The 288358-nt window shown below is 41.0% G+C and overlaps 4 protein-coding genes across 4 annotated transcripts; 2 read left to right on the top strand and 2 right to left on the bottom strand.

The window, feature by feature from the left end:
• Positions 1–11196: 11196 nt before the first annotated feature.
• On the bottom strand, positions 11197–36942 carry PIK3R4 (phosphoinositide-3-kinase regulatory subunit 4; the record flags this gene model as incomplete). The annotated part of the gene is made up of 19 exons (XM_084260283.1): positions 11197–11797; positions 12731–12839; positions 13230–13318; positions 14381–14481; positions 14911–15042; positions 15313–15524; positions 16609–16773; positions 17420–17585; positions 18549–18759; positions 19897–20093; positions 21668–21869; positions 22687–22890; positions 25035–25180; positions 26343–26516; positions 28901–29122; positions 31585–31719; positions 33990–34572; positions 34757–34890; positions 36213–36942. The coding sequence occupies 19 exons, from the start codon at positions 36940–36942 to the stop codon at positions 11627–11629; spliced, it is 4083 nt and encodes a 1360-aa protein (XP_084116409.1). The 3' UTR covers positions 11197–11626.
• A 35598-nt stretch (positions 36943–72540) lies between these two features.
• ATP2C1 (ATPase secretory pathway Ca2+ transporting 1) lies at positions 72541–135932 on the top strand (the record flags this gene model as incomplete). Its single annotated transcript, XM_084260136.1, has 27 exons — positions 72541–72648; positions 102875–102985; positions 103919–104035; positions 105563–105652; positions 108029–108064; positions 108609–108670; positions 109395–109503; positions 112075–112230; positions 112691–112759; positions 114343–114418; positions 114916–114982; positions 116081–116205; positions 117440–117537; positions 119018–119113; positions 119217–119306; positions 120739–120843; positions 123026–123182; positions 124457–124627; positions 125628–125725; positions 127333–127383; positions 128172–128338; positions 130092–130160; positions 131798–131914; positions 132587–132734; positions 133353–133448; positions 134242–134383; positions 135206–135932. 27 exons carry the CDS (start codon positions 72541–72543, stop codon positions 135340–135342), a joined length of 2868 nt encoding a protein of 955 aa, XP_084116262.1. The 3' UTR covers positions 135343–135932.
• A 4079-nt stretch (positions 135933–140011) lies between these two features.
• On the bottom strand, positions 140012–145232 carry ASTE1 (asteroid homolog 1; the record flags this gene model as incomplete). The annotated part of the gene is made up of 4 exons (XM_084260139.1): positions 140012–140441; positions 140728–140923; positions 141764–141974; positions 143919–145232. The coding sequence occupies 4 exons, from the start codon at positions 145230–145232 to the stop codon at positions 140153–140155; spliced, it is 2010 nt and encodes a 669-aa protein (XP_084116265.1). The 3' UTR covers positions 140012–140152.
• A 4070-nt stretch (positions 145233–149302) lies between these two features.
• NEK11 (NIMA related kinase 11) lies at positions 149303–241216 on the top strand (the record flags this gene model as incomplete). The annotated part of the gene is made up of 15 exons (XM_084260660.1): positions 149303–149472; positions 167034–167199; positions 173830–173948; positions 179694–179758; positions 180230–180356; positions 187821–187970; positions 188053–188131; positions 188616–188701; positions 192600–192719; positions 194780–194873; positions 195728–195866; positions 213434–213558; positions 218050–218110; positions 223946–224042; positions 241012–241216. 15 exons carry the CDS (start codon positions 149303–149305, stop codon positions 241214–241216), a joined length of 1803 nt encoding a protein of 600 aa, XP_084116786.1.
• Between the last annotated feature and the right edge of the window lie 47142 nt (positions 241217–288358).

The following is a 288358-nucleotide window of genomic DNA, read 5'->3' as shown; positions in this document are numbered from 1 at the left end:
CCACAGCACATCACTTAGGGGTGCAGAAAGGGGACAGGACTCTAGCATTGGAACCTCCCTGACCCTCGTCCATGGTGAACCCAGGTGTAAAGTACCCATGTAATTATCTGCCATGGCCTTGTTTTCTTTACAATCACCTTTTACCCCTTTGTCAATTATTTGCCATACAGACACTATTACTGATAGATTTGTAAATAAACTCTATTATTTGGTTTTGTGCCTTGCAGAAATTTTTCCACAAGAATATGTTTAATCTTGCTTTATTCTAATTTCAATATGGTTTCCAAAAGTTCATCTATTTTTTATTTTAATGTAACCTACTGAAAGGTTTCTTTTACTACTTAGTAGTCTTCTGTACACTGTTATGAATGTGCTATCTGAAAATAATGTCTTTGTTTAAATGTCACATGGCAGTAGGATGCCATCATCATAGCAGTTAAATGGAGTTTTTCATCGTGGGGCTTCCCATCTTTGCAGTTTCTAATTTCCCTTAACACACCACAGATGGCATCGCCTTCCTGGTAAGAAAATCCATGCCCTCTTTTGATGGCATTCTGTCTCTTCAGACTCCCTTTTGAGTTTTGGCAACTTCTGCCCCAGGCTTAATCTGAGAATACAAAGTTTTTATTGACATCAACCCAGGGGAAACGTCATAGCAAGTATCACACTTTTTAACATCCTTTCTGCACTCCCAATGTCTTTTCTTTAAATAAGCTGCCAAAACCTGTCTAATTTTAATTCTCAACAATGTGGTATCATCTTAGTTTAAATGAAGGCCATATTTCCTGAAGAAGCTACAAAAGAAGCTTCCCCTGTGCTCAGTGGATCTCAGCTCTTCCTCCTTATGCTGTTTTCCCATCAAGACATCATATCTTGTTTACAGTGTACATACTTCTGGAAAACTTTTGGAAAATATTATCATGCCAGTCCTGGCCCTTTACCTCCTTTTTAAACACTCACATTTTTACTTCATAACATGTTTCATACAATTTAAACTGTCATAGCTGTCCAATGATTCTGCATCCTTTCCAGATTTCCTAAGAGCCCATCTGGACACTATATATTACGTTTGTACAGGGACCAAACAATCCACCCTCTGGTCTTACAGAACGGCTAGGCTGGAAAAGACTTTTGGATCACTGAGTCCAACTGTACCTGTCCTCTACCGAACCCTATCCCTAAGCACCTCATCTATCCGTCTTTTAAATACATCCAGGAGTGGTGACAACCACCTCCCTGGGCAGGCTGTTCCAGTGCCCAATAACCCTCTTGGTGAAGAACCTTTTTCCTAATGTCTAATCTGAACCTGTCGTGGCACAGCTTGAGATCATTTCCTCCTGTCCCTTGGGCGAACAGACCAACACCCATCTCTCTACAACCTCCTTTCAGGTAGTTGTAGGCAGTGATAAGGTCTCCCCTCTGTCTCCTCTTCCCCAGCCTAATCAACCCCAGTTGTTACCTCTTCTTTGGCATTACAAACCTGGCTATCACGTACCAAATGCCATCAGCTGGGGTCCCCATCCCACACTGCCTCATTAGGTTACCCTTTTGTTGTCCTGACCCAAATAACTTCTGTTGTTCTGACTTAACTTTGCTCCTAAGGATGGAGACAGTATCAGCTCCTCGTCCTTGCAGTTGAAGTGCCCTTTGCTCCTTGGATCACAGTTTGCTTTACCTCAACAATGGGAATTTTCTGACTCACTCATTTGCATATAACCTAACAAGGCTGCTTTCCTTGATGAGCTGCTAGTGCTTCTATTTAATTCAGGATGATTAATTGGCTGCCACAGTGGTTTATATCTTTCTGCAAAATTCCTAAACCAGTTTTTAACTTCAGGGTTTGGGATTAGTTTAGCCAGATGCTTGAAATGTGTAGATGTGTTTGGAACTCTGAGTAAAACACCAGGGTTCTGGGCCCCAGATGCTTTGGGTGAAATTATTGATGGCATCTGCTGTTTCTGTAGATCTGACCATGGGACTGAATCAGTGTTGCTACTTTGAGAATACCAATTACCATTAAAGACAGATCCGGAATTATGTGGGCAAATCAGCTCTTCCACTTTAGTCACAAGACTTCCCTGTTACAGGGAACGTAGTGAGTTAGTAGGTGGAAAACCTATGTGTTCTAACACAGTAGTGTTCTTTAAGGATAGAAGTTTTGCTAAATATCATTGAGCAACAACATTTTGATTTCCATTTTTGATTTCCTTGTTGGAAATCTGAGTATCACTTACAATAATTTCAAGTTGTTTTATTCACACTGTGACATGGTTTAAGCAAAGCTAAACATGCTAAATCCCACTTTTGTCTAAACCAGTACCTGGATTTCACCAGCTCCTGACAGCTTCCACTGCAGCTCATCTGTGAAAGGCAGAGCTGAGCAGCAGCAGAGCTGAACTTTTGTGTAGGGAGACCGGTCTTCACATGCCTTGTCTGTCATCCCACCGTTTGTTAACTTTTTCTCTGAAAGCTTGAAACTTTTCCTTATATTTCCTGCTTCATGGCCTCTCTGCATCGTTCTTTGCTACTACTGTAAATTTCCCTATAGCTGCTGGCCTTGCTTCACCTCTGTTAATGAGGGCTTCTTTTAAATTTATGCTTTGTCTGCTTCTGTCATCTTTTGCATCCAGGCTGCTTAGGGAAATGCAGCTTAATGATTTGTTTTCTCCTACCCTCTGACTCTCTCTTCCTCCCAGCCTTTTGCAGTTCTCTGCCATCACCACCTGATTGTCTGTTCCCTATTCTGAAAGTGCACCAAAATTTTGTTTTTCTGATAAACCAAAGAAATGCCCTGACATCAACAAAATTCAATTCAAAGGAGTTGAACACAGGGTGCTGTGCTTAACAGGGAGAAACTGTATGAGTGAAAATGAATTACAGCAGTGTCCTGGTTCTGGACAAGCCAGAGTCAACCTCCCCATGCAGCCAGCCCAGGTGAGCTGAGTTATCCGGGGCTGTATCCTAATCCCCTGTCATCATTTCCCCTTAAAAGGGGCTGGTTGGGGAGGGGCAGTGCCTTGGTGCTTCTGGGATAGTCTGAGTGTGGCTGGGGCACTGGAGTGGTTGGTCAGTCCTTGCGTCATCATGCACTCTGTAATTGTTGGATCAGTAAGGTACTCTCTGTTATCACTGGGTGTGAGTGTAATTGGCTGTTATTGTTCTATGTTTATGGTGATTTTGTCAGTAAACTATCATCCCAACCCACAGAGGCTCTGTCTGTTTCTCCTCTGGGAGTGGGCGAGTGGTGTGTGGTGCTCAGCCACTTTTTGGGGCTGAACTGCCACAAGTAGTATCAACAGTATAGAAGGACCTGGTTGCTTCAGCATTCAGGAAACAGATCTGTCTCAACCTGGCAGGGTGATGAATGCCCCAGGTCTCTCCCCACGTGCTTTGTCCAAACTGTTTTATATTAGGCACAGAAATGAATGAGCTTTGTGTACCTGGAACATGATGGCAGCTTGTTAGGTGCCACACACCATGGAAAACATGGACTGACAGTGCTGAGCCCAGAGAAGAGCAACAAAAGTGATGTGAGGAAGGGCTGCATAATTTGAACTCACTTAGCCTAAAGGAGGTAGGAAGCAATAGCAGTGGGCATGATAACCATCCTCTCAGAGGTATCTTAAAAAGAAAAGCCAAGTGCAAACATGAAGAAATCTGCATAATTTACAGCAATATATGTAAATCAGATATGAAAGGGAAATGGCAAATGTTATTGAATAAATCAAGGCTTGCTGAGGAGACTCTTCTTTTCTGGCGGGTTCATAAGAACATACTGTACAAATGTCTGTCAGGGACACTGGAGGTATATTCATCCTGCTCCCAGCAAATGGACACACTGGATGGACTCTTTTTTTCTTGTACAATCCCAGATCTTCCTTTATTTTCTTAGGCTGCCTTATTTTCTGACTGTCCTGCTTTTCCCAGTAAATTAGGACGCCGTTAATGCTATTCCAGCTCTTTCTTGGAGGATACTGTAACTGCAGCCATTGAAAACACCGACATGGATTCAGGCAAGTAAATGAGCTGTGCACCTTGAAAGCTGCTTTGCTATGAACTGTACAAGTGCTCTATGCTGATAAACAAAGCTCTGTGCAGTGAACAATGTTGCTGTTTAAGAAGTGATTGTCTCTCCAGAAAATTGTCTTTTCCTTAACCCTCAGAAACAAAGTGCTGCAGACTTCACCCTTTGCAGCTTTCTACAGTGCAGCAGCGTGGTGTGGCTGTCTTCCCCTGGTCTGAAGGCATTCCTGAGCTCGAATAAGCCAGGTCTAATTTTAAATGTCCAGGGCTACAAGTGAACCTAGGCAACAGCAAAGAAGACCTCACTGCCTTCTGTTAGAACTTTGCATAAAACTGTGTGTTTCCTGTAGCACACAGCTACCTTTTCCCATGTGATGAGTACTGGGTGCATTTTGTCTTGGGTCTGTGGATCAAAATGCTATTAAACATGCAAGAAAAATGCCTCCTTTTATTAAGTCTTGTGATTCGTGACTCTCTGCTCTTGGTTTCAGGTATTCCAGCATGTCCTGTGACTCCAACTGATGTGGTGTTTTCCTTGGACATCCCCACAGAAATTACACCTCAGATACTTGAAAGAATGAGAGAAATTATAACTGTAATGGTCAATGTCACCAAAATCAGAGACGATGACTTCCCTGCAGGAGCCAGGGTCTTTGTCTCCCAGACCTTGGCTGTGTGTAACCTTGTCTGCTTTACAGAGTCCTGGAACAAGGATAAACACCTCAGAGGTGGTAAAAATCTGAACTACCAGAGATCCTTAAGTGGACCTAATATTGGCAATGCACTGAAGTCACTGACAGAAACTTGTTCAAGTGAATTATGCAAAGTTCTAACAGAAGAGCCAAATCCCACCAGAAAGGTGACCTCTATTAAACACTGAAGTCTTGAAGCAGAATGAATTGGGTGTTTTGCCAATTCATGTGATTTTTGCTTTTAATGATATACCCAGCAATGAGAACGCATTTGAGGGAATAAATTTGGTTGAGTTTGGGTTTTTTTTGCAGTCTATAAAAAGACCTACACAGGCTAAGAAAGATGTAGAAGAAGGCAGCTTGTCAGTTTAACAAAGCACCGTGGAAGGGGGAAGGGAGAGAATACAAAAAGAACTGCAGGTATCAGTTCAGATTTGGTTTTAATCTGGAAATTGGTAATTAAGAAAACTTAAAGACACCTAAAGAATCTGGTAGAGTATAGTCTGAATCTGTCTGCCTCCTTAATGTTAATTGAGAGTGTAAGTTGATTGTAAAGCTTTTAATTGTACCCTAAAGTAATCATAGTTTTCTCACTACTTCCTTTCATGCTTGCCTTCCTCCCTCCCTCCCTCCCTCTCTCTCTCACCCCACACCTAATCAATTCTGCTTTGTGTTAGTGGGTTAACAACCGTGTTTATAAGGAGGTTTGCAAGCTATGCCTTTAACAACTTCCTGCTAATTCTTAGAGGGTTGTGTAAACCCCCGTGTCCTCTGATTACCTCTCCTAACTCACATTAGTCCCTTGAGTTGCTGACTGCGCTGAGTCCTGCAGGGATTTGCAGCTGCTTACTGGGTGAGCCTATATCTCACTTTTTTTTGGTGCTCTTTCAACCTTGAGCTCTGCCCCCAGTGGAGTAATTCCACGTTATTGCTTTCTTTTCCACTTTTGTTATCAATGTAAACTCCTGTCAAAGGCTGTGCAACATCTGGTGAGAACGTTTTACTTTATAAATATGTTTTAAAGTTTGGGGACCATCTTCATCCTAGATGTGACTGGTGTAACAAGGAGTTAAGCTAAAGCTGAAACAGGTGCATATTACATGAGCTTTAGGTCAGAATTTGTTGGGTAAAAAAATTGTGTATGATTAAACCCCAAATGTCTGACTTGCAGAGATTACCTAGTACTGTTGAAACTGAACAGAGTATTATATTAGTATACGTATTGCACGTATTCTTTTTTTCCTGAAAAAACATTCAGAGATAGTAGATTTTCTCCAGAAGAACTGTTTCAAGCTGCTGTCTTCTGTGGTAGCTCCAGTAGTTCACTTCTACAGAAGTGCCATTATTCCTTAATTACTTCTCAATCATCTGAGTACAGATGATGGAAAACTTCATCCATCACAACTCACTTTGGTGCTAGTTTACTTCTGGCTGTGAAAGACAAAACAAGTTTATTCACTGGGGTTTTTAGTATTAGCAAGTATTACTTCACTGGGGTTTTTAGTATTAGCAAGTATTACTTCAAGGAAATGTGCTGAGGAGTTTGCTTCATTGTTAGCACTGTGATGTCACAGGAGTGATTATCTGAAGGTGTTAAATGCACTGGTGGAACAAGTATCATTTTAGAGATGTAAGATTCCTACCAAACCAGACTGTTTGTTTCAGCACATGCTAAGCTTTTAGTGAAGCTGATGTGGTTTCCATGCAAGGAGACATCAAATTAATGGGCCCCATCACTTTGAAAAGAGCACTCACTTTTGTGGAGATTTTAGCTGAACATTTCCTTTGCAAGTAGAGATCTCAAATGATACCTCTGTGGGGAGCTAAAAAAGAGCTCGACATAGATCTGGAGTAGATACTTGTATACTCTCCTTTTACAGTCGGCACAGATTTATCACTGACTCAAGAACCCTCCTCTAATCTCAGACTCTCAGCCCGGACCCGTAACTTTTGCATTGATGAAGTTAAGGAAGATGAAACCTGTTCAGTCCTCAGTGCTACTTCATGCTACCAACTATGCCATTTCCCAGCCAACAGGCTCATGAACACAACTGATTCCAAAATTGCAGTAGGTGTTCTGTTACACTGGGTTCTGAGCCACTCCTGAAATGATCCTCTGTGCTGCAGTAAGGGTAGCACATCACGTGGTACTTCTACTATTCCCAGTGCCTTACTGTTTAATTCCCCATCCAGTGTCCTCTAATTCAGAGTTTTCTGCATTAATTTCAGTGGATGTAGCTGCTGGCCCTCAGTCAACATTAAGGGGAGGTGTAGCCCAGAATGTAGTTAATCATTTAGGACTGGTTTGCAGGGCTGGATCTGAATGTAATAAAACCTTGTCAGAAACTAAGCATATACAAGTTTATATTCTTCATTGTTTTACTTTAGTATACTTCAACTTTCTTATAAAGAGAAGTACTAATTAATTTATGCTTTTTTACACAAAAGTGCACTCTGGATCTCTAGCCTTGTAAACGTCACAGGTGTTTTCCACCCCAGAATTATGTGAAAGCTGATGTCATATTGGGTAGTTCAAGGAAAATGATCAGCAGTGAATTCCAGAAAATTAGAGACTTCCTTAACAAAATGCTTGATGCTTTAAAGATCTCCCATCAGCACAGTGGGGAACTGGGCAGCTTATGGTGAGCCGTCATGGTCTTCCAGGAGCAAAGGGAAAATAAGTGGAATCAGAAATTTGATCTTGTAAGACACAATGCTGAAGGAATGAACAAGAGTGCATGTTAAAGAACCTTTTCAACATCTGAATGGAGAGGTTGCTGTTGGCTTTGTCATAAAATGGACGATCAAAAATATTTTCCCAAAAACTACCAGTCAGAGAAGCCACAAGGACACCTTTGTTTTCTCTGCTGGAGAATCCAGTGAAATCCAGTTAAAAGCATATTTTTGTTTTCCACTGACAGTTTCCTGGGGTATCTGTTCATATTTTGGTTTTGTATTTGTTTTTAATTAATGAACAGAAACTGCTGACCCTTTTAACATGCCCATAAAAAGATCTCAGCAAAGGCTTCTCATGGTACAAGCCACATAGAGGTGTCAAGGATATATGAGTGGGAAACAGACTCCTCAAATCTCTACTGCCCTTCAGAGTCTTGATAGAATCGATTTGGAGTAAATAACACACTGTAACTGAATCAACACTTGGCCAGCAAATGGATATTGAAAAGAAAGTGTTTTTTAATTAAAAAAGAATACTTTAATCTCCAGGCAAGCTTTAAAAGCAACTTAAAAAAGCCTTACTGCAGCTCTGCAACCACTGTTTCCCATGGGTGTAAATAATTTGTTTTAGGAATGCTGTGTCTGCAGATAAAAAGATGCCTTTAAATCTATCAGTAAGATAACTTTGAGAAAGAGAGCAATTTAGGCAATGTAATAACAAATAGTGGAGAAATGCACCCTTTGCTATTGCTTAAGCTTATCAATGTTATGAACAGTAGGAAGTCAAAACCTTTGAAAATGAGTTAAAATTCCGGTTATACATTGATAGTAAACTTGATTTCTTCATTCTGCTTTCTCAATAGGCTTTTTCAACAGTCACCAATTGGAAAAATCTTCATGAGAGGCACAGCATGCACAGCCTCCAGCCACCCAAACACTTGCCAAGAGACCCAAGGCTTCTGTGAGTCCTGACATTTACCTTTTTTCATTTGACACAGGCAGGCAGAGGGGAGATAGTGCCCCAGGCTGCTTGCTTCTCATGGACATTTGATGCTGCCAGCTCGTGTGTGTGTGCAGTAGCATGTGTGCACATGCATAGGTTCTGGCCAGGCAAGAGCTGACCTAACCAAGCAGCCAGCACAGGTGATCTGAGTTAGCCTAGGCTGTCTCCCACACTACTGCCACTGTTTGGGGCTGAACCACCACCATGGTGTTCCCTTTGCATTGAGCTTCATTTACTCTGGGTGACAGAAAATGGAACAGGAAACATGAAGCCACGTTAGGACCTGTGCAAAGTGGGCAGCTGCCGTGGTGGGAGGTTGCTGTTGTGTGCCAAGCAGCCCCACTGCCTGCAGCTGAGGAGACCGGCTCCCTTGTGCTAGCACCAACTGTTGGCTTGTCCCTGCTTCAGCCACTGCCAAGAATGGGGCCAGGGTCAAAATCACCTCTCCCCACAGCAGCTGATGGCATCTTAAACCCCTCTGTCTGGCAGCAGGTACAAAAAGCCATGCTCATTTCCTTTCCCTCTTCATCCCCAAATCAGCAAACCTTCATCCTTCCCCTCTCCTCCCCACCAGCATCCCAGGAGCTTCAAGACCCTTGCTAGTGCTGGGGAAGGTTGGAGAGGCAGATTCTGGGTGACAGGAGCAGAGGTGGGCTGGAGAGGAGGCCCCACCAGGGCACAGCCTAAGGAAGAGGAAGAGGTGGGGGGATAAGGCCTGACTTGGTGAGGGAGAAAGAGTTGCTTTTAACTTGTGTGACACTACCTACAGCTCCCAAACCACCTCTGCGTAACTGACCCTTCATCACACTGTTGAAAAACCTTGAGTTGCCTCCAGCCAGACATTCTGCTATTTGAAAGAAGTTTTGATTCAGGCACTTGAATCTGCTTTATGCAGACACACACCTCTAGTAAGACAGAGACTCTGAGTTCACGTAGTTAAAAAATATGCAATATATTTTGGTAAATATACAAAAAAGGGAAGAGGAAAACATTTCTACATAGCAGTTTGCTGAACCAAACAAGACAAGGTAGTGCAAATAGCTAGGAAATAATCAAAATTCCATTCTCACTTTATCACATAGTTGATGAACTCTCACCTTCAGAGGACACAGACTTTAAGGGCATTTACCCACTTACCCCAATTCCTGCAATTGGCTCTAATGTATTGAGTTACATTACTGAAGCCAACAGGCTAATTCATGATGACAGAACATGCCTAACTCCAGGTATTCAATTCAACATCTATGTTCACCTGAAATATGAAAAAGCCCCTCATGTTTCATCTAGATGTTATTAACAGACTTCCATCTCTTAAACAAAATGTCTCTGAACTGTTTATAAAACCTAAAAAGGAAGAATCAAAAGTTTAAGAGATATACTATAGCATCTCAGGAAGAGGAATTACTGGACCGGTAACCATTGTGCTGAAGCTTCAGGGCTTGCCCCAGTTGAAAACCTTTTAGTGGTCACTAGAAAATATTTTAGCACTGCAGAAAAAAGATTAGAATGCAAACTCTTTTTATCCTAGAGCCACCGTACAAAACAGTCCCGTGTTTGATACTACTCAAAGGATCTTGCAAAACGATGGTGCCAATGGATTACAGTACCTGAAAACAAAACCTGTTCTTCTTCTTTCATCAAACTCTTTTGTGAAAAGGCAAACCCATTAACCAACCAGTGGTGATTCCTTTCAGGTGTAGAAGGACCTGTTTAGAACTGCAACCCTAGTACAATCTTCTCCTTGCTAATCTGTGATCCAAGTGGACTGAGAAAACCTACTTGATTCCTGAGTTCATACAACATAAAGAGGCAAAATATTTAAAGCTCATATACACCATCAGCTCTTCCACACAAGCAAGGAAAAACAAAGAAAAAACTGAGTAAAATTCATTTAGCATAGAGATGTCACGCTGTCCTTTCTTTGAGCATGTTAAACTTGGGACAACATCTGCCTGGTATGCTGAATTACCCAAGCACTGCAGTCTCTAATGGAAAGCAGGTGGAGTCTCTCAGAAGTCCTCCTCAGTCTGGTTTCTTTTTCCAGCAAGTTCTGAGGCTTTTTAAACAAGTCACATGACTTCATGCACTGCCTTTTCAGAGAACCTCGTTCACAAGTTAAGAGCATCCCCTACTTCTGCCACGCTGTAGAGCAGCAGGCTACCAGGATTTCCAACTATGCTCAAGAAAGAATGGTGGTTGTGGTCATCAACATTTCCAGTCCATCCATGGAGGGTGGACTCCACCCATGAATCACCTGTTCTAGGGGTACATAACCTTTTGTCCCTGTAAAGCACAACCTGGAAACACGGGTAAGGAAAAAGTTACCTCATGGCATAAAGCTTGAGACAGGGAGCCTGAAAGGATTTGGAAATCTCAAAGGTTGGATCAGACAGCAGAAGAGCGGTGAGAAAGTTTACTGCCCTGACCTCCAGAGCTGCCTCTCACAGGAACATTGCATGATGAAAAAATGTGCTTCCTGGTGGAAGCTTGAGTTTTGGCTATTTCTGATATCCATCATTCTAGAGGACAGAGAACACCATTGCTGATGGTATTACTTCAGGTTCCCAGGGCAGCTGAGCTTAGCGTTAGACTCAAGTTTAAAGCAAGCAGGATGGAAGGCACAGAGTACAGTTGAGGTTCTGACGCAAGAATAAGCTGATATCTAACTACAATTAATGGCCCAAAGGCTCTGACAGCTGAGACTACAGAATCACTGCAGAAGAGAATCACTGGCTACAGAGGCATGGAGAGGGGCTGTAAAGAAAGCCAAGTACCCAACAGGGAAGCTCAAGTGGACTTTATTGTAGTTATCAGGACATACAGGGACGTTAGTGCACTGGCTCTTATTCCATGTCTCAGGTTCAACATAGGAGCAGTCAGACACTCAAGTACTTGTACCAGCTCTTTCCTTTTTGCACATTTAGAATGTGTAACGTGGGACATCTTCACATCATTTTCTGAAAGATCATTGGAGAACAATGTAGTCAAAACCAGGATTTCTTCATAGACTGCTTGGCATTTCAAGGAAATGCTATAAGATTCCAAACATCTTTAATAAAAGAAGTGATTAGGAAGTGCTAGCAGGGTGGTAGGATACAGATGACCGATTTTATCATCACCTATATAGTCTTTCAAGTCCATTTTATTCCACAATCGGGAACCAGTCCTTGAAAACTTCATTATAACACTGTTTCTTTATAACAAATATTTACATATTATATATTAGTACAACTCATTTCCACACTTTAACGATTCCATCCCTTGATGCAGTTACTATAAAGCCTTGTGTAGTCTGGAAAGTTGCGATATCTGTGATAATATCATGATGTCCGACTGGGAGAGACTCTGGACCCTTCCGAGGGGTCTCATCAGTGGGCCCCTGTTTTTGCTTGTTTTGTATTTCCTGTACAAAAAAAAGGAGAAATATTATTTACAGAACAGTGAGCATTTGCAAAGAATTGTCACACAGAAGTTGGCAGGGTAAAAAGAAAAAAAAATAATAAATTGAACAAACCAACCAATTTGAACACAAAACCTTCCACCCTCCAATACTTCTCTTAGGATTACTCCTTGGTTCATTTCTTTTTATCACACACATCTTAAGCCTTAATCTGAACTGACATTACAGATCCCTGATAAGGGAAAGAATGTTTTGCTTCCCCCCTCGTATTTATTTCAATGACACTAACTACTACAATTTAATATTTTGAGGAGGAGGAAAAAAAGCTACAGTGACACACACATCTTAGCTTCCCACAGCTTTTATAAAAAACAACCCAACAGCACGAACATATTTGTTTCAGAACTTCAGGTGAAACATTAAAATACAAGAGGGCAGACCCTCATTTGTTCCTTTTTTCAGTCACCTCTGAAGTAGCATTCATCAAACTGAACTGAAAAAAACCCACTCTGCTATTCAACAACCAGTAAGTGCCAGTTCCAAAAGTCACTCTGAAAGATGAAATGAAAAACCCCAGAGTTCTGCCACCATATTTTTTTGTACTAGATTTCTCATATCACATCACCTTGCTAAGCTCCCACACAAAAGACATTAAAAACTTATCAAAGTCTAAAGCATTAAAACACTAGATTTCAACATCCCAAAAGAAAGATATGACTCTGGCTTCTGCATGTAAGGGGTATTCAATAAGTCTAACTCTGTCAAAAACAACTGGGCTTCTTACTTTTAAAACAGTATCTTCCTGTCTGCCTGAAAATGCAATGCTGGCACCATCAGTAAGAGGTAAGAGTGAAACAGTTACAATTAAAGCCATCCCGTAAATCATATGGTCTATGGGTCCATCCAAAAGGTAAGCAACACAGGCAAGCAAAATACCTGAACCACCTCCGTGCCCTCAATTATCTTCCTGTAGTAGGAAACAGACGGGCAATTGGAACTCCCAGCAACAACGTATGATCTCTCAGGGTAGGCCAGATCCCAAAACCTGAACACAAAGAAAGAAACAAATCAAGCTGAGAAGTTCCCGTTTATCAGCTTAATACAGCAGGTTAAAAGCTGCCTTGCCCTTCTGACGAAAAGGAGTGGGCACAAATGCTGTGTGCTCTCTAGTGGAGGACGGTGATGCAGAGAAATCAACATTCACACTGAGCTGGTGTGTTGCACGCGGCTTCTCAAGAGCTTTACAGAAGGGTACCCACTGCACCGACTTGTGCTGAGAACAATTCTCTCTGGCAATTGATGGTTCCTAACAAATCCATCTTCAGCATTATTGTTCTGAATTCTTGAACCTTACTTAGGTAATGCTTGGCAAAATTTATACAGGAGCAGGGGTGGGAGGGCAGGTGTCAAACAAAAACGTTGTTGGTTTTATTACCTTATTTTCATGTCTGAGCCTGCTGTCAGTAATATGGGATTGCCAGATGCTGGACTACAGTATATTCCATGGATGCTGTGAGTAGAAGGCTAGCAGGGAAAAGGGGAATATAAAAATAAATTATAACTAATAGCTGTTTTCATACTTCACAATGGGAATGCCTTGTTCCATCCATCCATCCATCCATCCATCCATCCATCCATCCATCCATCCATCCATCCATCCACCCACTTCTAACAAATGCCAAGTTCCTTTGTTGACAGGCCACACAATATATTAAGTAAATTAATTCTCTCTTATTCCCTGTGTTTCACAGACTTAACTCTGCATAAAGTTTTTTCGAATCTTGGAAAATACATTCTCAATGATGGTAAATGAGAAAGATTGTTTCTAAGAAAATCAGGAAGCAAATCATGCTGAAAAGTAGGTGGGTGCTCAAAGGCAGCAGTGACAGACATGTAACAGAAAACTAGCTTGAATCACAAGTTCCCCACGTGCAGAGTACGAGACTAAAATGAACTCGACTGCAACCTTCATAGCACATTCAAATTCCGGGTTAGGCAGGCTCCAGATCTGCCATTGCAACATTTACAGAAGCAGCTGTGGTTATTTTTGTGTGTGTACCCATGTTTTAAGAAAGATATCCCAGATTGCTCCTTCCCCAATTAACTCATGGAAGCAGAGCAACTTTGTGCTTTAAGCCAGCAGCTAAGCGCGGCAGCGGCACTGTGTCACGGAAAGAACGCGCGGCAGCGCAGGTGCTGACAGAGGCACACACACAGTCCCAGGAACAAGTAACAGGGAGTACAAGACGCCACAGCATGAATTTTGGCTTTGCCATAACCTTTACAGGCTCAACCAGCTTGCAGGTTTTCCAAGAACATGACTGGATGTAACAAGTGAGTGTTGGAAGTACATCCCACAGACAGTGGGAGACACCAGCGAGGGCTCAGGTTATACTGCTGGTTCATGAAGGGGATTTAAATTCGACAGCAAAACAATTCTGGTGCCAAAATAAATCCCTGGGAAAGTTCCTGGTGCCAAACTGGCAAGGCCATGAAGGCAGGTAATTGCAGTGAGACACTGTGTGGAGACTGAGGTTCTTCCAGCCTTGGCTACACAACAGAAAGAGGAAAAGCAAAGGATCAGACCTGCAGTTCTGAAAGAGGAGGTGCGCTGCTGGCCCACAAAGTGAAGCGTCGATCGCCAGTTTCCATATCCCACATGGAGACTTCGTTATTGCCTTGAACAGCTGCAGGAAAGATATTCCCAATGCAAAAAAAAAAAATAGAAAACAGGTCAGTTGGCTCTAGCTACCTGTGTTCTGCTGACGTGACACAGAGGGTGTGACACAGAGATAGCCAGAGGTACCCAGCACACAGCTAGGGACCTTCCTGAGCATTGTAAAGCTCAGATGAGAATTATAAAGGCTGTCTGTCATTTTCATAATTGCTAAACATTTTTTCCCCTTTTTCTCCTCTCTTTTTATTGCAAAAAGCCAGGAAGAACAGAGTGGCAGAACAAAAGTATGAGCCTTCCCTTTTTTACTCTCCACGAGCAAAGCACAAGAAAAACAAGGAAGAAAAAAATACCCAACCCAAAACAGAAGCAGAAGCTGAAACAGAAGCTCTTTTAATCACAGCTTCTGGCAACCGTGCGTTAAGTTTAAGACAATTTTTACCTGCAATTACCCAGGACTGATAAAGGGGATGCATGAGCAGACGTCTGATTCGAGCCTTGGAAGGATGAGAATGGCTGGAGATAGGTAACTGAAACCTCATGTCCCAGCATGCCATGGTTCCATTGCTTGTTCCTGGTGAGAGAAAGCTCCTCATAGTCAGAGGGATAAACACACGGGGTTTTGCCCATATCCTTGTGCTCTGTTCCTAGGGAGATGGACTTCAGCCTTGAGTATTGGGAGGGCAGAATTCTTCCCACAAATAGGTCAGGAGATATTTCTCTCCTCTTGACTAGAATATGCTTTCCTCAAACAAATCAGATCAAGCAAAAGTTTGAGGTACAGTTACTACAAAAAAGAAGTGGAGGTGGGGAGGAGAGAAGCTAGCAAGAAGTACAGGCATACCAATACACAGCCAGCACTGGTGTATGTCCACAGCAAACGACGTTATGAGGCCTAACTTCAAATCGTGTTTCAGTGTCCAGGCGTTGCTGCTGGATCGCAGATCCCATCCAACCAGAGATCCATTAACTGTCCCATAAGCCAGTACTGACTGGGCTCCCGAATTGAAGTGATGCATATCTACCACACAGCCATCATCCTTCAGATCTAAGGACCTGGTTAAAAGAATAAACTAATTTAGAAACAGAAATGACTCCCTCCAAGTTTACAACTTCTTCCAATAGCTAAAGCTGAGCAACATTTTCCTCTTCATGTTGCTTCTCAAGGCACCTGCCAGGAACAACTGCCTGATTTGAGTACAACAGATGCTTACAGTCTCAAATCTCTCTGCCAATAGGACCTGCAAGCCTTCTGCAGGCTTCTAAAATGCTGTCAGCAGCTCTTTGCAAACATGAACAGAACTCCATGCTCTGGGTCTCTCAGTGTGTTTGATGTTTCTCTCCACACTCCACATTTATCAGGTGCTCATCTACCCAGAGTTTACAGACGGGAGCACCCCTCTCCCTGCTGTACTGCTTATGGGTGTGCAAATGAATGCAAATGCAGTGTATGCTAAAAGGGGAAATCTAATTTGTATTTTCTAGCTCCACTACATTTGGCTTATTTAATTTCTGAACATAAACCCAAAGAAGACAGGACATCCCAGACAGATTTATTTTGGACAGAAAAGAGATCTTTGAGATGGTTGCTAGATTTTCTGGGGCCGGGACGTGTCCCTTAATCAATCGGGGCCAAATATTCCAGAACTGCTCATAGAGAGAGGTAAGAAAGAACTAAACCATCCCCGAACACTCCGCTAAGTGGGGTCCCGTCCCCCATCTCTTTGCCACCTTACATTAAAAGCCTGAGAGAAAAAAATATTGCACATTGTGGCAAACCACATGTTGTATATTTGCAAACATTTATCTAATGACCTGTAAAAGAATCTCCAAAATTCTAAGTATTAACATTATCACAGAGGATGTAACAATCTACCACTCTCAGTGCATAACTACAAGAATTGAGAGCTACTCTGAGTGACTGTTTCCAGCTGATAAATGAGTCCAATGACACAGGAGGCAGCAATAACCCAGAGCTGTGAATTCCCAGCACTGAGTGGTTGCCTTTCAATACTTTATGAAGCAGGAGAAGATCACAGGCTCAGCCATCAAGAAGCCTAGAGCAAAGCAAGGGATCTAATCAAGGGATAGACCAACAGCTTGAGCTCTGCGGTGAGATTTAACTGCTCTAAGTACATACCTGCTTTGTATTGGATGAATTTTAGGAGACTTAGGGAGCTTTGAAGCTTCAATACCAAGAAGCTGGATGGCACCATTATCCGAAGCAATAGCCAAGTAATGCGAGCCCTGGCAGAATGTAAGTGTCTTTACGTGCCCTCCAATCCGAGAGTAGGTCAAAATTGATCTGAACAGTAGAGAGAGGAGAGGAAAAAGGAAAGAAAATTGTGGCACTTAAAAAAAAAAATTACTTTTCTCAAACACCTACTTAAAACTAATGGCTCTTGAGAGGGCTCTGAAAATAACATTTTCTAAGTGTTCCACAACCAGAGCTTACCTCTACACCTTTGAGCCTCTAGGATATGACAGTCGCCAGGTGCAGAAGCATACATCTGCCTACCAATAAAACAAAAGTCTAACCCCCTCTGTATCAAAGTAGTGTATCATACCACCTGTGTTTCAGCCAGCAATACAGTTTTCCTGCATCAAGCATCAGTGGATGACACAGTTAAACATAAAGCTAATTTGTTTGGAAAAAAAATCAGATGGCTTCACACAGCAGCATCAGAATATATTTATGTAGAGAAATAAAACCAAAAGCCTGTAATTACAACAGCTCTGAAGAAGTCCCTTTGCTGGCAATTTTTTTGTCTTTTATTAACTCATGGAAATGTCAACCGAGTATTTGATAGCTGAACACCAAGGAGGACAGCAGTACATTTCATCACTGGTATCTCCAGCACATCCACAAGCCATTCATGTTTTGCTCCCTGCTCTACTTTGTTCTGCGCTCTAGAACAGCAGCCCCCAGACCCTGTGAGTTTTAAAGCTACCTGGTTGTAGTGGTTTTTCCTTCCATTTTCTGGCTGTTCCAGATTTTCACCGTGCCATCGTTTGAGCAAGTGGCAAAAATAGAGTGTTCGTCAGAGACCCGAATGCGGTTCACCGCCGACTTGTGTTCGTGCAGGTGAGCTACCAACAGCCCTTTGGGACGCCATCCTGCAGGAAAAGCCAAAACCATAGAGTCTGGTGTGGATTTCATAACTTAATGAGGAAAATGAGGAAATGATGAAAATCTCCTTGACCCCATCCAGCAACAGCTAGATCAGGATACAGTCATTACAGCTACAAAGCCCAGAAGGCACTGAAAACACAGAGATAACACTTTTTAAACATTAAAGGCAAAACCCTATTTGCTCGATTCTCCCTACTGGCAGCCCTGGGTAGGTGTTTTCTTTGAGATGGGATCCATGGACACTCAATGAAATCATGGAGAGCCTTCCTACATAGCCTCTGTAGAGACAGTAATGCACAGTTCTGCTACCAGCATGCAGCTTGCTGGGCTGCAAACAGCAATCCCATAAATACCTGCTTTGCACATAACAAGCCACATGTCTAAACAGACTTATGCTCCTGGATCCTCTGTAGAGTGCTTGAGCTGACAGGCTCAGCCTTGGGCTACATGCTACACTGCCAGCCTTTTGGGCCTAGTGAAATGAAACAATGGCTCTTCTAAATCCCTCAGAAAATTTACTTCAGTCCTTCAAAAAGAAACTGGGAAGTTGAGCGGAGCTGCCACGAAATAACTCTTACCAAGAGACTGCCAACATCACTGTGGTATTTCCTCCTCTGAAATAAGCAACACAGAAGCTATCTGGCTGCACGTCTAACAGGCATCTGCTTCTGTGAAAGACTAGCAGCAGGTGATGATAATGAAGGATGGACCACAGCAAATTTCAGAGTAAGACACAAACTTTCAATATGAACGCTTTCCTGGCGCTCACTCAGGTGGCAGAGCAATTCACCTGCCTGTGCTGGGACTGCTTATTTCATAGGCTGCAGTTTCTCTTCAGAAGACAAACATGCAGCTTAGCCAAGCTCAGTCAACGTTTCTGCCTTGACAGGATGACACAAATCACAGATTTACTTTCTTAATAACAACCCCAGTGGCCTGTGACTTACCTGGAGGTGGGGGCTTGCTCTCCCACTCGGCGTTCTCCATCATCTGCTTGGCAAGTCTCTCTGCATTGCACTGTTCTCGCTTCTGCTGGATCAGCTGCTGAAGTTCAGTTTTGCAAGTGGTGACGCGCAACTGGTGCGCAGATGGGGATGCTGTGCTGCTCAGCACCTGCATGGTTGGTTTCCTGGGCTGAGCAACTGCTCCATCAGATGGCTGTAAGGGATAAGCACTTTAAATATATGCCTGACATTCTACACACAAACAAATCCTGCTCTTAAGATTGCTGGGTCACACTGAAGGAACGTGGCAAAATTCACAGATTTCCAGAATTGCAGGGGTTGGAAGAGACCTCCAGAGGACATCGAGTCCAACCCCCAAATCTTTTTTATTCAATTAGTTAGCAATGATTCTGCATTTAAACAGCTTTCATGGTTGCATCAAAACAATTAAAAATTGTCAAAAAATATTAACAGAAAAGCTTAACCATTCACTTATTCTACCGTTTGCCTACTCCGTTCTATATTCTATTAGCAGAAACTGTAGAGTGCTCTGCAAGCTGCTGAACGTGATTATTACAGCAGCAGTCATTCCTCTCAAGACTGATGGGACTACAGGTTAGCTCTGGAACGATTATTTGTTTATATTAGGCTTTAAGAGTAAAAGTGTGAAGTATTTCCCTCTCAGACCAGAATGGGCACTCATTTAAGGCTAGCTGATGTTAATCCCCAACTAAAAACTGAATAGAAAAGAGCGTTCAGTGTCAAGAGATGCCTCCTAATAACTGGTTAATGCACAAAGCCCCACTCCTTTCTGCAAAGCATCTGTTAGTCAAGCTCTTCTGTTCAAGTGACTAAATTTCCCTCCATTCTCTCTCAATTCCTATTTTAAACATAAGAACTTGAAAGTTACTGTGCTGGAAAAGACAACAGGGAACAGAATCATAGACTGGTTTGGGTTGGAAGGGACCTCAAAGCCCATCTAGTTCCAACCCCCTGCCATGGACAGAGACAACCTCTGCTAGACCAGGTTGCCCAAAGCCCAATCCAGCCTGTTGTTGAACACTGCTAGAGAGTGGGCAGCCTCAGCTTCTCTGTGCAGTCTGTGCCAGTGCCTCACCACCCTCACAGGGAAGATTTTCTTTCTAATACTTAATCTAAGTGACTTTAAAGATACAACCCCTCGTCCTGTCACTACATGCGCTTGGAGAGTCCCTCTCCAGCTTTCAATAGCATCACCAGTGTCAAATAACCTCCAAACAAAAGAACACCCCATCCCTATAGTTCCACTTGGCTTTAAAACATCTAAATCATTTCAGTTTAAAGTGTGAAGATAGCATCTTTTCAGGAATACCTGTGGGGAGGATGACAAGGCAGCAATGCCAGCTGAGGACTCCGAACGAAGTGGTTTTCCAACCTGGATGGCTTCAGGATCAGTAGTTTGCCCATGGCCTTTGGATATGGGCTGGGAGATGTTTGTTGGTTCCAGGGACCCAAACATGCTTTTCCATTCTTCATTGACATTTGAATCTTGCTTTACGTGTTTTCTTGCTATAAGTGGTTAGGGAGGAGGAGGGAAAAAAACCCCAAACGTTATCATCACAGCATTCACTCAGGCTGGACATGACTTTCAGACTACATCAAGTCCAATGTTTACATCCTGGTTTATTATGAATATGTAGAGAAAACCCTGCTGAAGGGTTAAGTCATCTGAGCAGGATTTCTGAGGCAAACAAAACAAAGCATTTGCCATGTGTGTTCAAACCTTCTTAAGCCTATAGTTGACTTGTGCAATAAATTATTCCAGTATAGGGGAGGTCTGCATCTAGAAAGCTGTAGAATTAGACTCCATGTGGTATTTTCTTCTTACAGAATCATAAAACGGTTTGGGTTGGAAGCTCCCTGCAATAAGCAGGGACATCATGGATAAATGTATAACAGCACAGTGTGCAAATCATCACCAGTGTCAAATATAATCAGTTTTCCATCACTATCACAACATCACCTGCAGAATAACAAGGGGGTTTTTTTTCTGTAAACAGGAAATCTATTTATTTTCAAGTCACAGTATAATATAAATAGTGAAATGAAAACATGTAGCAAATAAAGTTGGACTAAGCCAGTGAAAAAAAGTTAAAAGTATGAGGACTTTGTGGAGGACAGTTTTGGGTGCAATAAATCAGTTCAAGTACAGATTTCATACACACTAACTTTTAAATCCTGGCTACTCCTGACTCCAGAGGATTAAAACAAATAATCAATAAATCCTGTACTTACACACTTTCCTTTAAAATGATCTGCAAAACATTTGCAGACAAGCATCTTACTTCTGGAAATAAGGTAGCAATATGTTTTGCAGATACTTCTGTATTTTTACATGTAAAAGCACAGAACCTGTCAGTGGTGTAACAGAGGAGGGCCTGACAAGCTTGAGAGAGCAAAGAGGAAGCTCAAACACTGTCTGGAACAGAGGAGTTTTGAGGATACAGAGAACTGAAATAGAGTTAGCAACAAGTAGATTTCAAAGCTGAACAAGGCAATGCAAGAGGGTTTTCAAGCTGAAAGAGAAATGGGCAAAACAGTAAAATGGGGGCGGATGAGCAGCTGAAGAACCCTAAGGCCAAAGAAGCATGTACTTGATGGGTGAGCAACAGACAGCACTCCCTCAGCAGTAACCTCTTTCAGCATCACTCCTAGGTCTCAATTTTCTCTAGGCTACCTCAAGAAACACCCTGGATTTCCACAGTTAATGAGCTCATCACTTCTTGAGAAGAAACTGAGAGCAGAAATGCACCCTTCATAATTTACACTGTTGCCATGGGTCACTAGAGTCCTGATTGTCACAGCAGCTGAACAGCCAGGGCATATTTCTACTGCAAATGCAGTCAAACTCATTTAAATGTTCTCAGGGGCAGAATATCCTCATCTTTCACTGATGCAGAGAGCATTGCACCACCTCACATTTCAAACAGCAACAGTAACTTTCTTACTGCAAACACAGTGAGGACGGCGATAGCTACGCAGGCTGAGTTACTGAGAATACTTGTCAAGTAAATAAAGACTTAATTCTCTGATCATGAAAGAAAGACTATACTTTATCTATACAGACCACAAAATATACCAACCACGTTTGTCATCAGGCTCCTGCTTTGTTTTAACAAGATCCACTTGTCTCCCAGTTATTCCCAGAGCTGACAAGTCAATCACTCCTTTCTGACTGCTGTCATGCAGGTGGCTCTGATCCACTATATTGGCTTTAGCTTTGTTTGATTTTAGCATAAAGTCTTTCAGTGCTAACAGTTTGTCCTCTTCCTCCTCAGTCATCCCCTACAGAAGAGAAGGCAAGATAGCATTATTTACTTATCACCAAAAACAGGCATCAAGACATTAAGATACCAGAAGAAGCAGAATTAACGACTGGCTTGGAACTGGGAGGGGGAAGCACCTCCTCAGGAGTTCAAGACATCAGTCTATCAGTCCTACAAGACCTTAGGTAAGCTGCTGTAGTATAATAATGACTTTGCTCCTTAAGGACAGGGGTGGGAATAGTGAAGGGGCAGAACAGGACTTAATGTTGGATCACTGTCTGGTACAATCCACTTAGGTGACACCTAGACCTTGCTTACAGCCCTCCAACCACAGAGGAAGAGCCACACACCCTCAGCTGCAGTCCTTCCTCTTCCCAGTTCTCACTGCTTTCTGAGGGTGATTCTTAGTGTTCCCCTCTTCTCATAAAAGCCTGAAGACTTTACAGCTTAATTGGGTTTTGGTACTCCAGGTCTCCCTCCAACAAATGCGTACCCCTCTGTCCCACACAACACACAGCACATGTTCTGTAATACTGCTGCATCGCAGATGTGTCAGAAATTTGAGACAAACATCCCTTTTTTCTCAGACTTAGGTTGTGTCTGGGAAATCCAGACACAAGGTCAACCTATTTCTGGCAGATCTTCCAAAAAAATCCTCCTTAACTTCTGAAGTATACAAGCATATACTAACATCAATGAAGTCAGTGGTTTGTAGGACCAGAACCTCGGACTGGGAGTCCCTCAGCCCTGCAACTGCAAGGTTAGGGTCTGTGGAGACATACAGGGCCCAAGTGTCTCAAACCTGACTCTCAAAAGTACAAATGAAAAAGAATCACTTGTGAAAGCAGCTTCTTCAAGAGCTGTGCAATGGCAGGGTCCTCCGGGGGCGGGCAGTCAGGGAGAGCACCGTTCCTCTTCTTCTGACGCATCTGAAGGTGTCGGAAGAGGCTTGTGATATCCTTTGACCTTAAGACATAATCAAATATGGAACGGCTGACAGGCTCCTTCAGCACACTTAGCAGGACTATTTCTTTGTCTATCTGCAATTCAAAAAGAAAGGTCAGTCAACACGGAGGGTGATGATGCCCATACAAACACCAAGAAATCTAGCAGTAAATGCTGTTATCTCACATCTACAGTGTTTGCAGTTTCTTCTCCTACCCTGGAAGTCAGTAACTGGACAAGTGGATGTATTAATGCAAATAATTCTCTTCCTCTGAATGCATGTTCTGAAAACCAGTTTCCAACTCAGTCCAGGAGAGAAACTTTCAAGCTTACAAAACAACAACAAAAAAAAAACCATTTAGGAGTTCAAAATTATAGCAAACCATCGTGCCAATCATCTGGAATGACCTTCTTTCCTTTCTTGAAAATAAGACCTGTGTTGTTGCATGAGATTTTCTGCATTCTCTTTCCCTGTTCTCCCAGCAGCCTCAGAACCGTAACCTGGCACTGCTGGATGGGATTAAAAATTCTATTACAAGTACAATGGTATTTCAAACTCTGTCTTCACTTGTTCCATATTTACTCTGTAAAAATGCTCACTAGAAGAGCTCTCCCCCTGTGTCAGCCAGTTTACTAGGTTTCCTTCCCTGTATACAGGGAAATAAGTATGCACAAGCACATACTTCAGTTATATTCAAAAGCATACTGAGACATTAGTAAACAGTCAAAAGAAACTGATGAGCTGGGGCATGATTTAGAACCACTGAGGCACTCCTCCTAAAGATTTTAAAACAGAAAGAAAAACCCCCAAACAAGATTCTGTTCTCTCAGGTGGCAAATCTATGTCTGTGTCCAGAGTACGTCTGGACAAACAAAGCATTGTACACAATCCTGACCTGAAGCCCCAGTGTTCCTTTCAATTTATACTTTTATTTTAGTATGACTGAATGATTTTTGAGGCTTCAAGTACTTGATCTTTGCTGTTTCAAGAGTAGGTCTTAGGATGGCAGGGGGGAAGGCAAGCCATATTCATGAAATGGCCCCCCAGTTACAGTCCCACAGTTAAATGGGCAAACCAAAGCCCAAAAATATTAAATAAATGCTTGTAGAAAAGTTGGAACACTCAACATAATTAATGGGAGATGGTGGGATTGGGGCTGCAATTCTTCCCTCACAACAGTGTCAGAAGACCTCATTCCTATAACGTGCTTCTCACAGCTGACTGCCTACATGAAAAATAACCTCAAAATGAGTCCAAAGTGAGGATTTTTTTAATTAAAATCCAACTCAGGGTTACCTCCTCCTTGCTTACTGTATTTAGTGTAACATAGTAAAGAAAAGGCCTAGATACTGAAATGAAGGAGGAAACAAACAAGACAGAAACGTATCAGTCAAGATGTAAGACACAGCGCTAAGTGTCTAGGGAGACACAAACAAGGAAAATACTAATTTTAGTGATGTTACCACCTGCACACTTTATAAGATGTTTAACATGTGATGTACTTTTCAATTTAAGTACTGCAATTGTTTTTTATCTATTTAAACACCTGAGCCATGCAGTGTGCAGGTCCTGAAGGTACATGCAAGGATGCTCATATGACCACATCACCAACATCACGCAGGTGGTTCTGTTACACAGAACTGTAGGGGCTGGAAGGGACGTCCAGAGATCACTGAGTCCAACCCCCATTACAAAATGAGCGCTGCCCTTATCCTCAGCAAAGCAGCACCTGATCACACGCAGGAGCAGCACTGCTGAGATCACAAGCATGGGAATTGCTACCTCAGAGGCTGCTCCTGGTTTCAGAGGAGCAGCCACAGCCTCCATCGGATTAGTGTGGCAGGGCTGGAATACTGAGCCTGGTACATGAAAGCACAAGACCCAGAAACTCTTGCTTCACAGCCAACTTTTGGTGCCTTTCAGACTGCTATAAAATAGCACAACACTGCAACAATGATTAAAAACAAGGCAGAGAGAAGGGGCTTGAGTCGAAAACATACCTGTTGATCATATACTTTGTAAAACATTCTCCAGTTTGCAACAAATTTGAAACAACAGCCTCTCAAAAATTAAAATCCTGTCAAATATCTGCCAGCAGAGATCAAAAAACTATTGCCTCAAACCTTCACTGGAAAAAACAAAATGTCTAATATTCTTCTAGCCAGGACTATGTGGCCAAGACAGACCTAAGAATTATGACTGGTCAGGGTATAACCATGTTAGTATTTAAGATATTACCTGTATTATTGGTTGTGTGATGAAAGGGTTGAGGTATGGCATGAGCTTGCAGTAGACATCAGCAATATTTAAATACTGTGCTACCACGGTGATAAACCCGACTGCACCATAACGTATCCAAAGGTTGGGGTGGCACAGGAAAGGTGCTGAAAGAAAACAATGCTGTTAAAATGTAGCATATAAACTCAACAGAGAAGATCATCTTGTATATGACAGTCTGTGATATCATTTTCTTCCCCTACAATCACCTCCCAAATTCAGCCTTCCATCCTACAGAGCACCAAGGTTAAAACATTCACACTGAGAACAATTCTTTCAGGGACTTCACTGAGCCCATGCTCTCAGCTTCCTCACTGCTGCCAAACAGCGTCATTTTCCTGTTTATGCACTTCAACCCCTAAATGTCAACTCTCAATTTGCAAAGGAGACTAATCAAAAAAATCTCAGCCTTATTCTGGACAATTATGGAGAATCCCAATACCAGTGATTTATTTTTTTCTTAAGGAAATTATTTATTCTTTCCTTCCTCCCCTCTCTTCTGCAAATAGTCTCTTTATACTGGCAGATTTCCAGACTCAGAAGTCCATCTCAATTATGTGGGTTTTAAGAAGCTGCAAACAAAGAAATGTATTCAGTCATGAGATAAAAATCACAGATCATCTGCCCTGAATTCTGAGTGCATTTTAAAAGCTGTAGCATTTGGAGGAAGCAGGCTACATCTCAAAAGATCAGTCGGTCTTCTCCATAAACAGCTGGTGAAACTTGGGCATGTCTGAATTAAGCCAGTAAGCCTGATGAGGAAGGAGAAACCAATGCTTTGTTCAAGTTTCTATTGAGTTAAATAGGATTTTATGGTGTTTCAAATAGGCTGAGAAAGGATCACATACTGCCTAAAGGACTCTGTCCCCCCCTTCCTCAAAGGCTGATGGGGAAGAGTTTACAAATTAGGCACCTGATCGACTTCCAGAAACAACCTGGGGTATTTCTTGATAAGAAGATGGCATGAAGAACAAGCAAAGATCTTAAATGCACAAGGATTTCAGATTCAAGGTTAAGAGTATTGTTTGCTGCTGTGTTATATAAAATCAGAGAAGATGCTTCCAATTTGTTCCAGCAAATCTGATTGAGACTTCCAAGCACTAACATGGTCCAACTAGCAATAGTTCATTCACACAATTTTGTGTAGATTCTAAACCAATACTGTAGGTTTGCATACTGGACACCTAAACTGACCGCGAAGCTTCAGGTAGGAGTAATATTTCTTCTCTGGAGTTAGAAGACAAGGTGTTCTCCAGCATCCCAACTTACCAATATCACAAGCAAACTCATAAATATGGGGCTTTTGCAAGAGCCCCAACTGGCACATACAAGTAAGAGCGTTGAGCGCTTTGTAAATGACAAATTCTTCAGCGTCGCTGAGGCCTTGCTGCAGCAGAGGCTTCAGTATTGATGAGCTTTGCCAACCAACGTAAGCAGCAACACCTGAAACACAAAAAGGGCACATAAAAAACCCAAAGCAGGGCTTCCTTGCTTTTCCTCACCAAAAATTGAAATTGCTATCCCCCAGAGGCATCTCAGTACAGATTGCCAGTCATTAGAAACAAAGGAAGCTGCTTTCCCCTCAAAGTTAGACCAATATTCTGAAGACTGACAAAAGCAGATCCCTGTGGCCCCAGAAGTCCTTCCAGATGCCAGACACAGATGTCATCACACAGCTGGCCAGCAGAACTTTAAACAGCAAGGCAAAAACCAGCACTGCCTCTTAAGGCTGGGGACACAGGGCCCACATGTGTATGTGGAAAGGACAAAGGAGCACCAACAAAAGGTTCTCTTAGCAGGATTTTGCCTTTCAGCTTAGCGGTGATGGTAATTTGAGTATCATTCTGATGCCTGGAAAGACTGATTTGGATATTGGACTAATTATCAGCAAGGAAAGACTGTAACACACATTTGCTTATCCATGAAAGAAAGAATCACTAATAGTCAAAAAGGACCTGTAAGAACAATCTTCTAAAACTCTTCCAGCCTGAAATTGTTTCAAGATCGGCTGTTTAGTTAACCAGTCTCAAATTATTTGCCATAGCAAAGTCACCTTTTCCCTAGTTTCAAAAAACAAATCCAGATTAAAATATATTTAGAAATCTTAAAAACAAGCCAAGATCAAAAGCAAAATGAAAGTAATCCCTTTGAAGCTGCTGGACAAAAGCGTATCGACTGCATCCCAGTAAAAGAAATTGCTTTTCTATTTTTCTTCCTTTCTCACATGAAAACCAGGCAGTGTTTACTTCAAACTGTCATCTGGAACGGTTTGTTTGGACTAGGGAACCCATCTACAATAATTAGTTTCTGGCAGTGGTCAGGAAGATAACCTTTGTTGAATTTCTGATCTTTCCTCTCGCTTTACATCCATTGAGCTAACATTCCTTCTCACAAACAACTGGGCAAGTCTTCTGATCACTCTCAAGAGAAAAAATAAATAAGGTTTTTTTTTTAATAGTCACAATAAGCCTGAGTTATTGTCATATGTGATACACAGTGTAGACCGTAACTCTGCTTCTAACACAGTTATTTGGGATTGGTAAATAGCAGGAAACTCACCTGTTGACCCATCATAATCAAAATTAAACAGAATTAAAGTGATAAAGTTATAAGAAGGTAATAATCAAGATATTTGTTCATATATTAACGCTGAGCTTTGCAAGCAGTTCCTGAAAGGAGGAGAGGAAGAAGAAACGGCACAGCTAAGAGAAATCCCCTCAGTGCCACTGTTACAGAAGGCATCTGCCCACAGCCACAGGCAGCAGCGCCTGCAAATACTTGAGCATGGGTTAGAGAGCTGTTTTAAAGATGTGCAGAAGCTTTAAGTAAATCATGTGAAGCAAAAATACAAAATTTGAACATTATCTGAATGCTTCTGTGGAGGTTTTGAACAGAAACTGGAAGAGGAGGAGTTAAAAATACAGGTTACATGTCTTGGCTTTTGCACTTGTCAGAATTTGCTTAGAAGGCACGATGGGGTAACTGAAGCATGGGTTGCAGTGTCCTGGCTTCTTGCAGGAGGCACAGAGAGAGATGTAAGACAATTACCAGCATCACATCTTGGCAGGGTTTGCCAGCACAGCATCCCATGGCTTCCAGTCATAATGGAACCTGTACCTACCATGATGGCCTTGCTTCTTGTTCTTGCCATGCACCTGTAGTACCATCTCTCCTCCCAGGTACTGCAGTCTTCTTGAGGCACAACTCTTGAGCATTGACTCTCAGCAAGAGAGAGTCATGTGGAATAATTCCCAACACACCAAGAACAGCACATTTACAAAACAGCTGTGATCTCACTAGTAAGGTATTTTTTAAATGGCAATCCAGTTTCCTGAGCTGGCAGGAATCTTTAAGGGAGGATTTAAGGCACAAAAAGAAGTTGTCAAATTATAATTTCAGCCTATACTGATACACTGCCAATGGAACCCCACACACATGTGAAGTGATACATCTACTAGGCAGGCTTGCAGAAATCTTTGCATTTATTTGTCATAATTTAGCTTTTTCAAAGTTGTGGCTTTAGCACAGTCTCAAAACCGAAAAGCATTTCAATTTCATTCTGATGTTAATCTAACCTAGTCTTAAATGCCTCAGTCTCATTTGTATTGAATAGTTAGACTAGAAGAAAAAATACATTTGTATTTTCATTTTTTCATCTTCATACCCTAAAGAACCATTTACACCCAATACTTCAGCAAAGCCTTTTCCTATACATTACAAAAAACTTACAAGAAAGGGTTTTTATAGGACTGTTAACCTCATTTTTGCATCCCCTGGAAACTGTTATTTACACTGTCTCCTTACTCTGGCTAAAACTAAACACTTACCAACAATGCTGTCGAAGAAAGCTCCTCGAAGATGCCAGTCATTCTTATCATTTAAGAAAGTGATCATGTGAGACAGGAGAACATCATTGGCTTTCTGACGTCCAAAAAAGACACAGAGACGTGTTATCCCATTTTCCATCAGTGTTTGTTTCACAATATTCTCTGGGTCACTTAGCAAAGTCACAACTTTCTGCTGGACCATTTCATGCAAGGCTTGCAGCTCTGCAGGAGACAACAGAATGAACACTTGGGTTGGGGGACACACAACACATGCAGGTGTACTACCTGCTGCTAAAGGAGTTACACCAATACGTTATCCTGAAGAACACCCAGCTTGGTAAGATGGACAACACAACAGAACCTCAGCGATTCCAATGACTGGCTAACCAAGGACTTTATACAAAGCAGTCTGGAAAGTAAGGTATTTTTATCAGAACAATCTATTCTAAACTTGTCATAACTATGATGATCCAGCTCATCATTTCTATAGGTGAAATGCACACATGAAGAGGCATCAGAATGAGTCAGCAACAATTTTACTTACAACAGAGAATGCTTCAAAGCAATTCTGCCCTGGTAGGTTTATTTGATCATCAGTTTCAAAACCTGTCAGCTGCTCTCAGATCAAGAATACATTTTTAGTTAGGTATACAGATTGGTTTCATCGAGGATACAGAGAGGAAAAACAATACTTGAGAAAGTGAGAGTTTCCAGTTTTGTTATAGATTAGCATTCCCCCGAACAATACCGACAAAAACTTTGAACATCACCTTGCCCAAAGCTTCTATTCCCTGATGCAACTAAAAAAATACTATTAAATGGAAACAACACAATTGTTAATGCATAGGCTATTACTGGAAGCTGTACAAGAGAGGTTCTCAAACAAGTAGCACAGAAATTTCAGCTATTGCTATCCCAGCTTTGCAGAGGTGATTACCATGTACTCAGAGGACCTGATAAATGTTTTCTATTGTGACTCTGTCAGCCACAGGAAAAATTTGCCTTCCGGGTTTCTAAAAGGGTAAAAATAATAGAACTATTCAAAATTTTTCCTCCCTTGCATTACCACTTTCATCTCCAAGCTATTTTGAGGGATAGAGGACAGTATTTCTTAGAAATACAGCCCATAAGTGGGGGTTTCCTTTCACTCCTCAGCAATTCTGAGCACCCCATGCCTTATGTGAAGGAACTTGAAGGGGATATTTTATGTTTGTTGTTGTTGCAGGGTGGTTTTTTTTCAAGTATCATCCTGCAACTAGTGAAGAGAAAATTGAAACATTTCTTCTTCCCTACCAAATGGAGTATATGTGGGATGTTTATCAATTATAATTAGTCACAGATTGATCTACTTAGCTGTCATGGTTTTACCCCGGCTGAGAGCCGAGATCCACGCAGCTGCCTGCTCCTTAAAGGAAAAAAGCAGGAGAAGGGGGTGGGGGGGAAGGTGTGAGGCAAGGGAAGGGAAAAGGAAGGGGCAAATAACAACCCCAAAACCAAGAAACCAAAAGCCCGTGGGCTGGGATAAGGATAGTTTACTAGAAATAGCAGAAAGATAAAATATATCAATGCTAACAGGACTTTAGAGCAAAAATCTATGAAGCTGTTGATACACAATGCAGTTTCTCACCGAACCCACAACTCAGGTTGTGCCACCCAGAGCCGTCCCAGAACCCGACCGTCCCCCAAAAACCACGTGTCCTGGAGCCACCCCTGCTCCTCCTATCCGCCCCCCGTTGAACTGGGCAAGATGTAATTGGCATGGAAAACTCTCTTTGGCCAGTTTGGGTCACCTGTCCTGACTTCGCCCCTCCTTTCTCATGAAGAGCTGAGAAAGTCCTTGACTGTCTGACAGCAACTAGACACATCAGGGTGTTATCAGCACTGCTTCCATTTTAACTCCCAAACACAGCATTCCATCCGCTGCTACAAATGAAGTTAACTCCATCCTGACCGAAAGCAGGACATTAGCCCAAAAGAGAAATGCCAGCTTTTAATGACAAACTCTTCCCAGCTTAGAAGACTTGGCCAGCACTGTTCTGGAAATCTATGCATCACTAAAAAGCACTGGAGCTGACACACGGGCCACTTAGTACCATTCCTCCCCCTCCAGAAAAGAAAAAGAAAAGCCATCCCATGGTTTTTAACTCATTCTCTGTGCTACAGCTACAATAGCACAGGCAGCACTGTTACTGCCCGATGGCAGCCAGCATCTTCACACAAAAAAAAAACCAGACAAGAATTGCCAGGAAAGGAAGAAAGACTGAAAAACACATTACTATGGCTATGCCAGAATTTGACAGGTTTTTCAAAGCCAGCACTGCCTGGTGCTTCAGAGGAAGCAGTATTTGGAATACAGCCTTACTTTTGCAGCTGACTTTCTTACTGGATCGTGAGTGAAGCTGGGTATGCAACCCAGCAGCCAGCATCACTGTCAAATAGCTTGAGAACATTTGGAGAAGAAAGTGGCACTCATTTATACGCTTCCTTGCCTTTCACAGTGTTCAGGTGTCAGTTTCTGCATGAAGCTGCCACAGGAACACTTTGATACCAGTTGGAGGCAAAGCATTCTTCCCATTTAAAGAGGCAGGCTAAGCTTTAAGAGACAAGGAAGATCAGTGCTAACTAGGAGCCTTGGCCCACCATTTGCTATTAGAAGCAGGCAAGGTAAGTAGAAGTGACATTACCAGTGTCATAGTTATCACTAGGGTGAGATGTTTCATCCATTTCTTCTCCAGTTGGTTCGTTTTCCATGTTCAGGTTTTTCAGCTGTACTAACTCCAGAAATCGCAGCGCTGTCTCTGCCAGCAACGCTATGTTTTCTGCAGAGGAAAACCTTCTGGTTAAGGACAGTTCTGCTTGGCCAATTCCCATCAGCCTGATGATTCCCCCCTAAAAGGCAGGTTATAATGACTGATAATACCGGTTACGATGGGAAAATGGGAATGAAGTTAGACAACGTGCTCTGGCCAGCCCATGTCTGACCCTGACCCTAGCAAAGCTACCAGGTACATATAAACACACCATACTCCTGTCATGTAAATGAGTGGAAAAACTGTAAGGATATCAAGGGTAACAAGGCCTAGTTTCAGTCTTTTAGAACTAGCCCTAAATGCCACCTAATCTCAGGCTAATGGCTAAACAACTTGATGGAACTTAAAGGCCAATTAACCTGAATTAACTAACACTCCCACACAGTCGGCTGCAACAAAACAACGACAAACCACCAAACCAGAATACGTATCCTAGGGAATAACAACAGGGTTACTCTTGAGGGCTGGACTCCAATTTTAGAACACTTGTCCCCATATCACTCCACACAATTTGGCACTGTTCTGTGCCGTTTGGAAGCTGCTGGAGCAACCCAGGCTATATTATATGGGTCAGGCCACTGCTGGCACAGGAATAATCCCGTCGAGGCACAAGTCCCACTTAAGCAGCCATTCTGAGCCTCGTCCAAGACAACAACAGCATGCCACTGGAGCCTGTCCACAGCCCAGATCAAATCCTGTAAGTCACCAGTCTGATCACTTTCAAAAAGTGTGCTACAATAACAAAAGTTAACTCAGGTATTAGAATACATATGTATATAGATTTGTTTGTGATTTAAATTGCTTTCTTCAAAGCTCTTTGAAATTGAGGCAACTTAAGACTTAACCATCAAATAACTTTTGGTTCAAATAACCTTTCCAAGTTTCAGAAAATACTCCAGCTGTACTGAGGTTGAAAATAAAGTCAAACCACTGAATGCAGAGAGAGGCTACATGTAACCAGATTCAGCAGGAGTCTGTTGGGTACTGGTACCTGCAGCCTTTTTGCACTTAGAAAAAAGGAGACTGCACTTTGTTTCCCCCATTTGTTTTCCTCCAGCTTATTTTAAAAGTTTGGCTTTATTTTAGTTCATTTATAAATTTATTAGTAGAGTGTTATTTACAGATTAGAAAAGACATATTATTTTAAAAGTGAGGTGTGACAGAACGGTTATAGAGCCCTAAATGTGGACAACCAAGGTGACCAAAACAAATTGGTTCTATTCATTAACTATACATATACTTCAATAATTAGTTTTATCAGCTTGCCTAGTAAACAAGTGGGTAAAAAAAAGTATCCCCGGGGACATTTTCAACTGATTTCTGCATTTATAACTTAACCCAACCCCCCCAAACCAAGACAAACAAAGCAACTTGCATATAGATATGCTAGTCATAGTGAATAAGGGTACATGGTAAATAGCAAACATGGGCATGACTACATAGCTTCCTCCTGAACTGGGCAGAACTCATCTATCTGAATAATGTATAAATGAAACATGTGCTATGGTATAAGACAGTCAATTACATATCAAATAATGTAATTTCAGCCCCTGGACATACTTTTTTTTTCTCTAGTGTCAAAATAACTCTGAGGTGTAACAAAATGCTTTACATTAGTTTCATATTTATTCCATTTAATCAGGCCATTCTAAGCAATCTGAGCTAATGAAATGTCAGTTAAGATAAATTAATAAAAGCAGCAATGGGTGGGTGAGCTCCAAAAGCCTTGTTCCCATGCTTCACTGCACAGCTACTACTGGGACAAATATTTCCTGTTTGTTATGCTCTGGCTTAGAGAATCAGGGCTGCCTGCCTGAGCCTGAGACTACACCCCGACCGCTTACCTTTGCTGTGAGCAGAGCTGCTGTGTGCTACATCCAGGCCCTGGCCCAGAGCACGCACACACATTCTGCAAGTCGCTTTTAATGGGGAACCTCAGAGAAGAATTAATGTTCATTTAAGGGGGAATAAAATTCGTTAATCTAGCGGAGAGCAAACACATTCTGTCAACCACTGAAAATGTGTTTACTTTGGGTACAGCTCTACATTGGAAACTCATCTGTTAGTGTAAGTCAGTTCAATAATTGCTAAGTTGCTGCCACTGCCTGCACTGCCTAGCTTAAGTGAATACAGGTGTCTTTACCCACAGTCATATCCAAGGCTTCAGGATTTACTGAAACAGAAGCAGCACGCTGTGTGATGACTTTGAGCAGAGGAGGAAACAGCTAAGGAAATACAGAAAAGCCCCAGATGCAAGTTCTGACTGGATTTCCTCTTACCAGCATATGCAAGTCTGACGATGGTGGCTTCGTCCTGGGCCAAGTGTGCAATGCCTGGCAGAATGTACTCTGGGTAAATGTTAATATCATTGCGTGGCACCTCTTTGACCAGAGCAAGAACTTTAGTTAGTGTCCTCACAGATTCTGCCCTCACCCTGGGCACAGAGTCGTTGCTGAAATGTAACAGATAAGGAGTAATACGATCCAGAAGAATCTCTACACTTAATCTCGGTGCTAAATGAAGGATCAGTTCCAAAGCAGCCAGTTTTGAATCACAGTATTTGAGAGTCTGTAAACAGGAAGTTATCACAGACACTAGAATAACCAGCCCATTCTCTTTTGTCTCTCCCTCGGCTTTCTCTGTGCGATCATGCCCACAGAGATTGTGAATGATGTTGTCCAGATCTTTACGTATGACCAATATACGCTCATCTGCAGATACAAACGTTTCCTTGGCAAACTGGGCCATGTAAGGCTGAAGGAAAGTGTAAAATATTTCAGGAAATGCATTGTTACGTTGCTGTTTCAAATAATCTTCAGCTGCTAAACGTTTATCTGGCTCGCGATGGACCATCTGAGTGACCTTGAGAAAGGCAGAAGTAGGAGGGAGCGGGAGAGAAAGGTTAAAGGTTTAGACATTTGTAATGAAAAAAAAACCAAACCCAACCACCATCAAACCCAACCAATAGGCAATTTGCCACCAAAGTAGGTGTAATAAACTGTAAGCAGACCGCACAAACGGTTTAAATGCTGGAGTCCATCCTTACCAGTTCTCTGATACTGCGGTCTTCAATTTTGTTTAGGACTTGATCGGGGGAAAAGAGGCCATTTCTGTAGGCCAAAAGCTGCGATAAGTCAAACAAGGGGACTCCTTCTGTGAAGAGCTCTGCTATTACACAGCCTGGGGGGGAAGCAAAAAGTCAAGTACGTCAGAGGATTACAAACAGACCCTTCAACTTTGCTTTCTATCTGCAGACAAGGACAAACTACCCCACTCTTAGCTTGATTAAAATCAAGGCGAACGAGCTGCCAAATTAACTTGCAGAAAAGAGATAGCATCTCAAGCCCCCCAAACTGGCTTTTACACTTGATCCCTGAGATATCTCCCAAGTATTTTACTTTAAACATGCCAATAGCACAGGAGTTTTCAATTAGGAAACATGAGGCAGTGGCTTCAGCCATCTGCCAGCTGGAAAATACATGACCAGAAAAGGATCCCACATCACTGTCACGTGGAGGAAGAGTGCCAGTAAGCCAGCATGGATTGGGCAGTAGGTCAAAACTAAGCAGCCCTTTTACAGAAGGTAAAGAAGAAACCTCTGCTTTCAGAGTGGTGCTGGGCGACAGCATAGGCTCACTCACACAAGCACAGTGATAAATAACAAGACTGTTAAACACAGCCCCCTACACCCCCACCCCATCCCGCTGTGTACATGACATGTTCCCTCCAAAGGTCCCACTCCTGCAGTTTACTCCCAATGGTGACCATCTTGCTTTAGGAGTGGAGCACCCTGGAAATCTGGCCATAAGATCAGCTTGTAAAATGAAGTAGTATTACCTTTAAATTGAGATTTTCAATCACTTTAACATTAAAAAAAAACCCAGCCAAACTTACAGCTTTGAAACTGCTCAGGACAAGCCTGAGATTCAAGACAGGGTCCCACAACGGAACTCTATCAAGTATCTGTGAGTGGGACCACAAGAGGAGCTTCCTGACTTATCTGACATCCCACCTGTGGAGAAAATGACAAGAGAAGGGGCTTCTAAAGCCAGTATTGCCATATTGCCTGAAAAGCTGGCTCAGTCACCAGACAGCCAGACCTCAGGTGAGCCACTGACTGATTCCTCCTCTTGGGTCCCACAAGGCATATACCACGCATCCCCAGGACCTCAGCCACAAGATGATGGTCTGTGGCCTGCAGAACCATCTCTTTCCCAGGGCAGAGTTGAGCTGTAACAGAACAGTTTGTGACTTCCCTCCTCGGATAACATAGAGATACACTTAAGTTACACAGCTTACTGTATTGTGTCTGTACTTCTGTGAATGAAAAGTTTGAATTTCATTCCTATGCTTAAAATAAGCAAGCTTTTCCACACGCTGTTGTCTAAGCCCACTGTAAAAAAACAAAAGACCAAAACCACAAAAATCCCCAAATAAGCTTTAGTGCTTTCCAACATGGGATGATTAACAACACATTGGTCTCTCTCCATGGCTCCAAGTACCTGCTGAAAAGATATCCATTGCACGCTTTAACTCCCCCCTTGTTCGCTGATTGCTATTTGCCAAGTCTACCAGAGGCGTTGAAGGGTCCCGCATGTTTTCCAGCTCCGTGGCAAACATGCTGCCATCCACAAAGCGCTCGGGAGCGATGTAACACGTTCTCCTCCGTGATGTGTCAAAGAAGTAATTGAAGTCAGCGGGATTGTCTTCGGGGAGATAGGTTGGTTTAAAGCTGGCAAAGTCAGTCAGAAGAACCCAGTTCCAGCTGGTCACCATGATGTTCTCTGTTTTAATGTCCCCGTGGCGGACTCCAGACTTGTGCGCTTGGTCCACCGCGGTAAGGATCTGGAAAGCGATCCACCTTTTTTCAATGTTGTTCAGGAATGGCCTGGTACTGATTCGATCATAAAGGTTGTCCCGTACGTACTGCCTGAAAAGCATCGCAGCCTTCTCGGACAGGGTCGCTTTCTGGAAGGGGAGGCAGTTCTGCGCCGAGTACAACCGTATCTTCAGCTCCTCCAGCTCTTGCTTGTAGCTTGTCAGGGGTAAGGTCGGGTCCTGAATGGCGAACACCTTCACGACCACCAGCCCCTCACGGTGCTTGGCTCGGGCCACCTTGAAGAAACGGGTGCTCCCCAGGCTCTTGTCGTATTCGAAGTCGTGGATGTCTGAGAAGTAGCTGTCCACCGAGAGGATCTGCGAGGGGGCGATGCCAGCCAGCTGGTTCCCCATGGCGGCTCCGCTCCTCCCGGGCGCACCCGGGCTCTCCCGCGTCAGCCTGAGGGAAAACACGACGCCTATTTCACACACCGGCCGCAGCGACTGGCTCGCTCCGCTCCGCTCCCGCCCAGCCCAGCCCCCGCACTCCCGGACCCCTCGCCCCGAGCGGGCCCTGCCGCCGCGACTCCCGCCCCTCCACAAGGCCCCACCGCCGGGGTAGCGCTGCGCGGGGCCGGGCTCAGGAGAGCGGGGCACCAGGCGCCGCGGCGGCCGGTTCCCTTCTACGGCACTCACCGGCGCGGCTCGCCCGGCCCAGGCAGAGCCGGGGATCCCCCCCTCCCAGCCTCAGCGGCGGGATGGAGCGAGGCGGGACTTAGAGCGGCGGAACCGGCACCAGGAGGCGGGCGGGGGAAGGGGCGGTGCCGTGAGCTCACATCCTGCGCCGCCGGCCCGCCCGGCTGTGGGGCTGGGAGCTGGGAGCTGGTGAGCCCGGAGGTCCGGCGCTGCTGGGCTGGCCGCCACTGCCACTACAGACAAGAGTTTTGCATTAATACCTGCCTTAGTGACGCGATTTCGGCTTTTACCCCGGTTCTGGGCTCGGTTTTTTTCTAGACGAACCCTTTTTTGCTAGTTACATGCCCTGGAAGAGTTCATTTTGAGGCGGAGAACACGAGGGCAGCAGCACCAGTGGTGTGTTCCTGCTCTGGCTGTTGTTACTTTCCGTTTTCCAGCCACGCCAGGGAGGATCTGAGGCGGGTACAGCATTGCCGGCTGCTGTGAGCACGGCACTGACGCGGCCTCAGCCCTGTGGCGCGGGAGGTGCTGAAGGGGATCCGGCATGCCGGTGGAACGGGCCTTGGGTGCGTCAGGCAGGGACCTTCTCTTGGCTGAGCGAACAGGAGAACAGCCACCATGTTTTGTTCTGATGCTTGGCATGAGAAGTCTGTAGGGAGAAGTGGGGTTTTTAAAAGATGATTTCACTACTAGGTCTGGCCTGGCAGCATTTTGTGTACCTCAAATGTGAGAAAAGCTTTTCATAAGAAAGGCGGCCTTTCTTACTGTCTGATCTGAAAGTGCCTGAGAGCACTTTCCTTGAGAGCAAGGAAAAGCTCAGGGCAGAGTTTGCTTGTCCTTCCCTTTGCTTTTTTGCCCTTGCTGTGTAACTTTACCTGTAACACCATTACTAAAGAAGTGATGTTGGGTCCCCAGCGTTCAAAACTTCCTAAAAATATGATTCCCAACAGCCATTCATGAGGTCACTTAATCTTGTTATCTCCAAAGTTGTGCAAGTGAGGGCTTCCTGCCAGTGGGACTCTACCACCAGCAGTCAATGCCTGGGGGTTCAGTATGTCCCAGGGCAGAAGTCTCAGCCCAGACCTGAGGTTAGTGTCCCTTCTAGTAACTTACAGAGTCATAGCTTGCTGTTGTGTCTCTATTGTCCCCTTGGGATGTCATGGCCTGGGCATAACTGTTCTATAACACTTATAACACCTTTGCTTGCATCACAGGCAGAGGAGCAGGCAGGGTATGTATCAAGTGCTGCCAAAGGAGAAGGAAAACACAGTCAATGTTCTACTCTGGTTGTGGCTTGACAGGTCAGCTTTATGCTGTAACACTGATGCTTTCAATCACTCGTGTTTAGCTCCTGTCCTAGTGGGTAGAGAAGGGAATGTGGAGTCGTGATTCCTGCACTCCCTTTCTGACTTTGAAATAGACAGTGAGCTAATGGTTCCCTGCTCTGATCACTCCTATTCACCTAAAACTTGATCCCCTCCTTTTAGAGCATAACATGGCTGGGAACCGCTATGTGGGGAGAAAACTGAGTGGCTGCTGAAAGTATGTGGCTAATTTGGACATGGATTGACTTGTAAGTGGGTAATCAGAAAATCTCAGTTGGCTTGTTGGTGGAACAATTATGTAGGGGTTGCTCTCGCTGATGGAAAGAGTTAATGGATTTAAAGCAGAAAGGTTTTCCCAGCTGAATCAGATGCATGGAGTTCAAGCTTAGAAGAAAGCATCTGAGGCTGTTCAGTAAGCATGAATCCCATGAAAGTGACTGTAACTGTGCTCTGGCTGTGTGTTCAATGATGAACAGAACCTGTCTTCATGCTGCAGCTTAACTTCTTGCTCAAATCACTGAGCTATGACTGTAGCTACAGCAGCCCCTAGGCAAGGTTTTGAAGCTGTCAGGGTTTGGTCAGAAGGCCAGCCCATCCTGGTGATGTGCCTCTCATGCTCTTTGGACAGAAAACACTTACTGCTAACAGTGTAAGAGCCTCCACCTCCCAAAAGAGAGTGCACATGCTTCCCCCATGACTGAGCACCCTTCTCAGCTGTGAAGGGATGCCAGAGACTGAATGGTCAAGCTCTGGTCCTGGATGGAGAGGAGCATGTGTCAGACCCTGTGGCTCAGCTGTGGTGTCCTCCCTTTGCTCATAGAAGGTAAGTTCATCTTTCAAAAGAGGCATGAGAAGTCTGTAGGAGGGCTTTTTAATACTGAGGGCTTTTTGTATCTTCTGTGGGCAGACTTTGCTCCTAGCTAAGCTGTTAGTTACTCCTAGCTAAGGCATATTCTTGTCAGTGCATATGGTCATGCTGGGCTAGAGCCACAGTTCAAGGCAGTTTTTCAGCCCCTTGTTTTAGGATGACAGCCTCTGCAGTACTATACCAGCCATGCAGCATGAGTGGGCAGAGGTGCTGAGACAAAAACAGCAGCACCTTTACATGCACTGTAATTGGAGTGAGTTCTAGTTAAGCTAAACTGGCCACAACAAATGGAGAGGATGTATTTGTGGCTTCAAAGCAATAAAACATGAGGCATGACTTGTGTCTATGCTCTCCTACCATTCCTCCCCTTCCTAAGTAACAGGTTGTTTAGTTGCTCCTCTGAACTGAAAACTAATAGCAGGGAAAACTTGTATATTCATTACAGCATCTTTGGTCCACGTCTATTCAGGTGTATACCAGAAGTAAAAAGGGATGCTTAGTGGTGGCTGTTGACCATGCTGGAGTTAGTGGAAATGAAATAAGCTGCCAAATACACTGACATCTTTTTTTCCCTGTCCCCAAATCTGATTGCCTTCTAAAGCAAACATCCAGGGGTACCTATGTAAACTGGTTTGCCTTGCGTCGTGTCTCAAAAAATGTCAGAACTGTTGCTTTTAGGGAGCTGAGCTTAAGATACTGAAAAGCACAAACATTATGGTGCCAGTAATCTCATTGAAATCTTGGGTGAGGGTTGGAAATATCCTGAAAATTCACTGTGCTCAGTGCTGCATCCTATGGACCTCCTGCCCCAGTACCAAGAATTTACCTGGTACGTAGAAATGAGTGGGAAGGTGTCAACATGCACTGGCTTTAAAAACAGCAGCCTGTCTGTTAACAGCAGGAAGAACTGTGTCAGTGACCCACAGAAAGTACTAGCACAAGATTAGGCAGTGAGGGAAAAGATACTGAAAAATACAGTGGGGCTGTTGTCTGGCAAGCTTAAAATCTCTGTCATGGTGGAGAGTAGAACTGACCAAGAGTGCCTAACACAGTGCCTATTAGCTTACTGTGCCGTGGATGAAAGGCTCAAATTAACAACTCACAGGCAGATTGTTCTTTGGGGTGTTTGTGTTTGTGTCCCTTCCAACTCTTGAATTTCCTAGCTGATTTCTGCCAAAGCTGAAAGATATGCAGTTTCTAAAAATCGTATTTCTTAAAATGAATCATAGAATAGCATGAGTTGGAAGGGACCCCAAGGATCATAGAGCTCCAACCCCCCTGCCACAGGCAGGGCCACCAACCTGCAGGCCTGGATCTACACAAGGTTGCCCAGGGCCCCATCCAACCTGGCCTTGAACACCTCCAGGGACGGGGCATCCACCACCTCTCTGGGCAGCCTGTTCCAGCACCTCACCACTCTCTCTGTAAAAAACTTCCCCCTAATATCTAATCTAAACCTTCCCTCCTTTAGCTTTAGTCCATTCCCCCTTGTCCTGCCATTGTCTACCCTTTTAAACAGTTGATTCCCCTCCTGTTTGTACGCTCCCTTCAGGTACTGGAAGGCTGCAATGAGGTCCCCCTGTAGCCTTCTCTTCTCCAGGCTGAACAAGCTCAGCTCCCCCAGCCTCTCTTCATAGGGCAGGTGCTCCAGCCCTCTAATCATCTTTGTGGCTCCTCTGAACCCTCTCCAATAGTTCCACATCTTTCTTGTATGGGGGGCCCCAGTCCTGGACACAGCACTCCAGATGGGGCCTCACGAGGGCAGAGTAGAGAGGGACAATCACCTCCCTGTCCCTGCTGGCCACCCCTCTTCTGATGGAGCCCAGGAAGACAAATAAAAAAACTCAACAAACCTGTCCTGGCAGGGCACCTGTTCTGAGTTCCCAGTTTTTTGCTGTCAGGGAATCCTCAGGGCAGAAGGATCTTTTCCATGTCTCAGCTGCGGGAAGAACTTCAATGTAGCATGAGATCTTGCTGGGCACCAGAGTTGATCACCTGGGAGGGACAGTTCTGGGAGGGACACATCACCAGTTCCATGGCATGTGGAGGCATTCATGTTGTCTGAAACCAAAACTGGTTTGGAAGGAAGAAATAGATTTAATGAATCTCCACTCTAAAGGATCTTGGAATAAGAACAAAGCTTTTGAAACTCTCAAATTCATATGTTTTACTGAAAGGGGCTTGGGAGGTTTTCATTTAAATGATTATGTCATTGTTTTGGATATTTTTTGCTTTTGGAGAGGCTTATTAATGTGTCAGTTAATTCTGTCTGAATGGTGCTTTTTTTCATTAACAATTTGTAAAGGGATTCAAGATTTGTGCATCTTACCCCTGATTAGCACGTGTAAACCTTGTAAAACCTTGTGCAGCACCATTCTGCTCTATTTAAGTTTCTGACAATCTATCCCACTTACTTAGCACAGCTTCACCTCATGCAGCATGGCAGTGATCCCACAGACCTACATGGGTGGGAGAAACAGTTGATTGATAGAATCCTTTCTTCTAAAAGCACCTAAAGCAGGAGAATTGCCTGAAGTTTCATCTCCAGCATGACATGCTGGCAGATCCGTTCCCTAAGTCACGTGCTGACTGTGTGAATTCACTTGCTCCTGGGTGCTTCTACCAAAGCAGCGCATGCAAAATTCATTTCACAAGACTCGGCAAGTGGCCACCTGGAAGAGGAAAGGGATATTTATTTTAAGCAAAGCTGATTTCAATCACTTAACACGCTGTGTTGTAGATGTCACTCCCTTGCACGCCCACACCGTGTAGTCGAGAGCGCCAAGACATGTGTGATGCTTTCATGTGCTCTTCTCTGTTAATGTTTCATTCAGGCCACGTTTAGTATTTCTGATCATGAATCTCCACAAGCCACGTAACAAGTTAGGCAGTGCTACCAGATGTGCTCGCTGGTAGGTTGCACTAGTGCAGTTTCCTTCTGCATCTGCGGCTACTTTTAGCTTTGGGGATTAAAAAGAGAAAGGAAGAACAACAGAGCTTTGTTACACCCTAAACTTACTTGTAAGCTGTTGCTGGTGCTTACCAACCGCTCCCTTGCTGTGAGAACAGAGCAGGAAGGAGGTTTTGATTTTTGTTTTACAGAAATAGGGGAAATTCAAGTGTTATGTTAGCCCATTCTGAGCTCCAAGTGACAGTTTGGTACCTCTTTAACCCCAGGGACTGACCTGTGTAATTCCCACGTTTCCTGCATTTGATTCCTCCGTCTGAGACTCAGAATCGGCTCTCCGGTATTAGCCTCAAGCCAGGCAATGGCTATCTTTTCTTGGCCTAAGTCAGCTACAGTGCCAGACAAACAAATGCTTTATGCCTTCCCTTCCCTTCCCTTCCCTTCCCTTCCCTTCCCTTCCCTTCCCTTCCCTTCCCTTCCCTTCCCTTCCCTTCCCTTCCCTTCCCTTCCCTTCCCTTCCCTTCCCCCCTTTTCTCCTTCCTTTTTTTTCTCCTTTCCCTCCCCCCCCCCCCCCCCCCCACTTCCCTTTTCCCTCTCCCCTTTCTTCCCACGACTAAATAGGCTTCCTCAGAAGTCCCGGGTACAAAGCCAAACGGCCGCTCTCAGCCGGTGCCCCCTCCCGGAATACGCATTCGCCGTGTCTTGCCATCGCACCACGGGCCCTGCGGGGGCCGAGCTGGCTCCCCTCGGCGCGGCGGGCTCGGCGGGTGCAGCCCCGGAGCGAGCCGAGCCGAGCCGCGGCGTGGAGCCCGGCCGGGCCGGCGGCGGTGGCCGCGGGGTGGCAGCGCTGCCCCTCCGCGCTGCTCTCGCTGGGCGGGATGATGCTTCGCAGCCCCCCAGGGCTCGGGGGCTCCCACCTACCTCGGACCTACCTGAAATCCTGAGCATTTCCAAGCGAGCGGGCCTCTGCTGGAAGCTGAGTGGTGGTGCGTGTTGCGCCTATTTGTTTCGTATGCTGATTAGAGTGTGGGAAGGACTAGAAGTAGCCAGCACGTTTGGAAGTCCACTTATATAGAAGCAGATTTTATGGAAAGGGAAGACCTGAAAACAATTACATCTCACCATTTCACCAGACTGTTCGAGCCTCTACTGACAAGAGGCTGACCATGATGTTGTAAATGCTTGTGCTTATTACACTCTCCTTTGGTGGAATAGGTAGCACAGAGCTGGGGTGGAATGTAAAATTTCCAAGAACAACAAGCAGGTTCTGTGAAATCCATATCAAATTTAAAGGGGTTTCTCCCCCACAAAGAATATGATGATATCAGTGTGAGCTCCAACAGGCACAGTTTGGAGAAAGCCTGCTAAGATAATTCGGTGGATAAGCAGAGTCAGCCTGCCTGGCACATGACTGGCAGAAGAATCAGAATGGCAACATCTCTTGAGGAGATCCAGGGCTGGGAACATCTGTTTGGCCAGTGGTGTAAGTTATGGGAATGTCAGGGAAGAGGGCAGTGAAATAGTTATGGCCAGTCCCATAACTGTGTATGAGTTTTGCTCGCCAGACCCGAGTGTGAGAGCAACCGCTGTCACACTGGGTTTGTCCCCATGAGGAAAGAGTGAGAGCAGAACCACTGCTCTTCATGATCTCCTCGTGTGGACATACAGTATTAAAAATGGCTGCGCCTTGTTCCTTCAGGAGCAGCCTCCCAGCAGAGACAGAAGCAGTAATGTTTGTGTTGTGATATCAAGCAGTGCCCTTTCTCCTCCACTCTTACCCTTCCTCACCAAAACACTGAAGTATCCTGGAGTCTTCTGTCTCTCTGGATTGATTACATTTAGCTCCAAATCCCAGTCTGGGCACCACATTTGCAGATGACACTAAACTAGGAGGAAGTGTTGATCTGCCTGAGGGTAGGGGGGCTCTTCAGAGGGATCTGAACAGACTGGACCGGTGGGCTGAGACCAATGGGATGAAGTTTAACAAGGCCAAGTATAGAGTGCTGCATGTGGGACATAACAACCCTATGCAGCACTACAGGCTTGGGGGAGACTGGCTGAAGAGCTGTCAGGCAGAGAAGGACCTGGGGGTATTGGTTGACTGACAGCCAGCAGTGTACCCAGGCGGCCAAGAAGGCCAATGGCATCCTGGCTTGTATCAAAAACAGTATGACCAGTAGGTCTAGGGAAGTGATTGTGCCCCTGTACTCAGCATTGGTGAGGCCACACCTCGAGCACTGTGTCCAGTTCTGGGCTCCTCACCATCAGAAGGACATTGAGGTCCTCGAGCGAGTCCAGAGAAGGGCAACCAGGCTGGTGAAGGGGCTGGAGGGCAAATCCTATGAGGAGTGGCTGAGGGAGCTGGGGCTGTTCAGCCTGGAGAAGAGGAGGCTGAGGGGAGACTTTATCACCACCTACAACTACCTGAAGGGAGGTTGTAGAGAGGTGGGTGATGGTCTCTTCAGCCAGGTGACAGGAGATAGGACAAGGGGAAATGGCACAAAGCTGTGCCAGAGCAGGTTCAGATCAGATGTTAGAAAAACATTTTTTACTGAAAGAGTTGTCAGGGGCTGGAACAGGCTGCCCAGGGAGGTGGCTGGGTCACCATCCCTGGATGTGTTCAAAAAAAGGGTAGATGAGGTAATTAGGGATATGGTTTAGCTTAGGATGGGAATGGTTGGACTTGATTATCTCCAAAGGTCTTTTCCAACATTGTGATTCTGTGATTCTGTGATTTTGGTTGTTCAAATTTGAGAGGGAAACAGTTGATTCAGGCCTATCTTTATCGATCGATCTACTGTCAGACGCCCGGGACAGTCAGGCGTATCAGATGCGTGATTACATACAGCAGTGCAACGCTGGGTTCTTAGTCATTCTTGCTTTATGGCGAAATACAAGGCAGTTTCTGGGTTTGATTTGCATCTCCATTACCTGTTCTCAGTAAAACAGATTGTTGGCTTTTTTTATTAACAGAAATTTGCACGCACCTTCATCTGCCTTACAGTCTAGTTACCCAGACTGCTGTAATATATGCCACAACTAATAAATGAGCAGCTGCCATGGCTACTGCAGTCATACAAATACAAAGCAAAGCTCTTCAGCTTTTAAGAAGTGCCTGGAGGCAGGTAATTAACCGTGGTTTCACTCTTTGCACACAAAACCTGTGGAAAGAAACACACCGGGCTTCCCTGTGGGTTTTGCTTTTATGAGCAGGTACTTCAAGGATTACAACATCCCTGCCATTTCTGGGTACAGCAAGAGAGTAAGAAAGAGCAAGGCCAAGTGCTACAATGCTCGACAGAATCCTCTCTAGCAAATCCAGTTATAATAAAGCCAGTGATTATAAAGGGGTCTTAAAAATAATAGCAGATTCATCTTTGGAGAACTTCCTGCTCCTGCTTCCCTTCCCCCATTTTCAGGCTTTTCTCCTTCGCTTCATTCTCTCCACTGCCTCAAGAAAAGCACCTCTAACGCATCCAGGAGTGGGAGTCTTCACCAAAAGATTTTGTGAGATTTTCTGAGCTCTTGGCTTTTTTTCATATCAATCCATTGTCATTTATGCATCTTAACATGCCAGTCCTATATTTTGAAAGAAGCTCTGATATTAAAGAGCTCTTAAAAACTCACTTTTCTAACACGCAGGGTAAATCACATTCTCCTATGTAGCAGATGATTATTTGTCTGTCAGCTGACACTTAAGAGGTCTGATTTCTGCCCACCGACTTCACCAGGAAGTCCTCCGTTGCCTATAATTAGGGTAAAATTAGGTCTGAGAGTCTGAAATTATATCTTCTCCAGGATAGAAGAGCATGCCTAAGATTCAGCCATACCGCTGTGTTTTGATGAATATTCTTTTTATTTGTCTCACTGAACCAAACCACCATGATAGTCTCTTAAAGCTATAGATTGGATTTCAGGACAGAAATTGCTGCTAGCAGCCTCTTTGAATTCTTGTAGAGAGAAGAAAAATCCAGCCATAAAGTTGCTGCAAACCTGTTGGAGCTGTAGGCCAAGAATTGCAGCCTCTTTGTCTCAATAACAAAAATATTTACCAGGAAAGCTACCGGTATTGGTTTATTGGAGGATATTTTCTCTCTGTATCTCTCGTGTCTCATTCAGAGCTTACTGTTCCTTACTTCACTTGTCTCTGAAACTCATCCCATTAGTGGTTGCTCTTTAAAGGACAACCTGAAGCTGAAGTTGCATTTTCATTCATGCTTTTACTGTTTTTTAACTATATTTTTTACTATATTTTAAAGTGTTTGGGGCTTTGGGCCAAGCATTGGTATAAATCAGAATAAATACTTGGCTGACTTATTTGGGCATCTTCCTTCAGCAATCTGTTTCTAACTCATGGGTTGGCGGCCTCTGTAGCTGGGGTACCTGTTTCTTTTCCTGCCAGCTTGCTGCCGTTGTTGTTTTGTTGGTTTTTTTTTTATTTAACATCTTCTCTTTGAAGAAAAAAAAAAAGCAATGTAATCTTGGTTCAGCAGTCGGACATCTTGCTTTGTGATTCCTCAACACCCTTTCCAGTCAAGAGCTTTCAAGCTCCTTCTGCCCCCACAATCCACCTGCTTTTAAAAATACTGCTTATTATTTAACTTAGGTAGTTCTCTAGAATTTGTGTTTCTGAGTAGGAAGTAAGAGTACCGTGCTAACTGCCGGTGTTGGCTCACATTGTGGATCGTGCCCAGCCTGCCTATCTGTTGACTCCAGTGAGGCTACTAGTGTAAAGTTGGCAAGCCTCCACAAGAGAGTATGCATGGCTCCTTCTACAGAGGCCCTTCTTTTAAAAATCCCCTTGGGTTACAGTTCTCTCTGTTCTGTCCCCACAGCCATCCTCTGATTCCCAAGCTGTGTTTTCTGTGGCCTCACTCCTAAGGCCTATTTGAGCCTTGTATAGCACCTAACCGGAGAGGAGGGCAGCTCCCTCAGCTGGCTGGGGAACACAGTGCCCAACTTCAGACGGGCGATCAGCTTTTGACCATGGTCTCCACCATTCCCTTCTACACAAGCAGTGACTGTGGGAGCCAGCTCAGTAACTGGTGAGAAACTGCAGCTGACTTGGAGTCACTGGAAGCTTCTGGGAAGGTTCAGTTCTAGGTGTCCCCTGGGCCTCTGCAGTCTTTAAAAAGGCCGAGTGGGATATTCTGTTGTCTCTCTGTTGCTTTTAACTGATTTACGTCTCTCTTGAACTTGGGGACAGTATTTGGGTAGCAAGTGAAGTGAAACAGTCCTTTTAGCATCTTTGGAAAAGAATACTTTGAAGACCAGCAGAGTACAACCTAGAGGGGAAAATGCTTCCAATGGGACTTGTGTGTTTTGGGGTGATTGTGTTTGCAGCCCTGGATCATTTAGAGAATCCCTCAGCATGCACGCTGCAGACAACCAGGAGAAAAGAAGCAACATGAGAAGCCAAATAACTGGACTTTCTACTGTCATGGCATCCACTGGCCAACCAGTCACTTTGAAAAACAGTGTATGCCAATTCATCCTGCTCAAAGCCTCAAAGTCTGAGTAGGGAAGCAACAGTGAGGGTGAGCTGGCCAGGGGAGGTCATTGCATCTACGTGGCTCAGTGCTGGCAAACTCACTCCAACTACAGGACTGGAAAATAGACTTCAAGCCATGCTTTGGCTGCAAACCCAACTGATGGCAAAAATGCAGCAGGAAGGACCACTTGAGGAGTTCACAGAATCACAGAATCGTAGGGGTTGGAAGAGGCCTCCAGAGATCATTGAGTCCAACCCCCCAAAGTTATGGAAGATAATTAAGAATCCGTGTCTTCGTAAGGAAATGCCTCTATTTTGCATGACAGAACCTGGCACAGTCTTTATCCTTGTGCTTTCTGAATACAAGGACAGCTTCTGCCTCGTACATTAACAGGGCTGACCCTTGCAAAACATTTGCAGAGGAGCAAAGCACAAGGCAGGGCCCGTTCTCCCTCATGTGCCGCAGCTCAGCTGGCACAGCAGCACTGCACGAGGAAAACATATTCTTCTCCTCCTTCATTCTTCCATTGCATTAGAAGCAGGGGGATGAATTCCTCCATGCTTCCATTTTAAACTAATTGTGTATCGGGGCGTACACAAGATAATTTTAAAGCAAGAGTTTTCGTTCCCAGCCTGCAAAAGATTCCATTTTCCAGCTGCTGGGAAACATCATGAGCTGATCCTGTAATGAACTCTCTCATGTAAGAATTGCCTCATTACCATTAAATGTTGCCAGCTCTTAGATTTGTGCTTTGCTTCATAAATTCCAAAAGGCAGCTCAATGTATTTAGGAGCTATTTCCCTGTTTTAAAGGGAGCCAGAGTCTATTCCAGGACCCTTACAGTTTAAATGAAGACAGATTGCCATGAGCTTATTTCAAAAGATGAAGAACAAGGTTTTTTTCAGAGTGATTCATTTTTTTAAAGGAACAAAACCTCGTGCTCTTTGTGTTTCTGAAGAACAGTGAATAAGCCCAGTAAAATTACACTATTGTCTGTGCCCACTAGTCAAGTATTAACATTATAATCAATTTTTTCCCTTGGCAGAAGGCAATAAAGGGACAGAACCCATTCTCCCTGATTCTACATAACAACTCCAGAGGGTTCAATTCACTCCGAGCCAAGGCGGAGCAGCTTTGGAGGGGCTAATGATGAGGTCTGGAGGATTTCTTCCTTTGGTTGTTCATTTTAATATAACCCAGGATGATATTAACTACTTAGGTCAATACAGGTCAGCTCTGTGTTGCCTGACTTCTGTAAAACAATGAAAAATCTCTTCTAACTCCTGATGGATGGCTACTGCAACTTTTCACTTCTATTGGCAGCCTGAAGGACTGAATAGGAAAAAGAGGCAATTTTCTTTTCTTACCTTGAAAGGTATAGGCAGAGCAGCACAATGAATCCAGGCTGTTATTCATGTTGCATATGCCCATAAGGAATAGAATGAAATTTCCTACAGGCTGCAAAAGTACTTTGGAAAAATAAATTCACCAAGGAGAACATCAGTTCCTAACTGTGTACCTTCCAAGTATCTGGGAAATCTGCCTGGATGACACAGTGTGTTGAGTCTTAGTGGACAGTGCTACATGTATGTTGGATTTAACTTACAAATCTTTTCCAAAGGAGCTGGAATATGGAGCAGTTGGGCATTTGTAGTTTTCTGTTAAAAATCTCGCTACATCCAGCATGTCCGGGCTGATTTAAACAGATGAAAAGGTCAACTAAACAATGATTGTATATGTACATAAATTAAGACACGAGAGCTTCCAGTAATTTATTTTATCTATTAAAATGCTGCTGTGACTTTGACTTTGAGAAAGGAAGCGCTCAGAAGGATCAGAAGGCAGTATCCCATGGCAAACAACCAAAATTAGATGAGTTCAAAGATGCAAGAGGATATGTATTCAGTCTGTTCAAGGGGGAGTATGCAGCTGTGTCTTAATAAAAAGAAATAATTGAATTTATTTTATCTCCTAGGGCTGTTTCCTCCATAGTCTATGCAAGAGAACATTTTTAATGCTGTGACTTCTTTTTTTTTCATAATGTCAATGCAAATTTTTCAATGCAAAGCCTAGTGTCAAGAACCCCCTCTTCTCCAGCATTAACCCTGACATTTGGCTATTAGTGGGTTCACTACACAGGATCCCTCCTGTACTGCTCCCAGAGAACTGCAAAGCAGTTGGGACAGCAGACCAGCCTAGAAGACTACGGCTGGACATGGACTAGGGTTTTCCCATGTGTGTCAGGCAGAGGTCTATGGAGAGGGAAAGCACCAGGTCTGGCGTGACAGTGCTGGTAGAAGATTCTAGTCTAGTTAACACTTGAACCAGCAAAGCATTGGACTCTCTACAGGGACTTCTTTTGTTATCTGAACTCAAAATGCAATTTTACTTGTCATGTCCTGACTGGAAGGAATGTACATGCAGCATGTGGAAATTCCAAGTGTGGGTATATAAAAAATTTAAACCTTGTACTCTACTCATCCATCTCTTAGAGTTCCTCTCAGATGAAAAAAAAAAAAAAAAAAAAGTGGGTTGTCTTCCACTTTTCCCCCAGAAAACCTGTTAACAAGTACCATTTCTTGTTGCAAGAAGGGTTGGAAAATTTGGCATCCGAACATCACCACCTTATGGCACATTGTACCTGAGCAAAAACTTACCCACACATTGCAGAAAGGCAGGGTCTGTGGAAGGAACAGTTGTAGCACTTTGAAGTGCTATTTATGCTGTCAGTTCTCTTTCCATAAATGTTTTTAAATCAGGGATTTAAATTAAGCACTCACATTAATCACTCTCAAACTAATCAGTGAGTTGATTCCAAATCTGGCAGCCAGTCAGTGTTGATACAAGATTTGCTGCACGTACACTCCCAAATTTTGTTTGCACAGTATTTTATTGCAAATATAAAAAGGCAAATGCAGTTGTCAATTATGAATGAAATCAAACCAGGATAAACTGAAGAACCAAACCGGTGTATATACCCCTGGCAACCTGTCAGGATGGCCAAAACTACCTGTGAGTTGACACCTCTTACTTATTTGCTAGGTCTTCTTGTAAATAATGAATCACCTTTTCTTTCTGCAAACAACACGAACCATGTGCATCGTTTGAGATTCTTTACATTATTAACAGCTTGGCAGGGAGTTCAGAAACTCAGCTGAAGCAAATACTCAGGAGAGCCTGTGTAGTTTATGTTCAGGTTCCATGCTGATCTCTTGTGCATGTGCCTTCCTATTTTACCAGGAAGTTTAAATGATTGTGTGTGAGACAGGAGGGTCAGGTCATGCCTTTCTACTTCTCTGGGGCATTTCCATACTGTGAATATTCTGAAATACGATTTGAGTAACAAGAACTGTAGAATCACAGAATAGCTTGGGTTGGAAGAGGTGGTTGGAAGATCATCTAGTCTGACCCCCTACCATGGGCAGGGACACCCTCCACCAGCCCAGCTTGCCCGAAGCCCCATCCAACCTGGCCTTGAACACTGCCAGGGAGGGGGCAGCCACTGCTGCTCTGGGAAGCCTGTTCCTACCTTGTCATAAATAATGGGCAACCTCACCACCCTCATCATAAAAGAATGTCTTCCTTCTATCCGATCTAACTCCTCTCTCTCTCAGTTTAAAACCGTTGCCCCTTGTCCTGTCATTACTGAAAGGCTGGAATCTCTTTTGCTCAAGAAATGCAAACTGTTTGCTGTCCACTTCAGAAAGTAAGAAATTTCTATCAGCACTGTTACACTTTCCCAGATGCTGGAGCTGATGGGCGAAGATGTTAAATTTCTTCTCAGGAGCGGACTGACTCCGTGTGGCTCCTAAACGGAGCCACAGCAAAACAAGGGAACAAAGATGAAAGGCTCAGTTGTAAAGCGTACCCATCCTGCTCCTCAGCTACTGAAGAGTTACTGTGGACAGTAACACACAGAGATCTGTAGCTAAAGCTGGTTACTTTCTCCCCTTGACATGCTTCAAAAAATACTTCTATTATGTAGCCAACAATAACAGGCCATTATCTGATGAAGGCAGTGGTACTGGCAAAGTTTAGTGGCCAAAAAGAAGAAAATCTACCATGAAAGAAGAAAATAACCCCGAGGTTCAGGAAGCACAAACCGAAGTCTCGATGATGTACTCCTTTCTCCCAGTCCTCTTCATTATATGCCTTCACCAATTAGTTACTTTGCTAGTAATTACTTCTTTCTGCATAACAACCTTATTAATGGGTTCTGATTAATTGTCATTGTCCTGGGCTGGGCAAGAATACCCAGGGCCAAGCGTGCAGCATGGCCCCCTGCTTTAAAAATGGAGAAGTGGGGAATCCAGGGGGTTGGTGAGGCAGGGAGAAAACTGGGCGGGCAAGGGGTTGGACTCAGGCACAGACATCATGCCTTTTTCTTGGAGCTGTAGTGAGCATGGAGAGGGTGGGCATGGCAGCTAGGGACAATGACACAAGAAGGGTTTTATTGCACTTCATCTTTGATCATAGCAGTAGAAAACCCCCTCATCTCATGCTGTCAGTCCAGAGACAGGGTCCTGAGCACCCTGGGGCAGGCGGAGTTGTTTCAAGAATGATGAGGACTGTCCTGTTTTTGCACACCCTAAAAACCCCCACAGGAACAGCCAGGTTTGGCTTTAGGTCTTGAAATTGCATGTGGGCTTCTGAAAGTAAAGCTACTCATTAACTGTTAATTAATTCCTTTCTAGAAGTAATTTATTATTCCTTCCCCTTCCATCCCCTCCCCCCCCCCCCCCCCCCCCCCCCAGTAGACATCTCTCCCTCTGTTTTTGTGGCATGAAGATAACCTGCAGGGAAAAATGGAAATTGAGCTTGTGCCCTTATTTCTAGGGTGATTTGGATTGGTGGTGTATTGCTGGAAAAAAACAGCCATCCTCGCTGCTAGGCAGTTTTAATAATGATTTAAACTCTTCCCCCTTATTTATTATTGTCTTCTTTTCTTAGTTTCTTGTTTTCTTTTTCTTAATCAAAACATCCAGTTTGTACATATATAATAATTTAATGCAAACAAACCATAGATTTCTTTCCAGTAGTGATTTCTAACAGTGATATAAAACATAAAAGGGAGAAACTCAGTCTGGCACACTGAGGAAGGTATAGGATCTGCAGTGTATCTTCTTCATTGGTCTAACCTCCACTCTTCAATACACAAGCCTTGTTTTTCTAACTGGAAGACCTGCAGGAACACCACACCTGCACAACCATCTGATTAGCCAAAGCTAAGCAAATCTGAACCTTAATTCAGTAGAATCCTCTGAACTGGTAGACAGCCAACTCAATTAAACTGCTGTCCTGATAAGGCGAGACTAAAATCCTCCTGAAAAGACTTGCTGTGGCATAAAGTACCCACCAGAGAAAACCAACAGCAACAGGCAGATTATTCACAGGATTTCATTTTTCTCTGCCATTTATTTCCTTATTATTGCTGGAACCTCTCTTTGTGATGGAAGTGAAGTTTGGCATTTCACACTGATTTAAGAGCTGGCTAATACTTAACTCCCCGTGTCACCGAAAGAATATATATCCCTGTTAAGCAGTTTCACTGTCATTAAGTATAATTGTACTAAATTAGCATCCATGGAGATGTCCTGGTTAAAAGGTTTTTACTGTAGCAGCGATTGTGTACAAATAACTGAATCCTGACAGGGAAAAAAACCCCAACCCCACAACTGAGCAATAGCTAAAAGGAGGAATTTGTAGTCGCTCTGCAGAACTTCAGCCGGTGAAGCGTCTTCACGCCAGCATCTCCTGGGGCAGGGGAGATGGCTTTTCTCAGCAAAGCCATCAGGACTAAAGCTAAAGGAGGGAAGGTTTAGATTAGATATTAGGGGGAAGTTTTTTACAGAAAGAGTGGTGAGGTGCTGGAACAGGCTGCCCAGAGAGGTAGTGGATTCCCCGTCCCTGGAGGTGTTCAAGGCCAGGTTGGATGGGGCCCTGGGCAGCCTTGTGTAGATCCAGGCCTGGAGGTTGGTGTCCCTGCCTGTGGCAGGGGGGTTGGAACTCTATGATCCTTGGGGTCCCTTCCAACCCAGACCATTCTGTGATTGTATGATTGAATGATCCCCTCAAGAATTAACATTGGAAGAAGGCTTTTTCCTTTTCGAGCTGCTGTGCTTCACAGCTAATTAGCCCACGGTGTCAAGGCTAACATGGTAATTCCGTAGGCCAGGCATTTCTCACGAGGAGCAAGGAATAATTTAAAATGGTCATTAGGAGCTGCATGGTCTACACAATAGAATTTCTTTGCACTGTATCTCTAACTTTAGATAATTGTGCTCCAGTATTCCTTCCAATTTAGCGCTCGTTTCTGGAGCGACGAGGTGAAATAACAAGCTGACATCTGTACTGTTTCATGTGCTTGATTACCTGTATGCAGCAAGTGGCCAAAGCACAGTTTCAGATAACCAAGTGATTTGGTGCTTAAGGGAATTTTCAGTATAATTAATCAGCATCGGGGGACATTAACCTGTTTGCTTAAGAAGGATTTTTGGTTAATTGAGGTTCACAGGATAAGGTTACATAGAATGCAGAGTAACCTTTAGTTCAGCATTGAAGCCTTGCACTGGAGGCTGTTTCAGAGGATTATTTGTGGGGGAAAAAAAGTAACTTGTATCTAATAACTTGCCTCTTAACCATCCTTAATTCTAAGCCATTTGATTATCTTTCATCACATGTCCATTATGGTAAACTGATGGAAAGTTACATTCCTTTTATATAAAAAAGAAGGGTAAGAGTTGGTCCTTACCTATATACAGAGAATTTCTGAGTAACAAATCTTTGCTTCCAGTAGTGTTGAAGCATGTTAAAGTTTTATTAATTCATTTTCATGTGCATACAACAAACTGACACATATTTTCCAATTATATCCATAAAAGATCTTTCACAGCCTGCTTCAGCAAGAGAGAGCACCAGGACTGTAGGAAGAATGAACTCCAGAAGGAGGATTCTCCACACATTGTGCCTTTTCCCAGCCTCTAGACATCCAAACCCAGACACCTGCCATCAAGAGATTCACAGCTGATTTTGGCAATTGAGCCAAAAGAGGGATGGGCTTTCTCAGGTAACCAAGCAAGATGAACTGTGTTCTCTGGAGAGTAAGGAAAATGGTTTTACAATTGGTTTTAAAATACTGCCTCCCAAAGAGGACCATTTATGCTACTTTTGCTGCATTGTTACAGGAGTGATATTATGATACAGCAAATCGCTTTTTCACCAGCAGCACCTACCTCCTACGTACCAACACCTTCCTTTGCATTCCTTGGCAGCTCGCAGCACGCGGATCCCTGTGTTGGCCTGGCAGACCAGATGGGACGCCTTGGCTTGTGCTTGAGACTGGAAGGCAGGTTTTGTAACATTTTGCTGCACATTTTCATGTGCTAGTAACAGGAGCATGTGATCCCTAATTCCTGAGGTACAGCATCACTCCTACTCCCATGCCAAACCTCTTTTGAACAGGCTCAGCCAGATTTGCAACTTGCAACAGTCATTCTTCTCTGATACCTACAGACAGGGATTAGAATGATTGTGTCCAACTGCCTTTCAGATCTTATGAGTAAAGATGCATCTGCCAATGTGAAGGGCTAATATCATAGTATCTCCCAACGCCATGATATAATGCCAGTTCCTGAGTATTCTGATTTAAAATCCTAGTGCCACAACAATTCTGTAGACTTCCAGGGCAGTTCTGAGTAAGGACATTAAAGGTGTGTCAGCAGCTAATGAATTTAACTACTTCAGTGTTCTTTTCCAGCAAAGAATGAAAAGACATGGGCTATGTATGGGATTTATATTTTTATTAATTTTCTATGAGAAATTGCTGAATGTAAGAATCACAGGGTCCGTGTTTTGACCAAGAGATTATTTAGTCAACTCAGGAGACCACCAGACTGGTCCATGTATTGCTCATGGAAATGGTGTCATTTCCATCCCTCAAAGTCTTTGGTTACAGAGCAAACAAACGCTGTGAGGAGAAACATACACAAAATTTCTTACAGAGCAGTAGTCTATGTCAGAGTTTCTCAGCCCTTTTCAGATGAAGAACAAGCCAGACTTTAAGCAAAGAAAGTCACATCTTCCTTGGTTGTGTCATAATTGGTTTCTTGTATGAGTAAACAACATGTGGACTGAAATGGGATCATCCACACTTTAGGTGAATGGCCGTTGTATTTGTCATTGATATTTATTTGTTTGCTTATAGTTGGCAGTATATCTCACTAATATGGGGCTTTAAATCGTTTCTAAATGGAACACCTAAGATCTGATAAGCCAGTGGTGAAAATCTGTTGAGAAGTATTCAACTAGGTAACTTCCATAGGGCCTTTCTATCCCTTTGCTTTGCAACTCTTTGATATGTAGGCATTTGCAAGGAGGTGTTTCCTGGTGTTTCCTGGCACCCAACTTGCACCATTCACTCCAGAGTAGTAAGAATGAGGATGCAAGATCTTCCCTTGCTTCCTCTAGTCCTTTTACACACACTGTTAAGTTACCAGGGGAAACAGAAATGTTTACTGCTGCTGCCTGCAGACCATTAATCGAAATTTCATTCTTTCCATGACCTTTCTTGTAGTAGCTGTGTGTGATGTTTGTAAAAGCAGCAAATTTGGAGGCAAGGGATTTGTCTATAAATTCTCATTTACTTCTACCTGTTGTATTTCTGATGAAAGGTCCTGATTGACAAAATGAAATGTAATCTTTTTAAAGACCAAAATGAAGTGTAATCTGTTTAAAGACCAGCCTAGATAGATACTGCTTTACAGCGAATATTTTATGAGGTTTTTGTGAACTCTGAGTCGGTGTGAATGTCAGCATGGGAAATACATTTAATCTTTCTGCACAGCTGTTTTTATCAGCCTTCTCAACCATTAATAAATGGCTGATAAAGCTCTCAGGAGAACTTGCCATGATGCATACTGAAACCAGCTTGTCCAATCTGTCTCTTCTGTTGCCTAGTGGAAGGTTAAGGCTTTAAATTGATGGGACAGTTTGAGAAGACTTGGAAAAATGTGGAAGTGGTTACAGAGGTGGTAAGAGGTCTGGCCTTAGCCCACCATCTCATGTGAAATGAGAAGACAACTCATTTCACTGAAGGCAAGAGCGCTTTTTTAATGCTGGGCAGAATTTTGTGATTTGCTAATTTATGTCAATAGCTCAGGTGCTCCAGATGGAAACTCACAACCTGGGAAGCTGTGGGGGAAGTGGGAGCGAAGCACTTCCCACCTGCTTGCAGGCTCCAAAGTGGAGTAACATGGTAAATGCTATTCTGGTTGAACTCTTTAAAAAGACTGGGCTGCAAACCTGCTCTCAGTAAAATTGTTGAGGACATTCCCATTATTTTCAATACAAGGAGAATTTCATGCTGAAGAGGGAGGAATGTAATTTCAGAGTGACTTCCCTGACAGTAGAGACCATATGGCCCTGAATTACCCAGGAAGTTCTTTTTCTAGTGCCTGGCAATTTCTGTTTTTCATTTCACTACTCTGCATTTGTTGACAGTATTTATTCATGACACACTGCTGTCTGGGATACTATTTGGAGTTTGCCATGTTTACCTGACAGAAGTGACTCAGGGACAGTTGTGCCATTGGGTAAATGATATTTAGGATAAAGCATCTGAATTGTCCTTTGGCTGGAAGAGTGTGTGAGTTGCTGGTCGGTGTTCATTGTGGCCATTTTAGAACTTAAAAGGTACCGTGGGAGTGCTTGACTTCTCAAAAGACATATGGGGTTAAGTGAAAAAAGGATAGTATTTTAAGTGAACTTTTGTATCGGTGTTTTGTGACCTTGAAAATGATATCACAAGAGTGACAAGTGTTTTCCTGTGAATTTATGGCCATGTTGATAAATGGCATCTGCTAATATTCCAGTGCAAACCCTTAGATGCCCGAAATGGCTTTATGGGAGGTACGTTGGATTTACATCAACACAAATTCACTGGGAATTGTCCTCTGATACTTTCAGTTTGAACTTTCATGTTATTTTGTAATTCAACATAGTAGTTACACAAAGGGGCTTTAATGTTGGCTGTAGAAACTAAGGCTTTTTATTTACAGCCAAGGCACAATGTGTTCTTCTAAAATGCCTGTTTTGCCTTCCACTGTCCCTTCAGCTTCTGGTAGAGAGGATTACAGCTGAATTAAGAATGGAGGTAAGACTTGGTTTTCATGCTTTTCACAGAAAATACCTGTGGTAAACACTCCCCTTATGAAGTGCTTCATCTATGCTACCTGGATGTATGTGCTTATCGCTGGGCAGAATTCATGAGGTAATTTTGCAGTCGATAGCAAATGGCTGAAAGATGGAAGGAAGCACATCCTGTGCAATTGTAGACATTTGGAACAATTTGCAACTTGCAACTATTTATTAGATCCTTAGAGCACTGCAGGTTTGCTTGATATCCCAGCTAGCCAGTGTAAACATTTTGTGGTTAATGAGTGGTTATCTACCACGAAGGTGAGAGTCCAGGTAGCAGGTCTGGGGGACAAGCACATCTGTTTTGTTTATGTCTTACACCATACATAGGAAATGCTAGAATTACTCAGTTACCAATCCTTTTGTAGCTAAAAACTATAACCTAGGCCAGTAGGCAGAAAATGTTGTTATATGTAGTTATTCTATCTTCAGTATGCAATGCATCAGTGGTGGCAAAATCCACTTTATAGAATACCAATGTTCACTTTATCATAGTGGCCATGATAAGACTGACTGGGTACTGGGACTTAAACTCTTACCCTTGGGTAAGATTTGGCCTGTGTTTCCAGCTGTTGGAACTTGATATCTCATGAGAAGAAAACTCCTTGCAAATGCACTGGGTAAATTATGTGCCATTACTCTACCTGAGACACAAGCATGGATATAAAGACTGCTCTCCTTTTCACCAGGCGTGCTTTATCCTCACAAACTTCTCCTATCGTCACACGGTACATTTTCTATATTTCCATTAACAGGCACACTGTGTGCATCCATTTAATCAAGGGAATGAAATAACCCAGTACTGTTGAATCAGATTCTGATATAGTAAAAATAAATGCAGATGTTTCCTATATGCAGGCTTCCCAGGTGGTTAATTGACAGTTTAGGCAAATGTTATTTTCTTGCACTGTTAATAATTTTTTGTTGAGTGTGTCATTTATTTACAGAGCCTAACACTGTGCTGACAGCAGGGAGAACCGTTTGCTTCTTGCAAAGTCGGTCTGAAGGTTGTTATTTAAAGCAGAATCAAAGACTTAGGAAGAAGATGGGGACTTGGCTCCCACGAGGTGATAAGGGAAATTGCACTGAGACAACGGAGCAGGAGGTTAGCTTCCTGCACTCTGGAAGGGAGAGATACGAGAAGCAGAAGGGAACCAGTAGTCAATCATGGGGTAATGGCATCACGTTATTTCACGGGTTGCCCTGAAGAAACAAATGGAAGGAGAATAGTATGATGTCTTAGGCATGCACTGTAAGCATCTCTAGGGTGATTGACAGACCTGTCTGCTGAAGATGGGCATTAAATAGAAAAATGGGGGAAAGAGAGGGGTGAAATACCCCGTTAACTCCAATAGTGACACCACTAACTCCACTAGAAACCCTATCTTGAAATCATCTCTTGAGAGCATGAAACATAACTTGATTCTCCCACCTAAAAATCATAGCAGCTCAAGAGCACTCAGTAAGTTGATTGTTCTGTGTAAAGGAAGTCCTTGAAGTGACTCTTGCAAGGAAAACACTTGCATGAGATGGAGGCATGAGGAAAGTGGAGGCTTCCTTTTTCACCTCTGTTTTAAAGCCAGCAGAACAGCACTGGTGTCAGCTTTCAGCGTGAGATGGGAAAGTGGGTATCTTCTCCTACCGGATAAGTTGCTGTCGAAGAGCAGCAACAGCCAGAAGTTGCTTGGAGCTACTTGAGAGAGGCTGGGAGTGCGCTGTATGTGATGCCTTAAGCCGGGCCCTACGGCACATACAGCCAGCTGGCTTTGGCAACAAGCCCTCAAGAGTGCTGTTTGAAAACCTCTCCTTCAGTCCAACACATGGAATGCCTAGAGAAAAGATTCAGGGATGGGGCAAGTCTTCCTGCACTTCAAAAGGCGATGTGACAAAGGTATAAATAACCCAGCAGTACCCTAATCCCCAGGGTGCATGTTCCCCCTGCAGAGTGGGGAACAGTACCTGCATTTGGCACCAGCAGTTGGTGATACCATTCTGCCGATGGAGTGATCTGTCCCAGTTCTGCAATGTTATTTCTTAAATTTTCTCCATAATCCATAGGTTTAGCAAGCATCTTCCAGTTATATAATGCACTAAACATCCCCAATACAGTTTCTGTACTGTAATTTTCTTTTCTGACTGAAATACTGCGCCCTGTTTCTCTGTCATGGAAACGTGATTGAGTCTGGAAGCAGCGTTTGTGCATATTCGGTGTGCCATATTGATCGGAACAGGGAGAGAGCCAAGAGAAGGCCTTCTCCATAGAAACACAGGGTTACAGTGGGAGCACAGAGACTTCTCTCAGTGATAAATGGCACCGACACTGGGATTGCTGTGCTCGTTTAGTCTCCGGAGGTATCTCTATTCAATTACATCTCTACTAGCATGCCCTTCACTTTCACTTTAAATCTGCTCAACATCTGGGCTGCTAGATATTACAAAACCCAGACACATTGTACCATTTCTTCCCGAGAGTCCTTTTACTAGTATCTTGAAGCCTGAAATTTTATATTTGCATGGGAACACAACAGTATCAAATCACTGGGAGCAACTGATACTGCTGTAACTATACCAGATCAAGCTCTGTTCTTGGTTACCCCTAAGAATTCAGCAGGGACTTAGCTGCACATATATATATAGTTTTTTGCTTTTTAGAGTGATTTATAAAGGAATTTGGCAGGTGGAGGAAAGGTGAGAAGGGGGCCTCATTGCTACAGGATGCTGTGGGCACCAGCAGTTTATATGGGCCCTTAGAGGAATTAGGCAAATTCATGCATGAAAAATTCATCTGGGCTGTTGCAACTAAAGACTCCACTTCTGGTGCAGGAAATCCTTGACCTGCAGATTGCTGGCAGCTTCTCTTGTTGCGTTTTTGTGCATCTGCTACGAGCCACTGAAGGACACATGTCTCAATGGACATGTATTCTGACTGGGTGTGGCTGCTCTTATGAATCGCTGAAGGCAGATGGTGAGACCTATGAAGAGAACCCTCAGAACTGTAACATGTGACACAGGAACATGACAGTATTCCTTCTGTTTGGGAGAAATGGGTCAGAACAGTCTCTTGCCTCTTGCCAGGGCCCCTGAGGGCACTCCCTACCTCTTCAAGGGTTTTGGCTGCCTGGGCTGAGGGCCAGCACAGTGCCCTGTGGTACAGCTGGTGGTCTCAGGGAGAGAGCTGGGAGGACTCGGTGAGATCCCTCCCCATCTCCTGTTCACCCAGGACCTGGTTTTAAGCTCTGTCTTCTTGGGTCCCAACCAGTCTACATTGCAGCTGCATCATGGCCATGCCCATGCTTGGCTGTGGACATGGCTGATGCATGCACTGACTCTGACTGTTCCCAGCCTGACCCCAGACCTGCCTCACCACCCATGGGCTTGCCTGATGACCTGGACTCCAGGCTGTGCTTGGCTGCTCACTTTGAGCCTGCCCTGCTCCCTCCATGTAAGCAGCGGGATGGGCCCTGGCTGGTGAGGCCATGTTCTCCTGGCCCGCTGATGCCCCTTGGCTCCCCTATCTCTTAGATTTATATCTCACTCCTTTGCTGTGCCACATCCATGCCTATAGTCCACTCTCAGGTCTGATATGCCATGACCAGATGGTTGACCCAATCTGTGATCCACTGACCACTGCACATGGAGTAGGTGATCAAAGGGTGTTTTGTGCACCTGTGTCTTTTGTACACCTTTAGCTGTGGGGCACAGGCACACACCCCAGCAGTCGCCTCCCCATCACATTGCCTGTGTGCCTCTTCACCATGTGAATCTAGCACATGTGGTCTCACACACTGGGAGAAAAAGTGGTAAATCTGGCATAATACTGTGTTTGATCATGCAGGTACATCTTCCCAGAGATTCCCTTACAAGAACTTACCAGGTTGAAGGTTACCATGCAAAACACAGAAGTTAGGGGTATGTATGGACATGGCTGCTCAATGAAGTCTAGCAATAATGGCAAAGTCACCAAGACGCATCTTGCCTGGGGTGCGTATAAGTTAGCAAAGGTGTTCTTTTGACTTCAACCAGGAGAAGATAATGAAGTGGCCTGGGGTGAAACATGGTTTAGGGTATATTTGTGGCCATCTGAGGATGACAAATAAGATCACTCCAGCTACCAACAGATTGTCTATCAATGTATGCTGTGTTCAGAGTTGAGGGAAGTTAATAACAGCATTCTCTGCAATTGGAATCTCTTCATCTAATTTGCCTCATGAGACAGAAAATCAGTGGCAGGTTTTCTCATCCTGCCTTCTTTCATCGAGACTTCCATGTCAAAGGAGGCGAGTGTCAAACGGCCCTCAGGAACGAGCATTTCTGTGCACAGAACACAGGCTTCAAGTTTCATCACCCTTTCCTGTCAATAAGTTTTAGTGCTGTTGGGGAAGAATAATTTCTATGGTACCTTCCGCCTCTGCTAGAATTGAACCATGGCCAGACTCAGCATGGGAAAGCACATACAGCAAAATATTTAGACAAATTGCTTCCCTCAGTAAAGCATCAACTCGTATTAACAAAACTTTTGAAGGTTTAATATTGCATCTGCTCTGTAATTGGGTTCACTGTAATTTTTGTTTTAATAAAAAATCCATTTATTCATCTCTCCTCCGTATGCCGCAGTTCTGTTTCACCCTTTTCATAACTGTGATCGGTTTTTCTTTTCCACTCATAAATGTGGAGCACTTTTCCTGCCTGCTCCTACTTCCACCTTGCTGGGGCCAACCTCAGAACCTTGCTCTGCTTCTCTCTAGCTGATTAACTGATGTTTCATCCCTTTCTTTTGTCTAAAGAGTAAATTGAGGTTTTTTTCCCTCATAGCTGCTCAGGTGTTGATTCACTTGTATTTTTGCTAATTCTATTTGTATTTCCTTTTGCATCTGTATCCTCCCCTTGTGGTTTGGGTCAAAAGCATTATAAATAAATTAACAACTCTTTCCCTGCCTGCCAGGATAACTGCTTTTAGAAGTCTGGTTTCTAATTCCTTAGAGCTGATGAGGGACTTGTGCCCTGAAGCAGAGAGTTTGATTTCCCAGCCTGTACCCTTCTAATGAATGTTCCCATTATATGCTTACTTGTCCAATCTTCTTTTCAATCTGAGTAACATTTGACCTCTGAGATGACCTGCAGCAAAAAAATTCCTCATTTTAATCACTTCCTATTTTATTCAAAAGAAAATGAAAAAAAAAAAAGAAAAAGGGAAAAAGACGAAAAGAAAAAGGCCTCTTTCCTTGTGTTTCAGATGTGCTGTGGCTTGGTTCTTCCCTGGTGTAGGGTAAAAGCAAATAAGAGCTCTTTGCTGTACCTTGTTCTTCTGTACTGTCTTTCATTTCCCTCTGTGTCTGTCTCCTGCCTGCTCTAAACAGTTTGCATCTTTTCAATCCTTGTTCATATAAAAGCTTCTGCATGACTATTCATGACCATCATCTGCCTCATGCCTTTGCATTTCTGCAGCTGGTTTTTGTGAGATGATGATATGTCTGGCTATGGGTGCTCCCAGTTAGACACATCCTTAGTTTCTAAAATAGAAAATAATACTGCCTCATCTCCCTCCCTAGGCATGCTTTTTTGATCATCTGTTCATAAAGCGAGCAATACCTTCTGCTGGATGCCTTTAAAGTGGCTACAGTGTATCCTCTGCACTAGAGATCCAGGCTATCCAAAACTGACAGCCAATTCAACCCTAAAATTATTCTTAAAGTGTATACAGAGCGGAAAGAACAGATTGACACGCAGCTACTAGGAAGAGTGTCCTTTGATATATAAACAGATGAAGTCTAAAGCAGACATAATTTTCCAGAATCCATTTTCTGAGTCTTTTTACTTTCAAATACCATTCTTCAAGTCAGACATTTGCCAATTTACTACACAAAACTCAGAGCCTGTTGGCCAAGCTTTTATTCTAAACTATCATGCTGATTCTTCCTTTTAGCTGTACGTAGGTTTCCAACACGTTCTTCTTTTTAGCTAATGAATAGAGAAATGAACTGACATGGGATGCAAAGCTCTTAAAACTGAAGTCTCTTATAAAGTAGGGTATGTTTTATTTAGTAGATGCGAAGCAGCTGAACTATTAATTGCATTTGGACTTTCAGGTGCTCAGCACTTGGTCCTTACTCTCTGCCAGCTTTCAAATTGCATATATGATTTCAATTAGATTTTTATATCCTGTCATTGGCAGGATTCATATCCTTCACTCTAAGATAAGTCATGTTTCACGCACTCAAAACATTCCTCCCTGCTTGCTTACTTCAACAGCCTCCAACCTGAGATGGTCACTAAGACAAGAGGAAAAACATTACAATTACCTATCAGTACTCTAAGCCCCTTTAAGTGAGAGGAAGGTGCCCCACGGTGAGCCCTTATAAAGCTCGTATTGCAATTGCCTTCTTTTCTTCTGTGGTGTGTAGCAGTCTTAATGAGGGACCTGTTCTTAGGGGAGCATTTGGAAGGAGTCTGGAAAAGGGAAAGAATGGCTAGACCATGAAGACATGAGAAAAAAAAGGTTAGTTATTTTTGGCTCTTAGCTGTTGAAGTATCTTGAGGATGGTACCTAAGTTTAGAAAGAAAAAAAAGTTTTGCCTAGGTATAAAGCCACAAGGAAACTGCAGAGTATATTGTGCAGCAAGTGTGAGGAGCAAAGTTGAGTTGCTAAAGCGTCTCCTTAATTTCAAGGAAAAAGGTGTATGTGAAATCTGGTGGAATGCATGTTGAAATTCCATAGCTTTGCATGAGATATATTTTGAATAGCTAGTGCCGAGTCTTTAAGGGTGAATTGCTTGAATCAGACTTGGGTTGAAAAAGAGCTTCCTCTTGTTTAGGTGTGAAGAAGAGGAAGGGATCTCAAAAGCATGCAGCACTTCTGGCTTTTACTATAACTCTTCTGATAAGATTTAAAAAAAAAAAAATTAGATTTCTGAAGCCTTTTATGGGTCTTCTAGCAAGAATGAGCTTTTTATCCCTAAATACATCTGCAGATCTGGTATTTGATGTCCAGTATGCAATTTCTGTAAAGCTTGTGCTTTTACCAGAAGAGAGTGTTTTCTTGATAATGTGAGCTTGTGTATCTCTGATTAGGTCTTAAATAAGTGGGCCCATTAAAGACCAGGACTATTCTGTGCCCTCCACTTGAGGCAAACCTCCTGTGAAAGTGCCTTTGCATAGGACTCTCCTGAGTAAGAAATGGAAATGTTCAGCTGAGTCCTTTTCAGAGCTGGAAGATTTGTGTGTCTGAGAAAAGGAAGGCTAATGAGAAAAGACCCCCTTCGCTGTAATACATCTTCCCCTCCTCAAGCACTTTCTGCTGGCTAGGTGCTTAGTGGGTTTTTGGATAGGCTACCTGATTTCCTGGGTTTGAAGGCAAATCTGAGGATAGTCGCTGTGTGGCAACTCTATAGGAAGATTAATTGCATTAGGCAGGCAAGACTGTGGGAATCTGATGTGCTGGACCTCGGATTAGAGAGTTAGAAGTGAGAAGCAGCTCATGTGGCTGCCAGATTCACAGCAGCCTGGTCTTTCTAGCCCTACTGCTCTGTGAAGCACATTAAAATTAACCCACGGTCCATTGGTACAGTGGGGAAGAGGCTTTCAAGCTCCTCTGAGACACACAATTAGCTGAACTTTCCTATTCAGACCAATTAATAGTCCGTGGTATACTATGTGTTTAGGAGACAAATAAAATACAGTGGATTTCTGTTATCTAACTCTACCCATGGCTTCTTGTTGCTATGTGTGGGAAGCTCCTTCAGGAAGAATTTGGGAGGAAAAAAAGCCTTTCTCTGCTTCATAATCCTGTAATATGAATACAGAATTGCCTGGGCTATAATGTCAGAATAATTAACAATGAAACACCAGTGGTGAGGGAGCTATCAAGTGGGCTATCTCTGGATCAGTATTGGGTCTGGTATTAATTCATGAAAACACTAATTAAGGTTTCTATTAAACAATCTGGAAGATAAAATGAAGCATGCATTGATCAAACTTGTCGAGGCCAGGCTGTAGCTACAGAATGATTGATCAAGAGATGTTAGAGTAAGAGGCAAATTTTAAATAGGGTGAGATTTTAATTTAGATAAATGCTAAACAATGCACTGGAGGGTGACACTTTCTGAAATGGAAGGCTGCTGATTAGAGATCCGTAACACAGAGAAGAACTTAGGAGAGTGGGTAACAAATGGGGCACAAATCCCAATATCGCAGAGCTTTAAAAAGACAAATAGCTTCCCTGGCTGTACAGAGAGTAAAAGGGAGGTCATTTGTAGAACAGTGGCCATAAGGGCATCTACTTGGTGTTTCTCATGTGGCAATGCAAGTGTAAAGCTTCAACCTGTTATCCATGGGAAATAAATTCTTTGATTGTGACCTCTAAGGTTGGATGGTAAAGGAATAAAGCTTCTGAAAGTGATGCAGAGCTGTTAGATGCATGTATGCTGGCTCTGAGAGGCACATGAACACCGTGTGCTCTGTGGACTGTCCCCCTCAGCCATGTGGCACCTCATTGGGCATCCTGCATATCATCCATTGATGCTAACATCTGATGGGCTCCTATAGGTGGCCAAAAAATGGGAGGGAGATGCTTTGGTCATGGAAAATGTAGCACAACACACATGTAGAAGTCTCATCGTCTGTCTACTCTTATTATCCTGTTCCTTCCAGCTACAAAACTGAGCTAACAGTATCTTTGTGGGGCAGGCCAGAGGACATGAATAATGTAACCAAGGAAAGAAGTTTTAAGAAATGGGTCCTCCTGAGCCTCCTTTTACAGCTGTGGTCTTTCTTTTCTAAGAGTGACTTTATCTAGATTGAGGCCCTGGCAAAGCAGAGGTACTGTTGCAGGTAGTCACTTCTCATGACATGGTGTTCTTGGAAAATCAGATGTCTCAAGGAAGAAGAGAGGGAAACAAACTGCTTCATCCATGTGTGGGAGAGGAAGAAAAAAGAAAATCTCAAAATACTTCATTGTCTAGGGTGAGTTATAGACTAGTGATCTGGTCAAACAGTTCCAAGTAAGCTATGTGAAACAAAACTTGCAGTATATATAGTTATTTGTGGGTCTGTAAATGCCTCTACATAGGAGTATGGATTATGTTTGAGAAGTGTTACCAAAACTCAGGTAAATTATTTCTTGCAGTAAAATGAAATATTATATTTTGGCACTGTGCTAACAGTGAATCTGTACATTTGGGAATCTGTTTACTGGTGACTTTTAAAACTATATCTTCTTTCTTTAAAAAGCATTTTAATGTAGAATCAATTATACCATTTGCTTAGGGCTTTTTTTATAGTAATAGCTTGTAATTTCACAGAATCTTAGATGATCTGAGACTGGAAGGGACTCCTGGAAGTCATCTAGTACAGTGCTCTTGCTTAAAGCAGAGTCAGAAAGAGCAGGCTGCTCAGGACTGATTGCTAAGTTTTGAATATCTCCAAGGTTGAAGACTCCACAACCTTTCTGAGCAGATGGTTCCAGCACTTCATTGCTATTACAATAGTTTAATAAATAACTAACTATATTAGATGGAACTTTCTGTATTTCAGTTTGTGCCCATTGCCTCCTCGTCTTTCATAGGGCACTGCTGAGAAGTCTGGCTCCTTCTTCACTTCCCTCTCCTTGGGGGCAGGGGGAAATATGCACATTTATCTATTTATGCACATTAAGACCCTCCTGGAGTCTCTCTTCTTTGGGCTGAACAGTCCCAGCTCTCTGTGTCCCCTCCCTTGATAGATTTTCTAGTTCCTTCATCATCTTTGTGGCTCTTTGCTGTACTTGCTGCAGTGTATCAATGTCTTCCATGTCTGGCTGTGGACACCCCAGTACAATAAACTAAAAATATACTGTTTCACTAAAATCTTAGAAAAATCTGTATCAATGACTGCATCATTTAAAATAAAAAAGGAACTGGATCGATTTTTAACTAGAGTTTAACAAATATATGATGTTCACAACAACTTGAAATTACATTAGTTGAAAATTTTATAATAGCTGTGCCAGAATTATCATTTATCAAAGCAATAAGGTGGGGGAAGAGGCAAATTCTTATTGTGACAGTACACAAATGCAGAACTTGCTTTATGCATCTAGGATACGCTTAAAGTATCCAAAAGGCATGATTTCATTGGGGTAGAGATGTTTTGAGCCAAGGAACTTTGAAATGGAAGAAGGAGCTCTCTGGCTGAGACACCAGGATGATAGGAGCAGAAGGCAGAACAGCTCACAATGCGCAAGAGTTACATCTTGCTCCCTGTCTGGCCACTGGCTGCTTGTGGGGAGTAGTAGGACAAAGTCTGTGTTTGTTAATCAGCTCCTTATTATATGTGTTTTCTGGGTGGGGGTGTTGTGTACACGTGCCTACACAGCTATACACATACACCTAGATGTGTGTGTATATACACAGATGCACATTTATCTCCCTCTTCTCCCCCCTCCCTCCCCCTGTCAATGAAAAGAAAGTTATTTACCTCTCCTTGTTGCATTAGAGGTTGAAGTAATTCGGAGTGACGCCCAATTCGTCGACTGGGCCTGGTCACATTCAGTGTTCTGAACTATCGTGGTTACGGATGCACACGCAGTGATGTGACACATCGTTGTGTTCTGTGATCTCCCACAGCCACACTTCAATGAGAACTCTCACAGCTGGATTAATGAGTAGTGTGGTCCATTAAAGCAACAGATACACAGGTTCTTCTGGTGATAAATTCACAGGCTGCAAAGCACGTGCAAATACCAAGAGTGTGAGTAGCACTGCTTAACTACAAACATCTTAAAAGATAGAAAGTGACTCTATAGAGATTTCTAAGTTTCCTGGGGAGGCAAGTGGCGTAACCAAATGTTCAAATCCTACTCAAAGGCTCCAGGTGTGGGATGGGAAGAGAGGCTCAACCTGTTCACTGATCCCAGAAGTTAGAATAGTATATGATGGTACCTTCCTGTACACAATGGTATCTTCCCTAATATCCTCTCTCCCTTAAGCTATTTTATATCACTTTTTACCTTTCAGGTGGAGCTTGAGTTACTCTAGTCACACGCATCTCTGTTATGATTGGTGTAAAACCTTCCAACTTTGCTTTTAAAGGTATAAACTAACAGCTATTCAGAGCTCATGCTCAGCGAGGGGTGGCCGTACCTTGGCAGTGGGTAGCTTTTGGGATGGAGGTGTGTTTTTATATCATAATGATATTATAATGGGCAAGGGTCACCGAAAGGACAGCATTTTGTAAAAAACATGACAGACTGTTGGCCCAGGGTAGCAAATATGTGGCTCAGCAGTTCCATTGTATCTTCAGGTTCCCATATCATCACAGAGCCTGGCTGCAGTGTCTTTGCCCCACCTTCCATGTTGTGTTCTCTCAGTGTTGGCACATCAAGCTTCCCTGCTGTTACCAACTTCCAAGATTGCCTAGGAACTTACTGCAAAAAGGACTTTTGGCATATCAGCTGCTCTTCACCCTGGAAGCTTCTAGAATGCTGAACCTTTTTGAAAATGTGAATATAAGTTTAATTTCTAAATCACCTCCAGTAATTAGTCCACACTTTTACAACAGGATCTGGATGTTTGTGGATTTTTGGCTGCTAGTGATATCTTTTATTATGGTCATTAAAGATTTTTATAATGCAGAGCAGGGCTTGTCTAAGTGCTGTGTGGGAGCTGGTAAATTCACCTTGACTGATACCACATGCATTAGTTGAGCAAATAAGTTAATGCTGTTCCTGTTGATACTGGGTAGTTGCCCTGCCAGAACTGAGGGGTTTAGTCTCTATTGTTTGTTCTTTTCTGAACACATCATTATTTTAGTACAAATTGGGTTCATTCCTTGGTAAAGCTATGGTGTTTAAATGTCTGTCTTCTTTTAAATATATTGTGGGACAAGAAGCCAGGATATTTTTATTTTTTATTAGAAACACAGAGCACAAGAAGAAGGAACTGTTCTTCCAGGTGTCAGAAGGCCTGTTTGGAAATTTTTGTCATATTATTTTAAACCAGGGAAAGGATAATTTTTCACTAAACTAAAACATTCTGACAGCTGATATGGTATGTTGAAAGCTTGTCTTTGCTTTCCTTGGCTTGTTGCTACCTTTCTTAAAGGTGGCTGGAGCGGGGAGAACTTCATTGATACGTACCACTGACTTACTCTGGTTAGTGCGAGCTCTTCTAGTTAAGAAAGCCAGTTTAATACGTTGCTATTTCTTCTCTGATTCGATAAGGAATTGAGGGGAAAAATGGGGCTATTGAAGAAAATGTAGAACTCTGATACTGGCCAAGGCCACGTTATGTAGCAACCAGATGATGTTTTCCTCTGCTTCTCTGAGGTTCCAGCCATCTGGACTACTGTAGGTGTTTCCCTTTGTGCGCACTAAGTACACATATGCAGCATATGAGGGGTGGGTGTACACATGGCTGCTGGAGCACTGATGTTGGGCCAGCTTGAAACAAGCCTACTGGCAAGTGGTCCATTCCTCTGGAAGGGCTGGGTCATTTTCTTTTCTTCAGAACATTGCAAAGAAACATCTTCAGCCTGGTATGACTTACCAATGGATGGCATAAGCCGTGACACTGTGATCCTAGGTGAAAGTTAGAGGTTATACAAAACAAGCAAGTCCTGGTATTTGTCTGTTTAAAAGGAACGATATCAGCAAAGTGGAGCTCGGTGCTTTCATCTGCTTAAATCTTGAATGTCTGTGGCTGGTGTCTTTGGCTTTATTACCCTTGTCCTCCTCCTTATGATGATCCTGACTGTGTAGTGTTTGCAATTAACGTGCTCGTGCTCTGATGTGTCACTGATCTCTGTAACGTTCCCCTGGCTTCACAGCAACACGTGTACTTGGCAACTTCCAGTGCTGACAACTCCAGTTTTCTTCCTCTGCTGTTCAGGTGGTCAGAGCCACCCGAGTGCCAACAGATTTGATAAAGCACCTCAGCAGCGTTTCTGACTCAGCAGGGCAGTACTGAAGTGAGGGCAGGAGAGGTATTGTGCCGAGTGCCCAAAATTGGCTGGCATCTCTGGATGGGAAGTGAAGTGAAACTGGAAGATCACCTTGTAAGCAGGCCTGGTGCCATCCAAACAGATGGGCTGGAGCAAACAGTCATTTAGGAACACAAAATGGGTTTGTTGAAGGCAGGTTTCCAAGCATGAAATGTCAGAATGGTTGCCTGTGTCAAGTCTCCGAGCCTGAAGGGAAGGATATGTGTGAGCAGGATATGTGTATGTGGGATGAGCTAACGCCGAAAACAAACATGAAAATCTGACTTGGATCCTTTTCTGGATCCATTGAAAGATTATTTTTTTTTCACAGCTGAGAGCCCTAGAAGGGATGAGTGAGAGAAGAGCCCTGCAAAGCGGTGTTATTTCCCTACCACACAGATCAATTTCCACAAACTGTGCTGACAAGGTAAAGAAATTATTTCTTTTGCCTCCCACAGATGCTAATGTGCAGGAGGCCCAGAACGTTGCTCTGGCTGGTTAGTCTTTGGCAGCTGTGTTTAATAGCTTTAGGACAAATTCTGTAGTATTAGCCAAGCTCTAAATAATTTATTATAGACAGAAATACACCTTACTAATGACTTAAAAGACTTTGAGTTAGTCTCCAGTGGCTGTGGAGTTACAGTGAGGACTGAATTTCCTTGCTGTAATAAGAGCCCAGCTCCTCTCTGGGACTTGTCTGCTTAAAAGATCCACAACAACAAAGGGGGGAGAAGCCAATCCAAACTTTCATATCTCTAAAGCTCCAGAATTTGGGATGATAACTGATGGAAATGTGCTTTGCTGCTTTCTCCATCCACTACAAAAGCCAGGCAAAGGCTTCTTAGTTGTCTGCTGATCAAAGGTACGAAGTCAAAAAGGGCTCCCGGAAAGAGAAATGTAATGACTTGAAAGGAAAGGAGCTTGCAGGTAAGACTCAAGGCAAAGGCTCCAATTGCAAGCTAAGCTTTATCTGGGCTTACATTGTTATGCCCTGTAACTGGTGCCTTGGAGTTCCAGTTTAGAAAGCGGAGAATGAAAGAAAGCATTAATCTGGCTGAAAGCCACGTAACAGGATTGTGTGCGAAACAAAAGTGAAATCAGACAGTGCAGTTGACGAAATACAGCTTTAGGAGGAGGGGGGGGGATATGCTAGAAACAGCAGTTCTCAAACCTCTCTGCTGCTGCTGAACAAGCTTTGAGAGGCATTAGGATTTACTCTGCGAGAGGGGTAGGAAAAATCAGGACGTAGTTACTACTGTTGGAGTTTTGCAGCAGAATATTGTTATCAGAGAGTGCTGTTGGGGAAGTGATTTGCATATGGTAGAACTGCCCCTCGGTTCTTCCAGCTCATGCTGCTGCCCTTGTGGCACTTTAACACTGGTCACTTGTAGGATCTGCAGCGGATGGTTTGATTTTATGGTTGGTTTTTTTTTTTTTCACTAGTTGATCTGCAGAAAAGGACCCAGCGACTGTTGAGGACTATGGAAATTTGAGAAGAGGCTGAAAACATGCATTCAGATCTCAGACTCCAGGCGGGGAAGCCTCTTTAGCTGTGCAGTAATAGAAATCACTTAAATTATGGATAATCTGCTGCACAAGTCTGTCTTCTCCTATTTCATAAAGCTTCCTACCCATGCAATTTGGAGACTTGTATCGGCAGTGAAAGACAAGAGGATTCAAGAAAAGGTAAAAACAAATTCAAAAAAACCCTCCTTCAGTTGTACCCCTGTGTGTAACCTAGCTATTATCTTAAAGGGAGAGGATCGGTAGTTTAGCTGCACTGTTTTCTAAATGTCATTATCCAGGAGTAATGGCATCTTCAAGTTTTTATAAGAGCTTTGTGACTTTGAGAAAATTGGCCCTGAGAACAAATAATTTTTGACTCGGAGGAAATCACTGGATGCTTAAAGCAATTGGGGTCTCAGACCATGAAGCTTTTAAGTAGTCATTGCCTGTCTGTTGAGGATCCCAAAAATCCATATTTCACTGCTGTCATGAGCTGTTTTCAGTGTAATTTCAGTTCATAAATCACTCATGTCCATCCTAGCTGGCTCAAGAAACTGTAAAACTTCCATTTAATTTTGATAGTCTTAAATCATTACACTAAGGGGGGAGGGGAGTCTATATTTGAGGAAAATAAGTTCCATTAAATGAACCAGACTTCTGCCTCTCAACTTTTCTGCTAGCCATAACCACGATGTTCTGCTGTTCTCTGTGCTGTAAGGGCTTTGTCTCTACTAAGAGATGCTAATTAGTCTGAGATTAGGTCTAGGGGCTGGTCAGTATTTGCCCTCTTTGTCTTGTAAATCTGTGTTAAGTAAAAGGTTGAGTTCTTGGCAGTAGGGCTTGTAACTTAGTTTCTTAAATGTTTTGGTAGATCATGATTTCTGGACTTAAACCCAGCACGAATATCCTTAGGAAAACAGAATTGTTGTTTGAAGTTTTTGCTTTACAAGGAAATGGAAACTATTCAGCATGGGAGGGGGGAGGAGGAGTGAGTCTGGAACGGGGCCATCGCTCACAAGGTGTTCTTTTTCATCTAATAGCTGTTCTCTTCCATCTAGTATATGCTCAACATTAAGCTATGTGCCGAGCATTCGGAAGCAGCCTGTAACTAGAGCTGAAATTCTGCATTCCTTTGAAACAGTTAAACTTCTTTTCCCTTTGTACGCTAAATGATGTTGAATAACATGCTTCTCTCAATGAGAGGTCAGCAGGCAAAGGCAGGCACATTCCTTTGACGTGATCTGTTTTGGAAAAAAAGAAGAAAAAAGAAAAAAAAAGTGCCAGGGCTATAAATGGTGGGGGGTGGTGAAATCTGCTCTTCCTGGTTTGGTACAGTCATGTTCATCATTTGCTTTCCTACTCCTAATATTTATACAATGGCTAACAACTTGAGCACTAAATGCTTAGAGAAACATCGTGTTCATTCTCCTTGGGTTTGTCTGACGTTGGCAGGGCTGATGTTCACCAAATACTAACATTTGCTGCTTTGACTCTAAAAACACTTACGGGGCGGGAAGTGCAGTTGAACTCAGCAGGTTGCCCTGCGTGGTACTGAGAATAAGCTTTTTATTTCTGAGGATCACATTCCTTTATCTAGCAGGGTAAGTCCTTGGGATTGTTTGCTTAGTACTGGCTCAGTGCCTTTTAATAAATATTAGCAGTAGATGACTAACTGCTTTTTCTTTTTCTTTGAGGGTTTGTTTTTGTCGTGGTTTTCTTGATATTCACATATTCCTGATCTGGATGGGTGTTAGATTAAAGCTTGGGAGGGCTGATGGATCCGTGCAAACAGTGCTATTGTCATGTGCTGTTCATAGAGCTTTTGTCAGCTGTTCACCCATCGTGCTGCTTGTTTACCCCTGTGACCGCACATCACAAGCAAAGGATGTGTGCAGGGCTATCTGGATAATAACTTTGAGTCGGTCAAGGTTTGTCCTGAGAGCTGAACTTCAGCAGTTATAACTTGACCGTTACTTGGTGGGATTGAATGGTTTAGGCAGCTACCTGTAACTTGATGCAAAATGAAATGCTTCTGTATGTGTAAGGATGCAAATCTCTTCAGCGCAATATACTTCAGGCACTGCTGCTCCAAACTGCTGGAAGAAATCCATTTAATCAAAGCAAGCATTCACATGGTTATTAGCATGTTAGTCCCAAGACACAAAGCTTTATCAATATAAAATGAACTCAATGTGATGCTATTATTCATTCTCTTTACATTGCCTGATATTATGCAGTGAATGTAATGAGGCTTGTTGAGAAACTGCTGCTCGCTGTGATCTTCCAGAAAAGACACGCACCCTAGGAGACTTGTTCACTGATCAAACACTTTAAATGAAATACAACATTAAAATAAGTGTAATGGCTTCAATCTGACCTCAGCGTTGCATTCGCGCTTTAATGAGTTGCATTTTACTCTGGAAACTAGAGAACTAAAAATTCTGTTTACTGGTTGCTTGGAAACTTTATGGAAACTGATCCTCAGGAAGAGCGTGAGACATCAAATATTTCAGCAAAAAATAAAGCTGTGAAAAAATCATTCAGAAATGAGAGATTCTGGAAATTACTGCAGAACCTTATGGAATCCAAGAGATAAAGAGATTAGAAGGATGTATATAGGTAAGAACATCCAGACTTATACTAAGAAGGATAAACTTGATTGCTTCAGGTATACAGGGTGGTTTAGGAAGACTATTTCCATGCTGGGAGTATATTAAATGTTTTCTTTCTTGGATCACCTCTGGAATCATTCCTTACTGAACACAGCAGGCCCGGGAGCATGGACTTCATGGAGTATCGGTATGATCCAGTAATGGAATTATGTATGGTCTTTAAGATTTTTCTCTCCTATTTTTAATTCAACCTTGAATGTTTTAAAGCCCCCAAATCTGAAAGCTTTTTGATGTGCTTTATAGAAATGGTATGAAAATGTGTTTAATGGCTATGTGGTAGAGTTTCTTTGGGAGTAAATAACATTTAACAGCATAGTTGAGTTTAGGAGGTAATTCTGGTTAAATGAGGCCGTTCTCTAGACCTGTATGGCTATTTATTATGGGAATGTGTGGGGGTTTTTTTAGAATAATTCTTATCTGATTATCTACTTTGTATTTTTCCATAAAAATGACTATGATTAAGTTCTTAGAAGGTATGAGGCATTTAATATTAATTAAGCCTGAGTAAGGAAATGAATGACAGTGTCCTAGGATGTGGAACTGTCATTGACAGATGAAGTAGAAATTTTTTCTTAACTCAAAAAAGAAGAAAAACTCCAAATAAAAACGAGAATGAAGGATCTTAAAAGATATAGAAAGGAAGACACTAGAGAGAATGAATATAGAAAGTATGTTTTTATTTGGTTACTGCTTCTTTTTGAGGTGGGGGGCTGGAAAATCCAAAGCCTTGTGAATTTTAGCCTTGGAAGTAACTGTGAGCAATCCCGAAACAGCAGCTGAGTAGCCCTTAAAGATTTTTTTTTCCTCAGTGACTATGCAATGGGTTTGTGGTTTTAATGACATGGCCGACTAATCTCAGTCAACCCCGTTTCTGAGTATATAAATCTGAAAACTTTGTTTGCTCCTGCTGATAAAGCCATAGTACAGCTATAAACACGGCAGTTATTTTTCTTGTTGAACATAAAAGGCCTATTATTTCAAGGTGTTTAAGAGGCCTCTCCACTTGGATAAAATACAATGTATGTGGCTTGTGTAATGTTGTATATGTTGGGAGGGTTATATCCCTTCCCTGAAGTAATTTTTCAATTTGGCAAAGCAAGAAATAAAATTTGCCTTTGTTGTTAGATCGAGGGTAGCTGGATTAGCATTTGAGGAAATGACTTTTCAAGAGTATTCTAAAGTTACCTCTTTCCAAAACATGGCTCTTAAGCTTAAGACTTCCTGTTGAAAATGCCAGTTGGACACGGATAAAACTCTTTCCTGAAAGAAGTCACAGGGCACTTTCTTCCTCTACCATCAGCTTCCAAAGGATGTCTGACCAATGTTAATGAAAATGGAGGAACCATCATTTTGTGCTGAGAAACCACCAGCTTTCCTTATGAATCCTAGCAGTAAGTGGACAATTCTTACAGCTTCTTTAGAATTATTTTTGAGCCACACACTAGCCACCAGATGAATGCTAAAATACTACTTCTAACAGCTCATGCATAAGAGTGATATTGTCAATACATAAGCATTAACAGAAGGGGTTTGAACCTTGAGGGAAACCAACAAATGAGCTCTGGGAGTCCAGAACCCAGGCAGCACGGAGTGATTTGCATGTTGTGCTGGCATTGAGAGTACATATGTCTTCAGCAGTTAACACAGCTGCTTTGGCAGAACCCTTTTTATCCTCTTTTCTGAAGGAAGTGAGCTGTATCTGTCCCTCTTCCCCAGAAACTCTGGAACTCATGCCTAGAAGAGTTTCAAAGATGCTTAACGCCCACATGCTTAATGAAAATAAGACTGATAAGGGGGGAGGCATCCTATTAAAACTGCCTTTAAGGGCAGCATTTCATCAAAGAGATCATGCAGGGTAGAACAATGATGAGTACTTCACACACTGGGAAAGCTCCAGTGAGTGTTGTCACTGCTCAAGTTTAAAAAAAACAAAACCCAAACCAAACCCTACCTTGGAAAATGTATCTGGAAAAATCCTTGACTTGTATACCTGGTAGTGGTTGAATCCCTGTTGCAGCTTAATCGTTATACAAGTCAATCAACCAGAGGTCACCAGACTGCTGGAGACCAGGCAGGATATTCCCCTGGCCTGGGAATAGGGCTGGTCCCTGCCATGAAAACATAATTGTGTGTCTTGAGTTCTCAGTCTAATCACTGCTTTCTAAATTAATGTGATGAGAGTTGGATAACAGCACCTATGCTGAGTTGCACTGACCTGTATTTCCTTCAAATCACTGTCCTGACTGTGACCAGGTGGGTTCTGTTAAGTTCTCTAAGGTCTGAGTAGAAACAGAGTACAGTTCCTCCTGTGAGGATCTTCTCACAGAGCTTATCAAATGTTTGTTTGTGTAACACATTGCTCTTTTGACTTACCTTTTGTCTTCCTCAAAAGTGGCAGCTCTGCCCACTTGAAGTCAAGTCCTATCTCAAAGTAACTCTTTGAGGAAGGCAGTGCTCACAAAGGATGGGTCTTTAATCAAGGAGGAAAAAAGCTTGCAGGCTGCATGCAAATTGGAAAGAAGGTATACCCTTCAATCAGTATTTAACCTTTGGAATAACGTATCTGTTTTCAGCTCACACTCTGAGGTTTTGATTAGAGCTGCTTATAAAAGATTTTCCATAGATGAAACAGAGGTTATAGTCTTTGGCACAATTTACAGACAGGAGTTCTCTGTTACATATAAAATCAACCTGGATTTCAGCAATAATTCCTCACAGCTTTGCAGTATTCAGTAGGTGAATCAAAATGGCACTGTTCAACTTTGTCTGCAAATGTAGCTATTATATGCCCAGCAACATATGTTTGATGTGCAGTTCCTGAAATTATAGTACTACAAACATTTTAAAGGACACATCTCATGTCCTCAAGGGACTATCTAAGACTTTTGCAAGAACTGACTTTTCCAAGTGGGCAATATTTCAGCTAAAGGGTCTGAGCAGGGCATGTTACCCAGCAAATGATCTAGCAGCTTTTGCTGAAATAGCTGGCACTTGATCTCTACTCGAAGATGAACAGTACCTCTCATCACAGACAAGTTAACCACTTGCTAGAAATCATTGTCTTTCTGTGTATAGGAAAGGTGAGATCTATTATCACCAGTGTTGTTACAGTGATAGCACTTGTTTTATGACTGTGGTAGTCCAAGTGCTACTACTAGGTTAAAAAAACAGAGGCACCTGTACTCTGATTCTGTTTTCCTTTCCTAAAGCTTTCTGCATCTAAAGATGCATTTGGCACAGCTGCCTCGGTACAAGCACTCTATGAAATACGTGGGCATTACACATGACATAGTACTTCTCTACCAGGACAGCTAAGAAATCTATATAGCTATTAATGGAAACTTCATTATAATGACTTTAGATGTGCCAAGTTAAGTTTGTTTAATAACAGCAGTATTATTTGTTGGTATGGAAAAACCATGTGTATGTTAAGTTTGAGATGACACAGCAAGTGCTGCTTGCTTTGAATGAGTAAGGTGAATTTTGTAGTTAAAGGCAGGCTTGACTCATTTCTCTAGTGCATCATTTTCCCTGATTTCTTTTCTTTGCTGTTCTGAAGCGTAAAAAGCACTAACTGATTGCTGGGTATCCCTGGGGTGGTATGTCCAGAATCTGAAATACTTTGTGATTCTCTAGGCCTGATGGGTATTATGTTGTTTAATATTTTATGCTTAACACCATCATCTCAAAATGATTCTTGTGTCCTAACGGTTCCTTGCAGTTCAAAAATTCATTTGGAATGCTCTATCTTCTAATAGAGATGGGTAGCTCAGGTTTCCTCTTTGTCACATTAGCTTCCTCTAAGTTCATTTGGATCAATATATGACAGACTGCATGAAAGAAATCCACATTTGCTCTGGCTTGGCTTGATGCTAGACCTTCTGCTTGTAGTCACACAGAAATTCCTATTAGGGCTGTATGGAGCTTTTCAGGTATGTGCAGATTCTTCTCCCCTGTCCCAAGTATATTTTCTTCTTGGATCATGATCATTGGTATTAGAGCTCTGATGTTTTGCTTCTTCAGATAAACATCTTTGTTGAAATACCATCTTACAGTTGAAATACAAGCTGGGCCTCTGCATTTTTGTGTCAGACACGACTGGTTGATTTTTTTTCAAGCATACACTCCATCTCTATATATCCACACATTTTAAGATGAGCAGGTTTTGGTACTGTCATAAGAAAACTGCCACTAATAGAAAGCACTTGAAGGAAGCACTAGGCTAGACAAGGATCCTCATCTTCAGGTGTTGAGTTTCTGCCTTTTTGACAGAATCACAGGAAAGCTGTGGTCCCTCAGCGTGTTGAAGGACCCATCTAGTCACTTAGGGAGTGTAGCAGTTCTTGACTAATGGTTTATACTCCTCAAATTCTTACTTTAAGATGTTGAAAAATATATAAATCTAAATGGTCAATGCTTATTTATTTTTTGGAGTCTGTTTGAAAGGGCCTGCTAAAGAATTCTTACATCCTTGACATTTAAAATAGGATTCTAGTATATTTCCTGAAGTACTGCTTTTCATTTAAGCACTTTCAGTGATACTGATATCATCTCAATCCCATCGGGTCAGGTCCTTCACTTAGGCTGCTGTATTATGACTGAATGGCTGCTGCTGGCAGTTATTGTTTGGGGGCTGGAGCAGGCTGGTTGCCGCTTCTGAAATCTGGAAAATGAAAACCTTTGGTGGAATAGGCAGTGCAATAGGAAGCTTAAAGATTAGAGAGAGACTAAGCTGGGCTCTTACAGCATTATTTGGATAACTGGTAGAACAGTGTGTATGTAAACACAAGTATGTCAAGGATTGAGGGCCAAGTGGAAAGATTTCAAAACTAAGGCATCATAGCATCATAGAATGGCATGGGTTGGAAGGGACCCCAAGGATCATAGAGCTCCAACCTCCCTGCCACAGGCAGGGCCACCAACCTCCAGGCCTGGATCTACACAAGATATATTTCATTACTGTAGCTGTATTTGTGTACAAATGAAACACATTATTTTTAATTAAAAAATTCTTCCTGTCCCATCCTGCTGTTTCCTCCCTCTGAAAACTGAATAGCTGCCAGATACAGATGGATTAGACTTAATTTATGGGACCTTCATGCTAGCATTTCTAGTGCCGTGGAAAGACAAGGAACCAACCACAATTTAGGTAGCATTTAAAGTTCTGAGACAGTCAAACAAAACAGATGCTTGTGATTCCTCATTTCTTACTTAAATTTCTTCAGCTGTGTCCTGTCAAACTAGCTCATCACACCATCAGATGTATGAAACGTGTTACAATTAAGAGGTACTGGGCTCATGTGCACTGAATACCACATGTATACATTCGCAATTCTCCACAGGAAATTACATGAAATATAGCAGCCAGATTTTTTTTACCATATTTTAAAAGGAATTAGAGCAGAAAATGCTCAAATCATTAAAAAAGTCTAGTTGAAATTGCTTTTCAATACTAGAAATTCTAGGACTGTCAATCGCAACAATTACAAAAATGGCTTAGCCTTTCAAATTCTGATTTCTTTTCAGAAAAATTTAATTTGGCCTTTCAAGTCAGGTTTTGAGGTTCATGCTTTCAAGCTTTTCTATGCACCTAAACGGATTAGCAACTTTTTTCACCATAAGCAAACATCTTTGATATAATTGCACAGTTTCAGGAACCAGCATGTAATATGAAAGACTATGAAATTAAAGCCCAGGAACCACAAATGCCATTAACACAGCAGTATTAGAGGAATCATGCTTTTAGAAGTAGCCTTCCTCTGGTGTTCATGCTGTACTATGCCCTTTTTCCTGATGGAACTTGTTTTGCATCCAGGAGAGGTTTGTTATAGGTCACTATAGCCTGAACTCAGCCCTTAGGCAAAGGGAGGAACCTGAGTTAGTGATAGCAATCTTTATAGCTGTTGCCTTTCGAAGTAAGGTCTGATGTTCTCAATGAGGGCTGGCATAAAAAAATATGTATTTCCATCCATGCTACAGATAGGACTCAGAAGTGCTGGCATTGCTGTTAGAAACTTTTAAACCTGAATGCATTTCGTGTAGCTGCTCCTTCAGCTGCAGCGCTCCAAGAGGCACTGTGTTTGAGCAGGGCTAACTTTACATGGAAGGACAGGCTGTCATGGCACAGCTGTTTTAAAAGCTTGAATAGAATTGCTGTCAAAAAATGCCTTGGCTGGCTCAAAATCATGTGAACGTAACAAAGAGTGCTGCTTAAAGGTAAAAGCTTGTGAAGCTGCATGCCTGCAGGAAACCTGGAATAATTAGAAAATATTTGCTAAAGAGCTCCTGCAGGGATCAGAAGCTGTTGTGCAAAGGGCTGTAGAAGTGTATGAACCCACTTTTCCTTCAAAACAGGTGTACTTCTTTAAGTGGCCTAGGATGTGGTGGTGGTGGTTAAATGGTGGTCTTCCTTTCATCACAAACTGCACAAGAAAATGTTATTAGGTCAACTCTAGAAACGGACATTATTTTTTTCCCACTGGTTTTCAGTTTTCCTGTTAGAATTCTGCATTCTTTACACTCTGACCCTAGAAGCAGGATCTTGATTAGACTCTGTAGGATGTAATAGCTTAATTGCTGCAAAGCTTAATTTCTTCAACCCTAGCTCGCTCTTCAGATACTCCGGTGAGACCGTGGCTTATGATAGAACAGACTTATCAACAAAAAAACCTGAATCTCTAAGGTTAGCTTATTTAAAATCCTTTGTAATCTGCTCCACAAAGTGAAAAACAGCATCAGACTATGCATACACATTGAAGATGTGAGGCTGTAAACAACCAAAGATCAACTTTTCAAAATGGAAAACAATTTGGAGTGAAAACTCTGAGAGATATGAAAGACAAATTCTTAAAAGCACCTGGTTTCCTGGAATCTGTACTGAAGAAAATTCTCTAGGAGTCCTGGTCTGCAACTCAGAGTATGAAAATCAAGATTTTGGTTACTGCTATATGCAAATATAGTAACTTCTAATTAATCCATGATACTCCTACAGTGTCAGAGGATCATTTCCCTTGGATGATTTTCCACAGGTCGATTACTGATGAATCAGAAATATCTATAGCTTGCTATCTTTTTAGTTCAGTGTATTAAATAAGCCACAGATATATAGCTGGATAGGTATATTGCTAGATATAACCTAATGATAAACTGATGGAGTAAATATTAGATAAAAGAATTGTACAAATATGCAATGCAAGGTATGTGATGTGATATGATAAATATCTCATAACAATGATAATCTTAATACATTTTATGATAATAGTATCATATTCTGACCTTAAGTATGTTACATGAAATATGTAGATAAGTGATAGCAATCATGTGTCTGATTAGATATAAATAGATTCTGGGCAGTTTTCAGTGTATAGCATCTTTAGGGTTGCAATTTACTTTAAGCTGAACTTCAGTTAGGAAGCAAGCTTTTCACTGATCTATCACTGCTAGTTTCTCTAGTCTATAAATAGGTTTGTATCCTAAGAACTCCTCAATAGATCTCGATTACGTTGGAGGCCCTTAAAGATGGAATAGAAACCGCCTAGTATGTTTACTAAAAGAGAAACTTTTTTTTCTTTTCTTTTTTTTCCCCCTCCTGAATAGGCAGTTGGCATGCTGAATTTGTACAGAATGTCCCCACTAGCCAGATGGTGGGGAGGAGGGCATACGGTACAAGTTTCAACTTTTTTTTTTTTAAATTAAATCCCCCTCTGGTGCTTCTTGGCTTGTTGCAGATGCACAGAATGCAGCTGATGCTTGTCACTGATTTACTGGAAGGGGGACAGAGGGGCACCTCAGGGCCCTCTTAACCCTCCCATTGTGACCAGCGGGTGGAATATACCCTGACAGTTTGTACAATCTAGCTGTGGGGTTTGTCCCTCCTACAGCCACTCCTGCTAATTTCAGTTGGGGCTGTATCCAGCCCTTGGTAATGTATGGACTTGAGTACGTGATCTATTATCTAATGTAAGTGGCTAAAGATGGTGAAGCTGCTGGAAAATATTCTAGCACCTATTTCCAAGGCAGACAGGAGCCTTTTTGTGCTGCCCTGAAATGGATGTTTTGTTTGTTTTTTTTTTTAAATTCACTTGGTGCTGAAGTTTGATGTTCATCAGCAGTAGTATGGGAACGCTCTCGAGCACTTATTCCCACCTCTGTTTTGTCTGAGCACAAGCTTGTGTAGCTTGGGTAGGGATCCAGGCCAGAACAAGCTGGTGACGTGTGGGTACTTTTACTAAGTGTACTTCTCTAAGTTTCTGAGCGGTACGTGACCTGTGTGTACAGTTTTTACTCCTCCCCTTGCAGCCCCTCATTGTTGGGGCTGAGTAAAAATGCATCTGAATACAGATTTAATGTTTCAATTCACCATTTGGGGTTACCTTCATGTTAGGGGTCTCTTATGCTAGAGCACGTAGCTGCAGTAGAAGCATGCCACACTCACTGTTTTTATCAGTAACCTCTACCAGCTTTAAAAATGTGACCTCAGACCACTTTTGCTAAGACATGAGGGGGGTGGGTGTGTGTGAGAAATTCCCAGAATACTTCCACTTAAATGCACACAGTAGTAATTCAGAAAACAAAAATGGAAAGTGGAATCTAAAGCTCTCCTGTAAAACAAAAGTTTATAATGAATTTCTCCCAACCTGGAAAGCTACCACGTGCTTTCACTTGATAAAATTTTTGGCTCCAAGTCTGAATAAAATTACTCAGTCCAACACATTATGCTTATGTATTTTATCAAACAAATTATCTTATTCTTGCCAGCAGCTGAAATCTTATAACTATGTAAACACCTGTTTGCTAACTGCCAGCTCCTGAATATTACCTTCACCCCATTTTACCCCCACCAATAGTCTTGAAAAAGAATTTCCAAGTTCCAGAGACTTGGCAAGATTACTTGTCTGTAATATATGCAGCATTCCTGAAATTCTTGGCACATTAGCTTTGAATCAATTCAAACTCAAGCACTTCACTACTGCTGTTTTTAACTGTTTATGGTTTAATTGTTTAAGCTCTTTATTCTCCACCACAGACATGGCACTATAATGTTAAGTGAATTTTTTTTTAAACTAACTGGGGTGCTCTTCTCTCCCCTGTAATGTTTTGCAGTAATCCTTTGGCAAGATATAAACCTTTACTAGGGATCAGTTTTCCACCTTCTGCTATAGTCAGGCTGGAACGTGACTGTAGCTGCAGCTGACGATGCAGAGGAGTGGTGCCTTTGTCTGGTAGCAGGCATCCTAACAAGGCTTCTCATAGCAACTTCCTTCACAGCATATTCCTGTTACAGAGCACAATCTCCTTGGATGCATCTCTTGGCTGTATTTTACAGGCAATGGGAAACTAGCTCTTTACTTCACAACATGAGTAGGATTCTCTCAGGAAACATGAAGCCTCAGTAGGTAGGATAGAGATGCTTCTGAGAGCTTCCACTGTAGGAACAAAGCTTCTTTTGGAGTAGGCAGCTTTGAAAACAATCACTGAGGGTAAATCACAAACAGCTGGAAAGCTCTGTATGCCATGAAGGGAGGGAGGAGAAAACTCGGTGGAAAATGTGCAGTTAATATTTTTAACAATTTCAAAATCCTGCAGCTGAACAGCAGGCAAGTATGGAATAGATGGGAGAGATGGAAGGTATCAAGAAGAAAAGTATAGATGATGAAGTACAGGTATGAGACAGCAGCTGAGTGCTACGGTCAGAAAATGAGTTGTTCTAGTCTTTCCCTGAAGAATAGATTAAACCAGATTTTCTTGAGTGTATGTTCACTACAGCTGAAGCTGATTTAAGGTTGGAGCTCCCATAGTCCTGCTGCTGCCCCCCCACCCCCCAGCTGCCTTCCTGTACCAGTTCTGGGGGTCCAGCAGTAATGCCTTTTCTGAGGTAGGCTTTCTTCTTGGCTGGATCAGTCCCTGAGTTGTGTTACCAAGAGATGACAGTGCAAGGGCCAGGAAGTGCAGAGCTGAGCTTCAGCAAAAGGAGAAACTCAAAAGCCTGATTTTATGTCAAATTAAACTGCCACAGTGCCGTGCCCCCTCTCTGAATATAGAGTGTTAGTAGGGGTGGGATGAGAGGGTTAAACTTAATAGTGTTTTAAAAATCAGTGAAATCTAATTTAAGACTGCCATAAACCGAAGTTCCTTAATTAGCATAATTGCACAATGTCAAGACAGGGCTGAGCTAAGGTAATTTGAAAATGTAGCTATGTTTCTTACATCTTAACATGCTCAGATTTATAAAATGAAATGAGTACCTGTTTCCTCTGGGGAAACTGTATCATTTATCTTTTAAACTTAGTGAACTGATTTATAGTCTAGTGGAAGGTGTCTGGGCCCAGGGCAGGGGGTTGGAACTAGCTGATCTTTGAGGTTCTTTCCAACCCATCTGTGATTCAGTAGTGTATATACATATACACATGCCTGTTAAAAATAAAATCAAACTGTGTATACAATTTCTGTGGATCTTCCTTTGGAGAAATCTCCTCAAAGACAAGTTGATTGCTTCTATAAACTACCACTTGAACAGCATGGATGGAAAGGATGTGGGAAGGAAATATGCAATACAGGCTTTACAACTGATACATGCCATTTTAAGTGTGTAAATGAGAACCTCCAGCATCATCTCTCTCTCTTGCCCTGACTCCAGTCGTACAAGTACTCCGTAGAGAACTGTAAAAGTACTAGTGAGTTTTTAATATCAAGATGAAAGACAAGAAATAATGAGATTAAATCATTAAACAAAAGTCCATCTTAACAGAAAGTAGTCTTTTCTTCCAGAAGAGCTAATTTGTGCTCAGTCTGTTGAGGGTGATTCGAATTGTACATGAAGCAAAATAAGCAAATAGCTGAGAAGCCTATTTGTGCAAAAAGGACCATGTACTAAACTTTTCTACCCCCAAATGAAGTGCTATTGATACTATGATTAAAAAAAAAAAGTTTGCTATAATGCATAAACCAACTTCTCATGAAATTAAGAACATTTGTAGTAGATTTCATTAGCATTTTTTAACACTGACAGAATTTAAACAAATGCATCTTTAACCGGATCCTTCCAAAGCATTTGGAAGCTTACTTCAGAGCAACAAGTATTCCAAGTGCTGTTGTGGTCTGAAAAGTAACTCCAACAGAATTCAGTATAATAGATCTTCCATCTGTGAACCATGCCATTATAAGTATCTCTGCGTGGGTTGCTTTTGGGTTTTGTTTTTCTACTTCTGGTAGTGCTGTAGCACGAGGGAATAGTTGAGACCAAGTTGAATTGTGATCCTGAAGACTAAACCAAACTTGAAGTAAAGCTTGTGTATCAGCTTGATGTAGGTCAAGGCCTACCTGTTCAATGCCATTAAACTGAGTTCTTTCCACCTGCTTGATGGTCCTATCTGAAATGTCCCATTTATTACCTTTCCATTTTTCCAAGCCTTCCAGAGGCTTTTGATTCTTCTGAAGATGTAGAAAGGCAGCTTAAAGTAACCTTTTGGGTTGCCTTTAGAAGAAGCTGACTGAAGAAAAAACAAACCCCCAATATTCAAACCATTTAATCAGTTCACTATTTTTCAGCCTTGAAGGCCATGGGGAGCACAAAATGTACTGAAAGCTGTAGTACCTATTTATGTTCCCCATATCAGTTCTACGCTCTTGGCTGTGCCAGGATAACCACTTCTGAATGAGTGTATTTACTGATCTGATGGGTTGTTCTGGACATGAGTATAAACTTAGGTGCTGGCCGGTCAGAGGTTGTGGTTCTGAGATAATCTAGTGGCCCCCTGCTGATGAAGGTCACGTGCAGAAGCAAAGGTCTGACATGGGCATCAACAGGACATAAATTAGGAGAGCTCTGTGAGAAGAAGGATGGGGAGGGAATGTGGTGGGGTGACAGGATCTCTCTTTTTGGTGATGCAGAAGACTTAACTGGTATGCTGTGTGCCACATAAACCTGACTACTACCAAGTGCAGGAGAACACCTGGGGCTGGGGGCTGCTTAAGGTGTCACTAAATGTTCATGCAAGTCTGCTTTCAGCAGGTTCACTTGTCTGTAGAAACTATTTTCAGATCTGGGAACTAGAAAGAGAAAAATAGTGATCTAACAACCACTACGATGCTCGGTGTTGTATTGTTCCCTGTCCCCCCCCAGTCTATCAGTATTGTGTATCCTTTGAAGTACTATTTTTAAAAGAAGATATTCTAAGTGTGAGGTTTAGAGATTGTTTGGCCTTTCATATTTGAATTTCTAATAGTTCTTCTAATTTGTATATGCATTTTCACTGGCATTATTCAGTTGTGAGTGGACATGCTTGCTCACTGGATATTCAGATAAGCCTTTTATTGCAAGACTTTTTAAACAAGATTAAAAAATGTAAAACAAATCACTATTGTAATTTATGAGTATAACTGGCTGCAACTGGTTACTGTAAGAAAAACTTTTTTTAATTTCAGACTATCTCCACAATCGTATTTTAATAATGTTCCCTTGGCTGCCAAACAATGCCTTTGCCACACACTTTTCTGAGGTTTCCTGAAGGGCTGTCCTAATACCCTTCTCTATCAAGCTCACATTATGGTCAGAATTTAAGCAGCAATATTCAGCACCACACAGAGATAAATCACTCTGAGTACTGTTTTTTCAACAGCCACTGTTTGTAGGTGTAGAACACGGCAGGAACAGTACTGTAACTTCCAAGGATGGATATAGCAAGTCCTGGTATAACAAAGAGGCGCTTCCCAGCTGCCTGGAGCATCACAGGCATGTACATAGGCAGGTGGGTGCTAACATGAAAGACTGAGCCCCAGAGACGAAGGGGATTTTAGCTCTTGCTGTGCAGCAGTATTTGCTTTTGACTGTCTTCTCTTTTAAAGTACATGAGCAAAGAAAGTTTCTTAGTAGGCAGACCCTGTCACTGGTATTTAGATCTTAATAGGTCCAGTTGTGGACAAGCTCAGTAATGTTCAAGAATTCGTTTCCAATCTTCTCCCCTAAACTTTTCATAGCATGCTGTAAATAAGTCCAAATACCTTGTGGATGTAAACAGTATTGGGGCCTACTGACTTTGGGGTTTTTTCTTCATGAAAATATTTACCTAAGTTTTAAATATTTAATGGTAACATCTGATACTAAAATCAAAAGCTACATGTTCTAATAAGGTAACTGTTGGTATTTTTTTCTAACAAGTTAATTGTGCATCAGGGGTTTTTTGTGTTGAAATCAAGGCATCATAACTAGCATCACAAGTAGCTCAACATGGTTCTTTGCCAGCCTCACAAACAAGCTAACAGCAGCAGTACCTTGGAGAAGAGTCATTGCTACAATGACTATAATACATGTAGTGGTGTACTTCATGGAGCAACCACAGAGGTATTGAAGTAAAAAGGTAAATACATGGGACAGGTCTGAAATTAGGCATTAGGCATTCTCAAACAATTAACCTGCTTGTTGTCATCTTATTTTCCTGTTTTAAAAATATCTAGGGCCTGTAACTCAGTGTAAAACAGCACTTGTAACTCTTCTTTACCTCTCACAATATAGTGACAAATATATACTATTTTATCACTCAAAACAAATTTATCTTCAGGAGCTTCAAAAGAGGAAAGTGGTGCTCTTTAACTTCACCTTGCATAGCTGAGGAGTTGGAGGCATGTTAATATGGATTGGGAGATTTAATTAAAATGTTTAAAACTTAGTTCTGTTAAATGCTGCTTATGAACTGACAAAGACTGATTTTAGTTTCTTCTTCTGCTTAAGAAAAACAAAGCCAAGGTGACAGGTCGTTAATCATGAGTTGTCAATGCAATTGTGTTTCTCCCACCATGTTGTCATGCTTCTTTAGAAACGGGATGTAAAGCCTACAATTAGCATGTCTCTCTCAGATTTTGACCTTGAAAGTCAAAAGCCGGTTTGTACCTTAAATATAAAACTCATTATCTCAACGGAAATTACTTTTATCTAGAACAGTTCACCAGCCTTGGAGCTCAGCATCGGAACTGTAGTTTCAGATAGTATTTCTTTAGTGTCTAGATAAACATGGTTGAAATTGCAAAGCATTTTTTTTCCCCCACACTACCTAACCACCACCCCTTACCACTAGTTACGTGGTTGGTGGCTAAACTCAGGTCTTAAAAGTAGTTATTTGAAGCGTTTAGAATTTTTGCATTGAGTTGGGTTTGGGTTTTTTTTTTATATGGTTGAAAGGAAGAGATAATTTGGTGATGTGAAACCAGACTATGCATCCAGCCAGGGTCTACTGTAACCCTAAAAATAGCAGCAACTCCCTGTGCGTGACAGTTGGCAGCACACGGCACAGAGGGCAGCAGAGGGATACTCTGAAGCGAGTGGGTGTTACGGGATTGTTTTCTCATGACCAACCCTGGACCGGGTTTTGGCTCCTGGTCCTGGCCCAGACGCTGGGCGTGCAGAGGGCACTGACTGGGCTCCTCTGCTTGGCAGCGGCAGCCCCTCACACAGAGCCTGGGGCCAGCCCGCTGCGGGTGGCAGTGGTGCTCCCTGCACTCCTTTCCCACACCGCTAACTCTCCAGGCCGCTTAACGCTGCTCATGGCTCCATCTTCCTTATGACAACGTGCCTGTGGGTTTCGGGTGGGTTTGAGTTTTTTGCCCGGGCCAGGGGGTGAGGAAGCCTCAGTGCGATGTCAGGCACCGGAGGTGGGCGCCTCCAGAGCTTCCCAGCAGCGGGCAGGGCGCTCGGACGCGTTTATTTTCGCGGCCCCCCGCGCTGTGGCGGCGCCTCTGGCAGGCTGCGAGCTGCCCCGTGCGTGGTTCGCTGACACCGCGTCGCCGGTGCTGGGCGGGAGGGAAGACAGACATAACGGCCACCCCTCTACCGCTCCCCGCCTGGGGCGCAGGCGCCCGCAGAAGGGGTGAGGAAGCTGCCCGCCCTTCCGCTGCCGCGCCCCGCCCCGTCCGCTGCCGCTCGCCTCCCCCCGCCCCGCCGCCCGCGGAAGTGAGCGGAGCGGGGATGCGGTCGTGTAGCTGCCGCTTCGAGTCACGGAGGTGAGGCGGCCGTTGGGGGAGCTGCCGCTTGCACCTCTCTTTCCCCTCTACGCTGCCACCACCCTGCTTCCCGCGGCGGCCTGCGCTACAGGGTGAGCGGGCGGGGCCGGGGCGGTTTGAGGGAGCCGCGGCGGGGGTCGCCGCGGGCAGCGCTGGGGCCGTCGAGCTTCAGGGAGCCGGCGCTTTCCTTCCCTCCCCGCCGCCTGCTCCCCTTCCGCCTGTCGCTGAGGAGACGGGGTGCGGGCAGGGCGGCGCGGGGTGAGGTGAGGTGGGGTGGGGTGGGGTGGGGTGTGTGCGCGTTACTGGGTGGGTTTATTTTTAGGTGCGGGGCGTTCGTTACCCGCGGAGCCCCTCCCCGGGCGGGACGAGGCTGATGGCAGCGCTTGGTGGCGAGGGGGGGGGAAGCGGCGGCGCTGCTCTGTGTTGCTGTAGCTGCTGGGCAACTAATCCTAATCCGCGGTGGCCTCTGACAGCTCTGCGGGGCTCCCTGCGCGCCCGCTCGGCGCTGGCGTGAGGGGAGAGGAAGGAAGGTGGCAGAGACCTAATGGGGTTCGGCTTTTGGGTGTTTTATTAGTAGCAGTGTTTGGTTTTTTTTTTTTTTTCCTCCCCCCTCTTTTAGCGCTGGTTTCTCTTGCAGATGTTGCTGCAGGTGGGGGCAAAGGGAGCGGTGTGATTGCCTGGGATTTTGGGGCATCTCTCTCTCCGCCTTTCAGCTCCCGCTCCAGTGCTGCTGCTGGTGCTACTAAAGACTTTTGTAACTATCGACTCAAGTACAATTTCGATGGAAAATGAAGGTAAAGGTCTCATCAGAGTCACTGACTTCTCCATTGGAGCTAAGAGGATTTTTGCATGCAATTTGGTGACAACTCCTACTGGTGCGTGTGTATGTTTTTGCCGTTCCAGGGGTTTGCAGGGTTGCTCTCGTGTGTGTTCGTCTCGCGGTAGGGATTCTGAGCTGCCTTGTGTCACTTAACAATCGTAGGATCGTGGGTTTTCTTCGTTTGTACTGCTGCTTGTTGAACTAATCAGACAGGCTTTATTCCTTCCGCCTTGACAGGCGTTCCAAACATCCACTGGGTGTTGTAGCGCTGCGTGTGTTTGGAATAAAGATCTCTCGTTTAGGTAGAGGCTTCAGGGCGTTAGGTGCTCGAGGTTTGCTGATGTTGTATGGTTTTGTTGAATTTTGTTTTCCAGGGTGAAATTGAGAAGCATCGGTTGCATGTTTTGCATTGAAACGTTTTTGTGCATGTTCTGTGTTCTGAAATATGACTTCGTTTTGCTCCCTTGGACAGCGTCTAATTAAGAAGTGGCACTGAACTTTCGAGTTACACCACCAGGAAGATCTATACAAAGTATAAAGTTTTAAACTCTGTGTACTGAAAGAAGCTATTCTATCATGCTTTCTCCTTCTTGTCTAGTTTGGAAACGACTTAGTCGAGGGAATTATTTCAGTTTTTTGGATGTTGGGCTTCAGTTTATTCTGTGGGAGCCCTGAAAGCACCTTTGCATTGGTGATAGCTACTGAGCTACTTTCTTTCTTTCTTATTTTTTTTTCCCCTCTGAAATGTATTACTTCTATTGCTATATATATATATATGAAAAGCATTGTTGTTTCAACTGGATTGAGTTTGTGGTGTAGACTAAGTAATTTTCTACGGTTGGATACTGTATTGTTTTGAAATACGGCTGTTTTCCATAACTGAAGGTTGTAGTGATTGTGAAGTCCAACCTGAGAAAACTAGGCAGTTTGTTACAATCTGGCATGTCAGAAATTTTTCATAATTTTAAAATAAAGTTAGAATTCCTTTAATTCTATTGATTGTGTCTTCCATCTGAAGGCTTCTGGGGGTAGGAGGAAAGGTAAACTTCACTATGAATAAAAAAGACTGAGTTGGTTCTCTTAATATTTGAATTACTTCCTCTCCACTCATTTCATTCCCGCATTCCCATCTCATAATTGAGTCTCCAGACAGGAATATGCATTTACAACTGTCTATTGTCTGTTTTGATGTTCTTGGTATTTCTGACCTCTTCTTTTTCTATGCATTTGATGTTTTGAGACAGCTAGACAATAGCAGCTTTCATATTGGAACTTTTCAGCACTCATGGGAAGATCCTTAATGTATTTTCTCCAGGAGACAATTGGAGAATCTTTGTAATTTCTTTGAACAAAGATTACAGTTCAAATTTTGTTTTGCAAGTTCGTGTTTGAAAGGTCTCTTCAGTTTGAACATTGAGCAAGAGATGGTAGATTTCCTCCAATTAATGTTTTGTCCCAAGACTTTGTGGTTCTCATTTCTTGTGTTGGAATGATTAAACTTCTGCAAAAATGCATGTGCCTTGTGGTAATGGGGAAGAGACAATTTCCCATCACGGGAAGACTTCTGCTTAGCTTGATAGAGCTGTGGCTTAGAGGAATGATGTTTCTGTTTGGAAAGATACAATTGTGTGAATTCTTTCCATAAGCAAAAGAGACGCTTTAGTGTTTCATATAATCCTGAGATGACAAATGAATTGTTGCTGTGTTTGGTTGGTTTGTTGTGTGATGGTTTTTTGTCATGTGCTTAAAGTGCAGTTGAATTTTCTGATGAGTTTTATGGGTGTTTTTCCTGAACGGTGAAAATGGGTTTAGTTGTCAAACTAACAGATTGAAGGATAAGTAAATAGATTTTGGGTTTTGGGAGCAGTGAGTTAGCACCCTGGACTAGCTCACTGTGCTTTGGGCAGCTTGAAATACTGATGAAAGGAGGAGTTGAATGAATGAGTTGAGGGTGCCTACACCTAACTGAAAACAAGGGGGTGGAGTGGGGAGAGGTTGCCTGTGGCAGCAGTGACTTGAAAACAGTTTAAATTGTTCCAGAGTAGCGTTGTTCGTTGTTTCATGAAAGTAATATCAAAAACAATCAGAATGAAATCTGTGATAGAAAATGCTAGAAATTCAAAACTGGACTTGGTGTTATCACAGCAGTTAATATTCCTTTTGACATGTAGGTGATTTCTTAATAATTGGAGAAACCAGAATTTTAATATTCATTAAATACTGTTTCTTAGCATCTGCAGCTTGCAGAAAATTAGAACCCAATACTTTACGCTTAAGTGGGTTAAAAAGTCACATCTCTTCTGTTTAATTTGGAGGATAAAGTCAATGAAGAGATTTTTTTTTTTTTTCAAGGAGATAGTCTTCACTGAAGACCAGTTCTAGTAGATACCTTTCCATCTTTCAACAGTGTTTTGTTAGGTGTTAATGTAGCATGTGTCTTGCATTATAAGTGTAGATATCCTTTTAATTGAACAGTGTCACCTTCTAATCTGTTGCTTGGCTGCTTGGTGGAGCATTAGATAGTTTTAGTCTTTCCTTTCTTGCCCATGCAGACCTAGAAATGGTTTAACAAGAGATCTGCTTGAGTTCAGACATTGCAGAATGTGTGCTTGTTATTTTGCTAGCTTTGTAACTCCTTTACGTGGGGAGTCTGGGGCATAATCTCTTCTTAGTGACTCAGGAAAAACAGCGGTGTGAGGAAAATGCAGACAAATCTCAGGGTAGCTAATTTACCAAGAGAACAAAAATTTGCTTGCTTTGTTGGTGAAAGGTTTGGCAGATGAGTAGTGGGATGCTCTTCTCTAGGACTGAATGAAATGGTCTCATTACTGCTGAAAGAAGATCCTGCTCTCAGTTGAGATCCTGCGGTATGTGGTGGGTTGTGAGCCCTCCTAAAAGGATAGGCAGGCCATTAGCTTGATTCACAGCTTTAGGTAGTCATAGCTTCAGTTGAATATAAAATCATCCATGGATCATGGTAGAATTTTGTGAGAGTGGAATCAAGTTAATAAGTAGATTTTAGTTGTGAGACCTGCTTTTGAATTGGTGAAAGGGTTCAGGTGATATGTAATTGACGCTGGGTGATAAAATTGACATTTGCAGTGTAGTTTGTAGAAGCTAGAAGGAAAGATAAAGTTAGAAAGCAGAGAAGAAAAGGAAAATAAAATACAATAATCAAGGTATAAATTTTAGACAAGCTTCTGTTTCTGTTTTTTTTGTTTTGTAAACAATATACTCAACAATTAAAAGGGATTAAAAGGGATAATGGGTTAGCAGATGCAGCCTACAGAATCTTTTGGAAAGGCTTTTAAAATATTTTTCTATCATCAATTTTCTGCAGCACTTTTTTTCTGCATACATAATTTACCAAAAACTTGGTGAATACAGCGTTGCTGCTTTCTTGATACTAATTATAAGAAAGATAATTACCAGAAGTAGAGTGATTATGCATTGAATTATGCTTGCAGTTAAATTGACACTAACACTACCTTGGTCCTAAGAATGTTCTAAACAGTAAGTTTAGGGTTGGTCTTAATTAGAATTTCATTTTGTCACATGAGGTAACTGCATAGCTGTTAAGGGTATAATCAGTGATTGGGTCCTGTAGCTTTATTAATTATTCTAAACAAATGCTGAGCAAATGTTTCAGTTGGTGTTTTTGCTTAATATGATTACATGGCAACTGAAGTCGGCACGTATCAGGGATACATCATATAATAGGGTGCTAAAATGCCTTATTGGTGCTTGCTGTTGAAATGCTGTCCTTCATTTTGAGAAGCTCGGCACTTTGAAGTGCTGTGAGATAGAAGCAGACTATTGGAGAGGAGCCATGTGTTCCTACTTCTAAGCTTCAGTGTTCGTTTCCAGAAAGTGGTAAAATAAATGACTGATATTTAGACCCAGAGACTTTTGGCCTTCTAAAAAGCTTCAGGTGATTTGGGATTTAAGCAAGGAGCATGTACTGCTTAGAGTCAAGTGATGTATGGCCATTGGTCTCTCTTCCATGGGTGATGAGTTTCTGAACTCACCCAGTGCTATTATACAGAAACTTTGCTTTCATTGAGGCACTAGCATTGATTTGATCATTTTAGTGTGTGCTTAGGAATCTCTTTTTGTTGTTCTGATTAATAAGTAATGACAAATGAGTGGAGTGTTCAAGCAGACTTTTCTGGTGTTCAAGGGATTTTTTTTTTATTTTCAACAGGGACAATCAAAGGTGATTATTTTGGCCAAATACAGGTTGGTCTGTGTTTGACAATGCATGCTTGGTAACTGTGATGCCACCTCAAGGCTTTCAGCAACCAGGTGTTAAATTCATCATAGCACATCCATCAGAGTGTACAGAAATGCTCTAAATGGTAAATCTTTTGTAGCCATTGAATATGAACTTTGACTCTTAGGCATTCCTAAGTTTCAACTGTATACTATGTAAATGGTCTGAAGTAAGATCAGGTGATTTGGATGGATGTGATTTTTGATGCCATTACTCCTACAATCTACAGCACTGCAGTCATGTTAAGGCATCATTACTTTTGCAGAATATTTTCTCTGGCTAGAGAGCAGGCAGTTGTCATTCACAAGGCTTGCAAGAGAACCACGTGTAATATACTACGATTACAGAAAATTGCTCAGTTTTACTGTTGTGCTGGTAGCCGCGGTTGAACTAGTATATTCCATTCTATTTCTTTAAAATAAAGAAGACATGGTAAAACATCCTGAAAGAGTGAGATGCATTCTTAAGGAAGTAGGGTTTTTTTTTTTTAGAACAGAATTTTAGTACTTAAGTATTTTTAGTACTTGAAAAGAGTTCTTGGGCTTTATCGAGTATGAGTTTGTAAGTTGGATGTTAAATGGAGCATCATAGTCTTTATTACATTGACTGAAGTACGTGGGGTTGGGGATAAGTGTGTCTCTTGAGTATTTTACAGCCTTGGAATTTGAGGTACTTGGTGCCAGTATTGAGGTTTCTGTTTCTTAATTGGGCAGAAATGCAGAGGTGGTGTGTTCCAAGGAGTACAGTTCAGCATTATGGCTTGTGGTTGGCCATAGTGATTGTCCTAAGCACTGCTGAAGTAGTACTCAGATACAAGGCTTACAGGGCAGCCTGGCAGGTTGTTCTCATAATTTGGGCAGTTGTATTTCTTTGGTTAATGGGTGGTGCCTGTGCTAGGTTGAATATCATGCTTTTTCTGTAAAGTCTTAGGAACAACACACAATAGCAAGGGTCTGAAACTCTGTGACCTCCTGGGGTAGAAATTACTCTGCAAGCAGAACTCATTAGTGCAAATTAGTGTTTCTCTTACCTTCCGGCTTTTTTAGAGACAGAACTTTTCTGTGCCCACTTCCTTTGATGTGGCTGACTCCTGATAAAATGTTTAAACTAAAATAGTGTTGAACAGGAACAAATTTATTTGAATATTGGAATACAGGGCTGCTGCAGCTGTTTCCCCAGAAGTAAAAAATGATCACACTTTTCCAAAAGAGTCCATTCAAATGAAGACAGTAGATGGTAACTTCAAAGCTTTCAAAAATATTTCTTCTTAGCAAACAGTGCCTGGTAGAAAACAAGTGGCTCATTAGTCTGCAGACTTCAACCTTTTGGGGGGTGGGAAGGCACAGCTCTTTGCAACAGCAAGTAAAATATATCTACAACCAATTTGCAAAGAGTTTGTGTTGAATGAATCTTGGCATTTTACTTTTTGCTAAAAAAGAAGCAGCATTATTTCACGTAAAAGTATCTGTCCGAGTCTGATACTCTGACTGGGTTCTTTTAGATAATCCATGTATGGAGGGTGCAATGTTTAATATCGAAAATGTGTGTGTGAAGATAACTTGATGTTATGTGGGATTTCTGATTTATCAGAATGATACATTTGCACTGTGTTTTAATTGTGTTTTGTAAGTTATGCTGAGCGAAATACAGAAATTGCAATGCACAGTTCAGACACGGTGTCAGCGTGAGTCCTGAGACCAGTTTCCAGTTTTTATCTTTTACAGTGGGTGAGGAAGTGCTGATTCTTTAGAGATCCCAATGAGAAAGGTACAAACACTTGCAAAGCAGATGAATCTTAATAAACTCAAAAAAGGTGGTAACGAGGTGTGAAATCATATGTCCTTTCAGGTGCTGGGAGACCTGAGATGATGAGGCTTTGAATGGGTCTTTGGTCAGGGCATGGCACACTATAGAACTTGTTTACATGGAGTTCACTAGTACTTTTATGGGGATTTACTCTCAAGTTCATCAGTCACTGATAGCTGTTGGGTCTGGAATGTGGGCTTTCAAGTGTTTCTAGGACAACATGCTCTAAAACCTCTTACCTCATTAATAAAATTGCAGTTCCTGAGCAGGTGTATGTAATATTTCAAGTGGAAAAGGCAAAGAACTCTACATATACTTAAGATTAAATGTACATTGTTTAATTACACATTGGTTATGTGTATATTCATTAATATTACCGTTGATTACACACACAGCATGATTCAGTAGCAATCTCACGGTATCTGTGGTACAGAGACATATACCTGTATGTGGGTCACGAGCTGCTCGTACAATAGTAGTCTTACAGGTTGATCACTACAAACAAGTCAAAAGGTCTTCACAGGAGTTGAGTTGGCTTGAAAGGGGTTCACTTTTACAGGGGCTGATGGGGCAAATTCAAACTGACCATATCAGCTCTTCAGATGGATGGGAAAATTCAGAAGAAAGTGATAGGTATGGTTAAAAGGCAACTATTGGGAAGTATGTGGGGTCATCTCTTTACATTTCCAGATATGTCACAATGTTTTCCAAGAACTGGCTTTACTAACCTGCACTTTGCCAGTAAGGCTTCTTGTGTGTTAGGGTAAACAGGTCTTTCTGAGAGTAGACTGCCTAAACTCAGACACATTCTTGTCTCTCATGTTTCTGAAGGTACTCCCCCAAGAAAGAATTGGCATTTCTCTTTAATTACTTCAAGTTAAATTTCATTGGTTTTAAACTTACCTTTTCTTTCCCCCATGCTTTTTCTCTCTCCTTAGTTTTGTTTTTACACCACCTTTGTATTTTACACTTGTAGGCCAGTTGAGTAACTGCATGTAACATTTACAGGACTTTAGCTAATTAGCCAAAATGCTTTGGTCACAAGATTGTCTAAAAATAGGTTTTGCTATGAGAATGTTCTAAATTTTTTAGACCGTGCTCAGTGAATGTAGGTCCTGCCATTTGCATTCTATGAGGAAGTAGAGCTAAAATTTCCCTTTAAAAAATAAATGTAAATTATCTCAATGTCAGTGGCCCCTGCTGATTGATAATGTACTGTTCCTGCTACACTGAGAAAAAGAAAAGGTAGAGGTAGGTTGGTTGTAGTGGGTGTTGGTCGTGGTAGAAAGAGGGTAGGCAGAGTTTTGTAGGGTATGAGGAAGAAGAAGCAGTAACACATTACTGTCACTGGCTAACTAGATTTTTCTTCAGGGAAAATAAAATGGAACTCTGCATTTCTGGTAGTGTAAGCCTTCCAGACTAATTTGTATTGATTTTGATCAGCATACTTCGGTCACAGTTCTGTGGTCATATGATTGATGATATGCTCTAGATGTGGTAGTGTGTACATTGGAAGTGGTCCAAGGAAAGGCCTTCTAGAGGCAGCTATTTATTTTTATCCTGCTGCTTTGTTTCTTGGTAGAGCTAGCTGTGAGCAGGGAATGGGAAGCTGTAGTCAGAGGACCTAAAGCTTCTGCTGTCATGTACACACTGCCCATCTGATAGAGTAGCATAGGTCAGTATCATTTCATAGCCAAATTATGCATATAAAAACTTGGCCTGCAATGAAGTACTGAAGTCTTTTAAGGTATGAGCTGATAGATGCCTGAAAATTAATTGCAGCATAGGATGGGAAGACATCTATGTGGGTTGACTCCTTCAGTAGACAACACTGTGGGTTTGGGGATAGCTTCTGTTGGATGTGCTAGAAGGTGTTGCAGAAACCCAGATCGCCAGTGTGTAGATCTGGACAGCAGCACAAAGGACTGTAGAGCGCTTGCTGACTGTCTTCAGTAAGTAGCCTTTCTCTTTTGTGGAAGTAAATGCATAGTAAAGGCAAAATTATTTGCTTGAATATAATTACTGTGTGTTCCAGCAGATAGCAAGTACTTCTTCAACTATTTTTGGACTTAAATCTGACAGTGTAACGCACTTTGTATTTTGGAAGGTAGAGATGGAGGGAACAGTGATCAGTTTTGCATTGGCTAAGTAATTAAATTTAACTGGGGGTAAATTGGTAGGTGTGTGACTGTTCTTTTGTGAACTACAAGTGTAGTTTGATCACACACATTGTAGAGGTTTATGAGAATTTGGATGAGGATCCATCTAGAATTATCTTATGATATGTAGCTTTGCTCTAGAGAAAGGGGCTGCCTGTAAAAAGACTTTCTGAACCTTTGGTTCTTTTAATCCTGTACCTTTAATCCTATACAGATTTTCTTTGTAGATTTTTTTTCACTGTGCACAGCACAGTGTTCTTCATAAAACTGGGCGCCAATATGAATGAAACACATTCAAAATCAATGGCTTTTTGAGTCTGTCACAAAAAGGGTGTCAAAATAAGCTTTGTAGCACAATTCTGCACTGATGAAGATTTATCTAGAAGAGACTGATCTCTGAGTAGTTCAGTATTTCTGTTTAAAGATACTTAACTTTTTAAAATATCCTTAAAAAGCTTGTTAGACTTTCTGAAGTCCTAATTGTTAATATTAGGCAAATGATCAGTTATATATCCTCTCTGGGAATTGTTATTTGTGTTCAGCAGCCACATCAGTTGGTTTAGGGAGAAAGCATTAGAAATGTTAGTGCCAAGAAAAATCTATCAGTTTGTTTCTGCCTACTCTTCCTGGGAAAGCTTGAATGCTCAGCATTTTTGTTGAGAATGTGAAGTCATCTTGGTCAAAGTCATATGTTTGTGGGTTTGTTTTGAAACAGCACTTAGACTTAATGGTTTTCAGCCCTTAACTGGTGTTTGGTAGCTAATACCATGAATGTGGTATCTATTTTCAGTTGAGATTAAAACCCAATGTTTTGGATGGGGAAACCTTAAAGAAAAGAACATGAGTAATTCATTAGGGTATTTTATCAGACAGGGGGAATTGTGGCAAAATTTTGTGTGACTCTTTGGCTTAGATGAATGAGTGGTCCAAGAATACTGAAACAGAAGTAAGGTTAAAAGCCAAAGAAAATTAAGTATATACTTTTAAATTTCATCTAAAGTATGAAAAGCCATCATTTCCAATGGCAGTTTCTTAAGAACTGATTTAATTTAATACTTGTTTGGATGTGTAGGTGGTATGTTCTTAATTGCAAAATAGGTCAATTTGAATGTGTTCTGGTTCTGGCCAGGCCAGAGCTGACCTCCCCAAGCAGCCAGCACATGTGAGCTGAGTTAGCCCGGGCTGTTTCCCACACCACTTGACATCACTCCCCCATAAAAAGGGCTGGATGGAGAGAGGCCATTGGTGCAGCTTCAGAACAACAACAGTCCTTGTCTCAGTGCCCAACTCTAGGCTAGGATTAAGAGCCCTATGCTCTACCACTACCCCAGCTCTTCGATCCCCCTGTTGAGGGGGACTCTGTCCTGGCCAGAACCAGGACAGAAGGAAACTGTTTTTTCCTGGGGATTGAATTTTATGAGCATCAGGTGCTTCATGGATACTGGTAAAAGTGATGGAACACTTAACCAAAGACTGTTTTGTCTGCATGGAAGACTGGGTTGTCATGATGATGCATCACTTCCTGTGATGAAGTTGTAGGGAAAAGAACTTGCATATACTGAAGAGTATTTTGTAAAGCTTAGGGTCATAATGTCTGTGTTCTTCCTGACTGAAATATCTGTCATTCTGCTGCTATTGTGGTCAGCTTAAGTTGCTTTAATAATAGCTCTCTCTTTGTAGAGGGAGTTTTATGATTCTGTGTTCTGTGAGAAGCCTTAAATGTTTGTTCCTCCAGTCCAGAATAGTGTAACCTTGTTGGTATTTGGGCTTGATGATGCTGTTTTTCTTCTGATGGTGAAAGTAATAGTTCTTTTAAAATACTGTAAACATATTGAGAGAGTGTAATCTCTTTTGTTGAACTGTGGCTGAAACATTCCTTAGCTCAGTTTCTTGCCTAGTTTGCAGTTTGCCAGAGTATTTGGAAATAACTCACTAGATAATTTTTGTAACATATATATTATAAAATAATGTGTATTCATCATAATTTTTAAGGAAGTGTTTATACATGCATCAGTGTGTGTGTGTATATATATATAAGGTTTAAATAAGTAGTACCTATCCAATGCTAAAGTGTATTTAAGTTGCATATCTTGTAATACTCTAAAAATTTGGCCACAAACGTTCCAATTCTAGACTCTGCATGAATGCATCAGTGAAAGAATAGTAAAGAACAGAACGAAGCTCATGAGTGGAATGAAATACGGGAGCTGGAGTGGAGGTGTGGCAGGGTGTAGCTGAGCTTCCCTTCTCAGCCCTGGCAGAGCTGCACTCCGGCAGCCCGGCTGCTCCGTCGCACTGGCTTCAGGCTGCAGAAAGCTGAGTGGGTCCAACGGGCTCCCCCTTTTTGGAGACTAGCAAACATATGATTAAGGTGCAGTTTTTTCACCCCCACCCAACAGCTCAAACCCGTGCCCTGTATCATGTTATTTCTCATCTTGGTCTCTAGACCTGCTTTCTTAGGGTTACAGTGAAGGAGCAAGTCTTGTTGGTGTTCTGTTTCACTAGGAACTACATGGCAAGTGTAGAGTTTCCAAGGGTTTCTCTTGCAATTGAAAGCATGTGACTTCCAACTGTAGCACTTTCACCTTTGTTCACTGATCCCTTGGGTATCTGGGATGAAGTCTGTTGAGCCTACTTAGGTAGGGAGCTAGGAGAACAAATACTGTGTTGAATTTATCTCAGCTATCAGTTTGAGTACATGGCAAACAGCATGCAGTACAGAAAATGGAGATTGTCATACCTTTTCAGGGCATGAAAACGCTAGAATCTCTTAATATATTGTCATCTTGAAGTACTTTATCATATATTTTAAGTCTCAGCATCCACAGAGGAAATTAAAAAAATACTTATTGCCTCATAAAAGCATAAAACTCCCTATTCAAATTCTGTGCAAGTATACTGGGAAAAAACTTATTGGTGGTGAGCATGCTTGCATGGCAGGTGTCTTCCAGCTAATGGAGGGGGGGTTGTGTCTGCGCCAGGATGGATAAGATACCTATTGTGTAAGGTAGCAAGAAAAAAAGAGTATCCCTTCAGCTTCTCATTTAACAAGCAAGAATTTGGAAACTCTAAAGCTTCATTAAATACCAAAGTAGCGGTGAGCTGTGCAATCAATGTTACTATTGCTCTGTTCTGCACATCACTAAAATTACAGGGAAACATTACTTTTTATAGCATTGACTTGAAGCCTTTGTACTGTAGTCTAGTTTTATGACTTCACTTGCATCTGTTCTTGTTGGAGGCTTTCTATTGCTTCTCCTTCCTTTGTGTACAAGAAACTGTCGCTAGGCCTGCTTAGACCACCCTCTTTATTATGAGTAGAAAGGGGCAGGGAGTGAAATTTATTGGCAGTAAAATTTATCTGGTGTGATTATTTCTGCCCATACATAGATGATACTGACCAAAAGGATTATTAAGATACTTAACTGTTAGGATCTTTTGTCATCACTTAGCACGTTGGTACAGAAATTAGTTTTCTCAGTTGCATGTCTAGCATTTTATTATTGCAGATGGTACTGCATGAAAATAAGCTGAATTGTAGATTTTTTTCTTTCTTTTTGAAATGCAAATGGTTATAAAAAAACCTGCCTTTTAAGGGGGTTAATACTCTATTGTTCTGGTGTATGGTGTTTGAAGGAGAGGGGAGCACTAACATTTCATTTCAGACTTTGTTTTTATTTCTTAGGTTGCACGTCTTCAAAAAATCCCTGATGGTGACAATGAGACAATGATTCCGGTACTGTCATCAAAAAAAGCAAGTGAATTGCCAGTTGATGAAGTTGCAAGCATTCTGCAAGTAAGTGATTTTTGCATCTTTTAAGAATGGACTGATGTTACCAAACAGTAAGTTTTGATATTTCTTGAGGACAGATCTTGTTACTCAAAGTCTGTGCATTATTGTGCAGTTTGATAGTAACTATTGTCTACTTCTAAAAGCATGTTGCCTTTTAAATTGTTACTTGAAATGCTCTAATCTTTAGTATTGTCAAAAAATTCATGGTTCTGGAGAGGGGATGGGATTCAACTTGAAAATGATCAGATTACTGTATGCTTTGAAGATTGCTTTTTGTTAATAAAACTCCTAGAGTCAATCCTCCTATAAAATTTGGGTCTGTTTTTTATAGCTATTGCTTCCATTTCTCTAAGGAATCCTTAATGTCTTTAATTTATTTCAGCTGCCTCCATTTCACGTGGAGGAACAGCTTTGAGAAAGCTACCCACTGACAGATTTATGAACTATTCAGTCTAGGTTAATTTCAGTGATAGAAGGTCTTGTTTCATTCTCTGTATGCTTGACTGCTTGAGGAGTACACCATGATAAATGTTGGTCACTGACAACTCAAGACTTTGAAGCTGTTGCTGTGGTGTTTGGCTGTGTAGCTGAACTGACATAATCTTCAACAGTCTGAACTATGCCCACAGTTGGGCTTGCTGGAGAGTCTTCTGTGGGGAAGATCAACAATCATTTAGAGATGTGGAAACAGCATCTGCTTCTGTAGTTCTCCAGGGAATTTTTTGTTGAAGTACTCTTAAGCACAGCCAAAGTGAGTTTTAAAATAGTGGTTTGTTAGCTCTTATTGTCATACAAATGTTAGTATGAAGCTTGTCTTTCTGATGTTGGCCAAATTTTTTATAATCTAAGGCTATATATTTTGGTGTTCAGATTTATTTTGAAGTCTAGTTTATCGGTGCAATTGCTGACTGTGTTACTCTTTGCATCTTTTAATAGGCTAATCTTCAAAATGGCTTAAAAAACTGTGAAGTTTGTCATAGACGGGCATTCCATGGATGGAATGAATTTGATATTAGTGAAGATGAGCCACTGTGGAAAAAATATATTTCCCAGGTTAAGATTTTTGTCCTTTCTGCTTTTTGGTTTTTAATGTTTGTCTGTAGTTTTGCTCTGTATTATTGGGTCTCGTGTGTGTGAACATATTCTGATAAAAATGGGGAAGCTCTAGTAGAATAGGAATTCTAGTAGCTCTAGTAGAATAGGAAACTGCAACTTCTGTAATTTCTAATTTACAATACCAGTGTTTTTAATTACAAGATTTGTTCTTGAATATATGTTCATAACTAGCCAAAGGGTGCCATTCATAACTAGCCTGAGGGGTGGAGAAGCACTTTTTGCCTGTAGGCAAAGACTTGATCATAGATCTCACTAAAGTCAGACATGCATGTATATGACTGGTAAACATTTAAATAGAACATGAAGTATGAATAACTTGGTAGCCAAGGAAAATTTTAAAAGGCAAAACCTCCACCTTTGAGGTGAGGGTGGGGCCAGCCTTGATGCTGGTGTTAAGCAGAACTGACAGAAGTCAAACATGATTTCCACCCTGTCTCCTCACCATTGATGTGATTAATTTTAAGGGTGTGTATATCTGTATATCAGTATAGATATACATGAGCCTGTGCAGCTTCTCAAAATGGTATGGAAGTGTCTCTACTTCCACCTGGCTACACAAGCTATTTACAGCAGCTTTTCATACAGAAGATATTTCTAATGCATTTGCAATATTAAATGTTTTGGTCAATGTTTCCAGGACTTTGAGCAGCAGTGCAGTTAAGTTCTGAAGTAAACCCTGAGGTAATAGATGGTTAATTCCAGAGAAACTGTTCTACTTGGGAGTGACTAATAAGACTCTCAGTGCTCTGCAGATGATAGCAGTGGGAACATCACATACTAGCTGTCCTCTGGCATTAATGCTTTATTTTCCCATGTGTGGTGTCAAATTAGTCAGATGCATCAGAATGCTTCTAAAGCATGTTACCCAAGTCTATTTTAGGTAGGATTTATTAAGATAAGTATTTATTTGCTTTGAGTGTGCTTATCGTGTGCTTTTAGTATGTTCTTCGCTTGAATTGTAGGAATGTTCTTTTTTGTAATGTTTCTCAAAAAAAAACCCAACACACTGGCAACAAGCTGTCATGTAGAAACAAGATCTTTTATTATTTTAGCCTTAGAGAGCTGAAGAAAGCATATGATCTAAAAGGAAACCTTGTAGCTTGCAAAATGAATTGAAATCAGGAAATGTATTGCAGTCTTGATAGAGATCAGTTTCAGGCTTTGTGTGTTTAAAGAAATATAGGAGATTATTCTTTTTGTCTTAAAAACGTGACTCAAGAAATGTAAGAAACAGTTTTCTTCTGTTTGTATTGAGTACACTCCATTCAAGGTCTTTGATATTTAAAAGTACCCTCAAGTAAAATCTGAGCTGTAGAAAGAGCGATTTTGTTTGCACTGGTAGGTCAGAAATACTTTAATTATACAATAATACATTTCAAAAATAGGTCAGATGTGCTTTGAGGGGTAGGTAAAATGGTCTTTCTGTCAAGAGTATTGCTGAATTACTGTTCTGTTTCATTTCAGTTTAAAAATCCCCTTATTATGCTTCTCCTGGCATCCGCAGTCATCAGTGTTTTAATGCATCAGTTTGATGATGCTGTCAGTATCACTGTGGTAAGGAGCTGAAATTTTATCTTCTTGGAGAGTTCTTTAGAATGTGTGACCACATGTACTTTGAACATCACGCGAAGCCTCCGTGTGGGATGGGATCACTTGATTCTAATTAATGAAATTGATTTGTTTATTGTCATTTAATCTGCCGAGTTTGTGAATGGATTTTTTTTTCTGATAGCATTTTGCGTCTTTACTCTTTCTTTACACCTATCTTTAGGCATTTGTTCAGAGGAGCATTTTTTGTTTTTTTTTTTCTGAGTAATCTTTAATCTAAAATTAGGTTTTAATTTCATATTGAATCTAATGTAAGCAGACTTAATCTTTTAAAACATGAAAAAGAAATGTAATCTGAACTCTAGAAACAGTAGAGGGGAGATAGCTGAAATAATTTCAGTTTTGTAGAAGGTTGTTCTTGAATAGGTGCTAAACTAGTGAGCAAAATAATCTCTTTGACCTTTCTGGCATGATAGATGATAACTGAAAATCAGGATTTCTGTATGACCAGAGCCAAGTCCTAGCTGGTTTTTCATCTTGGCTGACCTCTGCGCTCTTGAAGTTGAGCTTTACTTTTGTAGGTGTGGTGGTTTAACCCTGGCTGGAGGCCAGATGCCCACCAAAATCAGTCTATTACTCCCCTTCATAGTTGGACAGGGGAGAAAATATATATTAAGAGGCTCAGGAGTCAAAATAAGGACAGGGAGAGATCATCCTGTCATCAAATGGTTTTGGAGGTTTGCTCCTAACCCCTGTAATTCTCTGGAAAGAATAGTTTTCTTCTGAAGATACATGGCTTTTAGGAAAAGCATGCAAGTTTATGTTTGAGTGTAGTGTTAGTTTGGGGTGATCTGTTTTATTTGTAAGTTGAATTTAGGTAAAATATTGTAGCATGAAAAGTATTCAATTACTGGGGATGAAAGTTGAATTCCTTCATGGATAAATCTTTTTTTTTTTTTTTTTTTTTTCCTCCCTTGGCTCGTGCCCTTAAGTCCCTTTCCCAATCCTCTTGAGGAGTGAGAACAGGGCAGTTGGTGTAAGGGAGTATTGATTTCTGTATTCTCTGCTACACCTGGTTTGGGTTGGAAGGGACGTTAAAGATTGTTTTGTTCCAACCCTCTGTGTGGTCAGGAACACCCTCCACTAGACAATGACTATATATAGTTATAGTAATACAGCTGGAACTATAGTTATTTACTAATATTCATTTGGTGAGGCTAATGTTAGTATGAAAAAACAGACATATTTACTGGATTTATCGTTGATTTAATTAAGAGTTCTTCAAGAAAGGTTTTCTCTTGCAAAACAGTAGTATTTAGATTATTTCTTAGCAGTTATAATATGGACTTTAAATATTCACTAATGGATGTTGTGTTACGGCTCTGTAAGAACTCAGTGTAGCAACAGGATTTGAGTAATGAATTCAGTTAATGTAACAAAACTCAATTTGGGAGTGTGTTAATATTTACTTTACACAAAATTGATCTTTGTTATTTCCTGTAATAGATTTCATTCATTAGCTTGCTTTCAGATGACATGCCTACAAGCCCCCATGATATTCATGTTGAAGTGTGCCCAGAAGAATTGTGTGTGATATGAGGGAATTGCTATTGATATGAAGGCTTGCTATTGAAGCTGTAGTATTTATCTTGGATTATTATTAATGAGACTTTTTTAAAAAACAAACAAGCAACAAACAACCCCCCCCCCCAAACCACCAAAACCACCCCCCACTTTGTTTTTGTTTGGAATCTCTGGTATGTTGGCTTTTTGGGGCGTACTCAGCATCCTGTCTCACTCCTTGGGAGTCTTGGGAAGAGTTTGAGTCTCATCTCCTTGCTCTGGGGTATTTTATGGCTTCAGACCTGTTCTTCAGCTTGCTACCTTATCTCTAGCCTTCAGTTTATTCTTTGTCTTTCTGTTATCTGGTTATTTGAATGGTGCCGCACTGTGATGCTCTGTAGCAGTTAACACGTCATTCCTTTGACCTTTGTTCTGTGCACAATGCCACTCTCACTTCCTTCAGACCAATTTTTCCGTTTGTTGTGGATCTCTCTCCACTGATCTCTCTTGCTCCCAGTTTAGAAAGGCGAAAGTTTTCTTCTTCAAAACTGCTATCTAGTCGTTAAGATTCTTCTTTTTGTTCTAATGATGCTATTGAGTTCTTGGATAGCACCAAAACAGATGTAAATAGATAAAGGCATCACCTCTATAGCAGACCCAAGGAGGGATGCTGAGTGCTTTTTGAGCATGAGAAAGTTTATTTCCAAATCACATTGTTAATATGTAGTATCAACTATGGCTGAGCAAACCTAAGTACCTTCTCTCCTTTTCATGGACATTTGGAATTCTTATATCTTTCTCCCTTTTGTTTTCCTGCAGGCAATACTCATTGTTGTTACGGTTGCCTTTGTTCAGGTGAGACAGCTGTTGTCCAGATAGAATTACCGTTTGTATGTGAACTCTTCAGTTTGTAAGATTGAAGTAGTTGCCTCTGCATTGTGCAGTGAGCGGTTGAGTAAAAAGTCTCTCACCTTTCCTGAGTGATTGGTCCTGCTTTAACTATCTTGATATTTATGCATCTCTATGGGTATTTTATTTTGGTTTAAATGCACACTGAGTAAAGCTGAGTATGTACAGAATGACTTTTTAAATGACTTAGAAAATGGCTTTTTTGTTATTTTTGTAAAATTTCTGTACAAAATTGAAACAATTTTCAAAATCCCTTATATGAAGTTAAGAAGTGCTTCAACACTGTCTATTCCAGGTGCTTCTATTCAAGTACTCTTTAAAGTGTCTAATACAGAACTGTTGAAGGACACCGGCTGTCTGATTGTTTTGAAGATTACTATAATACAACTTTACTCATACAACAAATATCAGTACATGTGAATGTGTCTTATTTAACTTTTGCCTGCTTTAAAAATATTACTTGCATTTTTTTTTTTAAATGTCTCTGCAGGAGTACAGATCAGAAAAATCTCTTGAAGAGCTTAGTAAACTTGTGCCTCCAGAATGCCATTGGTATGTAATTGTGTGTCCTTTCAGTCCTAGATGGGTGATGTTAAGTTTAATCTGGAATGAATAAATGAAAAAGACTTTACTGAATTTACTTCCTTTGTATCAAGCTCTTATGCTGACATAGAATGTTTTGCTTTTGCTCACTTTGAAGATTGTTTAATGAGCCTAAAAATTAGTCCATGTTGTTGCTCTTCTGAACGCTTCAAATGATGTTACTGATCACAGAATCACAGTATGGAAGGAGTTGGTAGGGACCTTGAAAGATCATCTAGCCCAACCCCCCTGCCAGAGCGGGATCACCTAGACTAGAATGGTGATACACTTTAAGAAAACCCCTAAGTTACAGGGAAACAAAATAAAAATCTAACACAGCCTCTGTTCTGGCACCCAGCACATAGACTGAGCAGTGGGACTTGTAGTCAAGTAGCTAGTACTGGGGAATTAAACCTCTGGAGAGATGCTCTTCATTCTTTGGACTGTAACGCCCCCCTGCATATCAGATGTGGTGAGCAGGTCATCTCAGAAACTGGATTTCTCCCTTGGTAGTTGCATGCAGGAGGTTATTAAGGTACAGAGGGACTGATGTATAACTTCTAAGAAACAAGCAGCAAATTAGAAATAATCTTTTGCTGAAACCAGTAGCATTGCAGCGTATAGTCAGTGTGAATGCTTTTCTCAGACAAAAGTCCAAAGACATTCTTACTGGTCTTCATGTTTTTACCTACAGTGTACGAGAAGGTAGGGTGGAGCATACACTTGCAAGAGATCTAGTCCCAGGTGATACAGTGTGCCTGTCAGTTGGAGACAGAGTGCCGGCTGATCTACGATTATTTGAGGTATATACCTAATATTTCTTTAATATTTAGTAACTTTTGTTTCTGTGGGACAGAGGGGAAGTAAAGACAGTCACTAAATACTGAAGTGCAGTAAGTGTTACTATTAGAATTCACAACTGTTTTGACAGAAACCTTGAAATAATTAGTTTCCCGGTGTAACTGTGCATTTTTAACAGTATAGGTAGCTTCCTATTGTAGGACATGAGAGTATAGAATTTTCCAATTTTATGTAGTCATGCATTCTTGAAAATTCTAGTTAAGTACTTTCCTCAGTGTTAAATTGTAAAATGTTTGTTTTCAGTCTGAATTACAAGATATTTTGGCAGCTGTTTGCAGGTGACTTTGAGTCTTGATATGCCCTAATATTTAGGGTCTAGTTTCTCTGATAATGGAATTCTTAAAACATTGTGAAACTGTGCCAGTGTAGGTCTTTCTCTTTCAGTCACTTTTTAATCAGTGCGTGTTTTATCTTCTGGTTTGATACACATTTCATTTGTAATATTGCCATGGCTGGAAGTGCTTGAGTTGAAGCAGTAGCACTGTAATAGCACTTGTGTATTCTGTAAAAATGGGTTGTGTATATGTTAGTCTTGTTGGTTTTGGTTGAACATGTCATGTTACTTTTCTGTCAGTTTGGGCACCCTCAGATTGCCCAGGAATCTGGGCTATGATGTTAACATCATTTCCAGATGAGTATCCAGTATATCCATGGCTGATACTGGATTAATCAGTTCTCATTTCATAGACAAAGCTAGCTAAATGAGCTAGTTTCTGAGGCAAATTTGTGGTGCTCTTGAGAAATCTGTCTGGATCATCTGTTGCTAGCCCCTGCAATGGAGTTAGTACTTGAGTGAGTTTTTGTGACTGCAGACACTTTTTCCCTCCCTCAGCAATTTTATAGTCTCTGCATTGGTATGAAACTGCTGCTGCAGCAGCATCTTTATTGCTCATAACCTGGTAGTGTGCTATAGCAATGATAGTAGCATTCTTGGACCTCTTACAAAAAAAAAGGAGAAAGGGAATGAGAAGTTTCTCAGCACTCTGTAGTCCTAGGTCACATGAAAATTTGTGCTGGTTTTTATCACTACTGTTGCAGATAATTTGAAAATAAAAGCGTGTCATCTTATTTTCATCTTGTCTCTCCTGGGTGTTGTTATAGGGTGATGGTTTTAAAATAAATCAAAAGATCCTTTTAGATAAAGAGCTAGGTCTCTGCAGCATATTCTGATTGATGCTGTCCTTGAAAATGGTTGAAATGAAATGGTAATTAGGCACTGTTTACTTTCTGAAGCTTTTCATATATGTGAGAAGAAGTTTCTTCACTGGCCTAATCTCGTGGGGGCAATCTTCTTTTCCAAAAGACCTTTTCTGTCTTCAGTTTTCTGTATGCTAATGAGTCAAGTTTTATGGTTATCTTCTCTAAAGCTAGAATATTACATGAAGAGCTAACATACCTACAGCAGTGTGGGCTTTGAAGACAGGGTTTTTTTGATAGTGACAATAAAAGTTTCAGAGCTTGTAGTAGTAGCAAAGTGGCGTCTTCATCCCATTTCAGCTTGGAGTCGGAGGAATAAATGGAAAATACAGAATTACTCTAGAACTATCTAGAGTTTATCATTCTTTATGATGTTGAAACATTCATGGCAGTTTTTGACAAGTGTCCCTTTTCCTTTATCAATACAGCATCCATCTTTTAAAAATGGGTACTACACTGGTAACTATTTGAGAGAATAGCAGGAATTAGAGGGATTTGACTGATCAGAAAGCACTTTAGTAAAGGTACTATCCGCTTTTAACATTGACTAAATTATTTTTGCTCTAGCAGTCTGTGTTCATTTTGTTGTCCAGCTAGAACTGAAATGCATCAGTTATGCCACAAACCAAAACACCAAAAAACCCCAAACTTGAATCCTGATCTGCTGTTGTGTGGTGGTAGCGAGTGCAGTGAAACTGATTGTTATGCTCTTCCATAGGCTAGGTGGTAGCCTTTGAAAGAATTTTGGCTGCTGAGTTATATTATGCATCCTTTAACGCTGTTCTTGAGAAGGTTATCTTGAAATTTAATGGTATGGTCACAAATAGTGGCTTTATACTTTTTAATAATGCAAAATCATTAATTTTTTTCAATAGGGTTTTATGAATCAGGCTTTGGCTCTGTTCAAGGGGCGTTAAAGTCAGTAGATTAGTATGTAAGAGTTTTTCAGTTGAGGGATGACATTTTTCTTCAATTTATATTTGAAGTTATTTTTTGTTTTGGATGCTATTTCTAGAACACAAGTTTTCTTTTCCTCATCTGTTAGCTGATTAATACAGAATTAATTTTTACCCTTTCCTTAACTGCCCCCACATGCTACCAAAGTGAGAGTGTTTCACAGCTCTGCAATATTCCGTAGGAGTGTTTGTTGCTTTGTTGAGCCTTAAAATATGGTTGATATTGATGTGGATCCTTAGCATGTGAATAAATGGGATGTATTTTTAATGGTCAGAATTGAAAAACATCTGTTAACGCTTCCAACTGCTTACAAAAGATTGCTATGCTTTTTACCCAGTCCATGTATTTTGTTTTCAAAGGCTGTGGACCTTTCTATTGATGAATCCAGTCTCACAGGTGAGACAGCCCCTTGCTCTAAATCTACAGCTCCTCAGCCAGCAGCAACCAATGGAGACCTTACTTCTAGGAGCAATATTGCTTTCATGGGAACATTGGTCAGATGTGGAAAGGCAAAGGTAAAATCATTATTAATATATTACTTACATATTTTGAGTTTTCTGCTTTTGCAGACACCAGTTTTAAAAGAAAACTAATCCTAGGGCAAGAAAAGCTCAGATCTTTAGGGAGCAGATGATGTGAAACTTCTGTTTAGGATGTGGTATTTTGCTTCTAGAACTACACTCACGTGTTTGAAAATCTGCAGCTGAAAATGCTGTTTTTATTAGTGTTAGATAGGTGTTAACCCTGTTTGAGTTTTGTTACTGGTAGTAACTTCAGTAGTGTATGGAACAGCAGTTTGTTTCATAGAGGCAAAATGGATTTTAGCAAAAATATTTCCCAGTTGTGTCAAGAATTAATTTCGTAAACAAAGTTAACAAAATTGGAACGGGCTAAATATTTTTGTGAAAGCTGTCAAGACCTAACATTAGAATTAAACTTCAGGGTTTTAATTTGCTTTATTTTTTTTTTTCTTAGGGGATAGTTATTGGAACAGGAGAAAATTCTGAATTTGGGGAGGTTTTCAAAATGATGCAAGCAGAAGAGGTAAGAGCAAATATTTGGAAGCAAAGATAGGTATTTTGTGTGTCTCCTAATTAGAACTTCGATTTTTTTCCATAGGAACTTAGGTAAACTTAATTGCATTGCTTTTAATAGTTTTCTTACCTCTAGTGGAACAAATCTTAGCTCTTGAACATGAAAGTAGTAATTGAATTTGGAGCAACAGAGTGTCCATAGCTGACCTAAAAATATTAACTGTGGAAATAAAATCCTGAATGTGTTCAGTGGAACAAATCTCACTGCAAGTTGTGGAAGTGTATTTTTTTTTTTCAATTGTGCAGAAGGGATTTGGATGACAGATCTGTGTGCCGTGTGCACAGGACTGAGTTTTATGTAGCAGTGTTTCTTCTGCTGCTTCGTGATCTCCACCTTAACTTTTTATGAGCTCCCTTTGAATCTTCCATACCAGAACCTCACAGTGATGTTTCTTTATCCACATGGTCATTCAGACTCGAGTGCTTTGTATATCTGGGGTCTTGTGTAGCTTCTTCTCTGGCTGCCTGAGCAGTGTGGAATCACAAGGAGACTGTCTTTCTCCAGCTGACAGGACATGATCAGGCATATAATGTAGGCAGGAATTTTTTCCACACATATACATATCTGAAATCTGCCAAAGCATCCAATAAGGTCATTAAATACGTCAGCCAGGAGTACATCACTGATCTTGTGTTGTTAGTTGCAGTGCCTTACAACAGTTTTTAAGGGAATACTGCAGTCCAGTCATCAAAGGGAAATCTATTTTAATAGATATGTGAAGAAAATATGATCATCCATTCACTACTGTTTAGTTTGTATTGCAATGAGTGTTAATTATTCATGGAAACACCCCCCCCCCAACAACTAAGAAAAATCCCCTCCATGAACATTGTATACCAACAACGTTATTATTAATAAAACTACAAATTTATTGCCAGCCAATGTAAAAAATCTACTTTCTTGGGTTTTTATGTGGTCTTTTGATGTGGTTGGGGTGTTTTTGTGGGGTTTTGTGGGATTTTTTTTTTTAATCTCCATTCCTCATTTTCATCATTTTTTTTTTTTTTACCCCCCCTAGATTGTCTAAACATTTCCATAGCTTTCTATGGAAATTTTCTATGGCAATTTTCTATTTTGGCTAATTTGAATGTTCTGCAGGTGATTAACAAATTCCTTTTGGTATATAATTCGCTTTCCAGGGCTGTAATGCCTCTGTGTTGAAAAGTCAGTTTTATTCTTACCAAGAATGTTTTGGTTTTGCAAGAAGTGCAGAGAATTTTAATCAGCACGATTTATTAATAAAATCTTCAGTATGACCTTTTGTATTGGGTTTGCTGTAGACATTGCAAAGTTCCCAAAGAATTCTTCTAATAAATATTTCATTTCAGTGAAGTGTTCTTGAATCTTGAATTCTACAGCAGAATGGAACAGAGTAGTCGGTTTTCTCAGGGTGAACCTATGGAAACATAGAGCATAACTGTGTCTTATTCACTGACAGTGTCTTGAAATTTGCCCATCTGAAGCAGTATGTGATATAGTTCATGCTTTTTAAGCTGTGCTTGTTAACTGCCTCATGTTTACTATTCATCAAGGCTCCAAAGACACCTCTGCAGAAGAGCATGGATCTCTTAGGAAAACAGCTTTCCTTGTATTCCTTTGGTATAATAGGTAAGAGAATTTAGGTAAAAGAATTACAAGCTGTTATACAGCTGAAACTAAGACATAGACTTGGGGACATGGAAGGGCTTGATTTTCCTTTAAATATATTGACTCCTCATTTTATTGTTCATGTTGAGTTCGTGCAACTAATCATATGAAGATTACTAATGCAACATAACTTTCACCATAAGGGTGTTTCCTTGCTTCTTCCTGCAAACATACTTTTCTGACTCTACTTTTTGTCCTCCAAATGCTTCATTTTATGTTGAACCATGTGTAGTGTTCTGATTCGAGGTGTATGTGAGTATATCACTGCTGGCATGATTTGGCAACTTGACTGGCAGAAAGTGTCTTCAATACTAATGGGCTCATGCTTTGCAGTGAAAGAAATAACAGGTTTTTATAGGAGAACAATTGATAAGATTGGCTTTGGCTATTTGAGCTCTTTCTTTTCCCCATAAGGCTACAGTACGTGTTGGTTTCATATTTATCCTATTTCTTTATAGGAGTTATTATGCTGGTTGGCTGGTTGCAAGGAAAACATATACTTGATATGTTCACAATTGGTGTGAGGTAAGATTGTTGTTTTTAAATGGTGTACATTGTGCATTACAGCAAGTGTCCAAAAGTTAGTAATGTATATTATAACATGCTTGTATGTTACAATATGGGCTCTGCTTGCAAGTTCACGTAAGTAATTCAAAATGAAGAGACTTTGTGCTGTGAAAAAGCAAATTCATACTCATTTCTAATGTGGGGTGTTCTTGTCAGTCTCAGACTGCATTTTTATGGTGATTTCTGAGTGTCTTGTATAACATCTGCAAACAAATGATACAGCTGTACCAATTTACATTTCTGTCACAGAATAAATAAAGAAAATGTAATTTTCTAAGTGACACAGACAAAACTACAAGCCTTGTGTTGTGCAGTTCATCGGCTCGTTTTCTAGCATGCTCTGGAAACTTAATCCCAGGGTGTTATCTGCTGAGAGTAATGCTGAGTTTAGATGACGTAACTCTGTATTCTTAAAGCTGATAATTATGTGGACAGTGCACAGGGCAGGTGTGTTTCTTTAAATCACAGGATCAGGCTAGACTTGCCCTTTTGGGGGAGGGGAAAGACCTGCATCTTTGAACATTTTGTAATGAGTTACAGGTAGTCTTGTTTATACTGCTATTGTTTGTGTATTTTTTTGTTTGTTTTGGTGCTCATTTAGGGATTTTTTTCCCTCCCAAATGGCCTTTTGTGCCATTCTAGCACTTCACTTCTGCCACATCGTGACCTGGAAGTAACAGCTGTGGCTCAGTGGTCACTTGAAGTGGTGGCATTTCCCACTTCTGTTCAGTGCTGACTGTACTCACTCTTCACAGTCTGGGCTGCTTTGCACAGTCCTAATTAATATTTTGCTTGGGCATTTTTCCCTCTGCCCAACTTCTCCTCATAGTTTTGCATAAGTAATGAGTAGAAATGCCTAAGCTGTTGCATTATGCTACTTTCTTCTGTGTGTATCTTATGAGTTGTATATGACTAGAACCACATGGCAGCTGCTTCCTTTCAGTTTAACCTCAGTGGACAGCTACAGAAATGTTTTTCTGAAGTGTAAATGCATCCTTACTGTGCATTCATATACAAACCTTGTCTTAGAAGGTCATATATTTATTTTTGTTGCAGTTTGGCTGTAGCTGCGATCCCTGAAGGACTCCCAATTGTGGTAACAGTGACACTGGCCCTGGGTGTGATGAGAATGGTGAAGAAACGGGCTATTGTAAAAAAACTGCCTATTGTTGAAACTTTAGGTATGACTAGACTAATGCAGAGATACTACTAGGAAATCAATGCAAATGTCGATGGCTAATGGTTAAAATAAAGCAGATGATATTATTTTGCTTGCAGTGTGGTGGTATCTTGAAAACATTTCTAAACAAAATAAATTTTATGAAATGATAATTCAGGTATATCTTTTTTGTGGGTGCTCTAACTGCTTTTTTATTTAACTGAAATAAACAATCTGTCAGTAGCATGCCACAATAGTCTCACTTTTAACTCTGAGTGATTAGATGGGTGGAGTACTCTTTATATTTGTTTGCTGTAAAATATTCTTGTTAAAGAAGACTTGTGAAATGTTTTTTAAACTAAATTTTGTTTGTAAATGTAGAAATGATCTTTTCAGTTGGAAACAAATCCAAATTTAAATATTAGAACAAAGCTTTGTAGTAATAATACATCTTCAGGATGTTACATTGCTCATGTTAAAACTTAAAATAATTTAAAAAACTAAGGCTTTAAAACACTTTATATACGTTTTCAGTCATGAGGCATGTAAAGCATGGAAAATAAATAAAAATACAAAGTTAAATAATTCTGCTGCATTTGAAATTTGAAATTAGTTTTGCATTTGAAGATTTGGAAACACCTTTTCCAGAGTTTCTAACGAGATTTTTCTGTGGGCCTTGTAATTCCTGGTATTGTGTCCAAAAAATATTAAGATACTACAACACACTTTCAAAACATACTCTGTTCCTGAGTTAAAAAGGTGTATACAAATTTCACATTTCCATAATCTTTTCAATTTTCTCTTAAAATTTGCAGAGTTAGCAGGAAGTCACACTTGTGTGTCAGAAGTGGTGTGGCTAGCATTAAATGTTGAGCTTCTTGATAATGAATGACTGCTGTGAAGCCGGATCTTGGCTTTCCTCCTCACCAGGAGTAGCAATTGAGATATCTATCAGTAGTGTGGTTTGAGATGATACAGTGAAAATAAAATAAGGAGAGGTAGTGAATGGAAGTGGTTCAGATGAGTTGTGAATTTGGGATTTTAATTAGTTTTTCTGGTTTATTGGACAAATTTGTGAAGAACTTTGTACAGCTAATTCATTAGTAGTTGGACAGTGGCTGTCTTAAATCTCATTTTGTTTTTCAGACAGCTGCAGTGTTTCTAGAAATTTGCTAGTCTTGATGACTATTGTTCTCTCGTTAGTTACTCTTTCTCTACACCAGCGTTATCTTACAAATGTTAATTGGTTATTTCAGGTTGTTGCAACGTAATTTGTTCAGATAAAACCGGAACTCTGACAAAGAATGAAATGACTGTTACTCACATTTTTACTTCAGATGGGCAGCATGCTGAGGTATGTAGTGAGATTCTGTTAGACCTTAATTCTCATTTTTATCTTGCTGTATGTATCAGCTGAGGCATGCTGGGAGTATACTGAGGTAAAGCATCATTGAAGTTTGTTGCACCAAACTCCTGTTCCTCAATGTCCAGTTATTTCTTTAATACAGTGCTCTTTAAACTGTGCTATGCAAGCCTTCTCTGGTCACAGAAGTCCTTTTTTGGTTTGATGCTGAGATACAGTACAGAAGCAAGTTGAGAGATCTTGTTTTTCTTCAGTACAGAATGTTGAGGCTATTTTGCTGTTGGAGGTGCATAAAAATAAAACCTATGTGTTACAAACATTTAAACCAGGGATCTCCAGTATTTGGCTAGAAGACAATTTTTTGTGTGAACTCTTCATAGTGAGTACATAGAGTCATGCTTGTTTTTTTATAATGGATCGAGTTGGAAGTAGGAGCAGGATGTGAAACGGGTTGTTGAGGTTGGGGAGATGTTGCAAAGACCGAAGTAAATGATATAAAGAGGTGGAAAAGCTGCAAGGTGTGCATATTAGAAGTGATTTTAAACAAGTTCTTAAATTCTCAAACTCTTCTTGATCAAAGTTGGCTTGTTTGTTTTAAACACATTACAGTCAACCAGAGGGTCTTATTTTTGACTTCTGTAAGCATAAATACAGGCATTTTTTTCTTACTCTTTCCAGTTATTTACCTATGTTCTTTATATACTCTGGTATTTACTTTTCTGTTCTTAGAATTCTGTAGGAAAACTCTCAATTGTGTTTGGGGGATTTTTGATTGGTTTTTTTCCCCCATTAACACAATTTGTTGGCGTCTGGATCAAATCAGCTCTTTTTCCTTTTCAAGAGGACTTGAAATGGCTGTAAAATAAATTAACTGTTAATGCTGTAGACGTGAAGAGTTTTTTTAAGGATCCTAGTGAGATGCCTGGCTTCCATTCACTAAAAATACAATTTTTCTGTTTATAACACTGCTCTGAGGCTTCAGCTGAAAGGCTGCTCAACTATATGTTATTTTTTTTTTCATTTTTAGTTTTTTCCTTACTGGATGACAGCAGGGTTCTCCTCTATACTTCCATTCACCTAGGGGAGTTAACCAGGCTAAAGGTGAATAGGAGGAAAAAAATAGAAAGCAAAACAAAGAAGGAAAACGAAAAGCATTCCAATACTGTAAGGAAACAACATATGCTGCATTTGTTGATATAAAGGAATAAAATCACTACATTAAAAAAAAAATCACTGCATTAAATAAAAATACTAATATACTTCACTGAGGTCTCTTGTCCTCAGAGTTTTTATTCCTTAATCTATTACTTGCTACATTAGAAGGTGAGTAGGCAAATCCATTCACACGGAATAAAATCAGTTGTTATGAATGGCCTTTTAAAGGTTTTCTGTAGTTGCTAGTAAAAAGCTGAGATTAAACCAGTTTATGAACTTGTTGAACATTACATTGCACAGTGCCTTTGTCTTGCAGGTTACCGGAGTAGGTTATAACAGGTTTGGTGAAGTGATGCTTGATGGTGAAGTTATTCATGGTTATAACAACCCGTCTGTTAGCAAAATTGTTGAGGTAAGGTCTTGACAGAGAGGTGAGCTTTAATTTATGAAGTAGTACAAGAGCTTTGTATGCAATTTACGTTGTGTTGTGTTTTCTCTCCTTCCTCATCTCTTAGGCTGGTTGCGTGTGCAATGATGCTGTGATTAGAAACAACACGTTAATGGGGAAGCCAACAGAAGGGGCTTTAATCGCACTTGCTATGAAGGTGTGTACTTAATAGTGCTTCCTGGATTTATGGCAGGTGGAAGTATATAGAAATAAGTTGTGGGTTTGGGGTTTTCCCTCATTTTCTTCTCCTTTTGGGTCTCCTAGATTTGTACTGCAACTGCTCATCCCCTGTGTTTCTTATCTAATGGAAATCTTTGGCCATCCTGAGAGAAAATAATTTAAAACTGAAGTAAAATCTTTATTTTCATGTCTTTGCACTTAGTGTTGTCTTTTTACCTGCCACTAGTCAATTTATCTTTTGAATATTGATTGTGCTGTCTCTTTCCCACTTATTACAACCTGTAAGAAGTTGATAGCATGTATTGGTGACTGCAGTATTTATATTCCCCTTTAAGTGCAGGTCACAGGTAGTTTGAATTGTGGACACCGATTAAATGTTTTGGATTTTTATATAATGCTGTAAAACTCCCATTATGGCTACAGAGAAATGTGGCAAAACATCTTAGCACTTGATTTTTATTTGTTTTTTTTCTGTGATGGTGAATAAGCTCAAAAACATTGAAAGAGGGAGTGTGTTACACTTGTCTTCTCCCTGAGTAATTGAGGCCTGGAGGGTATCTATCATCTTGTTTAGACTCATTCCAAGTCCCCAGTCTTTGGCTGCAAAGGACCAAGGTGATGTTATTTTGGCAAGAGCCCATAGAAACTGAGAATGATAGGAGTCTTTCACATCTATTCCTTTAAAGGGAGGTAGTGAAGGAGTTGTGAAACTCTGTAAGTAGCAAGAATGGCTTATGGCAGGTTGCTGCTTCTGAGTCTTCTTTAATTGTCACTTTCTTTTGGACTTGGTTATGGATAGAGCATCAAATGCTGTGAACTGCATCAGGGGTGGGGAGGGAACAGCATTTGAATGAAGTGCATTTTGTCTGGAGTCATCTTGGTTATTTTCAGATTACATGTTTGAGTGATCTTGATCACTAAAAAGCCAACTCGTTTCAGGTTGGTTCATCACACCATTCAAACTTAAAATCAGTGACTTGCCTTCTTCAGACTTTGCTGCAGTCTTGTGTTGAGATGTTATAGGCCTTCCTAGCAGAGACATTACATAAAAGAGTAAAAAAACCCAAACCCAACACATTGGGGTGTTTTGTCAAATCAAGAGCTACGTTGCTAGTCATTGTGTGTGGTTATAATCTATAAAGTATGTCAAGTTCCTTGGATCAAAGATAGCATATAGCGTTGAAGGATCTGACTTATGCTGAAACTTGAAAGAAGCGTCTAGTTTCTTTCAGTTATAATTTGTCCAAAGTTTATCTAAACTGGAGCAGAGCACTCAAAAACATCTTTTGAAGATGAAACTGTTTTTTAGCTGCATAGTGATTGTTAACTAAGATATCTCAGCAAGGCAGTGAATTGCACATCTGTTTGAAGCAAAGGTCCTGACGTGGTGGTACTTCTGTTTTATACAGATGGGTTTAGATGGACTCCAGGAAGACTACATAAGGAAGGCTGAATATCCCTTCAGCTCTGAACAAAAATGGATGGCTGTTAAATGTGTTCACAGAACACAGCAGGTAAGCTGCAATCACTGTTGCCTTGTGCACTAGCTCCATACAATAGTTTAATATACTCCTTGTTTAATACCCACTTCATTCAATTTTTCACTTCAGAAGTTATAGCAGGCTGGTTGTAGTGTACAGTTCTGGAAATATGGTTTGGTAATAGTTTTAGCTCTGAAGTGGAGACTAAGAATCACAAGAAATTCTTCCCATAAAAGGTATACTGGAGTATTATTTTAAGTATTTGGATATCTGAGACTTTGAATGTATATCTGATTCTGTTATTTTCCATCTCCCTCCTCTGACATCTAAAGCAATTCTTGTAGTCTTCTGCTGTATCAGTGCTACATAGTTGCATAATAAACTAAGAGCAAGAAAATGCACTGATGTTCAATAGTAAAATTTCTTTTTTCTGAAAACAGAGTTTTTTTGACGCAGACAACACGTTCCCCAGTGTTGACAGATTTTATTGATGTCAACAACGTCCTGGATTATCAGTACAGACTATTCTTTAATCTCTCTTCTGATGATCTGGTGCTTTCACGTACATTGTTTATATTTTATTTAGACCAATCTGGATGCTTTCGTTACAAATATTAAAATAGTCACGGCCAATCTCATAACTGGAGCCTTCTATGTAGTATGTGCAACAGCAGACAGATTTATGGAAAATTTCCTAATACTTCTGACCAAAAAAAAGGCCTGTTGGTAGTGCTCAAGTTGTCACAGGGAAATCTTTGCTTTGGAAACAAAGCATTTGAATTATACATCTATAATGTATAATGCATTTGTATTGCCCTTGTCTGCCTGAAGTTCAGGAATTCCTATATGATTTTCATCCATGTAAGGATTTACTGTGTCTGTATTTTGGTATCGGCATTTTTAAGATTGTTCAAAAGGTGTAACGGTTTTCAAGGGAGTGTAAATTATTTGTAGGCTAAGAAAATGCAGTGGGTTTAGAAACAGAACTTCAGAGTTCTGTCAGTTAAGCCTATCAAAGGTTGAGGTAACCACTACTGTGCGTATGTGTCTGGAGGCCAGACACGCACCAAAGCTGCTCTATCACTCCCCTTTCCAGCTGGACAGGGGAGGAAATATATATTGAGAGGCTGAGGAGTCAAGATAAGGATAGGGAGAGCTCGTTCTGCAATCAGCATCATGGGCAAAACAGACTCAGCACAGAACAAAGGACAGAAAACTCTAATTGATGACACTGCCCTGCACACCCAGTGACACCAGAGTTGGGCAATGAGAGGCGCAGCCAGATCTCAAAGCACCTTCCCCCACCCCTCCCTTCTTAGCAGACTTCACTTCAGTCATGATTTTGCTCCCTTCTTCCCCTGCCATTCTGGCACAGGGGGGTGCATCTCTCATTATAGATGTCTCTAGGTTTTTTTTAAAATGTGAATGTGCTTAGTTTTCTATTATTTTGGCTCCTGGCAAACTCTTGGGCCCGCAGAGGACTTCTAGCTGCTTCTTGCAGAAGCTGCCCCTCCTGGCCCCCCTTCTCCACCAGAACCTGGCCATGCAAAACTAGAACAGCATAAATACCTTCACAGGGAGACAATAGATACACTGAGAAAGATTTTTTTTTTTTTTTTTTTTTTTTTTTAGCCTAGCAGATGAAAACGTGAGAATGAGTGATTGGAAACTGGGCTGAGGCAGCAATTCTTAATGGGAAATGGGGGAAGGGAAGAGTTGGTTTAGCATTGGAGTTACGTGTTCAAGGTGGGTGTGGAATTCTCAGTCCCTTGACACCATCAGGGCTAGATGGCTATCTGGAAAATATTAGAGTTGTTAATCATGGTACAAGCATGTAGGTGGTGTTTAAAAACCTGTGCAGTTGCTCAGGTGATGAGCTAAAGGTCTTTCAGGTCTAATAGTCTGTGTAAGTTTTATTTTTGTCCTTTGCTTGGCTTCTTTAGTCTGTGAACTATGAGCTGCATTGTCTAGTATGTATGTTGTCTACTGAAATGAGATACTGAGTCTTAGCTTGACCTTTTTGATTTTACTATTCTTGAATGTACACTGTATAGAGATAGTAAGAGTAACAGATTTTTAGGTTTAGAAGGGTAACTTTGATTTGCGTTATGGTCTGAAGACTCCTAAGATTTAAAATATAGGTATACCATTCTTACGTGTGCATGTGTGTATATGAATACACACATGCATAAACAAGAATTCTTTTTCCTTTTAGGACAAGCCTGAAGTTTGCTTTATGAAAGGTGCTTATGAACAAGTCATTAGGTACTGTACATCGTATTACTGTAAGGGGCAGACCCTACCTCTTGTCCAGCAACAGAGAGAGCAATACCAGCAAGAGAAAACATCCATGGGATCTGCAGGACTTAGAGGTAAGGCTGTTCCAGTTTCTCAAAATAGTTTTTTTTTTTAAATGGTACTGTTTATTGTTTAAAAAAAACCAAGAACAACAAAAAACCTAGGATTTTTTTTCTGTAAGCGCTGCTGTGTGTTTTTTTTCTGTAAAACAGGAGAGTGGAAAGCCAGGTGCTGTTGCCTAGGGCCTGTATAATAACATGATTAAATTGCAGAGGTGGAGAAAAAGCACTGCTGGTTCCATTCATCCCTGTAACTGAACATTACATTGCTACCTAATAGCTTCCATCTCTCATTATAGATGTCTGTAGCTTTTTTAAATATGAATGTGCTTATTTTTCTATTATTTTTGGCTCCTGGCACCCTTGTCTGTTAGGCTGTCACAACTGACTGCAGGTCAGAAGATGCCATTAGAATTAGCTTTTATGTTAATAAGCTGTGTAGATTTTGAAATAGAACCAAAAGTTTTTTTCATGAGAGATTTGATAAGAAGTGATTGTGAGTGGGTTCAGATACATGGCTGGTTTGCTTTGGCCTCTTTACAGAGAAGTCTTGGCTCTTAAGCCCATCCACGACTTTAAGTACTTTTTTGAAGGTAGGGGTATTGTGTGACTCGAAGTTCATTGGACGAAAATTGCTAGAAACTGAAAGGACATGCTAGGGGTGGTATCTCTTTGTGATGTTTTGTTCAGGCAGTCATTTTTTTGTCTGCTACACACTATTGTCAAACAAGAAAATCTATGGTAATGTTTTCAAAAAAGTAACTTTGCTTTCCCCCTACAACTCTAATGTTAAATATATTTGAATTAAGATGCCTACCATAAAAGAGATTCCAGAAAATATTCAGCATACATGTAATGAAATCTGCCCCTCTAAAAGAAAAATAACCCAAACAACAGAAAATAAAGCCACCTTAACTGATTCTCTATTTCATCCTCCTGTGTAAAAGAAACATATACAGAGAAACCACAAAGCTAGATGCCATTCTCTTTCCACACAGTGGAAGTATAAGCACCTTCATCTGAGAATAAATGGGAAATTTATATCTAAAACCTGGAGTAGGTATATTTTTTAGAAAGACTACTCTTTAGGAGAAAGAAATATGCATAGGTGGGTTATTCTTAATATTCAAGGTAACACACACACTGCTACCAAGGTTTTAAAAAAAAGAAAATATTTGCAATTCCTGCTCTTTGCTTTGTGCTGGCATGCTAGTTCAAAACAGTTGCTTTAAATGCTGAGGTAAATGTTAATTTTAAATCCTAACTTTTTTTCTTTTCCCTCCTAAAAGTTCTAGCCTTAGCTTCTGGTCCTGAGTTAGGACAACTGACTTTTTTGGGGCTTGTGGGAATAATTGATCCCCCACGGACTGGTGTAAAAGAAGCTGTTACTACACTCATCACATCAGGAGTTGCAATAAAAATGATTACTGGAGATTCACAGGAGACTGCAGTTGCCATTGGTATGAGTGGTGCACTTCCTTTCATTTTTCCCTTGTTTCCTGTTTTTGGCAGTGCCTACCTAATCGCTGTGAAGTGTGGGTATTAAATCTAACACTTGTGAGTTCTGCACGTTGGGTTAACAGATGGCATAGTGGAATGAGGAGGGGAAGAAAACCCCAAATCAAAACCCCAACACTCTAGCCTGAAGTCATACTTTAGTTCCATATTAAGCTGTAGGTTTTCTGATTTGGTTCATGTATGACTTTTGCTGTCATGTTTTTTCTTACTGTATTTTGTTATAACATATGCTTGATTCCTGATTCTTGTTCTTACACCCCCCTCACTACCCTCGGCTTCTGATGCCTGTTTTATGGCGACGGGGAGAAACTAAAATAGTGACAATGAGTATTTAGGGTGTATATAGCACTTGAATACTATCCAATACAGTTTTGTCTGTATAACTGTTCGAAGTTTAAGTACTATTAATAAATACTTAAACAAATTACTACTTTTTTCAATATAATGCACTGAAGTACAAGTACTTCAGCCAGAATGAGTTCTTTACCTACAGGATGATGAGCAAAAAGTTGAACTTGCACATAAAAAGTATACCCCCAAACTAGCAGTGTTTTCTTGAAGGTTTTTTTCCTTGTCCTCCCCCATGTCATTGTTTGTGACATTGTTCATGTCTCCTTATTTTTGAACTGTGAGTTCTTTAGAGAGGACTGAGCTCTTGTGTTTGTATGGCACCCGACACAATGAAGTACAGACCTTTAGACCTAAAAAGTCTTAAGGAAATACATACCTAATTAGAATAGACGTTGTAGCCTGTGTTTGTTACTCGAGTTCAGATAATTGACTTCAGCATACTGATCAATAGGGTGTTAAGATGTTCTGCTCTCGGCATTTCAAACCTGAACTGCAGCAGAAAATAGTATGTTTGAAAAAATGATATTGAATACTTAATGTTTTTAACAGGATAAATTATTATAATACCTCTTTTCATTATTTTATTTCTAGCTAGTCGGCTAGGATTGTATTCCAAAAATTCCCAGGCAATCTCTGGAGAAGAAATAGATGATTTGGATATTCAGCAGCTTTCTCAAATAACACCAAAGGTTTGTTTTGATGTACTACTTACTGCAATGCAATAAAGGATATATTTTTTTTATATTGAGAATTGCTTTTTTTTTTTCTCTGAAAAGCTAAAATGTAACTTCTGAGATACAAATACCATGCTTCTGCCAGAACTGATACAGTAAATTACCAGAGGCTTAGAAACATGGAAGCTGTCCCATATCAAACAAGTGTCTTTCAGTTTGACATTTATTTCTTTCAACTTACACAGTTATCTTTTTAGCAAGTGTATTACTTGTATCTCTTTTTAATGATTCAGTTTGTTTTTTACTTTTCAATGCCTGTATTGGAACTTTCATTTTGCCATCTCTCACTTTCAGTGAGCGTCACCCCCTTTTTGTATTGTTAGATCATTTTAATTCTTTGAGTAGCTCAGCTCATTTATATAACCTTAAAATTTGCATGTTCAGACACTCCATCCTTTCCTAATTTGAGAGAGGAACTGTCTGTATCTTCAATGATTTTTAATCAATCTGAGGTCACTGGTTGAGAATTTTGAAAGGGTCTATTTATTAAGTTACTGCTTAATTTTTTTGTTGTTGTTATCAAATAATTAAATGTACCAGTCAGTGTCAAAGTTCTGTATGTGAAGGCATAAAGAAAGGCAATTGAGGTTCAGGCTTGGCTATGTTTATGCATCAAAATGCTGCTCAGTTTGCAAAACACTGCACAATTAAACTGCAGCATGCTTGAATCTGATGTAAGCAAGCCAAAATCCTGTATTGACAATCAAGAAATGCGCATGTCAGCTCAGTGTCTTTCCTTGGTGACTCACAAGAACAAACAAATTGCGTGGCAAATAATATTTTTGGTGTATTTGGTAACACTTGTTCTTAAGGGCTCTCCACCTTTAAGTAACTGAAATAGTTTCAAATTTACTTCGTACATGTTTGACCCAAGATGAAATTCTAGGCATTTATTTAAAATCTTATTGGGAATTAATTAAAATCAAGCAGTAAGGTTGATACCTCTGTACAGTGTAAGTGGCTGTTGAGAAGTCTAACTTCTTATCCAGCTTCTTGAAAAGGTAAAAAATACCCATGTGAATGCTAACACTGTGGAGTTTATGGAAAACTAAATTCCTTGTGCTCAAATTTCAATTTACTGAGAAGACCAGAGGAAAAAAAATCTGAAAATTAATAATTCCTTCTAAGAATCTTTATTAATTAGCTTTAAAACTTTAATCTGTTAATACTATGCTACATAAAGTAGTAAAATTGAAACATTCAGAGTCACTTGCCACTAGGACAAGGGAAAAGGATGTTAATTGTAGCGTCAGCATGGCAGGTGCCTGCATGAATTTAGTCAGAGAAGACCAGCAGTGGGCCATTATAAGTCAGTTACTTCATAATTTCAGAAGGTTCTTTTTAATGATTCAGTATTCTATCTTGAAGTAAGTAGCCCAACTTTAAGTCTTTTCTAGAGTGAATGATTTCATTCTTATTAAAGACACAACTCATTGGTACTTCAGCTTTAGAGTTAACAAGAGTACAGTTGGCCTTTGGTAGTACTTTTCATCCTCTTGCTTTATAGTGCAATTCTTTAAATTTCTCAAATTTTCACTACTTCTTCATTGTGCTTTTAACAGGTCGCAGTATTTTACAGAGCCAGTCCCCGACATAAATTGAAAATTATAAAGGTATGTCTTGCTAGAGGCTCAAATGCTGGACTGTTGCTATGGGTACTGTTTGTGGTGCCTTTACTTAAATTACAAGGTGCTGCAGTATGTCAAGATGAAATCAGAAATGCAGTTGGTTTGAAAGTCAAGTGTATTTGAAAATACTACCTCAAAAATGGATAGTGCCCACAAGGGATAGGCAGCTCCTGGTAGGCAACATCATGCTTTCTTCTTCGTGGGATGATGGAGATTGTGTCATGTTGCAGTTGAATTGATTAGGAACTTGAAAAAACCCACATTTCTCATGCTTCTCACAAGAAGATAAAAGGGCATGAAAGTCAAGCCATGTCTGAGGTAACGCTTCTGTTCAGAAGTTAACAGAAGAAAGTAGCAAAGGGGGACATACTCAGGATAACAATTGGAATGGTCAGAAAAGCAATAGGGAGAAGGAAGTCAAACACTGAGACAGTTGGAACATACTGAGAATTGCAGGAGGGTGATAATGTCAAAATGTAAATCCAGTATCATCCATCTTTTTCTAGGGTTTTTCTACTTCCTTTTGAAGGCAGCTTTTATGTACCATAGCTTTAAAATTCAGGCTGTCTGAATATATGAACTGAAATTGAACCTAAAATCTTGTGTAAAAAATCATTAGAATACAAATAGCTGCATTTTTAAAAAGGATTTTATGGTAGAATAATCAGAAATTGGAGGGCAGCAGGAGCAATGACACCAATCTTGCATCTAGAATAATTTTGTACGATGGGTTATTTCAATCCTTGATTTTAAATTCTTTCCCCTTTCTTTAGTCCCTGCAAAATAATGGTGCAGTAGTAGCTATGACAGGAGATGGAGTGAACGATGCTGTTGCTCTGAAGGCTGCAGATATTGGTGTAGCAATGGGACAAACCGGAACAGATGTTTGTAAAGAGGCAGCAGATATGATCCTCGTGGATGATGATTTTCAGACAATAATGTAGGTGGCACTTATGTACATATCTTGTTTTATATAGTTTTAATGAAATGTTGCCTGTGTTTAAAAACAGAAGAAGTTCCTTGAACTTGTAAGCATAGCAGCTGTTGTAGGTCTCTGCTAAGTCAGGACAACTACCTTTATGGTCATTACCTGTGTTATCCTCTTAAAAAAAGACCTGGGAACATATTAGTACAAGGGGTAACTAAGCATTTCTGTGGTTTTATGTTAATAATATAAGAATGTAGTTATGTATTTAGACCTTTGTTACTTTAGTTTTGTACGTAGATCAGATGTAACAGGAGTTTGTGCATGTATGTGCTATAAAAACCAAGCAGCATTTCTGCTTCTCCAGGGACAGTTATGGGGGTAGTACATTTGGAAACACAGCTGAGGTGAAATTATGAGTCTGTTAGCTGTCAGTAAGATTTACAATCATTTAATTTCTTGAGAAGCGTAAATCTAATGTAAAAATGAAAGAGGAGAGCATTCTACTCAGTATTTAGAAATTTTAGAGTTCTGTGTCTTTAAATATGATGGTGTTTCAGAAAAAGAAAGGAATGTAAGTTTAAGTATCACAGGTGAAAATAAGTTACCAACTTTTGTTAATCAGAGGGAGCATAGCTAAACTTAATTTATTTTGAATTTTATCCATCTGACTTTTGAAGGTAGTGGTTGTTGGCTGAGCTAGACTGCTGCCTAGCAAGACAGCTTTCATTTTGAAATTCCACATCAATCTCTGAACACTTCAGTTTATCTGAAAGTATGATGCTTAACCCTTGGGAAGAAGTGAAATACGGAAGTAAAATACAAGAAAATCTGCATAGGTAGCAGTATGTCAGAGGATGATCTGAAAGTTAAAAGATTTCCATACTAATTCAGCAAAGAGCAATGTGCTGTTGTGCAAAAACAAGAGAGAGAAGAATGGAATCATTTTAAGATATTCAGAAGAGTAGATAGGAAAGATATCTGTGGTAAGGACTTTACTTGGGCTCGATGAGGCTTTTGCTGGAATGCTTTATCCAGTTTTCCTGATTTCATCAAGAAAGCCCTTAATAGGAGAGTGAAGAGAGGTGAATGCCAAGGGGGGGAAGGTGAGGGAAGCATGAGCTTCCATAGTTCTATGTTCTTCCCACTAACCACTTTAATCATTTGTCATAAAAGTTACCAAAAATGCTGAATAAATGTTGTTCTTGGCTGCTGGGAGGAATGGGAGAAAGCAGTTTTATTTGTAGCTGGGTAGGCTTTTGTTTTAGGTATTAGAAGACACTTGTTCATGGTTGTAATTGAGATAATGTGATGGGTATACAGTGATACATTCTAGAGTTGAGAGAAGATGTGCTATACATATTTTTCTGGTGCAGTAAGAATACATGGTCTTCTAAAGGCATGGTGCACTTCAGTGGTTTTGTAAAATCACATGTATTGGGGTTTTTTTGGGAGGGTTTTTTTCTTTTTTCTTCCCATTATCTATCTTGAATTGAAAGATCTTAACCAAGGATGGCAGTAAATCTTCAATAAGGAGATCTAATTTTGATGTTTCGTTTTGAAAGTTAAGCAGCTGGAAAAATAACTATTGTGATTAATCTCATAGTCAAATTGAAAAAACAGTGACTGCTAAAGTTATGGGAAGTTCAACTCCATTTGTTCTTTGACATTTGTATTGCTGTTTAATAGGGGTTTTTTTTATTTGTTTTAAGCTTTTTTGGCAGTAGTTTCATTTGTCTAGTGATGTAATCTTTGTTCTTAATTGCAGGTCTGCAATAGAAGAGGGTAAAGGAATTTATAATAACATAAAAAATTTTGTTAGATTTCAACTGAGCACGTAAGTTTGAAAAGTTGGCAATATCAGAAGGTTCTAACTACACTGTGACTGAATCAAGGCATTGTGAAACATGCTGCATAAATTCATGTGAACATTGTAAACTTCACAGAGGGTGCTGATAAGCTCTGCTTTTGAATTTTCAGTATTCTGTAACTGGTGGCTTCTTTGTTTCTAAAGAACCAGAAAATAGTGCAATAAACATGCATCTAACTTTTTTCCCACTTCTCCCTGTTAAGATGTGTAAAGTCAGTAACTGAGAGGATGGAGAGAAACAGCACAGCTACCTTTGAGCCTTTTTTTAAGGAGAAGTCAGTAGTCATTCCCTCCTTAACCAGAATATGTGTATCAAGTGGAGGAAACCAGGGAAACAGGAGGCTAACTTTTCTGTAATCCTTATACTGGTTTGTGGAATGAGTTAGCTCTGTGAAGCTGACTTCCTTTTGTTGCATATAGGGATCCTTATGTAAAATGAGTTCATTAAGCCTTAGTCTGAAAAAAAAAAATAATTCTGAGTTTATCTTACTGTATCTGGATTCAGGAACATGGTTTTCCTCTTTGCCATGTTATTGTTCATGTACTTTTTTGAATCCTTCATGGCTTTTCAGAGTGGCTGAATGAAATTTCAGAAATCAGAGGGGGGGAAAAAAAAAATCAACATCCCCCCCCAAGTGCCCTTAAAGGAGAAGAAGAAAAATAATCTCTACCAACCACCCCCCAACACAACAAAACCCATAAAACACCAACCTCTTAAAACTTGCTTTAAAACTCAGGGCTGTCATATACTTTCAGTCTTGACTAATGTCCTGCATTAGTAGAAGACTAGAAATCTGCTTCTGAAAAATAACTGCACATTGGTATTTCAGGAGAGTGTGCTTGCCTGTTAGACTTGGGAATGGTAGCCTCAGTTCTTTGATGAATGAGCTACCCTTTTTTTCCCCTGTCCTCCTTTTCAGGGAGAGCCTAATAGGATTCAGTAGAGCGCTAAATTTGGAATTATTATAAGCCTTGCTCTCTTCTTGTTGGTTATGAAACCACTTAATCTTGGACTGAAAGCAATTAGTGCATGCCTGTTTAATACCAAGCGTGCAACCAGCTAATCTATTTTCAGTCTTTTGCCTAGCCTTCTCATCTTGCTAAGAATGAGGAGCAGTGTAGGTATTTTTAGGGAGCTTGGGTAGTACCTTGCCATGACTGATCAGTCAGGCTACTGGCAGGTGCACAGTGGTGGTGTTTACATCAAAAAGCGCAGAAGGAGTTTGTCTTTCAAAACCATGTTTAGAAGTTCTGCTTCTGGCACAATAAAAGTATAGGACCTGCTTCCACAGTAAAAAATTTCTTAGGTGAAGGTGAGTGATAACTCTGAAACATTACCTTAAAGTTTGGGAGGCTTTTCAGATGCAAATTTGCTGTCTTCTAATTGCTGAACCAACGCTGTTTTAAATATGGACTATGTCAAGATGAGTCTTCTAAATGAGTTCATGCTCTAGCTTTAAAGTTAAACTAATGTCAGTCATTATTCATGCTGTCAAAATCTGTATCTACTCTTAAAGAGTTGAAGTGTTGATTAGAAAGCGGTTATCAATGGGTCTTCAGAAATGTGCCATGCTGACAGTTATAAAAATGGATTCTTTCAACAGGAGTATAGCAGCACTGACTTTAATCTCACTGGCTACATTAATGAACTTTCCTAATCCTCTCAATGCCATGCAGATCTTATGGATCAATATTATTATGGATGGACCTCCAGCTCAAAGGTAATTACTTTAAATTCCATTAGAGTTGGTAGTCCTTTTATTTCAACAAGGAGAATGATTGCTCACAAAGAAAACTGAAGTGTTGAGCTGCAGTGAAGTCTCTACAACAGTGTTGTGGTTTAATCAGGACAAACAGCAAACATCTTTGAATTACATTTGCAGTATAGTTCAGTGGTCATTCCTTTTGGTTTGCTTTAGTACCTAATTATAATTATGGGGGCATCATGGATACTTAAAAGATCTGTGAATAAGCCTGTGAAACTTGCAGGATTCTGGCTTTCCCTGCAGTTCTTCCTCTGACCCTCTTTACTGCAGTTAAGTGGTAGAGGGAGATGTGGAAAGGAAATAGCAGTAAATTCCTTAGCTAGATTGAGGGCAGTAACAGAAATGTGGAACATAACCAATACTTGCAGCTTCCTTTCAAATTAACATGTGGTAATTTTAGTGCTGATACCATGTATTTATGGATTCTCAAACTGCAGTGTTAAAATGTTGCCTGTTACTAATACAAAGTTTTCTGAAAGTGAAAATATCATGTGCTCATTTGAATGAGATGATTCTGAGGCTGTAGAGAGATTTGCTGCTTTTGACTCAGAAAATCTTGTCTTTAAGTTAGAAGCAGTGAATTATTTTTATGATGATAAAAGCCTAAAATGTTCTTTTAATTCTAAGTCTTGGGGTGGAGCCTGTGGATAAAGATATTATTCGGAAGCCTCCAAGAAATTTGAAGGACAGCATTCTGACAAAAAACCTGATTGTTAAAATACTGGTTTCTTCAATAATTATTGTGTGTGGAACACTGTTCGTCTTCTGGAGAGAGGTATGGCAAAAGTACAAAACTTGAAGCAGTAACAAACTTTAAAATTGAAAAATAAGCCATTTTTATACCAGTAGTTGGAACTCAGAATTTGCATGAGTTTAGTTGCAAGTTTTGTCCATGCTTATTTAACAATCATCTATTCAGCTAGCAGATTAGAGGGGAAGATTTTCGAAGTAGTTGTTGAAATGAGGAATAGTTTTATTCCCCAGTCTCTACTTTTAACACAGGCTTTTCCAGGTCCCAAACCTACTTGGGAAACCTTGGCCCATGGAAAGTCATCTTTCAAATCTCCTAGCCAGACTATTACAGAACAGCCATTTAACTTTATTTTTACAGTAGACAGAAATGTCGTTTGAACATCTGGTAGGTCATCATAGAACTCCTGGTATTCCATTTGCTTGCATAACTCTTAGTCAAGAGGCTTCATTTAATCACAGCTTGGAACTACAAATTACTGTGTTATAGGTGCATCTATTTTTCCGTATGATTTATTAAATCAGCTTGGGGCAAACAAAGTGCTTTCATTTATTAGACAGTAGAACTGGAATTATTGTAATAATTTTGTTTAGTTGAGGGTTTAAAGCATGCTCAAACCATTTAATTTTCTTTTGTTTGCAGTTAAGAGACAATGTAATAACACCTCGAGATACAACCATGACTTTCACCTGTTTTGTATTTTTTGATATGTTCAATGCTTTGAGTTCCAGATCTCAGGTAGGTGATTTGTTTTATTCTTTTACATGGTATTTACACAACAAGCAGAATTTTGCTTGCAATTTTGTTCTTGCTGTGTGTGTTTTAACTATTTCTGCTGATTTACTTCACACCTATTAAGCTTCAGTGTTTCACATATTTACTAGGTAGAATTTCTTAAATTACAGGTGAGTATGTTTCCTTAATTTGATTACATGATGCAGAACAGGTAGTAAATCTTCTTTCCTGACAGGAGCAAGGAAATTATTGCTGTGTTCACTTTTTTTTTTCCCTGAAAATCCTGTCAGTTTGGCATCCTTGACAGAAGCTGAAACAGGCCTTATCTTTTTGCTTTGTAATCCTAAACTCATAATCCAAGGAAAATTTCTTAAACTGTTCCTTGTATCAATTTGTTGTTTTAAGGGAACAAGTCTGAAATTTTGTGCTAGTTGGAGAAAAAAAAAATCATTACTGGTATGCATGGCTACCTTTACTCTAATTTGTGGTCTATTTTCTGATGTGTATTGTCGGGGTCAACAAAAGCCCTTCTAGTGCAGAGGGCACCTTCTAATTCACTGTACTTGCAGAAAATTATACAAGTCGTTGACTATGAAGACAGGATTTGTACTCTCTTTACCAGAGAGAAAGTGCAATTAGCCTGTCCAAGATCTTGTTCTGGATTATCTAAAAGGGCAAAAATAATTTTTTACATTTTTCTAAAACGTTATGGATGAAAAGAAATTGTAGCTATGAAATATTTTCTTGTCAATATAATTAAGTACATGTACAGTCCAACGTGGTGTTTATTTTACAGACAAAATCCGTGTTTGAGATTGGACTCTGCAGTAATAAAATGTTCTGCTATGCTGTCCTTGGATCTATAATGGGGCAGTTATTGGTCATTTACTTTCCTCCCCTTCAGAAGGTTTTCCAGACAGAGAGCCTGAGTTTCCTGGGTAAGAACAGTTCCCTTTTCAAAATTGTACATTAAGGGTTAATTTGTAAATGCATTAGCTTGTTTGCATGTAATAGGAATACAAAGGGGGGAAAAATCCTTTGAGATGTTCTCGTTGTGAACCATGATTTAAATGCATATGAGACAACAGCTCATCACTGTGTTCTTAAATTTATTAAGTGCTTATGTATATTAGTTTTTTACTATACAGTTTGATGCGGGCAAAAACAAAGCGTAGAGTTTATTGAAGGATGTGAAGCATTATTAATCTTACTATTTAGCAAGTTTTTCTCTAAATATACACACCTTATTTGGAAATCTTGATCCTTCATTAAATAATCAACTGCATTGTTATAGGATAAGTAGACAAGAGGATTTTAAGAAGTTATAGATAGGTAATGCTGTTGGTCTCAAGGCTTATGTTCATTACTTCTCTGGTTTCCTGGAGTGAAAGACAAATGATTGTCGTGAAGTAAGTTTTTATGCAACTCTTTTTATTGTAGGGTAATTTCTGATGATACTAATATTTTTTAAGTATGAAGACAATTATTTTGCTTAGTGTTCTTTTTTTTCTTGGGTGTTAATAAAAAATGGGACTATGAAATACTTCAAAAGCTTGAAATATCATGCCTGTACTTATGGTCTGGGCATGTTAATTAATGCATGTTAATCTGCTCTTGCAAAAAATAGGTGCTCATTTAATTTCTCCTGAACTTACCCAATGATTATGAGACAATTTGAAAGTTCTGTAAGTCTTGTTCTTATGTAAGTCTGCCCTCAGCCTTACATAGCACATTTAAAGAAGTTAACTGTCTCTTTCCAGATTTACTGTTTCTTCTGGGACTCACTTCCTCTGTGTGCATAGTGACTGAGATCATAAAGAAGTTTGAAAGAAGCAAGGAAAAGATCCAGAAACGTGGAAGTTCTTCTTCGTCAACTTCGTCTTTTCTTGATGTATGATGCATATTGCATTTTTGTTTGCAAACTTAGGGATTGCTGTCTAAGGATATAGGAGAAAGCAAAACACTATTTGGAGGAAAAAGAAATCCAGAGGGCTTTCGACAAGCCCTTTGTGTCACTGGCTAGTGATGAACATTCATGTTTCAAGACTGTTTAGAATTTAACTTCCAGCTGTGGGAGTAACAAAAGAAATTATGCAACTTTGGTAACATTTTTCCTCAAACATAAATTTACTTTTGAGATTGAATGGGAATTTGTGTGTGTGTGGAGTTAATTTAAAGAAAGATCTAAGCCCAAGTCCCATTTTCTGCACTTAAGAGATATAACTGTAAAAATCCTTCTCTTAGATATAAATATTTTAGTTTGTTTTTATTTAAAACATTGTACTATTTTACTTTTATGGTGGTGGGACTTTGCTACTAATACAAGGATTTAAAAAAAAATATTTCAGAGGCATTCCACTGGGTTTAGAGTCTGTCACACGAGTGCCATATTCTAGCTACTGTATTTATTTACTTTATCCTGCAATGTGTAAGCGGCTCAAGTACCATGTGCTACAGGTTTTTTTTGTATCCCGAGTTGTTTTGGGTTTTTTTGGGGGAGGGGTTTGTTTTATTTTGGGTTGGGGTTTTTTTTTGCACAGGATGTGACCGCTGTCGGATCACTGTTATTCTTTTCTTTTTCTGTGATTGAAAAGCCTATACTGCAATTTGAAGTAAATGTTTGCTTTTCTTAAGTGTGTTGTCTCTTTGTTTTAAAAGAAACACCAGATCAGCGTGCCTGTTTTGATATAATTTCAGGTACAACCTTTGTTTTGTGTCTTTTTCCATATTTACTTTAGCTTATGACTGTTAATCACTTGAGTGATTAGACAGTACTGCTACTGAAATGATTTGTAATGTATCGAGTTAGAAAATGAATGCTCTTAATCCTCACTAATGGCAAGAACCTGCCTACCCCTCTTTTAAAAAGCAGCTTAGTATTCCTTCCTTTTCCTTCTTCCATGCTGATCATAAAAGTAAAACTTTCTACTGGTAGTATATATAACTTAAATTTTTAACTTACAGAATGACTTTTTGTGGCTAGAAAAGCATTAAAGCAGGTTTGTGTCTTGTGGGTTTTTTTTTAAATAGATGATAATGTCTAAATACTCTAATTGGAAATTCTGTTCTTTCTCAAAATAGACTGGCAGCTGTTGTCATCAGTGCCTCCTCATTAAAGTAGGACTCCTCATCACTTGAGGAAGGAAATGCAAGGAACAGTCACCTAGGGAATCTTGAAAAGAAGATGCCTAAGATCTCTAGGGGGAGTTGGAGACTTAATGGTCTCTCTTTTGCTTGAAAATAATGTGGATACACATCTTCCTACACTGGAGCCTGAAAGCACAGCATTGGGGTTGGCTCTAGGCCAGGCTTCATGATGATGGTCATTCTGTCAGTTCATGAGGAATTGCTGTAAACAGGCACTGGGATATTTCTGCACTTACCTTTGAGGTTTGCCCCACGTGCCATGCTCAAAATCTGGGGAGTGAATGGGAAACGAGGCAGTTTGGAAAGTGCAGTATTGTCTCTGAAAATAGTTTATTTTACTTTTCTTTTTTTTCTCTGGAGATTGCCAGACTGGGTCAGGAAGTGGGGCTGCAGTCAGGAAGGACATGAGCACACCACTGACTCCACATTGCACACGCAATTCATCCGTGGCTCTGGCTGACCCTGGGTCTGCTCAATATGCACATGCAGCCCAAGCTACCAGGGGGCTTGAAATTGATTGTGTAAAGGCAGAGACAGCAGCATGTGGCCCTTGTCTCTTCCTGCAGGATGTTACATGAACCGCTGAGCTGGTAGGGCCCGAGCAAGATCGCCTCTTAAAGAAGTGCTCTCGTCTTCAAGCAAAAGTTTCTTGCTTCCAGCAGTTGTGAAGCCTCTCAGAAACTGAACATCTGTGTCAGTGTTCCTCCTGTTGAACTATTGCCACCTTTGGCAAGTGGGGCTGTGGTTGGTCAGTGTTGCTGTAGTGTGTTCAGTACTTCAGTGGCATTTCAGAACACATGAATTAAATCCTTACTATCCTTCAGTAAGAGCAGATGGTAGAAACTGACAATGCATGCTGATGAAGAACCTCTTGGCTGCCTTTTGGGTTTTGAGAAAGTACAGCAACCACACCTAAAGTTGTTGATGTTCTTTCATGGGATTTAACTGCTTTGTGCTTTGCTCTTGGTTTTGGAGTCCTAGAAATCCAGGTAATTACAGAAGTGCAGACGAATGCCCATTTGTCACCTTAGTTTGGAAGTGTTGTTGCCTAGCCTTTAGGAAAATGTTATGAAGTACCCCTTTCCCAGCACAACTCTCCCTTTCTGATAGGTCAGCCTAGACAGAAGTACAATTTCAGTCTCTTAAGAGCAATTTTTGCCTCCTTACAGGTTAATTGAATGCAATTCACTTTAAATGTTCCAAACTAAGTTTTTCTGTGATTTCCAGTGGAAGAAGAAACACTAACAAGTCATTCAACCAGCTCAATCTCACGATTTCTAAAACATGCTTGGACTGAATTCCATTGCCCTAGTTTTTTTGGCTCCACTCTTGATCATTATCACCAACAGGAAGACGGAGAGATTTTTCAATCAATTTTCTCCATCAGTAGTGGGGTCTTTCCATAAAACTTAAGAGGCATTTCATGTGGGATGAAAACAGGCAGCAACCAAGGGATTAAGTTTGCTTATACTAAAGCATGGAATAAAGAACTTCTCAGGTGTTTTGTAAGTAAAGGCCCTGTGTTTTTTTTATTTTTCCTACAAAGAAGATTGAAAACCTATGATGACTCAGAAAGGGAAAGTGCATCACTTGATTTAGATTCTGCATAATAACCCTAGAATCAGTAATTATTTTATTCAGTATACAGGATTGGTGTTTGCAATGAGATACATTTTTATCAGCAACAAAGAACAGATGAATTATGCATTGAGAACACATCTCCAGTGGAGTAATTTTTAGTCAAGTGGGCACTCCCCCAATTATTCTCAAAATTCCATGGGATCACAGCAGTGTTTTTATCCAGAAGTGCAATATCTGAATTTATCCTTTTCTTTCAAACTATCAGCAGGTCTCAAGCATTTATGTCCACCAGCAGTTTTCAAGTATGGCATTCAGAGTAAATCAAGATCTGTCTTCTCACAGCCTGATAAAGTGTGGTCAAGAATGCCTGGATTTTTATACTGAAGATTTATTTTAAATGTGACTTTTCCTGGTGATTAAAAACAGTAAAGAACTACTCTCTTGGTGAAATGAAACTTGTGGGATCATAGTGGATCAGAGTAAGATTTGGATGATTAAAGATTTCAAGTTTTAGTTTCTAAAATCAAGAACTTCAATCCTTTCAACTTTAAAGTCATCTGGTGTAAATGTGACTGTAGACAGCTGGAACTAGACGTCCATTTAGAAATGGGTTGTGAAGTTCTATTAGCTGTCTGTATGGTTGAGTGTAGGTGCCATCTGCTGGTAGTATAAGTAGCAGCTTTAGTACTGGAAAAACACTGAACATCACAGACCATCTCACTGTTTTCTCATGAATGTTATACATCTTTTCTCATTGAATCTGTTATGGCTGTATCAAGACTAAGCTGTGTATCAGAGATCCTTCTTGTAAGTGACAAGATCTGGTGAGTTACTTCTGTGTGGATAGCTGTCAGAGGCAGTAACCAGGACTGAAGACAGCATGTGATGCAGGAATCGGGTTTGAATTCTGGTAAGCAGTGGGCAAAACTTTGATTTAAGGTAGAAATTGTCATTTTTCCTGAATGTACAAAAAGGTGTATGGATTCTTGAGGGGGAAAAAATAGAAACAAAACCAAAAGAGAACTGTACCAAGTAGATTTCTTGTCACACTGGAAAACCAAGAGTTTCAGAAGAAACATACTTCAGAAATTGATTAATTTTGCTGGAAAGTTACCTATTACAGGCTACTGAAATAGTGATGATGTAGGATTGTTTAAGCTACAAATTGTTTTTCAGTATTACTATGTTGATAGTAAAGGCTTGTCAAGTGCTTAAGTGTGTACAGTGCAGCAAGTTGAACAGGTTTGTGACTTCAGTATAGCTGTTAGAGTAAAAGTTTATAGGTTATAACCTGTAACAGATCTGTGACCTCAGTATAGCCCTTCGAGGAAGGTTTCCTCCAGTGACAACTCTGTTAAGGGCAGAAGATTGTATAGTTACTCTGAATTAGCAAGCCCACAGAAACTCATTACTGGGTGATAGCTTTGGGTGTGCATGTAAGCGTTTTACCCTTATATCAAAGGGGGGGACAGGGAATAGAAGCTGATACTTCTCCTCAAGCATAGTTCAGTACCTGTAATTCAAGCAAGTGCAAATTCCTCAGCTGTCTGAGTAAAGCTCAATCGCCCCCAAAGTACCAATACCCTACCTGCAGAGACTGATGAGGTTTCTATTTAATTTTATCTGAGATTGTAATTGTTGTGTTCCTATAACAATGCTTAAAAACTGGATTTATTTAATTTTTTTTTTTCAGAAAATAGAAGTGTTCAGGTAGATGGATGGATAGCCAAATATTTAGGAAGATAGTTCTAAAGTCCAGCTCTGAATTCCTAAACCATTTTGCTCTCATTTTCAACTAGACTGACCTTTACAGAAAAACAGAACAACACAGCTTTTATATAGCACCACTTTTATAAAAGTAAGTTACAAAAAAGGTAAATAGAAAAAAAGTCCCCTGAGCAAATCCCAATACAGTCACATATTTTAATACAATTTCTTCCATCTGCCTGGCATGAGAAGTCACTCCAGGAACAGTGCTTTCAGTCACCCACTCCAAGCGATGCAAACCTATTAACGCTGCACAGAGGCTGAGTTTCTGGTAGAGCATGCCCAACAGCCTTTTTTTTCTTCTTAGATGCTTTCTTCTTTTTATAGGACTCAGATTTGGTCATCTTCTGAAAGAAGTCTGGAGATACAGTTGACTCCACTGTATTTAACAAAGCCTGATAAAGCTGAGTCATTTTTGGAGATAAACTAAACAGATTTTCCACAGAAGGTGTTGACTTAAGCTCTTGATACAGTCTGTGCACAAGGGTCCCAGAGTAAAGCCTGCTCAAAGGAAGGAGAGAATCCTCATTTAGAAATGCACCTCAGCAGGACAGGTAGAGAAGCATGCTGCTTAATGAAAAAACAGATTGTAACTACACACAGTATCCAGCAGTGGGATCCTAAGGGATACCCACATTCTATTCTGTTTTTCTCCATAGTGTTACCTTTAAGAAAGGGGAGTTCAAATGCAGTAAAACTGGCCACAGGAGTTTGATATGGGAAATAAACCATGAAAGTGTTCTACCTGGGGGGTTGTGTGGAAAACAGATCTCTGAAACATCCTTACCTACTTAGGTCTGGCTCAGTGAGAGGAGTGCAAAGCAGCTGGTTGAGATACAATCCCATCTGAAGACAGCACTGCCACTGGCAAAAACTGTGCGCGGCATCTAGATCAAAGGCTTTATTTTGCAATTGCTTTTCCTTCCATTTTAGAAATTCTTTATATGCCATACTGTCCTCTTCAGCACATAAAACTGCAGCATCTAGGTTATAAATAAACAGTGACATGCAAGTAAACTTGCTGTGAACAGTATGAGAGTTACCTGCAATGTGCAGAGTCTTTGAACCTTCAGTTCTCTTTCGGGAAGCATTAGTAATGTTTTCAGATGGCTCAGTTGAGTATGAACACCCAAGGGAATTAAAATTTTGTTAATTTGGTAATTCTATTTGTTAGGTCATTTGCTATACCATTGTATGAGCAGACCAATGATTTCCATCTTGTTTCCCACCTACTTGGGAAGCTGGTGACAACCCTGTCAATCCAGTTCCTACAAACTGGAACCTAACGAAACTGTCCAACTCTGGCATGTGTAATCTTTGCCATCAAATGAAGGACTCCTAGAGGAAATGCCACCATACTTCTATTAGGTATAAACACTACTGAAACAATTTCTGTGCTTAGTACTCTCAACTGCTTGCAACACATAGGAAGATAAAAAGTGCCTGTGCAACTCAGCCTTTTTAAGTACAGATGATTCTAGAAAAACTCGTGAGAAAAAAAAAAAGAGTGCATCAATAGTATTCTCTTTTGATGCACAGGTATGTTAAGCTTGATTTTTGTAAGGTTTATATCTAAATTAAGCTTTATTCCTACAGAAAGTATTTATAACGCAAGTTAATGTTTTACAGGAGCTGTTTTACCCATGTAAAATGTTAAATCGATGGCTACCGGTTTTTCTGCTCTGCACAAATGCAAAGAATGTGACACCTCAGGATATAGCATAAATTGATGCTAATTCATCTGAATTTGGACAACTCGCTGTAAATGAGGAAAATTAATTATGGTATAGGTTTTCATAGTAGCTGAACACCTAAAGACATACCTGGATCACTTGTTATCCTGTGAAGTTCTCCAGATACTATCATCAGAAGTAAAGCTTTTAATTGATGCAACTTAACTTTTGGTTCTGAACAACGCATCCAGTAACATGTCACAGCAACAGGGAGTTGTAAGTGACTGGGGATCAATTCCAGGAAACTCATTTTCACTCCTAGAGTCTCCAGCAAAAACTTCTGACGGCACAACATGGGCACCTGAAAACAAATTAAGAAATTAGCATGGAAGGTAACGGTAAGAGACTTTTTGTTATGAGCTGTTTCCAAAAGGCAAATAAGCTTGTGCTTAAACCAGCTAGTACTTTGTATTTTTGACAAAAAAATACTTTAAAAATAGTTCCTGTGCAGAGTATCTATGAAACTTAAATTGCTGAATCATGCTATTGAAGCTTTAACAACTACACAGACCAATGTTAGAAGGATAAAAGTAATTTTTTACAATTGCTTGGGGTTAGTTTTTTCAGAGGTTTCAGAGTCTTCTTCAAATTAGCTGATTTAAAGTCCTGTGTCAAAGTTGGCTTGGAAAAATCTTGCAACCATAATGTGTTAAAATTACTTTGGTATAGTGCACATATAGATATACACACACACACATATTAAAAACCCCTGCATTTTGTGCCTCCTGGAAGCTACCCTTGCTTTCTGAGATGTAATGGTGATGTCTGTTCTTGGTATGTTGAAAACACGCTTGGCTGTAATCACACGGAAATCTGTGTGAAGCCAGCAGTTTTCATCTGCAATGTATTAATTTTTAGCACGTGTTCCCTTTTTGTTCTCCTGTTATAAACTTTATCCATAACTTCATGCATGCAACAGAATTGTTGCAGGCTGTTCTATGATTTAAAGTGCTTTCTGAACCTTTATTAGTAAGTTTTTACGTATTCTTATGCAGAAATCTACACAGCGTAAGATAAACTGAAATCAGTTTTGTCTAGAGCACTTTAAATACAGGATAACCTTTCTTCTTCTACCCTTCTGCTGAATTGATAATTCCTATATATTTAATAAGGAGAGTTATTATAATAGCAGAAGCTCAAATACATTAAACAGCATATGTACCAAGACCAACTTAAGGTGTCATTAATGTTTCTTAAAATCCCAAACCATGATTTTCAAACTCCTGAGTGTCTGCATATCACTCTCTTGAAAGGGCTGTCTAACAGTAACCTGTGTAAAATAACCTGTATGTAGGCCTCTGGATCCATAGCAGCATTTAATGGCCGTAGCAGTGATTATAGTCTTAGCTCTTAAATTAAATAGCCACCAGTAAGGGATAAAAACATGCAGCACAGCCCACACAGAAATGCCTTAACAGTTGATCTGACAGCCAGAATGGATAGTGCACGTGGCTTAAATATGCAGCAGTAAAAGACACAGCCTGTATTTCCAGGTATTTCAGAAACTGCTGCAAACAAACCCTCAGTTATGCATCTGGGGAAATGGGAGATTACTTTCTGTTCACAGCAAGAGTTACAGTATTAAACTTCAGCATTTAAATACACAGAATTGCTAACAGTGACTGCAACTAACCTAGTACAACTTTCCTTTGCTTTTTTCTCTGCTGTTTTTTCAGCTGCTGTTCTGTCTGGCAAGCAGCAGGGGTTCACATCAGCAGGATGCACACTTGTGGCAGGTGAAATTACTGGGCAGCTGCAAGATTCATAACAGTGATTTTTTAGTAAAAAAAGCATGGGTGAAATTTTGTTTCAGAACACTGTTCCCAAACAGCCCTAGCCTAACAAAATATAAATTTTCTAGTTTAAATTCCACTTTTCTAATTTCATGAAACTGTGTTTCTTCCTAGAATTATAAAAACAAGTATCAGTGTAACAGAATACGCAAGATGAAAGAAGAGCTTAGAATGGAACATTTAGGGGAATTACATGCACAACCAACTTTTCATGTAATTTGTCTTGGCACACTTGTGGGGGTGAGAAGCAAAGAAGATGAAGGCAACATAGGCAGCTTCTCAAGTATCACAGGCCAAGCTCAGAGGCCTGTAGATACCTCTGTATTAGTTAGTAACTGAGGCGGCTTAGTGCAGGCATCACATTTAGCGACCAGTTGGCAAAAGTGAGTCCAACCTACTGTTTGCAGCTCGTGAAACACTGTTACGTGTGATCTGTTGTGACAGCCATTTACCTCTATTAACTTGTCCAAAGGAAAGTGATCATCACAAAAATCTGTGGGTAGGCTTGCTGCTTGAACAAAGGTTTTTTTAAGTGTCTTTTGGAGTCTGTCAAATTCACATACAACTGGCTGACGGCTGGTCTGCTTACTTGGAGCAGAGGCTTCGTTACTTTGAGATACTTTCAGAAGCAGTCCGTAGATAACTTGTCGAATGGGCAAAGCTGTGCTGTGCGCGCTAGGTCTCTGCATGTTCTCCACCTGAACGTGGAGGAAGGTACTTCTCACTACCAGGGCATCGCTGATGAATGGGGCCAGCTTACCTTTTGCCAAAGCATCAAGCACCCACTGCGGTAAGTCAGAGTTCCTGCCCGCCTCACAGTCGTACTTCCCGCTCTGAAAGAACTCCTCGAGATTCACACTGGACGGAGTATAATCCTCCATCGACGCGCAGAGAAGCTCCCTTATTTCTTCTCTCTGGTGTTTCTTAAGATGTTCCAGCACGTTGTCGACAGCCTCGGTGGGCTCAGCGAATTGCGACAGCCAGTTCAGAAGCCCCAGAAGGCGGCCGTGCTTCCCGCCCTTCCCTGCCGCCCACCTCTGGGGCGAGCGCACCTTGCTGAAGAACACCTGCAGAGCTGCCAGGTCAACGTAGTCGTTCCCGTTCATGGCGGCGAAGAGAGGGAGCAGGCTTTTGTTCAGGCGACTGAAGTGCCGGCAGAACCTCTCCACGGAGAAGCAGCGAGCGGGAACGTAGCAGCCCTCTGCCCCCTCGGCCGCGCACACGCCCCGCCACTGGAAGTGGGTCAGGGGGCAGTAGCCGGCCGTCAGGTCGAAGACGCAGAAGTCGCTGTCGAGGGAAAGGACGGGGCAGCCCCAGCGGTTGGCCAGCCCGGCGATCTCCCGGTCGGCCTCGGCGAAGCACTGCACGAAAGGCACGCCGAGCCGGCCCAGCGTCTGCACGAAGGCCTCGCGGGTCAGCAGCGGCACCAGGCAGCCGCCCTCGCCGCGGGAGAGGCCGTGGGCCGCCCGCAGCCGGTCGGCGGCGCGGGACCGCAGCGTGCACAGCTTCCTGTCGTCGGCGCCGCGCCCGCCGTCCAGCACCACGAAGGGGGCGACGCGGCAGGCCCGCAGGCTGCCGAAAAAGTCCTGGATGGCCGCCGCGAAGGGGCCGTAATCGCCGCCGCGGCGGAAATCGACGGCGGAGGCGAAGCACAGCTGGTGGTAGAGGCTGCTCCCGTCGATGACGAGCTTGGTGTCCCTCACCCGCAGCTCGGTGAAGAACGCCCCGTGCTCCTCCACGAAGCTCGTCAGCCCCTGGACGCCCATAGCGGCGGCGGTTAACCCCCGGCGCCTGCTCATGCGCGGCGCGGCGCCGCCGGAAGTGCTGCTAGGAACGGCAGGCGGAGTCCTCCGACGAGAGCCGCCCTTCTTCCCGCCCACGGCCCCTCCGTGCGCGGCGTCTCCTAGCGACGGGGACGCAGACACGGGCCCGGCGGAGCCGTCGTGGCGGGCAGCCTTCCCGCGGCCGGGCCAGGTAGGAGCCTGTGGCCGCTTCCTCTCGTGCCCCGGGTGGCCGCGCTTCCGCCTCAGGCCGTCCCGACGGGAGCCGGAGCACCCTTAAGGGGTGCTAGTCCCCGCCGTCGGGTGGCCCTTAGCGGCCGTTACGGGGCCTGATGCTGGAGGGGCAGAAGCTGGTGGGGAGGGTGGCGTGGGGGCCCCAGCGGGGTCCCTGGGAGCAGCGCTTTCCCCGGAGGGGTGAGGAAGGGGAGCCGGGCGAAGGCGTGCCGCCCTCGCCTCTCTCTGTGAGGGTAGTTGGGCGAGGGAGCGGGGTGCTTCATGCCCGTGCATGTGCCCACAGAGTCTCTGGGCATGAGTTTCGCTTCTTGAGCGGCCTGTTAACAAAGTCTGAGGTTATCCCAGGGGATCTCAGCTTCCAGGACGTGCGTTAGGGAGGTATTCATGAGCTTCTTTGATGGTCAGGTACATTTTACCTTGATTTACCCTTGCCTACAAGCTCTCTTGCCGCCAGCACTACTAACAAAACCTTTCGTAGTTACCCTTTCTCTGGGAGCAGTAAAAACATAAGCCAGTTGAGGTGGCGTTACTTTAGACTCAGCTAGATTTGTAAAGATGTTGTGGGAAAGAAGAATGGAGCTAGTATTCAGGAGCCTGGGTTTGTTTAAATGAAGAAACTCAGGATTTTTTTTTAAAATATTTTATTTTCAAAAAGTTTAAGGGAAGTCATTGGCAGGAAAAAGTAATCAAGGCTGAAAATACTGTAGATATGTGGAGTTTAAGTATAGAAACTCTGGAATTTGTGCTGCAGTGGGTTGGGTGGCAAACTTTCGTGTAACACAGGGGTTCTTAGGGAGTGAAAAGGAAGCCTGATAGAATTGGAAAACGGCCTTGACTGGCAAAGGTTGGCTTATTTTTGGAGGTAGAGAGTGTCGGAGTATGTTAGCTATTGCTAAAGAAGCCTGAAGGTTACGTAAAGGAAATTGAAAACAGTGTCTTTCTTATATAAGCGAAGGAAGGTCAGGGGAAGGAATGGAGGTGCTGTGCACTTGGCATGTGTGGGTGGAACTGTGAAACACAGAACAACTTTGAGTTAGCAAAGTTTGTTACAACAAAACAGAAGAGGGAGACTTAACTCTAGCCAAGGAATAAGGAAAAATAAGAAGTGTTCCAGATAATGTAACTGCATTAGTTTTGCATCAGCAGTCTGCCAGACTGGGGGAGAAGGAGAAAATTAAGAACATGAACTATTTAGTACAGCGTTACCAGATAGGGCATACTGGTATTCTTTGAGGAAAAAGGGGCTGAAAAGTTGATTTCCTTAAGTTATCTCTGGTTGTTCTGAACTTTAATGAAGCGATGGACATACTGACTGCTGCTTGGGAAATACCTGCTCAGTGAGAGAAGACAGACACTGGTAAAAAATGGAAGGAAGATTGGGTTAAAGGTTTGAGTGAAGTAGGAGGGGCTACCAGTTTTTATACTGCTGGAAGAACCAGTAAGTCTCATGGTTGAGTCAGGCTGTAACGTCTATTGATTCTTAGTTGGCATTTGTTTCAAATGCAGTGGCTCAGGAATCCATCTCTTCTGTGCCATTAAAACATGCCTGTGACACCACAGTGGCAATCACTGGCCCCTGCCTTACAACACTGTTTAGCAGTACATATTAAAGCATTTCACAAAATCATGGGAAATTAAAGCAAAGAGAGCAGCAAGTTAGAGGTCGGGTTGGAAAGAAAGCATGACAGTTGGACTCGAGGTGAAGTGTGATATTGTGGTGTAAAGCATTGTTGTATAATTCCTAGGGACCAAGTATGAAAATCTGTAGGTGAGCAGAGTTGAGTGACTCTTCTACAGAGAAAAAGGGATAGTTCAGCAGTTTTTGTAAGCATAGTTATTTCTATAGGTTATGTATTTCAAAGCTATTCTATTTGGAGGGACTTTTTACATGCATGTGTAGCAATAGGACAAGGGGTAACAGTTTAAAACTGTATGAGGGCAGATTTTGATTAGATTATTAGGGAGAAATTCTTCCCTGTGAGGGTGGTGAGGCACTGGCACCAGCTGCCCAGAGAAGCTGTGTCTGTCCCCTCCCTGGCAGTGTTCAAGGCCAGGTTGGATGGGGCTTTGGGCAAGCTGGGCTGGTGCAGTGTGGCCCTGCCCATGGCAGGGGGGTCAGACTAGGTGATCTTTGAGGTCCTTTTCAACTTAAACCATTCTGTGAATTTATGGAGGCATTTGGGAGACTAGTTTGGGAGACTATATTAGGAGACTAGAATAGTAAATGGAAAACATTGCCAGTTCTGGAAAGTTTACATATAATGTTTTATGGAGTTCATCTTCCTGCCCTCCCAACATGATCCATTTATGCTTCTTCAGACAGATTTGGAGTTACAGAGGAGGTAATTTTCTATCTGGCATTCGTTATTGAGCATTTGCACTTCAAATGTTTTGTCACTTTCGCTGTCTGAAAGAGAATAGAGTCTCAGGAGTGCTCTTGTTCAAGAAACATACAGGATTTGTATCATTGTTAAGATGGCTTGTAGTAATTAAAACTTGGCTGTGTTTCATAATGTAGTGACAGGCTAGGTGCTTGTGAACACACACACACATACACACACACTTGTGGTAAGATACAGACTTGTAATCTTCATTTAGGCTCTGCATTTGTTAGGAATTGAAGATAGTGACTTGGAAAGAGCAGTTATACAATTTTTAAAATGAAGCAATTTGTCTTTTCCAAAAAACAAGGAGGTAAAAAAAGCAGATTTTGATGTGCTACAGTGATACGGTGAACAAGCCCAGGGTGACTGGGCTGGGCTGCTGCAGGCACACAGCTGCGCTAGCTGCAGGCTCTTGCAATGTCTATTTGTTCCAAAGGTTCCTCAAGCACAGATGAAGCAGGTGGCATTTTATAAAGGCAAAGTAGCAAAAGTGATACTAGGTGCAGTGAAACACCTTTCCTTTATCATTCCAGATGAGGGGGGCTGAGTAAACAGTTATTCTTAACTTATGTTCAGTTATTGAAAGCCAGGGAAAGAAACACTAGAGATTTGCAGAATTAGGGTGTCAGTTAGACATGAATTTCAACTCAAAGCTAAATTGTTAGAGAGGTTGGTCAAGAAAGAATCCTTACAGTGAAGGAGATATGAAGAACTTGTGGAAGAATTGGATTTTACTGACAGTTGTAGACTTGTGGATAGCCATGAAACTTAATTTGCAGAAGATATTAGTAGTGAATCACAAAGAAGCTGTGAGGTCAACAGTGAAAGAGGTGGTGAAATCTGAAGGGTAAATGAAAGAGCAGAGAAGACAGCTTTGTAGTTGTTTATGGGAGTGAACACAAATTATGGGTGGAGGTTTTCCTTCAGTATATATAAAAAAGAAATTTGTGTCCTAAATGAAGGTATTTTTGGTGTCAGGTACCATGGTGGTATGAAGACAGGTGGTGAGGAAGAGTGCTGTATCCAGGGCAACTGTCAAATGAAACGCAAGTGTGGTTGTCAAAAATCACTTGAACTTTTAAGTAAACTAATGTATAAGCACCTGCATTTCATTTCTCCTGTGTTACCAGTTCAGTGAATTAATTTATGGCTGATTTAGGGGAAGGCTGACTATGTCACACCCATGTTATCTGGAGCTTCTTTATCAAGCGTGCTGCCCACTAGCTGAGCAACTAATGATTCGACTTAATTTGTGTTTTGCTGGAAGCTGTGTGCTGTAAGCACTGTAAGATTTAAACAAAGATATTAATAAGAACAATACATTGACAGTATTTTTTCCCCTATTTTCCAAAGTGTTTCCCGTGAACATCCATGGAAGAGTAAAAGAGTTTGAAAGCTACCTTCCAGAGAAATTTGTGTAGTTCCTGTTACACAGAAATGCTGAAATTTCAAGAAACTGCTAAGCATGTTGCTGGTGCCAGATTTAATTCTGCTTGCTCAGGTGCTGTGATTGCAAGAAGGTACACTATTCACAGGAAACTCGGCAACGGAAGCTTCGGAAGTGTGTATCTGGTTTCTGATAGAAAAGCAAAACGAGGAGAAGAATTGTAAGTAACCTCTTCTATGCACGTTAAATAAAAAGGTTTGGAACACATTTCTTGCGTTGTAAGATGTTTTCTTTGCGTTTGTGTTTCACCTCTCAGTTTGGTGTCATGTCGTTGCCTCAGCTGTTTAGTGAGGACATAGGAGCAGAATTTATGCCAGCTCAGCATTCCAACTGAATCTGGTTTTGTTTAAAATAGTTCATCAGATCTACGTATCTTATTGTGCTTTTATTTAAGTCCTTTTCTTGTGCAAGGCTGAGTTGGAGGTAGGTAGAACATCCCAGACCTTTATCCCCATAGTGATGTACACCCCCAGAGTTTTGCAAGAAATAACAAAACCTGAAAAGATACGTGTCCCAATGTCACGCCTTGGGCAAGTCACTAATGTAAGATACACACTGTGGAAGAGACCCTTGTATTCACTCAGATCCAAGGGGAATTTTATCAATGTCCTGACAAGAAGCATGGCAAAGGTATATGCCAAGTTTCACAAATTTGCTCATCTTCTTTGTAGAAAAATTGTTTTTAAGGCTTTTTTATAATTTATCACTTCATAATTATGTCAATATATAGGTGTATACTTGAACTTTATGGGTTTTTTTGAGGTCTTTGTATTTTATAAACTTGGTCCTTGAAGTTCTTTCTTCAGAAAACTTACTCCAGTGCTGGGCATTGCCTTCCGTTCCATACTTATCTATGTTCATGAACATAATGGAAAAAAAAATGTGGGAAAAAAGAGAATCCTTAGTCTATTCAGGTCAGGCTACAGCAATACCTGGCTCTGCAATGCTTTGTTCAGTTATGCATGCCCATTAAAACATGAAACCTTTAAAAGCAGTGTGAAAATGTCAGATTTTCTGAATGTGTTTTAATGGACTTCCCTCTTTATTTCTGATTTCTTCTTTATGTACTGTAGGTAAGGGGGTTTTTTTGATAACACTTAATTGGATGCTTTCAGGAATTGATTCTCTAGTATTATATGGACTCAGACACTGTGCTGTGTCAATGTTCTATTTTTTTTTTTATAATTGAGTTGGCTACAGCTATAGAAATAGCTATAGAAATTCCAGTAAACACATCTCCATTTGCTGTATACCTATTTTTTTTTAAGAATTACCAGGAAATCTAGATTTATTTATTTATTTTAAAATTATTATTTTGCCTACCTGGATTTGGACAAGTCTCCTCAGTCTGGTCGATAAACCCCTTAGGATTCTGAAGCCACAAAGAGCAAAGAACGTTTCCAGGCTGTTGAAATTTTTTCTGTGTGTATTTGAAGTTGGGTGCCTGGGTAATGCTGGACCTCCTCTTACATTTAACAGTGTTTGTCTATTGGTTTGATATTTGCACCAGGTGAGATTTAAATGTGAGTATTTTTGGGCTTATCCAATAGAATTTGTCAGGCTTTCTTGTTTAAAGTCTGAGACATCTAATAAACATGCTTTTCAGGCACAAATACATTCTTCCCTTTAAATTTGGTTGTCTATTGGTTCTTATTGATGGACACATTAACGAGCAATTGTATGATAAAAGAGCTTTTTCTGATTAATTTGTGTCTCACTTTTGCTATTTATGACAATGCATTCTTGGCAATTTTGCTTTAATAAATGTGCAACCAAGACACAATTCTTTCACTGTTTTTTCTTCAACCTCAGTTTACAGCTGCTCAGCTCCTTGGATTAGGGTTAGAAGCTGCTACACTCTTAGCTTCTTCCAGCTGCCTTAGAAGACTTTTGAATCTCTCAGCCTCAACTAAAGTTTGCTACAAAAAAGTGCTTTAATGAAAACTTTCAGTAAAATCAAAGAAATACTTATTTTTCTGTTAAAATAATTTATCATGCCAGTAGGGTGAAAGGAACTATTGAGCTTGTAAGACCCTTCAGAATTTAGCTACTATTGAACTCATTCTTAGATTTACAGTACAGTGAAACCCTGTGTCTTCACATGTTTGCTGCTATAGCACAAGCTGTCAAACCTCAAAAATAAAAGGGGCAGGAGGAGGGAATGTGTGCTTTGTCTTTGAGTAATCTCTCCTTTTTCCTTTAGAAATTTTCTTTGTGAAATGCCTGCAGCATTTTGTGCCTGTGTTTTGTTAGGAATGGGGCTGAGTGTGTCCTTTGCCATCCTCAGGACAGAGGCTGAGTGTCAGAGGACATACTCTTTTTGTTCTATCTGTCTCTTTTTGTGACTACAATGATATTTAAGACGCCTGTGCTAACGCAACGTAGTTCATCCTTTCATCACTAGGGGGTACTTGCGCATCGCAGTTATTTCTTCATTCCTCAACTGCAGATTGAAGAGCCCATTCCCCCAACTTTCTATCACTTTCATGCTACTAGACGACAAAAATACTGGCCCACGTGAACGTGAAAGCCCAGGTGGCATGACGAGATAGTGCAGACACTTTCTTCTTTTTAAATATATTGGGGGGGGGGGCTAGATAGTGACATGTACTAGGAGTCAAGTTCTCAACACTGATTTCCAATTGGAAGATAATCTCTTATGGAACTGTAGTGATTACTGCTTCTGATGTGTTTTTCCTTGGGAAGCATATTATACTTTTGAATGGAAAAATGAGGTGATTGTGCTTCTTACTTAGAAAAAAACCCAAACCAGCTCTGAAAGCACTTGGGCAGGAAAAAGGAGAATGGGGCTGCTCAGGTCCCAGATGACCTCAGCAGAATTAGAAGTTTATTTTTTATTGCTTCAGAGATGATATAGAACATGCTTTCAGTGTATAAGCACTTGTCCACAAGGAAAAAGTAGCATTATGACAGATCTCTGAAACTGCTTCTGTAGTTGAATCTAGATTTTTCCTTTAAGATTGTTTACGAACAACATGGCATCTTTCTCAAAGCATATGGCATATTTACCATGCTACAGCTGAAAAGCTTCATGCACCAGGAGTTGGACTTGATGATCCTTATGGGTCCCTTCCAACTCAGTATATTCTGTGCTGAGACACATATATACAGCATGAACTCAGCCACAGGTAGTTTCCTAAAAACTGCTATAGTCTAAAGCACTGTGAAAGAGCATAGGACTAAGTTGTATGAAAACAAATTCCCAAGAAGAATGACATTTTGGATAGCAGTACAGAAGCTGTTCAGGGATATCTTTTTAACTTTTCCATTAGTGCAGTGCCTACAGAATGAGTTAATACAGAAAGTGACAGTGGTTATCGTGTCATTTCATGTATGCTCAGCAAAGCTTTTGCATTGTTTTAGAAATAATTTTTGGGCATGCCCTGTACTTTTGTTACCCCTGGAGTATCTTAACCGTGGTGAATGAAATATAAGGCACCTCCCAGTTGCTTCAGCTGGGAGGGAGAAGAAGGTTGACTATTTGGGGCATTCCTCGAGTTAATAGACTTGTTTGGCATAAAACCATCCACATAACTCAGGCCAGAAATGCTGTCCTCTCTTAGAAGGCCATGCCAGCTTCATGCTGATCTCCAGTTCTGTGTATGCATGGGATGAGGATTACTGACTTTCTCAGGTCATGCTAGATCAGACATTCAGTTTGGTATAGTTGAGTTGCCTACTCTATAAATAATAAGTGTATGAAATACTACAAGTATAGTAGCACAGATAGGTCTTTCACTTTAAGAGTCTCATAAGTGCTGCTTTGTATGACACATTCCTTGCCTGTTGCTTTAACTTCCTAATTCATATTTGTATGCAAATTGTATTTTCTGATAACTTTTTCTGTTTGTAGACCTATGTGATTTTCTATAGTTTTGACTTTTTGTTTTTTGTAACTCTGGAAACCATTTTTCTTCTAATTTTGTCTTCTAACCTGTCTCAGCTAGAAAATGATATACTGGTGTAAACAGCTGTCAGTTATACCCATAGCTAAACATCTGAGTGCCTAAGACAGAAAAATCCCTAGTCATATATCTTCTTGAGGGAATGAACTACGTTTTCATAGAATCATAGAATGGTCTGGGTTGGAAGGGACCCCAAGGATCATAGAGTTCCAACCCCCCTGTCCCAGGTAGGGCCACCAACCTCCAGGCTTGGAGAAATAATAGTTGTAAGTCCTCATATATTCGTAAGTAAGTTTTCATAGGTTCTACTCACATTTTAGTTTACTGACCAATAGCTTCTCTGCTTGTATTGTTTGTAGTTCATGTTTTTCCAAGGTATAATATCCAGAATAGGGAGAAAATTAAACCAGTGGTCAGTATTCAAGGGCAAGACGGTGCCACCATGGGTTTAGTTCAGTCTGGCTGTGAGATTTAAGAATCACATTTAACTCATTCTAAGACACCTGCTTTGAGTAGGCATGTCATTAATAACTTTTTCTGAGTTTCATAATGATGCCCTAAAAAGAAAAATGCAAGGTTTGTTGTTCAGATTTACGACTAGAGAAGGTGACATTTGTCTTCCATGTCAGTGTAGAAGGTTATGCTTTCTGCTTTACAGCTTCTGCAAGAGTTTTGATCCTGTTGGATCATTCTCATCAGATATGGCAGAGGGATAAACAGAGATAAAAGTTCCTACATCTTACATGAAAACAGCAGAGTAGAAATGAATGTCCTAAAGAACGGCCAAAACCTGGGAGACTTCACTACAAAAGTGAGCTCTCCTGTACTAGGCAACCCATACAGGAGAGGTATCATCAATTTCTCCCACTTTTGGAAGGAACTATGGTCAGAATTTATATCATCTTAGACCCTAAGGTCAGTTAAATGCAAAGGACATGTTTGTACAAAACCAAGCTGCTTAGTTCCAGTTGACACGGAACGGTTTGGTTTGTATGTTATTTGGCATTTTTCCTGTTAGATGGTTGCAAATCTGCTGGTTTTGAGCCAGGTGCTGTACATCCCTTAAAACTGAGATTGATTTGCTTAATGTTGACACTGTCTTTCCATCCTAGTGGTCTCTAAAACGAGCTCTGGCAAATCTTTATTTCAGATTGTAAACTGATTTAGCTAATAGGTACCTAGAGTTCAAATAAGGACTGGATACCCCAGCAAATATTTGCTGTGGTATTTTTAATCTCCTCCTGGGTTTTAGCTGGATTTAGACATGTTAGATGGGGATGCACATCACTAGTTACCCATTAGTGGAGCTGCACAAATTTTTAGAGGCTCTGGATTTAAGTCTTTTAAGGAGAAAAATTGCTGGATTTAATTATGTATTTTTGTTCATTTGCCTCTTTTGTAAAGTTCACCAGTAATGAATATGTACCTGAGAGTCATTTTTCTTTAAGTCTGTATAATTCAATGGTACTAGCAAAGGACAAACAGTGCTACTCAGTCACTTTTCTGGACCCATGTATGCGTGCTGTGGAATGCTGTCTATTTAGGACTCTTTGCATGCATTTAACACCTTTTCCTTTCTGGCATGTGGAAGCACTTTTCAGAACTATGAAGTATTTTTATCCTGTTTGCAAATGGACAATAAACAGGGAGGTTAAGCAGTTTGCCTCTGTTGATGCAGCGGGGATGTGGCATATGAGGAAATTAACTGGGCCATTACTTGTGAAATCATTCCTTGAGATCTTAACCTTGCTAAGTATTAGCAGAACCTCTTTTTGCACTGTAGGTGTTTGATCCTCATCTAGAGCCCAGTATTGTGGGGGCCCGTTCTATAGTTTGGAAACAAGCTGTTCTGTGTCTGGCAGGAAGGAAGCCTCATTTCTGTAGATTTGCATCCTCTGTCCCTTTACCTGCTAGAAGAAGCCCTAATTATTCACCACATATGTTATCACAACAATATTTTTAATGGATTGTTCCCTGTTTTCTTTTACTTCCTGTGACTATAGCTCCAGCTTCCCCCTTCCCTCTCATATCCCTCCAATATTTGTGTTTTCCTTCTATATTCCCTAATTAGGGGTTGGAAAAGAGACAGTATATGCACAGGTGAGAGGTTAGTTGTATATATACACTGGCGATTTGGCAGCTCAAACAACATGTAACTCTTGAGATCTGAGGGTCACTAAGACTCTTGCACTTCCTACTTAGATCATGAAATAAGGTCATCCTAAGATCCTTGAAATTGAGACTAGATGGTAACTCCCAAGGTTGGTTGCTAGACAGGTGATTTTTCATTTAGTACACAAAACTACTAAACTTAGGACAATTGGAAAAAATTTGAAATGCTGGTGGGACAATTAAACAATAAATTTTTTTGCAGCTCTCTGATGTACTTGATCTTTAATATCTACCTTCAGTTCCTTGCTAACAGATATGTACATTCTCTGAATCTTATTGATCTTGGTAGGAAACTCAACGCACACCTAGGTATGAATACAGCACCAATTTCATTGGAAAAGTTACAGGGAAATTTATTTATCAGCTCAGTAGTTATCAGGCCAGTACTGTCTTACAAAACTCTACCAGCTCAGTGATCTGCACAAATGCAATCTCTTAATGACAAAGAGAAGGAAGGCATATTCTGTCTGGGAAACAGTTTGTATGAATTTTTGTAAATGAAGGGTGAGTATATCCTATTTTTTTAATTGGTACATTCAGAGAAATTTACTAAAATTTACAAATTCTATTCAATATGAAGGACACATGCATGTTTTGGGTTTTTTTTTGTGTTTTTTGTTTGTTTTCTTTTTCTTCAGGTTATTCATTCACATATCATTTTGCAATATTTTATGTCCAGTTTTGAGGAGCTTGCTTTTTTTTTCTGGACATCATGGACCTAGATCTACCCAAAACAGTTAGGTATCTTGGCTTATGTAAAGAACGTAACAGGATTGTACCAGATTTTTACAGCAACCAGTAATATCCCCGCAGTCACTTCCATCCCAGTCCCCGTGAGTAGTTTATCAGTTAATTATAACAGTTAAAGAAAAAGTCTTTTAGAGATTTACATTCAGCAGCAGTCTTGAAGGACAGTGCTATCACTTATAGATAATGAGTGCCCTAATCAATTGTGCCAAGCAAAGCTCTGGGTTAAGCTTCACTAATTCATAACCATGCCTGGGCAAGGAGCTGCAGTACACAGTAGGCAGTAGGGACTTCGAGTTCATAAATATTCACGAGGTGCTTATAGGTCCCCGTGGTGGAAAGCACACGCTGGGAAGCGCCAGGCTTCCTGGTCTGCTCCTGTGTGTGGTAATTGTGGGGTGTCAGCTCAACTTCTGCGTCTGACTTGCATTATACCATTAATCCAGAGTCATGCTATGATTCCTTGGAAACTGTGCACTTAGCTGAATAATTTATCACATGACTTTCAATTATTTATGACTTCTTATAGCAAATGAAATAAAATCTAAATGGGGAAGAGTTTTGTAACTTATGAACATCCAAGCGACAATCAGGAGAATACTGTGTCATTAAATCCCTGCATTTGCTGCCTGTTTGTTTCTCTGAAGGTATTCCAGTTCATTAGACACTGGAATGATTAAAACAGTGACAAATGACTCCATGCTAGTTGTCGTGTGTTCATCAAATTGCGCTGGGGTTTTTTGTGTTGGTTTTTTTTTCTTTTTTTTTTTTTAATTTTGCTTCATTTAATGATAAAAAAACCCAGAGATTAAAACTAGACGTCATCAGGTCATTTTAGATTGGTGAGCAGATCTTCACGATCTCCTTGGAAACTGAACAAAGCTGTATTTCCTGTAGGACCTTGCTAACTGCTACTTATTTTTAAATAAGCTTTTCTTAGTGAACCAAACCATCGTTTCCTTAGTTAAGTCAAGTGTGCCTCTGCTTCTTCAGGTAAGGCTCAGGCTACCTGCTGCGTATCAGCTGAGCTGCCATCACTGCTAAGAATGCTAAGGTCATTCTTGGCCCCAAACAAGAGATGATAACGTTGACAGAAGGGGTCTTGCTGATGTAGCTAAAGCAGTTTAAGAAGTGAGCCTTCGCGAGCTTCCCACTTGAGTGGCTGAGCGTGACTTGTGCATTCTGTGAGCAAGACCTAGCCAAGTGTCAGAGTCCTTGCTGAAACCTCTGTAACTCTGCCTGATGCTCCTCTGCCTTAGCTGAAGGCATGAATCTGTAAATGCAGGTTGCAAGAGAGTGAAACAGCAAATGTTTTGTTTCATTCTTGGTAGGCAGTTGTAGCTGTGGCCAAAGTTGTTTCAGATTGTGTCTAGTGCAGGCCAATAGTGGTTTAGAGACTGGTTTGATAGCGCCAGGCTCATTCAAAGCAGCTCTCAGTGGAGTCATTTGTCACTGTTTTAATCATTCCAGTGAATTGGAATACCTTCAGAGAAGCAAACAGGCAGCAAACGCAGGGATTTAATGATACAGTAATCTCCTGACTGTCGCTTTTGTAAATGACAAAACTCTTCCACATTAGGCTTTTATTTCATTTGCTGCACGAAGTCATAAATAATTGAAAGTCACGTGACTCGCAGCCCAGCGTGGCACTGTGGGGTTCCTCACCAGCCTTTGGCATGTGGAGCTGCAGACCTACCTTGCAGCTGGAATGGGGCAGTGATGAAGTACCACACAGGTACAGAAGCAAGGTGCTACCATCGGAGCCTACTACAGCTCTGCATTCATCTCCCCAGTAAAGCTATGCTTACACACAGCAGCCACGAATCTATGGAAACACGTGTTGTTGCAGAGGGGTGTTCTGCTAAAATTGGTCAAACCACCAAATTGATGGCTGTAGCACAGATGAATCCAAGACATGGACCATCTCACACTGAAACAATTTATTTTGAACTCAGTGTAAGGAACTTGGGAAAGTCCCTGGGCTGGTAAGTCTCTAGTGGGCACTGCAGGGCAGCTTGGTATTGGGGCCCAGGTGTGAGATTTTATACTGCCCACGCTGGTGATGGAGTTGGTAATTTAAAGCTGCAACCATGTTGTAGGCCTTCGCACAAACAAGTCCTTTGTTACTGCTTCTAGTTCCCTCATTTTCAAAAAATGTAAAGCCTGATATTCTGTGCGTTCCTTGAAATCAAAGGGTGAGCACTCGGAACATCTCGGAACCTTTCATTCAGCTGGTTGCCTGTAAAACTCCTTGGCAGCCATGTCTGATACAACTTCCACATCTGCTCAGTCATCTTTTCGAGCTTTGGTGGTTGCATTGTGGTTTTGGTTTTTTTTTTTACCCCAGTCCTTTTAGTATGCCTTTCTTTGACTAAGTAGCCTACTTTTTCATTTTCAGTGGGATTTGGCTGTTTGACTGGAGCGTGTATTAACTAGGTCTTTAATTTCTGTGAGTGGGAGGCAGAATGCCTTAAAGAAAATACTGCTTGGGTTTACTCTAAAACTCATCCCCACGGAGCTGAGCTGGGAACTCGGTGCTACAGCACCCACCACATTGTGATCTTGTGTGCAGGCAGTGAGTGGTGCTGATGGTTAAGTTCATCGTTTTTCAAAGTGTTTGCAAGCATTATTTTCAACATTGAGCAGAGACTTGTGCTTAAGGCATCGGTGTCAAATTACTGGTTCTTTGAGGTGTATGGCAGAGACAGAATTTAATGATTTTGTAATTAAGCAAATGCCTTGAGATTGCTTCTGTCTCATTCATTTTGTTAGAACATGTTTGGTTTGTATGTGTATCTAAGCTAGCTTTAGGAAGGAAAAGGAGAGGTACAGTGTTATTACTTTAGGATATTTGAGTGTGCCTATCTGTTGTATCTTGTGACAGTTCACCCTTGTTGGCAAGGTGTTTTCTCTTAAGTCCTTTCTTCCACGCAGAATGAGCCTTCTGGCCTTTTGTTGCATTCAGTACATTGTGATGAGAAAACTGCTGCAGCAAGTGGAGTAAATTCTGGTTTTGCTGAACAGTCAGGGTATTTTTCCTTCTCTTTTTTTTCTGGTTGGGGTTTGGGTTTTTTGTTGCTTGGTTTTTGGGGGTTTTTTTTGCTTATAAGAGACATTAGTAAATGTAGTTCCTAGTTCACTGTGTCCCTTACATGTATGGTGTGCCCTTCATGTGTTCTAAAGTAACTTTTCAGTGTTGCTGGGCGGTTGCTTTGTTTTTGAATTGCTTGTGTTTCACTGATTTCTAAGACCACAATATCATACTTGGAAAGGCTAGAAAGTATTAAAAGATTTTTATCTGACAGTGGATGTTATACACAATTAATTTCCTCAGCATTGCTTGATTTCCTTTGCCTTTGATTGTAGACTACGTAGTAATAAGCTTTTGTAAAGCTATAAACTGTCCTTTAATCTTTATCTCCCCCCACGCCCCTTTTATACCATAGATAATTCAATGCATATCAGAAGTAAACATTGAAGGAGATGCCTGCTGGAAAGAGACATGTAGGAAGAGTGAGTTTTCTCATTAAAGTTGTGGTAATTAGTATTGAAATTACTTACGGGAATTAGTTCCTCTGAAGGGACAATATTGTTGACATAAATATCCTTGCAACATGGAAAGGAACATAATTCTGATTACAAATATATTTACATGCAAGAAAAAGCCAAATAAATTTTATATGAGGAAATATTTTTGTTGGATTTCTATGGAATTAATTCTTCTAGCAATTATTAGCTCATCTGTTTTCCCTTTGCAATTTCCTGTCTTCAAAAATGTCTGTTTTCTGTAAAAAAAACCAACCCACTAATAAAAATCAGGTGATGTGAGAGTCTTTCTTCAAAATTTCTAATTGAAACTAATTTCAAAATTTAAACTAGTTCTTCTACAAGCAGAATTCTTTTTGGCAGATCCTGTAACCCAAGGCTGCAAGTTGAAGAAATGTAACATGGCAATTGTGAGAGGTTTAATCATATTATAATGCTTGAAAACAAAATGCTGTTTTCAAGCTTTAGTTCTCCACTGATATTTCTTTTTTTTCTGAAAGGGAACATTAATTAGCAGAGAGCAGATAATAGTGAGATATATCCAGTATATGTAATGAAATGGCAATGGAGAAATGCCTGGTTTAGATTGTGTGATGGAATTAAGTCTTCAAAGATACAGAGAATAAACAAATTCTCCAGTCCTTGTCACATTTCTTTCTCAAATTCCGTTTCGTTAGTGGCAGCATGACATTCCTAAACAAGACTGGCTGGAGGAAAAAGGTTGAGTGAACAGTAGGTGGTGATAATGCAACATGTAGAGATAAAGTATTGCTAAAAAAGAAGTGCATTCATAGGTATTTAGTCTGCACCCCATAATAATTTTTAGTAATTTTCCTAAGTAGACACAAATTTCTTCAGTTCAATAGCAGTCTCTTAGTATTTGATTTAGAGCTAAAATGTCTGAATAGACCATAAATGTAATTACATTTATTTTTCCATTCTGTTGAGGAAAAAAATTTTAGTCTTCAAAAGCATGGCTTTAGAGGAAAATTCTTTCTCTATTAATCAATATCCACTTTTATTTTGTAGTTTTTATCAGTGTAGATGACAACCCAAGATGTTCCAAAGAATTATTCGAAAGAAATCATTTGAATATCTAAATAAACAATGGATGCTATGCTTTTGTGCAGTATCAATATACTTTGTTCAGTTCTGTGGGGATAACACAAGTACTCTGCTTTGCTCTGTAATTATTGATTTTTTTTTTCCTAACATTGGCACATATAGTTGACCAAAAATAATTTGAAGTATGCCCCTTTGCACTGAGCAGTCTCTCATATACCAAAGGAAATGATATAAAGTATGTATTCCTCGAAGCTAATTTATTTATACAGGGCTCTCTTTTGTAGTCTTGTCCTAGAAAATATATTGTCATTTCTTTGGGATACTAATTAGGAACTGTTAATTTTCAAATAACCATAAGCTGTTTACATTGTGAGCTGAACTACTCAGTGTTAGTAGTTAGAGCATTTGGAAATTAGGCAGCTCAAAAAATGTTTGTTGGTGCTATAATTGTGACTTGATGATGGAAATGAAAAGTGAATCATCTGTTTCACTTGTAAATTTATGAAATCTCATCACCATTGAAAGATATTTAAGCAGTGCTAAATTCTTTAAAGTGTTTATTCAGAAAACAAAATGATATTTAATCCATCTATAGTGCTCATATAGCGATTGAATTTGTAGTGGCTATCTCAGGGATTAGCTCTCAATGTTTAGGAATGTTTGTGAACAGCACAAATAGGCTATTTTGGAGGATAGAAAAAAAAACAGTCATTGACAATTGTTACGGGCTTTCTAATAAATCAATGGTGTCCATGGGGATGACAAAAGAAGGCCAGCATTTGATTTAAGGAGTTGTGCAGTGATACTTAGGATTGAAATGGGTTTGTGGCTTGACTAATAAATCAGTAATAGCCACGAGAATCATAAAAGCAGCTCAAGATTTGATTTAAGAAGTTGCATAGTAATACTTGGGCTTGAAATGATTTGGTTAATAAGTAAACATATATGTAAGAATGAATAACAAATAGCACTCATTGTTTTTAATTGGAAGTGGGATAATCTTAATTTTCCCACAGAAATCAAGTGCTCTTAATTTAGTGTGGATGTTTCCTTAACTAATATTAAATTTTTGTTCTAGATAGGACTAATTTGTGTTCATGACTCCTTGCATCTTACGGTTTTACTAGCTCCTCCTTTCCCTAACAGACGAATTAATGTCTTTAAATTATCTGAGTATGCAGATACTGGTGCTTGAAATGCAACCAATAAAGTAAAACATAAAGAATGATTATCTGAATTTTTCATAACTAAGCTGTAAACTGCAGGAAAACCAGTCACTGACATTAGGCAGAGGAATCCAGTAAGATTTTTAGTAAGAGGATAGCTGTATGTGTGATGGGTAAGGACAAGGGCCACAATGCAAGCAGAAGGCCAGCCTAAGTGAGGGAAACAGATTCCAGGCAATGGGGTACCATAGAAGATCAGTAAAGTATCTTAATTGCAAATAAAAGCTGGATGTGCAAAAATGCAAATATGGGAGGCCTGAAGGAAAATGTGAGGAAGCTGTGACACCTGACTGTGGGCAAGTAGCTTTCCATGAGGAGTAACTCATGTGCACGGTGGAACGTCAAATCAAAGGGAATCTGTTATATCCAGGTATAAACTGTACAAAAAGTGCAGTTAAGCTGGGGACAGGCAGGACCATGTGTCAGAAATTAGATTCCAATAATATAATACTTTCAGTGTGGAAGTTATCAACAGTAATCTAAAATTATGATTTTTAGAATTACACCATTGGCTGTCATGTGCAAACCTCCCGAACTGTACGATACCCAAGAAAGCTGCTGGCTGTAAAAAACAGTAATGATGGGTGACTTCATCTTGTATTCAGATGGTGTCCTTGTGACTGAGTTTCCCAGTTTTAATATGGTGGGAACTGTTGTGCAGACAAGACTTCTATGTGACTGTTGCCTTCTGTTCTTCATTTCAGTCCCTATTTGTAGTACCATACCTTCTCTGTTTGCCATTTGATAAATTAGAATTGTATAGAGTTTTAGACATTGTTAATTAGACAGGCAATTCTATAATATTATTTTTAGGACCAATTTCAGATCCAATTACAGAGCCAGCATGAGGAGAAACGGTTTTACAGAGTTGCAGGTGGTGCTTGTGCTGAGGAGTTACCATGGTGAACAGGTAGCCCTACAAAGGTCAGACCAGATGAAACACAATACACAGCTACAGGTTATGCCATAAGTCTGCTTATTTGACGTCAGGATGATTTTGAAATATAAACTATATGGAATGATAAATTCTTAGCTTTGCACTGATTACCTGCTAGCAGGTCTTACTAATATCAGGCTGCAATTAACCAACCAACTGCCTGTGTAAATTGAAGTTTCTATTTAATTAAAACCCTCAAGTTTTGATCACATATTCCTACAGCACACCTTCTCAGTGGTGTTTTATTAGACCTACTTTTTCTCAGCATTAAGAGTTGTATTTCTTTTACTTCCTTACCAGTAAGCAAATGTACCTAGTTGTACTGACAAAGCCACAACACTAGTCAATAATTCATCTTGCGGTTTACTCAATAAACGGAGTGCATTTTGAGAAAGGCTGTCTTCTTTTAAGAATTGCATCTGATCCAATAAACCAAATTATAGAATAATAAAGCATGTCATCAATGTAAACAAATACCAGATGGGTTGTAAAACATTTAATTTTAGATCAGTGCAAATAGACTGAGATAAACACTGCTGTGGCATGTTGTCAGTTGCTAGTAAAGCTCCAAAAAGGATTCCCACTGCATGTCCGTACCCTGGACAATTCTACCTTCATGCTGTTTTTTCTCTTAAGTCTTGCTCTATTTATCTTCATTTGCTTCATGTTATTGTCCTTTCAGACATGGCCTGGCTGGGTTTCAAAGGATTTGTTGATGTGTGCCAGAAGGTGTTCCCAGGGAAGGTCTGTGACCCTGCCGAGGTGTAGGCGCAGGACAGCTGCTTTCTGTATTGGGAATGGGTTTCTCTCTCATGTTATTTTCCCACCCGGGGGGAATGGATGGCTGCTACTATTGGTACCAGACCCAGCTTCTCCAAGAGGGATGTAAACAGTGACAGCCTGCATTCTTTACTCTTAAGATATGAACGCATGCACTACAAGACTTTCTCTTGTGGTCAGTTCAAGATAAAGCTTGAATTGTCTTTGCACTATTAAATTGCAAGGCTAAGCTTTTGGGTTGTTTTCCACACAGTTAAAATCCAGAGGCCATTGCTTTATATTTAACTTCAAGATATCTGCTAGTCCTTGTAACTAATCTAGCTTCTTATGTGTCTATATTCCAAACTACATGCAATTTATAATAAATAGATTTAAATTAGTACATTGATTTAGCATTATATCAAATGGGGTAGTTTTTAAGTATTACATTTAGAGGGCATCCACATTTTACTGGTTTTACCTGTTTTTTTGTATGTGCCACTTAAGTCTATGACTTCTTAGTTCATGCAAACAGTTTTGGACCTTTTAATCCCACTTAATACTTGAGATGAGGAGGCAGAAAATACAAGGGCTGATTTTATGAAAAACTTGCTGTATGCTCTAGATGCAGTCTCAACAAAATCTTAACAGGAACATTAATATTCCCAATATCCATAATAGATATTCATATTATTCCCAGTATCCACAACAGACATTCGTATCACATGCCTCAAGAGTTTTGTTTGTAATACTTTGTGTAACCTAAGCACAAGATTCTGAACTGTTCAGTGCATGCAGGTTTTCTCCAGCTGGTACTGAGAGCAGTGATAACTTACTCTTTATTACAAGCCAACCTTAAAATGTAGGTTGGATCATATGAACAGAAACACTTTGTCTCCTTAAAAGTGTAGAGCTGGTAGAGGGGAAATGCAGTCAGGACTGTTTAGCTAAGAAGAGTTTGGAGGGGTTTGTTGGGGTTTGTTTGTTTGTTGGTTGGTGGGTTTTTTCTTATAGGCAGAAAGTCTGTCAGCTTATGAATTTTTCAGCCTATTTGACATCTCCAGCAATGCCAAATTTGAATTGCCTCTAATTGCCAAATTTCAGGTCCTGTAAATCACAGAAAGCATCCATTTTACCTGTCTGTGAAGGCAGAAAATGTTTGTGTAAATACTGAAATTTAGTAGAGTGAATTTAAGCACTCTTTAATTGCTCTATGTATTGAAAAGTAAAGTTAATTTACATAGATGAAATTTTGACTGAAGACTTTTAGCTTGATTGTTTTTCTTCTAAAGTTATTAGAATGGACATACCCACTTTATATCTGGAGACATGTCTATTTTCTCTGTAAGACTTCTGATACTCTGACAGAACTCCTTTGTCAGTACTTAATCAAAATAGAGGTTTTTAAGTGTGTATTTTAAATTAAGTGTGTTTGCTGAACTAGCTCTGAAAAGCTTTGCAGAGATTATGAAGTCTAGTTATATTCTTCATGTTAAATGCTGCAAAATAACCTTATCTACAGACTGTACAGTCCACGCCTATACCAGTGGCATGGAGATATGCTTGATCTCAGTTGCATGACAGAAGTGCTCTTTCTAGATGACTAAATGACTTCCAACTCTGGATAGGAATTAGCACTGTGTGGTAGAAAAACAGTATCTTATTTACAAAAAGTACATTTTCCTGATTTCTTCTTCTGGGAATTAATTTAAATAAGAAGAACACCTGCCTTGTTGTCTGACAGCTGATGACAGCATCAAAATCACTGAGTGACTAAGATGACAAGCAATCCCTACACATCAACACATCAGGCTTTTATTGCTGTCTTGGGTATACAAGAAACTTGTATTAAGTGATGTTTAACAAGGACTCACTCTGTTTGTCAGTTCTTTGACACCATCTGTAAGAAGGAAGCACTAATGTCCCCGTGTCAACCGAAGATGAGAAGATTGCAGTCGGTAATACCTGTCTGCGTCGTATGAAGCTTGTCTGTAGAGATGCTGACAAATCAAATGGTGTGGTTTTGTCATCACACTGCCAGATGGGGATTAGGCAGGGTTATAGAAAAATTCATGCATTGTTAGTCAGAAACTGATGGTTGAGATTGAGGAAGAAATTTTCTTATGAAGAAATCTTGCTTTTTCCACTTCTCCCCACCCCACCCCACCTTTTTTTTTTTTTCCTTTTTCCTTAGATCAAGTGAATTACTATAGTTTTATTGCTGTCATGTTTAACTACTGTGACTTTAGAACCATGCAGTTCTGAATGGGGAAATTACTAAAAGCAGTGACCAAATCCCTTTGGTGTGGAACTTACCTTCTAGGTATTCAAAAACTATTGGAAATTCATAACTGATTTTTTTTCAGTAAAAAACCATGGTATTCTCTAATAGTTTCAAATGGCTCCTTCAGACATAGACCAATGAACCATTCTTCAGTGGCTGGCCAAGTAGATGGAAATGGTATGGCTTTGTGTGATGTATGCACTTTAAAAACATTTCATTGGGAAGATATCAGCTAAATATGCTTCCTCATAGTTCCATGCCCTAAGAGTTTTTTTCCAGGATAAGTTTACAGTAAACTCCCGAACTCCAGGTTCTTGTATTAAGTGAAGTCTGAATTAGGAATTCCCTATGGCATGTTCACATGTCAAAGTTGAAGAATATTAAAAATCCCTTTATTTTTTCCAGCCCTTTTCAGGAGATTTAGGGCTTCCTGAAACAAATGTTCATCACTGAATATTTAGGATTCATTGAAACAGTGGAACAAATCTGCTCCAGATTCTGATTTCTACTTCTCACTTAGGTGTTCTAGAGAAAGGGAGGCTGATTTTTAGGAAAAAAAATGGCATTCTGAGTTCATCACCAGAAAAACAGTCACAGAAATACGACCCTTTGCATGATTTTTTCTCGTGCCTCCATAAAGAAGTTTTGGCACAAGCAGCAAACCCAAACTTGCTACTCCTTATTTCATGTATGAATCTTGAGCATATGCTATGAGTGGGTTTGAAGTCACGTAGATTTTATTTTTTATTTATGTTTATTATTATGCACTGAGCCATACCACTGAAAACATGTCATAAAGAATATAGCGCATTAGGGATTTAGTGGGGAAAATGCTTCAAAAATAGCATTTTTAAAATGTTGCTTAATTGCTATGGTGACTGGCATATTTATTTGCATTTTCATACATTCTCTTTGTTTACCCACATTTGCCTCATCATTTCATATTGCCAGATACTTGGTTAATGCTATTATTTTGTGTTTTAAGAAATTAGGATGCATGATTTTATATTTAATATTTCTTCTGTACTTATTAAGATTTCTTCCCCCCCCCCCCTCTAGAAAGGTTCTAAAGGAAATCTCTGTTGGAGACCTAAAGCCTAATGAAACGGTTGAAGCAAATCTGGAAGCACAACTACTCTCCAAATTAGACCATCCAGCCATTGTAAAATTTTATGCAAGCTTTGTGGAGCGAGATAGTTTCTGCATTATCACCGAATACTGTGAGGTGAGACTTGTGGATTACTTTGAAGAAGTTTGACAGAATGTGTGCATTAAAATAGGGTCTCAAAAGAAGCCTAGCTCGGGGGGGGGGGGGGTGTGTGTGTGTTAGTGTTTCAGTTTAGATTTTACTCTTTATTTGTTACTTTTGGTATCATCTGCTACTTGTAAGGTGTATTTCAAATAAGCAATGTTACCTGCTCACATGAGACTTGTAGCTCATAGACAAACAAACGAGAGGAGAGGAGATTAGGTAATTTTAAACACAAGTTTATTTTGTTCACTATAATCAATATTAATAAGACATAAACACAGACACATTAGCAGATCTGTGGGTGAACTCTGAAAGGTTGTACCACATTTGCACTACTGATAGATAAGAGAGGATGAAAGTGGTAGTACAGGGTCATGATATGAATTCAGCTATAAATGAGTGTCCTGTTTTTGGCTGACATAAGTTAATTTACTTTCTTGTTGTTGTTTGGAGTTAGTATGAGAATAATGCTGATAACACATGGATGTTTTTAGTTGTTGTTAGGTAGTTACAGCATTTACACTAAGTCCAGGACTTTTCAGCTTCCCACACCCTGCTGGGTGCACAAGAAGCTGGGAGACCACAGCCAGGACAGCTGACCCAAACTGGCCAAACGGATATTCCATACCATATTTTGATAGGCAGTTGGCTGAAGGGTTGGACTCAGAGAGTGATAGAGAATGGGGTAACATTGAACTGGTGGCCAGTCACTAGTGGGCTTACCCAGAATTCCAATTTTAGGTCCAATTCTTTTAACATTTTCATAAATGACCTTAAGTGAATTTGCAGATGACACCAAACTGGGAGGAGCTGTTGACTCTGTTGAAGGTGGAGAAGCCTTACAGAGAGACCTGGACAGATCAGAGAGCTGGGTAATCACCAACAGCATGAAGTTTAACAAGGACAAGTGCTGGATTCCGCATCTGGGAAGGGGCAACACTGGCTGCACATACAGACTGGGGGATCAGATGCTGGAGGCCAGCCATGCTGAGAGGGATTTGGGGGTCTTGGTTGACAGCAAGTTAAACATGAGCCAGCAGCATGCCCAGGCAGCCAGGAGGGCCAAGAGTATTCTAGGGTGCATCAAGCATGGCATTGCCAGCTGGTCCTGTGAGGGGATTGTCCTGCTCTACACTGTGCTGGTGCAGCCTCACCTTGAGCACTGGGTGCAGTTTTAGGTGCCATAGTGTAAGAGGGACATAAAACTATTGGGGAGTGTCGTTAGGAGGGCAGTGAGGATGGTGAACAGTCTGGAGGTTGTCAGGAAGCCATAGACCGCGATGAGATCTCCCCTCAGCCTGCTTCAGGCTGAACAAACCAAGGGACTGCAGCCTCTCTTCATAAGTCTTCCCCTCCAGTAAAGAACCTCTTCCTAATAGCCAACCTATACCTCTCCTGCTGCAGCTTCATGCTGTTCCCTCAGGTTCTATTACTGGTTGCCAAAGAGAGATCAACGCCTGCCCCTTCTTTACTGAGAGGTTGGAACAGGCTCCCCAGTGAAGTGGTCACAGCACTGAGCTTGACTGAGTTCAAGAAGCACCTGGATGATGCGCTCAGTCCCATGCTCTGACTTGGCTGGCCCTGTGTGGAGCCAGGAGTTGGACTTGATGATCCTTAGGGGTCCCCAACTCAGGATACTCTATGATTCTATGATGCAGTGTTGTGCTCCATATATTATTGGGGAAGCTAGCTGGAAGGTGGGATCGTTGCTCAAAACCAGACCAAGAATCAAGTTGTTAGTTTAGGGTTTGTTTTTTTTCCCTTCTGTTATGGTAAGCAATTGTATTTGTGCATCACTATTAGTATTATTATCATCATCATCTTCTTCCTTTGTTAGCTTATTAAACTGTCTTTATCTCAACTTCTGAGACTGTGGCTTTTTCATTCTCCTCCACATGCCCTTGAGGGTAGTGGTGAGTGAGCGGCTTCCTAGTGCTTAGATGCCAACTGGGGCAAAACTACAACAACAAGGAAGGGAAAACTCACTTGTGATTTAGATGTGTTTACAAAAAGCTTAACCCTGATCATATGTATGATGAGTTTGGTAGCAGCATTGGCTTTATGAACAACAGTGTGAGTCAAATATCAGTATGTAGCAAATACAATAAATATTAAAGCAAGGATAGCTATAATGGTATAGTTACCAGGGATTTTGTCTCCAGCATTTGGTTTAGAAACATTGATGAAATCTGTTTTGAGCCTTTAAAATAAGAATTAAAACATGTTTAAGCCAGCTTTTTAGGAGTTTATATAAAACAAGTGCCTACTTGGTATTAAATATAGATATGCTCTTTAAAAAAAAAGTAAATCTGTCATACATATAGTGATCATTTCATGAAACTGTGAAACAGACAGTTCAGTTGTGCTCTGCTAGATATTTGAAGTGCTTTGGAAGCTAATGGCCTTGGACTACTGGGTTATTTGTCCATAAATCAGACTTGTTTTAACTAATCCCATTTCTTCCAGCATTTGGCTTTGGTGTAAACAATTCAATGAGTACTATTCCTGCCAGTCATTTCTTCCTTAGAAGCTTTCTTTGATGACAGTTAGATGCCTATTTATTTCTGGTATTTAAAAAAATTAAATCTGAAATGCTCAGTTCGGTTATGCAGAAGTTCTTTGCATCATTCCTTGAACACCTGACAGCCAGGACTTGGTGGAAATTTAGTATTGCCAACTCTCTGTGGAAATATAAAGCTCAGAACTGCAGGATTATTCTAACTACCCAGATATTCCCATACACTAAGATTTATTTTCTCTCTACCAGCAGTAGAAAGTGGCCCAACACGGGATCAGTTACACTTACAGGAATAAAGGAGCCTCTTTCAGCAGCTTTATAGAGCTCGACCAGTGGCTTTGGTCTGCTGCTTTTTTTCCCTCACCTGGAATAAAGTTATAGATTAATAAAAATGAGCATTACAGTAATCACTAAAGTAATCACAAGCTGCTGCAGCACCCCTTTGAATATGTTTTTTTATTCAGGTATTGTAAACTACCCTGCCTGAAAAGGTTTTGGTGTGGAGTTTCCCTGGGATCTGGGAGCCACATAGTCAAACATGTGAGGATGTATTAGAGCAGGGCAAATGAAGGATGTGGAAATGGAAGCTGAATCTTTTCAGGTTTGAGTCTGCTATGTCAGGCCAGAATGATGGCTCTTCCACCAGGATCCTCTTTCTCCAAGACATACTATGTAGTATCATTGCATTTAAGCAAGTAAAACATATTAAATCAAGGGTTCAGACAAGGAAAATACAAAACAAGATTTCACATAGTACTATACAGTTTTTCTATTTTAGTGGTAGCATTTTCAGGTGGTGTACTTTCGTATTTATATCTATAACCTGCCTTTGAATGTGATAGGATTTGGATTTTTTTTTTTATTTAAAAGATGCCTGTGTAAATCACACATAATTTGAGAACGAGAAAAATTTATTGCTGCATGATCCGTGTTTGGAAGCCTAGTATATTCCATTTCTCATGCATAGAATAATTACCATATTGGCAGTAATTGGTACTCTTGGGCAGACTCAAAGCAAAGAATAAACATTAAGTTGGCATGGAAACAGAACTTCCCTCTGAGCCTTATTCTGTTCTCTCCAAAGTACTGTGACTTATTCATTAGCCACGGTACTTTGTTCGTTCTTGCACGAGCAGCACAGAGTGAGCCCCCAGTGCAGCTGCCCGTGCTGTACCTGTCCCGTGGACAAAAGAGAACATCAGCTTCCTTTGCTCAGCTCAACATCTTTTATTATAACTGAATTCACTAGAAATAGTAAAAAATAGGTGTATGTGCTCTGTTTTGATCTTCTTGTCGAGCTGCTTTGGCAGCTTTCTTGAATCAAAATCTTACAGGCATTGTAAACATAGATAAATCAGATTTCACACAAAAATGCCTTCATGAACCTTGGGTTTCATTTTGTAACATAAGTTGGGATTTCAATAAAATACAGTTTTTACAAAGTAGTTTAAATGTTGCATCATTTTAATGCATCATATTCAGAAGTAATTGTACATTTATTTCTGTCTCTTCACTGTGGTCTCAGCTCTGATGTGAGTATATATATGCTAAGAAAATCTGAGCAAAAGGAATAATAACTAAAGCAATCAGTGCCTGTTCACATCAGCTCTGGGTGCTAAGCTTTCTTAAATAACTTGCTGGTGTATTTACTCTTGATGCTTAAATAAAAGAAACATCTGGGAAACTCCCTATGTAGTTAATTTGTTAAATTCCTTTATGAACTTCATCAGACTGACCTTCCAAAATGCAGAATTGGGTTAACAAACTTCTTCAGAGCTTCATGGCAGCAGTATTTCAGCAAGTCTTTTACGATGGGTTTTTGTTTTCCTTTTTTTAGAAACAAAATGAAGGTAAAATGAATTGTAGGACATGGAGACGAGTCTTTGCAGCCTGAACATGAAAAGCCATAACGCTACTTGAGGGCACGTGTAGTCCTTTATCCAATTACTTTTGTTCTCCTCAGGCCTTTTGAAGGAAATGCCTGCCAACTGAAGGGAGTGTTCACTAGCCTAATTTTGTAGGTCCTACACTTTGTTGTCTTAGCATTTTTCATGGCACTGTGTGACTGTGAGAGGGGACGAATTGGCACAGGGAGAAATGGCGATTGGAGCCTGCTGCACTTTATCCACCCTTACCTGGATAGTACACAGCCCCCTGTGGTCTGGAGCCAACTGACACATGTTTGAGCAGCCCCTGAGTCTTGAGCTATTGCTGCAGTTGGCTCTGGATGGTCTGGGGCAGCTGTCTGGAATAGGTGAGTCATTATTTTCGAGGTGTGTGAGTAGGCTCAGTCACAGCCCATCTGGTTGCCATGCAGCAGGGTATCCAGCAACCCTTTTTCTTTCCTTCCTCTGCTCTGCTGCAAGCAGCCAGGGGGAAGCTGTAGAACATTTGGAGTTGCAAAGGGGAAGCAGCTGCTGAGAGCTCCAAGTTCCCAGAGGAGCTTCTCTCTGGGCTGTAGCAGGGAGGCAGATGGAGAGCTGAAGCTATATTCCTCTCCCTAGTGAACAAGATGACTCAGACATTTCAATTAAAAAATTGCAGGACATTGTCAGGGAACACATTTTTGATATAAGATTTTTTTTTGGAGGGGTGGGGGGCACACTCTTAAACTTAAAACCTCAGGGTCCACAGAAATTACTGTAAATTCATGTCTAAGTACAGGACAGGTACATATGGATCTGCAAGGACAGAACCAGCAGTAGGAAACACTGTAGTGTTGGGAACTGGAGAGCAAGACATAAAATGTTGAGAGTCAACAGTGCAGAGAAGGGAAGGGTTGATGATGGGTAATGGTGGTACAGGTATAGTTGTACAGGTTAAACTACTTTTTATATATGGCACATGAAATGTCTGATGTTATGCAGAATGTATAGTGGAAAAAGTAATGATTTATGGAGAATAAGTTGTCCTGATGTAAGGTAATTAGTCACTAGAGTAGAATGAGACTCACAGTCCCTTTGCTCTGGGATTAGTTACCTAAACACAGTGCTTGCTCTTGATGTGCATTCTTGTAGACAAAATCCATTTATTTTATAAACTGGATAAGCAACCAGCTGACAACCATCTGTCTATTTTTTAGCAAAATGAACAGTTTTCATGTAAGTCTCCTCAAAATACTCTTTCATCATGCTGTTCAGCTGATTTTTCCACGTCTGACTTACAGTTTTTGAGTAGTCTTTTTCTGTATATATTTTCTAGTTTATTTTCACTGCCTACTGTGCATCACATTGCTCCCTTTCTAGTGTTAGTTCAAAATGGATTGTAGTTTTTATGAAGTATTTACTGTAACACGTGCTGCAGATTCTAAAGCTTTAATACTGCCCTGTTTCTGGCAAAAGTGAGTTTGGAAGAAGGACAAATTGTCAGATTTAAAGAGACTGCCTCTTAATTCTTAAGAGACCAGCACAGTTTCTTTGATGCAGACATGGTTATTTCAGCATAATAAATGACAATGCTTCTTGACTGTGCAATGTTTAACTTAAGTGAAAATGCTTTTCCCAAATTTATAAACTTGTTTGGGCTGATCAGGGCAGATTCATTTTTCTTGATTAGATGTCTACATATTACCCAGTCAATGTAGGCTCTCATCCTGTGCAGAGAAACATCTCTTTGCAGAGCCCATCTCCTTTGCAGAGAAACAGCATTTCTCCAACACCATCCAGCCCTCCCTAATGTAGACAACTAGAGGGCAAAGATAATTGCACTATACGAGTTCCTCTTCCTTTGTGGTAACTGTAAAGGGAGCTTGAGGTGACCAGCTCAGATGCACGTGCCTGAAGTTGGGTGACATGAAGTGAGAAGAGTTGAAAACTTCTATGGTATTGTGTGACACTAAGTGAAAACTGACCTACTTTCCCTATGCCAGACAGACTGCTTGATCTCATTTTCATCCTCAGCTGTGTGTGCTTTTTGGTGCTAGGAGAGTTCAGAATTCACGTGCAAGTGTCTACTTGTGTGGACTATGTGAAGTGTGGACTATGTGAAGAGAGCCTGAAGGTCTAAGAAAGTGGAGTACTTTGATGAGGGAGAAGAGATTTTAAACACTTACTTTAAATGTACAAATCTGTTATGATATTTTTCAGGGTGGAGATCTAGACTTTAAAATTCAAGAGTGCAAAGAATCTGGGAAGACATTCACTCAACGGCAAATAATAGACTGGTTTATACAGTTGTTACTGGGAGTCAACTACATGCATGAAAGGTACAGTTTTTTAATGTGAGAACATTTAGCTTGGGAGGGGGGTGAACAGAGTTACTGGCTAGTTGCAGATATTCAAGGAGAAACAAAACTGTATGGATTGTCTTGTACTGGTATAAAGTTGTGTTCACCAAACTACTGAAGTATGTGTCATATACCTAACGTATTAATTGTCTGTCCTTCAAGAACTTTTTGTGTTATATCTTTTACCAGCACAGTTTTAGATGTCTGTCAACATTAGATACACTTTTTCTAGAAGCCAAGTGAAAAATTTAGCACAACAGAAATAGATCAATGCTGTTACAAGAAAATGGATTAAAAGGTTAAAACAGTCAGCTTTTTCAAGGGGACTCAACAAGGTTCTCCTGCAGGTACTTAATGTCTAGAATTCAATGTATATGCCTGATGTACTCCCACTAACATCAGTGAAGCTTCATACATACATTCTTTGAAAACAGACATCACTTTTAACAGCATATCAAAGAGTAACTTAAAAAAAAAATTACCACAGTCATCCAGGAAGTGATGTGTGGAGATCACACCTGCTTTGAGCAGGGGTAGGTACAGATTAATACCTACCTAGTCATCTCCGTGAGTGTAGTTCTCGTCTGCAGTGTGATTTAGGCAGGATGGCTTCAGTGATTTCAACAATTCCTTCAATGCCAGCATACAGGACATATGCAGGAGCCCTGTCTGGTCCCTTTCTTATGTCATCCAGTGCTGTCACCTTTGAGGTAGGTGGGATTATTCAGCATGGCATGAGGGAGACAGTGCTGTGCTGAGCCAGCAGCAGAAGGCCCCAAGCATGCTGCCACTGGCCTTGAGAGCTGGAGAAAGAGTTGAACAAGTGGGAATACTAAGCTCCTTTCCTAGCAGGTTTTCAGAAACAGTGAGCCAGTCAAAGTTAACCCAGCTTTCAGCGTCTTCTCTTTTTCTCTCTCTCCTCCCTTTTGCTTTTGCCTATTGGCAGCTCTGAAATGTCATGTTAATGAACAACATGGAAAATCCTTTCTAAAGATCATCATCCCAAGATTTTTCGTCCTGCAAAGCCAAAGTATTTGGGCTATTATTCCTACTGAACTTTTAGAAATAAGAATGTCATTGCTGCCACGAGTGTCTTAGAAGCTAAGGATGTTTGTCTGTAATCACAGAAAGGTTGGGGCTGGAAGGGACCTCTGGAGATCATCTAGTCCAGCCCTGCATGTTTTAGGGAGATGAGCCAATCTGCCTAAAATAATGACCTAATTTATTAATGCAAATGGAGATGAGGAGATACTTATGTATGAAGAATAGGCTACACCCAGAAGAGGGTCGTTTCTTTTCAAGCCAAATGTAGGTTAGAATCCATAGTCTTCTATCCTCAGAAAACAAGATTTTGGTGAAAACACCAAATTGATGTAGCTGTTTTAAATATCTTTCAGCAGGACTAGAGCCAATTCAATTTGCCTGAACTCGAGTTGCAACAGAGCAGTAGGTGGAGACAAGTCACCTCTCACCAGGAACAACCAATTCTGAGCTGAGCGGGCGTTAAGTGTGTGGGATATATTTGGCCTGAACTGATAGATCCCTGATGAGTTTTGCACCTGTGGTGTTAGACTGTGGCCGTAAAAGGACAGAGTGAGTTGCTGTCCAGGCTGCAAAAGCATTTTGGTTCCTAAATGCCAGTTTATTTGGGGCTTGTACATGCAGTGCCAGCCCCAAAGACTGCAGTGATGGGAGCATAGCAAAGAGAACTCTCGTGGGATGCTGTACTCTCCAGCATTTGCTTCAGGCCAAAAGGACAGAGGAGAGTCAAAAAAACTTGACTGTTTACATACACTAAGAGCATTTTTTGCCCCCAATGTCCGATGGGACAATTTGCTATTAAAAGTTTTGCTAATCTGGAAAGTCCACTTTTGGTGAAATTCTCTCTTTAAAGTATGTATTTAGAGGATGAACTGTGCAGACTAATGCTGAATAACAATAACATTGCAGTTGGACTAGGTGATCACTGTAGGTCCTTTCCAACTGAACTGTTCTATTCAATTGTAAGCTACTCTTTTTGTCTTTCATTCTCTATTTCCTCATGCCTCTTTTCTCTTGCTTTCCTATATGCCCCTTTTGTCTATTCTTCTATTTTTCTCATCTACTTTTTCTTAAATAATTCCTGTTTTTAAAAATCTTATAAATAAACTTTCTTTGGTAAATATGTATATTAAATTACTGGGTTTCCTGAAATGTTGTTTAATTTTTCAGTGAAAGCAGCAATTTGATTTTCCAAACAGTAGTTCATTTTCTCTCTTTGAATCATAGCTATTTAATAGCTCCTCTCCAGACACATACAAATGACTTGACAGTTTTATTTTTATTTGCATTTCTTGTATTGTGTTATACGTTATTTGACTGTATGCATGTTAGAAAATTTTATCTTTCATTAATTTACAGCCAAACAATAGCTTAAATGGAAAAGGTTAGGCTTAAAAGAATTCAAAACTACTTACAGAAATTAATTTGAATTACTGGAACATAATAACAGCCATCTGTTTTTGTATAAAGGACTCATACATGATTTCTTCTCTACTGATATGGAAAAAAAGCTGTAATAGATGTTTGAACTATGTTCTCAAGCTAAGAAAACTTTTCCCTGGAATAAGAAGCTTGAAATGTTCATTACCTGTGGGTTGGACTTCCTCATGCCATTCCACAGAAAATTCAGCTGCTGTGGATGGGAGTTTTCATTGCAGAGCAGCAAAACTTATTTCTGGGCTTAGATATAAACTATTCATTTGGTTGTCCTTCCATGGCATTTGTTGAACTTTGCACGTTTTGGAAAACTCTTATGCTGGAGACTTATTTTAAACAGGACTTTTTCACTCCCTCAGGTTATTTTTCTTTTCCTGTGATAATAAAGATTATATAGATTATCCATTCCTGTCTTTTACTTCAATAATCCCAAAGGGATTGAAGGTCTTGTGGTCATTATGCTACCTACTGGCTATTTCACATAAAATTATTTATATTTTAAACATGAAAGCTAAATTCCCTAGAATTAAATACATTCAATCCTCATCTGTCATTGCTATAACTGGAGAGAGAAGTAGAAGAGCAGCAACACAGTTCAGTGCTTTTATCTAGCTGGGGAAGCAGTTTGCATGAAACCATCACCCTGACATACCTATGCCCATCGCACGTTGGTGCACAAAATTGATGCCACAGCAATCAGGCAGTGAGGCCATTGATTCATTTAACCCCAATTTGAATAAAGCTGACTATTATATTATCCATCACTCTGCTAATCTTTATGAAAATATATGCCAGCACAGAGATTTTTATAAGGTTACAGTTGATGCAAAGAAATCTGTTTGAATCTGCAGGATAGCAGGCTTTATCTGGCTTTCACATTGTCTTCCCTAACACAGGATTCTGACTTACCCAGAACCTCTTACCTCTCTAAATAGTTCTTCAGATAGAGAAAGAGAAATTAATTGCTGAATATTTCACATCAGCAAACTACTTCAGCTTCAATCAGCTTCACTTGCTGGCGTGTTGCAGAGGAAGTTTTATGCAAGGAGGCTGCCCACTGCTCAGGGCCTCATGTGACTGGGAGACAGCAAGCAGGTAGTCTATAGAACACAGAGGTATGTGGGTATATTTTTAGCTCAAATTTGAAACTATCCTTAAGCGTTAACTTCTACCCAAAATATCAGTAAGCACTTCACTGACTGTCAAGTTAGATTAAGTTTTGCTGGAGACCAGGGAATTCACATTACCTTTATAGGTCTGTCTCTTGCTACAACAAAGTGTCCCACTCTTTCAGCTTGTAACTTATGTTCTAACATGTCCTGACAGAATAAGGTGTCTTGCATTGAGAGACATCATCATGGGAAGTTTCAAAGAATCACCCCAAGTACTTCTTAGCCATATTCATATACCAAAGCATCTTAGAATTATGCAAATAATGTTCATAACATTTTCAACAATATGTGGCAAGCTTATATTGGCATTATATTTTAATTCAAACTAACGTGACCCAAATTTCTTAATCTCTTTTTCAAATAATGTGCTACAGAAAGCTTTCTGGATATTTTTTGTACTTTAGGTACCTGTTATTCAATCACAGATTGAATCCAGATTCCTGGATATCCAGGAAACTCTTAGGTTCAAAAAGTCCATGGTAGTATTTCTACAAAGTAATAATAAAACCAAGTGAAGTAAAGGTCTTTTAAAGGATCTATGCGAAGAATGATAAGGTAAGACCTAATGATTCTGAATTAGCAGAGCAATGTTTATGTAAAACTATGTGCATATATTGGTTTATGCAGTAATAATTAATAGCACCCTAGCTTAATTTCCTTGTGGACTGCTCAAGAAAGTTGCCAAATAGAGAACAAATTGTTTATAAACATCAGTGGAGGCAAGATGACTAAAACATTCATTTTTCCCAGAGTACAAACTTTTCTCTACAAGCATTACTTTCAGGACAAAAACTGGAAAGATTGCCTTAAGAAGCATAAAGAACTCTTCTCTTTGTCCCATAGAAATAGAAATGTTTCCTTTTCATGCTCAGACTATATGCTTACTACAATGTAGTTGCTTTTCACATTTTTTTCCCCATTCGTAAACAGAGTATATTGAATTTCATAGGTTTTTTAATCTTCTTGCAGAAATTATTTTCAAATGAGTTGTGGAGTAAATTGCTTATTTAAATTATACAGTAGAATATGTTATTTTCTGGTCTTAATATGGTAACTACTTTGGAAATCATTTCAGTATCTCAATGCAAAAGATTTTAGTAATTCAATAAAATGTGAGATAATATTTAAGGTTTGCTGAAGAACAATTAAAATCTATTACAATATTTGTTTTTTCTGCCCACATCTCAAGAATCTTAGAGCATCAGTTGCTTGCTTTACCTGTTCTAAACAGCTGAGTGACTCTTGTATCTGTATTGGCAAATACAGCTTTTGCAGCGAGTATGAACTGAATGCTATTTAGAGCTGGTAACTAATATCCTGTGTTATCAAACTACCTACAAGTGTGTGAGTTCTAGTTTAGTTGAGGTTGCAGAGAGTCCTTTTGGAAGCATAAAGAAAAATTCATTGAGAATGTATTTTATGCATTGAGGGATTTTATTCTTCTAAGCGGCTGAGAGAATTACTGTGCCACGTTAAGATCTCAAGAGATTGAGATGATGTTTGTCCCCACATAGTGTGTAGCTTATGATGTTATTTCAGTCCTTGATGGAAAAATAGAGCTGTATAAGCTGTTTGTCCTTTTTCTTTTCCTTCTCATCTTTGTCTTTGTAAAGCTCTTTTATCTTCCACACTATTACTGTAAAAATGTGAACTACTAGCCTAGTCTATATATGTATTTGTCTTTCAAGTAATACATTTTCTCTAGAAGGAGAGTTCCCTGAGCTTTGAGGCTCTCTTGTTGCTATCTTTCTCATCCCTTATTCTATTGTGAAATATCTCATTCTCCTGGTAGGAAATAAGACATACTGCTTTTAAGAAGAGTCAGATAGGACCACTTGCCTTTCTCCCTTCCTCTGCAGCTCATGCTAAGCCTCTATCTGTATTCTCAAGCTGGGATCCCTGGGTGTATTATCATTATCCTGGCTGCTTCAGCTCTCATCCTGCACGTGGGTGTCTGTGAATGCACCTCGGTGTTTATATGGAGCTCCTTAATGCCGTGGAAGGCTTGAGATACATGATTAAAGACTCTGAATGCTTTAAGTTGTACAAGGTTGAATTTCCTTTTATATTCCAGGCGAATACTTCACAGAGACTTGAAAGCCAAGAATATATTTTTGAAAAACAATCTGCTTAAAATCGGTGAGATTTCCATATTTTTTAAAGGTCCAGCAGACATTTTGTCAGTAAAGAGATTTAAATAAAGTCACCACTGATACAGCATTTTCCTGGTCAAACATTTAATTGACAGTCAGATGCAGGGGCACAGGGAGTCAGTGAAATCTCCAGCCTTGAGGGTGCTCCAGGCTTGGCGGAACCAGGACCTGAGAACCTCATGTAACTTTGAAGTTGGCCTTGCTGTGAGCCAGGGGTTTGAAACTGACGGCCTTGTGAGGCCTCTTCAAACTTACATTGTTCTATAGTTCTATGATTTTGTGGCAGTTTTATTGTGAAGAATTACAGAAAATTTGGGGGAGGTTTATGTATTTTAAGATACTGGCAGTTTTTTCAGGTGTGCAGTTTATTGCATCACGTCTAATAGCAAACACGAAGAGTTTGTATGGATAGATAGAGATTTATAAAAGCAGATTATTGTTTTGCTGTTACTTTTAGGAGACTTTGGAGTTTCTTGTCTTTTGATTGGTTCATGTGATTTGGCAACTACGTTTACTGGGACGCCATACTACATGAGTCCAGAAGCATTGAAGCACCAGGGGTACAACACAAAATCTGACATTTGGTGAGTAATCTGCATGCTATGTCAGTGGGATTATAAATTTACATTCCAGGTCAGTGTGTGATATTATTTAGGAATTTTTTTTTTTTTTTTTAAAGTGGCTTAGTAAGGTGTTCACCTTACTCCACTAAAACAATTACAGAACATTTGTATCATATCTTGCAATTCAAAGGTTTACTCCTTGTGTTATGAAGCATGTAGTTCTCTATTATTCTGGGTTATCTGGGACTTCAAAGGAGAGTAAGCTTCAGGTCCAGTCTCTGCTAAGACACAGTGTGATTGTAGATGAAGTTAATTTTTTTTCTAGGAGGGAGGAAATCTTTTTATTTGTCATACTGAGATAGATGAGAAGCGACTTTCTGTGAATCTTCCAACTGGATGAGGAGAGATTCCTAGCTGAAGGGAAGGAGAAAGCCCTTCTTAGGAACTGAATTGAAAAACATTTGCAAAGGCAGTTAAAAATGAGTTAAAAATGAGAGTAAGTGGAGTGTTAGGAAAGAAACAACGAGGCACTCTGTTTTAGAAAAGCGTCAATGGTAGAAAGAAAAGTGTCAGTTCTGCACCTTGCTGGCACAAATTCTTGAGATGAAGACTTCAGAGGCAATGGTTAGAGCATCAAGTTGAGAAGCTGAGATCTGTTGAAAGACTTTAGGAAACCTTTAGGTTTAGCTAGGGAGCCTGCTTTGACAGGGAGGTTGGACCTGATGATCTCTCGAGGTCCCTTCCAACCCCCCTATGATTCTATGATTCTATGAATTGTGCTGTTTGGTAAGAAACTGCATTGTGTTTCACTAGTTTTGTACATTTTGCTGTTATTGTTATACCTCTCTCTCTCTGCTGTCCCAGTAAACTATCCTTATCCCACCCTGAGAGGTCTGTTTTTTCTTATTTTCTTTTCCCTCCCTTCCCCGCTTCCCCCCACCTTCTTAATTTCACAAGTGTCCTAAAACATCATCTGTGTTTTAAGATGGTAGTTAAAACTCCTGTGTTTTTTAATCCTGCCATATCACTTTTATATAAAATGGAAGTTTTGCTTCCTAAGAGGTGGTTTGTTTTTTCTGTAGGTGTGCATATCTAAAGGTTTCAAATATTTCAAATCCGGAAATTTCGTTTGTAAAACATTTGACTTCTGGAACATAGTTTGTTTACTTGATAATTTAGTCTAGCTTCTGCTTACTACTGCATTTTCAAAATATATTTGTGACTTCAGGATGTAATTCTAAAGGTTGAGAAAAGTCATCTGTACTTCCAGCTGGCAGCAACTGTTTTTCACAGTTAGCACGTTCAGTCCCGTCAGTGGATGTGTCAGGAATCTCATCACACATGGTCTGTGTAGCTGAACTTAGGTGGATTTGATGTCAGATTCTCTCTTGTTCATCTGTATCAAAACAGATATTGGTTAATACATATAGTCAGTAAAAATATATCGAGAGATGTCAGAAGGTATCAAAGCAAGTGAATAGACAAGGAAACCTGCCTTTTGTGCTCTTTTACTGTAAAGAATAATTTCTTCTATTGCAGTTGAAATGGAATAAAAAATACACATTAAAGTTCTATTCATGGTTACAAGTGTCAATCCATATAAGTCCTTGATGTTGTACAGAATAAATGAAAGCAGAGTTAGATCCAGTATTTTTAAAGATGCTATGTTGATCACCCTTTTAAAATTTAAAAAATAGCAGGAAAAAAAGCCCCTCACCACCCCCTCATAACAAGTCACTAGCTGTTAGCTCTCTGCTATACTTTGTGCATTTTGTAATCTTTCCAAAGCAATACCCAGAGCGTTCATCCGAGGGTGGAACCGCCTTCAGCAGGAGCTTCTTGGCCCTCGCTGCAGGGGCACTAAGGAGGAGGTGTGCTCTGACTCACTAGACCTCCAGCCCACAAAACCCTTCTCTTTCTGAGCCAAGATACTCTCTTTTGATAAAGGACTTGTCAACTATAATGACTAAGATGTTTGATGGGCACTTTGGCCATTTCATCTCTTAATTTAATCATCTAATAATGATCTTTTTTTTTTTTTTTTGATGTTTGCACAATTTAACAGAGGTCAAAAGATGAGAGGTCCCTGGGCACCCAGGGGAGCCCACCCTGGGGGCTCGAGGTTGGATGAAAGCCTTGTGCCCTTTTGCAGGAAATTCACTTGCTCATGAAGAATTTGCCCAAGTCTGTTATGTGCACTTGAAATGATGTTCTCTCTTCAGACTTGTCTGTAGTAGGACTCAACACATTACACACAAAAATTCAGGATTATGAGTGTTAAATGCAAGAAACTGCAAAATACCTTCTGGCAAAGGCAGTTATTGCTATGTCACTGCGTTATCATGGTCCTCTCAGTGTTCAGTCCACTTAATCATTGTTCATCGGAAAGACCTTAATTTACTCTGTGTTAATGATGTGCTCTGAGGAGACGTTGTGCTTCTCGGCTTCACTGAAATGTTCTGCAACGGCTCTTCAAACCAGCTCGAATATTCACTGTGCGGCAGCTGTTACAAGAAGTATCGTCCTTTGTAGCCCAAGGTCAACAGATGTAAAAAGCTTCATGTTTTACAGTTTTTATATACAGAAGTTCTGCAGAGAGGTTCAGAGAAGCTGCAGCATTTACCTTCATCCTTGGTTAACATTTCAGGCTGGAGTTCTTTGCAATTCCCTGCTGTATGCCCAATCCTAATTCACAGGAGGCAAATTAAAATTGCTGTAGGTGTTTTCCTCACCATCCCTGAGCCTGGCCCGGCAGTAAGTGAAAGCCTTGGCAGAGGACACAGTCTGGGGTTTCCTGCTTTCCAGGGGAGAAGCTGGTCTCAGTTCAGCAGTTCACCAACCCCTCTGCTTGTCAGTGCTTCCCCTACAAGCAGCAGATGGAGAAGGGTCAATGCAGCACCAGCAGCTGAGTTGAGACAGTGACTAGTTCGAGAGGCCAGGATGGGGGGACGATTAAGGAGTGATGAGTGTGCGTGCATTTGGCAGTGTCCTCCGTGAGCACAGTGTGACCCAGAGGTACTGCGATGCCTGGGTTCTGGTGACTCTTCCTGGCCTTACGCAGCGCCTGGTGGGATCAGCAATGGTGTTGGTGGTCAGCTGGTGTTCTTGTGCCACCAGTGCTATGGCACAGTGTGTTAAGCAAAGTGAAGATTGTATGTGTCATTTCAAGGCATTTTGTAGGGTCAGGAAGGGTGAAGTCACATGGTGGAACATGGTTGCCATCTGCTCTCTGGGCCAGTGAGTGTTTTCTAATTGACAGAAAACAGCAGTTAGAGGGAGCTGTGTGAAATGGTCAGTAGCCTGGGGTTTGAGAAGGGTCCCTGTGGTGTGAGGGACCAAAGTTTGTGTTTCTGGTCTGAATTGGACAGAGCAGAGACCACAGTTTGAACCTCTGGTGTCCAGGAGGAGCAGCTGGGTTGTTTTGTTGTTTTCAAACCCTTCCAGGCAAAAGGTTCATCAAAGCTAAGCTCGTGTTCCAGTGAAAGCACAGAGTCACTGGAAAATGCCTGACCATCTCTGTACTTCTCTGTACTTACAGGGATACAGCAGGTCCGATTCATCCCCTGTGACACAACCACACGTACTAGGTGTATTTTTAGATCCTTTGGCCTTGGGCTGATTTAACTCATTAGCTTTTTTTTTTTTTTTTTTTTTTTTTTTTTTTTTTTTTACAAAGCAAATAGTTTTATTTTGTTATTTGAGAGGGTTTGGTTTTTTTTTTTTTTAAATACTGTTGGTAGGAAATAATGGGTCAGAATGTACTCAGGTTACATCAATGTCATCCAACTAGGGCTGTTGAGGAATCATAGCAGAACAGGTCTTCCAGCACCAACAAATGCAGATGGGGACACATCAACAATGCTATTAAAAAAGCAATCCTAGATCAAAGGGATTACATGAAAGTCAGTGAAAACTGCAGTTCCTGTGGCACTAGGGCTCCAAACAAGTTTAGGTCCTTCTTTATTCATACTGGGACCTGAGCATCACTCTTTCCTATCTGAGCTGAAACAATCTCCCCGTTCAGCTCCTGAATAATACTACCAGGACTTGCCTGCCCCTAGTAGTTAGCCTGTATTGTGCCTGCAGTTTTTTGCAGGTTCTCTGGCGGTGAGAGCCTGGGGTTGCTCAGATGAGACTGAAATCTGTACTGGCTGGGAGTCTGCCAAGGATCAGTACAGGTCATGGAGTACAAATATTGAGTCTGTGCAGCGGCTATCGTAACTGCATCGCAGTTTGCTTCTCAGTGGATGAGAGAAAGTGTGTGTAAACAGGTACCAGCAATGGTGTTTCTCTCTTCTTTTCAAAGCACATAAGACAAACTCCATCCAGTCACTTATCAAAGGATTTGTGCATAGTGTGTTGTAACTTATCTCAGAGGCAGAAATGATTGCAGAAATAATTTAGTTTTAAAAAATCGCTTTATTTCACTTATAGACTTAGGAAATTCTTTACAAGAGAGGTATAAGTAACTTCCTTTTGGTCTTCCAGAGACAAAGCAATGTTGCAGTCACATTTAAAACCTTCATAGCCCATGTGTACTGTCAAATACTGTCAGATTTTGACACATGGTTTGTATGTACAGTTTGGGTAAATTGGGCTTCCTACTGTATGGGTCTAAGGACTTTCATTTTAATTGTGCTTGCTTGCTCCTGCTTTCCCCTCGATTTGTCATCTTCTTTAGTTGTAACAATTAAAAAATATATTATGTTTATTACTGCCACATTTTATGTAGAATAGTTACTGAAGAAAGCAGTAAAAGTAGGGAAGACCTGAAAAGCAGTTGCTGAGATCCATGAGTATATGTACATGTACACATAGATATTTGGCATAGACCCTGGAGTCAGCACATTAAGACCTTCTGGTGTGGTCAGAATGAGTGATGCAAGCCACAAAGGTGCATATAGGTTATCTTTAATTTAAAAGCTAACTTGGATCTTACAGTCTTTAAAGGACTATAACGTAGTTTGGAAAGATCTACAAAAGATCTTGAGATTTAAAAGGACAACAGTGCTTATGAAGTCAAGTAGCATCAAAACCCTCAGCATGGTTTCTCCTGAGAAGGAGGAGTTAAGTTAGTGGTTTGTCAGTTAATACCATAGCGAACACAAGCCTGTCCAGACACTCCATTTATGATGTAATTGAGCATAAGTGGCTTCAGTGTGAAACGGTCGTACATCAGTTTTGCTAAAATGAAATGCTGTTTGGGACCTTTGTCGAACCCATTTGTGAGCATAGGGAGCTGTCAAACCAGATGCTCTGGCTGGATAGTTTAATGACCATTTTAGAATTTCATAAAACTGGCAGTTGTACAAGCTAAGATTATAAAAGTAATTAATTTATATGTTTGGGTCATGTGCAGGTTGGTTATGGCATTCAGGAAGCAATTTTCCCTTGCTGAATATGCTCCTTACAAGATGCATAGAGTGGGACTGTAGAAACACAACTGAGAAATGCAATCTTGAGGTAAAAGCTTGGTGCTAACTGCCTTGGGCAATTACTGCTCAGCAGCTGCAGTGCCAAGAAATAGCCTTGCTGTGGGACCCAGGACCTTAGTGTAGGAGGTACTTATTTCAAATTGTGTCCTGCAGTGAAAACATTATTCTTTTCCCCTCTTTTATTTTTTTCTTTTCTTTTATTTTTTCTTTCCTTTCATGGGACAGATGGGGTTTTCCCTGGGTAGCTTGTTTGCAGTCCCGGCTGTAGCAGAATGCTCTGGGTGTTCTTTTCATCTTCCTCCAAAGCCTCAGGTGTAGTCTGAGTACTAAACTAGATAAATAAATGGGCTTCCCTGACGTGGTAAATCCTGTGCTCCTAATGGCTCATTAGGCATTTTCTAGCTGCCAGAATCAAGCAGCCTCCAAAACAGATTGATTCTGCAAAAAGCAGGATTCATACAGTCTGTCAGGTTGGGATTTTCCTTCCTTTTTTCTTCCCTCTGGCTGGTTTCCATTTTTGTTTGATGCTTTCAGATGCCATGTGTGTAGGGCTTCTTTTTGTTGCTCTCTTTGTTTTTAAGTATTTTCTTGTAATTATCTTGTTTCTCAGTTTGAACACCATAAATATAGATCATCATCTATGTGTTACTGTTTACTGATTTTTTGGAAGTTTGAAAGCTGGTTGACAGTTAAATATTTAAAAAACTAGGCAATTATTTATGTATGTCAGTAGTTGGTCTTTATTCAGTTGTTAGCAAAAATGTTCTATAATTGTTTTCGTGTACTGCTTTGAAAAGTACCAGTGAGTAAACCCTCTGTTCTCTTTCCTCTTCCATGTTGGCATTGTATGTAGAGCCTGGGTTTCAGCTTTAAAATTATTTGCCCTTGTTCTTTTATTGCCAGACTGACTGACTGGATTCACCTTCTTTAACAAAAATGAATAATTGAAACTTTATTAATTACTTGCTGTCCAAGACAATGCTTATACCATTTTCATCAAAGACATTCACCTAGATGTATTTCTACTTGTTATCTCTATGTTTTATTTTCATATTTCTGAAAATTATAAAAACCACAATGAGAGTGTTCATGTTAAAATGTTCAACTTGGTGATCTTTTATGATCTCCATTAGGACTGGTGAATAAAAGCCTGGTAAATAAGGTGATGGTAAACCAGAGGCCCATTTAAGATGGTTTGTAATCATTCCTAACATCATAATGATTTAAAACTGACACTGGTTCTTACCTAGGTGACCAGACCTACATGTTCAGACTTCTCCTTTTCTTCTCCAAATAAAATTTTAAGGAAATCAATCACTGATAGGCTTGACCTTGGTCAACAATGACTCTGGCCTTGAGTCAGCTGGTGTTTACTCTCTCAGGCCTGCAGAAAGTTTCTAGCTGCTTCTTGCAGAAGCCACCTCTGCAGCCCCCCTTTCTCCACCAGAATTCAAAACTACAACAGTTTGTGATGTGCAACATGATGCTCTCATCTAAAATTTGACATTTCTTTGGGTGCAAACCGATTTCACGACCTATTTTGATTATGTGGCCACATGATTGAAATCACACCTGAAGACACCTCTGTTATTTGTAACTGGCATTATTTAATTTGAAATTGAATTGTGGCCTCAGCTTGTTGTCAGAAATTAATTTGCAAAATGAATTTAAACAAACCTATGTCCCAACACTACTAAACTATCTTCTCAGTAAATCACTAATTAAAATTCTTCATTGTTGATTTAAGGTAGTTCATATAATAGGGTTTTACCTTAGTTGTACACATATATATGTGAATATGTGTATTCATAGTCGGAATTGAAGTTTATAGTGGCACTTATGGAAATAGAATGATGTGATTTCACCTGTTCATAAAGTTACTAATTTGTGATCTGAATGAAAATATTTCAGATGAAAAGGGTGTCGTGATACTGAAATACCTTACTCCTAGGAGAAAAGGACACACAATTGTGGTTTTATTTAATGTAATGTAACTATCCATGCTACTTTCAAAAATATTTATACTATTCCTATTATTTTATTCTTCAAGGTCTCTGGGATGTATTTTATATGAGATGTGCTGTATGAACCATGCATTTACTGGGCACAATTTTTTGTCTGTTGTATTAAAAATTGTGGAAGGTGATACACCTTCTCTTCCTGATACATATCCGAGCAAACTGAATGCTGTGCTGCACAGGTATGTTATTTTCTTTTTTTTTAGCAGGTTTTAAAGTTAATTTGGAAAAAATAATTATGAGTTTTGTTTTTCAATGTTTCAGCATGTTAAATAAGAATCCTTCATTGAGACCAGCAGCAGCAGAGATCCTACAAATCCCTTATATTGATGAACAATTAAAGGTATGCAAGGAAAAGTGATAGCTGGACACTTACCATTGGAGTATGTAGTTTTCAAAAGCAGAATGAAGGTAGAGAAGCTGTGTTGAGAAAAAAAAAATTAGATAGCAGTTTGCAGGAACATTAATCTAGGGGAGTTTCAGAGCTAAATTACAAATGTGTCTGAGGTAATGAGAAATGAAGCCCTTGTCACCTCAGATGCTGGACATATCCCCTTTTAAATGTTACGAGCAATAGGGAGAAGGGACATCAACTACACAATTGGGCCTGGGTGCACATAATCTCCAAACTGTTTTGGTTAGTCACAGTTTCAATAAAAAAAAAATGCATCTTGCTCTTTTGGTCCCTGCTTCAGTGTATATGTTATTTGGCTTTCTAAGAAGGAAGCTGCTCAGTCTTTACATTGGGACTGTATTGGTTTATAGCTAAAGAGTCTGAATTGCTTAACCTCAAGTGTTGATACCACTTCTATTTTATTTCCTTGCAGAACATACAGTACAATTTCACAGACATGACTGTGAAAAACAAGGGACTTAATTGGCAGAAAGAAGCTGCTCCCATTTTGGATGCTGTGTACGTATTTTTAAATGATTTATGAGCAGCAGTGTATGAAATTACAGTGTTGCCGTATAATATCGTGTTGTAAACACTTTCATTAATCTCATAGTGCTTTACATTTAGAGGGACAAATTCCCCAGAAATACAGAAAAGCACCACATTGGTGAGATGCATAACTGAGATTTTTTTTTGGGGGGGGGGAAGAAGGATTTGCAGATCAAATATTTTTATTATAAAACTTGGTAAATTATGCATGCATAGGTAGTATATGTAGGTGTTAATTTACTAGCAGTTAGTCTGTAAATTATGACCTTTGTCTTTACCTTTTGAAGGCTTAGGTAATCATTTTAGTTATTTTATGATCATTTATAGGGCTGCTGTATGTTTATCTACTAATTATTGAATGTAAAAGCTATGTTTTCTAAGTCACACCAAACTAAAAGCATTTAGACTTAAACTAATACTCAGCTAATATGTCCCTAGGTTACTACTATATTTTTCTTGTAACTATAGTGAGAAATTAAGGCTAGTGATGTTTCTTGGCTCTTATATCAGGAGTACCTTTGCAAATGATCTCTCTTTTTGAGCACTGAATATATATTAAATTAATTAATTGCATTAAATTACAATGCTGCAATGATTAAAGCAAATGTCAGCATGGGCAATTTAATTTTTCCTTTGTGAACTAGCTCTGCAGTTTTGATGGCAGCTGGCCCTCACCTTTGCTTCATGTCCCTGAATTTTCTGTACATGGCTTTGCCCTGTTAGGAGCCAGCACACTTAAAATCAGGAGTTTGTGATCCTGTGGGGACGCAATGGACATACCTATTTCTTGTTTTCACTCAAAAACTGTCAAGACTTTAACAACTATCTGAAATTTCTTTTGAATTATTGGGCAACAGCAATAAAGACACCCATGGTCCAGTCCAGAGTTAGCAGTGTCTTTGAGGCAAGAGGCCTTTCTCCTTTGGTCTTTGTGACATGTGATCTTGGAGAGTTTTGCAGCTGTGGGCACTTTTCAGGTGCTGCCAATCCTGCTGCTTGCAAACATCCCTTTGGGAGAGGTGACCATCTTCAGGTTTTCCAAAGAAAGTGTTATTTAGTATCAGTGTTAGGAAGAATGTAGAGCAAAGACAGCAGAATTCAACACACCACCACCTTTTTTTACCCACTTTAATGATTGGGACTGTATGTAAGGCTCTCATCTCTAGAAATTGTTGTTGGGGTTTCTACCCCATCACTTCTGTTCTTGATCTCTCTCTCTCATTGATAGATGAGTCTCTGTCTTTTTATCAGGTCAGAGTTCTCTGTTTTGGCATAAATAGGTACATTTGGTCTAAGTAGGTTGTTGAACTTTGCAAGCATAGATGTAAAATGCAACACTAAATGATACCTGCATTGGCTAGTAACAACTATCTAATAAATTACAGCAAACAGAGCCATCTGAGACTGTTGTCAATCTTTTGGCCTTACTATTCTGCATGAGTGCTTCTGCTAGAAGAAGCCCTTGGCTAGTATACTGGAAATACAAGTGTCAGACAAGTAGATACAAAATAGCTGGGAAATAATAGATTTATCTTTTGTCTATGGCTCTTTTATCCAAGTTGATTCAATTACCTCTTGAGTGGATTCCTGCCTCTTCAAATTAAATATAGTTAATTGTAGAGATGTACCTTAGAGATAACCTTAAAGAGTTTTGGGGCACTAAAATCTTGCCCAAATATCATGCCAACTCTATCTGAATTATATTGAGTATTACTGAAATGTAAGCTATCACAATCTTGAAGAAACTTTTAATCCATGCTTTTATTTTGGGGGTACAAAATTTCGAGTTATTTGTACGCACCAAAATATTGCAGTATGGTTTTAATTGCAAAATATATACCCAGAAGTCAATCATGCTTCTCAACTGATAAACCTACTTTCTATTATTTGTAACATATACTATGTTCCATTGTCATTAATCTGAATGTGTTGAGTCTCATCACCTTCCAAATGGACATCATATATTGACAGAGTGACTGTATAAGGAAGAAGTGAATGCATACCCCAAACTGTAACTATGCTTGTTCAAGTCTGAGGTCTCTAAGAGAAAGAACAAGTTGTAAACATAAACATTGTGTTCCTATACTTTTGAAAGAAGAAAATAAAGTCAGCTGTTTCCATGCTGAGTTTCAGAGCTCCTAAAAGTTGTGGAACAGTGGATAGCAACAGTTTTTGATTGAGCATGGAAATTTACCTTGAAGTTTTCAAATTCATGGCGTCAACTTGAGAAAAAAATCCTAGGAGGAGCTTCACTATATATTATCTTCAAATGTGCTGCAGTCTGATTCTTTTTGGCTAAATTTTTGGAATATGAATAAAGTCATAATCTTATTATAACTTTCATTGTATTTAAGAGAATGTGAGCTGTCTCTATTACTACTGGTAAGCAAAATGCAAAATAATATCTGCATTCCCAGATCTAAAGATATAGGTAAAATGAATTAAAAATACCTGAAAATGACAGAGACCAGAAAAGTGAAGGAAAAATAACTGAAGCATAGCAAATTTCCTACAGTTGCTGTAATGCAGCAATACTCTGGTCAGAGTAAGTGTACAAGGAGCTTCTTGTTATGGTGTCTTCCCCAATCATTGCTACTTTATGATTTTTTTTTCCTTACTAGGAATTATTTTTGTCATGTATAGTTGGGTCTAGTTTCTTCTAGTAAAGGCCTCTAATGGCTTACTTTATTCCAGTCCTGTGAAAGTCATAAATTTTAAATATTTAACTAAGCATAAAGCTGAACAAGTTCAGTTTTGAGTTGGATGAAAAATGCCTCCTTTCCCCCCAAGAGATTCTTATAATTTAAATTAGAGTTTTTTGCAGAGGACAAGAAATATGTCTACATTATTCATACTTGAAGAGTTAGTTCCATTCTTATGAATAATTGAACTCTTCTTGTCTTTGTCCTTAGTCTTTCATATTTCACACTAATATTCATATCTTTATGCTATTTCTCTCTATGGTAAACATTTGAAAAGTATAATGCAAACCTCTCATTTGTTAAATTCTGATTTCAAAATGATAGTCCAGAAGGAGTGCTTGTGACTTGTATTGTTAGAAAACCGGGCTCCTAAGCGTTCAGAATTTATCTCATAAGGGCAAAAATAGTAGTTTGAAATGAATGCTTGTTGTCATAAATATAAACAATAGAAGAATTTAATCTAAGGGAAATATGACTGGCAAGGCATTGCAAACTGTGGTTTAATTTTTGCAATTATTTTAGGATGTGAGATAAAATTCTGTAATAAATATCCTGTTTCTAACATAGGACTAATGTTGCACTCCTGTGTTGATAAATACAGCTGAGAGACATATGTCAATAATTCATGCTTGGCTTTCAGAGATTGGTCTATGGAGACCATTTTATCAGTGAGTTGTTATTATTGATTGGGACTAGAAATTCAAGTGGACAACATGATAATTATATCTGTCGTTAAAGACACATTAATATTCTCTTTTATTCTACGCAGCTTGTAACAATCAATGTAAACTGTATGGGTGATACTGGGCTTTTTTTGTGGTTTTCACTTAAAGACTGCCCTTGTACTTGAAATATGCTCAATAATGAAGCCTGACAGGGTAAATATATCAGTGCACTTAAACATTTATTCTTTTAGGGAGCTGAGTTTACCTTTTTCCATTCTCACCTGAAGTGCCTGAAATGATTCATGTTCTTCATGAATCTAAGTTTAAATATTTCCATTTAAAGGAGGGATTTGCTTTCTAAACTGAAGTCCATTTAGTCTGTTATAGCACCTGTGACTTCCTAATTATTCCATTTGAAATGTCACTATGTTTCAATTTCAAATCAAAATACTGATATTTACATTTTTATATGATGATGGGCTTGCATGCATTGGATTTCAGGCAGAGGAAAGTTCATTTACAAACTCTGCAGGAACTGTCTGAGGTACAGAAAATGACACCACGGGAGCGAATGAGGCTGAGGAAGTTAAACGCTGCAGATGAAAAAGGAAAGAAGTTGAAGTAAGTTGAGCATAACTTTAGCATCATGCCCTAACCATGCAGCTTTCCCCATCCAACAGTCTAATGAGACAGTTAGAACGGTCAAGGTAAAAACAAATCTAGAAAGGGTCTTCAGCTACTCAAAGTGAATGGGGATTTTGGATGAGTTAAATCACTGTAATTATTTATGTAAAGGGGGAAAAAGAATAAGTATCAGAGCATTAGCCCAAAACTGGTACTTTGAGCATTGTTTTTCTGGCTAAATAAGTAGGTGTGAGATTTTCACGTGTTGTGAAAGGAGAGTTTTTTTTTTCTTTTAATGACTTTCCTTTTAAGGATTGCACAGTCTGAGGAGCTGGACATTTAGTTACAATCCAGCTTTTGTCAATTGTTTTGGCCTAAGAGATTTGCCAAGAGAAGTTAATAGCTCAGAGAATAGTCTTACCAAATTATTGAATGGGGGAATGGACATGTTTTAAAAGCTTTATGATTTATGTTGTTTTTTTTTTTAATTGAGTGAGCCATAATAGAGGGATTTGAAGAAGTAATACCATTTCTGAGTGGAATACGAGAAACAGCTGGAAAGCTATGTGCATATGCATGGATTCCTTTTTTAAATAAAAAAACTAATACACTGGTTTGACGACACTCTTGAGTTTTTTCCTAGTTTAAAATATTCAATGTTTTCTTTGCTATGAATGAAAATTGGAAAAGCACCACATTAAATTTTAAATAATTTAAAATGTTTCTTTCAAAGACATTTTGCAAACTGCCATGTAAATTAACAAATATTTACTCAGTTATTTTACAGAGAATATTAGCAGGAATAATCATGAGAATTGGCATCTTAATCTTGTCATACCAAAGCAAGTTAGCAATTCAGTAGGGCAATGACATCTTAGTACAGAAAAAGGTTGTTGAGGTGAAGTCTGAATTTATGGCTCTGAAACTCTGCAGCTACATATACCTGCAAATGAATAGCAATTGCAGTTGAATGAAAATGCTCAATAAAATCATACCCTCACATTACTTGTGCCAACTTGTGATGCCCATATCCAAAGGCTGCAAACAAAAAAATGAAGGCCTTCCTCTCCTCTTGGAAAATATTTCTTATCAGCATTGTCTGACACTATTGCATTTGATACTGGAGATGGTATGTAAATTTATTCTCATTGGAAAAAAAATCTTGAATTGAAATGACTGCATAATTTTCACACCTCTTCTGCATGGTGTCTTCAATAATATGGCATACCAATTTTCATACTTATATGAAACTTATAAAATAGGAACTCTGTCCCTTTCACCTTTCCTAAAAGGGATGAAATAATACTAATTGCAGGATAGTTTTAGCTAGCTTTTAATTTTCTTTAGCTTCTTGCACGTTAGTGTCTTCTATTTAGATTCTTGTATTTTTTTCCCCAGCAACAAAATTAAATAGATATCTCCTGTAATATCAAGGCACCATGTTAATCTTCAAATCTCATTCTCAGTCATGAATCCTTAAAATGGATCTATATTCAGCTCTGGGTTATTGCCAGCTCTCTCTTGCTGAAACTATTTGAAAGGGTGCAAACCCAGTACCTTTTCAGACTGGAGATCTGCTTTGGCAGTGCAAACCTAATGATGGATGGGAAGGGAATATAATATGAAAACTGAAAGAGCTGATTAATGTGACACCTGGCTTAAGAAATTCCCTACAGAAAACACAGTTACCAACCCTTCCCTGGGTGAGGTGTTCATAGCACACAAGTGTTTCATGCCTGTCTTTAGCTGAGAAGTTCCTCCTCTACACGGAGGAATAAAGTCCACAGTTTTTAAGACCTTTGGAAGAAACAAAAAAGGCTGGGACTAATAATTTACTATTCCTCAATTATATTATGCATGTTGTGAAAGAAAAATATAATCGTGTTTGAAATAAGGCCTGAAATCTACTTGTGTGTTCACCAAAACTACCCTCACCTTCATAGATGAATGTTTGGCATCGTGGGAATCTAATTATAGAATCAATTTTTCCCACATCTATTTTTAGTGATATGAGGGACTGCAGAAACATCTTAAACACAAGTATTCTGTATTTGCAGACAGCTGGCAGAAGAAAAATATCAAGAAAATATCAAAAGAATGCAAGAATTTCGGTTGCGTAATTTTCAGCAGCTGAATGTCAATGTCCTACATGTAAGTATTGGCTGTTGATTTTGGAGGCCTCGTTTATGCACATTCAGTGTAGACCACCTCTTTGTTTGCCACAGGTTTTATTTAGCACTAGAGTCACAGTCCTGCTCCAAGACTAATAATTTGGAAGTGCATCAAAGTCTGGACTGCTTAGCTGAACCTTAGGAACTGTGAGGAGTTAAAGTGTGTTCAGTTTTTCACATATGCTTCAACAAACTCTCTACTCATTGCACAATTTTCTTTTATTAAGTCACCTTTAAATCTAAATCTGGTCTCCAAAACATTCTTACAGGCAGCCTGCATTACATCAAGAGTTCAAAATACATTTATTTTCAAGATAAGTTTAGAATTGTAATCCCTTAAACACTCTAATTTGATGTTGATGTGGGTTGTTTTCTTTTGGTTAGTTAAGAATATTAACATTTCAACTGGCTTGTTAGTAAGAATGAAGTCTTGGAATGAATCCCAGTGTAAGCTGTCCTTTATTTTTAAACTCACTTCAACAGAAGAGAGGCCTGTTCAATTCTAGTAATGTGTCTTATCATAGAGAGAATAGTGTCTGTTTGGAAATAGTCAGTAAAAGCATCACAGAAATAATGAGGTTTTGGCTAGTGCTTTGTCTTCTACCTTTTCTTTTGCATGCTGTGTAGTTTCTATTTCCCGTTGTGTCTGGAGAAAAAGGTGTTAAATCTGTCTCTGCTGAGTCATTTCTGATCACTTACAAAAAAAAGTTAGGATTTCTTTTAGTGTTTGCCTAATACAACTACCAACAGTTGTGTAGATAAGGGCAACCACTGCATTGGGATCCTGCTGAAAGCTCTAACCTGTTTTTCTCCATGCTTCTTCACTCAACTAAGGAATCTGATGAGCAGACATTGAAACCCCTAATTCATTCTGAGCCAATCATTACATGTGACCATGCGTCAATAAGACATGATGAACCAAGTGGAAATGAGACATCAAGTCAACTCTGCATGTCTGAACTTACAGACCACGGTAAGAATTCAAAATTTGGTGTTGAAATGAAACTTCATATAAAGCAAGGTTTTACTTTGTCCTTGTTATTTATGGTAGGGGAACTGCAGTAGAAGAAGTGGACAGATTCCTAAAGTTGTCAAAAAATTAGAGAAGGAAAATTATCTAGGTTGATGTATGTACAGCAAGTGTACAGCCAGGTTAAGTGGCAGGAGGTCTGCGAGCAGTGATGGAGGCAAATGCACCTTTTCCAAATGAGATGCTGAGTTAGAAGGAAATAGCTTTAAGTTTGCACATGTGAAATGACTGGTGTTAGAAAAACGTTTCCTAAATTAACTCTTCAGTGCAAAAATGAGTACAAGAATTAAGAGCATTTGCATCTTTGGTACACTTTGGTGCCTTTTTTCTTATCTATAACAATGAGAGAGGCAGATGGAAACTCTTTAAACTTTGCTCATCTATACTGTCCTGAAATACTTAGCTAATTGTCTACAGGATATGAAGTACTATGTAACATGGAGAGTGTCCAAAGGAGGGCAACGAGGATGGCAAAGGGTCTGGAGGGGAAGCCTTATGAGGAGAGTCTGCAATCCCTTGGTTTGTTCAGCCTGGAGAAGAGCAGGCTGAGGGAAGACCTCATCGCGGTCTATGGCATCCTGATGAGGGGGAGCAAGGGGACAGCCTCTCTTTGGTGACCAGTGATAGAATTGGCATGAAGCTGTGACAGGGAAGGTTTAGGTTGGATCTTAGGAAGAGGTTCTTTACTGAGAGAGTGAGCAAGCACTGGAACAGGGTCCCCAGGGAAGGGGTCACAGCACCGAGCTTGACTGAGTTCTAGAAGCATCTGAACAATGCACTCGGTTGCATGCTCTGACTTGGCTGACTCTGTGTGGAGCCAGGAGTTGGACTTGATGGTCCTTATGAGTCCTTTCCAAGTCAGGATATCTATGATCCTATGTACTTTTGTGTAGATATAGGAAAAAACAGTCAAGCTTTTAAAAAAGATTCAGACTGTGAAAAAGTTGGGCTTAATGATGAAAATACTCTTAAGAACACATAAGTTTTGTTTCTACAATGTTGTCGAATAGCATCATACTCTTAAATTTTTAAGAGTCACTGTGGAAGTACTATCTTGGGTAAAGCTTTTTAATCAGGTTAGAATCTTGCAAGCATGTATTAACATACTTTTCAATATGAAAACTACTTTTCTCTAATAGCATGGCCTTTTGCTGTTGGCTTATGGATGTCTGTGAAGGTATATGCCATTAAGTTAAAGGCATCAAAATCAGTTTGTGGTGGAGGAGGGTTGGGTGTCTTTTAATAGCAAATGGCTTTTTTCTTTCAATGTCTCATTGTGCGTCTATGCGGTCAGCTTGCTATTTCACAGTAGACGTAGGGATGACCTGTGTAGGAGAGAACCCAGCTGCTACAAATACATCCTGGGGGAAGGGTGAGGAAGCTTGCAAATAGAGGACCAAGAGAAAACAGTATACGTGGGTGGGAGATGTACTGGGGGAAGCATACAAAGATACCGAAATAGAAGCAGAACAACATGCATGAAAGGAAAGAAACTGATGTTTCTGCTTTTAGAGGTCATTAAGCTGCTAAACTATAATAACAAAAATTACATGCATTTATGTCTGTGATGCACAAGTTGGGTCAGTCCATTGTACAAAACTGAATGTATGCTTAATTGATTTTGCCAGAGGCTCTGACATTGCAGTGGTGGGTCACAAGAAAAAGGAGTTATGGATAGGCAAGAGAAATCACATGGTTTCTCTTCTTTGTGTATACCTTGTTGTTCCTGAAGCTGATGTCAAAGCTGTTACTTACTCTATTCAGTATTCATAGTCATCTTTTCTTTAAACATTTCATTGCAACCATGCATGTCCTCCATGTCTAATTATTAATAAAGTTATTAGTGGCACCTTTGTATTTGGAAATATAGGAACAGTTCTGCTATTGATTTTTCAATAGAATTTGTTTCTTGATCAATGGGCCATACAACAGAAAAAAAAAAACCAATAAAACTAGAATCAAGGATCTAAAATGGTTTTATAAAGTTTTCTTACGTGTTAAAAAATCTTGCTAACCCATATTAAGTTAGCAGAAGGTAGACTACAAATATCAGATTAACAAGTTCCCTAACCAAAAACAGATGAGGAAGGGCAGTAATTCCGTTCATTAATGCCAAGAAGGCTCAACAGCAAGGTTAGCTTCTGGGAAGACCTAAAAAAGTCTCAAGAATTGGAAAAGCTGATGTGGAGCAGCTAGGGAATGTGCTAGTCCTAACAGGTAGGGAGGAAAGTTCAAACTATCTTCAACTTGTATCCTGCAGTCCTTAAAATATTTGCAACGTGACCAGAAGAGCAGGGCTTGAAGGATTGAAAGAGCAGGTTCTTAAAGGTTTAGAGTGAGGCATAGCAAATATAACACATTACACACTGCTTTCACTGAAAATGATCTGAAGCACAGCTGTATGTCATCAGGGAAAGTGTCAAACACAAAACTCAAGGTTAAGCTTCAGTTAGTAGATTTAGACACCAGTGCATCTTGATGCACTTTTAGCAGTTGTAGTTACATTTACTCAAAGTTGGGAAAAACAAGGGAGTATAGTTAGATAAATGAAAATCATGATGACAGTTTGGGATTTTGGACTTCACAGTGAACGAGTTTCAGCAATGCCAAGAAAATTTAAATGTTGTGGACTTCCTTCAGAAGCTTAAGCTTCTCTCTGTGCTTGTTTTATGTAATCTGAATTGATCTTCTGAACAGTTTTCATTCTAATTAGCACCCCTGTGCACTGGAGGAACATTTAAAAGAGTTGTCCGAAATCAAAAGTTGCCGACCAATTTGTTGGTCTTCAAGCAGGTTTTAGTTTTTTGGAGTATGAGAGAGATCTGAGTGACCTTGTGCTTTTGATGTTGAGATGAACTCAGTCTATAACAGAAAAGGTTCATCCAGATTGTTGACAGCTGGTACAAGTTAAAGTTAAGTTGGTACAACTTAAAGGAATAGTCTGATTTTTACTCTTAGAGAGAAAGTCTGCAGGCAATGTAAATGTTATTTCCGACCAATAAATTGCAGTTAGTTCTTCAACATCATGCTCCTTACTGACATGCAGCTAAACTGTGCAGGCTTATTCCTTTCTTGTAGAGACTGGGAATACGCTGTGTTCTGTGGGACTGATTGAAAACATGGCTTTTAAATCTGTCTGTTCAGTTGTCACTTGCTAAGCCAGACCAGTTTGCAATGGCTGGTGTACCTTGGCATGCTGTCGCCTTTCGCTGTGTTCACTTCTGGGATTCTGGGCACATGTTCTGCCTCAGCCTCCATGCCTCAGCAGAAAACAAAGAACTTGGGGAGGGAGATCAATCAAATGCATATGAGCGTTTGCGGACAGAAATCACTTTGAAAATCATCTGTGCTTGTGTTAAGCTGAAGAAAGGGATCCAGTTTTAACCTGGGAGTGGGCAGCAGCGAAAAATTATGTGACTGGCAAGTCATGCTATTTTTGTTTTAATGATCCAAAAGAGGGAGCTGTGCATGAAGCACACATACTCCAAAGCCATTATCTTGCCTCCTGTTGATGCTTTGCTAGAGAGAAAGTGCTGTCCCGCAATATCACCACTTCCTCATCATTTACTTCTGTTCCATGGAAAAAGCCCAACCTTCAATTTGACTACCAAGTCCAGACTGTGGCTTCAATAGGTATCTACTTGCACTGCCCCTTTCCTAAACAATTTGTCCTGTTTTATACACTCTGGAAAGTTCCTCCTGCTTGTCTACTTAGAAACCTATTCCTGGGCTCTAATATTAACAATGGAAGGTTCACAGTGCTTGAGAACCTTTTCACTTCTGGCTGCTTCATGCCAACATTTTAGAGATTCATTGCCTTGCAACTTAAGTAGTTCTCTTCTTTCCTTTGCTTACTCTTGTCATGTTTTTACAGGCAGCAGAACTACCCTTTTGTGTAATACCTCTGTATAGAGGGTACCTATACCTCTGTATAGAGGTATACAGAGGTATAGAAGGGCTATGAAGATGATTAAGGGCCTGGAGCATCTCCCCTATGAGGAAAGGCTGAGTAAGTTGGAACTGTTCAGCCTTGAGAAGAGAAGACTAAGGGGGGGACCTAATTACAGTTTATAATTATCTGAAGCAGGGGATGCAGGGGGAATCAGCCAGCCCCTTTTCAGTGGTCTGTGGGGACAGGACAAGGGGCAATGGCTGCAAGTTGGAGCACAGGAAGTTCCGCACCCACATGCGGAAAAACTTTTTCCCAGTGAGGGTGACAGAGCCCTGGGACAGGCTGCCCAGGGAGGGGGTGGAGTCTCCATCTCTGGAGATATTCAAGACCCGCCTGGACGTCTATCTGAGTGACCTGTCCTAGGGAGCTGCTTTGGCAGGGGGGTTGGACCTGATGATCTCTTGAGGTCCCTTCCAACCCCTACAATTCTATGATAGTACTTATGTATTCTTCAGATGTTTTAACACTGGTCACCTTCAGCATACCCAGACTTTCCTTCCTTATTCCTTCCTTAAGATGCTTCTAAGGAGTTATCTTCTGTTTTACAAGGGATTATTTTGTTTTTAATGCTGTAGACATAAACTGTTAATTGAATCTGGGACTATGATTGGATCCATCCACAACTAGACTCCTCTCTGAGGATGAGTTTGGAAAGCAAAGGGGTCCTTTCTGATCCTCATGACTCAATGGGAGTTTTGTCTGGCCCTGTCCTCTATGCAGTAACTAGTCAAGTGTACCTTGCCATCACATGTTGTTAAACCACTGTTGCATTTACCATTGAACTTTGTAAACTCACTGTTGTATATCAATAAAGTATATTAATGCTTCTTCCCTTATGAGTGAAGTGCATCAAGCATGGGACATCTTCTTGGTATTCAGTGCCAGCAGGATAAATCACAGGCACTACTTGTCCTGGGTTATTAAGGAGTATCTCTATAAATCTTTGGGTTCTGGGACTTTGTCTCCAGTTCTTTGGTTCAGCTGCATTTTGCATGCATGCTAAAGCAAAGGTTCTTCTGGTTTGACTGTTGCTTCTCTCCACACAGCACATCTTCAAAGAGTGATGGCAGGTGAGTAGGAAACATTCCTTTTGTAGTGAGCATTTAAAAGCATGCTTTAAAATTCTGTTTCTCTTAAGTTACTGTAAGCTGTAGGTTTCTTTTGCATCTTTAATTATACAATCTGGTGTAAAAGCATTCCCTTTGTTTGTAAAAAGACAGGCAGAGTTGCTATGAAAGAGTCAGCTAGGAAAATTACTTTTAGAATTATTAACCATATTAAGTAAATGGCTGAAGAGGTATGTGGAGTTGAAGATCACTAGAATGATTTGTACTCTTACTGTGTTGTTTCAGCTCATTAGAAAACTAACATTTTCCTTGAAAATACAAATCTTTGTAAATATAAATCAATGAAAAATTACTCAATTGCAACTATCTTATGTAATAGTTTTATACTGCATTTCATTTTTAGACTTGTTAATTGGAAAAAACCCTTAAATTATATTTTGATAATGAAATATTTATGGAAAGATAATTTATAGTTCTGTTTAATATTAATTGGCAAACATTGATGTCCCATCTTACGTGTCCATGAATTTATGGAACTGTCATCAAACAAATAATTTAATACTAGGGTGGATAAAGCAGTTAAGAATATATTGTACTATTGGGAACAGTTTTGCTTTACTATAGATATCTTCATGTCATTTCCATCTCCAGTTACAAGCGAGAGACAAAAAAGCTGAAGTAAGTTTCATACTGAGATTGTATTCAGAGACACTGAGCTACTGTCAGTGTTAAACAGAACTATGTGTGTCCAAAATATCTATGTGTATCTGTACACTTCATTTGTTTTCAAGGATTACCGTAAGATTGCTAATGATTAATAGCTAAATTACCTTTATATTTTGATTTGGATATTTTCTTTTCTGCTACTTTTTTTTCCCCAGCTCATTTTATTTATTAATTATATCTGAATATTTAAAAGAACATTTTTCAAATCATAGCAATGAAGTGGGAATGGACAATGCAAAATGTGGCATGATAAACCTCTATCCACATCTTCTATTTTCGCTGATACTTACCTAGGAAATAACTCATTCACTCTCTCTAATTCTCATCCAAAAAAAGAAAGCTACCTTGCAATGAATTGGCTAAGATGAACAATGTTTCTTTTTTCTGGAGATCTCAGTGCATGTGTTTAGTCTTCAATAATGATTTTGTGAAAATAATGGTGAGGCAAATTATACTGCAGCACTGGCAACTGGAGGTCATTTACAAGGGGGGGGAATAAAACCTGTAGAAAAGAATTGTCTGTATTATTTCAATAAATTATATTGACCACAGCTGGAATAAAATTACTTATTTTCTAAAACACTAGTATTCCTTCTGATAGGGCCTCCTTCCATAGAGCTACTGAAACTATCATGTGAGTAATACTTTACTTTCTAGTATAGTGATACAGTTCATCTTTGTCTACTCATTAATTTTATTAAGCTTGTAGTCTACTTTCCTGATTGTACAAAAACAAGTCATCAGAAGAGCAGATGTCCGTTTTTCCAGAGAACTGGACATTGAGAGAAGTGTCAGACAATTAAGGTCATCTTTTCTATGGATTTTGTAGTACTGGTAGGTCACCGTGGCTCTTCTTGTATGGGCTACCAAGCACTGGGCTAAGTAGGACTGAAAATTGCAGCTCTATCACTACATCATATTAACTATTTGAGTGCAGGTCTTTTTGCTTTGGTTGCAGTGTCTTCTAAGGAAGCCGTGTTTTACAGCATGATTCCTCCTTGCTCTGCATACAGCCTGATTCTTAAAGGCTGGATCAAAGTTTGCGGACGTATTTAATAAGGAGGAAACACTAGTTATGAGGACTTACATGTAACGAATTGAGAGAAAGCTTTATCAGAGCAAGTATTGTACTTACCCATGTGGGAAATTAGAGTGGGATAGCTTAAGGTTCTTCGTTTACTCCATAGAAAATTCTCTAGGTAGAGAAGCTCAGACTTTGCAGTTGAAAGCAGCACGAAGCGCAAGGCATAATCCTGTTACGCAACTGTAATAGCTGAATGTTCAAGGTTTCTGATTCAATTTCTACGGTAGAACTTGCCTTGAAATTGGCTACAAAATCATAAACTGTATCCAAAATGCTTCCAGATAGCTCAGTGCAGTTACAGATGCAGCAAAACCTTCCATCTCCTTACCATCACCTTGATCCTTCTGATTTAGATCAGCTTTTACAGTTGGAAGATACTAGGTTGAAAGCTATCTCCATTACCAAAACCCCATACTTTTTAGAGGAGCCATAAGGAGCATTAAATTCAACAAGCTACAGACTAACAGGCATGAAAACTTAAAGCCACGTACTGGCATTTGTAGCTAAAAGTGCCACTTTATATTCCTACCAATTTTACAGATGATGAGACATGGTAAACAAGAGTGGGGAAGGGTTTTTTTTTACGTGTTCAAGAAATAATATATGCAAATGCATGCCCATGGATAAGGGCTTGTGGTCATTGCAGCACTTAGGTGTGTGGAATGAAAAAGATGATGCTGCAAAACAACATGGAACTTGAGCCACCAGTAAAATACTGTATCTTGCAATTTTTTTAAATTTATTTTTTAGTACATTGGATTTTTTTTTTTTTAGTACATTATTAGTTGGGGCTTTGCTTGTCTTCACATCCATTTCTGTGAGAACCTCAAGTCTGCATAAACTACTACTCTGCTTTTTACAGACATGTTTGTGTGTGGGAAGGGGTCAAGTTAAAGGAGCAGAAGATATTAAGCTAGCTAACTGGTGGCGTTTAGATTCTTTGTACGGAAAAAGAATCTAAAAAATCAAAGGCATATAAATGAAAGGGACGTATTATAATGATCTTGATCTCTCTGATCTGTATTACATTCCTTTTTATTCCTGTATACTGCAAAGATTATAACATGTTCAATTCCTTAGTTTAATTTGTTGCAATACGTTACATCTGCCACAACCCTGATCTCATTAAAATTCCAAAATAGCTGAGTATATTACGGTCATTGCATACGTTATTTCTATATTTTCATTGCTGATGGTAAGTTATGGATATATTGCTCTGAATTTCAAGTGGGCAAAGTGCAGTTGACTCTCAAGTAGGATGCGTTCGCTCATTATAAAATACGGGTTTTTTTTCTACTCTGTTTTTATGAGCTTTATTGAAGGATTTTCAGGGTATTTTTTTAAATCTTCGAAGGTTAAAAGCCTGTAATATTTCTGAGCACATCTTTAAGCCTCTCTGCACATGCACACTTTGTTTAGTGCCCGTAAAGAGGTACTTATGCATACTGATGGCGTAACTGAGTTAACACTTCAAAGTATGAACATGCAAGCAATCACACTGCTTGAAGGCTTTTAGGAAAATCATGGTTTTCAGTCTGGCAAGTCAAAATACAAAATAATATTCATTATAAGTGGCATTAGGTACCTTTCTGCATTAGTATTGCTCTAGTATCCTTTGTAAGCAGAAAAACGTGTCTCAAGAAGATAGCATTGCAGTGAATTCTACTGTGGGTTACCCATTAGTCTACACTTCGATATAGTGTTACCCTACTTCCAGGATCTTAAGGCATATTCCCCAACTGGCTACTTGCTGAAATGGTACCATGGGGTGCTGCTTCCTGAGAGAAACTTGCTTGTTTAGCTCTGGTACTTGCAGTTATCAGCCCTTCCCTTGTCCTTGGCACATCAGGTGACAAAACTCCCGAGAGTCTCACAGGATTTGAGGGTGTATGCATGCTGGAAGCGTGCCCCTCTGACCTGATCATCTGCCACTTCTTTTCATTGCTTAGTTTCACGCTGACATCCTACCTTATCCCAGATTCAATTAAAGGAATAGTAAACCTGATTTATTTTAGCAAAAGCAAAGTTTAACAAAGTTTTCAAGGTTTAGCCACGAAGAGGAAATTAATCAGCGTGTTTTGTTGGATTTGGTTTTTGTTGTTTTTCTGAAGCAAAATTCCTCTCACTTAAGGAGTTCTTCCAGTAATATTGCCTTTGGAGAACTGATTTCTTGCTTTGGTTATAGCTCCACATTTAAACCCTTCTTCCATGAAGGCAACCATAGAATTAAAGACATATTCTTGGGAATTTTATGACATGGCAGAGTCTAGGGTATATGTAATACAAAAACCTCTATGTAAAGGTTTCTATGCATTGTCCATTACCTTCAAGTTTTTGCTCAAATGCTTTAGCATTTGAGGGCCATCAGGAATTGAACTCAATTCATCATCTCCCCAGGAAACCTTTTCTAAAGCTCTATAATGTTCGGTATGCCTAGCTACTTAAATCTTTTCATAGCTTCACAAAAATTGACAGCTTCTTGCAGGAAGTCTTGCTCTTACAGCTTCCCAGAAGGAAGCATGTGGAACGATGTCTTTAAGCAGCAGGTATGTAAAAAACCCCTACAAAACAAACACCTTGAAAGTATGGGGAGAGAGTGAATTATTTTATTCTATAGCTTCTAATTTTTTATGATTAATTTTTCATTCTGATATAGTTTGGCATTAATAAACATTTCCTTGCAAACAAAGTATCTGTGAACAGAACAGTGTTTGAAAACACTTGATGAGGAATCCCAGTCCACCTCTCAGTTGCAGTTTTCTCACTCAGTTATGAAACTGCTAAAGAGCATTTCTGGGGAGATGGGCCAAAGTATACGGTGGCATAAGAAACTGGAACCAATTTCAAGTGAAGGAAAATTTGCTCAGGAAGTAGATGTAAATACTGAATTAGTTTGCAGTTCCTACCAGTTTAGCTTTCAGCACATATAACTGTCAGACAACTATCTGGAGGAAATGAGAAGGTGACAGCAATGAAAGAGCTTAACTTACATTCTCCTGTTTTATCTGCTCTGTTGACTTTCACCAGTTAATTTCATCTTAGTGTTTAAAGTCTCAACACTTCCTAGTTTTGCTTGGCTGAAATAATGCACTTGGTTTTGTACTTGTTCAACATATAACTTACTGCTTATAATTAAATTAAATGCTACATCCAGACTGTGATGCAAACATTGTTTGCATCAAATTTGGATCTGGACCATTTCCATTTGTTTTCTACTCTTTCAGTAAGTTCTGGTTGTGAAAATATCCCATTTTGTTTCTTGAAAATAGCGTTCTGGAGCTGCACCAGGGTGAGAAAGAAGCAACTGTCTTAAGGGACAGCTTTTTGTGGACTCTCTGCTTCCTGACACTCTCAATGAAAGGGAAAGTACCAGGCCGTGTCTGCCAGATTCAACAGGGTAACTGAGTTTTTATTTGAAAATAGGCCTTGACTGATGAAAAAAACTTTAAAATAACTCAAGGGCTGCTTTTTAAATTGATGTCATAAGGTACCTTCATGGTCATTTTTCCTTTAATTTACAGCTTTTGCTCTCTTCCTGCTGGAAACTGCAAATAATAGGGATAATAGGACCTCTTTGTGCATGACAGAAATGTCTTCCAAGAGTCACTAAGTGCTCCATCCTATTGACTACATCACTGTATTGTTCTTTCTCTTCATTCACCCATCTGTAATAAAAGGATTTCTGAATATTTGGAAAATGTTTAGATTTGCTGAACTTTAAACTGTGTTCAAAAGGCAGTATGGCCTCATCTCCATTGCCACTGCCTACCAGAACTGCCATTTCAGTGTATGTGACAACTAGAAAGTCAGAAGAGAGGAAAAAAACCCAAACAAAACCCTCAGAAAATTAGGGGGAAAAAATGTGACCAAAGTATTCCTTCTTGCTATCCATTTTTGTTAATGACTCCTTTCAGCAATGCTTTTCGTCCTCTCATGCTTTTTTTTCTGTACATACTGATAAAATAGTGGGAGGTGGAAGGTTTGGGACAAGAACTGTGTCCTGCAAATAAAACATTTTCTCTTGGAATTTTCATTTTGCTTAGGTTTAAAAAAAGTAATTTTTCCTTGGAGAAATGTTTCTAACATCAAGTAGTAGAAGAATCCTTGTAAGGCTACTCTGATTCATACCTCTTTATTTTTCCTGGACATTTCATGATCGCCATTCAGTGAAGCCCACAAGTGAATTGAAGCCTTTTTCCTTTTTAAAATGCTAAAAGAGGAATTATAAAATATTAATTTTTAACTTTGGTTATATTTCTGGTTCTTATTTGGAACAACCCATTTTATTTTACGTCTATGCTGTACATGACCATGTCAGAAGTTAATTCTTCTACTGACTTCATAGTCCTTTTGTGCTTAGCCAAAAGGATTGTACAAGACTTTTATGGGCACATAAGTCCTGTTACATCCCTTAGTTCATTTATTAAACAAGGCATTTCCCAAGAGTCCTTTTCAGCCTAATTTAAAAGAGCCTGACAAAAGCTTCCACTGACTTTCTGAACAATGAAGCTTCAGAGCCTAATAACACAGATCTCATCTATAGCTGACCAAAGTTTGGTGATTGTCTTTGAAACTTTTAAAGTTGAAGGTTGGGGTTTTTTTGTCTCGCACTGGAAAAAAATCCCCTGACCAATATGAACAAGCTAAAATTATAATAATGGAGTTATTTTACTTTTCCCAATTGTATGAATATTGACCTGAACTGTGGAGGGGTGCAGAGCCCTTTCTCTCCTTTGCAGGAGAGCTGCTCATTCAGGATTATGTAGGTCAGGGAAACATATCTTTGTGTTTCAAAACTCTCTCTTAGCGACAGCTCTTTCTGTTTTCTCCCTTGAAGTGAGAAATCCCTTTCTGTTTCCTCCCTCTGATAACTGACACACGATTCTGAAGAGTGCTGGCCAGCCCTGGCCACCATCTCCTTTTGCTGGTGGTTTGTAGGGATGTGTACACATTGCATGGGTGTACAGAAACAGCCATGTTTCTGCTTACCTTGTGAGCATATAAATTAAAGATCTGGAATGTTTCTAAGCAGTTTGTTTGTGAAGCATCATGTAATCATGGAATCACAAAATAGTTTAGGTCAGAAGGGACCTCTGGCGGTCTAGTCCAATCCCCTGCCCAGAGCAGGTCTGATCAGATCAGGTTGCTCAGGGCTGTATCTGATCAAGCCTCAAACCTCCCCAAGGATTGAGATCCTACATATTCCTTAAGCCCTATTCCAGTATTTGATCACTTCCATTGTAATTTTTTTTCCCCTAATGTCAAACTGGGATTTATGATGTTCCAGCTGATACTTGTTGCCCCTTGTCCTGTCACCACACACCTCCGAGAAGAGTCTGGGTCCACCTTCCTTTTATCCTCTGAGCAGACAGTCATAGACAGCAATAAGGTTTTCCCTTTATCTCCCCTTCTTAGGGATGAATGGACCCCGTCTTGCAGCCCAGCGCAGGGCCGAAACAGAAGGCAAAGGAATGCTTTGCTCTGTTCTTGCCTTGGTTCCCAGCATGGCTCATATACAGAGCCTTGCCAGGGGGGCTGTGGGAGTACCCATGTCCTGGATCCCCCTCTTAATTTTTTGGCCTGTCTGGCGGTGTGTGTAGCCTATAAGAGCTGCTACATATGCAGCACCTCTTTTCAGGTGTGTTGGTTCATGTCACCGTAACGTTGTGAGTGTATCATATCTCACAGCCATGCACGTTTGTCAGAGCAGTCGTGTGCTTTGCTCCTTGCTTTCCTGTCTGTAGGGCTGTGCAGACAGAGGGGTGTGCAGCTACCTGGAACTGGAGCAACTCTTTTCCTTGAGGTGGGAAAGTGACAGCTGAGAAAATCTGCTGATTTCCAGAGATGCGATAAAGCCTTGGGAATAAAAAATGGTACAATAATCTTTAAGAGCCAAGTGTGACTTTGTTACTGTGAATACAAGTGGTGAAAATGAACATATGTTACACTGTTCTGTTTTCTTTCTTTTTTCTTCTCCCTTTTTTAAATAAAAGGGGCTTTACTGTCTTCTGGAATGTGAGAATGCTGCATCATTGCACCAATTATGTATGACTTCAAGGCAAGAGAAAATTAAAGATATTTATCAAAGTATTTTCATCTCTTTGGAGAAAACTGTTGTTGCCAAGTTACCATGCTACTTGCAACAAGCTCTTGGTGGATGTAAGCACAATATTACAAGTATCGGAGTCCTTTGTTTTCTGCATAGTTTCTCTTCTTGGGAAATAACTGTTTGTGGGTTTTTTTTATTTAGATAATGGGTTTTTATGGTTCCTTCCACTATTAGGGTTCACAGGAATATGTAGAAAGAAACCTAAAGAGGAATATTATTCAGAGGTCATTTTTCTATACCTAAGCCATCTAGAAATATGTAAGCAGTAGCTGCATTATTTCTGAATGGAGTGTTTGTAAGTAAATAACAGGTACTATGATTGGCCCTAGTGCAATATGCACAGCTAGATATAAACATAATGTATTTTCAGAGATCATCTGACAGATCAGGGGGCCTGAGGGTGCAGAAGCAGTGGCAGAGACCTTCCTTTTCACTCCGTAAGGAGTATGTTCTATGTATGCTGTATCAGAGGGAGAGTGCATCTGAGGGACAGCTATATTACAGCGCTGTCACAACCATCAGCCTGCACGTTCTACTGGCTGGTGCAGTATTAGAAACCTTATCTTGGATGTTATCATCACCTTTCTTTTCCAAGGGTCTGCGAAGAAAGCAGAGTCCCTGTTTACCACACATCCTGCACAGGCTGGCTTTGCCACATGCAAGGAATGGGGCGATTTGGATTCTCTGTGCTCGGGCAGGTCAGGTGTTCTGCGTGAGCAACAGTGTGCGAGGGGCTGCAGACAGTGTCACGACCTTCTTAAATGTTCCTCTCCCAGCTCACTCCAGTTATCTGCAGCTGGGCTCAGCATGGGTACAGCTCAGTTTTGATTTATGGTATCTGCTGTGCTAAAGCCACCTTAGTGTTCTTGAAATTAGGCTGATCCTGGGTCTCAACAAGTAATCTGCTCTGTACTCAGACTAATTCTGCATCTGTAGTGCATGGATTATTTAGAGTTGGCTCTATTCAGTAGGAGTCAAGGAGACTGTTATAGGGAACAGGATAGCCTTCCTTAGGTGCCTTCTTTAAAGATGCTTGTCATAAACCCAAGAAGTTTTAAAGATCTGTAGTAGTTAAATCCCAAGTTCCCATCCGCTGGACGTGCTGTCTTCTTTCAAAAATGTCACTTGAAATAGTTTCTGGACCAGGGCCAGTAGCATCTCTATCCTGGAACATCTCTAGTGCCTGATCTAGCATTTAAAATTGTGTTTCTGAGCTGGGATTAACTGCCCATCTACAGACAGCTGTCATAACAATTTTACAAATGGCAAAGAGAGCAATTCTGACAAGGATGCAAAAGCTGGCATGGTAGTAGGATACGGCCAGTGCCAGACCCTTACGCATTGTTTGGGGAATCAGCAGTTCTGGCTGGTCACAGTTTACTTGCAGGGAGTAGAGCTTTACTGTAGCCAGAGCAGACAATTTGAAGTTATGTTTATGAGTAAAAAGACTGATTTTGATACCTTGTTTGGTTGGGAAAGATTGTGTTTTTTCGTACAACAATAAACAAATAATGAGTGTGGGAGGAGAAAACTCAGACAACAATAGCCTAGTCCAATGTTTGCATCATAACATAATAAATAGGTTGATTCATATGCATGGAAAAAAGCAAAATTAATGTTCACTCTGTCTGGAAAAGGAGATACATCTTCATTTAGTAGCGTTCTTCCTATGCTAAAAAGGAATGATATATGTGTATATATATATTAAAGATGAAGTGTTAAGCCTTTCCGACAAATGGCACTTTGTAGAATCCAAAAACTTAAACACAATAAAAAATACTTCCTTTGTGGGAAAAAGTCTTAGGGTTGGGGGAGTCCTCCTGAAAGCCCCCACACTGATCATCATTTTTTCTTCTTTCTTGGGTTTTGGTTTTTTTTTTTTTTTTAGCCTTCTTTTTCCCTAAACTAAGAAAGCTGAAAAATGGAAACAGGGAGGATTAGAAATTGTGGCAGTGGAGCCTGGTGCTGTTATTCAGCTTCCATAAATATCTTAAAACAGAGAAACCTGAGTGAAAATGTGTCAGCATTTTGGAAGTAAATCAAGTTTATAGAAAACAGAAGTGTTTTTTTTTTAAATACTTTGGAGATGGTAGATAGTAGAGATGATATCTCAACAGAAGAGTTTCAACCCCCTACTGCTGCAGTTAAATAAATTTTCACTTTTTTCCATAGTTCTTTTTTACTCCTTAAGATTAGAATTATTCCTCCTGCCCAGACTCCAATGTATTTTAATGGATTGTAATTGTATTATGTTGTTTAAATGCTCTTGCTTTTTTTTTTTAATCCATATGAAACAAGTAAAAAACTCTAAACGTTTTTAATGTCATATTGTTTTAATTTAATTTATTTAAATGTAGTAATATTTAAGTTGGTTGATATTCCTTTTAAGTGGTAGACAATTGGGGAGAATGGCTACAGGTAGGACTTGTGACAGCTGAATATTAAGTGGCTTTTATATTCTACTAACATTTTTTGTAATATGGCAAAGGCAGGGTGGCCGAACTGGGCAAAGATGGATAGGAAGCATCTTCTTTATGAAAACTCTTAGCATAAAAATAATGTTCCAGTGCTTGGATATAACTTATTTTGGTAAGTCAGTAAAGGACTCACTAAAATCAAAGCATTGGCCAGAGTTAACCTCCCCAAGCAGCCAGCACAGGTGAGCTGAGTTACCCTGGGCTTTTTTACATACCACCTGACACAACTTCCCCATAAAAGAAACTGGTTGGGGAAGGGTAGGGGCTTGGTGTGTTGGGTAGGTTGGTTGTTGGTCCTTGCTGTTGGGCAGACTCTGTAATTGCTGGGTCAGTAAGGTACTCTGTGTTACCACTGGGTGTGAGTGTAATTGGCTGTTATTGTTCTATGTTCATGGTGATTTTTGTCAGTAAACAGTCTATATCCCTACCCACAGAGACTCTGTCTATCTCTCCTATGGGAGTGGGCAAGCAGTGTGTGGTGCTCAGCCACTGTCTGGGGCTGAACCAACTCCGTGCTTAGGGCTGCTGATGAGATAGCTGCTGTCCTGGTTTCAGCTAGAATAGAGTTAATTTTCTTTCTAGCAACCAGTGGAATGCTGTATTTGGGAGTTAGAATGAGAGCAGTGCTGATAACACACTGATATATTGGTTGTTGCCAAGCAGTCAGGGACTTTTCTGCTGTTCATATTGCCCTGCTAGGGAGAAGGTGGGGGTCACCCAGGAAGCTGGGAGGGGACACAGCTGGGACAGGTGACCCAAACTTGCTAAAGAGGGTATTCCATGCCAATTATATCATGCTCAGCATAAAGGGGGGCTGATGGGGGAGGAGCGCATGGCTCCAGGATGCATGGTTTTGGGGACACTTCAGGTTTGGGACAGTTCTGAGTTGTGTCATGTGGTGAGAAACTGCATTGTGTATCGCCAGTTTTTTATGTTTTGCTATAAAGTCCTATTATTGTTATCTCTCTCTCTCTGCTGTTCCAGTAAACTATCTTTATCCCAACCTGCAAGGCTTAGGAGATTTTTTGTTTCTTTTGCCTCCCCCCCTCCTCCCCCCCCAGTTCCTCACACACCCCCTCTTAGTGAGTGGCTCTGTGGTGCTTGGCTCTCAGCTGAGGCAAAACCACGACAGCTGCCAGCTGGGCTTCCTTGTCTTCTGGTCCTGCCGCTTGCCACTGAGATGTGTTTCCCCATGGCAACTCTTCGCCTTTGCAGCTGTCTAGAAAAGTGGGGAATCTGCTTTTTAGCCAGGCAGTCACCACATTCCAGCCTCAGCTTAAAACTCAGCATACGCTTAGGTGTGTCTCTTGAGGAAGGACAGCTCGATGAAGCAGGCCTCAAGCCATTTTAGTAAAACTCCTTGCTTGTGGAGTCTGGGATACAAAAGGGTTTCACCCGGAGTAGACTGTGGTGAATATGTTGACCAGTAGTACTAACAATTGTTATACTTCATAGCCTCATTGGCTGTATTAATGTTGCACTAACTGCTACTGCTAACGTTTGTGATAGTAATAAATTGAGAGAGCGTGACACCCAAGTGTGCATACCTGGACTTTACACCAGTTTCTTTTATTTTATTATGCTTTTGCTTCAGGAAGGTTTGGAAAAAGATACAGATATTCTTTTTTCTTGTATCTTTTAAAATGTGTGTCTGGTATATATTGTTTTTCATTTTAGCTTAGCAGTTTTATTTACTGCAGGTTATGTATGTTAGAGAAAAACAAACTGGGACACAATTTCAGCTCGCAAAGGCTGGCTTCAATTCAGTGCTGACCCTGCTTTGAATAGATGATCCCATGAGGTCCCTTCCAGCCTGAATTGTTCTGTGGTTCAGTGATTTCAGCCCTGAATCAATATAGATCCTTTCAGGTCATGAATTTACGTATGCTGATGATCTGACCTTTTGCCAGAGATGGCTTTAACACTGCTTATCATGTCCTCAATTATGAATGTTTTAATCTGAGAACCTGTCTCTTGACTTCAGTTGTGGAATGCATTGCTAGTGGCATAACATGGGTGCTATAAAATCCATTTCATCTTTTTAAGATCCCACATTTTTTCTCTACATCTGCTATAAACTCATAATTGCCTTTAGATATTCCTGAAGACCCAGAAATTGCGGAAGAATATTACAATGATGAGTTTGAATCCTGTTCAGAAGACAGCGAAGAGGATGAGGATGTGGAAGCATCACAGACAGTCTCTAAGACAAATCACCAGGTATATGTGATCTTTGGGGAAACAATATACACTTGATGCTCATTTTGCATTGGAAAATTGAGCTTCCTCCAAGATTTTATCCTACCTGCATTACTGAAATTTGGTGTTAGGAATGTCTGTGTATATCAACACCACGAAGTTGTTATGTGTGTATGCACAAGTAATTCGTCTGAGACACTGATGAGAGAGATTCTTGCATTCCTTTAAGATTAAGGGTAACACCCTTAAGGTGGCTCATTGACACTGAACTTCCTTTTGACTGTAAAACACAGAGTGGGGCTCTCTCATGTGTTGGCTATGGATAAATTAAGTTAAAGCTGAAAACATACTTCAAACGCAGAATCTAAGTTCCAGCTCTAATTCCTGAGCAAAGATAGACATTTGTAGTTGCTGCTTCTTTCTTCCTATATTAGACTTATTTTCTGTGTCAGTGTGATGGCCTATGAGCCTAAACAACTGCAAGACTTGACCAACAAATCTGCAGACTTTCCCAAGAATCTCAGAAAGTGTCTGTGAAGGGAAAAATTGTTGAAAGGCTTAAAGTAGTTTTATCAGATGAGGCTGCCACAAGAAAGTCTTAGGGATTGCAGAGTGAAGATGGTTGAAGATTATTGGAAAAGGCACCTAATTTAGATCTGATCGGAATAAGCTGAGAGGAGTCTTGTCTCCAGTGATCAAGTCTCTCTGAAATCAATGAACTTAAATGCCCGAGTCAGTCCTGAAAATGGATCTTCCTAAGATATTCAGGAACAATTAATTTCTCCCTTGGGTCAAGCAGCTTAAAGAATTGCCTACAGTGCCTCTGACTGGTACTGTCTGTTGCTGCTGAGGATCATATATATTATTCCATGTTCATGTGCACATTTTGCAGAACAGAGTGTGATGTCTTCTGCGTCTCAGGGAACCAACCAAGTATACTAATACTCTTCACTAAATTATAAATAACTTGTACTGATTTTTGAAAATTTTGAACTAAGAGCTTTTGTAAGATGTAGTTTTTAAGGTAAATGTAAAGCATTTGTGTGAGAAATCAGAACTCTACTTCTATCATGGTAGCAGGGAGTCCTGAAATTCTCTCACCAGTTAAACTTGAAGTTTATAGAGAAGCAGCTTTATTCTATCTACAATCATCCTCCCATCTTTCAAACTAAACACACATTCAGGATCAGTTTATGCAGTAGTGGTCTAAAGAAAATATTAGTCAATTGTAAATCAGTGGAGTATCTCAGACAATTCTTTTTCAGTTTGCTGGGTCTGTGCTTACCCACAACATGTAGACAAACAAACACTCAGTTGCCCAGAAAGTCTGCCACAAGATTTTCTTGAAAATAAATTATTGCTCACTTTCATCAGACTCTGAGATAATTTTTTTTTTCTTCTTAGAATGTCTTTTAAAATTTTCATTCAACTTTCATTAATGGTATCATTAAGTGTCAATCAATAGTGGTTTTGAACAGGCAAACTGCTGCTTAGAATTAATGAAGGGCAGAAGATAAAAATAGATTTCTCAATAATGCAGAATAAATTAGGTGTTGGCAGTCAGACTGAGCAGCAACATTCCCTCGTTTCACAGTGACTCAGACAGTGATGACAGCAATGGGTGCTGTAGGCTGGAAAAACTGTCCCACTGGCATGGCTTTTCTCTATCCAACCCCCATCACTATGTGGTTTTGCTCTACCATCAGTCTGTGTGTGCATAGAGCATGAACCTCTGAGAACTGGTCTACATAAACTGACTGGGGAGTACCCCCTGTCAGCTTTTACCTTGTCTGTCTTTTGCTTTTTCTGATGTTGACACCAGGACATACACTTCTGGTAAAGCAGAAGTGTATTTCTGGGCTTTGACATGATCACCTCTACTTGGGAAGTGAGCATAGTTTTTGTTTTTCGCTTTCTCAAGTGAAAAATTCTGCAGTAAATCTGATATCAAAGCAGACTGAACTTAGTTGTGCCGATTTGGACACCTATGTCTGAATTATCTGATTGGAAAAAGCTATGCAGTAAAGGGAAGTAAGCATTTTTATGGAATAATGTTGTCTTGATATAAACATCTAATGTAGGTTAGATGGAATATGCTGAGAGGTCTTTCTCTATGGTGATTATAAAGGGATCTACAGCTATTAGCATGCATGGGACATCATTGTGAATGTCAACAGTTATGTGAGATGAATCCCACTCAAAGGTAGGTGGGATCATGCTAACTATTAATAATAAGCTTCAAATCCTACCAGAATAGATTTGATCTTGCTAGTATACAGCAGGGGTTTGCTTCTGCAGTCATTTGCTTAATACCACAACTCCTACTCCTATGTCTATGATGGGATTCATACTCTTAGACTCTTCCTTCAAAAATACCTTCACAAATTAAGCTTTTGGAGGTATGTTCTAATAAAGAAGTCATATCACTGCAACACAAGATAAGGAGTTGTAAGATATTTATCCACCTAATCTGTAAAAATCTCTCCGTTTTCCAGTGCCAAGATTGTTTTCCCAGTTACCTCTGTGCAGAGAGCACGGAAATGCTGCGGCTGGTGGTGCTCCCTGGTGACCTCATTACTTCAAAGAACGATTAAAAAAAGTTCTGATGTTCATGCAGTAGCACGGGGTCAGAAAAAGTCATCTAATTGAACCACACATTGGGATGTGTAATGTGGAAAGAGTTTGAAGCTATTTATTCAAGCTGTATTAGCCTCCCACGGATGCCAAGACAGACTGAGAAGTAGAGGCCTTACGTGGGATGCAGCACCTCTTCAGTTAAGATAGTAGAGCTAGGCACTGGAATGGTACGATTTTAAAGGTTTAGGATGGAAGCTGAGGTAGCTATTTTTCCCACATCTTTAATATCTTTCAATACAATCTTTCTCATTTTCTGAGATATTTCAATATAGCCTATGTGTTTTCAGCTACATTGTCCAGTTGCAGATGTAGAATTACCATCAGTTTCAGCCCCTAAGCCTGTCTGGACCTCTGATCTTGGCTGTAACATTGGAGTTTAGTGTCCTTTGTCCCTCTCTTTTGGAGCAGAAATGCAGATTGCCAGATTTCAAGAAGCAATTTGCCAATTACTTTTCCAGACCTCTACCTCTTCAAGCCAATGGCTCTTCTCCATATTTTTTTACCCTTGGAACACTGGCTTCTAATTAGAAGGAAAACATGAAAGTGGATGAGGAACTTCCTAAAAAAATTTTAAAATACAGAGCTTAGGAGAGGTTTCCCCTTTAAAAGTTAGGGCTTAGTGAAGCTTTCATTGGCTTTGCTTTAGCTGAGATGCTCATGGATGGTTTTTACTGCAGTTTATCACCTTGTTCTTTGTGTTTTCTTTTAGTGACAATAATAACAAATTCACCCACTTCGTTATGACAAAGTCTACTAATGTGGCACATTAGCTTCCTATTTTCGAGTTCCAGGTTGCTTCTGAGATTGTCAAACCAGATAATCAACTGGCATAAATTATCATCGCTCCAGCAGCTGTGGGTGGTCTGTGTGCTGTCACCCAAAAAATCCTCCACTGGATTCCTAACACGCTCTTTGATGTTGCCTGTTGCTGCTGGAGAGGGGTTTGTTCATTCTGAATGTGAAATATCCAAATATATTGCAGAGTCCCTTGCCTGTGGCTTTGCTTGCTCTCCAAAAATGAGAACTATTAAAGAAATATGTTAATAAATAAGTACATTAAATGAACCAGCTAAAATCCTCTTGGACTGCTAAATCCTAAATACGGATTTTTGGCAGATTCTTCAGCGAGGTCAAGACTTTGTCTTTCAGTTTACAATAGTCAAGAAATGGCTTAAATAGTCAATGGCATGGTGTCAAACATGATAGGGAAGCAGCTTCCAGAAACTCAGAGTCTGAGTTTCTCTTGGACTTTAATAAAATTGTGGTGTTCTTCCTGGAGCACAATCATTACTTAATGGTTAGATCTCTAAATTTCATCTAGGCACACACACAGCATTTCACATGAAAGGTATCATGGCAAAACTCTTCATCAACTGTCTGGTAACAGAACACTTCAATTAGTAGTTTCTAGATATGTAAGTAGATGCAATTACATGAAATGTTAGTATTAATTTGCTTTGGCCAGCTATCATAAGTATAGGAGGTTTTGGCATAGTTAAGAAGTACGTAATATTGTTTTAGGTATTCCAGGACTAAGTGACAATAAAATGCTGGTGTATTTTCAGAGATTGCACACCACCCTCAGTTAGCATATCTTCTTTAAGCTCCAGGCACAGTTGTTCTCCACACTTGTGTTCTGCAAGGAATCTGACATAAATAATTATTTGTATGTAACATCATTCCCAAGCCTGGTATTTCAGGAGAAGAAAACTTAGAAAAAGTCCTGAGTGATGTAGGCTCTTTTTAGTTTGGTGTTGACACTCGTTGGTGTAAGTGTAAGTGATATCCTTTATGCTTGTGGGATCATACCTCTGGTATATAACTATTTATGTTTGTGCTTACACTAATGCTATTTCTTATTTAATTTATCAACAGGACAGTGATATTGAGGCAATGGTCAAGTATTTGGAGAGTGTCCTGGATAACAGCTCATTGGGTGAGATGGTATCTCTTCTTTAAATGTAATAGAAGCAGCTAGTAGCAGTGTGTATTCATCACAGTCCAATTATTTCCATTTTGTAACAAAATAACTCAGAAAGCATGATCTTGAAAATTTCTTCCTTAATCTACTGCAGGGGAGTATAAATATGTCAAAAGAAAAGGCATACACACTTAAGTTGAAAATAATAGAGCCATAAACCATGATGGTCAGAAGTGTGGAATGTTATAACAAAAGCTAATAAAAACTTGGCCTCTGCCATCTTTTCTCCAGAGGAAAATATTTAAGGATATGTAAGATGTTTTATAGTCTTTAGTACTTGCAACAAAAAGAGAATAATTACAATTTTAAAAATTTTCTTAAAAAAGTTTATCCAGGTTTAGGTAAGATTTTATTTTACAGGATCTCATTACAGGTGCAGAAAAATCACTGAGAATTTAGGTTTGCAATTTAATCTTAGAATCTCCTGCATGTTCTCTCTATAAACTTAGTTTGAAAGCCTGGTTTCTCATGTTCTACGTTTAAAAGCTATACCAACAACTTAAGTGAAAGAAGACTATTTATTGAGACCGGCATAGCCACTGTCCTTGAAGGCCACTGGGTTGAACTGTTCCAGCAGCAGCCTGAGTGTGAGTTGTATGAAAGCCCAGCTGAGTTCCCAAAGGCTCCCCTGGCAAGCAGTCTTGCATAGCTGCCTAATTTACACTCAGTCAGGATAAACCTGACTCAGCGTTATTTTATGACTCTTGACACAAGAATGTAGGGGAATCCTCCTTGTAGAGATTCCTCCAGTGCTGTGTTCTCATTCACCCCTGCTGGTGAGCATGGACTGATGTGAAGATAAACTTAAAGAAGAAAAAGGATGAAAGGAAATAATCAAAGCTCTGACCATAATAGTCTTGTAACCACTGAATCATGTCTGGTCACCTCCATGTTCATTGTCAGGGACATCCTTAGGACTAAAAGAAGGAACATGCACATCCAGTTTGTCTTCAGACTAATGAAGATCGCAGGGTCTTCAAATTCTGTACTGATTAATGCATTTGCAGCATCATTGTCTCCAGTGAGTTTGCAGAAGTGGAATTAGGGACAAAATTTAGCTCTATAGTTCAATATTTTGTTCTTTTAATGAAAGAGAGGAATTGTCTTGAGGGGTTCTGGGAATAACCCAGAGTATTAGCCAAAGACAAACAGTAGTATTTTTAGAAATTCTTGGTGTTAAAGGCTATCACACTCCTTTTTCTTTCAGTATTAAGAACAGTGCCTTTTAAAAGTTGTTTTAATCATTAAAGAATCTCTTGACCAGTCTGTGCTGTAACTTAAAGCATTTCTCTGAGCTGGGTTAGTAATTAGGTTTGTATGATCTGTTCCCAACAAATACATATGATGATAATAGGAGAGAAATCTGCTGTGGTCCTTTTATTTTTGTGTGCTCTGTGTCACTGAGGAAGTTTAAACATTTACTGTCTTAAGTTGTTTTGATATCAAGCTACAGAGCTGCATTTGAGTTCACATTTTTATGCTAACATTAATTTATACCTTGCTTTTTCTTCACTGTGTTGCAAATTCACGTTGCGTCAAAATTTTCTGTATACAGTGAATTTTACATAGGTTAAATAGTTGTTCTTTTTGTTCACCCTGCAGCTAATTATATCCACTTTCGGATCTCCATTTCTTTAACTGATAAGTAGCACGTTGGTCACAGCCATGGGAGTGCCAGTATCAGCCCTTGCCATCCCATGACTAAAGTCTTTTACACCTCTTTATCCCTGTTACTCAAAGCAGGTGCTGCTGTACCACCAGGCCTGTATTTCTCTATGTTAACTGGATTTAGTTATAAATATGCCTTTCTACACAGAATACTACAATCCATGTAACAATGCATGTTGTATGATAGAAAACTAGGTGCAAAGAAAATAGCCACAACTACCTTGTCGTTAGAAGAGCTGCTGTTACAGCTTAAGCAATTAAATAAAAGCTCCTGGCAGATCAAGATGAGCTCGGACAAAGCCTGAAGCCTTGCAAACTCATGCCCAAGCGTGTAACCTGGTACTAGCAGTGCCAACACCCTATTACTGGGCTACAGAGCAACAACATCATTTTAATGGCTATTCCTGAAAACAGCATGGATTTCCTGGCCAATAATAGGGCAGGTGCAGAAATTCGGGCTGGCCAGAGTTTCTTGTAGCATCCTGCATTATTGAAGGTATGTTGAAACTGCCATTTCAAGTAGATATGTTGGAGAATATTTGAGTAGAATAAAACTAGAACTTTTTTTTATGTAGCAAGTGCTGGTAAAGATGGTATAATAAATATACATTGTTTTTTCCTGAGGTGGAGGTCTTTTAGTATAAACCTCAGTGTGGAAGGGTAAAAGGACTTTTGAAGTAACTGAGTTTTTCCACAGGGTATTCCCACAGAGTCACTGGGAATACCCAGTGCTTCAGTGTTGTACCAGGCTCATTTTGGGTTGGCTATAGAGCTCCCTGTGGAGTGTATTTGAAGCAAGATAGACCATGCTGATAAAGTTTGAAAAAATGGAGAAATCAGAGAAAAGAACTGTAAAATTAAGGGAAGTTTAAAAACTGATTTTGCACTTTACTAAATCGGATTAGCTTAGAAGAGGAGAACGTTAGAGGCAGTTGGATAGCCTGTATTTTTTTATAAACTCTGGAAAATGCATCTGATTTTAAGGAGCTTTTTAATCTTGTAGAAAAAGGCATTTTAGGATGTCATATGTAGCAGTTAAAGCTGAAGGAAGGAATCCAAAATCCAAACAGATGTCTACGATTCAGTGGAGGTAACTTCACAACATATAATGGCTTACCAAGAGATATGCAGTAGGTGTCTATCACCAATTATTCAGTTGTTAGCAGAACTGTTGGTAAGAATGGCTTTGGGCCATAATGTACGAAAATTCTCACCAGATAATCATAAATGGAAGTACCTGTCAGCCAGAGGATTTGAGGAGGAAGGATGCAGTGGGAACCTCAAACTGGTGCTCCGTGAACTGAGAGGGCAAAGATCTTTTGCCATGTGTCGTTCTCTGCAGTACTGGGCTAGATGCTGTGAGAGTATTTGAAATGCATTTAGAAAGCTGAAAGACTTGGTTTTGAAAAGTCAGCCCTCCTCTTGTTTCATTTGATTTTGTTTACCGAATTGGGGATGATATATTGCATAAAAATGCAACTAGTCACCTAGCCACTTTGTGAAGAAGCATTGTTCCTTGTTCTGTGTTGATGTACAGGTAGGCAAACTGCTCAAAGCTGGGTGCAAAATATATTATCTTTCAGGTAACTGCTTCTAAGAAAATACCTCTGATAGAGGAGTTGGTGTGGGGTATGAATCACCCCAGGAAAAATTTTTGCAGCAACAACATGGAAAGCTCTTAGCAGTGTTCACTGAGAACTCATTTTTAATGACTAACCGCACCTTTGCAGCAAACCTCAATCTGTAGTCCTTGCAGCTGCCATATAGTACCCAGAAAAACATGTTAAATGGAGCAAAAAGATAGATATTGGTTTACATGTAGAGAATAAGTTTAGCTTGGCCAACTGCCAATGTGGGGAACAGACAAAGTACAAATTATTTAGCTTGGAATCCCAGGGAAAAAAAAACCAAACAAGAAGGATGTCTTTAATAATGAAATGTCTGAGGAGAAGGGAATATTGTAGTAATAAATAGATTGAACTAAGCAGAGACTATGCTGAGCTCTTACTAGAGTGACATACGCTGTAATAGTAGTAATACCAGAATTTAGCTTGGGCCTGTGGCTAAATGTACTTGTTTCTTAAGAGAATGCAAAGATTATATTTTCCTTAGACCACTGGTGCTTGGGAGCATCAATTTTTTAACTTTTGAAGCCCCAAAGCCTCACATCTGGACCTTAATTCTAAGAGGGGAGGAGCGTGCCACCACATAAGTCATGAGCATTGCTTTTCACAGCACTTAGGGTTTCCTCAGGGCTGCCCTGATGACAACAGCAATTTCCCATGCTGCTAAAGCAATTGAATGCTTACAGACCCCATGTTAAAATGTATGGATATGCATGTGTGGTGTTATGCAAGTGATCATGAAATGGTTTTTTGCATCAGTGGGTGAAGTTCTTGGTCACTAGTAAGAACTGAACTTGTCATTTTTCATCTTTTAAACTGTTAGCTCTACCTCAGTTGTAATACTTAGGCACCAGTCAACTGTTAGCCATTAGCTGTAAACAAAAATTAGGAAAATATTTTTAAAAGTCAAATAATTTGTTCATAGCCAGATAGCAGATTCAAGAATCTGTTTCTTCTGTGATGTCTCTCCATGCCTGCTTCCTGTCTTCTGAATCCAGCAAAGCTCTGAATTCACCAGGTACTTACTGTAAGCAATTTAGTAGGATCCCTCAACGTAGGAAGTTTTTATCTCAATATGCAGCCTTATGTGATAAGGATAGGAGTTTAACTCTTGGGAAAGCCATGATTACTCATTCCAGAGAAGCATTCAGTGCTCTCTGGGGTTTCTGTACTGCTCATAGCAGGAAGGCAGCTGCATGCTCCCACTGGCTGTATGTGATCCATGTTAACACAATCCAAGTTAAACCCCAGCTGAGTCCACACTGAAAACCCCTGCAAGGAGGGGAGTATGTGTTCATTGAGAGAAGTCACTGTGTTAAAGTATTGTGTGGCTCTTGGATTGTTCACATCCTATGCAGAGCCCTCCCGTGTTTGTTCAAAACTTGTCCTGTGTGCCACAGCCCACACATTTAAGCAGGATCCAGTTTCACCACGACACATATTCTTCTCTTCTGGCAAGTGAAATCCTAATGCCAAATATTTTGCAAGAAGAAACTAAAGTAGCTGCTTTGTTTAGTTTAGCAAACTGGAAGCCGAAATAGGATCCCTGTTTCCAATTACTAAGAAATGAAAGGAGTATGCAAAAGGGAGGAGGAGAGCTGAGTAAGCCAAAGAAAAGGACTGGCACGTGGGAAAAATGGGTATCAGCTGGCCAAGAGAGAAGTTTTGTCAGGAAATTCGAGGAGAAATTTTAGCCACCAGCCATAGTGAGGCTCTGGGTTGTCTTCCAATGGGACCAAACACGTCAATAAATAAATAAATTCCTTAGGTTAAGCAGGGACTTGAGTGATGGAATAGCAACATGAAATTACAGGATATTTGGGCTGACTATCCTGACAGTCCTCTGTGATTCAGCACTTCTGCATTCCTGTGGATGCATAGCGCAGTGGTCCTGAAATACTGCAATAGCCACAAGGCCTGCAAACAGAGAGTGTGTGTGTGTAGATGTATATTTCATACATATGTATGCATGTGTATATATATATTTACATATATTGGTATGAGCTTTTAATATATATAAATACATACATAAAAAGAGTACCTTAGTCTGAAGGGAAAACGATGTCATAATTAAATACAGTAATAATTGAGCTGAAGGAGAGACTTGCCTGTTAGGAAGAAGGCTCTCACTCCTATAAATAAATTTAGAAACAATGAAGGAAAATACATATTGTCTAAGCAAATTTCATTTTGTTGAATATTTATCTGTCCCAGCACTTCCTCAAGTGACTGTCCTTTCTGTTGTAATGTAATTCCCTGTATGCTACACAGAAGGGAGATTGTTGTTACAATTCTGGTGCCTTTAAGCTATAAATCTACTTGTCCCTTAGAAAGGAGTTGCCCTTAATGTGCATTTAATAATCTAATTCATCTTTAATTAATGTGGCACTACCTTGTGAGAAGCAGGAATAGTCTTCCTTCTGACTGCCCTTGGCTCTGCAATAGAGCTCAGGGGATGAAGGTGAATAAGGTTATGTGTCTGTGCATTGATTTGTAGGCTCGGGGACTGTCACCGGAGTGTCTCCAGGGGTGCCCCAGGGATTCAGAGCTCTCAACAGCACTATGGCTGAGACCAAACTGGAACGCATGAGGGAGTAAGTAGCATATTTATTTGTTACCGATACTCAGACAAGAGGATGGATTTGGAAAACTGCAGAACACAGCAAAGAAAACCATGTGGCTTTTCCCCACCCCAAAAAATCCCTTCAGCAAAAAGTAGTGGATGGTATTCTTTACAGATTGGATGCTTACTTGCCTCCACAGAGAATGAAGGTTGAATGTCTTCTCAATGTTTATTCATAATCTGCACTGTCACCCTTCCAGGATCTAGTTTGCCTTCACTACTGTCAGTGTTGTTTTGAACTCTGTTTTCTGTATTAGCTCAGCACGTGCCCATAAATCACCTGCTGATATCCATGTTCCCTCCCTGTTTGCTCCCTCACTCACACTTATTCTTGCTCAGAATGAAAGACTAATGAATTTGTTTCCCATGATGATATGACAGTTTAAACCAAACATGGTTGCTGCAGTTGGCTGGGATTTTGAGATGAGGTAGAGGAATTTACATGTGCAGCTCCCTTTGAAACTCATTGTCTAATTGCTTTCAGCATTATTGAAACCCCATCTTTATTAATAGAAATTTCAGTCTTAACAAAAGAAAGACAAAGACCTGTGCTTCTTTCTAGAATGTAATGGTTAATGTATCTTGAGCTTTCATCTTGATTCAGTAATTTCTGGTCTTCCAAGATTTATTGCACCCTAAATTAGGTACTGATCTGATAATCATAATGCTATGTCTTTTATCTGAACTCAAATTTTCTTTGCAGTGTTGCAACATTCAACTGTTCTCAGATTAAAAACTCTTTAAAAAAGGGCAGTTTTCTCTTGTGTGGGTGGACAGAGCCAACAATATCATGGATGTTATCAGAATACAAATGCTAGCAGTTATTTAAGTGAATCCCCTAGAGGAAATGAACGTAATCACTGTTTTAAACAAACTCCAGTGCCAAACGTAACGTGTTCAAGGGGAATACCAATCAGGTTTACTCCTGATAGTTATGATATTTCAAGGTGCAGCAGCTCCTAGGGCCTCACTTCATGACTTAGACTTCATTGTGCAACCAGACAGTGGGTCTCAGCCTGCCACTCTGATTGCTTTCCATTCCGTTTTCATGGAAAGTGCTTATAAAAACCCCCATGTCACGTTGTGCCAACTAGTTGCAAAGTGAGGTTGCTTAGTCAAAAGGCCTACTAATCTTACAGCCTTCACCTCATGCTTACAGGATAAACCTTAACTCTGAACTTCGTGGTCACTGTATTTAGGGCTGAGGTATGATTAAATTGCTTCTTTCAGATTCTGTTTTTTTCAGTGCTGTTTCATGGCTCTCACGGTTTGTTGACTGATAGTAAAAGCATGTAAGGGTGGCTAAAGGCTGAAACATGTGGAAGTGCTCTTATACGATCCATTGGAAATGTCACATTTCAGAATAGTTTATAAACTAGCCATGTGCTAATTAAAAGCCTGATTAACTGCTGTAATTCACATTTAATTCATTAGACTTCTGGTTTTGGAACACTTCCCTAGTCATTCAATTCCTGAATGAGAACAGTCAGCTGGGTTTGTAGGCCAAAAGATTGGCCCAGCCAGCATCTTGAGAACTTCCAGCCGACCATACCCATGAACGAATTTCAATTTACATTCGTTAAGAGAACAAATTAAGGGGGAAGGGGCTGTTTTGAGGGTGATGGTTGTAAATAAAGGTACAGATCTCCTTTTGTGCACTATAATAGCTACTTTAAAGAAGTCTATCAAAATATTTAGTTGGGTTATTGCCCTTTCTCTTAAACATACTGTGACCTTTGTGTTTTCTGAATATGTAAAAGTGAATGAATATGTTAAGTTATTGTAAACTAAGGTGTTAAGGAAATGAGTGAGCGTAATACCCAGCACACACAAGTGTGAGATCCTTGCAGCGTCTCACATGTGGCCCATCTGCACACAGAGCACAGCTGGGGAGTTTTCTGTGTTGAGAAGGAAGTGCATGTAGCTGCAGAATGGTGCCTCAAGCCTCGGCTGCTCTGCTTCTGCCTCAGCAAACTTCTCATGTTGTACTTCATCCACAGAGCAGTGCTGCTTAGGCAAGACTAATATAATTTAAACTTGTGTTCTTCAGTGTTACTCAACAAGTCACAAGGTTACAGTGGGGTCTTTCAGCTGACAGGTTCTAATCAAAGAGAGAATTGGGGGGGGGGGGGTTTAAAGAAACCAACTAGCTGAAATTCTTATGAGGAATCAAGAAAGAAGAGCAGTGGAGACCATGTGGAAGTGCAGTGGGATCTGTGTAGGTGGCAAGTCACCATAGAAGCAGAAGTAGGAAGGTTTGGGATTGGTGCCATTTTCAGATGCTGGTGGTAGATTCACATAAAGCAGCACGGAGTCTAGCAGCAAAAAGGCCTTTTAGCCATTTTTAATTGACACATGACTGATACGGACGTGCAAACAACTGCAGCAGGACAGTCACTTGACCAGTTGCAATGTGCTCATTGCTTGAGTCATTGCAGTGTGCTACACTGAATGTGCTCTTTGACAGAGACTTGCTGTTTGTCAGTATACCAATTCAGGTAGATTCTACTGTATTCTTATGCAGGGCTCTATACCTATATCCATAAGAGGGAAGTTGTGGTAAAAGTCCTTACAGGGATGTAGAAGGAAGCCACGATGTTCTTGAATATGGCAGGTAGGAATCCTTTGTCTTAAAAACCCCAACACTCAGGGCTTAACCTGTAGACAGCCTGTTAGCATTTATTTCAGCCACCAACTTCCTTCATTACAGTCTCTGAATATTTTGCCTAGCATCTTGTTTCCAATTCCCATTACACTCTATTCCAGCATTTTGAATTGCTGTCCTGTCAGTAAAAGTCATGATAAAATCACATACTCCAGTGACAACAATTTCTAGTTTGTTATACTTGGTATAAATATCCATTATAAAGTTTCTAGCAGCAGTGATTTAACTTTACCTTTCAAGTGGAGTTCATTCTCTCCACGGAAAATTCTACTTCAGTGCTAAGCATTTCAATACTGGGATTTTCTGCAGTGTTGATAAGAAGTCTCTGTTTCTTGAATGAGCTCACTCAAAGGTAAGCTCAGCTTTTTCTCATTATGTTCCTTCCCAGCCTTGCATGCTAACAGTGGGTAACTTAGGCAAATCCTTAAATTCCTTATATTGGGATTTTAGCCTGAGGAATTCTGAAAGATGCAGCAAACAGGAGAATCTGTTTCTTCTCATGGCCACCATCATTTAATTCTCACGGTGGTGGTTGCCATCCGTGGTACTGGGTAGTTTACAGTAAGAGAGGTGGACCCGACTTGTTCAGAGCTATAGCTGAAAAAGTTTTTCCACTTCTTTTCAGCTTACTCTACCTTATTCTGAGGCCCTTCTTTCCAAGGTTTTGACCACCTCAGTCACAGTTAGACCACAGTGAGGGGCCTAGAAAAAGGACAGGAGCTTGGTGGAAAGTCTTTTGATGTATGCTTGACATCTCAAGTCTGTGCAGGGTTTCATGATCTAAAGTGGAAAATCAAAGGCAAGAAATAAGACAAGAGTGTAACAAAAATTTGTGGAAAAGAACAAGCCTTATTAGGAGTTTCAGTGCAGTTTGCTATAGTTACTATTACATGTCCCTATGGTATCAAGTATTTGTATTCCAGATGTCCAGTGAGTGGAGGCTTCCTCTTGCAGTGTCTTCAGCACTCTACTCAAAATTAATTTCTTGGCTTTATAAAAATCAGGATTTGTTTTTTACAGAGTAAGACTAGTTTTTGAATGATGGAATGGCTATGGAATAGAATGCATAACTTCTGCTCTCTTTCCCAAAAATATAAAGAGAAATAGAAACATAGGAAATGAAGAAAAAATCTTGTACAGAGTGTTTTGTGCTCCTTTGTGGAGGTGTCCATGAATATATTCAGTGAGTCATTTTAATAGCCATGAACTTTAATATGCAGTTCAGAATTCAATGAAGTATATGTCAGTAAAAGGAAAAGGCTTTTATGCCCCAAATTTTAAGTAAATTAAAATCCTTCAGCACAGCAGTAAGCACCTCTTAGCCAGTCCCTGAAGTCTTACACACAGCAGCATACGATGATCAGGCAAAAGACTTCATCATCACCTGCTGAGTGCAAGTAAAGCCGTCTTTCAGAAGTCATGGAGAAAAGGCTTTTGGTGATATTTTTATTCTGTTCCCGTGAATGCTTATAACACTGTTGCTTTAGACTCATGAGCAGTATGCATATATGCTTGTGCTTGTGACATTGGCATCAAATGTATCGTTTATCTTAAAAATTCAGAAAGAAAGGTCATATTGAAGTCATTGAATAAGTGCTGGATAATTTTTAATATAAGCAGTCCTAAAAATGCATAGAGAAGACTTTTTGTACATTTATTTCTGCACATTTTTGAATTACTGTGGTAAAGAAACTAGTTATTTAATTTAGTGTTTTATTAGATGCTGGTTTAACCTTCCTAAAGGCCAGCTCTGAGCCTTCTGAAACTCATTTTGTAACTGACATCACTGAGGGCAGCTTTGGGTAAAGACAAAAGCAACAAATATAGAAAAGTTAATTGGGCTTTTAGACTTCCATTAAAAAAATTCTCATTGACCTTCTAATTGCCATTGACTGTCATGTTGAAGGTGTCATTATGTAAACATGCATGAGGAATAAATTGTCTTCTCACAGACAAAAGGCATGCTTGGTAAGGAAGTTTATTGACACTGTCTGAGCTATGACTCGTTTTTGAAGATGAGTGGAGGATGTTATTCTTGAGAGTATTGATCCTGGAATGTTTTCGAGCATGAAATTTCCTCTTACACAGACCACAGTTGTTCTGTTCAACATTCCATTTTCTGGTAATAGTTTCTGTCTGGTGATTCCAGGACATCTTAGAGCATAACTATAGGTTTTTGCTTGTCATGGGCTAAGCCAAAATATTACTTACATATCCATCCTCCTTGTCACAGTCTTTCTCAAACCTCATGTTTAAAGGTCAGTCTCCATCTCTCGATTGTTTAAGGCAAATAAACTCACTATGGAAACACATCAAACATCTTAACCCATGAGTTTCTCTTTCTTTTACTGTTAATCTATTTCACTATAATTGTATACTTACTTTCTGGATCCAGATTTGAAGGTCTGAAGTATTTTGGTTTTTCTGTCTGGTTTAGAAACAAGTGAAGTTGACACTATAGTAAAACTCACCAGGAACTCTAGGAGAATTCAACCCGCCTGTACGTGACCGAGCTGGGAAACTTGGTTCTTGGCTCCTGTCAGGTAGAAGTATGTGAATGTTTCTGGTTTGTGAGCTGTTAGTGTCCCAGTGCAACAACTGAGAGGGAAAGTGGGAATGGGTAAATCCTGGCCTCTTCCTGCCTAAGAAGAAATGAAGGTGAGCGAGGCAGTTGCTACTGCGCCAGTGTAGGAGTCTTCTGCAGCAGATGTGGTAGTCTCCCCTCAAGGCTAAAGCTGGAGCTGACATTCTACTTCCCCAGGCATTTTCTGTGGGTCTTCATTCACCTCCTTCCTGCTGTCTATGCTTTTCCCCTTTCCACAGCAAGACCTGGCTGCCTCTCTTGTTGTCTTGACCCTCTGCCTTCTGCTATGTAGTTTGGACGGCTACCCAGGAAGGGAAAAGTAGGCAAAATCTCAGAGCACCCAAAGAGGCAAAATTCCACTCACTTCCAAAAGGACTGAGGCATCCTGGAGATGGTTATCCTGTGAGTATCTTCCTGATGATAGTTTGATAGCTACTGCTCAATTTCTGGTGAGATCCTAATCTTCAGGACTCCTCTAGAGTGCTACCCTGGTTGTCTTTCAGATCACATGCACATAGTATTTCATCCTTACATTAGGAACAGTGTGATCCCTGGTATCCAGATGCATCAAATCACATCTTCAAGATCAGAGCTGTACATGGGGAGAGACGTGAAAGTGTGTGTTAATTCAGACCCTGCATAGCTTCCATCCAAGAAATAAGCCAAAATACTTGGCAAGATCCAGTTTTCTCCAGAAATGGTCCATTACAAGTGGCTTCTTTTCTACCTAATGCATGCAGAGTCACACAGAAAGTAATGGCAACTGAAATAAGCAAGCTCAGGTTTCACACTTGCAGGTTGAATCTGTCTTCCTACTGTAACAGGACAGAAGTTCTCTACGTTTGAGTTGGAAATTATGACATCTTTAAAACAAACAAGAGAAGTTCATTCCATGTGCCTGGACTTTTACAGCTGTTTGCTTTCAAATTTAGTGGTGGTTCAGCTTTAGCCCCTCCTTTGCAACAAACTCCAATATACCTGAGCTCAGCAAAAGTTGCAAGCAATCCATAATTCAGTTGGTAGATGGGGGTGTACTGATTATATAGATCTTGGTGTGTTGCCCTGCCAGCTCCAAGCAATGTAGGAATTGAACAGCTGCTACTGAAAAGTTGTTGGTGACAACAGTATGTTTTACCAATTGATTTTTTGTTTGCTTTTGAGGATAGTGTGTATGTATTGCCCCAGCCTGGTGACTATGGAAAGTGGAATTAATGTATTAAAATCCTAAATCAGTAATCCAAATGTTCTTGGGTTTTCAACCAGTCTGTAGTACAGAATATACTTTGGTTTCTCTGAAATACCCTCTGGTATGAAGCCCCTAGCTATGTAGCCTAAAATAAATCTGTGCTAGGTTATTTGCTGTGTCTTGGTGTAAAACTGGCCACAAATACTGATGTTTAGTTGCTTTGTTTCTTGTCCTAGTAAATGTGCCAAAGATTAAGGACCCAGTTCAGCAAAGGTCTTCAGCAGGTACACGTTAAACACAAGTAGTCCATTGTCTTCAGAAAGGCAATAGATGCCTAATGTTATGCAAATATTCAACTGCCTGGTTTAGGCATTGAACAGAGTAGCAGCCCACGACACAGTCCAATTCTAACCACCTTCCCTAGGTGTCTATGAACGTCTCTGGGGTCTCTTTGTGGAAAGACACAGGATAGGTCAGAGTATCTGTTTTAGGCTCCTATTCTGAATTTACCAGTAAGAATTCTGATTGTTTCTTCCTAGTGCCAAAAGTGTTGGCTGATAAAGTAAGTATATAAAATTAGGCAGGATGATCATTCACCTTGCTTTTACCTGTACTTGTATTTCTTGCAAATCATGGAGACACTTAGTTCTGCTCCTCTCTAGCCTGCATCTAGGGATGGGAAGAGCACGTCACCTGCCAATGTCATCATTTCAGCAGTTCTTAGCAGTGTTACTTAGCACTTTGAATGAATAAAAAGATCAAACCTAGTAGGTACAGTGAGTGTATCTGTTAGCTAACATACAAAAGGGCACAATTAAACTTTGAAATATTTTCTTGGGGTGCTCATCCTGGTGCTCATTTTACATGTTACTTAAACCTCAGGTCCAACCCTTAGCGTATAAGATTTTGTGAATTTACTTAGCTATTTTTAAAAAGCTCAGACTCTTTCACTTTCTCTACTGAACTGTGTTTCATAGATCCACGAGCTGTTCTGTAATCCTGAATTTTTAAGAATTGCTTTTACAGTGGACAGTAATGTCATAATTGCTTTAGCACTAGTTTTTATCCAGTAACAAAATACGTAAAGTTGTAAGTGTAGACTCATTTTAAAACATCAAGTAGCCAGTATCACTCAAAACATTAGGAGAATTTGACTAATACATGTTTTTGTTTTCCACAAAAAGCCTGGTTTCCCTAGTTTCTCGTGCTGTGCATACATAATACATAAATAGAGCTGTTCCATTCTCTAGTGCCTTGATTTTGTCAATGGTTTGCAAATGTGAGAAACCTTTCATGTGGCATTAATTATATAGTCTATTTTCAATATAGAACCACTTGGAGAATCTTGATTAGACATGTATACTAGATGCAGCGTTGTGACCTTGGGAGGTTTGACGCCTTGGGAGGAAAGAGGCATTTAGGAGGAATACAGGTAGGGAACATGCTAAGGGCATTCACCAAACCCTTGCCAGGGCTGCTGATGTTTCCTGATTTGTGCATCGCTCCTGTTTTCATCTGCTCCCTGCTCTAACACTGTGCTTGTCTGTAACACACATCTGTCCTTTTCCTTCTTTCCTTCACCATGCCTTTTCTCAGTCATCATCTAGTGATTAATTTCTTTTGTATACATAAGTCATTAAGGTGTACCTCTCATATTCCCCATGTGGAAGAAAGTGAGCAATGCAGAGTTGGTATCATAAAATATAGCCCATGGGGTAGAACACCAGAGACTGGGCAACATGAAAACTCTCTTGCACGAAGGAGAAGTTAGCAGACCCAGAACACCACGTTTGCCATCACTCCAGTGGGAGCAGCCACCAATTCTGAGGCTGCAGCAGCATCAGGAGTGGCTCTGTCATAGGTCTGTCTCCTGCAGTGAACCTTCCTGCTGAGCAGCTTGTTTTCATGAGACGTTGGTCTTCAGATTGTGGAGATACCAAATCGACTGCACTAGGTTCATGGTAGTACGTGCACTATGTTTACTTTAGTCAGATATTGGACAAAGGTAGTGGCTAACCCAGAGGACACCAGTACTTGTAGGGCCTAACCTTGCTCTTAGCTTTAAGGTAACACATCAGACATGTATCTCCATTAATATTTTTATGCAGGAAAATTTAAGGAGCTGAGTATTGGAAAAATGCACTATAGCTGAATGGCAATTTTTCTGGCTCATGTTTTAGAGCGAGCTTGGGTTTTATTTTTGGGAATCTACTAGCTGAAGCAAATTATTAAGATAGTATATTATGACAGTTATTTTATTAACATATAATAATAGTATACTATAATACTAATATTTTATCATTATATAATTTTTATAATTAATATTGATATAAATCTGTTTAGTCTTTTATATGGCGTATTTTCAGGCATTTAGATGTACAATTATTTAATTTTCCAAGATAATTTGAGACAGAGGAATGACCAGAGTCCTATTCTGAAAAGTACTGATGTATTAAATGTTTACTTTTTTTGGGAAAAGATAAATGGCCTAAGCCTCTGCCTGCTTTTTTTAATGCCTGAATAGCTGGAAACAGTGTTGGTAATGGACTGATGTTTTCATTGCTGCTGATCAGTGCTTATGCAGAGCCAAGGCCTCTTCTACTTCTCACACCACCCCACCAGCTAGGAGGCTGGTGGTGCACAAGAAGTTCAGAGGGAACACAGCTGACCCCAACTGATCAAAGGGATATTCCATAACATATGATGTCATGCTCAGCAGATAACACTGGGGGAAGAAGGATGGGGTGGGATATTCAGAGCTATGGCATTTGGCTTCCCAAATCCCTGTTACATGTGATGGAGCCCTGCTTTCCTCGACCATGCTAAGTGGGGAATGAATTCCTTGGTTTGCTGTGATTGTATGTGTGGCTTTTGCTTTACCCGTTAAACTCTCTTTATCTCAACCCATGAGTTTTCTCATGTTTAGTCTTCCAATTCTCTCCCCTATCCCACTATGGGGGGAATAAGTGAGCAGCTGTGTGGTGGTGTTGGCTGGGCTTAAACCACGACACATAATTAAACAAGGTGGCCAAAGACGATGCTTGGATTGAGTAAAAATAGATGTAGTAATATTTATGGTTGTTACATGAGAATGCATGCATCTGTATCTTTTCATTTCTCTGATGGGCAAATTGCTAGTTTTACAACTGTTATTTTGATGTGAGACAGTAAAGCAGGAGAAAACCCCCAAAATTCAAGCCCTGTAAAAAGGAATCAACATTAACACCGAATTATCATACAGCTGAACAAAAGAGATTGCAGTTATATTCCTACTCTTAAACTCTTATGAGAAATATTTATTGACTTTTCAGAGATAACTACTGCACCCTGGCATGCCCATATTGAAGAAGCAGCAGTATATCGTGCTGTCTACAGCAAATGCATTGATAAACAAAGTAGAAGGCATCAGCTATGTGTTAAATGTGCCTCAAATTTTTGCTTGATCTTGATCAGTGATGCTGAATGAGCTAAAAGGATGGCTTTTCAATGACCTAACCTTTCTTTGTATGCCATAACACTGTTAAAAACAGGGTCTTGTTTAAAATAATTTTACTGAGGCTAGGAAATCTTAGAGTGTGTATGAAAAGACTGCAGCCCAGGGAAATGTGTTTCAGATTATTCTTCATGGGCACTAAATGGTGTTATTTTTGCCTGTTTTACCTCCTGAAGAATAGCCATATATAAGCAAACTTGTTTCCTCTCTCTCTCTTTTTTTTTTTTTTTTTTTTTTTTTTTAGTATGTGTAGTAAATTTAATAGAGGAATGCTGTAAAATTGCAATATTCACATTTGGTTTAAATTACCATGTTTTGTTGTCTTTTTTTCTTCCCTGAACGAAAAACTGAGAAACATTTTCCTTTTATGACCAAGTATATTTTAATTTAGTAGTAGCTAGAATTCAACTAGCAGCACTAAATTCTAATTCGTGCTTCTTCCAACAGCAGATGTCAGCTTCAATTACTATTTTACAAATTTATTTATCCCAGAAAATGACATGCATGGAGAATGTTATTGTTGATGTTTCTTCAGATGTGTGTCTACAGATTTTAATAATAAGATCCTGCTTAGCTCATGGGAAAACATGTCCTAAATATGCTTTAGATTTTGTCAGTCTTTGAAGTAGGACATCAGAGAGTTTTGTTTGCAATCACATTAAGGTGCTTTAATTCAGAAATTATGAAGTAATTAAGGATGAATTATGAAAATTATCTTTGTGTCTTCAAGTGAAGAAATTTTCATTCAGCAGTAATATGAGGGATGTCAAAGTCCACTGAGGCTTGAAGGTGAAGGTAGGGGCTAATATTAACAATTCAGATTTTCTTTTACTATTTTTTATACATTAACTTTTTACATTTCCTTTTTTTTTTTTCTTCTAATCCCTTTTTCATAGACTTTTCCATACTTTTCACATTCCCAAGATTGAGTGGCTGTCAGAACTAGAAAGGTAGGTGTCCCTACCTTTAGAATTAAGTTCCTAAAAAATAAAGCAGGGAACTTATAATGCACTTTTCCTAGCAGGTCTCAAAGGGTCTTTATAGAACAACATGCAAGCTTTGCTGCAAATGGAGTTTTGAACCCAGAGCAGTTTCTTTCAGGTTCCAGAGAAGTTTTAATCAGTCATAGCCAGTAATGCCAACATGCTGAATGACAGGCAGATAACTTGACTGGAAAGGGACCTTTTGTGTTGTAACAGAGATAAACCCGCTTGTTTACTGAAGCGTGAGATGCTGTAGCAGATAGTGTAAGATTTTTGTGGTACAGTTAGAAAGCAGTATTTTGTATGAGATCAAAGATATGTAATTTCCTGATTCTTTTGCAGAGTCATTTCAGGAGATAAACGTTAACAGTCTTTTTCACCAAGATTCATGCTACTACTAGTTAGCTGCAAAGTGGCATGGTTATACTCTGTTTTAAAGAGAAATAGAAGGTTAATAAGTCAATGCTGAGAAGTAGAATGTCCAGGGATGAATCAAAGTTGGATGTATTGATGGGAATCCTAAGTAAACCTGCTGGACTCCATGGGGACTAATTTTTGTTTTGTGGCTTTTGTCAGTGCTGCGTAAAGGTAGGTGTATTGTAATTGATCTCCAGAGCAGAAAGGAAATGTTAATATGAAGCTAGTAACAGAATAGTCAAAACAAAGACCAGCAGGATAATAGAAAATGTCTTGATCACCCAGGGAAAGATTTACAACTTCCTCAGCCTGTTGAGAACACAACATTGTTATATTGTCAAATTTTAGTAATTTTGCACTGAGGCATAGGAAATCAACTGCAAATCACCAGATAGCCTGATAAATTCATTTGGGCTCGGATCCACTAAATGCCTTGGAATGTTTTTAGACATCCTGAGTATAAAATTGCAGTTCTCAAGGCTCCTGTTTAGCTCCCCTCTATTGCTGGCACCGAGTCAAAGCAGTAAGTGCCTCTGATTTTGCTGATATTCACACTGTTTCTCACATGCTTAGAAGGTTCTACCCTTGATAGAACCAAGTTGCTATCTCATGCCCAAACCCCATCTTTATCCACAAATCAGATATCTGTCTACCTCTCTGGCTCCTAGGGCTTATTCTGGCTGTTTTTCTCTAGGCATGGATTGCATGTTGCTCAAATGCTGGCAGCATGAGGCATTTTATTTCAAAACATAGCTTCCATGGATTACACTGTGGGGGCTGGCAGTGTCGAGCCAGTAGGTTGGTGGTCACAGCATACCTCTAGTCTATGGAAGTCCACAGCCCTGTGCCTCCTCTGCCTGGAGCATTGGGACTGGAAGGAGGTTGGTCTTGCTGTTGGACCTCTGGCAGTTTGCAGTGAGAAAGCATCCTCTCTGGGTGGATTCGCTTATACTTGGTAACCTGGATTTCAATCCCAAGGACTGAAGGGCTCCAGGGACTGCTCATATTATTTTATCCAGAGAATCTTCCATGCAAATAACATTTGCACATACCTCCAGTGCTGTCCTTAGTCCTCAGTCTATTCAGTTATCCTCTGTTACAGCTCATTCTCTTCTGGCCTGATACATCCGTTTTCATACAAATCAGAATGAAGGTGAAGGAGGGCCCTTCATCCCCTAATCTGACTGGTGATATTGGTCCTGCACTGGGAGACATGGGTTTGAATCTCCTTCTGCCTCTAGGTTTCCAGCTCACTGGGTGAATGCTGTAACCACTGACTCTAGAGTAAAAGGGGACAACCAAGTACCTATGTGGTCATGTTGAATTGAATGACCCTGGGTGGTGATTCCCAGCTTCACTAAAGGCAGTGAGATTTAGTATATGCCTTTCTCCAGTTGTTGTTGGCTGTTGTGTTGGGTGGATGCCTCTTTTGGGTGTATCCATTGTGCAGGGGGAACAGAATTCAATCACAATGCTGTAAATTTCATTTCATGAATACGATGTGTAAAAGTTAGGAAACACTGCGCCCAAACACCAGCAAGGGATCCCTCGGTATGTCTAAGCCCAGTGAAACAAAAGAACAAGCTGAGATACCACATTTAAATATGTTAGTGTGTTATCACCCTGGGTTAGACCATTGCTTGGTAGGGACTTTGGTATCAGCATACTGAAAACCAATTTAGAGCTGTCTGGGATGGGGTTCTGTCCGACTAAGCTTGTTGGAGAAATGAAATCCCAGCTGGCAGGTATCCCCTTTGTGTAGTCTTGACTGAGAAAGGGATGGACAGTTCATTTCTAGGGGAAAATAGTGAATTTGTAAGTAAGTGAAAAATAGCACAAAAAGAGTAAATGCCAGTAAATCGGAAAGCGTGGCCAAATGGAAACTCACACAGCACATTTGGGGGTGAGGCTTTTAACCATTTCAGGGCTGTAAATGCAGGTGTTCATGTGAAACAGAAGTAACTATAAACACAAAGACCCTGTAAAATCTGTAATTGTGGCTCTGTCAGATTTCACATGGATGGAAAAATATCCTCTAGCACAGGATCAGGGCCATAATGGGCAAAGCTTGATTTTCAGGAATCCACTTCCCCCCTCCCTCTGTCAGGATGATAGATTTGCTCAGTAATGTCTAATTGACATTTACTGCCTTAGATCCCACACTTCTGTTTCTGTGACAGAAAATGGGTCATGTGGTAGGAGACTGGCATTAATGCAGCTCTCAAGTCCAAACAGAGCCTGATGTCGTCTTGTGTAAAAGCAGGTTATAATTTTTGTTACCTACCCCTTAATTTTCAACCTAGGAACATTTTCTCCCTAATTCTATTGTATCAGCTATTACATGGATGAGCTGATTTCAATGCTCTGCCGAGCTTAACCGAAAAGATTCGAGTCTGCAGGTCAACGTGTATTAGCAGGAGCAATAGTCCTGAGGTACACGTTTGCTTGATTTTTCATCTTTAAATGGAGAGGAGTGCCAAAAAATTAAGCATACTTGTCTAACAGGGGGAGAGGAGTCAGTAGAGGCATTGATGAAGTAGCAGTCATTTCAAAATAGCTTCTCATATAGTGGTTTTTTTTAAGGGTTGAAGAGAAATACTGTGATGTTTCTTAGGAAGCTTTGTGAGTAAGTGTGTGTTATTTTGCCAAACAAATCCCTTTTCTATTCTCTCCTGTATAGCTTTCTGTGCTAATTTAATACCTAGGTTTCCAGTGTCTGAGAATTAATTACTTCCAACAGTTTTCAATTTTCCCTTAATAGTACCTGTCCTGGTTTTGGTCAGGATGGAGTTAACTTCATTTGTAGCAGCGGGTGGAATGCTGTGTTTGAGAGTTAAAATGGAAGCATTGCTGATAACACCCTGATGGTTTTAGTTGCTGTCAGACAGTCAAGGACTTTCTCAGCTCTTCATATTTCTCTATTCATGAGAAAGGAGGGGCGAAGCCAGGACAGGTGACCCAACTGATCAAAGAGAGTATTCCATGCCAATTATGTCCTGCCCAGGATATCGGGGGGCTGATGGGAGGAAGAGCAGGGGCAGCTCTGGGATGCATGGTTTTTGAGGAACGGTCGGGTTCCGGGACGGCTCTGGGTGGCACAACCTGAGTTGTGGGTTTGGTGAGAAACTGCATTGTGTATCAACAGCTTCATATATTTTTGCTCTAAAGTCCTGTTAGCATTGTTATATTGTATCTTTCTGTTATCTTAGTAAACTATCCTTATCCCAACCCACGGGCCTCTTAGTTTCTTGGGTTTGGGGTTATTTGCCCCTTCCTTTTCCCTTCCCTTGCCTCTCACCGCCCCCCCCCCTTCCCACTTCCCCTGCTCTTTCCCTTTAAGGAACAGGCAGCTGTGTGGATCTCGGCTCTCAGCTGGGGTGAAACCACGACAGTACCACTGGTAGGGAAAAAGGGCAGTTTCTAGTTATAGGAAGCAGGATTGAGCCAGGTCTTGACCTGCAGAGACTGTCAGCCCAGTTGCTTCTGATCCTGGGTCTTGGCTTTCTCTGCCCCAAGCTCCAAATATGTCAGGATGGGTAATGTGTAGCCAAAGGGGGAATCACAGCTGCGCATGAGGGAGCTGCAGAAAAGCTGAGAGCAGGCAGAATGGGAGGAGAAGTGTTTCCTTCTTGTGAGATCAGGGCAGTCATCTATGATATCCCTCAGGCAAAAATACCGTATTAGATGTATGGTCCATTTTTACCAGCAGTAGGTCATACTATATATATCAACACGGGTTTTCAGAAGTCTCTTACTGCAGTTGTGTTTCATTAGCATGAGTGTGGCGGTTTTAGGGGGCAGTGTGCAGGTTTGATTGTTTAAACTGCTTTTGGGAAGTCTTGTGCATGCTCCCTTTGAAGCCATGTGCAGAATAGGAGAGGGCTGAGCCTTGATGCTGGCACCGGGATATGTGTCTCATCTCTGTCTCTACTCCTGTATGGCTCAGAAAGGGCCATCCTTGTTTGAAGCAATTACCACCAAGCAAAGTGTTGAGGCATCAGATGTGTTAATGTGCTAGAGACACAGCATGTATATGCTTCAGAAATATGTTAGATTCTCTGATATCATTAGTTCATTTTGGTATGTAAGAATAATTTGGCAGAGAAACCTTGTTGAGATATGCTGAGGAGGTTTATTGAAGAGATCTTCATACCAAAATGGATTTTCTGGGAGGAAAGAAAAGAAGCCAACAAAAAAAAACCATGAAAGCAAAATTGTAAAGCACCACCATGAAGCAAACAAAACCCCAAGTACTTTTAAATCCTAGCAAAATGCTAGTAGGAGGAAAGGCTGCTTACCACAACTTTGACCAAAATAAGCCATTTGTTAAAGCAAATTGAAGACGTTTCCTCAGGGTGATCCCAATTACTTCAGCTTCTGCGTAAGTGAAGGGCATCATCACTCCTAAAATGTGCAAGTCTGAAGTAAAAGACAATCAAATCTCAACTACCATGGTATATAAAAGAAAGAAACACGATTCCTGTGGTGGATATATGCAGTGCAGGCAGATAGCTTTTGATACACTGAAGGACAATTACTCCAATATTTTCATCAAAGTATTATGAAGCTGTCACTGAGTGGAAAAACTTGTTACCCGTGGCTTGTGACACATGAATTTAAAGATCACAGAATCATAGGGGTTGGAAGGGACCTCAAGGTCATCAGGTCCAACCCCCCTGCCAAAGCAGTTCCTTAGGACAGATCACACAGGGATGTGTCAAGACAGGTCTTGAATATTTCCAGAGAAGGAGACTCTACCACCTCCCTGGGCAGCCTGTCCCAGGCCTCTGTCACCCTCACTGTGTAAAAGTTCTTCCGCATGTTGGTGCGGAACTTCCTGTGCTCCAACTTGTGGCCGTTGCCCCTTGTCCTGTCCCCACAGACCACTGAGAAGAGGCTGGCTGATTCCCCCACTTGAGATATTTATAAACATTAATAAGATCCCCTCTTAGCCTTCTTTTTTCAAGGCTGAACAGCCCCAGTGATGCTCGCCTTTAGAAAAAATTCTGTTTGTTGTCTTGCAGTATGCAAATGGATCTTCTATATAAATCAACACTGGGATCCTGTGAGTGTATTCTTTGCTGCTGAATTACAGATCTGTCTTCTGATAAAAGGAGAGTGCTGTGGGAAAAGGAAAAAGTGTCAGTTAGCTCATGCTGATCTTGTACAATGGTTTCCTTGTTATTTGACAGAAGCTAAAATAAAGTAACGAGTCCCGAAACGTGTTTGCACAAAATGCCACTGGTGCATGGCTGAGTGGGTATGCTCCTTTTGGTTTGGATGAAATACAGGAGCAGTAGTAGATGTGTAGGTACTGGGCTTACTCTATGAGATTCAGCATGAAAAAGGGACCTTGGTTTGTAACAACAATGATGGCCGTACTTGCCATGAGTTTACTATATGGCCAGACTTTTACTCCTGGGTTCTTTGTATAAAAAACAATCATAAAGAAATTCCCCAGGAAATGTGAGTTCCTTGTACTGTCAGGCAAATAAAGTGCATCATTATATCACTTTAATCAAAGTTAGCTACATTTAAGTATCAGTACTAGTTATTGCTTGAATTAATATATGATGTGAATTAACTTTGACCTAACCTTCATGTGTCCCCAGATCTGCCATTGGGAAGCTGGGAGCAGAGGTATTTGAGGCTGTGTACAGCTACCTCAAGCATGCAAGACAGCAGAATACCAGTGAGGAGGAGATCAGGAGATGCCTGGAGAAACTGGTGTCTAGAGCAAGCGATTGCTTTGAAGTAGATCAGCTTCTCTACTTCGAGGAGCAGCTACGGGCTTCAGAAGCACATCTTCAGATGTAAAATATGTGTCAGTAACGGGACTGGAAATAGCAAGGAGGAGTGAAAGTGATGAGCTGCCTTCTTCAGGCCAGCAAGCAAGTACAGGAGGTATTTGCAGGAAACTCCCTGAAGGCAACATAGCACATAAGTGTGTGGGTCAACTCCTTTTAAGATTCCAGACCACAGTGAGAAGTGGGTAAATATAATACAGATTACAGGTGCAGGAAGAACAACAAATGTCTATGGTGGTGAAGGGAAGGATTCACCGTTACCGGTTTCCTTCCTTTAGGGCATAAAGAACTGGGGCCTTGGGCAGGCCAAGGTCCTGCACTGGGAGCATCACTGACAAAGCTGCCTCTGATGCAAATGGTGCAGAATTAGACTCCAGCTGCCCTTGATTCCTGCACTAACTGGTCCTCATGATGTTTAAGCCCATATTTTTTGTACTTTGGCGGATTTACCTTTGAACATGTATGTATATGTACGTCTTCTCAGCCACTAATTGTCCTCTTTTTGTTCATTATTCAAAAGGACTGCGTTTAATCTGCATGACTTTACGTGTATGTTTATGTACATGTATACATGCTCACATGCACACAGATAGGTATGTGTATCCTTAGAGGCAGAAAGCATACACCATATGTCTGTGCCTGCATAGAGACAGAGATGAGGCCTGAGTTGTTAGCAGAAATCCTTACTGTGACTTCTGAGAGTTTTGGATCAAATTCATTGTATGCAATAAACTGAGGTGGGGTTTTTTGGGTTTTTTTCTTTTTAGCTTGAATGTGGCTACTGTTAATGCTTTTTTTCTTAGTGTTTATGCTCCCTTCTTCATAGGTATCACACATTTGCTGATTTAAACTATATATCATACTCTGATTAGATACCTGATGTTGTCCTTCAACCTCTTCCTGCTTTATTCTGCATTCTGAGCACTTTCATCCATCTGTGTAAAACACCAAAGGACAAAAAAAGCGGTACAATCTATAGAGGATCTCAAATTAATTTTAGGCACCGAGCCATTATCATCATCCTTATGCTTCCTGCTTTTGTGCCACAACTCTTAAAAGACTCAGGGACTGATTTAAATAAAAGAAATTCGTAATACGAATAGCAAAAACATTGCTGTTTGATGTGAGAAGCATTATTTACAGCTAAGGGTACTGGTATTGATAGTAAATTAAGCAGTGCCACTGATCTATCTTTGGTACATGCTGTAAGAGACCCAAATGAAAAGGTAAGTAATGTCATCTTAATCCATCCTGAGATGGATCAGTCACACAAGCTGAGGAAGCAAAGGACATGCCCAGCTACAGAAGACATGGTGTTATACTTCTAACTCAAAGTAATTGGATAATCTGGCATGTCTGATTTCAGCTTTTATTTGGAATACACGGAGGCTAAAATCTACTCTGATGTTCATGGAGGTAGGGAACCTTTTTTCTTCCTTTTGTGTGGTGGTTCATATTCCATAGGTGGAGACACAGTTTGAAGTGCAGATTCTCAGACTGGTTTCAGTCTCTTTCCTGTTATGTGTTGTATTTACACTCCCTATCCTTCTTGGTGTTGTGTTTGCATACTTGCTGCCATATTATTTAAACTTTGTTTAAGACCATTTAAAAACAGAAGTGCCCTGAGACATCAGATGAGTGCATGGATGTTGCAGGGACTAAAATGTTGACAAAGCAAAGTAACTAACACATGGTGGGAATAATGTCAGGTGGAGATAATCTTAACTACTTACCTTTGGCTGTCATTCAGAGTGATTTATCACAAAAACACCAAAACCAGCCTGTGTCAGCAATCAATTACTTTTTTATTAATGAGGAACACCTCAACAGACTTTCCCTGCAGTGTGCAAAAAAAAAAAAGCTGCATAGGAATGGGTGAAGCTCTCTAAGGTATTCAAGCACTAGGGAGATCATTAAAGGGCAACCCTTAAAGCCTGGAAAACATGGTTTAGCCACGCAGATTGCCCTCAGGGACATGGTTGCTCACTGACAAGCACTATTGCTTGTTGCACAAGAAATCACAGCATCTTTTACAGTTACTTCAGTTGCTTTCTTCTCTCTGCAGGATATGACCTTAAAGGCATATGAGGCTTTGGAAGCTTCTGCTTTACTGGTTATGTGCTTTAAACCACACTTTGTTTTGGTTTTATTTTTTCCATCTATCATACCACAATTAAGAAATGTGGATTACTTATTAAACTCTGCAGGAAACTTTTTGGCATTGAACTGTAGTAAAAACCACAGGGGTAAAGCCCATGGATTTGACAGAAATACTTACATTACCATTTCTCTTGAGAGTCACTTCAGAAAAGTGTTAGGTTGCATTATATGCCTTTTTCTACTCTCATTTTTCAATAAACCTCTACCTTTTTCAGATCTCCTCCCTTCTAAAATTCTCAGCAATTTTTTGGGTTTGAAATTGCATCACCCAGACCAGGACTGGCTTTTATTTAGGGACAATGAGGTCTATCCCCCCCAGAACTCAATAAAATCCAATGAATTGGGTAGATTGATAAAACTCAATGAATGACCCAAATTAATTCTGCCTTCTGTACCTGGGAGGAAGGTTTGCATTGGGAGTTCAACTTGATTCTGCAGCTCACTAAAACCTGTTCCACAGCTGGCTTTTGGGTTGTTTTTGCAGGTACTTGAACACCTCAAAGTATCCTTTTGCATTTCCATAGCCACAAATTAAGTGGCCTTTGGTGTGGATTTTGTGTGCTGCCCCCATGTTTGTGGAAGTGGGCAGGTAGGTTTATAGAAGAGAAAACCTAGAAGGTCTTTTGTCAGAAAACTGCCATATTTTTATTTTCCAACATATTGCAACTAAATATTCTTGTTTTGTTGGTATTATCTTGATGATGCATAATACACTGTTCTTCATTTTTTGTGTTACCATAAACCTTTGTTGCATTGTACATTTGGGCACGTGCACACACGTCTCCTAGCAAATCCTCCCTTGAGGTTGCCACGGCCTAAAAATGATAAGGCTAAGTGGATCAATGAAGCTTTTATAAAAATGCATCAATTGAGAACAGTTTACGTGCTGTGGGTGAGGGAGGCTGGTGCCTTAATGCCAGATAGACTCTCTGTGCTGAGATTAGGGAAACTGATGCATTTGGAACAGTGATTTGAGTACTAAAGGTAACGGTGTTTATTGAGATGCCATGCTGATAATCTCTCTGTATGGTTATCAGATTAATTATTTTTCTGTAATCAAGTTTAGTATAAAAAAATAGTAAATTTTGAATTGCCAAAAAAGCACGGTATTGGATCCCTAAAGATCAGTAGGTCCTTAGGAATGCAAGAAGTCTCAAGAAAACAGGAGTAGTCACTAATCAAAAAGTCCATTAAGCAATGGTTGAGCTCAGTCAGGCTTTTAACAGGTCTTCCTCTTCCATGAATAGGTAAATCTGCAAAGAAGAAAGTGCAAAATCCTTCTCTAACCTAATAAAGCCTTGATGGAGGGAGAGAAGCAGATCAAATTAATTACATTGCCTATTAGACAGATGAAATGACTTGCATAAAAAATAAATCTCTTCTTAAAAGATCAGATCTTGTACAAGATATATTTTTAGGGAGAAAGGGCTTAAGATGAAGGAAAAAACTAAGTCACTGTCTTTTATATAAGAAATGCATATGGGAACACGTATATGAAATACAAGGAAGTTCATTTCCAGCAAAATCCCATTGTTGGTCCTTATTGGTAAAAATCAAAAAGGAAGGAGGAGGATTGCTAGTACCATTGATCTTCAGTAATAAAAAAGCAACAGAAGCTGCTGGAAGTGAATGTGAGGAAATAAAAGTAAAGATGTTGGATTGCTGAGGATAGATCTTCATAAAAGGTCCCGTCTCACCTACAGATTTGTACCAAAAGCTTTGCAGGCATCAAGCGACCTTGCTGCTTTGTTTTACTGACTCTCCTAAAAATGCTACAAGCTGTATGACTTGATGCAGAGATATTGCAAATAAAGGAAGTGAGATGAGTAATTGTGTAATGATATGGGGCCTTGAAACTGGTAGACAGGTGTTTGAATTATAACAGGAAAAAAAAAAATGAGGTTTTTTATGAGATATGGAACTTACAATATATTGTCCACAGGTGGGTTAGGAGGCAGACCAATTACATAAGCCAAACCATAAGCCCTTTCTTAGACGATTTGCCAGATAAACCCTAGAAGGCAGCAGAGTCCCCTCTCTATAAGATGAATTAGAATTTTCCAGTGTCCGAAAACCCTGCCTACAAGAAAGAACCATCCTTCCTACAGGACCTGGCTCTCTGGGTGCTGCCTTGCACTGACCAGCTCCAAGATGCCCTCAGGGCCAAATCACAAACCTCCAGCTGGCACAGCCAGAGCTTATCCAAGACCACTACTGGCTCTCATCTCTGGGATGATGGAGCACTGACCAGATACACAGGTGAAAAAAAGGTAGGAGGCATCAAAGCAGGCTTACAGATGGCTCTCAGACTGACATTTCAGTGCACTATAGGTGCAACCAGTGTTGTCTGAAGGAATTTACAGGCCAAGAGAAAAAAGTCTCAAACAGGAGATTTGTTTGGAGACAGGAACAATAGGCATGTAGGAATATTCAATTTCATATTTGCTTTGTAACGTTCACAATACATCAAAATACAGTCACCAATTGCTGATGTGGCTGATGATCGTTATTGCTCAGGAATATGGTTGTCTTGTTCATAACTCTACCCTGATGTGCTAAGTAGATTAACATGGAGCCAGGAACAGCAAAGGCAAATGTATTTATGTACAGACTTGCCAGGGACAGGGGTTGGGGAAGGGACAGAATAAGAAGCAAAGGGTTGCAGGTTTCTCCTTCTTACACCTTCTTCTCATATGCAGAATTTAGACACTCAGTCCTAGTTATTTTTGTGACTATTTTTATCACTGAGGGAACGAAGGGAGAGTGAAGGTTTTTCTAAAGGCCACTGAAGTACCTGGAATGAGACAGGAATGAAATCCTAGTAGGAAACTTTGACCTCAAGTCCAATGGCCAGACCAAGTGAAGACACCCACACGCTTCTGGTTTCATACAACTATAGGTCCAGTTTTCTTTTATCATGATTGTAATGTGTGTGTCATGGCTGGAAAGATAATCGGTATTTACAGATAATTTGCCATGGTAGCTCTGCAGACAGGTTTCAGTGGACTATTTATCCATTCCACTTGATGACACCTGGCAAGGGATTCCCGATGTTTTGTGATGCACACACTGTGACTGTCATCCCACAGAAAAAATAGGCTCATTCTTGTTGTCATCTTCATTAATACACAGCTAGCTGTGTGCAAGCAACAAGGAAAATGGCAAATGGAAGGAGCAGAGGTTACTCCTTTCTACTAATTAACTGTCCTGTGTATTGATATATTTTTGCATTAGGACTCTGCACTCTGTCATGGGGAACCTGAGACTGTTACACCTCTGTATATGTGTCTATGCAGACAGATGATTTAATTGTGAATCTATCATGTGTGAATTGTCTTTCTGTCTATCATGGATCTCTGGGTCTACACATGCACACACACACAGACTCACACACACACATACAGGTGTGTATGCATGCACAGCACCTCACCAAACCTTCTAGAATACTTTTTCTTTTCTGACAAACAAAACACCTACCAGCTGCTCAGAAAAAAAAAATAAAATTATACAAGCAGTGAAATACACAGCTGAATGCACCTTGAAGGGGAAACCCGCCCCCCAAAAATCGTGATCAGCTACTGCACTGGGCGCTGTACTAAACAGCCCCATGGCAGTCTACCTCTGAGATCTCAGAGCTGAGGTACCAAACAGGAAGATGAGTGGGAGATGGCTCAGAGAAGCAAACTGAGCATCTGTGGCAGCCTACAGAGTGGAGTGCTCCTCTTGCTCCTTGCCTGAGACTGTGCCAGGCAGCCAGCAGCAGCTTGTAGGTACCTGGGGAAGCAAAGGCATAAAGAATGATGTCATGTTCAGTGAGAGGTGACATGAGTTTTAATACAAAACCCCATTATTTCATGAAATATGACTGTGTGGTTGTGCAAGCAAGCGTGCAGGTGATGGACTGTCGATGAGGTGATTCTGTGCCAGAACTTTATGCCCCAGAGGTGACACAGTTCTACCAACAAGCTGGTCATCTGCGAATCGTTCTTCTCCTTCCATTGGTATCTGCTGACCCCTCAGGGCATGCCTTATTGTTCCATGGCATGGGGATATTCCCTTGGGCTGTATTATTTCTCTTCAGCATCTCTAATATGAATTCTATTATTTTTATTTTTATTTTTTCACATCAAAGCCACTGCCTTCTAGCAGGGGCCACCATATTGATCTTCATCTATAAAGGATCAGCAGCATGAGGGTAGTCTTAAATAATGCACTGGGGCTTGCTCCCTCTGCTCTCGGTGAGCTCCGGAGAGCTGCTCCTTAAAGCTGCTGTGGAGCCTTCCTAGCAAAAACTGTCTCAGTTTTCTTGTCTTGTTCTCTTTCCTCCCCTCCTCCTCAAGGACAGAAAGCAAAGCAAACTCAAGATGCTCAGAATTTGGAGAACAGATGCTGTTATTTGTTGTCCAGAGGCAATTCTTATAATCAAGAGAGGCTGCTTCTCCCGTAAGACAATTTTTGAGTGTGAACATTATTTTATTGATGCCTTTATGCATCTGACAATCACTGACATACTCTTGCCATCCTGTCCCTGCCAGTGAGATGTTGTTGGTTTTTTTTCCCCCACCTCAAAAGGAAGCTTCCTTGTCTTGAATGCTCTTTTGGCAGTTTGCCTCCTGATGCTGACACCGAATGCACCTGACCCCCTGGAGGTCTGATTTTGCCAGTTATGCTGAGAATCATGTCTTGGCAATGGGGGACTGTGTTTCTGGGAGTGGGTGTTAGTCAAACCAGCATAACCCAGGGTGTTGAAGTGGTCCTTGTATCAGCTAAGGAGGACAGGAATTACTGCCAGGTTGCATCGGTCCCAGCTAGGGAGCTGGGCAGGAGCCGGGGCAAACAGAGCATCCCCAGACCCAGGCATCTCCCTGGTGCTGCTGGCAGTGGGTGTCCAGGAGGTAGCAGAGTGCTTGTGCCTGGGTGGGCAAACTCACCAGCACTTCTGGATTCATATTCATGTTTCTTTGCTGATTCAAGTCAATACTGTGGTGGGGAGATGAGGAGATTCAGGGAGAGCAAGGAAACAAACCCTCATGAAGACAATGAGTCTCCAGACTACCTAATGACTACTTAATGAGTGTCTAAGCACAGCACCATTATTGAATTTTAATTGCCTTCTTTCTGGCTTTGTGCTATAAAATGAAAAAGGGGGCAAACACTACATGTAATGAGGGTGGGTGATTAAAAAGTAATACCTAAGAGACCCAGGCATTTGTTGAAAAGACCGCAAGAATAATGTGAGGAGAGAAAGCCACGCTGCTGTGTGCCTGCTGCCTCTTTGGATTAAAAGTACATTTTTACTATTGTTAAAAATTGAAGCTGTTTTCAGCATAATCTGGCAGGAAAATAGATTGTGTATCAATGAGGTAATTAAAGTTATACGGAATGAAATACTGGTTAATTACCAGTGTATGGAAAATCCAATCTACCTCACCGGGTCAGTGCAGATGGGCTTCTCAGAGGCTGCTTTTCAGTGTTGTGCCCTTACTGACATCTGCTTAGATTATTTTTCATTGAATGAGCATGCTTTACTTTGAGCAGTACGCAGCAGGGAGGCCCAAATGAAAGCAGACAAAATGAGCCCTGAATCGGTCACACGTTGAAACCGTGTGCTTAGCTTTGAGTGCCAGCCCCAGCGCTGCACAACTGGCAGGGGAGCGGGGAACACTGGGCTCTAGTGCTGAGTGAAACACAGAACAGGGATTTTTTTGCTCATAAAAGAGGTAGGTCTTCAGAAATTGAAGCCCCAGCTTTGAAGCAACAGGCATTTGGAGGTCTGAGAAGACCTCCGGCCGCTGGAGATCTTGGCAGTGCTGCAGCCTGGTGGTCCAATCAGGTGAACTAAATTAATATAGATTTATATGCTCAGAATATAAATGACATTAAAATTGAAATGTCTATAGATTAGGGTCCACAAACAGAGATTGATTTCCACTTTTTCTTTTGTTTTGTGTGTTCATCATTTGACAAGAGGAAAATGCAGCCCAGTCCTGGAGAGCAGGCCAGTCTTCTCAGCTGGGTTAGTTCCCTTTGGCCATCTCACCTGGCTGGGCTGGGGGCTGTGCATGGCTGCTTCTTTCTCTCTACTCTGTCAAGATGTTGTGTTTGATGTTGTGACACGGGGGACTCCCCAGGGAGCAGTGTTGGTGGGAGTAGGAGAATCTGTCATTTGTTCCTTCTTAATGCCAGGAAACGACATAAAGCAACACCTGCCCAAAAATGAAAAGAACTTCCCAGAAAGACAGGCAAAAGAAATTGTCGTTCTGGGGGGACATGTATCCCTTAACTTCACCCTTTTCTGCTCTGAAGGGTAAGCATTTGTAGGGTATTTTAACCTGAACCAGCAGAAAACTCTGTCCTGGTGTTAACATCTATGACTGTACCCATTTGTTTTGATCGTCTCTTTCCACATCACGTGTTTTGTCAGCAGGCACTAATCCCACAGGTCTCTCTGGTACAGCTTCTCGTTCGGCTTCTCCTCTGCCCTGGTTTCTAGTAACTCTTAATGAAATATTTTGGGCTCCAATCTTTTCATAAAGGAAATGAACTCTCCTTTCTTTTCTTCCTCTTTCTGTCTGTATTCGTTAAGAAGCTTTCTCATGAGCAAGTTTGGTGAACTGGGTGTCCCGAGTCCCTGTAAAAATTTCATAAAGCTCTCCCTCCACATTCCTGAGAGGTGTAAAGTTTATAGGTACAATTTTTCAGAAACTCTGGCTCAATGGTTATGCTTTCTAGTTATAGATGGCTACCTTTTAACTGACCACAGAACTGTATCTCTGTCACATCTCCTTTTCTTTTCCTTTCCTTTTTTAAGAGCTGAACTCTTCCTTTACACTTCCCAGCATTTCAAATATATTTCAAATTAGTTTTGAACTTCTGAAATAATTACAAACAGGAATTCTTCCTAGGGATGAAAAGCGAGCGTCAGGCAGTACTTCACAGCAAGATAAAAAAACCCCAAAAATGTGCTGGCTAAAGAGCAAAGCAAAATATCAGAGGGGAAAGTCAGAAAAAGGGCCAGGTTTTCAGCCACCAAAGGAAGGAATGGGTTTGTGGAATTCTTGCCATGTACTGTAGTATCTGGGAGGTTCTAAGAAAAATGAGGGGCATGATTTAGGCATTATTCTTACAAAATAAATTTACAATATTTTAGTATTATCAGCACCTAAATCTAATTCTTTGCCATCAAAACACTTCTTTTATTACTGCATTTATATTCAAAAGAGACAGAAGAAAGGTCACACGGTTATTGTCATCTAAGAAACACACATTTTTCATTTTATTAATCAAAACTTTGGCAGCAAAAAATGTAAAAGACTAAAAGCCTGGACAGATGACTTTGGAGAGAGACACTTTTCTCCAGGATTTATGCCTTTTTTTTTTCTAGAAAAGTAGAAGGAACTTGAAAATGTCTGAAGTGTGAGCTGCATCACCTGATTGTGTGAAAATGAGCTTCAATCAAACAGGCTTTGATTTCTCAAAGAGAACGAGACATACTTTCAATATATTCATTTGCAATCAAAAAGACTTGGCAGATTTCTTTTTTTCAGCAACAGATCCAGGGAAATGAGTAGTATTCTCACCTATGAAAAGTTCCATTTCTCTACACTAACTAACTAATTTAAAGCTGCCCAAGACCAGAGAGAAATTATTCCCCATGCAGTCAGTAACTAGAGGATGCACAGATATCCTTGTGTGGATGGACCATGTCTCAGGTCCATGGTGGTGGGACCTGATAAGGATGAGTAACAACAGGATCTTAGGCCAAAACCAGTCTTTGTCCTATCTCCACCTGTGAGGACTGAGGGTGCTATGAATGTGGGACCTTGTGTGGGGTAATGCTACCACTGGTGGCACCCTCAATGCAGAATGTGATCCTGTCTTTGCCAGGAGGCCTGATTGCAGTCTTCATCATCACTGCAGAGGAAATGATCAAGGGAAATGTGCTCCCAAGTGTGCAGGTGGCGTAATCTCATCGGATCGCAGAGCAAGGAGACATGAGTGCCCAGTTCAGATGGGGAGGATGGGGTGAGCCGCCACCTGGCAGTGTGTCTGTGCAGCCCAGTACACCCAGTCAAGGACCAGCCCAGCAGTTTCCAGGCTTGTGTCTGAATACCCAGAGGGTAAAATCTCAGTGCTCATGCTACTTGTGTAAAAGTCATCTCATTGGCTGCAGTGTAGTGCCTGCCTTTCCCAGCAACTAACATCTGTCCAGAATTCCAAGAAGGCAATGGAGACTCACACAAAGGTAGGCAAAGCTAGTTCTCAGATGCAAAGGGTTGTTGTTGCTGCTCAGTGCTAATGGCTTTCTGCACTGTTGTAGCCATTTATCCCTATTCCTGGTTTCTTTGTCACATCCTTCTCACAGATATGAGTTACTGTCGCTGAAGACTGGAAGCAATTTACTGGTGCCGCTACCTACGCGCACGTTTCTAATTATAGACTAGGAGCAGGTGGAAGGAGCCAGGTACATTATGAATCTGTTTTTATTAATGAGCAAGCAGCTAGGCTGTGGGTTTCCAATTATGCGCTCTATGTCGGCAGTAGATTTGCTTCTATCCTGGCTTCTGTCTCGGGAACCAGTACAGGAGTCCTGCTGGGTAGATGTGTGCTCCCAGCAGGAACTGGACTGGGATTGATTAGCCGGCAGGTACAGAGCTCTGAAAACAGTACACTGTGTGCTCAAATGCTGCGTGCAGTTGCCCCCTCATTTGGCCTTTAAAGACCCATTAAAATCCACTAGCCTCAAAACTCATTGTGGAAGCAAGACAAAAACTCATTTGGTGGTGAGGTGAGCTTTAGGCTTTTATACTCTAAAAGAGCTCTCACTCTTGGATTCGTGACTTTTCACTTTTCTTTCCTTCTCTTCTTTTTCCCTGCAAAAGTGCTGCTGAAGTTGCTGGCTGCCCAGACAGAGCAGTGACTTGTTAGTCACTGCTGTTGCTCATGCCTCCACACTGACTGCTGTGGATTGGGTGGGAAGGAATATTTCATTCCACTTGGGCCATGCAGCTCCCCCTGGACTCGATAGATTGCTATGTTTCCAAGAATGATGTGAATGAAGATGTACAAGGAAGCTGTTTGTGGGAATGGGATGCATGAAAGAAGATGAAGAGACTCCAAATGAGCAAAGGCTAAAAAGAATGCCTTGAAAAGAGTTGTAGAGCTCAGACCTAGCCTAGTAATTAAGGATGAATACCTGCCCTCATCAGGCAGGAATCCTTGGAAAAGAGTCACATTTCTGAAGAGAGAAGGAAGTCCTACTGTTCCTGTGGATATTGGTCAACAATGTAAGTTCTCTTTCAAACAGAACAGCAATTAAGTCTTTTGATTACCAATAATATAATAAACATGCCAGCCTTTGTAAATTCAGATAGACCTAACACAGCTGACCTCATGTTTCCAGTAACTGTCATGATTAGGGTCCATCCCTTAAGTTACCTGATTTCAGCCAGAGCAGTCCTGGATATCTAGGGAGGTTCCAATTTACTGAAGGTTAGTAAATGCCCTTAGTGTTAGTGACACCCATCTACAAGAAAGGCTGGAAGACGGATCAAGGGAACTACTGGCCTGTCAGGCTGACACTGGTGCTGAGGAAGGTTATGGAGCAGATAATCTTCAATGACATCATTCAGAACATACAGGACAACCAGGTCATCAGGCCCAGTCAGGATGGGTTTATGAAAGTCAGGTCCTGCTTGACTAACCTGATGTCCTTCTATGAGAAGGTGGCCTGCTTAGTGGATGAGGGAGAGGCTGTGGATGTTGTCTACCTGGACATTAGTAAAGCCTGTGACTTCCCAGAGTGTTGTCCTGGAGAAACTGACTGCTCCTGGCTTGGATGGATGGACTCTTTACTGGGTAAAAACCTGGCTGGATGGCTGGGCCCAAAGAGTTGTGAATGGCATTAAATCCGGTGGGCAGCTGATCACAAATGGTGCTCCCCAGGGCTCAGTACTGGGCCCAGTTCTCTTTAATATCTTTATCAATGATTTGGATGAGGGGGTTGAGTGCACCCTCAGTCACTTTGCAGACACCAAGTTGTGCGGGCCTGTTGATCTACTTGAGGGGTAGCAAGGCTCTACAGGGGGATCTGGACAGGCTGGATCAATGGACTAGGTCCTGCATTTGGATCACAACAACCCCATGCAATGCTACAGGCTTGGGGAAGAGTGGCTGGAAAGCTGCCTGGCAGAAAAGGACCTGTGAGGGTTGATTGAGAGAGCTGAGTATGAGTTGGGAGTGTGCCCAGGTGTCCCAGAAATCCAATAGTGTCCTGGCTTGTATCAAAAATAGTGTTGCCAGCAGGGCTAGGGAAGTGATCTTCCCTCTGTACACAGCACTAGTGAGACTGCACCTCAAATACTGTCTTCAGTTTTGGGCCCTTCACTACAAGAAACAGGCTGAGGTGCTGGAGTGCATTCAAAGAAAGGCAACAAAGCTGGTGAAGGGTCTAGCACAAATCTGTCAAGGAGCAGATGAGGACCAGAACTGGGGTTGTTTAGCCTGGAGAAAAGGAAGCTGAGGGGAAGCCTTCTTGCTTGCTGCAGCTACCTGAAAGGAGGTTGTAGCCAGGTGGGTGTTGGGCTCTTCTCCCAAGTAACAAGCAATAGGACAAGAGGCAAATGGCCTCAAGTTTAGCCAGGGGAGGTTTAAATCGGATATTAGGAAAACTTTCACCAAAATGGTTGTTAAGTCTTGGAAGAGGCTGCCCAGGGAAGCGGTTGAGTCACCATCCTTGGAGGTATTTAGAAGATATGTAGATGTGGTGCTTAGGGACATGGTTTAGTTATGAACTTCAAAGTATTGGGTTTATGGTTGGATTCAAAAACCAGAAGGGTTTTTTTTCCAACCTAAATCATTCAACGATTCCTCATCCTACCCAGCGAAATCAAACGTGAGTAAGAGATTCCTCTATGCGAGGCCTTCTTTCTTTAATATCTGACTATGGCTAAATGTGTCTGAGTTTACAGCTGGGTCTGACAAGTTTAATATCAACCATCAAACGTAATAGAGCAGACTGCCTGAATTCCCTTCCCAGGATAATAACATATACTGAAGTAGGAACAATTCTTTTCATGTTAATAAACTGACTGAGTGCCTTTCATTGCATTGGCACCAGGAGGAATTTGAACTCAATTCCGAATAAAGCCCTTGATCTGGCAGCAGGCTGACTGCAGGCCAATGAATTACTCCTTTGTTTTAAGATTTACCAGTGCAAGGGTGAAGCTTGTGTTCTTCAGCAAATGTTTGTTAATGAAATACCAGCTCCTTCATTAAGGGAAATTAGGAAAAAGGCGCCATGGATAAACAGCATGCTCTCAGATGTTACTGTTCAATAAGCTTTGTGTTGTGGCTTTACCCAGAGGCTGGATCACCAGCAGTGAACCCGTTTGGCAGCAAAGCCATTGCCAAAGTGTGTGTCTGTTATCCAGGAGAAATGAACAAGAACTGAGGTCGCAAGAGAGCAAACCAGTAGGATACATCAGCACAGGCACGACCACTTGCACCACTCGCCTGCCAGAGAAGCACTGACTTATCATCACATTAAAGCATTAGTGCACAAGCATGAAGCTGGAGGCCATCAGAAAATGGATGTTTGCAATACAGAAAGTCGCAGATGCCGGCTGGAGAATCAGGTAAATGTGACTGCTCCCCATCAATAAAGAGAGAAGGCAAGAAAATGAGGTGGTAATGAAGGGATTGGGCTGAAACTCAGGAGCTCAGGAAGATGAGGTTGGAGTCTGAAGTGCTCTATGGGTTTGATAGGACAAGAGATGTATAGAATAAGTTCTTCAATCTCTTTCTTTGTGCAGATGTACATCATGGTTAATCACAAACATGGTTTGACTCCCAAAAACCTTCAGCAAGTCTGTCTTTGCCTACTGACCTGTGTGTCAATATCCAGTCACCTCACACCCTCAGTGAGAGATTTCACCTCTTGAAATGACATGTGAAGACCCTGTACCCTGCTTGTATCAGACTACTGGAAGTTAGCCACAGCCACCTGATCACCAGCACACTAAGGCTCAGTGGCAGATGAGCTGGCAGAGCACTCCATGACATTTGGCACTCTGTAGGCTTAGCATGGTGACCACCTACTCAAAGGGTGCAAAGGGAGGGGTTTTTTTTAAGTCTGGTCTAGGGAGAGGATGATGGTGCAAGCTGACAGGTCATTGGGGAAATGGGATTTTAGGGTCACCAGAGAAGATTGCTGGGCAGAGATGGGACTAGCAGAGGAAGCCCCACATGAGGGTAGGGTGAGCAGGGTGTGGGGACAAGCAGCTATTTCCATGCTGAACCAGAAATTATCCTGTAGTCCTTCCCCTGTTCCTGCCACCATCTGTCTCAAAACCTCAAGGCTAATTTCTATTCCCACTGAGATGGCCCCACATTACTGATTTCCTGAGGTCCTGCAGAAATCACAGGGGATGGTACTGAGCAGCGCAAAGAAATGAGCAGTTGGCAGTATCACTAAAGCACCTGTTAAGTAGCTCACAGTCTGCCTAACTGACAGCTCAAAAACTACCTGTCAGTGGGGAATTGTCATCCAACTGTTTTGTGGATTGTTTTTTTTTTCCCAGTGGGGTTTGCAAGTGTTGGTATGAGGCCAACACAACTCTGTGCTTCCATCAGTGCTCTGAAACTGAGTATAACTGCTCTGCTGAAAAAAAAGGTGACAGCACAACAATTTCTAATAGGTCATAATGGGAAACAAAACGTGCCTGGTGGAGGCCAGTTCCTGGGCTACAGTCACCAGATTCAGATTCACATCACCCCTGGGAAGGTTCTTGGACTTCTACTGAGCCAGCAACTGAACAAGCATTTTTAACATAGTGATGTGATAAAATCTTTGCTAGTGGAAATTTTTAAGGCATAAGCAGAGGAATAGGGCTTATAAATAGGAAGGGGGAAGATCCTGACTGTCCTTTGTGTTTTGTATACCATTTTGTTGGCCTTATTTTGAAAATGTATTTGAAGAAAATGGAGAGGAACATTAAAAAAATCCATGCTGGTGTTCAAACACATATACTGAGACTTGATGGAAGGTTAAAGGGTGATTTATTGATTCCTCACATTGGGAAGGATACCAAGAACCAAAAGCTCTCTTGTATGTTGAGACAAAACATGTACCAAAACCTACAGCTGGCAAGGACTCCAGCCATCTTCAGGTTGGCACATTTAAACATGACGACCAGAGAAGAGGCTAATTCTCAACCTCTAGTGGTCTAAAATCAACAACTGGAAGACAGGCTCTAGCCCTGCATGAGAACAGGTATGAATAGTGGCAGCTAGAAGGTTCAAGTTACTTGCAGAGTTTAGTAGGTGGAATAAAAGGACCTATACAGGGCAGCCTGTATATCACAGTAGCAGCCTCTGGTAGCCTTTCTGGCTTCCTGGGCAGCTCTGTAGGTAGTTTGTTTATGCAGAAATACAAGCAAGATGCAGCAGCAGTTTTTGAAAGTGCCTGGGTGAGTGTTAGCTGATTGGAGAGGTGTACTCTTAAGGAACATCACACTGGGAGTGTCAACCACATCTGGGTTTATTTTCCAAGCAAAAAAGATGCAGCCTGACTGCATCTTTCTCAGTTCTGCTACAGTGTCTTTTAGGCAATCAGGGGAAAAAGGGTTCAGAGGTGTCACAACATCTGATTGCAAAAGTAGAAATCAGAGTATCTTTAGTTGATTGCTTCTCATTGACAGTGCCCCAGAATATGAAATGCTGAGGTTACTCAGTTAGAAACAACTTAGTGTTCCTGTCTGTTTAGTCTTCCCCCTCTCAGCTCTTGTCACTCAGAAAAGGACTTCCACTGAAAGGAGGAGACACCTCATAGGCTTGACAGATTGCAGTTTAATTGGCTTCATTCCCCAGAGACTTAAGACTCAGAAGAAGTTTTCAAAGTTGAAATGACAGTGATGCAAGAAATGGTTTCCTTCTTCACTTTAGCAGCCCCGCGTGCATCTCCCCTCCCTACGGAGCTCACCGGTGGATTTGCCTGAGAAGACCGAGTGCTGAAGAGCTTTCAAGCCTTAATTCCAGCAGCATGTTGGGAAGGGAAGGCACACAGAGGAGACAGCACATTACAACATGCTTCCCCAGAGATGCAGATGCTCTGGGGAGGAGTGATTGCCAGCTGGGGCAGGAAGATGTGTCTGAGATTGCCCCAAACTGAGGAAAGAGGCAGGTGGGTCTCAGCAGGGTGCGTGCAGAAAGACCTCTGAGTAGTTACCCACTGACAAGCTGTCAGAAACAGGGTCCCCTTGCTAACTGCAATATCTCTAGTACGTGCATGCTGTGCATGATTGAGACTTTGAAAAGCATTTCAAAGCCATTAACTGGACTCAGATATGCAGCTCCTATTACTTTCTCATTACTTGTTTTAATTATCTGCTTAAATTAATTTATATTAAAGATTAGATTGAGCCTATTCAAATTAAGACAGTGTTTCTTCTGATGTCTTAGTTCCAGTGATTCAGACCAGCTCCTATCTACAATTGTCCCTGGCTCTGTATAGAAACAATGGAGGAAGGAGGGAGCATCCACTGTGGAGGCCAAAATGGTTATTTCTAATGGCTTGCCAGAATAGCTTCTGGGCAGGCTGAGACACTCCAACTGAACCCACAGTGCATGGGTACTCCTCCAGACAAGGTCTTGGCCAGATTCTGGAAGCTGAAGTTGTTGCTAACCCCCAGAACAGGTTGGGCATCTCTGTCAGATAGGAATAAAGACTACCAGACCAGGAGGGCACAAGGGTGTGGCAGAAGTGAACAGTGCCTGGAAATTGTACATTAAGCATTGCAAAGGTTTGCTGCCTGTACACTGTGTGTGCCTCAGGCTACAGGAGGCAGCCCAGAGCAGGCAGTTTGCCTGCCACCTCTCCTTTCTCAAACCATGGGCATTTCAGTCCCATGGCGCTGTGCCAGAGGAAGGCAATGGGCATCCTTTCCTGGCTGCCCGAGCAAGGGGGCTCTTTGTGGTGAAATGCAGCATCCCCCCCTACTCTGATGTCTGGGCCTGAAGCAGCATGTTCAAAACATCCATGGAGAGAAGTAAGATGGGCTCAAAAAGGAAAGTGCCTGACCCACCAGAGTACCCTCTGTTTCAGACGCCAGTGTTGGGAAGGGCTTGTTCTTGTCACTTGTCCTTTTGCTGCATTTCCATGGCAAACACAAGCCACTGTGGGTACAGAATGTAGCTACAGCTTCAGCTGGGTGACACTACAGACTAGATAGGAAGGGAAGGCTGAGAGCACCGCAGGGCTGACACCGCTCGAGTGCCGCAGTGCTCACCGGCCCTGGGAAGGATTTGCTGAGGTTTTGACATGAATATTCTGTAGATGCAGCAGCTATTTTGCCATAGATATGTTGGAACAACTGTATAAATTGCTACACCGCACTGCTGGTACGTTCAAGTGTCCGCAGAGGTCTGGTACTAGTGGTGCAATGTCTTCCAAAATCTGTCTAGACTACCCAGGAGGAGCAAAATTCTATTTTAGGATACTTAGTGCTTTCTCAATAGCCTGTCTGGGAATGACAGTACAAGCCCTGGTTGTCATGGCCTTGTTACAGTACACAGACCAAGACATTGCCATGCACATGCAGCAAGCAAGATGTCTGCTTTTGGGACCTGTGTTACTGGACTTTATGCAACTCCCACCTCTAGCTCAGCAATGGGCAACTGGAAGGGGCAACTGATAAGCACCTATGTAAGAGACTGGTAAATCATCTAACTGAGCTTTAACAAGCCTTTAGGACCTTCTGCTTGGATCTGAGCAGCCAGGAAGGGGATGGGCTGTGAGTCTTGTTTCCAGGAAGCGGGATCAGGTTTGCAGCTCCTCACACTGCTCCAGTAAAGAACAAAGCAATCTTTAAGTGTGATGTTATCTAATTCCTGCTTCCAAAATTCAGTGTTCACACTCCCCCCTCAGCGGCTGTGTAGTCCTGGAAGTCTCAGTTTCCAAGCGAAACCCATTTGCCAGAACTCAACTGGCAACAACAGCTCAAGTTTAACGGCGTGAGCCAGAAACAGGCAAAAGTTCTACAGCATTTTGTTGTCCTTGGTGATTTTATTTTCCCCTCTTGCAAAGAGAAAACAGATGGCTTTATTTTGTTGAAGGGGGGCACCAAAGCTCTAGCAAGACAGGGAAGCAGTAACCATTGCAACTATTTTCTAAGAAGAGCTAGAACTTAACTTTTTTTTACCTTTTTTTTTTTTTCTGGTGAGGGAGCTGTTAGGCCAAATAATTGCCTATCCCTGCTTTCTTGCACTAACCTAATGTCATGGCTCAGCCTCAGCTGGAAGCTGAGCAGGACTCAGCCGCTCACCTGTCTCCCCCCCCCCCCCCCCCCCCCCCAGGGGGAGGGGAGGACGGAGAAAAGAAAAGGGGGAAAGAGAAAAATAAACAATGGAAGACAAAGGCAAACCTTGTGGGTTTGGATAAGGATGGTTAATTGGGACAGCAGAGAGGTAGAAAGAACAAGATCAGGACTTTAGAGCAAAATATACAAAACTGGTGATACACGATGCAGTTTCTCACCAAACTGCACAGCTCAGACCATACAGCTCAGAGCTTTCCAAAGCCAGACCATCCCCAAACTGCATGTCACACCCCTCACCCACCAGCCCTCCTTTATGATGAGCATGATGTCATTGGCATGGAATAGCCTCTTTGGCCAGTTTGAGTCAGCTGTCCCAGCTGTGTCCCCTCCCAATTTCTTGGCTTCTCCTCACCTTCTCATTTGCAGGCAGCATGGGGAGCTGAAAAGTCCTTGTCTGCTTGGCAACAACTAAACCATCAGTGTGTTATCAACAGTATTCTCATCCTAAATCCCAAACACAGCACTACACAGGCTACTAGAAAGAAAATTAACTCTATCCTAGCCAAACCAGGACACCTAAATGAAGAAATGAAGATTCACCTGTTGAGTTACAATACCTCCAGTGACTTGTGCAACATGACTCTGTTAGCTGATCCATGCTCTGCCAGCATCCCTCTGGCCACACCACCCTGATACCTGTGCAGAATACGTATGTCCCAAGGCTGTTTGCTGATGCTTCTCACCTGTCATGCTGCTTGAGCAGATGTCAACAGATACCTCCATGTTTCCTTCCCAGGGAGTCCTGGAGAAGGGGGGCTTTGGAGGGGCAGGTCATGCCAGGCTGGAGTTGGTGTGGGAAGCTGAAGGGATCTCACAGAGCCATGCTGGTGTGAAGTGTCTGAGCTGTGTGTCGCAGACATGTGTGGAGATTGGTACGTGGTCAGCACAAAGCTCCTTCCCTAATCCAGAGGGAGAGGTAAGCACTGGGCTCCCATCTGAAAATAAAACCAGTCATGTAATTAAAGATGAAGTGCTTGGGCAGGATGGCATGTATGGATAGGTGCGTGTATTAGCTCTATTGGATTTATTTGAGCTATTTGCCACGTTGGAATGAGCTGTTTGACAAATTCCCTGTGTCCTTCATACCCTTCCCCCATCTATTTCCCATACAGACAGATGTACATACTGTTACTAGCATTGTTGCAATCCATCTGTACCTGAAAACAGAGAATAAATTGTGAGGCTACAAAACCAAGCAGAAGCCTAAAGCACGTTGTTTGGTTTTGGCTCGTCCCTTTAGCTGTGTCACCATAATTTCATCTTTCAGCTCTGGAAGAGCATCAGCCTTTGCTGGTCTTTGCTGTTCAGTTCTCCTATATAAAGTGATAGTGTTCCTGCTCTCATCACTCTTATTAAATGCAGCTTTAGCCAAGCTCCTTAGCTGGAATCCTCCTTGCAACAGTGAGGCTACAGCCTGCGTTGCTCAGCTCCGCATCTGTCTTTCCTGGAGTTCCTTCCCAAGATGCTCCCAGAGATTAAGGGTGCTACTTCCAAGGACTTGGAGAAACCTCTTCAAAAGCAGCATCTGTTCTCTCTGATCAGCCAGGAACTCACTCGCTGACAGTACAAAACCAACATATCAGCCTATTCCGGCAGCAAGGGGAAAGGAAAAGTAAAACAATTGATTGGTGCCATTTTGAGCCACAGAATGTTTTCTGTTACACCAGTAGAGGAGGATGGATACTGAAAGACTTTGGTGATAAGGATGTCCTAGTTAGTAACCAGTAGCTTCTGTATCTGCTTTCCAGAGAGTGTATCTTTCACTGTCAGGAACCTAATGAACTAGGTTCTTCTTGTGTGCTGTAAGCTATGCCTGTGTAAACCTGTGCAAATCCACTGCCTTCCCTGAAGTTTTATCAGTTTATGGCAGCTGAAGGTCTGGCTCCACCACTTGCTGACTCTACTGACAAATAAAAGAACTTGCTTGGCAAGGTTTGTGCATCTGCAGTTACTCACCTGTGAGCCTCAAAACAAACCCAGAGCTCCACACCAGAACAAACTATCTTTTCCCAAAGTTCAGGGCTACATCTGGAGCTGCTGCACAGGTCAGGGTATCATAATCCACCTTTTGTTTCTCCAAGACTTCTTATCTCGCCATATCATTTGAACTGGGAAAATTCAATCTTGTGATCGCCTAAGCAAAACTATTTCCCTGCATCTTACAGAATCCCTGGGGATCTGAAGCATGTGCAGCCCTGGGACACAGATACATGGAGGTGTGTCAAGCTGAAGGGATGTCTATCTGGGCTAGAGGGGCAGGTAGCTTTAGATCTCACAGCTGGGTTTAGCCTGAGACCAAAACAGCAATAGGGATACCAGCAGTGGTAAGCTTTGTCTTTCTCTTGACTTAACATCCCTGCATGAGGCCAACTGCATGTATATCCCAGCTACACTGGAATAGCTGAGCTCTCCAGAGTTTCTCAAGCAAAACTTCCTTGCATGTGCTGACCCTCACTTGTAGCTGACCTTAATTTCCCTGCACTCAGTACCCAGAAGCAGTATAGCCTGCGATGAGGCATGTGGCAGCATGATCTGAGGTCAGAAAGCGATGCCTGAAAGGGCCACCCGGTCACCACTACAGCCAGGGATCTATACAGGAGAGCATACAAGAGCAAAGAAGAAAACAATAGCAAAAATAGAGCCAGAAAAATGAAGCCACAAATTGCACAGGAAGCAGTAGCAAGGAAGAAACTGTTTGCAATAGAGTTGGTGCAAAAGGTCCTTTCAGAGGCCAGGGCAGTCTCAGGGACACGGCAATGACAGGAACACCAAGCATGTCAGGAGATGTAAATACCTCCTTCCTCCAGTGTTCACAGAGGGATAATGAGAGCGATGCCCAGGGCAGACACACACTTTCAGGGGGAGTAAGAGAAATAATGAAGGTACTCCAGGTGATGCCAGGGCGAGAGATAAAGGACTTGCTCTTGTTGCGGGTTGTTAGAGTTTCAGGGTAAGGATTCAGCTCCTGAGGATCTCAGCAGTGGGCTGGGAGGAGCCGGGGCTGTGCTAGACAGACAGACCTCCCTGGTTCTGCTGCCACTGCAGTCTCATGGCAAGGTCAGGCCAATGACGCAGGTAGTAATGAGTCAGGCTCCTTGAATTCCGCAGCCAGGGGGTCCAGCCCAACGGAAAACACCTGGAGAAGTGTAATTTGATTAAAAATAATCTGCAAAGACTAACAAAAGAAAATCAAGCTTAACAAATTATGTGGAAACTTATTGTTCCTGAAGTGGGTGACATTAAGAGCTGACAGGCAGATGCCGTGGGTGTAATTTACCTGGCCTTCAGTACAACCTTCAGCGTAGAATAAATGAATACATTAAATTTGCATTTATATAGCTCCTTTTCATCCACACACCACAGCAAAGCACTTTGCAAACAACACGTGGGCCATACAAAAGATGTGTCCATGAGAAGTTGGGACAAAGATTATTGGGAAAGCAGGTCCTGAAGAGGCTGTCAATTGGAGGCTGTCTCCTCTTGGAGGTGCATGGTCCACAGCTTGATGCCCACAGCCTGTCTGCAAAGAGCCACTAAATGATGGGGATATAAGCCTGAAAATCACCTGGAAAACTATGGCGCGGAACTCCTGCTGACCAGCTCACAGCCTCTCCCTCTCTACAAGGAAAATCCCCAACTGAGGGATGACTGGGCTGTCCCTCACCCTTTTTTGACAGGTAGCTGAGACATGGTTTATATCACCCTCATCAACAAATGAGTATTTCCTCTTGTTTTCATGGTCATTGCAGAGTTTTGTGGTTGAAAACATTCCTGCAATCAAGTCCTGGGCACCATCACTCCAAGGAGATTCAATGCAGGAAGCAGGGGAGGTCGCTCTAAAACTTCCAAATTCATCATTGACGTGGAAGAGTTAAAGATGACTTTCATGGCTTGCTAGAGAAACCAGCTTAGAATTTCAAGTTGTCATCTCAGAAAATCACTATTAACTGCTCCTCCAGGCCTGGCCACACCAGGGAAGCTGGGGGCTTGTCCTGGCTCTGCATCATCACTAATGAAGAGACAGACTCTGCCATCCATCTCTTGAACTTAACGGTCAAATAATGAGTAGAAGTTTATGGCACATAAGAGAGATGGACACTGTGAATTTGAGAAGGTTTTCTAGCCTCAGTTCAGTTCCACATTGAAAGCCAAGTATCAGTGAGCTCTTGTTTCACAGAGGAGGTATTGGGAAACAAACAGGGGAAAGGATGAAATGGGAGATGAAGGGTCTGGTCTTTCCCCTCTGAGCAGTTTTCTGAATCCTGGGAAACCAAAGAGGGGTGACAGGAGAGTCTAGCAACTGCAGGTTCAGGAGGTGGTCAGAGAACTGTAGCTCCATGACCCCAATTCCTGCAGACACAAACCATAACACTGCTTTCCTGCACTCAGACCCATGAGACTACAGTGTGTACTGTCAGTCCCAGACATGCTGCTCACAGTCTCTGCTCCCTTCTGTGCAATGTAGCCTACGTTGCCTTCACAGGTAATTGACTTCCCAGCAGTTGTGTCAGTAAGGATTCTAGCAGCATGTCAGCACGAGGTCTGTGCAGTACTTTGCAGTTCCTGGTTATCAGTTTATCCTGTGGGCTTACAGGCAATTCATTACCTCCAGCACTTCCACAGTCCCACACTAGCACAAGACTACATCCCTCCACAGCTGTGTGCTACTGCAAACTTGGACATGGAAGGAGTATCCATCAGCAACTTAAGTGACTCCAGCTATTTGCAATTTTTTAAGCCAAAGAGACTTTCCCCTGATCCTTCATAACCATTTTTTTTTGTTTTGAAGCTGTTTAAAGTGCTTTGCTAGTATGCATAATAACTTTAAAAAAATCCATCTGAAAGTTGTCTCTCCTTCAAACAATCCCTGACTTATTTCAAAAGCATTTACTATGTGAAACAATGATGAGAAATTGCACTGGCAGCCAAAGACAAGCTGTCTCCAGAGTCTGATTTTAACAGATTATTTTTATTAGAAAACACCAGGGAGTGTTAGTGAATGACAACTTGGAGAACTGGTTTATGGCAGTCTTTTCAACAGCTATCTCTCCACACTTACTCCACATCAATCTTAAATGAGCATCTCCTTCAAGGCTTATCTCATCTGCTCCAGTTTTAGAAACGGCTTAATAAAGTTCATTTATCACCTCTTCTCCACATGGAAGCTCAGATAGTTCTGCCTTTACGTGGTTCTTGCATCTCAAGCTCAAGTTCCTTTTCCTAAAAATATGCTCATCAGGCTTCTGATGAAGGGCATTTTTCATTCCTTGATGCTAACATCTCTGGGCTGTACTCACGTTGCTGCGTTAAACTCTTCATTTTTTTTATAGTTCAGCTTTTGAGAGGGGTCAGTAATGGCTGTAGAAGGTTCTTCGTGATCCCACTGCTTTCACGTTTCAGCGCTGTAAGGCATAGGGCATAGTCAACAGTGATGATTTTGCAGCCAGGTAATGTGCTTTTTCTCCCAGGCTTCCAGTGCCAGTCAATATACACGCACTGTGGACTCAGGGCAAGCTCCTGTCACAGAGCTAGAGACTGCCTAAAATCCCAAGTGCCATATTCATTAACATCAAGGTTGTTTAATGGTACCCAGTGTGCATTTTTATAAGACTTGGATCTCAACAGGCATCAGGTCTAGGCCAGGCTCTGTTCCCATCTGCAACTCTGCAGGAAAGGAAAGTATACCTTTACGATGGAAGAAAAACACATTTTGGCACAATGCAAAGACTCACTAGTGTCTTCTTTCTCCTTTTCAGGTTTTTCAGCAGAATTATTGATATTCTTGGTTATAATGTGGAGCAAGGGGTGTAACTCTGACTGACTCAGCTTACAGAAGCTTTTTTATACAGCCTATGGCTATTTTTCAGTGATTCTGTATTCTGGGCTGGCCTTGGGGGCTTTTCTCTGCAGCCCTGCTCTCAGGAGGGACAGACAGTTTTGACTTCTGTGCTGCATTGCTGTCCTTCACCCTGTCTCTTGGGAAGTGGACAGAGAGAGAGAGGAGACCCACCTTCATGGAGAGGTAAAAAAAAAAACAACCCACACCACAATGTGAGCTCCCACCCTGGGCCCTCAGGGTGACTGTCACTGGGCTTCATGGGACCGTCCCGTGCAACCATGGTGGCAGCACTGTGGCTTTCACCTTTAAGTAAACTGCTTTGCTAATAGTTACTCTCTGATTTTGCCTCTCAGATCATCATGGTGACTGGTTCTCTGCTCTCATACCCAAAGTTCCACCAGTAGTAGTTTATATCCATTAGGCTTCCCTATCAGAGTCATCCATCCACCTCACTGCCACATAACCCCTTTGCTCCCAACCAAGCCCAGGGTGCGCTAGAGGGATGCTATGCTTTCACCCTGAAACAGGTCTTGCCCTTCCTCCACCTCAGCATTACCTCCACTGCTGTCAGCCCTTCTCTTCCCTGGGATCCTAGGTGCCTTCCCAATGATGTACACACTGTCACATGATTGTTCCTGTCCTGATGTCAACAGTTGTCCCAGTTGCTGCAGATGTGCATTAAGGCACTCGTTCAAGTCTATGGTGGTTAAAAGGTTTCAGGAGTAAGCCACGTCTGGGTCCCCAGGGGTCAAAAATAGAGGCATTTCTCTCCTAAGGCTTGCCTGGTGTGTGTTCAGTTCACTGTCCAAAGCCACCACTGCACACCAGGTATGTGTGGACATGGAAGTATCACTAGTATTCATGTTTTCATGCATTGGAATAATTTCTGGAGTGGCCTTCTATTAGCCCACGTATTGACTGCTTTTAAAAAAGTCTAATGAACACCTCTTGACCCATCAAAACAGAGCAGAGCGTGGGCTGCCTGGTGACGAACAAGATGATGAACATGGGCTGCAAGATGATTGAACAACCAGCAGTCCTCTTGTCACAGTGATGGGCAGGAGGGATGAGCAGGAGGAAAGAGGTAAATTAGCTCTTTTCATGTTGGAATAGGGAGCACAAAATAAAAAAGAAGTAATTCAGAAATAAAAGACTGAGATGACATTAAACTTTTAAAAGAGTCAAAGATCTACACACTCTCCTATTCTCACACAAAACCTGGGAAGAATTATTTGGCAGAGGGGGGACCGATATTGTCCCCTGCCCACCACTAGGAACCATCATTTGTCTTAGCTTTGTTCTCACCACAAAGATGCAAATGGGGGTGAGAAACGGCTCGGCAGGAATCTAATCTCATGACAAACATGAGAATAATATTGGGCTGCTTTATAAATGTAGTTCAGCTTTATCACTGTTCCCACATGACAAAGCTCAGCACTGTACTCTCAGCCTCGCTGGCTGCCTTTTGGAGAAGGTGTGTTGACCAGGAAAATGTTTTCAGAGACTATCAGTGGTGATATCCTGGCGTCTCAAGAAAGCCTTTTAAACCCTTACCTAGGCAAGTCAAGGCTGCTGGGAACATTAAAGCCTATCTTTGGTCTTTCCAGGGAGTCAGTAGTTCCTTCACATGTGGAAGAGCAGAAGCATGCTTTTTTAACTGGCTAATGAGCAAAGGTTACTGAGGTGTTGGCTGGATCGGGCAGCTGGCTGGTAACCTCTGCAACAGCAAAGCTTGCAGCACTCCCAGGCCCACGGGGCACTGGTGTTCATGGGGACTGTTGCTCTCCAGTGCATGTATCTGCCACACCCCAGAGCCAGGCTGCACCTTCTAACAGTGGGGCCACACTGACCGATGCTGATGGACCCATCCTGTCAACCTTACCCAAAGATAACAGCATATTTGGGGTTCTCATTGACAATACACATCCCTTTCTCTATACCTTACTTCCCCTGGTCACCACTGCTTTGAAATGTGAGTTTTAGAATAAATAATAAAAAAAAATAATGAAGACAAACATGTTTTCCCACATCACAGATCATAAGTCCCTACAGAGAAACTGAAATAAATGTTTGGAGGATCCTTCAATTTCTACTAGTGAAACAGCTACTTAAACCAGATAAGCCTAGCAGTGTGTAGCTAAAAGTAAATCCTTGAAAATTGTACCACTGACACAGTGATGCAGGTGTTCAAGGCTTGGGAAGAAAGCATCTTTTTTCCACCTTCCTTTGCCTTTCTAAGAGCTCAGCCCCACACCTCACAAGTGGCATTCTCTTTTGCTGCATTCTATTTTCCAAATTGCTGAGCATTAAAAATTGAGAGGACGTCAGTGGTACTGTAGGTCCTCAGAAAGCACATCCCAAGTCCTCACAGTCACTATATGCATCTCAGTCTTTGGGAAAAAAAAATAAAAATAAATCAAGTCAATTTTGTTAGCTGTCCCAATCAGCACAAGAGCCTAAACACAAGTCTGAAAATACCCTGGTCATATCATTGACAAGTCCTGCCCTTTAATTTTTCAAAGATGCAGAACCTGAGTATCTTCAGTCCATTTCTAAGCCTGCTGGTCTATCAACAGATGTGTATCCTGAGAGTGGAGATGTAAGAGAGAACTGTTTCCTAGCTTGTCATAAAGACTCCACTGTGCACAAGGAATCTGTGGTGGTTTAGCCCTGGCTGGAGGCCAGACATCCACCAAAGTCAGTCTTTTACTCCCCTTCTTAGTTGGACAGGGGAGAAGATCTATATTAAGAGGCTCAGGAGACAAAATAAGGAGAGGGAGAGATCATTCTGTCAGCAATGACATGGGCAAAACAGACTCAACACAGTGAAGAAGAGAGAAACTGCCTAATCTATTACACTACAACTACAAAGAACAGTGAAAAACCGGAGTTGGGAGCACGACCAGATCTTAAACACAACCAGATCTTAAAACACTTTTCCCCCCCACCACTCCCTTCTTAGCAGACTCTAGTCATGATTTCACTCCCTTCTTCCCCTCCGATCGCAGCACAGGGGAGAAGGGACTGGGAGATGGGGGCTTCAGTCAGTCCCTTGCAAGTTGGTTTCCTTCTCGGTTGGCGGGGGGGGGAAGAGGTGGGGTGGGGAGGGAGGGAGGCATGGAGGGATTTATTCCACACCCTCCCCCTGCTGCACTGTGGGGTCTCACGCACTGGAGACAGTCCTCCACTAACTTCTCCAATGTGAATCCTTTCCCACAGGGCTTTATCTCTTTATCACAGTGTCTCTCAGTCCCAGTCCTCCATGGGGTTATAAGCCTCCCCCAGCAAACCTGCTCCATCTAGTGTGGAGCCCGTCCACAGGCTGCAGGTGGGGTCTCGGTCTTTTCCATGGGTTTCTCCATTGGCTGCAGGGGCATCTTTCTCTCTGGCACCTGGGGCGCCTCCTCCCCTGCCCTTTCCCAGCCTTGGTGTCTGCACAGCTCGTTCCAGCTTCTCGCTCCCTTCTCTGGTGGCAAAATGCAGCTGCTTCTGGGTTGTTTTCTCCTATATGTGATTCTCAGAGGCGCTCGACTATCTCTCGGGCTGTGACTTTGGCCTTGAATTGTCCAAAGTTTACACTGAGGCTGGCAGAAAACTGTAACTGCTACTTACAAAAAACATCTCAGCAGCGCAGCCTCACAAAACTGCAACAGTCAAAGGCAGAAAATCTGCAGAGAAAGGGCTCTGTCTACATTAAAGAGTAATGCTGTGCAGTAGGAAGGGGTCTGTAGACTGATGAAACTGGTACTAAGGACCAAAGTTGGCACTATTGGGCAGGATACTTTACATTGGAAGAGCTCCTGTCTGGTCCTCTCAATGGCTGAGAGAGGTTGGAACTCATTAGGGATGCCTCACCTCTTCCAGTTTAGTTCCATCTGAAAAACCTTCAATTTGTGCACTCTGTAATCATGCTGTGATACAAACCAATGTGTGGGATGTGAACATGATCAGGAGATTTGCTTTAAAAGTTCTTCCCTGATTTGAACTAGAATTTGAACCAAAACAAGAAAACCCCCACACTGATTAAAGCAGCACAGCACGTATATTCCAGCCCATGCCTAGTTCTTACATTCAGGGGGAAAAAAACAAATAGGAAAGAGAAAATTCACAAGTTTGTTCACCAGTTGCAGAATCTTCTGTGTTTTCTGATGGGAAAATGCAGGAATGACATGGGAAGTCTTCACTTAGAGGTCTCAGGAAATTGTGCACGCAGGTTGAGGTCCAGGAACTTACTGTAACTTTGCAGAAGCAGGGATAATCTGTGCCAGTGGCCTTTTAGCTTAAAACTGTGACTAATTAGCAAGCACTCAGGAGAATCCTAGAAGGGCCCCATCCAACCTGGCCTTGAACACTTCCAGGGATGGGGCATCCACCACCTCTCTGGGCAGCCTGTTCCAGCACCTCACCACTCTCTCTGTAAAAAACTTCCCCCTAAAATAAGATGTCATTGATAAAGATGTTAAAGAGCACCGGTCTCAAGACAGACCCCTGGGGGACACCGCTCGTAACCGGCCTCCACCTGGACACAGACCCATTGACCACCACCCTTTGGCTACGGTCTGTCAACCAGTTTCTTATCCACTGGATGGTCCATCCATCAAATCCACATCTCTCCAATTTGGAGATAAGGATGTGGTGGGGCACTGTGTCAAAGGCCTTGCACAAGCCCAGGTAGATGACATCTGTTGCCTTCCCTTTATCCACTGACGCTGTCACTCTATCATAGAGGGTCACCAGATTGGTGAGGCACGACCTTCCCTTGGTGAACCCGTGCTGGCTGTCCCAGATCACCCACTCATCCCTCATGTGCTCCAACATGTCATCCAGGAGGATCTGTTCCACGATCCTCCCAGGCACAGAGGTGAGGCTCACTGGCCTGTAGTTCCCTGGGTCTTCCTTGCTCCCTTTCTTATGAATGGGAGTGATATGACCTTTTTTCCAGTCCCCAAGGACCTCTCTTGACAGCCATGACTTTTCAAATATGATGGAGAGCAGCTCAGCAACCACATCAGCCAGCTCCTTCAGGACCCTGGGATGCATGTCATCCAGTCCCATAGACTTGTAGACATTCAGTCTCATGAGGAGGTCTCAGACTTGCTCTGCCCTTACAGTGAGGGGGGATTTACTCCCCCAGTTCCCACCTAGAGGTCCAGGGATGCAAGGCTCTGGGACTTGAGAATTATGAGAATCCTGGCTGCCAGAGAAGACTGAGGCAAAGAACTCATTCAGTACCTCAGCCTTCTCCTCATCAGTTGCAGCCAGAACTTACTCTACGATATGAAAAGTGCAATTTAGGTTCAGTGTTTCTATTACAGTTTTCCCCTCACTCTATGACCCCGTTCCCATTCCCGTCCATCTGATCTCCAAACCGAACAGGTAGAGTTGTATTCTTACTTCACAAGATTAAAGGAACACATCTTGCACTAGTGAGTATTAAACGGCAATCTTTATGTGTCCTTGAAACCCAGAAAACCTCTGCCTGTAAGGACATGAAAAAAAACCCGTAAAATGGAGAAGATAAATTGTGGCTGACAAGGGGCTGGAGGATGAGGCCTATCTTTGAGGAAAGACCTAATAAATTAAAAGGTGACTTACAAAAGCTTCCCTTTTGAAAAGGGATAAATTCAGGGATCTGTCTCACCAGAAGTGAGGGAACTCAAAGAGCCTGCCTGCTTATGAGGAGAAAGCCAACCCGACCTGTCTCCACCCTTTTTCAAAAAAAATTAGGCACTTGCCCTTGTCAGTTTGCCTTGTGTGCTCATCTTTCTTACCTGTGACAAGACATCCCTGGTAGACGTGGCTGTTTCTCCACTGTGGTTTCTGCTGTAGCAGCAGCTCCTTGAAACTAGGCATTGCCACCTGCTGAGGCAGCCTGCCTGATGTGCAACAGGGACAGCAAAGCCACCCTGAGTGGCTGGGTCAGTGCTGAGTGGGTCAGTACATACTAAGCTCTGCTAGGCTCAAAGAAATTGCATTTTAAGTTGAGACAACCGAAGTGTGACTTTGTGGCCTCAGCCCTTGGAGGCTGGGTGCATATTTTGTTCAAAACCTGGCTGAAGCACTTCAGATAGAGCTTGACTTAGGACAGAGCTTGACTGTGCTGAACCTTGTGTGCTGGGGTTCTGGGTGTCGAGGCCCGCACTAGAGCAGTTTTGAAGCCCTCCTGCAGCAAACAACAGATATTCAGCCTCTGCAAGTGTTTCATCAGATCATTCACCAGTTTTAGATCATAGAATAACAGAGGTTGGAAATGTGCTTGAGGTCATCTGGTCCAACAGCAACTGACAGCAGGGATAAATCCCAAGACAGGGCCTTGTCCAGCTGAGAACTGAAAATCTGAGAGGATGGAGGCTCCAGCACTCAACATCTCCCATAGAGATTTTATTTTTCTTCCTTTGTCTGGCCTAAGTCTCCTTCCAGCAGCCTGTGCCCATTGATCTTAAATATTGAAATGATTCTATATTTCAGGACATTCAGCTGCTCTTCTGCTGCAGGACTGCTCCTTACAGTTGGCCCCTGTCCTATGGCTTCCCCAAATACAGGATTATGCATTTGTTTTTGCTGAACTTCAGGATGTTACAGCCAGGATGTGGTCCCATGGGTCCCGAGCCAGCCTTTTTTTGAGCAGACCTCAGCTAGTAAAGCTAATGAAGGCTACTGCAATCAACAACAAACCCATTAAGATCTGTCCCTGAATTTAGAGGAAAAAAATACTAATGGCAAAGCAGTCCTCTAGAGGATGAGAAGAAAAAGGACATGAAAAAACTATAGACTGTCCCAGTTGCTTTACTCTTCTTTTTTCTTCGATGATGAGACCTCAGAACCATGTGGAGTTTATTCACCAGTTACCAATTTCTAAGCAAACCACAAGCGCATACAACACCTCAGCAAGGTCGGAGCTGTGACCCCTGAAACACTCGTGCTAAGAGAAAACCACTGGTGCTTTGCAAGAGTAGGAAAGCTGTCCGCTCCCTGGGACCAGCCACTTGAGGGAGCCAAGATGACATGCAGTAGGAGCCAACAGATTATGTAAACATTTTTGGAGCATTTTAACTGGAACCACTCTTTTTCTGTAATGCCAAATCTGTTGGGTCAGAAAGCTCTAAGCACTTCTATCTCAGATTTAAATGTTTTTTAATTTGGCTTCCAAAGAAAGCTGTGTTGTGTTTGCATTTGTGTTTAGTCTGTCCCCCTTGATAACTTTCAGTGGTGTGCATCTTAGTTTCCAACAGATTTGATAGCTGTTCCAAAGTCTTGACATTAACTTTCTACAAGTTGCATGAAGACAGACAGAAAATAGTCACTAAAACAGGTAAAATGGGGTCCTTTGATGAAATCAGCTGACAAAAAAGAGTTGTTGGCCTGCAAAATTTCGTCCAGGTACAAGCCTAGTGTCTCTATTTTAAACATTAGAGATTCCATGAAGGACAATATTACAGCATCAGTTATAAGATAGAGAAAATCAGGATCCAGCGGGCAAGGAGATATGAGATAAAATATTACTCAGTGACCTTTTGCCCCCATATCCTCCCCACAACTCCTCCCCGAGGCTACTTTCTCCCATCTCATGAAATCCAACTGCTACCTTAATACAAAGGCAGATTTTTCAGGAACATGCTGACTCGTTGACTCTGAGGATAAAGCTCAGAGACTCAGCTATCATAGTTTTCAGTCCATGGGATTTACTGTGTAGTGAAGATTTCCCATGGAGCCTAGGAATTTCTCCAGCTCCTTTGGATCCAACAAGAAATCTTGCCTCTCCTAGTAGGACTTTATGCTACCCAATTCAACAGTTGCAATCTGATCACGACAACCTGTGGTGATTCAGCCCCAAACAGTGGCTGAGCACCACATGCCACTCACTCACTCCTGGAGGAGTGAGAGACAGAGCATCCACAAGTTGGGATAAAGAAAGATTGCTGACAAAAGCACCACAAGTAGAACAATCACAACCAACTACTCTCAGACCCAGTGATAACAGAGATTACGTAACCAACTTGACAATTACAGAGTGCTGCACACCACAAGGACCAACCCAACACTTAGGCTCCTCCAGAAGGCACCAAGACAGTACCCCTCCCCAACCAGCCCCTTTGATGGGGAAGTGATGTCAGGTGGTGTGGAAAACAGCCTGGGCTAACTCAGCTCACCTGTGATGACTGCTTGGGAAGGCTGATACTGGCCTGGCCAGCACCAGGACACCACCACTTCAATGACCCTGTGTGACAGCGGTGGGACCTTGTACCCATGTCCCTAAAGGACTACAGCCTCCTAGGCATGACATGAGCAGGGAGGAGAGAAAACTAGGAGTCAAGGTAAGAGACACAGGGAGGCAGAACAACCTAAAAAAGAGGGTTACATGCAATGCTTACCTTGCACCTACAAGGCCCACCACATCCCTTCCTCTCCAGTTTTACTAAGTCACAGGCTTCTGTGGGCACATTATGGACAAGACGGGTTTTTGCAAAAGTTCTTAAAGCAAAATGGTGAAAAATTGTTCAAGTCTTGTTCGAGCTGTTGTGCACTGTTCAAGTTTCCCTTAAAATGCTGTTCAAGTTTCAAAAATGATTGCTACAAGCCTACAGAAAGTGACAACACAACCCTTTGATTTTAATTGTAATTCATCTCCACGCATAGTGAGGAATAGCGTTAGCATTTTGGCAGCAGTGTTACATTATGAGTTCTCATTTGTGTTTCTTTTTTCCCCCCAGGTGGATTTATTTCTTGTCCACATCAAAATGCAGAGACTGCTCCATCCATCAGGTCCATGGCATGCAAAGGAGATGTTATCAAAACGTGTCTTTCATCCTGGCAAGGAAAACTCAGCATCAGCAGAGACATTTGGCAAGCAGACAGAAACAGATGCCTGAAACAAAGTTTTCATATTAGCAGATACTGTATTAAATAAATCAATAAATCAAAAAATAGAAATGAATGACAGCACTGACATCATTGCTATATGTTGAAATACAACAGCATCAAGTCCAGCCTGTGATGCTGCTTGACTGTAAGGATAACTGTAGAAAGAATCCACCTGGGACTAGAGACAGGATTAGCACATGACAGAAGGACAAGAAACATCACGCCTCTTGCCCAGAGCAAACCTTTCTTCTGAACAGACAGAAGGTGTCAATTCAAGAGCATTAAATTGATGTACTTTTAAAAAAGACCTCATTTTGTAGTGCATGTATGGATGTGTCTCTTTTTCTTTCTCTTCATGTTCCTATATACACAATCATAAACACATGTATTTCTTTCCTCAGCATCATGAAAGATGGAATGGCCTGTAAATAAAATGCCTGTACATGAAGCTTCACAATACAAAAATCTGTCTACTCCCAACAGTCCCAGGTATACACTGCAGAAGCTGTCATGAAGGAATAAAAGTAAGCATCAGCACCATTCACCTTCTACAGTCTTGTCCTTGTATTCAGGCAAAAATGTGCCTATATTTAGAAAGCAGAATTAGCACTGAAGCAATTTTCACATCACTGGTCCTTTAGCCTCCTCAAACATTGTTTGTGGTATCTGCTTTCATGCAAAAGAATGGGGCCACATAAAAGCAATCACAAGGATGGAAATGTTCTCAGCAGGAGGAAAAGGGATTATCAAAAAGCAGGGGAATAAGACTTCCAAATGTTTTGTAGTCCTGGGCATCCATATGCCATTTGAGCTATGTAAAGTGTTAACAGATAGATCTAAAAATAAAGAATACATTATTTATTAACACATTAAGCTTTCAAAAATGAGCTGAATGCATTTGCTAATAAGCTACATCAGATCACCTCCACTGGAAGACACATGGATACAAACTGGCTGAAGTGGACATTTAAAGATCTTTGTGAGGCCATTCAGGAACTTAGAGTTACTATTCTAATAGGGAAAATACATGTAACAGTGCCACTTTCAGTTTAATGGCATCTATAGACCATCCTTTACCTGCCCATGGCCACCTTCCCCTAGGCAAATATGCGTAATTCCAGGTTTATTTCAGAACAAGAGGAATATGATCCAAAAGAACTATGATAGCAGAGAACAAATGAAATGGAGAAAACAAGCAGCTGATAACATAGCATGAAGAATGTTTGTTGGGATCTCATAACCTACCAGCCCTTTGGAATGGGCAAAGCAAACTGCTGAATGCACCAGGATGTAAAGAGTTAATTTACAAACAGGACAGCCTGGATCTCCTTTTTCAGGCCACCTTCCCCCAAAATCTATATCTGCATCCTTGCCTAGCTATGCTGAATGGAGGGAGTTTAGCAGGAGAGGCTGGTGTGCCATAACTGACTTGTTCTGCAGTCTGATGTGGTTTTGTGGTCCAAGGAAAGAGTTGCACGGGTACCTGGAGAGGTCCAGCTCGTCTCAACACTTCTCTGAAGGGCATAGGCTGGGTTCAGGGGCATGGCACGTCTTGAACATTGTAATGAATTTTGGGAGAATCAGATTTAAATGATACCTGCTCACTGTTATCATTTAGTCACTTAAATGATACCTGCTCATTGCAGCCAAAGACATGGAGGTTATATAAAAACCATCAAGAGCTGAACACTTCCAACCCTATGGTGCTGTTTCTGGGCTGTTGTGCTGGAAAGGCATGGAAATGGCTCTCCTTTGGTCTGGTTCAAATTCAGAGCCGTCAGTTATTGTCTTTTGTGGGTATAAATCCATACTTACTCTCCTCCTGTGCTCCAGACAGGCATCTCCCTGTCCCCATGGTTAGCCATCCCTTCCCCACACAATGAGACAAGCCCAGGACATCCTGGTTTGTACACCAGCCCTGCCAAACATCAAGAGAATGAAGACCAGAGAGGGAGAGAGCACAAAAGAATATATCAACATCATGGATAAAATATTTGCAAAGGGAAAAGCCCTATTGGAGAAAGAACCCCCCTCCAGACCATATAAAAGTTGTGCTTGTTTTTCAGTAAAGAGAAAAAAATATTCTTCTTCTCAGCCCTTCAAGACATGCATTATATACTATTAATTTACATATTTATCCACTGCCTTTTGCCAGAGCCCGCCCTTAAAACCTTACCCTGGAACCCAAGGAACCCGAGGAACCCAAGGTCCCTGAGGAAACAATCCAAATGTCATAGGGCTGTCTAGGTGCCCATCAATAACTTCTGAATCCACTAGTTGATGTTAATTGCATGTGGCAGGCTGAAGTTTCAGAGGAGAGCTTTCCACTAGCTATATTAGAAAAAAAAAGGGCGGGAGGGAAGCAACAAAGAACACCAATGGCTCTGCCAGGCTGCAATCTAAACTCAGCTCATCCTAGAGGCTTTACACAAGTTCTTAGTACAAGCTTTATATTCTTTCTCATTGGATTTCTCAGATGACTAACTTTTTTCCCATTGTCTCCAAATGGCCAAAAGCTGGTGTGTGATGTAAATGAAAGAACAACCACTACCTGTGTTTTAAAAGGAAATCCTAAGAAAAAGAATGGCTTTTGTTTTGAACTCAAAGGTTTTACTTTTTTTTTTTCAAAGAGAAAAAAGGAAACCTTTTTTTTTTCCCCTGTTCTACCTGTAAAATTATATTACTTCTTGGTTTTGAAAAGGTCACATCACCTGATGTAGTAATTGCATGCAGCTGTTATGTAATTGTTCCTCATATTTCTATAAAAAGGCAGTAATCGGAAGAGTTTCTTGGGTGTTATTATGTGGCAGGTACCTCCTGGGTTCAACAACAATAGCTATTCATCTGGAGGCAACGCTTCCCCATAGGGAGCTCAGAGCTGCTCACAGGACCTGGAGCGGACCTGGGGAAGTTATGTGCTCTGGTTCATGGAAGACCATGGTGGAGAGTGGGTGGATGAACTTTGTCAGCTCCATCTGTCTCAGCAGGTCAGTGAGGCAGCTTGGAAAACAGCACACGCCATTCCCCTCTCCAAGACCACAACCAAATCCCCTCCACCTGCAAGGGCCAAATGCTGCCCACAGCTGAACAAACTCGATCTCTGTGGTGCAGCTGGCTTCTTGGTGATGGAGTGGAGCAGGACAGGTGGGGAGGGCTCCTTCACTGTGCAAGGACACAGGTTTTGAGTGAACCTTCACGCTCTTTAAGGCCTGCCTGCTTCTGCCATGGGCAGAAATGCCCCAAATTTGACTAGCGGGGGGTGGGGTTCAGGGCATTTCTCCACGGTTGCAGAGGCAGCAAGGCACTCACCAGCTCCTTGCAAGAGAGACTGTGGCCAGACCCAGGGCCCCATCTGCAGCAGAGTGTGTGAACCCACTGGATTCCTTCCCCTTTCCTGCTAGACACCCCAGAAGGGCCCACATAGGACATTTGTCTCGGCGGGATGGAGCAGTAAAAGTTTGGAGCTCCCTGTTTCCTGAAACACCCCCATTCATGGTAAATGTCAATATATTAGAAGGAAGGAAAGGATTCTTCTGTGTTCCCTGTTGCTGGCTGCTTTGGCTAATTAATGACATCGCCCAGCCTTCCCAAGCCCACAAAACTGTTCTTAAGTCTTGTCTCCCCAGCTTTACTTGGAAGGGAGGATGAAGGCCACACAGTAGGGCACAGTAGTTACACATTACCTTTACATTAGAACTCTGACTTTAAATAGGGTCTCATACTTTAAACTCAGTGTTTATGAGCTTCTGTTCAGGAGGGTTGTGGGGAAGGAATGCATTGTTTTCATCCAGTGGCCTGATTGAGTGGCACTAATTTCTGTCTCCTGAAGGCTGACTAGAACAAAATGACTAATGTACACAGGACCTCCCTGCCCCCCCTCCCCATCAAGGGATTAAGTGCCAAAATAACTCGTTTGAGGAGCTCCCACACGTGGGAATGCCACCTAATGCTCACCCCAGCGGCAGTTAATTGCAGCAGTCAGTTGTTGCATTTCATCTACAAGTCCCGCTCAGTTTAATTAACCTTTTGGGAATTAGCATTTTGTTGACTTACAGTACCTGCTTTGAATTTCTGGCAGTGTCATAGAAACGTTGTCTTGATTGCTTCACTCAGAGCAGGGCAATCTCCAAAGAGAATGCCTTTAAAAAAAATGCTTCCTGGGCAGCATCAGATTGATCCTGTGTCAGAAGAGCCAGGAAGAAAACAGCCCATATCTCTACTGATGTCTGGCTTATGCTCCACCATTCTTTTGCCCTCTCTGCAGGTCCAGGTGCACGTGCCTTGCTCCTCCTCAGGCTTCCTGAGCATTCTTCATGCTCATGCATGAATCACCTTGTGTTTACAATCATTTACAAGCATCTGCTCTGCCTGAGATGACCAAATAACATTCATGATCTGAAAAGTCACCAGGCAACAGCTTGCTGGTTGCAAGAAATGATGCCCATGGCAGGGAAGAGCAATTCACTGCCATACCTGGGACAGATTTCTTCCACTCATATGCTCTATCTTCTGGTCCAGTGAGATATGGACAAGTCCAAGGGAGTGTCTGGCCAGGAATGAGATGAAATTTTGTCTAAGCTTGTGGCTATCCAAGAGCCAGACTGTCTTTGGGACACATCTTTGTTCAGGTTCCTCACATCCCACAGGCAGGAATACCTCCACTGAAGGAGGTGTTTTCAGTCTCTGAAGAGAGCTGTACTACCATCTTCTTCCACATCTCACCTTTATGATCTACATCTAGACCGTGGCTTTTCCCCCTCTTTGGTCTCTGGGTGACATCTGAGGAACCTCTGAGAGGGGTGTGAGATGAGGTTATTGCAGGGGGGCAAAGGAAACTACAGTCACTGGGGCTGTCAGACTGGTGCTTGGGCTGCAAGGGACTGCTGCCACACCAGGGTGCAGGAGAGGGAGGTGATGGCATTGTGGCACTGGCTGGTGGCAGGCTGAGGATAGTGGACAGTGGAGATGAGGGCTTCAAAAGCTGTAAAGCAGGGAGCATGCTAGACACTGCTAAGTGGTGTCTGTGGTAGCATGAGTGACTGTTCCCTGTTCTTGCTGCCAGTTGCTATTTGTCCTGGTTTTTTTCCTGATTCAGCCACAAACACTGTATCTGAGAGGAGAGAGCAATTGATCAACATAGCTGTCCCAGAAGCCAAGGAAATCCAGCCCAGCCTTGCTGGCTTCCATATTACTCCAGCAAGGGTAGTTGGCTTGACCTCACCAGGAGAGGACTGTTTCTTCCAGGGCTGACTTAACCAACCTAATACCTTCAACTGACCCTCTACCGTTCCCCATGCCAAATGAATCCCAAGCTGCTCACTTGGGGATTAAACACTGCCTCTCTAGACCTCTTCTTCTTCCAACAAGGCACCTGGGAGGGCATTGTTAGAGTGGCAGCACCCAGCAACTCTCTCTGCAGCAGGTTGACCCTAGCATCCTACCCATCTGCTCTGTGGTTGTCTTTCTCCCCTGTCTTTGGAGAGTGCTGAGAACAGAGAAAAAATCAATGTGGCTTTGTCAAATAATTGTGGATTGTGTGCTGGGCAGATGACTGGAAAAGCACATTAAAGATAACCTGGATCGATAGGATTCTTGCAACATTTGAGCTGCTCCTGTTAGCTCTCATACTAATGCACTTTCTTCTTTAGCTCTGGTTTGGGGGGACTTTAATGGGATCTCCTGTAGAAAGAATTTTCTGTGGAAATGGTAAGAAGGGTATCATCTGTGAAAAACAACAGGAAATGCTGGTTTTCCCACAATCATACATAATTACAATAAAATAAATAAAATGCCACTTTCCCTTCCCCACCAGAGATCTATAAACTTTCACTCACAAGTCTGACTATATTTTCAGAGCATAAATAAGAAACACAAAAGACAAAATATATAAAAAAGATGGACCTGGGTCATTTAGAAAACTAATGTGCAGACATTCAGCCATCTTCCTGGTAATTTAGCAGTCACTTCAGGGGACAACATAACACTTACACCCTTTGCTGCAGAAAAAAAAAGCAGCAAAATAGCCTGCTATCAAAGGAGTTGTCTTCAACACATTTTTCTGATTGAGGTTTGGTGGGGTTGTTTTATCCCCTCTCCAGGTGTACCATTCATGGCACGAAACAGAATAATTGCTGCTGGTTTGTAAAGAGAGGTGATAATTTGAAGCACATTGTAGGCTCTTTCTCTTGAGGGAATTTTGTTGAAGACCCGTTGTTTCCAACTGCAGTTTTCAATATTGCTGAAGTACTTTACCAGTGAATGTAGAGGTGACTGATTTGCTGCCATGTTGTTTGAGACTACATTTCCCTGTTCTTGGAAAATCCTTTGGCAAAAAGCAACATCATTAATTTCGTACCAATTTGTTATTTTATGAAAAAGTGAATAAGGCTCAGCCCGACTGCTGCTATTCCACATTTACAGGGGATGAGGGTTCAAAAGGGCCCTTGCTTCATCTAGCTGATATGTTTCCTATAAACAGAGCTAGTCACAATTTCAGAGACTGAATTTTTGGTCGTTACTTTGCCAGGGAAAACAATTTATCCTTCGGTTGTTTTTATAAATAAACCCAAGGTTTGATTCACCAGTCCACCTACACTCTGTTTTGTCAATGGAGTTACAACAGAACAGCACTGGCTTTCTAAAGGGAGAATCATACTTGTTATACTCAATTAGTAAGTAACACATTTTTTTTCCAGTCTTTCTACCTAATCAAATTCATTATTTTAAGGTATTGTTCATCCCTTCCTGCCCTCCTCCAGACCAGGGCATTCCCCATATTAGCCTGGGTAAAAGTGGGGTTTGCATCTTAACAAAAAGCAATGGGTCACATCTCTTCCAAAATCTACCAGATGAACGGAAACATCCCACCCCATCCCATGTCTCTTCACAAGAAGCATTTAGCTGGGCTGTTCAGGCTTTACTTTTTCACGTAAGGATGCAAGGAAATTCCCAGCTGAGATTATAGTGCCATCTACATTAATTATGAACCCAGTTCTCGCTTTGGAAGGAGAGACAAACCCCCAAGCTCCCTGGAGTCCAGTCTTATCTGATGCTCGCTTTCCCTGGCTCTTCCTGCTCAGTTCGCTGTGACTCTCACCCTGCCAAAGCTCTCCAGCCCCATGGCAGGGACCAGGCTCGCCCAAAATCCCCTCTGAACATGAGCCATAGTAGGAAAACCCCAACCATCAGCATGTCCCTTGCCTGTGCCTGCTTGGTTTAAACCTCTACTTTCCTGAAACATTTAATTTATGACCTTTTGCATTTTATTTTACATCGTCCTTCAGTTAAACAACAGCAAAGACTGTATGAAAGTGAAGGCTGCTCTAGAGATGATGGATGAGGCTCCCCACGCTCCCCATCACTTGCAGCCCATGAGTCATTTGCTAATTTCCTCAGCTAAAACTGACAGACAATTACCAGGCATTTCATCACAGCCAGAGTTGGTTTTGGAGGTTTTTTTTTTTTCCCCAGAACTCGCTGTCTATCTTTTGATAGCAATGACTACACAAACTGCTGCCTACAACATTGCCTCTCAAGGCTTTAATATTTTATCACTGTTCCTTTGCGTTCCTACTCTCTTTCCTTTCCCAGGGTTAAGATCATTTAAATATAATATTGTACAATTCAGTGCATCTTGCATCTTTGCTGCTCCAAATGTTTCTTCTGTATCTGCTTCCTCAGAGCAGATCGCTCAAGAATTATTCTAAGTTAAGTGCTTTCTGGAACTATTGAAATGATTTGCATTACCGGTGGGTATTTCTGAAGTGGTTTTTTTAGTAGGAACTCAGTGGATCTCCCACTAATCCTTTATTGCAGGTTATGATGTTTAAAGTAACTTTAGTAATAATAGTTTAGTGCTCTATCTAACAAAAATCCCAGAGATTCTGCCCAAGCCCTTTGGCTGGATTCTCAGCTTCACCAGACAGTGCCTTACACTGTTTGACAGACAGCCCAAATGCAGGAGGGACTTCCTCAATAGGAAGGCCTGGGGGTAGTCCAGACCTGCAGTAAAGCCCTTCTTGGTGTGTCTTCTGCTAAGGGCAGCCCATTGCTCCATGGCCTGTGGCTGTGACAACACCCCCAGCAGATCCTACCTGCCCATCACTGCTCCTCACATCTCAGGGACTGAGGCTGCTCTCCGCCAGCAGGAAGGTGACCGAGTGTGTGGCTGGCCCCAGCATCAGACTCTGAGGTGCCAAGCTGAGGACTCTGTACTCGCAGAACCCCAGCTGCAGGGGAAGGACCCTGTGGTTCTCCCAGTAGCTAACGGGTGAAAAATTTTAGGGCCACGCTAGTTCAAACTAACAGCAGAGGGTTTCCAGCCCACAATCTACTGTAATGAAGGCTGTGGGAAGTTTGATGCTCATTCAGAAAGTCCTCAGTCGCCCAGTGCTTGCAAGAGCTTTTAAGATGATGTTCCTACAACTGGGACATGAAAGCCAAGAGGCACCATCTGATGTGCAGTTTTGATTCTTTTCATACTGATCAAATGCCCCATTTTAAAACACACAATCTTCCCTTACAGAGGACGCTCCAGTTTTGGAGAAATGACATACCACACAGATTTAAAAGGCAACATTTTCTTTGGTATGGTAAAGAATGCACATCTGCACAACCAATCAAAGCTAAAATGATCTCAGGAGCCAGTGATACTTTCTGTTCCTAGGAGAGCCCCAAGAATACCAAATGCTGTAGTTTGGCTTCACCATGCTCTCTGTATGCTGCCGTCTCCCTCTCAGCTTTTCATCTGTTTTGAGATGCTAAATCCCCATTATTTGTACAGCAGAAGTAGCGGGGGTTAGCTGTGAACACAGTTTGGGAAGAGAGTGCATAGGCCCCATAGCAACTGCACATGGCAAACTGGGCTTCTCAAGGTAATAAAGCTGTGTCTTAAACACCAGGAAAGAACAATGGTTTTGAGGTGGCCAGGGAAAAACTTAGCCTGAAACAGGCTTGAGCAATAGCCACTGAAGTCCTTGTCAGTTTTATTTCCCCACCCTCTGGCATAATTGCTAGAGAACAAGCATACTTCCTTGGTAAAAGGGCCCTTCTCCTCCTCGCTGGCAATGTCCCCATCCCTCTGCCTGTCCTTGCGGCCCTATCTGCACTTCCATCCACCAAACTGCATCTTCAACACCGTCAATCAGAGCCATGCAAAATACTCTGGAAAATACACCTGGAAGCTAAACCTTACTGTAGGCATAGAATGTAGAGGAGTGCAAAAATTAACCGAAATCAGGCATAATTTGAGAGCAAAAATATGACGTTAATTAATCCAGTTTCAAAACCTTCACACCCCCACCCACCCCCCACCCCCCTCTTGCTCTTGGCTAGATCTTAACAGCTGGCAAGATCTCAGATGCTAGAAATGCTTCCTGTTCTTATTTACTCAACTAAAAATAGCTGTCAGTGTTAAAGCATCCTAGCACTTCAGCCTATCACTTTTTGCATTCTGTATGTGTGCACATATACATTAAATATACTGTATACATTATATATGCACACAGACATATGTAAAAAGCATACACACACATCTAAATACCTAAAAAACCACACACACATGTGCTTCATGGGGCTATTTTACATGAAGTACAACAGACAGCCAAGAGGACCCATGCAGCAAATTCATGTATAAGGTGCCATATCTTGGGAAACTACCTTGTAGAAGTAATGGCTCAGCTGTACAGTGATCGCTCCAACTTCTGTAACTTTGTAAGACTTGGGCTGCCACTCAAACTACCTCAAAGCTAAGGTGATGAACTCCTCTCCCTCCACCTGCAATTCCAAAGCAGCACTTCGCAATCACGCGTGGTTCGTTCTCATGAAGTATTGATGTCACAAGCATTTATTGCCAGGGCAATCAGAGGAGGAAAGGTTACTGTCTATGTATGTGCACATTCATATGTATGACTTCTTCCTATTCTTTGTGTCTCCCCCTTTGATTCCCCAACACATCAAAAGACTTGGAGAGGCCCCAGCTGAGCAGCCACCTGTGGCGAGGAGGCGCTCCAAGCTAGTTTGCCATCTTATCACAATGGCCCAGAGAAGGCAGGTGGTCCTCCCGGCTGGGCTTTCTGAAAAGGGCTGCCTGAAAATGATTGTTTAAATTTCAGCACTCCCCAAGGAAATGTTGAGCCCTTCCTTTAACAGGTCTGGTTTCGTTAACACGCTGTCCCAGGCTGGCGAGTGATGCCAATCCTCTGCTGTTCTGTACAGGCTCAGTGCTCTTGTATGCCTGCCGAGCACAAGAGGTGGCCAAGGGTGCTGGAGAGGGACCTGGATGAATCTCCCTGGTCCTGTGTAAGCCAAGCCTGGCTATGGCTTAGAGCTGCCAAAGCCCTGGCAGAGCTTCTCAGTGGATTTCTGCACCGCTTTACCTCCATTTGTCGCCTATGTGCCATGCTGCTGGGAATATCCTGAGCAGAATCGGGCCTTTCTATCAAGCCAGAGCATGAGGGATCCTCAGGCATGATCAACGCACCCAGACTCATCTCACTTTGCTCCTATCTTAGACCAAAAACAGGCACAAAGATATTGGGAGCATGAGGGTGACAAGGAGAACAAGGGAAATGGAAGGGCTTCATTTCTCCACTGTTCATCTCAACCAGTGCAAATCACCCTTTTGTATGATGTGGTCCACTGCAACCACTTGGCCACCCTAGACAGATCGGGCCCACATACTTTTCTGACTCTTTTTTTTAAATTCTTGAAGCTTCTTTCCATCTACATGGGGCTGTTGGCACAGTTGGGTCATTTGGACAAGGATTCCTGCTGATCCTGGCAGACTTGAAGTGGGAGTGTGACTGCACTCCAGGGTGAGAATAAGCCTTGCCTTGCTAAACACAGCATAATGAAAGGGGAAAAAACAAACCACAAAAAAAACCCCACAACCTTGTGAATTTGGGAACTGGCATTTATTTGAAAGGGATCTTCTTGGAACCAGCTTCAAAACCACCAGGGACCAAACCCATCAATTAACTTAAGTTATGAGAGCAGAAAAATGTTTTTTCATTTCTAGAAGCCCCATTCTCTATAACGGCCTAATCCAAAGGCCCTGGGAGTCAGAAGACAGTTTTCACTGACTCCAAGGAGGGGAAGGCAGAGGCACTGATGGGTGTAAGAGAATATTTTTTTATTTGCAGTTAGACAAACAATTAATTTTTTCTCTGCAGGAGGAAAATGCACCCATTTACTGACATAGCTGACTCCAGACACCGAGTCACTGTGATCAGAACTGGTGCCATTATTAATGACTTGAATAAAAATCAAGAGGACAAAGCAGAGACATAATGCTCAGCACTTTTAAAGGCAGATGTAACAACAAATTTATGGAGAAAAACTAACCAGATGGAGTTTAGAAGATCTAGAACCAATTATTTTAAATCATGTGGAAAAAAAAGTTGGTATATTTAATGAAAAATAGTAACTTTTCAATTTTTTTTTTTTGGGGGGGAGAACATGCAAGACCCTCCAAAAGTGCATCCTCACCATAGAAAGAAATCATCTGTGAAATAGTTAAGAATCACTAATATTGCTGTCTTCACAGATGTTATATGGATTAATATGGCTCTTGAATCACAGCCCTAACCAACAGAAGTCTCTCAAAGACAGCTCTTCAGACAAGCATTGGTCTGGCTTCATTTCAATTTGGGTGACCATCTTCAGCAAATAGAGTTTCCTCTCAACTTCTATCTTAAGTAGGTGGGTTCCTAAAACAGGGGTGTTAGAAAGAGAACTTTATAGTTCTCCTTTATCTGTGCTTTCCCAGCTGGCTCCACAATAGTGGGGTCAAACGCCTTGCTTAAAAAGGGAAAAGAGAGGGCAGAAACCTATTTAGCAACACCCAAGCTCCTTACATGCTGCATCAGTGCCAACACCAACTTCCTCAGTGACCCAATAACATTTAAGGAGTTTTCACTATATCCTTTCCAAATGTTACAACATGGCTCTAATTTCAGCTTTGATCACGAGCTGGCCTGAGTTGCCATTGGAGGATGCGATAAAATCAGCCCCCACACAGAACAGACCCAGTTCAGCACAGCTAAAACACCAGAAGGGAACATCACCCGTCGTAGCAGACACACCCCCACCCAGCTTTCCCCACATACATCTGTGTCTAGAGGACTCCACTGACAATGGGTATAGTTCTGAGGCATTTTCAGTACATGGAGGTGACAGCTGCTCATTGTGGGATGGATGGGAGAAGCCCTACTCTTACCTAAAGGAACCTGGCAAAAGCCTTGCAAAGATACAACAGAGCATTTCTTCCCTTAAGGCCTCATTTTTAGGCACTTCCCCACAGGAGAAGGTGGGTCATGATGGGAGGAGAGGGAAGGACTAAATCCTTGGGTGCCCATGGAGCAATGATATTTAAGTAGGACACTTGCTAGCAAGGACAAAAGCAACAGAGAAAATTGAAGATGTCTCTTTAGAAAGTTCTCTGCAGTGCAATTTCCTGCTAATCAATGCAGCAAGAATGTTTTCAACATCAAGCCATAGTTTACCAACCTGTTGTTGTAAGTTTGCACAGTAGGTAGAGAAGTCACTGGTTCACCACACCAGGGCAGGGAAGATGCACAAACCATCTGGTTTTTGCTTCCATCTTGACGAGCCTCTTGCTCATCCTTCTCACAAGGGCAGAAGGAATATTTCTGCTCAGTGGAAAATTAGACCATTTACTCAAATGTCCACCCCTTATCTAGTGCTGATAAAAGGCCTGGCAGCAGTAAAGACACAGCAGATCAAGAGTGTGTATGTGGGGATGGAGGAGGAGGAGCAGGGACCAGTCAGCTCCATGATCTCACCTACACAGCATCTGGAGTAAAATGGCAACTGTGGCACACACTAGCCCTGATGCATGGTCAAATCATGCTACTCAGCCTGTGTGGCCTCACAGGGATGTCTCCTCAGGCGCTAGCACACTTACCTCTCTGCTCTGTCTTGGCCCCCACCTGATGCTTTTGCATGTCTGAGCATCACTAAGTTGAATTGTGCTTGAGGTTCAGGTGCAAGTCTGCATCTTACAAGACTATGAAATTCCCTGGGCTTTGGCTTTTCCGTGCTGCAAACACAAAGGGGACAACTCACTCCTCTAGTGGCTAAAAATCTTTCCCCAAGACATCAGGGAGAGCTGATGGAGGTGGCTGCCCCCAGTGACTGAGCATATCTGCAGCAGAGCAGCTGAACCGGGCTGCTGAGGCATGGCAATGGGCAGCACAGAGCTGAGGAGTGGCTTCCTTCCTTCAGAGCCACACCAGGTCCTTGTCCAACACTCTCACCTCAGGCACCCATCCCACTGGGCACGAGCTTTGCGTTCTCTTGGAGCTTTGTTTGGGCCCCGCACAACACGCAGAGACTTGTAGCCACCTTCAAAATCCTCCAACTGGACTCATCAGTAAGTACATTTTCCTGCAGGACTTTGTACCAAGCACATTTTTCAGCAGGACCTAAATGTTATTGCTATTTATGGTGCGTCCAAACTGCAGAGGGCTTTTACAAGCAACTGAGGACATAAATACACCTACCCCAAAGTGCTTTACAGCTTCAGTAGGATGAGATGAGCTGTCTGCAGAGGTGAGCCAAGATTTTCCAGAGGGAACCAGTGCCACTCCACTGAGACATAATATTTTGGTGTGCTTCAAGGAGATGAGGTGGACTGGGACTCAACCTATGAGATCTTTCATACAGCGTCATCCTGGTGTGCCCAGGTCTGCTCTACTGGCTGAAAAGCTGGCCCTGCACCTGGGGTCCTCCTATGGACTCTGCAGACAAGTTGTGGGAATAGGGGTCTCAGCACCCCTAGGGCTACCTCCACTGTCCCACCTGGCAGGGTAGGATTTTACCAAAACCCTGAAAGCATATTTTGGTAATAGCAGGCCTGGCAAAGACTCGGATTTCTCTTTCTGCACCCCCAGAC

Source organism: Gallinula chloropus (assembly GCF_964237585.1).
Source record: "Gallinula chloropus genome assembly, chromosome: 2".
Lineage (NCBI taxonomy): Eukaryota > Metazoa > Chordata > Aves > Gruiformes > Rallidae > Gallinula > Gallinula chloropus.
This window is presented reverse-complemented; position numbering and strand designations above follow the sequence as displayed.